Here is a 252018-nt window from a genome sequence, read left to right as displayed (position 1 = left end):
CATCCATCTACACCTCCACCCACCCACCATTTGCATAACCATTTCTATATCCACCCATTCATCCATTCAATAAAAATCTATTTCACACCTTCTCTTTGCCAGGCCCCGTGGTATGTACCAGGAATGAAGAATGATCAGGACATGATACAGTCTGTGTCCTCATGAGCACATTCATTGGTCAGTGGGAGAGACAGCCAATAATTTTTTAAAAGTCACCCCCACGACGGAAAACAGCCACACTAAGTGCTACACGCGTAATCTGGGGGGGATCCGACCCTCAAAGACCAGGGAAACCTTCCTGGGGGAAGAGACGCTGGAGGCGAGATGTGAACGATGGGTGGGCGCTGAGTGGGTGGGGGTGGGAGTGGGGGTGTGTGTGCGGGAGAGGGTGCTCCAGGTGGAGGGAACAGCGTGGGAGGGGGAAGCGATTGCCAGGGACTGGGGGGGCTGGGGCTGCAGCAGAGAGCACAGGGCAGACAGGATGGAGAGCAGGGCAGAGGGGCCCACGTGCAGGGCAGGGCCACGCTCAGACCCGCGTATTTTGCAGTGATGTCAGAGGCAGGGAGCCATTCTGGGAAGGACAGGATGGAGAAGGGCGGAAGGGGAAGCCTGGAGGCTGCTACAGCCCCCAGATGAGTGCACTGGGAGCAGAGGTAGAGCCTGAGAGAAGTGGACTATTCTACAGATGCTTAAAAGCTACCCAAGCTTTCTCAGGGGAGCGGTTAGCGGAAAGCCAACCCAGGGCCCATTTCAACAGCACAGAGGCCTCGGCGCATTGCTTTATTGATGGAAATTAATTGTAAATATTATTCAAATTTACCTCCCAGTGCACAATTACATTTCTCAGGGGAGCCCTCCGAGCACATAATAAAGGCCTATAAATAATACATATATTAACCTACGAGGAACAGAGGCACATTAATGCCGCAATTGCCGGTGGCGGCTGTGGGGAATTTATGCAGACAAGACGCTAAGTGCTTGGACTTTGGAGGTCATCCGGACTCTGTCCGGGGGATCTTCCAGAAGTCTCTCCCCTCTGGGAGTCGGACAGCTACTGCTCTAGGGTCCTGGCCATCAGGCAGGGGCTGGGGGTGGGGGGCAAGGAGACCTGCGGTGAAGGGTGGAAGAAACACAGGCATCTAAGACGCTTACCTTGTGCTCAAAGCTTGAAGAAAGCAATACCAACAACATTAATAGTAGGTAATATTCATTGAGCATGCCCAAGGTTTGGGTCTCCTCCAAGCACTTTGGTTTCATTTTCTCATTGAATCCTTTACAACAGCCTTTGTGGTAGGAGCCATTACTATCCCCATGTCCAGAAGAGGAAGTGGATGGTTCAGAGAGGTGAAGTGTCTTCCCCAGCATCACACAGCTAGTGAGTGACAGAGTGAGGATTCACTCAGAGTGTATCTCACTCTAAAGCAACTTGAAAATGCACACTGTCCTCTCCAGCAACTCCTCCTGGGAGAGTGGGAGGCAAACATACACTCTCTGTCCAGTGTCAGATTTTTTTTTAATTAAAAAAAAATTTTTTTTTCATTTCTGAGAGAGAGAGACAGCATGAGCAGGGGAAGGTCAAAGAGAGAGGGAGATACAGAATCTGAAATAGGCTCCAGGCTCTGAGCTGGCTGTCAACACAGAGCCCAACGTGGGGCTCGAACCCACGAACTGTGAGATCATGACCTGAGCCAAAGTCGGACGCTTAACCGACTGAGCCACCCAGGCTCCCCTTAAATTTTTTTTTTTTACATTTATTTATTTTTGAGAGACAGAGAGAGACAGATCATGAGCAGGGGAGGGGCAGAGAGAGAGGGAGAAACAATCAGAAGCAGGCTCCATGCTCTGAGCTAGCTGTCAGCACAGAGCCTGAAGCGGGACTCGAACCCATGAGCTGTGAGATCATGACCTGAGCCGAAGTCAGACACTCAACCAGCTGAGCCATCCAGGTGCCCCCAGTGTCCGATTTTAAGGAGGTTGGGAGTAAGGGAGTCTGGCTTTTTCCTTTCAGAGGAAGGAAACGGTGTCTTGATGGGCTTGCCACTTACTCACAGTCCTGGGAATCTTAAAAACCTCATCCCTTCCCATCCTTCCCCCTGCCCCCCATTTACAGATGATTAAACTGAGTCCTCTTTGCAAATCAGATTGAGACACCCGCCCCCCCTGCAATTTACTGGCTGCTGTGAGGTGAGGTGTGTGGGAAAATTTGCGCCTGAGCCACTTTCCAGAACAAGCCACCATTCCAGAGACCTGGGCATTCATTCACTGAGCTGCTGTCTTCACCGTTCATCCATAGGGACTTTGGTGCCCATCTGTCCCGAAGGACCCCTCCCCAAGATCTGGGGATCCCTGGCTAAAGAAGAGGAAGGAGGCCTCAGCATACCCTGGTACAGGGCAGAGACATACTGTGTTTGAGACATAAACGTCATCCCTCCCAGCTGACCTGGGTATGGGGGACAGTGCTCTCCATCCCAACTCAGGTAGTAGTTACTTGGCCGCCCTTGTACATACAACCTCATTTGTCTACACAGAGATGATTCCTGCACGTCGCTGCAGGAAGTTAGGCCTCGACAGAAGTGTTTTTGAAGAATAAATTTTAAAATAAAATTTAAAAATGGACGAATTCACGGCACTCCAGCAGGAGTGACTCCCTGCTTCCTTTGGCGCTCTGCACAGAACCAGGTCTGGGAGCTTCTCTCTGATTCAAGAGAGCAACTCAGAGGGAGGTGGTCCCGGCTGGGTCCATCCAGGGTGGCAGCATCTCACGAGGGACTGTGCCCTCCCAGGGGTCGCCCCAGCCCTGTGCACTGACTCAAAGGACCTTTGATGGTTAGAACACCGGGTCCCATGGGCTCGGACATCAGAATGCCTGGGCTTGAACCCCAGCTCCACCATTTACATTGGCTAGGGTTAGGGCTAGACTTGGACAGCTCTAAAGCCTCGGTCTTCTTATCTGTAAAATGGGTCTAATAAGAACCTGCACCACAGGGTTGCTAGGAGGATTAAGTGAGATGTCACACACAGGCACTTAGCAGGTGCCAGGCTCACGTGCACCGCCCACTTTTATCTGCACGTACACCAGCCTCCCTGCTGGTCTCCGCACTTCCAGCCTTGCCCCCCACAACCCCCCCCTGCACAAAGCAGCCAGAGTGAGCTTGCCTCACAGAGCGCAGCAATCCAAACCCCTTACGGTGGCATTGAAAGCCCCAGAGGATCGGCATAGCCTCCTCTATCTTCATCTCCCACTGCTCCCCAGCCTGGCGCCCCTCCCTGCCTTGCCTTCACACTTGCTGTTCCCAGACCACTGATGCATGACCGGCTCCCCTCTTCTTTCAGGTCATTTTCTCCCAAGCAAGGCTCTCGCTGACCCCTCCCTGCAGGTAAAGCAGCCCCATCCCCATTCACTGTCTATCAGATCCCCTGTTTTCTACTCATTATACTACTTCCTTTCCATCTGGAAGAAGTTTATGTTAAGTCTGTCCCCCTCCTGGGTGGGGAGCTCCCTCAGGGCCCCAGGGAGAGAGGGCCGCATCTGCCTGGCCCGCCTCTGTATCCTTAGCACCCAGAGCAGTGCTTAGCCAGGGAAACGTGCTCACGATCCTTTGCGGGATCAATGGAGAGATAACCATAAGCTGACGTTTTTTTTGTTTGTTTGTTTTGTTTTTAATATTTTTTATTTATTTCTAGGAGAGAGAGAGACAGCGTGAGCAGGGGAGGGTCAGAGAGAGAGAGAGGGAGACACAGACTCTCAAACAGGCTCCAGGCTCTGAGCTGGCAGTCAGCACAGAGCCCGACGCGGGGCTCGAACCCACGAACTGCGAGATCATGACCTAAGCGAAAGTCGGACGCTTAACCGACTAAGCCACCCAGGCGCCCCCATAAGCTGACGTTTTATCATCATCACCATTATTGAGTTTCAAGACGATCACTAATACAATACACCGTTTCCAAGGTCTTTTCACAGTTTTTCCCACCCTGATGAAACTTGCAGGAGGAAACAATCTCTCATTCCACAGATGTGGAGACCCCAGGTCCCTTGGATCAGAAATGGAGAAGCCACCACAGGGCTCTTCACCCTCGTATCATCAGGAGGGCTCCCAAATGCGGGAGATTTCCATTCAGTGCTTTTATCTCCCTTGGCCTTTTCCTTTCCCCTTTGTCTGATTAATTGCAGCCGGAAAATAAAGGAACCAGATGCCTTCCCTCCCACCCACCACACCCCCCAGCATTGTTTTGTAGTTCTTTTCCGGACCAGGACTCTGTTAAGGATTTGGCTGGTACGACCATGACCACAAACTTCCTGTGTTTATCCTTCCACTTAGAAATCATGGATGGAGCCACCAACTGAGCGCCAGGTCTGTGCTGGGCACTGGGCGATGCTCCGGCAGAAAGTACAGCTAGAAACCTGATGCCCAAGTATCCCTGGAGCCCAGATGCCCCACTCTGGGAGAGGTGGACCCCAGGATTCTCTTTCTGCTGGTTTCCACCACACAGATGTTTGGCGCCCACATGGCAGATATCTGGATGACTGAATGAGTTTCTGGTTGGTTCCGGGATGTTGGAGCTGTGGAGCAAGGGCGCACACGAGGATGTGGAAAGGGGGCTCCCAGCCGTGGCTGGTGGGTGGTAATAGCAGGCAAGCTCCGGGTTGATGGCAGACAGTTGACTATGCTCAGGCCACGGCCCAGACCCCAGTGCTTGACTGGGAAGGAGTGGCTCGTGATGACATTTCAGGCATGGTGACGAGCAGCCAGGGGCAGCGTCCATCCATCATCTCATTTCATCCTCATTAAAAGCCTGCAGGGTATGGGGTGACTGGGTAGCTCAGTCAGTTAAGCACCTGCCTCTTGGTTTTGGCTCAGGTCATGATCTCATGGCTCGTGAGTTCGAGCCCTGCATTGGGCTCTGGGTGGACAGCGCCGGAGCCTGCTGGGATTCTCTCTCCCTCTCTCTCTGCCCCTCCCCAACTCGGGCATACTCATGCACTCTCTCTCTCTCTCAAAATTAAATAAACTTAAAAAAAAAACCCCAACACCCTGCAGGGTAAAATTACCTTCACTTTAGAGATGAAGAAGCTGACGTTCAAAAGGATGAAGCATGTTTCCCAGAACCATACTCATGTCTGCCCATTGATTTTTCCTGAGCACCTACTATGTGCCAGGGACTGTGCTGGGTTCAGGGGATACATCAGCAGCTCCCACCCTTACTTTCATGAATCTTATGACATATTAATACGTAAAAGAGCTGGGATTTGAACCCATATCCGTATAGCTTTCTGGCTTCTTTTTTTAAACTTTTATTTTGAGAGAGAGAAAGCAGGGGAGGTTAGACAGATGGAAAGAGAGAATTCCAAGTGGAGCCCAATGGAGCTCCATCTCACGAGTGGAGCTCCATCTCACGAACCGTGAGATCACGACCTGAGCCGAAATCAAGAGTCGTGCGCTTAACCGACTGAGCCCCCCAGGTGCCCCTGGTTTTGTGGCTCCTTATACTCTTCCATTAGATATGCCACTCCTTGAGTTAAATAACTTAGGCCCAGAGGAATTAGTACAGAATGGAGAGAAGGGTTGTTATAATGCCTCAAACCTCCCAGGAGTTAGAGAGAGAAGACTCACATCTTGGCTGGGAATTAAGATGGATTCTGGGAACAAGGATGCAGCTGTCAGCAGCTGCTTTTCCCTCTTTGATGCCTCAAACTAGGGCAGTGGTTGATCCACAGCTCCTCTCCTTCGACAGTCCAGCAGGGAGATGCCACCGCCTAACCCACAGGTTACCTCAAGGTAAAATCGCAGGAGTTGGGGCACATTGACTGACCAAGAAATCGGGAATGGAGTGGGTTCCACGGTCCCCTTCCAGACTCACTCTAGGATCAATAGGTCTTCTGGCTTGTTGGGCTCTGAAATGTCACCTTGTCCAGATCCTGGATGGCGCACCTCATCCTGATCACCTGGTCACAGCATCTTCAAGGACGCAGGTAGATCTGTGGAAATGACTTGTTCAATCAGATGACAAGGTCCTTATGGTCACAATTGCATCAAACCCCTCCCCACGGGAGAGAAGTTAGTCCCACAGTCTGTCAGAGGTAAGCCTGGGCAAGAACCTAGGTGTTCCCCATGGCCAGCAATTTTCTTCCCTCCTCTTACACGGGCTCATCTCTGCCCTTTAACGGCTAGGTCTTTTGTCACATTTTGGTTCAGACACATCAATCCACGTAGGCGTGAGAACAGAAAAACAGAAAATCAGTGTCTCTTCAAAGGCTAGGAATATAAATAACACAAATGGAAGTCCTAATAATCCATGCTGGTTGGCATTCATATCCGGATTCACCTTGTGAACTAAACCAAGTGAGGACAGAGAGAAATACGATGATATCAGTCAGGATGCATCAGGCTGCAAGTAATAGAAACCTCAACTCAAAATGTCAGAAGCAACAAGGAAAGCGCATTTCTTCACCCTAGGTTGGGAATTCAGCAGCTGAATGATGCCATCAAGGCCCCTGAGTGTCTCCTCTCTGCTCTGTCATCTGCGTAGGTGACAGTCTGTCCCGAGGATGGCATCTCTCCTGGTCATAAGATAGTTTCCATCAGGCAGATGGGAGAGAATGTTTCGGAAAGTTGCAAGGGAACCTCTCTCGGAGCCCAGAGCAAGCCCTCCTCGCACCTCTTTGGTCATGTGACTATGGCTCAGCCAATCACTGGAGAGAAAGGAGCAGCGTGCACACCCAAACTCAGGGTGCTACCCCAAAAGGGGGGGAGGAGAGGACATTGGGGACAGGCCTCCGGTGCCTTCTCCCACAGAGAAAGCAGGAGATGTGAGTTAATCAACATGCACATTCACCCTCGTGTCGTGGGAAACCGTAAACTCTCAGATCTGAGCGAAACTACGGGGCGGGGGGGAGGGGAGGGATGCAGTGCTTAGAAAGTAAGAACTTACTCTTTTAGAAAATCAGACTGCGTTATTCCCCGCGAGTAATCATTTCTTCCTTTTCTCTGTATTAAGTAATGCATAATCTTTGGCAAAATAATTTCTATAAACAAGCAATGAGAAAAGAAAAATTAAAGGAAAATCACTTATATTTCAGAGATCACCCAGATATAATCGCTATTAGAATTTCAACTTATGGTCTACAGTCTAGTCTGTGTATCTTTATATTTCAATATCTGTCAGTCTAGCGAAAAGATTTGTGTATGTATGCTGTTCTATAACATTTTTATCCATTCAAAAATATTTTATTTTAGAGAGAGGGCATGTGAGTGGGGGAGAGGGGCAGAGGGAGAGAAAGAGATTTTTTAAAAATTTTATTTATTTATTTTGGGAGCTAGAGAGCGGGGGAAGAGCAGAGAGAGGAAGAGACAGAATCCCAAGCAGGCTCCAGGCTCTCAGCGACCTTTTTTTTTTTTTTTTTTTTTTAACTTTTTAAACAAGTCTGTTTACTGAAAGAATCTGAAAATAGTCATAAGGCTTTCGAGGGCATTTAACAGATTTTCAAGATATTAACAATATGAAACTTTAAGAATTTACTACAAAAGATTCGAAGTTTTCTAAATCATTCCAAATCATGCTGATTTCAGGCTTGTTTTTTTGTTTGTTTTTTTTTTTTTGCCTAAATGAATGACCTGAATTCTGAACGTCGCTTTCTTTTGGACCTAAGGTGGGGAGTATTGGTTCGGCCTCCTCTCTGCCTCAGGGAGGTCTGTCGGAGGGCCTGTAACTGCCCCAGGCATCCGGGTAGATGGCGGTGCGGGCCCACCTTCCTTTCCAGCGAGCACAGTGCCCGTGAAGCACGGACGCGGGGGACAGTGCTCAGGCTGCCCAGCCCTCTGGGCAGAGACCCCTGGCCCAGGGTGGTGGCTCACAAGGACCAGGACCCTCCCAGCAGCAGCAGAATGCAGCACGTGACCCTCCAGGAGCGCAAAGCACAGCCCCGCCCCTTCTGTCCCTGAGCCCAGATCCAGAGTTGGATGCTTTCCCGACTGAGCTGCCCTGAGAGAGAGAATCTTAAGCAGACTCCACGCTCCTTGAGGAGCCCAACTCAGAGCTCCATCCTATGACCTTGGGGTCATGATCTGAGCCGAAATCAAGAGTCAGGTGCTCAACCGACTGAGTCACCCAGGCGCCTCTAACCATTTTTGAAAAATCAGGCCATCAGTGTTCCCCACAAAGCATTGATTATCCAAGTGATTGCCAGGCCGACCCGGAAGACGCGCCACAGGTAAATTAGGCAACCCCCTGCGGATGGACATTTACATTGCTTCCTTTTTAGAAGTATTATTTCTGTTGGTCCTGTGGTCCACTCAAGCCCTACAGTGGTCTACAGAGCTAACCTGAGCTTTCTGCCCACAAGCCCGGCCTCTGGCTACCTTCTATCCCTTCCCCAGTAGCAGCAGAGAGAAGAGCTTCTGAGGCTTGAAGAAGAGGTCAGCCAGCTCAGGAAGGAGGGGCAGCGATCACACACGCAGGCTCTGGAATCCGGCCAGTTCGATTGGGCAAATAACCATCTCACTCTGAGCCCGGGTTTACCCATCTGTAAGATCCGCAGTGTAACAGACCTGGCTTGTCGGGTGGCAGGAGGATTCAATAAAATAATCCGTGTAAAGAGTTTATCGCAGCACCTGGAAACTATTATGCGCTTAAAAAGTTGCCGGCTCTCCCTGTAGTGATGCTCGATTCCAGTTTTCCCTTTTAACGGGCGCTGTGAGACTTCATTTGCCTTGTTATCTCTGGGGGCCATGCCTAATCCAGGCCAGCGATTCAGGAGGCTGCGCAAATCTGCCTAATTTATATATTCGGGTTGCGCGGTGAATGCCTGCTACAGTTTGGCTGTGTGAAGAAAACGTAATTTCTTTGTAGCCCACATGGTCTTCCTTCTGCACTCTCTCCAAACCCCTCCCATCCCTCACCCCACACGGGCAGAAAACAAAACAGAACACAGAAAAAATTAAGCTTTACTAATGTTATGGGTTGAATTACCATCCCCCCCCTTAAAATTCGTGTGTTGACGTCCTAACCTCCCCAGACCTCAGAAAGTGACCTACTTTGGAGACAGACCCTTCATAGATATAATCCAGTTAAAATCCAGTCCTTAGGGTGGGCCCTAATCCAGTGACTGGTGTCCTTCTGGAAAGGGGATATTTGAGTGCAGACACGTATAGAGAGAGGATATGAAGAGACACTGGGAAAAAGCCATTGACAGACCGAGGAGAGAGGCCTCCGAATGAGCCAACCCAGACAGCACCTTGATCTTGGCCTCCCAGCCTCTGTATCTGTGAGAGACAGTACCTTTCTATCCGTTAAGCCACCGCGTCCGCAGTGCTTTGTTACTAATATAACCAGTTTTAACATTTCTGTTCACAAGTTGTTTTTACAGCTTCCTGAGCTCAGTCCCCCTTGGATAATCCTACTCAGCCTCTCCCAGGTGCTGCCCCTGCTTTTCTCCTGGGGTGGCATGGGGCACATGGGGGGCGGCTAGGGCTAGGTCTGATGTCACAAGGAGAGTGCGGTGGAGTGCAGAGCTCCCCGGGGACCCGGGGGTGGGGGGGGAGGGGCGTCTCCTTTCTCCCTGGTCCTGCACATGCAAGTGGAAACCCATGGAAAGAGAACCCGGTTCTGGGTGTGGCTGACTGGTTTCCCCTCGGCCCCCCTCCCTGAATGCAAACCCCCAGCTTCGATAGGGACGAGGCATCCCAGCTTGTTGAAGGTCACCCCGTCCCGCCCCAGCGCTACCTGCCGGCTTTCACCCACACGTATGCCACAGGAGACCCAGGACGGCCCAGCAAGGCCACCGAGGTGGGGCTGAGGTCTGGAAAGCCCCCCGTCCTCGGTGTATCAGAAGCACATCTCTAAGAGGGAAGACCAAGCAAATGCCTGCCCAGTCCTCTCTTGAGAATCCCTCTCTCCCCCCTCTACAAATGGTGGTTCTGGAAAAGAGACAGCTTTTTTGTCTCTGCTTCTCCATCATCCAGCGGTGAGCCTAGGGGTGGTACAGGAAAGGGGGTCTGCTGCTCACCCGGGCAGAATCTGGGAGCTGGGCTTCCCAGCACAGCTTTTGTGTGTAAAGGTAAGAGAATTAAGGAAATTGGAAACTCCTTCCTGGGGACAGTGGCCTGACGTCCCTGCGGCTCACCACAGCGGAGCGTCACCCTCCCCCTCCTGCGCGCACGGGCTCTCCCGGCCAGCCCGACAAAGCTCTCGGATTCACAACACTAATGAGAACAGCTTCCATCATTTCCAGAAAATTCTCCCCCATTACTGTTATTTCTCAACTCTGTCTGTGGCTCCCAGCAGGCTTCGGGTCTTAAAAACGGGAATGGAAAAGTCAGAATGATACTTATTAAGACGGTTATTCACAAGATGTCAGTGACTACTGACCATGACTCCACACTTCACAGGTGGGGAAGTGGAGGCTCAGAGAGGTGAGGCGCCGGCCCCAGGAGAGCCGGCTGGGAGCCACCCTGGTCTGACTTCAAGCTGCTTGTGGTCACACCACCAGGATCACTGCCTTGCTGCCACCCGGGCCCCACTTCATTCTTCTGTTCACTTCCGTCTTGCTGCTTACCCGACTTCTGGGAAGTGGAGGATGGGCCAGCAGCGGGAGGTTGGAAAAGTTCCATGGGGAGGGGGGTGCTTCGTGTGATCCCCTACGGTTCATAATGCCTCTGTAATGGGATTCGTGTTGCCTGGAATCCTGGGCATCTGCCCGCCCCCGGGCAATCTGTATCCCCTGGGTCTAAGGGTTGCCAGGAATGAGGACCCCCCCTCCCCCCTGCCCCGGGCCTTCGCAGACTATGAGAACACATGCTCCAGCCGTTCCCCACGCATCCTGCCTGCAGTGCTGTCTGCAGGCGGCTGTTCCGGCTTCATGGGGCTCTCACACCACCTGCTGACCTCACACCACCCCAAGCGTCCATTGGGATGGTGTGATGAGAGAGCGTGAGCAAGGGAGGGGCAGGGAGAGACAGGGACAGAGGATCCAAGGCGGGCTCTGTGCTAACAGCAGCAAGCCCGCATTCAGGAACCCTGAGCTGATGACCTGAGCTGAAGTTGGACACTCAACCGATGGACTGAGCCACCCAGGAGCCCCGAACCCCGCTTTTAAAGAGGAGGAGCCAGGTTCTCAGGGAGGCCAAGGCATGTGCCCATGCAGTGCAGCTGAAGAATGGTGGCACCAAGACCTGAGTCCAGAGCACGTTGGCCACGGAGCTCCGACGCTCAGCACCTACCTGGGTGACCCTGGCCACTCAGTGCCCGCTACTCTGTGTGCCTCAGTATTTTCATCTGCAAAATGGAGAGGCAGCTCCCAAATCAGGGGCCAAGAGACTCGTGCTTGAGTCCCTGCTCTGTTATGGGGTCTCTGTGTAACCCTAAGGTCATGTTCCCTTTCTGGGTCTCAGCCTTCCCTTCTGGAAAATAGGAAGGGGAAGGAGATGGGTTTTGCCAACAGTCAGTTATCAGAAATTAGCAGATAACTGGTACCTGCTATGTGTCAGACACTTAAGACACACAGCATTTCACAGTCCCCCCCACCCCCCCCGCGCCAAGTCCTGGCAGGCCAGCATGGTTATGCACATTTTACAGGTGTGGGGACTCGAGTCTACATGTTGGCAGAGGCTTGCTCTTGCCAGGACAGCTTCTAAGGACCCTTTAAGCTCTGACATTCCAAGATCCCAGGCAGAGGGTTTAGACAGAGGAGGGTTCAAATCCTGCCCCCGCCACTCCCCAGCTGTGTGATATTCTGGACAAATTGCTTCACCTCTCTGAGCCTCAGTTCCTTCATCTGCAAAATGGGTCCATCAGATCCATCTGGCAGAGTTACCAAGACAATTAATTGTCTGCTACAGGGCCACTATCAGGCTCACGGTACGTAGTGGCTCTTACCTGCCCTTTCCCTGCCTACAGTCAAGCACTGCTTGAGAGGAGCCACACTAAGCAAGGAGGCCAGAATTCCTTCTTTCCCAGCAAAATCCCGCCCACCCCTCCCTCCCTTCTGTTCTGCTCTGCCACATCAAGTTCCAGCAGCCGCATTTAATTGGATTTAACTTAATAGTTTTATTGATGCCTTTTGGTTCAGGGGACAAAGAGGCTTCTGGGTAACTTGCACGTTTCCAACAAACCAAATAAAGAGCCAATAAGTATAAACAAGTCCATTTTAATTGGATTAAGGGAAGCCTTGGCTTGGGGACCGAGAAACATAGAGGAGCTTCATGAAGAAAAAAGGACTCAGATTTCAGACATTCTGCTTCCTGAGACACCCCTCACTCCTCCGCTCCAGAGCACTCCGCACTGGCTCCCTTCTCATGCTGATGTCTGTGTGTCTGTGCCTTGTTCCATACATTGGGCAGAAGCATCTCCCCTACCCCCACCCCCTCTTGCTTCCTCACCTGCTGTGCCCTTGTGACAAGTGGCATAACCCTCTGGCTTGGTCTCAGACCCACCCAAGTTCAAGTCCTGCCCTGTCTCTTCCATATTTGTCTTGAGCAATTTGGTTTCCTCAGCTGTGAAAGGGGATACTGGTGGTTTCTATCCTGTAGGGTTAGTGTGAGAATTACATGCTGGTCAATTGCCTACTACTTAAAAGGTTCACCAAGGTGGCAGCCACTGGTAGCCCAGAGTCAGGATGAGGGAGGGTCCCTGCCGAGTAAAGGGGCAGCTGCCCTAGGTATGCTATTTGGTAAGTAGAGGGTCACCTAACCCAGCCAAGAGGACCCGGGAGGCAGCTTTGTTGACAGAGAAAAGGGGCAGAGCAGAAACAAAACCAAAGACATTTATTTGGTGTCTCAGAATTGCAATTCGAGGAGCACAGATATGGGTACCACCCCAAAGAGAGTCCCCCTACCCCCACCACTTCCGAAACAGAAGTCAAGTTTTTTGAAAGATAAAAGGGAGTATCTGTTTCTGTGTACGTTGTTTACAAAGAATTCCGATGGGTGTTGGTGGCAGAAAACCGCTCTTGGCTGAATACACTTGGTTTCAAAGCAAAGTCTCTTACTGTAGCAAGCTGCAGCTGTGCGGCGGGGTCCTTGGGCTATTTGCGGTTTGGCCCCGTTAACAAGTTCAGGGTTCCACCCCGTGAGGACGCACCTAAGGCCTGCCTCCTTATGGCCTCAGGGCTCTACTTTAAAACCCTTTGACATAAGTGACCCCTCTTTATTTGACTTCTTTGCTGCGTCCAGGTCCAGGTGAGGTGTGAGGAATGACTAGGGGCTGCGGGGGTCACGCTCCCCAGCGGGACTGCACTTGCAGAGCCCCAGGAATCTTCATCATGTTAGAATGCAGGTTCCACGCCCGTGGGTCTGAGGTGGAGCCTGAGACTGAGTTCCCGTGTCTGATTGCCCCTCAGGTGATGCTGGGAGGCTGTTGCGGGGATCTCGCCTTGAAGAGCCAGAGGCCCCGGAGTTGGCGGCCAACCCCAAAACCCACCTTGTCGTGAGCCCACCAGCAGGATGGGGAGCAGGTATTTTGGGGTATCTGGCAGGGGGAGGTGGGCCAGGAGAGCCTGGAGCCTGGGAAACCTCATTGGCCTGTCTTTATTTTATCCTGAATTTCTGTGGCTGTTTTGCATTTGACTTTTTGCTGCATTTGAGCCTTTTCCGATATAAAAATAACCATGTCCTGGGGCACCTGGGTGGCTTAGTCAGTTAAGCGTCCGACTTTCGCTTAGGTCATGATCTTGCGGTTCGTGGGTTCGAGCCCCGCGTCGGGCTCTGTGCTGACTGCCAGCTCGGAGCCTGGAGCCTGTTTCTGAGTCTGTGACTCCCTCTCTCTCTGACCCTCCCCTGCTCACGCTGTCTCTCTCTCTCCTAGAAATAAATAAAACATTAAAAAAAAAATAACCATGTGGTATTTTCACCACAAGCACGTTTGTCAGGCAGCTACCCGGCCATAGCGCAATTTTGCCATAAAGGATAAAATCACGAAAAATACAAGAGGGGTGTTTGTTAAACAGGACATCATGAAACACACACAAAAAAATGAATGACAAAATGAAAACCCCGCTGTACTGCAGAATAACAAAATATCTGAGTGCATTTCAAGTGTGTGCAGAGTCATGGCAATCCCGTGGAAATAATCGATGTTGTTTCCGAGTTGGACCTGAGCGCTTGCCTTCAAAGTATTTCGTTCACAGTGTTACACTTTTTGTCACTGTTGGTTTGGCATCGCGCTTTTTCTTTTTTCACTAAAATGTCTCCTTTCATTAAGAGAGGTATCCATTTCCCAGAACCAAGATGCTTTGGATTGCTTCGTGAAAGGCTTCTACACTATTGTTTCTTCTTGGCACATTGTTACAAGTCTGCTGACGGACCTTTTTAAAGTTCTGTGGGAAACGTGGGTTCAAAACTCAGTGCCTGCATGGAGGCCTTGAGGGAGGCTGATCAGTGGGGAAATGAAAGGGTCAACCAGTTGATGAAACCAACAAGCCGTCAAACCACACCGTCAACCAGCTATCTTTTTTTTAACTGTTTCCAACAAAATTGCCTTACAGCCAATGAGTTCTGCAGGAAAAATGTGGGTCGTAAAATGCTTATGGCAAAAGTACTTAGAATCCAAAACCCACAGTTCCCTCCCTGAAGATTCTTCTTCTCATATTCTAGTAAAATGGATGCTCCAGAAAGCAGGGACGCCCCATATGCTCCAACAGTGGGTGGTGGGCATGTGTGACTGCTGTACTGGGCACCCACTTACTGGCTGTTCCTGGATCTGTACTGTCTGCCTTGGGCCCCGTCTCAGCCTGACTGTGCTAACTCCCAGACACATGTGTCCTGAGATGCTTGGGGTGAGTTTTGTTAAGGCAGGAATCCTTCACGGAGAACATTCTCTAGGAAAACCCTGGCACCGTGCCTCTGACTGTATCACTGGGGCTGGGGGCTGGGCTCCAGGGCTGGCCTTGCCTCCTAGCAGCTGTGTGACTTTGAAGACACCACTTGCCCTTCCAGCCTTAGTTTCCTTGTCTGTAAATCGGGGTTTATGACAGCGCCCCCTCCAGGGGCTGTTACGAGGCCAAAGTGAAAAAGGGGGATGTACGACGGAGCACACACCTGCTGTTTTAAGTGCTCATTGAGCATATTATTGTCACAATTTGAATATAACTATTCTGGCATCTAAGTGCTTTACATGTGGCTTTCCACCATCGAGCACATGTTTGCCACTCAGCAAATGCTAGTTCTTTCCTCTCTAAGGTTCCGTTCACTCAACCATAACGTAAGAGAGTTGATCTAGTCCAGGGGTTGGCAAACTATAGGCAGTGGACCTGCACGCAGCCTCATTTTGCAAAAACATGTGGGTAACGTTGGGGGCATTAAATCCTGCAGTGTTGAAAATCCACATGTAACTTTGCCTCCTCAAAAAGTAACTACTAGTAGCCTACTCTTGGCTGGAAGCCTTAGTGATAATGTTGAGTCTATTCACATGTAGTTTGTATATTAAGAGGTATTATATGCTGTATCCTTACATTAAAGTAAGCTAGAGAAAAGAACATGTTACCCGGGAAATCAAAAGAGAAATCGAGTTTATAGTCCTGTAAGAAATCTACATATAAGTGGACATGTGCGGGTTCAAATCTGTGTTGTTTGAGGTTAGTTGTACAGTTTTATTGGCCCGTAGCCGTCCCCATTCCTTTATGTACTGTCTGGACGCTCCCGTGCTACGAAGATTGAGGTGAGCCATCTCAACAGACACCTTATGGCCACAAAGCTTAAAATATTTGCTATCCAACCCTTGACATAAAATCCTTACTGATCTACTCCAGCGAATTGCAAACTTTTATTAGCTGATGTAGGGGACACTTCTGGTTGTCTGTTGCATGTCGAGTTTTCAGAGAAGCAGGCTCTGAAATGGAGTTGAATATGCAGGATGTTTTTGGGCCTGTTTTTGGATCGCCACTTCTGCCAGGTGGGGAAGAAAGCATGAAGGGAGAGGTTGACCTGCAATATAGGCTCAGTGACAGCTCATCTGACCCCATAGAGAGAGAGGGTTTTTTCTTTTGGGGTTGTCCCAAGTTGGGCTGAGGTGTTCAGCCCTTGACACTCTACATCAATCGGTTGTTGGATGTGGGCTGCCTGGGGAAGAGATGCATAGTCTTGGGTGAGGTGGCTGTCTGCAGCTGAATCAGTCCTTAAAGGGGCTGACAGCTGAGGTCAAGGGCTTTATTGAAAGACTATATATATATATAATATAAATATATATATAATATATATATTTACATTTATTTATTTTTGAGAGATAGAACGAGACAGAGCATGAGTGGGGGAGGGGCAGAGAGAGAGGAAGACACAGAATTCAAAGCAGGCTTCAGGCTGTGAGCTGTCAGCACAGAGCCCAATGTGGGGCTTGAAACCACAAACTGCGAGATCATGGCCTGAGTTGAAGTCGGACTCTCAACCAACTGAGCCACACAGGTGCCCCTGAAAGACTATATTGAAAGGGGTGGTGGGGTGCCTGGCTGGCTGGCTCAGTTGGTTAAGCATCCAACTCTTGATTTCAGTTCAGGTCATGATCTCATGGTTTGTGAGATCAAGCCCCACATTGGGCTCTGTGCTGACAGCACAGAGACTGCTTGGAATTCATTCTCTCTCTCTCTTTCTCTCTCCCTTGCTTGTGCTCTCTCTCTCTCAAGAAATAACCTTAAAAAGGGTGTGTGTGGCATATTCCAGAGTCTTCTCACTACCCTGCAGCTGTTCTTGACCTCTTCCTTGTTGATAGAACTCTGATTTTGTTTGGAGCAGCAACATGAAGAGCTCCCAGGATACATCCTGACTCTGTTAAGCCTCTCCTGATTCTGCCCTGTGCCTGTACCACCTCTTTACTTTTTCAGCCTGCTTTACAGCCAGCAGTGGTTTACTGGAGTCTAGTTCTGGCCAACAGAGTATAAGGAGAAGTCTGCAGGGATGGGGCAGTGTCTGAGAAAGATAGTTTGTTTTCTGATGAAAAGGGACAGCCATGAGAGAAGAAAGAGTTGGCTAGAAGTCCCCCTCTGCTTTCTTCCTGCCTCAAATGTAAGCATTGATGCCTTGGGCTGTGGCAGCCATCTTGAGGCCATGAGGCAACACAATGTGTTCATCAAAAGATGAACACACTAAGAATGGCCAAAAAAAAAAAAAAAAAAAGATCCTTGGTGTCATTATTGAATCATTATATTGGGCTTGGAACTGTCTACCTCCAGTTCTCTTAAATCGTACAGCAAGTTGAAGCTTTGGAGTAAAGCAGAGCAAGGTTGTATCTCCAAGTTGTGTGACTTTGGGCAAGTCCCCCCTGCCCTGGGCACTGGGTTTTCCTTCTCCATCTGTAAAATGGGAAAAGAAGAATACTTCCCTTGTGAAGCTGCTATGAATCATCAAATATCTTGGCATACTTGAAGTGAACTATATAGGAAGTAGTAAAGCTAAGGAGGATTCTATGGTAACTGAGCTAAAGAGAGGAATGACAAATATAGTAAAAGCCACGTTACCAATGAGGATCACCAAATTCCTAGAAATAAGCAGTTGGCAGCTTGAGGCAATTAGTTCTACAAGATTTTTCTTACCTTTTAAATATATAATATGATACAAATATGTATATAAGGATATATATAAAGATACGTATTACTATATATATATATATACACACACACACAGACACACACTATGAGTTAGATATTCTAGTACTTACTGTCCCAAGCATTCTAAACTGATAAGGCAGGGAATCATTTTATCATATGAAACCCTGCACAAAACTTCAATATGTGAACAGAAAAGTAATGCAATTCTAGCTAAAACTAAGTTGGGGGCTTGCACCACCCCCTTATACTCCCCTCTTTCTGGACACTTTCATAGGCCTTTAGAATACTCAGGGAACCCTATTTTCAAAACCCTAGAATGGGTGGTATATCATTTACCTATTGCTACAATGTTGCTCTCTAACAGCCCAAAATTTCAATGCATCTAAAAATCCGGGTTTTTTGCTCAGTCATCTGAGCTGGTTGGATAGGCAGTTCTGCTGGTCTTGGTCAGGCCCACTCAGACGTGTGAATTGATTGATCTGGAATGGCCTAAGCATGGGAAGGTGGGAAGAGCTTTGCTGACTTCCTCCAGCAAGGTAACAGACGTGTAAAAGGGAGATAAAATCTAATCATGCAAGTACATTTCCTACATCATACTTAATAACCTCTCTTTGACCAAAGCAAATTACATGACCAAGCCCAGAGTCCGAGTGGGAGGGTGCTTCAAAGTCACATGGTGACAGGTATAAGGAAAGGTGAAAAACTATGGCTTAAAAATAATTGTATAACACATGTGGTCTCAGGGAATCCTCCCGATTTTAAACACATGATCTTGAAAGCTCTGTAGAAACCCCACCTTTAAAAAAGGTGGCTTTTTCTAGTTCACTGGTTGGGCCGCATGGTTTGGGGGGTTATTTCTTAGGGCTTATGCTGCAAGAAATGATGTGCTCTCAGATGCTCAGGCCAGCTAGCTGTTGATCAGTTCTCCCCGTTTGTAGGTCTACAAATATGACTTACCCACCATCTATATCTCTAAGTTTAAGCACAAGGCTAGAAGCATTGAACTGGGGGTATCAAGGAGCTTATGACCCCAACTCAAATTGCCTAGAGTGGGGAGGGAGTGACTCATAGTTCAGAAACATGGGAAGACTGTCAAATGTCCATGAAATCAGCCACATGAAATAGTGGGACTTAAGTCACAGTTCTGCTTGTTCTCAGGCTGGCACAGGAATTAAGCCGTGTTGGTGTGGGGCTTGGTTTACTCTCCTGCTCTGAATAATTTCCTTACTTATGTGGTACCCAAACAGCTTTGTGCCACCGAGCACACGTGTTCTCACTCTCCTTTAAATACCTGATTTTTCTAGTCCTGCTCACACGGGGTTTCTTTTTTGGGAGCTGCTACCACTTGAAATGTTTGTCCAAACAAAAGTCTGCCTTCGCTTGGTCAATCTTTGAAGGAAACTGTCTGCCTGTATGCATTTATGCATCTTGTTTTTATTCATGTCTTTCATTCTCTCTCCTTTCATCTGGGTTAAAATTCCCAGGGGGGTTGGCTTGAAGTTACAGGAGACTCTAGAGAAACAGTGGTTACTCAGCATAAATGAGGTTTCAGAACCATGGACAGAGCACATCCCACTGTGTGGATCTGGTGTGCCCACAGCACAGCCTGTGGAGAACCAACCTGTTGTTTAATTTCCCTCTGTGTAGGGCACCATTTCATTGAGATGGTTCAATGGTTAACAGCTTGAGTCTGGGGTTAGAATATCTGAGTGCAATTTTGCCATCTCTCCCATTACTGCTTGACTCCGCCTCGGTTTCTCATCAGTAAAACAGAAATCATAATAGTGTCTAACTCCTAGAGTTCTCAAGATTAAATGGAAAGGTATATTGAATTATTGGCCTGATTCTTCCATTCCTACTGGCTTGCATGCTACGAAACTTGGCATTTAATTCTGCAAGAGCCAAAGCCCACCACTTGACCTGGGCTTGACAATATGGCTTGTTAAGCCTATGGAATGTTAGCTTATGTGATGTCAACAGAGACAACAAATATGTTAGAAACACTCTCTTGTGCTTCTGTCATTACCATGAGCAGAGCTTCCCCTAGGTAGTTGCTTTCTCTTCATCTTGGGCTCTGGAGTAAACCTATAGAATCAAATTTGAACTCAACCTTCAATCTGGAACGTAGAGTCTGGAGTCCAGTCTATCACTGCCAAGTTGCTGCCCACACCTAGACTCATGAGAATAAATGATTGCTGTATCGAATCACTGAGTTTTGGGGCTATTTTCTATGCAGCATTATTGAGGCGGTATTTGACCAATAAAAGTAAAACAAAGCATGTAAAACACTTAAAACAGTTCCTGTACAAAGTAAGAGAACTATTCATTTTGGCTCTCCAGGTCATCATTATCAGGAGGAGAGTGAAGATCAGTGGTTCATGACTAAGATCTGGCTGTCTGACCTTGGGCAAGCATTGGTCCTCACTTTGCTTGTGTACAAAATGAAGCTAGGAAATACCCCTTGAGTATGTCTGAAATCATTAAAGGAGATCTGAACTTAAAACAGTATTGGAAACTACAGGCTGGTCAACAATAAAGGCAGTGTGATCAGGTGCTTCTAACCCATCCTAGTGTTGGAAACAACATTCAGATTATGAAATCTAGTCTGAAGACCCAGTAGTACCAATGAGGGCAACGGCCATGAAATCAACAAGCTACTAGCTTTAAACTGATTTGTCAATGCAACACTTTTTACTGATTTGATGCTAATTCCCAAGTACAGAGTCAGGCTTCACCAAAGAACCCCTACACATTGTGTAATTTAGCATCAGGAGAAGATCCAAGTAGCTCCCACCAGTCTCTTCTGATGGCTGGCAAACAATGCTTCCATGAGCACCATTCTCTTGGAATAAGGATCTTGCTTTTGCAGGTCCCTTTGAAAAGGTGTCTAAGTTACTAACACACACACAGTGATAATTACACATCTAGTAAAAGATAAGCAAGCCGTCCACCAGCTAGGAGAGGGGATGAGATTGAGTGCAGATGTGTTATTATGGTTGGGGTGAGGTAGGCTGGAGGGACAAAATGCAAAGCATGAAGTCCAGTCAAGCAGGAGGAATTGGAGGTGGGGAGGATGGAGGAAATAGACAGTGGTATTCATGGAAGATGGTAGGAATTCATTCTCAATATGCCCGAGTTCATAAGAGCATGTGGAATTTACACAAAGATTTCTTAAACCGGATGCAAGAAATACAAACTAAAACAGAAGAACTGATAAATTGGGCTTTATTAAAATGAACAATTTTTCCCCTTCAAAGATCATGTTAGGAAAATGAAAAGGAAAGCCAGACATTTGAAGTAAAGCCCTTACACCTAGACGATATAAAGAATGCTTATAATTCATTGATAAGAAGACAACACAATTTTTAAAAGGGCAGATTATTTATTTTAAATTCTAGTATAATTAACATGCAGTGTTATATTAGTTTCAAGTGTACAATATAGTGACTCAACAATTTCATACATGACTCTGTGCTCATCACAATAAATGTACTACTCTTCATTCCCTTAACCTATATCAGACATCTACCCACCTCCCCTTTGGAAAACACCAGTTTTTTTTTTTTTTTTCTCTGCAGTTAAGGGTCTGTTTTTTGTTTGTCTTTTGTTCTTTGTTTCTTAAATTCTACATATGAGTGAAACCATATAGTATTTGTCTTTCTCTGACTTATTTCACTTAGCATTATATCCTCTAGATCCATCCATGTTGTTGCAAATGGCAAGATCTCATTCTTTTGGCTAATATTTCAGTGGTGTGTGTGTGTGTGTGTGTGTGTGTGTGTGTGTGTGTGTGTGTATAAATCCCACATTTTCTTTACCTGTTCATATATGAATGGACATTTGGATTGTTTCCACATCTTGATTGTTGTAAATAATGCTGGAGTAAACATAGGGGGTGCATATATCTTTTTGAATTAGTGTTTTCATTTTCTCTGGATAAATATCCAGGAGTGGACTTACTGAATCATATGGTAATTCTAGTTATAATTTTTTTTTAAATTTTTTTTAATGTTTTTTATTTATTTCTAGGAGAGAGAGAGAGGCAGCGTGAGCAGGGGAGGGTCAGAGAGAGAGGGAGTCACAGACTGAAACAGGCTCCAGGCTCCGAGCTGGCAGTCAGCACAGAGCCCGACGTGGGGCTCGAACCCACAAACCGCGAGATCATGACCTAAGCGAAAGTCGGACGCTCAACCGACTAAGCCACCCAGGCGCCCCTATAATTTTTTTTTTAAGAAACCTCCATACTGTTTTCCACAGTGGCTGCACTAGTTTACATTCCTACCAACCGGGCATAAGGGCTCCTTTTTCTCCACACCCTTGCCAAAACTTTTTGTTTCTTGTGTTTTTTACTGTAACCATTCTGACAGGTGTGAGGTGGCATCTTGTGGTTTTGATTTACATTTCCCTGATGATTAGTGTTGTTGAGCATGTTTTAATATGTCTGTTGGCCTTCTGTATGTCTTCTTTAGAGAAATGTCTGTTCATGTCTTCTGCTCATTTTAATTGGATTGGGGTGTGGTTTTTTTTTTTTTTTGGTGTTGTATAAGTTCCTTATATATTTTATTTAATATTATTTAATCACTTAATAAGGGGTTATTATCCCCTTATCAGACATATCATTTATAAATCACTTTTTTTACTTGGTAGGTTATTTTGTTAGCAGTTTCCCTTGCTATGCAGAAGTTTTTTATTTTGAAATAGTCCTAATAGTTTTTGTTTCCCTTGCCTTAGGAGACCTTCCTAGAAAACTGTTTCTACAGCCAGTATCAGGGAAATTGTTGCCTATGCTCTCTTCTAGGATTTTTATAGTTTCAGATCACACATTTAGATCTTTAATCCATTTTGAGTTTATTTTTGTGTATGGTGTAAGAAAGTGATCCAATTTCATTCTTTTGCATGTAGCTATCCAGTTTTTCCAACACCATTTGTTGAAGAGACTCTCTTTTACCCATTGCATATTCTTGCCTCCTCTGTCAGAGACCTATTGACCGTATAATTGTGGGTTTATTTCTGGGCTCTTTATTTGGCACTCTTGATTTGTGTGTCTATTTTTGTGCCAGTGACATACTGTTTTGATTACACAGCTTTGCAGTATATCTTGACATCTGGGATTGTGATACCTATAGTTTTGTTCTTCTTTTTCAAGACTGCTTTACCTAATTTGAGGTCTCTTTTTGTTCCATACAAATTGTAGGATTAATCTAGTTCTGTGAAAAATGCTATTGGTATTTTGATAGGGGTTGATTGCATTAAATCTGTAGATTGTGTTGGGTAGTATGGACATTTTAACAATATTCCCAATCCATGAGCATGGGATATCTTTCCATTTGTTTGTGTCATCTTCAATTTCTTTCATCAATGTTTTATAGTTTTCAAAGTACAGGTCTTTTTTCTTCATTTTTTAATGTTTTATTTATTTCTGATGGAGAGAGAGACAGCGTGAGGAGGGGAGGGTCAGAGAGAGGAGATACAGAATCAGAAGCAGGCTCCAGGCTCTGAGCTAGCTGTCAGCACAGAGCTCAACATGAGGCTTGAACTCACAAATTGTAAGGTCATGACCTGAGCCAAAGTCAGACGCTTAACCGACTGAGCCACCCAGGCGCCCCTCAAAGTACAGGTCTTTTACATCCTTGTTTACCTTTTCCCTAGGTGGGTTTTTGTTTTGTTTTGTTTTGGTGCAATCGTAAATAGGACTGTCTTCTTAATTTCTTTTTCTACTTCATTACTAGTATGTGGAAATGCAACAGATTTCTGTATATTGATTTTGTATCCTGTGACTTTACTGAATTCATTTATAGTTCTAGTAATGTTGTTTTGTGTGTGTGTGTGGAGTCTTTAGGGTTTTCTGTATATCTTATCATGTCATCTGCAAAGAGTGAAAATTTTACTTCTTCCTTAGCTACTTGGATGCCTTTTACTTCTTGTCTGATTGCTGTAGCGAAGAGTTCCAGTACTGTGTTGAATAAAAGTGGTAGAGTGGACATCCTTGTCTTGTTCTGTATCTTAGGGGGAAACTCTCAGTTTTTCCCATCAAGTATCTGAATTTTTCATATATGGCCTTATTATGTTGAGGTATGTTTTCTCTAAGCCTACTTTGTTAATTTTATCAGGAATGGAGGTTGTACTTCATCAAATGCTTATTCTGCATCTATTGAAATGATTTGGTGTTTGTCCTTTCCCTTCTTGATGTGATGTATCACATGGATAGGCTTGTGAATATTGAACCACACTTGCATCCCAAGAATAAATCCCACCTGATTGTGGTGAATGTTTTTTAAACATATATTGCTGGATTTGGTTTGCTAATATTTTTTGAGGAACTTTGCATCTATGTTCATCAGAGATATTGACCTGTAGTGGGGTTTTTTGTTGTTTGTTTGGTTGTTTCTGTAGTGTCTTTATCTGTTTTTCTTATCTGGGTAATGCTGGCCTCATAGAATGAATTTGGAAACTTTCCTTCCTCTTCTATTTTTGGGACTAGTTTGTGAAGAATAGGCATTAAATCTTCTTGAAATGTTTGGTATAATTCACCCATGAGGCCAACTGGTCCTAGACTTCTGTTGCTGAGAGTTTTTAAATTATTATTATTGATTGAATTTCATTGCTAGTAATCATCTGTTCAAATTATCTATTAATGATTCAGTTTTGGGAAATGACATGTCCTAGGAGTTTATTTCTTCTAGATTGTCTAACTTGTTGGCACATAATTTTTCATAATATACTCCTATAATCCTTTGTATTTCTGTGGTGGTAGTTGCTACTTCTCTGTTTTCATTTCTGATTTTGAGTCCTTTTTTTTATGATTCTGGCTAGAGACTTATCAATTTTGTTGATATTTTCAAAGTATAAGCTCCTGGTTTCACTGATCTGTTTGTGTGTGTGTGTGTGTGTGTGTTTTCAGTTTGTATTTCATTTATTTCTGCTCCAATCTTTATTATTTCTATCCTTCTACTGGTTTGAGGTTTTTGTTCTTTTTCTAGCTCCTTTAGGTGTAAGGTTAAGTGTTTACTTGAGATTTTTATTTCTTCTTGAGGTAGGTCTGTATTGCTATTATCTTCCCTCTTAGAAATGCTTGTGCTGCATCCCAAAGATTTTGGACCCTTGTGGTTTTATTTTCTTTTGTCTCTGTATAGTTTTTAAATTTCCTCTTTGGTTTCTTGGCTGACCTATTCGTTGCTTGGTAGCATGCTGTGCTGCTGATATGCTTAGATTCCTCCATGTATTTGTGTTCTTTCCAGATTTTTTTCTTGTGGTTGATTTCTAGTTTCATAGTGTTGTGGTCAGAAAAGATGCATGATATAATTTTAATCTTTTTGAATTTGTTGAGACTTGTTTTGTGGCCTAACATGTAATCTATTCTGGAGAATGTTCTATGTGCACTTGAAAAGAATGTATTTTCCACTGTTTGGGTATGGAATGTTCTGAATATATCTGTTAGATTCATCTGGTCCAATGTGTCATTCCAAGCCACTGTTACTTGTTGATTTCTGTTTGAATTATCTATTAATGTGACTGGGATGTTAAAGTCCCCAACTATTATTGTATTCCTATTGATTTCTTCCTTATGTGTGTTAATAGCTGCATTATGTACTTGGGTGCTTTCATGTTGGGTGCAAAAATATTTACAATTGTTAGATCTCCATTGAATTGTTCCCTTTATGAGTATGCAGTGTCCTTCTTTGTCTCTTGTTACAGTCTTTATTTTAAAATCTATTTTGTCTAATCTAAGTATTGCTACCCCAGCTTCCTTTTCACTTCCATTTGCATGATAAATGTTTTTGCATCCTCTCACTTTCGATCTGCATGTGTCTTGAGGTCTGAAATGAATTTCTTATAGTCAGCATATATATGGGTCTTCTTTTTTTATCCATTCCATCACCCTATGTCTTTTGATTGGAATGTTTAGTCCATTTACAAAGTAATTATTGATGTGTATGTACTTACTGGCATTTTGTTATTTGTTTCATGGTTGTTTTGTAGTTCTGTTTGTTCTCTTGATCTATTCTCTTGTGGTTTGATGGCTTTCACTAGTTATGTGCTTAGATTCCTTTCTCTTTATTTTTTGCATATATATATACATATATATACAAATATATACAAATATTGCATATATATGTATATATATATATTAATTACAGGTTTTTAATTGGGTTACCATTAAGTTTATATATAATATCCTATGTATATAGTAGTCTATATTAAGTTGATGGTTGCTTAAATTTGAACCCATTCTAGAAGTACTAAATTTTTACTCCTCCCCACCACAACACACATGTTTTAGGTATACAGGGTCATATTTTACACCTTTTTATTTTGTGAATCACCTGCCTGATTTTTATAGATACATTTAGTTTTCCTGATTTTGTTCTTCCTACTTTTCTTACCCCTGCTTTTGGTCTTTCCTTATCACTCAAAGAATCCCTTTTAGCATTTCTTATAAGGCTGATTTAGTGGTGATGAATTCCTTTAACTTTTGTTTGGGGAAAACTCTTTCTATTCTGAATGATAGTGTAGCTGGTTAGAATATTCTTGGTTGCAAGCTTCTTCCTTTTAGTGCTTTGAATATATCTTGCCACTCCCTTCTGCCCTGCAAAGTTTCTGCTGAAAAATCAGCTGACAGCCTTTGGGGTTTCCCTTAAATGTAACTATTTTCTTTTCTCTTGCTGCTTTTAAAATTCTCTGTCACTACCTTTTGCCATTTTTTTTAACTTTTATTTTTATTTTTTTATTATTTTTTTTGCAAATAGTTTATTGTCAAATTAGTTTCCACATAACACTCAGTGCTCATCCCCATAAGTGTCCTCCTCTATGCCCATCCACCCCCTCCCCCCCACATCCATCAGTCCTCAGTTTTTGTCAGCATTCAAGAGTCTCTCATGGTTTGCCTCTCTCCCTCTCCCCCACCATTTCCCCCCTTCTTCTCCCCCTTGTTCCTCCGTCAAGTTCCTTCTAATCCTCCTATACGTGCAAACATATGGTATTTGTCCTTCTCTGCCTGACTTATTTCGCTCAGCATAACACCCTCAAGGTCCATCCATGTTGCTACACATGGCCTGATTTCATGGTTTCTCATTGCCATGTAGTATTCCATGGTATAGATAAACCACATCTTCTTGATCCATTCATCTGTTGATGGACACTTAGGCTCTTTCCATGTTTTAGCTATTGTGGAGAGTGCTGCTATGAACATTGGGGTACATGTGCTCCTATGCCTCAGCATTTCTGTATTCCTTGGGTAAATTCCTAGCAGTGCTATTGCTGGGTCATAGGGGAGTTCTACTGTTAGTTTCCTGAGGAACCTCCACACTGTTTTCCAGAGGGGCTGTACCAGTTTACATTCCCACCAACAGTGTAGGAGGGTGCCCATTTCTCCACATCCTCGCCAGCATCTAGAGTTCTCTGATTTGCTCATTTTAGCCACTCTGACTGGCGTGAGGTGGTATCTCAGTGTGTTTTTGATTTGTATTTCCCTGATGAGGAGGGATGCACTACCTTTTGCCATTTATTATGCCTTGGAGTGGGCCTCCTTGGGTTGATTTTTGTTGGGGGCTCTTTGTGCCTCCTTGATCTGGATGTCTGTTTTCCTTCCTCATTTATTTGGGAAGTTTCAGCTGTTTTTATTCAAATAAACTTTCTTTCCCCTATTCTCTCTCTTCTCCTTCTGAGATCTCTATAATGTAAATGTTATTACACTGATGGTGTCACTGAGTTCCTTTAATCTATTTTCATTTTTTATTCTGTTTTCTTTTTTTTTAATGTTTATTTTTGAGAGAGACAGAGTGCGAGGGGAGAGGGGCAGAGAGAGAGGAAGACATGGAATCCAAAGCAGGTTCCAGGCTCTGAGCTGTCAGCACAGAGCCTGATATTGGGGCTCGAACTCATCAACTGCAAGATCATGACCTGAGCCAAAGTCAGACACTTAATCGACTAAGCCACCCAGGTGCCCCCGTATTCTTTTGTCTTTTTCCTGATCTGCTTGCTTCATTTCCTTTACTCTGTCTTCTAGCTCACTGATCCATTTTTATGCTTCCTCTACTCTACTATTTATTCCCTCTAATGTATTTTTAATTTCACTTATTGAGTTAATCTCTGATTCCTTTTTATATTTTCTATCATTTTGTTGACAGTCTCCCTGAGATTCTCCACTCTTAAGTCTAGTGAGTATCTTTAGATACTCTATTTTATATTCTGTCAGGCATATTGCTTATCTATTTCATTTAGCTCTCTTGCTATGATTTTGTCCCATTCTTTCATTTGGGATTTGTACCTCTGTCTCCTCATGTTGTCCAACTTTCTGTATCTGCTTCTATATATTAAGAAAGTCAGCTATATCTCTTGCTCTTGAAAGTAGAGGCTTTAGGAAAAAGAGGTCCTGCAGTAAAGAAGCATAGTATTTGAATAGACACTTTAGCAAAGAAAATTTAGAGCTAGTGAGTGCATGAAAAGATGCACAACATCATTCACCATTAGAGAGATGCAAATTCAAACCACAGTAAGCTACCACTCACACCCAGTAGGGTATCTAAAAGTAGGAAGACAGACAATACCAAAGATGGGTGAGGATGTGAGTTCTCCTATGCTGCTGATAGAAATACAAACTGGGACAACCTTTTTGGGGAACAGTTTGGCAGTTTTTAAAATAAAGTTAAACATCCATTTGTGATCCAGCAACAGTTCCACTCTTAGGTATTTACTCAAGAGAATGAAAACTTATATCAGCACAAAGACCGGTATGTCAACATTTATAGCAGCTTTACTGATAATTAACTCTAAACTGTAAAGAAATCAAATTGCTATCAATTGGTGAATGAGTTAAAAAAAAAAAAAGTGAACCTGAAACTGATATAATGTTTTTCAATTATATCTCAATAAAAAGTAAGTAACCACTCATAAAAAAAAAAAAAGTGGTATGTCCATACAATGGAGTACTACTAAGCAATGGAAAGGACTGAACTCTTGATACTGATAATGCAACAATATGGAAACATCAAAGCATTAAGTTAGCTGAAAGAAGAGAGATTTATGATTCCATTTATATGAAATTCTGGAAAATTATAATGATAGAAAGCAAACCAGTGGTTGTGAGGGGAGGCACACTGCAAAGGGCATGAAAGAACTTTTTGAGGAAATGGTAATGTTCTATGGCATGAAAGTGATGGTAGTCATGATTATTTCATGAGTATTAAAATTCATCAGCTCCTATACCTCAAAATGGCAAATTTTGTTGTATGTAAAATATATTTCAATAAAAGTGACCAAAAGAAGAGACAACACTGAGCTCATGGTAAAGAAAATACTAATATTGACAACCATAATTAAATCCCTTCAATGGGTCAGATGCTTTACATTCATTTGTTTCCTTTTCTAGATCTAGAAAACACATAAACACATGCTCAAAGATAGGAAACAACAATCCTAATGCCACACATCAGGGAAGTAAGTGGCAGAGCTGGGACTTGTGAAGGCACAGCTTATACACTTTCTACTGAACTCCTTATTTGGGCTCTGAGACCAACCAACCTACCACCCTGTGGCTTGGAAACTGGGTCTATTATTGGGGAAAGACGCAATCCTAACACCTGAGGAGCTTCTGGTTTCTCCTTGGGAATTAGGTAACAATTACCAAATCCATGCATTTAATGAGATGGAAAGTGGCCTATGATAACAATAATTAGCTCTTAAACATTGCTCTTTAACATTAGCTTGCTTTAAAGGCATGTTTATTAATTAAACACTTTGTACAGCCCTGGGAGGCAAGAGAAAGATTTTCAGGAAAGCCAACCAAGGCGAGGAAGTGTGTACGTTATCTCTCAGGCCAGTCTCCTGCCAGCCTCCCATCAGAAAACAGTGGCCTCAGTTCATTCAGCCCATCAACATGCAGAGAAAGGGAACATGGTAGGTGAAAGCTCTGATTCATAGCTTTGACATCAGGGAAAGTAGGTGTGAAATATTGTGTGCCTTTTGGCAGGGCCCTTCCCCACTCTGGGCCTTGTACCCCCAGTAGGTTGGTGTGTGTGTGATTCCAAGTCCTGCATATGCCCCTAGTCTTCTCATTCCAGGGATGACTGAATCCTTAGGGGATCACCCAGTTCAGCAAACTGGTTTTGCAGAGGGAGTGACTAAAATCTGGAGAGGGTGGGGCCTTGTTTAGGTGGTCTTTCTGAAGCAAAGTTTAGTTCCATGATTTAGTGAGGGTGGAATGAAGAGATTTGGAATGAAGGCTGAATGGCTGAAAAAGCCACTCTGGGGTTCAGTACTATGGGACAGCCTGGATCAGAGGGAGGGCTGGACTCATTTGGGGAGTATGTTGGGTAAATAGAACTCACTACTGAGTGAGTAAGGGTGTGGTGATGGGTAGGTTGTGAGCCAATGAATTTCCAAGGAGCGAGTGAACAAGCAAATGAATGAATGATGAATGATGGGCCATATTTTCCTGTTTCTTTGCATGCTTTGTAATTTTTTTGTGGACAGCTGGGCATTTTGAGTATTAGAATGCAGTAACTCTGGAAATCAGATTCTCCCCCCTTCCCTAAGGTTTACACTTGTTGATGGTCAGGGATTGCAATTGTCTGTTTAGTGACGTTTCCAAACTCCCCCTCCCCCGTCCCATAGAGATGGTATTCCTTGTCAAGTGTGGCCACTGAAGTGTCTGCTCAGATAGCTCAGCCCGAGACCTGAGCCCTGCCCTTTCCTTAAAATGCAAACATTGTTTTTAAGTCGTTTTCTTCACAAAGCATTGTTCTGGTTGCTGGAAGTCTTGGATTAGGTTTCTGAGCTTTGATTTTTGTCCAGCATTTATTTCATCAGGTGTTGAAAGTTTATGGTTGTTTTAGTGGAGTCTCTGATTCTGAGTGGCTTACTCTGTGATTTTTTGGTAACACCAGTGTGATATAAAATGCCCAGTTCATCACGGTTCCCCATCCTTCCTATTGACCCCCACCCCCCATGCCAAGTTGGCTGCTACATAATACTGCACTGGCATATTTTCCTAGAGAACTACTTCTCTGTACATGTCTCTAATAAAAGTGTGAAAATTAAATAAGGGATAGGAGAGCCCCATGTTTTAAGATAATAAGGTGGGGGGAGAAATGTATTTCCTTATGGAAAGAGGAATATTGTGGTCCATGTGTGGGTTGACTGCACATGTAACTCATGGTACTCGTGTGGTTTTTCTACTTGGAAGAGTGGAGAAGGGAAGATTTTAGCCCATTCCAGCTGAGCTCCTGTTGGCTGGAACTGGCTTGGAAGTGAGCCACGGGGGATGGGGATGTGTCCAATGAGCTCATCCGTGAAGATCCTTATTGTGACATTAATCACTACAGAGCCTCCTGGTAACCCACTCCCTGCCCTGCCAATATGTCCTCCATCCTTTGTCTCAGAGTCCCTCTGAGTCCCCCAATTTCGCTTCCTAGGAATTCACCCTGTGGCAGAAAGCACGTCAGACAGGCTCATAAGAGTGAGGTAGATTCCAGATCCCAGAAAAACCACTTTTGGGCCAGGACTGCCACTCAGGGAGAATGGTGACCCCTCCTCTTTCTTGAGTACCTACTGTATGCTTTAAAAAACATAAGCTCTTCCCATCCTCCCAGCTGCTCTATGAGATAGGTACCATTACTTCCACCTTAAAGAAGGGAAAAGCTCAATAAACTATTTGTAAAAAATAAAAAAATAATAAATAAATAAATAAATAACGTTAAAAATTTTAAAAAAGAGAGAAAAAAAAAAAAGAAGGGAAAACCTAGGACTTGAAGAGTTTCATCACTGGCAGAGGTGAGATCTGAACCCAGCAAGGGAATTGTATGTCCATGGTGCAGAGCACTTGTTTGCTCGCTTCCGATATCCATTGTGGCTCCTGCAGACAGTTCTGTGCAGGCCTGTCTGCATCCTTGTTTCCTGCCTTGCCTCAAATGTGTGCTACACACCTTACTTTGGGCCCTGGGTCTCTCTAGTGCCATGAATTCCTGCTGCATCTTGTTTGGACTCCTACAAGGGAGGTTGAAGCCCTGCTGAAAACCCTTGACCGGGGAAGGTGGAGAGCTGATAGGCCCTGAGAGGCGTTCTGTATACTTTTCAGGAGGTCCTGGTGAAATAGCCCCTTCCCTTCCCCGCCATGGCCCTCAGCCAAGACCTTAATAATACACCTAACATTGGCCTTTTCTTCTTCTTCTCTTGTTTTCTCTGCTCCCAGGGGTTGCCTCTTGATTAAATGACTTGCACCCAAATCCTCACTCCAGGCTCTTTGAGGAGACCCCACTCAAAGGCAGGCAACAGAGATTTCTTAAATCAGGAAGCATCCCGAAGATGGATGTTGGGGTCCTAATTGGTGAATGTAGGAAGTGTAGATATGTAATTATAAGGTGGAGTTTTATACAGACTGCCAGACCAGACCTGCCCGCAAGGGGGCTGTCTGTCTTCTTCAAGACCGTCCTTGTGACAAGGGCCTTGCTTCACACTGATGAGAGAAGTTCCTACACTTTGGGGCTAGCCTACAAGCTATGCAGGGGAAATGGTCCCGTGACCGCACTGTGGTGCTCGGCTTTCAGTGAGACAAGACCCCTCTCAGCTTAATCACGTCCTTGAAGGCTGCTGTAACCTCATACACTGAGAGGCTTAAACAACAGGCATGGATTTCTCATGATTCTGGAGACTGGAAAGGCCCCTCTCTCTGCCTTCTTGCTGGGTCCTTGCTTAGTGGAGAGAGTGAGGGAGGTCGAGTCATTTAGTGTCTTTTTCTCCTTTTATAAGGGCATTAATCCCATCATGACCTAATCTGATCCTAATTACCTGAAAGGCTGCACATCCTAATGCCATCATGCTGGAGATTAGGATTACCCATTTTGGGAGGAGTGTTCAGTCCCTAGCAGTCCCTGGTCCCTCAGGTTAGCCAGTGAGGGAGGCATCTCCTACTTATTAGAAATTGAAGCCCTCAGGGTGCTGGGTGGCTCAGTCACTTGAGTGTCTGACTCTTGAATTTTGGCTCAGGTCATGATCTTATGGTCTCGATCAGGCTCTGTGCTGGGCACAGAGCCTCCTTAAGCTTCTCTCTCTCTACTTCTGCCACTCCCCTGCTCTCATTCACTCACTCTCTTTCAAACAAAACTTGGGTAGCTCGGTTAGTTGAGCATCCAACTCTTGATTTTTGGTGCAGATCATGATCTCCGGGTTCATGAGATGGAGTGCTGTGTTGGGCTCTGTTCTAACAGTGTGGAGTCTACTTGGGGTTCTCTCTCTCTCTCTCTCTCTCTCTCTCTCTCATTCTCTCCTTCCCTTGCATTCTCCCTCTCTCTTCTCTCTCTCTCTCAAAATAAATTTTTAAAAAACACAACAAATTAAATCCCTCTTTTGTGAGATCTTTGCCAACACTGTTAACAACAGTCATGCTAATAAAGAGAATATTACCCTTGTTCTTTGCTTCCCCTGTAGAACCTGTCCTGTGCCAGTACAGCAAGCCCTGTAGTTATATATCATAATAACCTCCATTTTTAGACATGAAGAAATGAAAACTCAGATATTTAGCAGCTGGCCCCAGGTCACACAGCCGAGTCCAAACATGAGTCAGGTTTGATGTCAGAGGAGCTCTATCCCATTCCTCAGCTACTTCACTGAATGAATAAATGAATGAGTCAATGATGAATAAATAGCTCCCCCTTTAAAAAATTTTTTAATGTTTATTTTTGAGAGAGAGGGAGGGAGAAAGAGACAGAGCGTGAGTGGGGGAGGGGCAGACAGAGAGAGGGAGACACAGAATCCGAAGCAGGCTCCAGGCTCTGAGCTGTCAGCACAGAGCCCAGACACGGGGCTCGAACTCATGAACCACGAGATCACAACCTGAGCCGAAGTCGGGCAGTTAACCGACTGAACCCCTCAGGCGCACCTATCCTTTTTTGATATTACCCCAGGGACCGTCAACCTTGGCACTATAACATTTGTGGTCAGACCCTTCCGTGTTGTGGCAGAGCCGTTCTGTGCTTTGTAGGACGTTGGACAGCATCCCAGGACTCTACCCAGTAGAGGCCAGTAGCACCCGTCCCTCCCCCTGTTGTGACAACCAAAACTATCTCCAGACATTGCTATATATCCCCTGGGGTGAAGATCGCCCCTGATGAGAACCCCACTATTGCAGGTATCACATTCGGTTTTGATTAAAGCTAGGATCCCGTTGCCCTCATTTGGGAACCACTAGATTAGATGATTTTTTAATTTCCTACTTCAGGTCCTAAGGGATCTACACCCTCCCTGAAACTACATACGGAACTCTGTGTGCGTGGGTATATGTGCGTGCTCACGTTTTGCTAGGGAAGTAATTGATGGCTTTCATATTTTTAAGGTGGTCTGAGAACCGCCTTCCGTAGTCCCTTCCCAGTCTGATGGCTGGACCTTTGAGGTTTTAAGCCCCTCTTTCTCTTTTTCCTCCACCCGCTACCCCAGTGTCCCTGCTCCACTGTCCTAAAAAAAAAAAAAAAAAAAAAAAATTGGGTCTTGGCTCATCCTTTCTCAGTTCCTCCTGGGGAAGAAGCTGTCACCTTGCCTCTGAGGGCCGGGGAGCGTGGCAATGAAGGGAGGAGGAAAGAATTTCTAGAGAATCACTGAGCTGTGGAGTAAGAGATTATTGCCTAGTAGTTGCCATGGGGATCTATAAATCAGCCTTGCTGCTTAGAACCCACAGTCGGCTGGCGCACCCTCTCTCTGCCTGCCTCCCCAGGGGTAGCCTCGTTTCCTTGCTCCACCCCACGGACCCTCAGCCCCAGAAAGGCCAACTCTTCGCAGGGTTTACCTTCCTCTCCTTTCCTGCACTACATCCTGTCTTCTCCCTATTGTCTTGCTAGACCTGCCCCTTCCTTCTTGGCCTGGGGCTCATTTCTCCCCCTGGGATGCAGTGTAGTGATTAAATATACAGACTCCAAAGCTAGACCGCCTGAGTTCAAAGTCCAGTTCCGTCATTTCCCAGCTGTGTGACCTTGTAAATTACTTACCTTCCTTGACCCCTCAGTTCCCTGATTGTAAAAGGGGGAGATTGAGTCTCTGCCTCCCAGGGTCCTGGTCGTGACTCAGTGACATTGTACATGTGAAGTTCCCAGCACAGTGTATCTATAACTAGTACTCCAGCAAATAACTAGTTCTCAATAAATATTAGCTATTCTTATTGCTGCGAGTAGTTTCTCATTTCCCTTTCTTATCAGCCATTGTCCGGGCGGGTGGATCCTTCTATCCATTCGAAGTTTGTGAGAGCTGAGGTTGGTGGATTGTGTTAAATATGGTTGATCTATTCATTCTTCCATTGGCTAAATATTTGTTCATTACCTAGTCTGTGTTCAGAGGTGAAGACGTGGTTTCTGCCCTAATAGAGCTCATGCCCTGGTGAGAGAGGGAGGGAGGGAGGGAGAACCCCTGGGGGCTCACAACAATGGCCATGTCCAATGCTGTGATCCAGGGGATTAGAGGAGGACCTGAATTTGGTCTTTGCAATCAGGGGAGGCTTCCTGGAAGAGGAAGGGCCTGAGCCAAATCTTAAGGAGGCAAAGATACTAGCCAGATAAAGGCTTTCCAGGAAGAAGGGATGGTAGGAATAAAGGCACAGAAAAGACCAGCCCTAGGGCAGTGTGCCCCTGTGCGCTTTGGGCCACCCCCACCCCCACCCCATGCCACAAAAAAAAAAAAAGACAATCCTGCCTGATTTGTAGCATTGGCCAATATCCACGGTGTAAATATTCTCACAGTTTCAAGCTCCCAACGCAACATCACAGAGTGTACATTTGAGATGTATGCAGTTGGTTCCCAGGAGTCAGTAGGAGTGGGCTACGCTATGCCATTGGCTTTGGGGACTCAAGCAGGGGGTCAGTAATTAATTCAGTATTACTGCAGATAAAGTTCAGGGCAGCTAAGGAAATAAGAACAACTCAGGTCTCCTTTGGCAGATGACCTGTGGCTCAGCCAGTCTGTATTCGTTAATTCACTTACTCAGAACAGTCCACCCACATTTCCTTCACACTCACTACGTGCCGGGTACTGAGTGAGTTCTAGGGGTACAGAGATCAGAAGGCAGAAGAGCCAGGATGCACAGATGACGCCGCCAGTGATACAGCTGCTGCTGTAGTGATGCCCAGACTGAGGCCGGTAGTGAACAAGCCCCCAGTAGACACACCTTTGCCTCACGGCAAGCGCAGAGGCTCCCTCCCACCCACTCCTGGGCGGAGTCTTCTGGGAGAATCTGACTCTGAAAGTCTGACCTCAGGCCTGGGCATTCCGGGTTTTGGAAGCCCAGGTAACTGATTACAGGTTGGGTGCTAACCCAGGTCACAGAAGAGAATCTGGTCCCGGAATTGCCTGCTCCCACTCCCATCACCCCACCCCCACCCCACTTAGAACACCCACAAGTGTAGTCTCCACCAAGATGGACCTTCTCTCTCACTTCCGGCTGACTGTTCGTTCCCCATAATCATTTAGCGAATGACTCCGGAAGACCCAAATATCATTTTGTTACACCACATTCTATTCTATAATGACTGTTCATTTCAATTAGCCGTCAGAGGCCTGAAGTAGGGCTGCTTGGCCCGGCTCGGATAAATCACCACCTTTGTTTGAAATTGGATTTAAGGCAGCGGGGCGTGGGGGGTGGAGTGGGGGGATAAATATTTTATCATTTCTTCCTCCCTGATGTTCTGCCGGTTCTCATTTCCATGTTTCTCCCCCTGCGCGCCAGCAGATTGCCGACTATAAATTTGAGGGGAAATAGTAAACGTGCAAACATGATAAATAAACATGTTGCTTTTGCGGGGACGGATATTATCATCCAGATTTATGGCTCTCCTCGCCTGCACGTTTTATTGCATTTTGGGAAAAGCCGAGCAAGGTTTCCGTGTTGCATTGATCAACTTTGTGCCCTTCGCCCTCATCACCCGCCCCTCCCCCCCCTCCCGAGTCACTGAAATATCAACCTGGACCAGGGACACAATTTCTCTCCCAGGAAGTGAATGCATCTTGACAGGTGTTTTCTTTGGGGACAGTTATTTATAGCTGCAACCACGATTGTGCTGCTGGGCACTATTGTTGACTCCCTCCCCCATCCTCAGTTCTCAAAAATTGAACATGTTTTTGTTCTCCTAGTGGGAAAAAGTGGCAAATCAATGATTTAAATCTTGCTGTTTCTCTGTTTCTTTGTGCCTCTTTCTCTGCCTTTCCATATTCTCCCCTCTCTGTCTTCTACTTTCTGGATCGTTCTCAGGTTCAAATCCCAGTGTTGCCACCAATTTTTGTGTCACCCAAGCAGATTGCTGACCTTCTTTGAGCCTCACCCCCTCATGGTCACGTTTTTTTCTCCGGTGTTCCTCGTCACCAATTTACAGGGAGAATCGCAGGAGCTATTTGTGTGTCTATTTCCACTTCCCTCCCCCGGTCTCACCCCAACTAGATGGTGAAGACTTGGGAACAGGGGGCTATGTCAGCTTGCCGTCTTTTCTCCCTCTGCACCTGCTCCTCTGCCCATGTTCCCCGTCTGTCACAGGACCTCCAGCGGGTACCTGCCCAGGCAGAACCTTGGTGGCCCCTCTGCCTTCTTCGTTGCTGCCCCTCCCCACATCCAGTCTGTCACCAAGTCCTGTGGGTTTCCTGTGTGCCTCTCTCTGCACCCCTCCCCAGGCCCCGACCTCTCCTATTTTGGAGTGTCCCCAAAGTGACAGCCACTGAGCCTGTCTCGGACCACTGTCCCCTCTCAAGAGGATCCCTACAGCGGTGTCTTTACCCACTCCCTCATCTCCGGGCTTGCCGCCCCCTCCCCCCTCTCCGTACTTACTGTAACAGCTAAGGGACCGGCCAGTGGAGCTTGGGCCTGCAGTTCTGTTGCTAAGGAAACCACTTCCTTGGTTACCAGCCTGGGTAGCACTTTGTCTCACTGTGTCTGCATCCAGCAGAGTCGCCCCCTCTCTCCCTGGGAAGAGGAGGAGGAGGAGGCAGCAGGAGAGGACAGCAGGGGTGAGGAGTGAGCAAGAGACAGGCAGGAAGACAGAGATCCAGAGATGGAGAGATGCTGGCACAGACGGAGCAGAATTCAAGAAAGAGTTGGCGATGAAATAAATGGAGGGCAGGGGAGAGCGGTGGGGGTAACAGTGGGGGTGGGGGAGTGAGGACAAGACAGAAGAAGTTTAATGAGCAGCTGGAGGAAACAATAGCAGAAAGAGGAAAATGGAGCACCGGAGGGCATGTGCAGAAACACAGCCAGAAACAAATCGATGCAAGAGAGAAGGGGTCTGGGCCTCTGGGTGGAGGTGGTCCCCGTGGGACCTGCTCATCCGCCCAGCATCCCCTTTGCCTCCCCATTCTTCTCCCCCTCCCACATTGACCCCCAGGAACACGTTTGCAGCTGCCTCCTGGATTATTGGAAAAATCAGTAGATCCCAGCTGCCATCAGATGCTGGTGCTGCCTGTCCTTCTAGGGGTGATAGCAGGATGAGCCAGGCGTCCCGGCTTCTGGTCCAGGCCTGCCCGCTGCACTGGGTGACCACCGGAACCCCCAGCTTTCCTTCCTCTGATGTGCAGGCGCCGTCACTCTGGATGTGCAGAAGGCCTTTTTGGGGAAGTCCCTGATGGGCCCAGTTCTGCCATCATCTCTGTGGGACTCGGGCCTGTCCCGGCTAGTCACTGGGCATCGGCATGTGACACTCAGTCCACAGGGGTTAAGAATAACCTCCTGGGGTCAGTCACGTGCCACCTAGGTCCCTTCCCTTCTTTGCCACCCGCCCCCTCCAATCCCCTCCTCCAAAGCTTTCCGATCACTTACAAGTATCTGCTTGGTACCTGGTAAAATGTAAACTCTGCAGGGACAAGGATTTTTGTCCTTTTTGTTCCTTTTTAAGCCCCTAGAAGCTTGAGGAGTGTCTGGCCCACCACAGATGCCCAGTACATACTCGGTGAAGAAACGAGGGAATGAATGAATGTTGCCTTGGTCCCTTCTGGGTCTGACATAGATTTGATTCAAGACGGTTGCTGAAGTGTGTTGCTGAAGTGTGTTACAAATGGGCAGAGATGGGCCGAGAGGAAGTTGCCTGACTGGCCGTCTCACTCTGGCCTGAAGGGGTGGGGGACCCCCTCACCCCCCTGCCCTGCAGTGACCTGTGGGGGGAGGGGGGCGTGGCACAGTATCTGTGAGATCTGAGGAGAGTCCAGGAGTGCGTCAGTCTGGATGCTGCATGGCTTCCGTCCCTCCAGTCAGGGAGGAACAGATCACAGAAAAGGGAAAGGAAATTGGCATATGGCTTCAGGGCTCAGCTTGGGACCAGAACCAAGGCTCTGTCTGAGGTCAGATGAGGGCCCAGATGGAGTTCAAGGTCAGGACCCAGAGTGACCAGGGAAAAGACTCATCCAGGACCAGGTCTGGGGCTCAGTCTGTGACCATAATCAAAGCGGTGGCAGATTCTGGCTCAGTGCAGATACACCAACAGCATTCATCTTGAGGGGGAGGTCAGGACTTCGCCTGTGACACAGGCAGAGTGCTGTCGGCGACCTGGGTCAAGACTCCGGATGGGTAGGGCCAGGATTCAACATGAGGCTGGAATCAGGAATCCATATGAGAACAGAACCATGGATCAGTATGTCATCCGGCTCTTATCCAGACTCTATCTAGGACTGGGGCTTCCTCTGTGACCAGCTCAGACTTGCCTTGAGCGTTTAGCCTGGGGCTGGAGTCCCCACAGGATTTTGAAGCCAACACAAATCCCCGGGAGAGAAAGACCTGTCCTTGGTCCTGAGAAACGTCACCCTCCTCCCTCGCCTGCTCTCCTTCAGAGACCCCAGGACTGAGGGGAAAGGCCTCCCCCACCCACTCCTCCTGAGCTCCCCGTCCTCCCATGATGGGGAGAGGTCTCTCCTTCCCCTTCCTCTGCCTGTCCCAGCTCTGTTCACCACGCCCGTCCCCCTTTCTGTCCACAAGGCAGCACGCAAACCCTTGTCATTCCCTCTGGCTAGGGACCGCCTCGTGGCACCAGCATCCCGCCACGGAAGCTCCTGTCCTGTGAGTCCGGAAGACACAGGCCCTCCTTCAGGGACCGCTGAGGTTTGGGAAAGGAGACTCCACCTTCCAGGAGGCAGAGAAGCCTCCTCTTCTGTTCACTTGTGCTCTTACCAGCTCCCCTTCTGTACCTACACGTGCACAGCACCACACTCAGGGCTCGCTCACTCTCACGCGTGCACACACTCTCCCGGGGGATACGGCCTGCTGACAGAAGGGCAGGTGGGCACAGACTTTGCACACAGGGGCCTGCCATCCTCCCCCGGCAGTTAGTTACACAGATACACAACTGTACACCCCAGAATCTTTCTCTTCCACATACACACACACCCCTATTTGTGACCTCGACTTAACACAACACTCTAGGACGTGGTAGAATAATCAACAAAACTCGCTTTTAATGATGGTGTTGACCTGAGGAATCTTCAGACAGAGGCTTGTGGCCTAAGGTGGCCACTGGCAGAGCTGGCCCAGCTCTTGGACCAAGGGTCGCCCCAGAGAGCGCTGATCTCTCATCGGGTTGGGGGGGCACGCCCTTGACTGCTTCTCAAAAGACTAGAAATTAGCCTGGATTGGGGGGAAGAAACATGGTACAAAATACATTCGGGGCCCCCTGGCTGGGCCCTGCATTGGCCCAAATCCCGCTGCTGAGTGGATCAGCGAGGAGAACCGCAGGCCCAGTCCCTAAGCCCTTCTCTTCGCGTGGCCAGGGGCCAAGGGGCAGAACGCATTAGTTCTATTCCTCTTACAAAAATATATCTCTCTACACGCGCCTTCTCCATAGTCTCTTGGGTATTTGGGAACAAGCAATTTTACCTGCACCCCGAGCCTTCAGAGGGGCTGACTGGGGCGCTGCTCCAGACAGAATAGCAAAGATCTGTGACCTATGGCTTTTGCATCTACGTGGTAGGGGATGGGACAGGTGCGCAGGTGTGGGCTGGATGTGAAGCCGCTGGTATCCGAGGTGGGGGACGGATGGGTCCTGGATGCATTCTAAGGTAATTAGTGACCCAGGTCCTTGAGAATCCTTTGGTTTGAGGTCTTACCACCAAGGGGGCAGTGCCTGTAGGAAATGAACCATTCCCCTTCCAAGGGAGGCCAGCCCCACTGGACTATGACCAAGGGAAGGTCAATGGTCTGGGAAGGTGGTAGGGGGTCTCTCTTGGTCATGGCCCCACCTGAGTGGGAGCACTCTGCTCTCTCACCTAGGATAGCAAAGGACCCACTGAAGGGGTCAGAGGGCAGTGTCAATCAATGTGTTGGGCGCAACAGAGAGCGGTGTTAACATTCTGCATGTGGCCGTCCTGGTGGGGGGCTGTTGACACCTGAGAAGCTCTAGAAGTGACATCAAAAACCCCAAGGTCACCTTCTGGCTATAGCAGGGGAAGAAAAGGGCAGAATTCTGGCCCTAGAAGTGGTCAACCACCCCGATGGTTTCTCAGGAGCGCTGTGACCAGGGGGTGGGCTCATGACACCAGCACCCCCCACATGGTGGTGCCAGTTACTGTCCTGTGAGTATCATGGCCTCTGCACCCCACCCAGGCTGTGTGAGGCCTTTCTTCAAGCCTAAGCGGCCTGGGTGTTTGTGCCTGTGATTCTGGGGATGGAGGGTCTGAGAAGGGGGGGCGGGGGAGAGGCCATGAATGCTCAGCCCAGAAGGGAAGATTCTGGGGCCATTTTCTCTTGCTACAGTCCCTTCAGCCAGCTCTTAAGTCAAGGTCCTTGATATCTGCAGTGGGACACCCATGTCCCAGGGCCACCACTGGCCCTCCCTCCCACAGGTGGGGCCCAGAGTGGTCGGGGTGGGGGCAGAGGAGACAGAAAAGGGTCCATGTGTCTGAGACATCTCCAAACCAGGGGCCCCCTCCGTCTCCAAGGGGGGCTGTGAATAGTGTGGGGAGCGCCCAGTCTCTTCCCTCGAGCCTCCTTTGTCATGCAGGAAACTCACTGAAGGCCAACAGCAGCCAAGGGGATTGTACCCAAGCCAAAGAGACAGGACAGATGGGGTGGGGGGACGTCCCTAGGGGTCTTGAGATCCCTGCTGGGTCGGGACTCCGGGGGCCCCCTCCCCACCCGGGGCATCATCTGGGGTAGTAGTCATCAGGAACGCCCGTGAGGTTCCTCCCCTTGAGCGCCGCGTCCACCATCTTGATGTAGGCGGAGATGACCTTCTGCATGTCTGCCGTGTAGGGGTCGTACTCGAGCTTCCGGAGCCCCGAGCGCTTGAAGTTGCCGTCCTTCTGGCTCTCCACGCACAGCAGCCGGTCCTCCCTGACGGCCACGCCCAGCAGGCTGACCATGCGGCCCAGCTGGACGAACAGGTCCCGCTTCAGGTCCTCAAAGTGCACCACCAGCACCTTCTTGCCGAACTTGAGCCAGTCCAGCGTGTGAGTGGCCCACCAGGGGGCGTAGTTCCTCACAAATTCTGGCCACTCTGGGGAGAGGAGGCAGGGCGGGTCAGAGGGAGGAGGGGCTCCGAGGACAAGGGTCAGATGGTGGAGGCAGTGGATGCAGTTATCTACAGGAACACCCTTAATTAATCCTTCAGATCCCCAAACTGTCCTGATTCCTCCCACCTCCGTGCCGCTGCTTCCGCCTAGAATGTTCTGCGCCTTGCCTTTGGGGATAACACTTGTTTGGTGCTCACTGTATGACCCACACAGACTTATCCATAAATACGTGTATTCACTGTACCTCACATACATTTGTATTCATATATATTAATATAGCTATTAATTTTTCCTCACAACTCTGTGCAACAGGTATCATTTTCATTGAACAGAAAAAAAGGCACAGAGAGGTTAGGTCAGTTGCTCTTGGTCACATAGCTAATAATCAATAGAGCCAAGATGTGAAACCAAACAGTCTGGCTTCAAAGTCTAGGCTTTTAACCATCAAGTTATCCTGTGTAGTAGTAATTATCCTGTTTAGTATTGGTGATCTACTCACAGGATAATAATAGAGCCTTTGTATAGGTAAGTGGATAAAAAATGTAAGGTTTGTAGCATGGGGCCCCATACCCAGTAAATGCTCAATAAATGTTGACTTACTACTATTCCTGTCATTATTCTGAGCTAAGATATGGTCTTCCCTGACTCTCTAGGCTCTGAGCTTCACAAGCCCCCTTTGAGTCCCCCCATATGTTCTCTCCAATGGACTGGGCTGGGGGTATAGTGTAAGTCACATTATCTGTGTTATCATATACTGGCTTTTTGTTTTTTGTAGTTTACTACCTTGCCATGGGGAAGTGGCCGGGTGGACAGTCACCAGCACGGGGAAGGTGTGTTTGGACGGTGTGACTCCAAAGGCAGGCTACAACAGAATGTGGGCGATGGCTCGGGGAGCCCTGGAGAGGACCTCAAAGAGACACCAGGCAGCCCTGTAGCTTCCAGAACTCACAGGACAGAACAAGAATCTGGGTAAGTGCGGAGGGAGATCATGGAGGATGCTGGGAAGGTAGAAGGGGACTCCAAGCCCCTGTTGGAGAATCAGAGGGCAGGTGCTCCAAAACCCTGAAGCCAGACCCTCTGCTTCTCACAGAGGCACCACAGCCCTGCACCCTCCGGAGGGATCTGCTTACTGAACGAGAGTCTGGCAAGTTTTCCAAGCTGGGCTGGGGGAGCCCAACTGGTTAAAAACTAAATCCTCAACCTTTGCTGGGCGATGGGTGCCCATGATCTCATTTAATCCTAAAGACTACCCTGGGAGGAAGGGGCTACTGTTCACTTGAATCACCGGTGAGGAAACAGAGGCTCAGAGAGGTGAAGTGACTGGCCCAAGGTCACACAGCCCCAGGCAGCAGCATCCAGTCCAGGCCTGTCTGATCCCAGGTCCTCCTCTTTCCCAGGCACCAGGAGCCTCACCCCCACTGCCTTAAACCCAGCAGGGGCTCAATAAATGCTTGTGGAACTAAATTGAAATTCCCAACTGCCAAACTGTGACGTGATAAAGGGCTCCTCTTTCTTTGCAGAACGCATCAAAACCTGTGGCGAGGCTCCTGTTCTCCCAGTGCTACCCCCCGCCCCCGCTGCTTGGGAAATCTATATCCTGGTGACAAGGATGTATTTTATCCTGACGATAGATTATTTACAATGTATCTGGCTAATTGGGCCCACACTGTTGTAATGGGTTAAGACCAGATGTATCTGAATGATTAGAAGAACATACAGCACGTGTGTAGTCTGTTTTAATTTTTTTTTTTTTTTTTTTTTTTTAAGAATCCCTCCACTCCTGAGTCACCTCATGGCATCCCTGACAGCAGGAGCCCAGGTAGATGGAGATCTTACTCAGTCACCGGGTAACGTGCGCATCAATTTCCAGGCTTGGCCACTTCTGACCAAGCATCTCAAATATTTGCTGGAGAGGGTGCTGCACGGGGGGCTTCAAGGAAAAGGAAGGACCCGCCTGCAGGATGGTCAGAGCCCTGCAAATGGAGCTCCTGGCCTTCGGTGCAGACGGGCTAGAGCTAGCATGGCATGCTTGCTGATTGGAGATCGCCATGGGATGTTGCCTGAGCACCTACTATGTGTCAGCTACTTCCCATTTTCCCAAGAAGCCTGGAGAGTGAGAATTACTAGGCCTGTTTTATGCACGGGGGGAAAGGAGGCTCAGAGACATGAAGCCAGCTGCTCAAGGCCACACAGTGATCACCCAAGACAGGATTCGAACCCAGTCTGTCCTGACTGAGCCTGGCTCTGCCCTCCTAGAAAACGCTTCTGGGATCAGCTCCTAGTCTAGCACTGCGCACTTCACCTTTGGCTGTTACCTACAACTCGGGGGTCTGTTCATGGACAACTTAGGAGTCAGACGGAGAGCATTCGCAACCCCTTTCCTCCCTAGAGAGGCTGGGGGGGCCTTGGGGACCTCGGTTTGTCTCCTTGTGGCTCAGTTTACCCATGGGCACAACAACTGTGCTCAGACCTCCATCCTGGTCCTGCTGGGCAGATGGAATGGAACAAGAGTGGCAAAGACCCTGGCGCCCGGCCTGGGATACAGCAGGTGCTCCATAAATGCTGGCTACAGTCACGATCATTCTTCATGCTGGTGCCCCGGCGTCACTGAGGTGCCCCAGAGGCCCCATCCGTTGCATCGGTGCTTCCGGACGGCAACACTCCAGCTACCCAGGATACCTCCACAACAGCTGTGTGCCTGCCCCGAAGATCTCCGCCCTGGATGCTACTAACCCACTTCATTGGAAGCAAGAACAAGAATTAAACAAAAGCCCTGATGAGCACAGGATTCCCGGTAAGTGATCGCTGCCTTCCAAGTGGGTAATAAAGGCAGGCTGAGCCACGGCCCATCGGTCACAAGTGCTGGTTCCAATGGAACCGTCACACACGTGAACCTGGCAGGGGAACCACGGGCCCCTCTTTGCTCCCTCTTGTCGAGAGGAACCGGGGCCTGATTAACAGCTTAACTGCACTGAATTCCCCATGGAATCATTAAACAGTCTGTTTCATTAAACAGATCCAGGACAATTCACCTTGTGTAATCATATCACATAAAACTTTGCTTTGGACCCACTCCAGGGAGATTGTAAAATTAACATTATGGAACCAAAAATGGGGGATGGGAAGGGTTGTATGGGCCTTGACCCAGCTATAAAGGGGCAGGGTGGGATGGATGTGCTCAACAGCTGGGGGAGCTCTGCTCCTAGGGAGGTGACCTTTACCTTCTCGGGAGGGCATCCTAAGGCAGGGAATCTCCCCAGGGAATCTTGTTAAAATGCAGATTCCCATTCAGGGAGCCTGGGAGGGGGCGGGGGAGAGCAGAGATGTGCTTTTCTGAAAAGCTTCACGGTGACGGACACCACTGACCCGCAGTCCACACTCTCAGCTGCAGGGCTTATTTTATCAGTGGGTCTTAACATTGGAGCATGTATCAAACATCTAGGGGGTTTGGTAAAATACAGATTGCCAGGCCCCCTCCCAGAATTTCTGACTCCCCAGGTCTGGGGTCGGGGGCCCGGAGAACTTGTTTTTCTAGCCAGTTCCCAAGTGATGGTGATGTTGCTGCTGCAGGGACCCCCGAAACGAAGGTCTTGCACTCAAGTGCGTACAAGGGCCAGACGTTAAAGCAGAGAGAGAAATCGTTCTTTGGCGGAAGGCTCTCAGAGCACTTCAGACCTGGGTCAGGCTGCCTGGGAGGGGATGCAGGGAGAAGGCCCTCCCATCCTGGGCTAAGCTGGCCCCCAACAGGAGATGCATTTGCTAGAATCTCTTCGCTTTCATCCCCCGCAGCCTCGTGGTTCAGCCTGTCCTTACAAGACCTCCCTTGTCTTTGGTTTTCAACCTCCCGGCTGCCTTGCATAAGGAAAAAGAGGCAAGGTGGCTCCTGGGAATTAGAAGTGTCAGAACCTGAGAGCAGGTGAGAAAGCAGGAAAGAAGCAGGGACCTCAACAGGAGGTCGGAGACCCCTCCTCAAGGTAAGACAGAGCCTGGTAGCTGATGCCTGGGGTTGAATCTCAGCATTGCCAAGCCCTGGGGCCGCAGCCAGGTGGGACGAAGGCTTCCTGGGATGGTTTCCTCACCTGTGCAATGGAATGCCACCTTGACTTTGAAAGCCTTTCTTACCTCCCGGGGAATTAGAAGGGTTAAATGCCATCATGAATGCCAAGTGCGTGGCCCCACGTGAGCTTCTCAAGTGAGTCCCCTCCCTTTTCCCTGGGGATCTCAGGACACCTGGGAGGCAGAAAGCTGGATTGTACTCCGCCCATTACATGCCCTAAGGTCCCTGCCTCTCTCTGGGCCTCAGTTTCCCTGTTAATAAATACAGGGTCAGTCAGTGGTTCTCAGTCTGGCCTGCATCCTAGAGGCTTTAAAACATGCCGAGACCCAGGTTCCACCATAACAAAGGTCCTGGGGCCATCTGGGCACTGGGATTTCCCCACACACCTCTGGAAATGCTGAGGACCACTGGGCCGGGTCCTCCCCAGGTCCATTCCGGCCGGACCAGCAAAGTCTGTGCTCAGGAACAGCCTCTGCCCTGTGCACCTGCAGACTTTTCAGCCTGGCCCTGGGCGGTGTTCATTTTCAACTGTTCTGTAAATAAATCAGAGGACTCCTCGGGGTACATGGGCACAAATGTCACCACCTGTGTAAGCTTCCACCCTCTGAGAGCGGGAGTGAGGCAAGGGTGGGGGCAGAGGACCCCCACCCCACCGCCTTTAACTGAACTGGGAAGCCAGGGCACAAGAGCTTTAGTGCATGAGGTCACTGTTGTGGGTGTACCGGCTGGGTTGCTCAGTTCACCCCCTGCTGCCAAGCTTCGGTCCCCTCTGGGGAGGGGCGGGGGTGAAGCGGACAGCACCCCCCAGTGTTGAGGCTGGGTAATACAGAGCACCTACTGGCCTGCATGACTCCACGTCCATCTACATTTTGCCCCATCGGTTGTCACCCTGCAGGGGTTAAGGGTGGGGGCTCAGGAGCAACTCTCTGGGGTCAAACCCCAGCTCTACCACCTCCTGGAAAAGCCTCTTTACCTCCCTGAGCGTTGCTTGTCCCATCTGTAAAAGCAGGAATCATGACGGGGCTTAAAGACTCTCCCTACTGTGACGGAGACGTGGGTGATAACCGGTGTGGGGTTCTGAGATCCAGAGGGGATGAAGATACTCGCGAGGAGACAGGTTGGGTCTGACTTTAACGCTCTGTCCATTATCATGGGCCACCTCGCTGTAGGGAGACCTTCATCTTCCCAGCTGTCCTCTAAGTGCCAGAGGTGACTGTCAAACCACCCAGATCATATTAAGATTCACAGCTTGGGGATCAAGATGGCACCCTCCCAGCTGTGTGACCTGGTGTAAGTCACTTAACCTCTCTGAGCCTCATAGCCCAGAGTTGTTAGGGGTGGTTCACTGCAATGATGCTCTGCGAGTTCTTAGGAGCTCATAAGGTCAGCCACTGACCTGGGGCTGAATTCAGGTCTCCTGACTCCCAGGGAAAGCGCTCTTGAAACTGTTTCAATCCCTGCCCTATCAATTGTGGGAGGGTTTCTATCTCCATAATGACTCACATTTAAAGGGTTAAATTCTTAGAGCCCAATTATTACTCCCATTTTACAGATGGGACAAACAAGTTCAGGGAGGGAGGGATGGAGCTGGAGATTGAACCCGGGGAGTCTTGCTCCTGGGTCCCAGCCCAGGCCCCTGCTGGCTGGACTAGAGCATCACACCTGCTCTCAGCAGGTGATGGGCGGGGGCAGCGGTGGGACGCAGGGGCCCGCCTGGAACCTCGCAGCAGACAGCACTAGCTGCTCACCCTGAGCTGCCACACCCCTGCCCTGTGCACGCCCAGCCTTAGCTGTACCTTTGCCCTTCCAGTGGGCGTGCGCAGCGAAGCCGATGTGGCCGCCATACTTGCGATTGAACTCCGCCATGAGCGCCTTGTAGGGGTTACGGATGAGCAGGATGGCGGCGTCGAAGGCCTCGATCTCCTTCTGGCCGCTCTCGTGCGTCTTGATGCAGATGGTCCTGCCGCTGCGCCAGTGGTCCCGCTCGCCTTTGAACCCTGGGCACGGGGAGGGGAGGGAGGACAGCACAGTGAGCAGGGGAGGCGAGGGGTCCCGCCAAACCGTCCCCCCACCCCGGGAGGCCTCGGGGGTGCTCCCGCGCTCATTCAGGCTCCTGTTCATTGCTTTCTATATTTACTGAGCACCTACTATGTGTCAGGCATCGTGCTAGGAGATAGGGATAAAGTCTGCAAACACATCCATGGGTCTCGTGTCTTTGGGAGCCAGACTCTGCAAACTGTGACCTTAAGGAACCACGGTGCTGCAGAAGAGGCATGGGAGTCAGGCTCCGGTGCAACTATAGGCACCCGCCAGTGCCTCTTCCTTCCTGGGTGTGGCCGTGTGACTCGCTCTGGCCACTGGGATGAGGGCAGAAGTGGGTCTCTAGCAAAGCCCCAAGGTGCATCACATGTTTTTTAACTGTTGTATGCCTCTGCCAGCACTGTGAGAGGGATGTGCCCTAGAAGGCTGTTGGTCCCAGATGGTGAGGGGCTCCGAGAACAAACAAGGATGTAACCTGCAGCCTGGCGCTGCACAGCCCAGCCAGCCTAGCCAAGATCACAGACCTAGTCAGGCGGTATCCAGAAAAGTTTCCTGGAGGAAGAGGCGCTTAGGCTGACACGTGAAGGCTAAGGAGGAATCTACTAGCCTGAGAGAGGAAGGGAAAGGTGGTGGGAACAGCAGATGCAAAGGTCCTGGGGTGGGTCAGAAAAAAGGTGTCACATGAGTGACTGCTGAGAGCAGAAAGAGTGGAGTGTGAAGCCAGATAGAATCGTAGAGGGTTGTGACCACGAGTTCAGTACTAGACCACAAACATCAGGCAGTCCTTAAAAGGATTTAAGAAAAAAAAAAAAAAAGGGACGTGATCTGATTTTCATTTCAAAAGCAGAGGATGGGGCGCCTGGTAGCTCAGTTGATTAAGCATCCGTCTGACTCCTGATTTCAGCTCAGGACATGATCTCAAAGTCTGTGAGTTGGACGGAGATGGGTGCCTGACGGTGCAGAGCCGGCTCAAGATTCTCTCTCCCTCTCTCTACTGCTCCCCTGCATTCTCTTAAAATAATTAAACTTGAACAACTCAAAAAGTGAGGAACTGGGAGAATAGATAGCTGGAAAATGCTTTGCTGGGGCCAACGGTGTGCTGGATACTATCTGAGCCTTTTGTGTAACTCAGCAACTCAATCCTCTCAACAACCCTGGGAGAGAATTTATAGATGAAGAAACAGGCACAGAGAGATCAAAGAACTTGCTTTGATTATACGGTGAGTGAGAGGCAGGGTCAAAATTTAAACCCAAGCCATCCCGGCTCCCGAGACTGAGTTCTGGCCCCTCCCCCCACCTCATGGGAGTGGAGACACTTGGTGGCAATGTGAAAGCCAAGGAGAAATGGTTTCACGATACCAGCTGTATTTCCAACTCAATGTTATTTCTTTGGGTCTCAGTTTCTTCACCTATGGAATGGAACCACACCGCTTCTCCTTCACAGGGCTGTTGTAAGAAACCCCTGAGGCACATAATTATATTAACTTCAATAAATGGCAGCTCAGAGAGGACAAGTCTAGGGGGGACGTCACGGACTGAGAAGCCACCCTGACTCATCAAACCATGGAGTTCATTTTTTCTTCCTGGCACATGCACAAAGGTTTCTGAGGCTCTGCCTTGGGCTTTTAAGGTGGATTAAGATGAGGCCGGCATGGTATCTACTTCTGTTCCTGGAGATCAGGCTTCGGGAAGGTACAGCACCCCCTCTCCCCACACTGGGGTCGCAAGGTAACAGAGCCAGGAGTGGAATGTCCTTTCCTGAGCCAGATTCCATCCGGGGACTGGCCCCGTGAAGACTTGCAAATGAGCGCTGGCCCATGCCTTCAAGGAAACATTAACCCACGGCCTTTGAAGCCCACAGGCAGCACAGTGTCAAGGGACACTGAGGAATGGGGTCTGGGGGCTTGCGAGTGAGTTCAGGACACAGACATTTACCCACAAGGTGGCACTGGATAGGATTTCACGGCCCGCAGTCACACGTGGCATCGGTGAAGGTCCTCATGACTCAGACAAGAAGCTTCCCATCTACGGTTTCATTTTCTCTTTGCCAAAATCTATGTCACCACAGGCACAGCAACCGAACACACACAGAGGGGTTGCACAAGGCAGCGTACAGGTTCTCAGAGAAGAAAAACAGCAACGGGGCAGAGTGGTGAAACTAGGTGAAATCAGCTTCCCGGTGTTGTGGACACCCTAAATTGCGTCTCTCTCTCTCTGTGTTACATGATGGAGTCAACCTAGCCCAGTATTGAGCAAAACACCAAAACCTATGAGCACCACAAAAGACTTGCTTTAGTCTCGGGTGGCCTAAGAAGTTAGTTTGTAGGGTACACTGGAAAAGTAGGAAGGTGGAGAAGATTCCATGTAGCACAGTGCCTCCCAGAGAGAGGAGTTGTGTGTTTAGGAAGGAGCCCTTAAGAAGCCACATGGGATCGGTGCACCTGAGGAACGCAAAGGCTGCTCAGCTGTCCTCCAGGGAGGGGCCTCTAGGTAATTACAGAGCAATCAGGGATGCAAGCCTGGGGCCTGAGCGGAATTGCGAAACTCCACCACCAGGGGGCCCCTCCTCCGCACTCTTCCCTGACCTAGGACCCGGCAACACCACTGCATCAATGCCAAATATTTAAATCCCATTCCTTTGGAAGTTCACCAAGATAGCAGCTTATCTAGGGCACCCACGTGACCCTGAGAGACTGAGGGGCCGGATAAGGGTCCCAGGCTTTGGAGAAACAACTTGTGGGTTTGGGGCCACAGAGAGAACAAGGTATGTATTCTCCTTTCCCCCACACCCCCAATATTAGAGTTGCCTGTGCATTTTGCAGTTAAGGAAACTGAGGCACAGAGAAGGGCAGTGGCAGAGACTCCAAAGACTTACTCCTGGCTCTGGACACAGACACCCTGGAGGCTGGTGGTCCTTGAGGGATAATGGGGTTTATTTTGAGGCACTTCTCAGAAAACTTGTCCTATTTCAGCAGGACCAAGAAGCGGCCTCACCAATGCCCTGTCCCATCTGTGGGCCCCCAGGGGCAGAGAAGGGCCCTGCCCAATCTGGGCAGTCACCCAGCCCCTCCCACCTCTGGGTTCTGCATTAGGGGTTGGGGGTCCCTGAGATGGGAAGGGGGACAAAGTGGGGAGGAGAAGGATGGGAGAGAGAAACAGACACCAAAATAAAAGGAGACAAAGATCAGATAGAGACACAAAGACTGAAGGAAAAAGAGGGAGACCGAGAAAGACCAAGAAAGAGACAGACAGATGGACACAGACAGAGAGAACATCATGTTTTGCAAATGGCCACCCTCCCTGGATAAGAGGAAGAAGAAGGCAGAACTCAAGGGGTACAGACATTTGGATTCTGGGAGTGGGAATCAATCTACTCCATTCATTCATTCATTCATTCATTCATTCATTCATTCATTCTCTCCCTCCATCCCTCTTATTCAATAGTCCTTGGTAGGGCAGGCTGTTGCCAGGATGAGGGAAGACAAGTTGCTGAGAAAGGAAAGGAAAGGAAATTCCAGGTAGCCCATCAGACCTAGGAGGGCCTTGGAGGGGTCACCCACCCAACACAAGCTTGTTCCAGAGCAGGAAATCGAAGGTTCGAGGGGCGGGGGACAGACCACCATTATCCATCTAGAGGCAGTGATGGGATGAAATGCTAAAAATCTCCAATCAGCAGCAGTCTGTGGAGGCTCAGCTCATCATACAGAAGCCACCCCCTCTGGGCCCATCACTTCTAATCAATGGCCTCTTAAATGTCCCTTCCACTGTCCCCTTCTCCTCACCATGGTCCCTGCAGCTGAAACATCCTATCCAAACTCTGGCACAGACCCATTCCCCCCCCACCCTTCACCCCGCCCTACCTAAAATCCCCATTCACCCCACTCCCTGCCCAGCCTGTGGCCCCAGAATAACGTGCACTGTCCTCACAGGGTGGGCAGGGGCCTTGCCTGTCCAGTCCCCAATGCCGTTCCTGCACCACACCCCCCGGCCCTCACCCCTTCGAGCACCACCAAACCATTTCATTCACCAATCACACAGTCTCCTCTTCCGGCCGCTCCTCACATCTCTGTCCACCCCCGTGGCCTCTGCCTGGGACTCCTTCCCCTCCTGTTGGGTGAGTCCCGTCTACCTTCTGCACATACAGCCCCCTCTCCCCCAGACCCGGACTGAATCACAAACTCTATAAGCACCCATCCCAGAGCTGGGTGCATCACATTCAATAAAGGCCCACTATGATCAGTAGTATTAACAGTAACATGATATTTATAATAAGAAGGGCCATGCTGCAAGCAAGGAGTGCCCTGGATACAAGGGAGATAAAGCAGGAAGACACAGAAGTCTGCCAGAGACGCTGCAAAGGGGGATGTGACCCGTGGTGGCCCGGGGAACAGGTTTCCAGAGAGAAGAGCTAGGATGGGGGCGGGGCCAAGGTCTCAGGGAGAGGAAACCCATGTGCGAAGGGCTGGTGTGTTTTCCAACTGTGAACTCCTCATACCTGGGGTCTGATGTGTGAAAGGGGCAGCAGATCTGCGCCCCCCACCCCAAGGTCTGGGACCCTCCAGCTCTGAGGACTTCCTTACACTGTGGTGGTGGCAGGCACCTGGGGTTAGCAGCACTGACTGATGCTATGGGGAGGGGGTGTCCTCTATGCACCTGCACCCCACTGCCGGCCCCCAACTCCCAGGGCCATCTCATCGTTCCCTGCAAAGGCTCAGGACACAGGAAGCATTTTTAAGCCCCTGAAGAAAGGGATGCTGCTCAAAGAGCTGCCTCTGTCAGAGGGACTTAAGGAAACGTTTATACAGTGTGAGCCCAAGGAAAGGCCAGGGAGGGTTTACGTTCTCCCTCTCTCTCTCTTTTCCTTTTCAACATTTTAATACACACCTCACCACTCTTGATGTTCCCCCAAGACTCGAGTGTAAAATACATAGTATGTTTTCTTAAATTTATTCTGAGAGAGAGAAGGAGAGAACAAGGAGGGGAGGGGCAGAGAAAGAGGGCGGGGACAGAGGATCCAAGCTGCTGTCAGCACAGAGCCCGATGTGGGGCTTGAACTCATAAACCGTGAGATCATGACCTGAGCCGAAGTTGAATGCTTAACTGACTGAACCACCCAGGTGCCCCAAAAATACGCAGTATTTTTTTAATGTTGTGGTCCAGAGGTGAGAATACTAGGTTCCTGGTCTAAGAGCCACGGGCCTCACTCTGTTCTGGAATCACCTGGGACATTTCAAAGCACTCCTGATGGCCTGGCCCCCTCCTAGAATCCTGATGGGAATGATCTCAGGTGCAGCCTGCGCGTCCAGACTTGAAAATCTCCCTAGGTGATTCTAATGTGCAGTCAGAGGCCACCCCCCCCCACCCCTTTGCCTTTCCTGAATAGTGGGCTGTCCCAGTTACAGGTCACTTAAAAGAGAATGTATACTTTACAGCATAGCCACACACACACTGTCTCGTTATAGTTTTTACAAAACCATTAGGAGTTCAATACTGACATCACCACAGGATAAATGAGGAGACTGAGGCTCAAAGAGGTAAAGAAATCTTGCCCAAGGTCTCATCCCTGACAAGTTAAGAGTTCAGTCTGAAAATCCAATCCCCTGATGCCATTTTAAGATTCAGCTTCCTTGGTCAGAAATTAGGAGGTTGAATTAGACCAGAGGTGGTAAATACTGGCCATGTGGCCACACTGTCCCCTCTTCTACACCCTCAATAGACATCACGACTAGATTAAGGCACTTGGGTTTCTGAAAGAGAACAGAACCTCAGAATCCTTCTTAAACATGGATTCACTGGAATGCACAATATGAGGTGATACCACCCTGCATCCCTGGACTAAATGCTCATGAAGGACCCTCGTATCTGTAACATTCTAGAATTTCATAAATAGGGTTGCTGCTGCAGCCACAGGAAGGTTAGCATGTGGGCCAGCCACGGGATGCTTTCAGAGTCGGCCTCTCCCCCCCTCCACCCCGCTGCTCCCCAGGACAAGCCGGAGAGATTCCCGTCTTGTGCCTGGCTTCCTCCCACCAAACTCATGGGCAGCTCAACTTAGTGGTTAATAATGAGCAGAGATACTGTTGAAAGCCAAGCCTGGGTTCAAATCCTGGTATAAGCAAGCGAGACACCCAGCTTGGAGCCTTGTACATATTATGTGCTCAATAAATGATCGCTTAAGCACAAACTAAAAACTGGTCAATATAAAGAAAGTCGAGATTCTCAGGCAGACCCCCCACCCTTGCTAAGCCCTGTCCCTTCAACCTGTCCCTTTTCATCCTTCTTGAATTTCCTTCCTCCCACTTCTCACCCTCAGACGCTGGGACAGAAGGATGGCTCTGTCAAAACCAAGCTGTGTCCGGCCAGTGCCCGGACCTTAGTATTCACAGCGTACATCTGCTGAACACTTATTCTGCGCTAAGCCTCTTACATGTATCAACTCATTAACCTTCACAACAACCTCACCAAGGCCATACTGTTGGCTCTGATTTGTGCACAATGACACAGGACCAAAGAGGCACAGAAGCTTGCTCAAAGTCACACAGTCAGGAAGCAGTCTTCGTCTGGTTTACAGACATACAGATCCCCAGCCAAGGGCTGCCCCACACAGAGACAGAACCTCTCACAAACAAAACCGCTTCCCTGATATGCACGCCCTCCCCCTTCCTGGGGGAGGGCTTCACACCCAGTGCACATTTCATCCAAGTCGGTCAGTTCCCAGGTACAAACCCCCAGGGCTTTCCTACTGGTGTGATGGAGAGGTAGGGATGTGGGCTTTAAAACCGGGAAACACTATGATGAAATCCCTCATCAGCCCATTGAAAACAATCTGTGTGACTTGGAGTAAGTTACTTCTTCACTCCAAGCCTCAGTTTTTGGACCTGGGAAATGGTACCACATCCTACATCCCAGGGCTACTGTGCGGGACCCAAACACACATGTAGCAATGGGCACAGATCTCGGCACCCTGTAGGAGGCCAGAAAGGTTTGTCTGCGGCAGTCTGAACCTACAGGAAGCGCCTGGCACACAGCCGGGGCTCCATAAATGCCTACTGGGAAACCAAACTTAGGAAGCACACTCAGAGCATAGCAGTGCTCAGTAAACGTCTGTGAACAGAATGAAAAAGCGCCCGCCCAACAGACCATTGGCTTAAATGCAGACAAGACACCTGACGAATAGCAGATGCTCAACTAGCATCCCCTAAAACGAACCTAGTTTTATACCTCTGTATACAGCACAGGGTTCCTGGTTAATAAAGGTCAGTGGTGAGGGACCTGCACATAGTAGGTGCTCAAGGAATGTTTGTGGTGACCTCAATAGAGGGAAGGTATGCATAGTAGGGGCCTGATTGCACAGAAGCTGCTATAAGCGAGGGGAGGGGACCAAGCACACAGTAGGTCTTGACCAACACGCCCAGGTGAGCAGAGGGGCCCAGGTGAGCAGCGGGGCACGCGGTAGGTGCTCAGGAAGAGTATTCCCATGCTCCCCGCCCCCCGTGGGTCCTCTCTGCTCCCCTCTGCCTCCTCACCTTTGTTGTAGAGAGAACCGTCAAAATAGTAGCTGCCCGTGTAGAAGCCGGTGGCCAGCTCGATGAGGTGGCGAGCCCATGTGTTGCCGGCGCCTGGGAAGCTGGCCAGGGCGACGAGCTGCTTGGACTTGGCTGGGAGGAACCTTCTGTCCATGCAGCGGTTGTCTGCAAAAGGCAGGACACTGTCAGGGGCAGACGGAGCCCGTCCGGAAGGGACCAGCGTGTGCAGCCCCACCCCCACCACTTCCCAGCCTTACGACCCAGTGCACATGATAGAACTCCTTCGGGGCTGCTTCCTCATCTTTAAAAGGAGAAAAGTGGTTCCTCGTCACAGGATCGATGCGAGGGTTACATCAGCCCATGGATGAAAAGGGATGATCGCACAGCAGGGATTCAATGAACATCAGCTACAGGAAAGCATCTTCTCTCCTGCCTCAGTTTCTCCCCGGAACAGTGAGTCCCTCTCTCACACCTCCACCATCCTTTCCTCTAGATGCAAACCCTTGTATGCTACCCATCTACATGGGGTCCTGTCCAAGGTTCTGATCTTGGCCTCCAAGCCCCAGGGGGCCAGGCTCCATCCTCCAGGGCTCATTCCACCCACCCGCCTGCTAGCACTTCGGGTCTCCGCACTTCCTGTCTGTGCCCCGCTCCTTCCTGACGCAGCACCCTGGGTTGGAGCCTTCACTGCCCCCCACCCCCTTCCTTTGCCAGGTGCACTGCTTCTCTCCTTCCACTTTGCTGAATCAGCACCTCCTGCCTCCCGTGCTCCCTGGGCTGTCATTCTCGAACATTGTCTCTCCCCTACGGTTCATCACAATAGTCAAAGGATTTTTTGTTTAGTTGGAGACCCTGCCCATACTGCTTTTTGCTGCCTCTCCAGCACTTTCTGTATCATCTGGTATGTACTAGGGAGAATACCAGTGTCTTCAGTGAATGGATGGATAGATGTGTAGATGGGCGGGTAGAAGGATGGATATCATGGCAGAAGGATGGATGGTTGGATAGATGGATAAGAATATTTACTTCGCAAGGATCTTGTACTGACTGACATGATACGTGTTATGTGTTAATACACTAAAGTGCTCGGAGGTGGTTGTTATTTATTTTTTTTAGCCTCCAGCTTCCTCATGTATAGATGGGCAGGGGCAGGTGGGTACCATTCTGATCCTCTGGCTCTCCAGAGGGCTAAGAAGGCACTGGGTGATTTCGTCTGGTCCCTACAGAGGTAAGGGAAGCTGCGAGAAGGCCAGCATAGGGGACTCTGTAGGGGGAGGGGAGGGGGAGAATCCTAGATTTGGGGTTCCAGCCCTGCTTCTGCACTCTGGGCTGACGACCTCAATCCTTCATTGGAGATGACAGACAATGCCCTCTCTCCTGCCCAAGCTCACCACAGTGCTCTGCATCCTTCACTCCCACTCCCAGCAGGGGGAGAGACAGAGACAGAGACAGAGACAGAGAGACAGAGAGAGAGAGAGAGAGAGAGAGAGAGAATCCCAAGAAGGCTCCTCACCCAGTACTGAGCCCAATGAGGGGCTCCATCCCCCGACCATGAGATCATGACCTGAGCCAAAATCAAGAGTCGGACACTCAACTGACTGAGCCACCCATGTGCCCTAGATCACTTCATCATTAAAAACTTCTCTTTCGAGGAACCGCTCTCTGCCCTCACCCCATTTCCACCCCACTGCCGGTAGACTAGTCCACATCCTCCATTCCACATCCTTCTACTGTTCCCAGCAGTGCCATTCTGGGCTCCGCCCCCCTCCTGCACAGAGCCTGTCCTGCCCAAGGAACCAGTGACCCGTGACCGCCCGGTGCTTGATGCATCCTCGCCTCGCCTTACCACACGGGAGCATCTGATACCACCTTCCATCCCATCCTTCCCAGAATCCCTTTCAAGCTTCCACACGGTCTTTCCTATTCCACAGGACCTGCCGTTACAAAAATCACTATGGGCCACCCTGAGGTCTGCCCATCAAGGGAGAAGTCTGAGATCCTAACCTGAAATTCCAATTCCTCAACCTATTTGCTGGGTGACCTGAGTAGGAACATGATGGATCTGAGCCTCAGTTTCCTCACCAATAAAATGGGAGTATTGACAACAACGGTGTCCTTGGTGAGGGGGGTCAGATGAGGGAGTGTGCATTAGCACGAGGGGTGCCAACCAACCACGGCTCCGACCAGAGGGCCGGCTCCCCTCCCCCACGGCACCAGGTTGCATCTGGGCAGAGCACAGGAGACTTTGGGAAAAAAGAATCCGGTTTCTACTGAAGCCAAGGGGGTATCTGGGAGTGGTGATCATAGCAACACACTGCAAAAAAAGCCTCGGTGTCTAACTTTCTGGAGTACGGTAAGGTCTTATATTTTGCTTTTTGTTTTAATAAACGTTTATTCATTTTTGAGAGAGAGCGTGGGCTAGAGAGAGGATCTGAAGTGGGCTCTGCATAGACAGCAGGGAGCCAGACGCGGGGCTCGAACCCATGAACTGTGAGATCATGACCCCAGCTGAAGTCACAGGCTCAACTGACTGAGCTACCCAGGAGGCCCAGTTCTTACATTTGGAAAGGGGTGTGGATTACTCACGCATCACTGAACAGTATGTTTAAAATTTATGCATTCTACACTATGTAAAGGTCACTTCAAAAATCATAAGCCAGGGGCACCTGGGTGGCTCAGTCGGTTAAACGTCCGACTTTGGCTCAGGTCAGGTCTCACCATTCGTGGGTTCGAGCCCCACGTCGGGCTCTGTGCTGATAGCTCAGAGCCTGGAGCCTGCCTCAGATTCTGTGTCTCACTCTCTCTCTGACCCTCCCCTGCTCATGCTCTGTCTCTGTCACTCAAAAATGAATAAACATTTAAAAAATTCTTTAAAAAAATCATAAGCAAATACTGAATTATAATTAAGGACATGTACCCTGAAGTGTAACAGTGTTTGCAACTGAACAGCTGACCCTCAAACAACATGGCTTTGACCTGCGAAGTCCACTTACATGCAGATTTTTTAATAAATACAATATGCTACCATAAATGTGTCTTCCTAAAGATTTTCTTAACGCTTTTTTCTCTAGCTTACTTACTGTAATACATACACAATACAGAGAGCATATAAAATAGATGTCAGCGGACTCTACCTGTTATGGGTAAGGCTTCCGATCAACAGCCAGTTAAGTGTTTTGGGGAGTCAAAGTTAAACGTGGATTTTAGACTGTGCAGGGGGTCATCACCACCCCAACCCTCATCTTGTTCAAGGGACAACTGTCCTTCAAAATGCATGACAAAAATAAGGATCAAGGGATGGCGAACTGGAGATGCAGGATAAATGTAACAGGATGCTGACGAGTGTAAAACACATGGGGTGCACTATGGGTGTGCACGGTAGGATTCCATTTGTTTTACCCCTTGGAGGTTGGACATTTTTCCATCATATAACATTGGCAGAGAGAAAAGAAGTTTCTCCAGAAAACAGAATTCTCTGTTCAAATACTGAATGGGAGGCCAAGACCCACTCCGGGGTATAAAGGCTGTTGTTTCCAGCCCTAAAAAGAAAGCAATATTGGATAGAACTCTGGAATCTGACAGACCTGGGTTTTAATCGAGGGCTGTTAGGACCTAGCTGTGTGACACCAAAGGAGTCTCTTCCTCTCTCTGAGCCTGTTTCCTTACCTGTAAAATGGAGCTAATAACCATCCAGGATTAAATGGAGAAGATGTGTGAAGTAGTTCCAAGATATACAGAGAGGCTGTGGTTAAGAGTGGAGCCTCAGGACTCAGACCGCCTGGGTTTGAGTCCCAGTTCGGCCCTGTCCTAGCTGTGCGGCTCTGGCCAAGCTATGCAACCCCTCTGTGTCAGGTTGCATCAACTGTAAAATAGTAATAACAGCAGCACCTAGGTCACTGGACTATTGAGGGTTAGAGGAGATAATTTGGTCTAAAGGGCTTAGACAGGATCTGGCACATAGGTGTTCAATAACTATTTAGTTCCTGGAAGGAACATGAGTGTTTAGCACATAGTAAATGCTCAATGAATGACAGCCATGATGGACCAGGCTCTTGGCAACCACTGGCTTCTCAAACCTCCCAGTTCGAGGAGCTGCAAGCTTGAACAGCCATGGCCTGGGGACTTGGCCCAGGGAAGGAGCTATGTCATCAAATTAAGGGGCTCTTTATCTGCTATTGAAGCCATTCTCGGTCAAGGGAGGATTCATCTCCATAGGACGCTCCCTGAGGCTAAGGGAGCATAGCTCTGCACAGACTAAGGGACACTTCCAGCAGGCTACGGGAGGCTTCTCCTCCTCCTCCTTGGAGTGTAAACAAAGCCAGGAGTCACTCTTAGGAAACAGATTCTCGCTCCCTGGGCTCTTAGCAGGACCTCAGGAAGCAGCCACAGATGGCCACCACTGGTAATCCCATGGGGCCGAAAAGGGGACAAGGTTTTGGTAGGGGCAGCCATTAGTTCTTGCAGCACCTCTGGGCACATCAGGAAAAGGCACGCTCTCCTTCCTCTGGGCAGAGGCACTGCCATCCAGAGTGTAGACCACGGGCACCACTTTCCCCGTACATTGTAGGTTGTGCCTGTGCAGTACCCAACCTACCCAACCATACGGGGTGGCCGGGTTCCTGGGAGATGAAGGGGAGGTCTAGCCCACTGGTGGTTTATTGGGTCTCCAGGCTTCAGGGGGTATGGGGAGCGTTCTTTACTCGGTGGGCAGGGCTCTCTAGCAGGGGCTTTGGGGTCAAGAGACATGAAAAGAAACCACTCTTGTAGATGTGTGGTTGTGGCCAGTTCCCACCTCCGGAGTCTTACTTCTCCTACCTGGAAAATGGGGATGATAGTGCCCTGGTCATAGACTCACTGTGGGCTTTACCTCATTAAATGAGCTGAGGCTTCACACAGGACCAGCACACAGTAGGTGGTCAGCATATTCAGATATTGGGGTAACCCTTCAGGGGGTTCCCTCGGGCAGAGTGTCCTGTCAAGTCACCTCTCCAAGAACCAACCCCCCCGCCCCCGCGCGCCCGTCATGAGGCCTCCGTCAGGGGAAATGGTTTTCATCTAGAAGTTTTATCAGTGGTGTGACCTCAGCAAGGCCCTTAACAGTTCTGATTCTCAGTTTCCCTACCTGTCACAGGGCGGTAATGATGATTCCTACCTCCCAGGAGAGCGGGGCGGGGGGGGGGGGGCGGGTTCAGTGAGAAAGTGCGAACCTAGAACTCCACACGGACTCTGGTGCAAAGAACGACCCGGAGAAACGTCTTCAGCACCGCTGCCACGGGCTGGCAGCCACGAGGGGCGGGAAGGGAGCTGAACAGGAAGCATGGGTCCCACCGGCAAAGGGAGGGGGGTAGAAGTGGAAGGTGTGAGATGGAGAAAGAACAATTTATACATAAACAGACTCCTAGAATTAGAAGGGCTCTTGGAGGTCAACATTCTATGGCTTCATTTTACCGATAGGGCAACTGAGGCCCGGAAAGGGGAAGTGACTTGCCCAGGGTCCTGTGGCAGCTCTGTGTCGGTCCCCAGATCCCCCCACGCCCAGCCCCAGCGACGCCATACTCAAGCTCACTGCTTCCACTACTGGAGAAATGCCATCGAAGTGGGGGCTTCAGGATGAGGGACAGAGTTGAGGGCCTCCAGACCCCTCCCTCCACTACTTCTCACCTGCTGCCCATCAAGGTTGCTAAAGCCAAGTTCCCCAGCCCCACCCGCTGGTCTGAGCAGCACCAGCTGCACATAATGGGCTGACCAGGGCACCTGTGGAGGGAAAGCCCCAAGGAGCATCTGGGGGAGCCCCGGCTTACCTTGGACCTGTGTCTGGTACACGATGAAGTAACGGGGAGTCCCGCAGCTCTCGAACTCCTCCGCGCTGCACTTCTGGGCACAGAGCTGCTCATCCTCCCGCTCGTGAAGGGGGAACCGCGTCGTGGGGAACCCGCAGTGGCAAGCGGTGCCTGCAAGGGCCGCCAGTGGGTACTCCTGGAGCGGGACACGGGGAGGAAGGAGGTGGCTAAACCCTGGGACAGACCAGGCTCCCGGTGCACAGGGGGGCTGGTGTTCCCAACGTCACCCTTTCCCAACCTGAGGGTCCCCAAGCTTCACTCGGAGGTTCTGGCCCCCCTTGCGTGCCTATGTGCTGTCCTCTCTCTCCAGCTTTATTATTATTATTATTTTTTTTTACAAATAGTTTATTGTCAAATTAGTTTCCACATAACACCCAGTGCTCATCCCCACAAGTGCCCTCCTCCATGCCCATCCCCCCCTCCCCCCCACATCCATCAGTCCTCAGTTTTTGTCAGCATTCAAGAGTCTCTCATGGTTTGCCTCTCTCCCTTTCCCCCACCATTTCCCCCCTTCTTCTCCCGGTTGGTCCTCTGTATGGACCTTGAGGGTGTTATGCTGAGCGAAATAAGTCAGGCAGAGAAGGACAAATATCATATGTGTGCACGTATAGGAGGACTAGGAGGAACTTAACAGAGGACAGCTTTATTATTTTTTTAAATATTTTTATTTATTTCTAGGAGAGAGAGAAAGAGGGAGACAGCGTGAGCAGGGGAGGGTCAGAGAGAGAGGGAGATACAGACTCTGAAATAGGCTCCAGGCTCTGAGCTGGCAGTCAGCACAGAGCCCGACGCGGGGCTCGAACCCACGAACCGCGAGATCATGACCTAAGCGAAAGTCGGACGCTTAACCGACTAAGCCACCCAGGCGCCCCTCTCTCCAGCTTTATTAAAGAGTAGCTGACAAATAAAAATAGCACTTCCATACACGTCCACACCATAGATGCAAATACTAGAGAAGGAAAGCCACGGGATTAAATTCTATCAGGGCTCTGAGCCAGGTGGGCTCCGCGCCTCCTGCCCAGGCGGAGATAAGTGGAAGGCTGAGAGATATTAGAGACACCTGAGCCTGAGGACGACTCGTTCTCCAGGGGACCAGAACGAAAACTTACCGGGAAATGTTTTTCTCACCATCGCCCGCCCTGCCACCATGAACCACTCGGTCCCAGGGGGGGACACGAAGCCCACGCCTCGGGAGAGCCTGTCTGAGACCGTTCTTGAGGACAAACAGGATACTGATGCCCACGGGCAGCCACGGTCTTCGTGGGAACAGCTGCTCCTAATTGCCTTATTTGTTCCGAGGAGCAGCTGAGCAGAAGCAGGGGGTACTCAGATTCGGAAGGGAGCAGGCTGCCCCTTGGCGGGTTAGCTTCTGCTCCTGACCCGCAGCCCCAATCCTCCCCATGGTGGGTCCCCGGAATAATCTAGTAACAAGCCAATTCAGCAAACTTTGCACAATAGGATGGTTTCTTGCAAACAGATACTGAAGAGGGACTTTACCTCTCAGCTGAAGAGCAGAGACAGAGAAAGAGAAGCAGAGACAGAGATGCTGGCACACAGGTGCGCCTGCGTGGGCCATGACGGAGGGCGTTTTCTAACAAGTGATCAGCAAGCCTCCGCTGATATCCTGGCTTCCACCCGCGGCGCGGGCAGCTCTGTACCCTCGCTCACTTAATCCCCTGGATATTCCTCCTGTGACGCTCCCCCAAGATCAGAAGAAACTGGGGGGTCTGCAGGGGAGGGGGCCTCCCTATCCACCCACATTCCCACGTTCCCAGTCCCCTACGCAGTCTGACCCTTTGTTACGCCACTTTGCCCCGGGACCTCATTGTCTCACATGTTTGTATCCCACCTGGAGGCTCCAGGGACTGAGAAATGTCCATCTCGAGGGGATGCCATGAGAGAGGGGCATTCATGCCCGAGAGAGAGGAAGCTGGATCAAAAGCTGGTCAAACCTCCTAATCCTATGAACTTCGTCCCTGACTTTCCAGGAGTCCCCTTAGGAGCAGAGCAAGCACTCACGAAATGCCTGGCTGCCCTTGAATGGCTCTGGAAGTCTCTGTGGGGAGGGGAGGGGAGGGGGTTAGGTCTCTAGCGTAGCTCAGAAATTCAGAGCATAGCTGTGGAGTCAGACCCAGGTGTCAGCCCGATCTGCTTGCCATGAACTTGGGCAAGGGACTTCCCCATCTGGGCATTGGTTTTTGTCATCTGTGAAAGGGGGGTGCAAATTCTCAAGTCCAAGCCTTGATGTGAGAGGTTAAGGTGTGAGATTTGTGGCGCAGAGGGCTGCACAGAGTCCGTGCTCGGTCAGCGGCAGCCTCTCAGCATTCCTGCGAGGTGTGCTCTGTGGATTTATAGGCTCCAAAGGGGCTGAGCCAAGCAGGACAATTCAGAGCAGGTGGGGCACCGGGGAGCTGGGGTCCAGGCTGGAGCATCCGGCAGAAGCCACGAGGCAGGCCCCCCGCAAATGCCAGCATCTTTGAGGACAGACACCCCATCTTGCTGGCTGTGCATTCCCAGCACCGAGCAGGGGGGCCTGGCACAAAGCAGGTTCTCAGTAGGTATCAGCTGAGCGAATGGATGACAAGGGCAGCCGCCTTCCTGTGACGGAGAAAGGGGTGCTTCTGCTTTGGCCCCTCATGCAATGAGCTCATCTTGAAAGGACAGAGTTCCTCGGACATCTCTGAGGGCAGTGTTGTGTCCAGCTCTGCTCTGGGTATCGGGAAGGCACCAGGGCTCAAGGCACAGCCCCTACTCCTGTGGAGTTCACTCTCTGGTTAGGGACGGGGGGTCTCGGGCTGAGAAAGGACCCACAGAGCATCTAGTCCAAAGTGAATCCAACGCCCAATTATCCGGATGCCACACCTACCCTGACTCGACTTGCATGCCTCCCGCGATGGGGAGCTCACTCTGTACCAGAGTGGGGTTGCCCTTGCCTTTCCCTGACAATCATCCACTCATGCTTGTTGGCCCAGCCAGAAGCTCATCCTCCTACCTGAGCATTCCCCACGATTGGAACAAACCTGCTTCCTCAGAAGGAAAGAAATCGGCCTTCTGTAACTTCCGTCCCTTAGATCCACATTGAACTGTCCCATCCCTCTCCCGTGTCACAGAGTAATGACCCCCTCATCCTGCCTGGGCTGCGGCTTCTCCCTTTCCTCCAGTTTTCCTCACTGCTTCCCTCCCCCAACCCTGGAGCTCTGTGAGCAGGACCGTGGGCTTACCTTCTCGGTGCAAAGATCCACGCACTTGTCCACGGACATGTTCAGCATGGCGGCTGTCACGGGTAAGGCCAGGGAGAGGTTGTCGGGCCTGCGGAAGCAGCCTCGGAAGACGGCACTTCCGTCTGGAGAGCGAGAGGGAAAAGCGGTAGTCAGATCTCAGCTAGGACGACCGCTTCCTAAAGGAAAGTGCTTTTATGTATTTTTTAATGTTTCCTCATTTTGAGACAGAGTGAGAGAGCACGTGCCTATGAGCGAGAGGGGTGGGGAGAGGATCCCAAGCAGGCTCCACGCTGTCAGCACAGAGTCCGGCTCGGGGCTCAAACTCACAAACCCGAAGATCGGCACCTGAGCCGAGATCAAGTGTCTGACGCTTAACTGACTGAGCCCCCTGGGTGCCCCAGAAAGTGCTTTTAAATCAAAGCCCAGAGAAGGCAAGAGTCTTGCCCAGGCCACACAGCGTACCAGAGTGGGGACTGATCAGCTAAATGATTCCTAACCCTGGCACCACTGTCAACGGTCCTGGTGACTGCGATGTTCTTGGGGGGCCCCATCGTCCCCTTTTGTCAGCGTTCCCGTGCCTTCCTTGTCCTCCACAATGGTGACTCCCCATTCAGGGGGAATGACAGATGCCATGGAGAATTTTCATGCCCCCCCCCCCACCGGGGAATGGCTGTTTGAGGATCTCCTTTCCATCATCCTGGACCCCGGGAGTCTCTGCCCACCCAGCGCTGAGCACGTACAGGTTACGAGGGGCTGATCTGCTGGAGGGACCGCCTGTAAGACAGCCCTATTGGGGAAACAGCCCAGGCTCACAGGAAACTCAGAGGGCACAGCAGTTACCCCGAAGCAGTCGGCAGAGATAGTGCCTTACGCCGGGTTTGCTAGAAGCAGAATCTGAGACTGTGTTTTCTTGAGGCATGCCCTCAGGAGAGGCGCAGGGCAGGAGCTGGGCAAAGGCAGCACCTCGGCTGGGTCCCACCCCTCGCATGGAGCAAAAGCCGTGCCCCAACTGGTCCTGCTGCAAGGAAAGGGCTGGTCTTGGCCGTGTGTCCCCCCTGCCCACTGCTCCTCAGATATTGGCTGGAGGACGTAACATCCTGAGAGAGCCTGTCCCTCTTGGGCCAAAGCTCCTCACACACAAGGGGGCAGATGTGAACCAGTGGCTGCCATCAGTCACCGCAGGGAAAGGGGATGCGGTGGGCCCCTGCTGCACCCACTGCGGGGGGGACACAATGATTTATAAATAAGGGTGTTCACCACCGCACTCGCTTAAATTAACACGTGGAAGACTGGGAATCACCAAGGTGTCCAGCAACGAAGTACTGGACACATAAAGTACAGATCGACACCACCAGGGGATTCTATGCCCCCATCAGTAATAAAAACGGCATTCAAGTCTCCTTTAGTGAGAGAAAGACGTGTTCGGGATGCTAAATATATGCTAAATATAAATATATGCTAAATATAAACAGATACTGTAGGACAAAATATCAATTTTGTATAAAAATGATGTCTCAGGGCACCTGGGTGGCTTGGTTGGTGAAGCGTCTGGCTCTTAACTTGGGCTCAGGTCATGATCTCACTGTTGTGAGACTGAGCTCCACGTTGGGCTCTACCCTGACAGCACAGAGCCTGCTTGGGATTTTCTCTCTCTCTCTTTTTTTAATGTTTATTTTGGAGACAGAGAGAGCACAGCAAGGGAGGGACAGAGAGAGAGGAAGACACAGAATCTGAAGCAGGCGTATGGCTCCAAGCTGGCAGCACAGAACCTGATGTGGGGCTCGAACCCATGAACCACAATATCATGACCTAAGCTGAAGTCAGACGCTTAACCAACTAAGCCACCCAGGCGCCCATAAAAGTTTTTTTTAAATACAAAAATGAACTCTCAGTATGAATCTCTAGACAGACCTACACAGGCATGTTGACAGCCACAATAATTTCTAAACAGCAAGCATGATGGTTGTTTTACATCAACTTGGCTAAGCTATGGCGCACCACTGTTTGATCAAACATACGTCCAGGTGCTGCTATGAAGGTATTTTGTAGATGTGACTAACATTTATAATGAGTTCACTTTGGGGAGACTTACAGGAGAGTTCCCTTGAGCACGTGGGCGGGCCTCATCCAATCAGGTGAAGGCCTTAAAAGCAAAACCTGAGGTTTCCCAGAGAAGGAATTCTGCCTCAAGGCCATGGCATTAACTGCTGAGTTTCCAGCCTGCTGGTCTACCCTAAAACTGTCAGGCTTGCCAGCTTCTACAACTGCATGAGCCAAGGCCCTAAATAAATCTCCTAACATATATATATATACATAAAACTCCTACAAGTTCTGTTTCCCTGGAGAATGCTGACGAATGGAGCAGCATTATAGGCAATTTTTATTTCCATCTTTTAAAAACCCTTTTCTATATTTTTCTACACTAAATATGCATTTTTCAATATCATTAAGACAAATTAAAACGTTTTTAAATGCCCCCTGTCAAATTTATCAAAAGGTTCATGACACCCATTTAATTTCTTTTTTTTTTTTTTTTGAGAGAGAGAGAGAGAGGGAGGGAGAGAGAGAGGGTGAGCAGAGGAGGAGCAGAGAAAGAGAGGGAGACACAGAACTGAAGTGGGCTTCAGGCTCTAAGCTGTCAGCACAGAGACTGATGCGGGGCTCAAACCATGAACCATGAGATCATGACCTGAGCCGAAGTCAGATGCTTAACCAAGTGAGCCACCCAGGAGCCTCCATGATTAAAATTGGGGTCAGCCATTCTCACATTTGAGTTGTGTGAACCTTTCCGGAATGCAGCTTTCACGTAAAACCAGCACAGATCAAAACCAAGACATGGGCGTCAGTTACTGGGCGCCTACCATGTGCACCGAGCTGCTCTGCTGGGAACTTCACAAACATCACTGCATCACACCTTATGGAAAACTCTAGAAGGCGTGGAGTAAACTCTCATTTTGCAGCTGAGAGTGATAGGCATTAGACCAGGAGGTCAAGCCTAAAGCCTCACGGTTGGCAAAAACTTACTGGGGATCATTGTCAGCAAGAAAATGTTAGCCCTTAGGAAAAAGGGAAGTGAGTTAACAAAAACCATGTATGCCTCCATCTAGGTCTGTTTCTGGTCCCTCTGAAGTGTCAGACCACCCTGGTGCCATACACACATCTATTTACAATTACGTGCAGGGAAAAGGCTATGGAATTGCTCCCTAGGCAGAAATATGGTGGAGGAGGGGGAGGGAGGGAGCTTGGGAATGATCATTTGAAATGTCAGCTGTCACCCTGGTGATTATTTCTACCACCTGGCACCCAGTAGCCCCATGTCATTCCTTGTGGAGGCAAATCTAGCAAACCGAGAAGATATCTGGAGTTTGGTTAAACGGCTAACTTCCAGAGCACGCTACAGGCTCGCCCCATCCAGTCCTATCTCCCCTGCTTTCCTCAGCCCTTGCTCCTGCTCCAGGCTGGTCGGGGGGGGGGGGGGGGGGGGGGGGGGGGCTGTGGCAGCTGGGGGTGGCCAGGATGCTGCTGACTCACGCTGCGTTCCTCCAGGCCTCGGTTTCCCCACTTGTAAATGGCAGGGTGGGGACAGACTATGCAGATTTCTCTTCTGTTCAGGATAGCGCTCCACCCCCCAAATGGGGAACTGTTACAGCCCAAAGGCTACTAGTGTTCTGCACGGGGAAATACGGGCCAGTCTCCCATCCCGTGGCCCAGGATGCTTATCAGTCACCCCGAGGATGGTGCAATGATGCTCAGAGAATGTGCTACTCAGGAGGGCAGGGAGGGGAGGCAGGCCTTTGAGCTAAAGATTCACATCAATGAGGTGGGAGGCCCAAAGCAGGTGCACAGACCCTCCCGTAACCAGAAAACTCAGTTAGCTGGAAGCCCACTCTGGTCACAGGGCAAGGGACACCGCGTTGCTTTTAGAAACAAGGGAGCTCGCCTTCTCTCTTCAATTCCGCTCCTGTTCACTGAGCCTCCGCTGATGCCAGGCTCCTTGCTGGGTGCCTGGGATCCACTCAACCTTCATAGAGGCCATATGGGGTACATGCTGTGGCTTCTCCCATTTTACAGACGAGGAGCCTGAGGCTCAAGGAAGCTGCCTTCCAGTGTCACAGAGAGCTCAAATGACGGAGTGAAATGGAAGCCAGGTTTCTCTGTCTTCTGAGGCCATGCTCCTTCCAATAATAAGGATGCTATGATGATAATGAGATGCTTATAGGAATATCGGGGTATCACTGCGGCTCCTGAATTATCAGCGACGTACTATCTGCCGGGAACCAGGCAGAGCGGCTTCCAGGTGTAGCCTTGCTGAACACTCACATCGGCTTGCTGGTCTAAGGATCCCCATTTTTACAGATGAAGAAACAAGGCTCAGAGGCTGAATCCACTTGACACAAGTCAGCTCTGCCACTGGGACCTAAGTGGACATCTCCTCCACTCTGGGTGGTGTTATCAGAGGCTCTCTGTGTGTCAGACAATGTGTAAACACTTGATATAGTTTAAACATTTTTAAAAATGTTTCTTTATTTTGAGAGAGAGAGAGAGAGACCAAGTGGGGAAGGAGCAGAGAGAGAGGGAGAGAGAGAATCCCAAGCAGGATCCATGCTGTCAGTGCAGAGCCCAATGCAGGGCTCGATCTCACAAACTGTGAGATCAGGGTCTGAGCCGGTATCAAGAGTTGGGCTCTTGACCCATGCACCCCACCACTTGATATATTTGATCCCGTATTCCCTACAGGGAAGGTCTCATTCTCCCTATTATACAGAAGGGGAAAGTGAGGCTCAGAGGGGGAGAGTGACATGCCCAAGGCCACATAGCTGACAAGCAGCAGCTTCTGGATTTCAACCCAGCAATGTCTGAGTTCAGGGTCCTCACACTCTCCGGGCTGTCCCTCCTTAAGAAGCCACCCCTGGGCCTCATATTAGCATTTTCAAAGCACTGGGACACTTATTTTGTCTCTCCTGCCCTTCACACTTTGACCATGAATCATTCACAAAGTCGAAGCCATCGCTCTGGGATATCTGGACACTGGAGCCAGATTTCTTTAAGTACCAAAAAATGCCTGATCTTGACTCTGAGTCTCTGAAACCATATTCCAGTTGTTAACCTTCCTCTTTCCCACCAGGACTCTAATCAAGAGACCATCTCTCCCTGGGTGATGGCTGAGGCCACGAGGGCTGCTCGGAAAACAGTTTTGGGGTTGAGGCTATGAGTGGCCCCTTGGGGACAGAGGCGGTCCTGGGTACACTGTAGGGATCCAAAGCCCACCACCTCTTACCCTCCAGGGTGCTTCCTTCATGGACCCCCACCCCCACCCTTCTGAGACTGTGCAGGGGAAGACAGAGTTGTGTTAGAAGGAGGGAGTCTGGGCACGCGTGGGGTGAGCGCATCAGTGTGCGTATCAGCAGGGCAGGAGGGGCCGACCGTGAGGTTAGCTGTGGGCCTGGTTGTGTGAGGCTGTGTCTGGGAGGAGGGATGTGTGTGCATAATGTATGTGACCAGGAGGAAGTATGTGCATCTCGCAGACGTGTGTGAATGTCTGTGGCAATGTGAGAACAGTTGAGTATGGAGCCTACAAACGTGGCCACATGGCTCTGTCTAGGGCATCTGTATGCAGCTGTGTGGCTGTGTGCGGGACCTCTACCATGGGGCAGGGATGTAAGCCTGGGTGATCTCTCTGGGTTGCCTGGCAACGCGCAGCTTGGTTGGAGGAGGGCTCCCTCTCTCCTAGCAGAGGGCCAGGCTGAGCCTCAGCCAACTTCCCACGAGACAGGCTCAGTGCCACCAGGGGTTGGGCTTTTCTCCCAAATACCCCAAACACCCAGCACCTCGGTTCCGGCGAGCAGATCTGTTTCCCCAGTGCCAGACCAGTTCAGGATTATACCATACGAGAGAGAACAGAAGAGGGTCCCCGGGATGCTGAGAGCGCCGGGACCCCCACACCTGGAGTGCACAGCGGAGGCACTACTGGGATCTGTTCCTGTCCCATGTCACCCCGATCCTGACAGAAGTCTCTGCACAGGAGTGTGTGTCTGCCTGTGGGCATGTGATGGCTGGTGTCCACCCAAGGTGGTCTTCGGGGTCACCCCTGCATCCTCTTGCAGATATGGCCTTGAGCAGCTGACGTCACCGGGGCATCACTCAAGGTCATGTGAGCCCACGTGTGTGCATCTGGACCCTTCTGGCTGAACACCCTGCCCTCATCACCCCCAGCCAGCAGGGAGGGGCTGGGTCTTGGGGTCTGCTGATGGGGCGACATCAGCATGCAAGTGGCCTTGAGGGACTCGGCCCTGACCCAGGGGCTCCAGAAGAGGCTGTCCAGTCTGGCACCACATCAAAAGGCCATAGTACTTTCCTGGAACTGACAGGCTCAGGACAAGCTAAGGAGGGCAAGCCTAGCGGCCAGAAGACATGACCTCTGGTGACGACTTTAGTGTCTTCCTTGGACCTTGGAGTCTCTGCCTGTCACATAGGCAGCTATTCACATAGTGCCCGTTGACGGCTCCCCTCTTCCTCGATGTTCACTCTTTGGCAACTTTCCTTTCCTTTTGGAGCCTCGATGTTCTCATCTTTAAAATGGAGGCGTGAGGGGCACCTGGGTGGCTCAGTCGGTTGAGTGTCTGACTCCGGCTCAGGTCATGATCTCACAGTCCATGGGTTAGAGCCCCGTGTCGGGCTCTGTGCTGACAGTTCAGAGCCTGGAGCCTGCTTTGGATTCTGTGTCTCCTTCTCTCTCTGCCTGGCTCCTGCTCACTCTCTCCCTCTGTCTCTCAAAATAAAGACATAAAAAAATTTTAAAAATTAAAATAAAATAAAATGGAGGCGTGAATACTCGGTGGCTCACTCCAAGATGGATATGCCTGAGTCTGGTGAGACGGAAGTAGAGTGGAAGGGGCAGGTAAAGGTCGGTGGATCAGTCTCCTTGCCTCCTGCCCTAAGACTTAACCGGAAAAGCAGGGGGGAGGGGCAGGAATCTCTTCCTTGCCATCTCTCTATGTGATTTCCTCTCTCGGGCCTGGACGCCTGGACGAAGGCCATTTTCAGGCAGCCAGACTGTGAGAGTGGGAAGGCGGAAGGAAGTCTCTAAGCCCAGCTCCACGGAGATTGTCTCCCTTTGACATTTAAGCATCTGCTAATGAGTCCCTGACCCTCCCAGTTTAGAGATGAGGGCTGAGCTGAATGCCCTGAATTCCAAATAAGGTGAGGTTTTAAGGAGCCAGAGTGGGATCAGGAGGCATTGCTTGGAGTCTCTCTTTGGGCAATGTGCGTCCAAGGGGGCAGTCAGGAGGGGACCAGGTGTGGGAAGACGGTTCCAGGAGCAGTTGACCTGTTGGATGTGGGGTCTTCCTACAGTCCTTCCCATTCCATTTTCAGCTGGGGGGGTGGGGGGGACCGCATGGTCACAGAGGGCTTCCTGATATCCAGCAGAAGGGCAGGGCTCCCAGGGATTGAGGAAGCACTTTGCAGTTCATTTCTCTCTGCAGATTGTTCGCTGTTATGGCTTGGTGATGAGAACACGGAGAATACACACAATGGCCAAGACGTTTAATTCTCCCACGCCTCTCATCTCCTCCAACTATAAAATGGGCCAGCTGGTCCTCCCCATCCGTGGTGAAAGGCCTTCTTACTACGTATGTCTGCAAATGAAGAAGTGGCCAATCGCGATCCCTTGACCTTCCTAACACTCTTCTGGGATAGAATTTTGTACTCCCACAGCATGAACAGATGCCTTCCTGTTTGTAAAAAGCTCTGGTGCCCAGCAGAAAGAGGACTGGTTTTAAATTCAAATGGGGCGCCTGGGGAGCTCGGTCAGTTAAGCGTCCAACTCTGGATTTTGGCTCAGGGCATGATTTCTGTGGTTCAGGAGTTTGAACCCCACGTCACATCAGGGCTCTAGGCTGACAGTGCAGAGCCTGCTTTGGATTCTCTCTCTCCCTCTCTCCCTGCCCCTCCTCCACTTGCATGCTCTTTCTCTCTCTCTCTCTTTCTCAAAAATAAATAAGTAAATAAATAATTTCAGACAAACCTGGGTCAGGTATTTACTGAGCAGTGTGTCCCTGAACAGGTGTCTTTACCTCCTGAGCTTTGGTTTCCTCATCTGTAAATGGGGATCACATCTGCACTGCACAGTGAGGGTGGAGGTCCCATGTCATGGTATTTACACTGTCTGAGACCTAACCCAGACTCAGTATCCCTCCCTGCTCCTTTCTCCTCTGCTTGTCCATGATGCGTGAAGGGTGGCTAGACTCTACGTAGCAGACACTGTCAGTGCCCCAATAATGGGCCCTTAGCACTCCCTGTCCCGATACAGATGGACAGTGACCCACAACATATACCCAGGACTCTGCCTTAGGGACGGTGAAGACAGGCTGGAAGACGTCCCCTGGAGCCACCCTCATCCAATGATGGGAGTGTGTGAGAGGGTAAACACTGCAGTTTCCTGCCCCTCTGGTGGGACACCTCTAAAGCACATTCATTGCCATCTCCCAGAGCTCCCCAGTGGGATTAACTTGGGCTGTCCTCAATGGTGCCCTGCTCTGTAATTTGTATCGGCTCTTTCCCTTCCTTATCTCACTTCTCCATCCCTCCTAGAGGTGCATCCTGCAGTCACTTCCCAAGCAAACCAAGGTTCACATCCTTGTCCCTGGGGGAACCCAACTTAAAATAGCTTTGGATCTTGGAGAACTTGTAATCCACGAGGGAAAATCCACAGGGAGCTCAGGGCCACTGCTCTTCACAGCCCAGAGTCTGTGAGAATGGTACCCCTGGACAGCAGCAACCCTGGGTAATGTCTTCCTCATGACCAATACTTACATCAGCTGCTTGCTGTATGTCCCTAGTGCTACATCTTGTACACGCTGTATCTCAATTAATCCTCACAGCAGCCTGTGAGGTGGACCGCACTATTATCCCGTTTTACAGATGGAGACTTCTGAGATGTAACAAGATTCCATCGCTTTTCCAGGTCACACAGCAAGTGGGGAGCAGAGTTGGGATGTGTCCCGAATCCTGTCTGATATCCCATCTTGGTTTCCCACCCCTCCACCATTCTGTGGGAAGCCTGCCCGATTCTAACACAGTCAGGGGCTCTGGAGACCCCATACGAGCCACATGAATTTCCCAGAAACCCTCTCTAGGCCCACAGCAGGGGCTTGGGCATCACAAAGGCCCATGCCCCACATTCTGATAATGTCAGCTCTTCATTGCCAGGCCAGCTGGGATGGTGCGTGACCTCGGCAGCTTGAGGCTTTTACTAGCAAGAGGTGAGCAGAGCAACTGTTCGTCAACTCTCTTTGCTGGGGGCAGATGAAGAACAGCCTGGAACCAGCTGCAAGTATCTCTTAAGTCCTATCATCTCTTTGTTCTGGGGCTTCACAAAAATGAGGTAAATGTCACCAGGCGTCAGCTTAAAGGCAGGCGTGGAAGAGTTCCCCTTGGTTTGAAAGAGGCCACCCCCCCCCTGGGTAATTAGGCCAGGCTCTACTGCATTAAAGATGCCAGCGAGGAGGAAAGGCAGTGAGCTGGGAGCTGTTAACAGCCACCTATAATCAGAGAGAGATTGAATTACACAAAGAGCCCAACTGTCCGAGAAGAATTCAAACCGGTTATTTTTAGGCAGCACCAAAGGCTCCTGAGGGCTGTTGCAAATTCAAATGGCTTGAATTGGGTGCTACGTGGAGTGCACTAAGGAGTTTTCATTTTAGGAAGAAAGGGGCATCACAACTGCTCAATAATCTTGTGCTATGTGCTTTCTCGATTTTATCTCGCTTGGTGGTCACAGCAATCTTTAAAGGTTGGAACTGTCCTGATTTTACAGATGAAGCACTTGAGGCTCAGAGAGTAAGCAACTTGGCTTGAGTCAACACGGCAAGTAAGCGAGAAGGCTGGGATAGAAACAAGGTCTGCCTGATTTCAAAAGCTGCATTGCCCCTACAGACTTTGTGGACTCTGCTTAAGGCAGAAGAGCAAGCCAATTCTCCCCCATCAAGATGCAGAAGGAGGAAATTCTTCTAACTATCATCTCCTTGACCCGACACAGCAGAACTCATGAAGATCAATATAAATTATAAAATTCAGGGGTCCTGGGCACCTATGAAGGTGAAGGAGAGACCTCCAGAACTGGCAAAGGAGGACCTAGGCATGGTCCATCCATCCAGTGTGACTTTCCACAAACATCTGAGGCTCCCCTTGGCAGAAGTGGCTAGAATAGAGCATCAGAGAGCATAACACAAGTATTGCACAAAATTCCCCTTCTAACTTTCAAAGACAAAAAATTGCCATGACTAATAGTACACAAAATACACTTTGTAAATTGTGAACCGTAAGTCAAAGATCTATTTTTTTTCCATGATATTGTAAGCTTCATAATACTTTCACGAAGACACAAAACAAACAAGCAAGCAAACAAGCGGAAAAGGTGTTGAATCCTGGGAGAAGTTGGTCTGCCTGCAGTTAACGGGGGTTTTAGGCTGCACTAAAGGACGGTCAGCACCATGGACAGCCACCCAATGGGCTCAACATGTACAGAACGTTTGATGTAGTTCTAAGGAGCCTTCTGACACAGATCTTGCAAGAATCTTTCAAGCAAATGAAATTTCTTGCAACACCCTATAAAGCCATAATGTTCTCAAATCACTGGCAGGTCTCTGCCCCTGGGAGGAGAGCTACACTTGCTGACACATTTAGCAAACTGCTGTGAAAAATGTAATCCAACCAAGAAGGAAGTCCATTTCTCGGTTCTTTTGTAACAAGGGCAGAGAGTCCACGTGCCTGAGAGTCTGTGTCAAGGAAGAATAGCAGGGTGCCTGCAGACATTTGCTCTGCTAACCTTTTAATGCTCTCACTACTGTAGGCGCATTCCATCACCTCGGAAACATGTAGGCTGCCTCCCTATGCAAGGCATACACCCCAGCAGCAGTGCTTGGAGACAGTAAGCCTCCTTTGGATCTTTCTAATCATTAAGAATTCCGTGCCACTGCTCAGGGAAACACAATTAAGATGTGCTGTTAATACCAACTAATGACTCTACAAATGGAATCTCGTTTCCACCATACCCGTTTCCTGGTGTGTTTACTCATTTCCCTGCCTGGTGTAATACATGCTAGTGTCATGTACCAGTAACTTGGAAGGCCTCTCTTCCTGATTTATTTGTGTATAAATCATATCCAGGAATGGGAATCCAAAGGTGCCAATGGATTCTGACTCAGTCACAAAGACACTGGCAATTCTGTTTTGCTTGGAGTCAGCAAATGGGGCTGAAGGAGAGATCAGAGGTCAGGGAAAGAAGGTAAGCTAGATCCAAGGAGTTCTCCCAAAAGAGAGGAGATGAGGTCCCGAATCCAATACAAGAGATCAAGGTGTCAATAGCACTGTAGTGAGTGAGCACCCAAGCTAGCAGTCAGGGAGCAGGGTTCCAGCTCAAGCTCAGTCCCTAAGAAGCACTTCGGCCTTGGAAAAGTCATGCCTGACCATCATTTCCTGAAGCTACCTTTAGGCTTTTGCACACCCTATTCCCTCTGCCTGGACTTCCCTCCCACCCCTTGGCATCTTCAGTCTGGATATCTTCCTCTTCTATACCGGGAAAAAAATCCCAGGCATCTTTCAGGCCCTAATCAAACAGCCCTCTTCTGTGCAGAGTTTCAGTTCCTAAAGCTGTAAAATGGGACATCAGCAAGGAAGATGTTTTAACAGGACACTCAAGACATGACCTTGGCTGACCCTGGACTTTTTGCTCATGGCTGGAATATACAGCTCTCCCTTTCATCCAGGAGTCTCCTTAGAATGAGATCCCGCCCAAATGTTGCTCCCTTGGCTCCTGTAGACAGAGCCCCTGTCATTCCCCGATATATACCCCCATGCTAAAACAGACCCCACTGGTGCTGGGTCTGTTTCTCCGCTAGACGGTGAGCTCCCCAAGGACACAGCCCGTGCTTTGTTCTCCACTCATTCTCTTCATGCTTAATCCACGTGGGTGCTCATCAAGTGTTTTGGTTCAGTGCATGGTCCCCATGCTCTCTCCAGATACCATGGTGCCAAATGGGAGCCCACCAGGAGTCTCAATTTGGCACGTTGTCAACCATCCTTCTCCTTATCCAAGCCACTTCTGTTCATATCTCAGCCGTAGCAGCCTTGAAGTTAATAATGCTTCAATTTCCTTCTGGAATCTCCAGCTGAAGGTGCCCAAGCTTCGAGCCTTGTACAGTGCTGATTCATGACATACATGGTGGACTTAGAGAAGCCTGGACTCTACCCTCAGTAGACATGACTATGTCCCCCTCTTGGACATAAATATAAAAGACTCCTTTCTCAGATGGAACAAGACACCATACTGGGTAACTCTTCTGCTGCCAAGGTGGGTAAGCTGAGGGGTGTAGGAATATCCCTGCCAGCCTCAGGGACAGCTCTGCAGCACCCACCAAGTTCTCCCACTGCCACAAGATTCTTGTACAGAATCTACTGTCTTTGTGCCCTGAGGCTTGTCTATTTCAGCTGATTGAAAATCTTTAATGGTCTGTGACAGTGGTCTTCATATCAGGTGATTACAATTGTGTGTGTGTGTGTGTGTGTTAGAGAGAGAGAGGGAGGGAGGGAGGGAGGGAAGAAGGGAGGATATGTCCAGACTATCCAGCCAATCTGAATGTTAACCAAAAGTAGGTCTGGCTGATATCTAATGATCTACATGGACTTATTCTTGTCCAGCCCATCGTCATCCACTAGGATGTTGTAGCGGCAGCAGCCTTCTCACTAAATATCCATGATTCTAGGGCCATCTCTTCACATAGTCAAAGTCACCATCAAAATAACATAAATACTGGCATAAAGGGATCAGTGTGAGGATGGTAAATCCGCCATCAAATTAAAACCTCATTACACTAATGGCCAAATGACAGAGTCGCCAGGTGGCCATTCTCCTGCTTGGATTTCACATGCCACCTCTGCCAGGCAGGACTCCAGCCCCGGGGGTGAAGAGGTGCCTGTGGGGAGGCAAGACGGTGCACCCATCAGCCACAATCAGCACCTCTGCAAGTTGGCAACATGCTCCACCCTACTGTGGAGCAAAGCCTGAGTAAGGCCTCGAGAACAGGATTTGGAAAACAGAACACATGATCAAGCAGAGCAACAAGGAATTGTCATCGACAATGGCATTCCCGTGGAAAATGCCTCTCTCTACGTTCTGCCAAGCCCGCCCATGTGGGCAGAGAACATTCTGGGTAGGCGGTGTCAGTTCTGCTGAGGTCTGAGGTCTTATTATTCAAAGTGTGGTCCCTGTCCAGCAGCCTAGCATCACCCGGGAGCTCTTCAAAATGCAAAATCTCACCCTGACTGGCTGAATCATAAAGTGCACTGTACCGACATCTCTGTAGGGTTCATGGGCACATTCAAATTGGGGAAGCGCTGGCCCAAGGGTTAGAGACGTGGCTGTGGGTTCCTGTCCCTGCCTCAGGGACTGCATCAGAAGGATATCTGGGAGAACGCTAGTCCTCCATCTCTTGTCAAGGTCGTCAGCAATGTTCAGAGGCTTGCAGGTCACTTTTAAATACATTGTGCGTCCCATGAGAGACTCTTGAATGCTGACAAAAACTGCGGACTGATGGATGTGGGGGGGAGGGGGGGATGGGCATGGAGGAGGGCACTTTGGGGATGAGCACTGAGTGTTATGTGGAAACTAATTTGACAATAAACTATTTGTAAAAAAAAATTAATTAAAAAATAAATAAATAAATACATTGTGCGTCCTTGGGAAGGTTTACTTAAACTCCATAAGCCTCAGTTTCCTCGGTGGAATAATTAACACTGGTAGCCACTTACAGAGGCTGTTAAGGAAGAGAAAGGAAACTGGGCCTGTGGTGACCTTGGCATGGTGTCTGGCACACAGCAGATTCCTGCTAAACAGACATTAACTGTTACTAAGCACCCAGGAGGGTGGGACAATGGGACAATGTCTGCGGAAGAAGGGGCAGCATCCATGGTCTCCTGCTCACTCCCCTCCCTCCCTCCATGTGGAAACTGGAGAGTATGTCCAACAAGACTGCAGCAGAGCGCTAAAGACGTGGGCTCTGGAACTGGTGTTAATCCTCTGCTGCTTATGTGACCCTGACCCTCGGTTTCCTCTCCTGCAAAATGGGAGTCAGAGAATAACAGCGCCTGTCTCCAGGGTCACCGTGAGGATGTGCTACTCCACAGAAGGCACTTTGAAAAGGCCCAAGTGTTACGGTCATTATCTTGGTCTGCATCATCATTAGGCACAGTATGCTTTCAGAAAGCCAGGAAGGCAGGCCGAGCTCAGGCTCTGGCTCACTTTGTCAAGTGGGAAGACAGGAAGGAGGAGGTCAGAAGGTGGGACAGGAGGCAGCTCTGGGTGCGAGGGCGGGGACACAGCGCGTGGCAACATTCGAAGTCCACGGATCACAGGGCTCTGCAAGCGCTGCGGTGGAAGATGGGCGGGCGCTCGGCGGTGGGGAGGGCTGGGCAGCCGCAGCAGGCGCAGGGCAGGGGGCAGCCGGGCCTGCGCAGAGGACTCGCAGACAGGGGCGGGGCCAACTCACGTACACCTGCGCGCAGACTCCTGGGCCAGCTGCAGCCGGTAGACCGACAGGCGGTTGGCGCCGCCGCACACGCCGCCGCGCTCGCCCTTGCACTCCATGTCACACTCCGCCTCGCTCACGTTTGTCGCCTGGATCTTGTGGCCGCAGTAGCACTCGGCACCGAACTCCAGCCCGGCATACAGGTAACCCCTGGGGAAGGCTGCTGTCAGTCCAGGGCGGCTACCACCACGCAGACCCCCAGTCTCCGGCACACGGAGGCTCACCCAGTCAACGGGAGACCCGGGGCAGTGGGAGGGCTCTGGGGACAAGGACCCGCGGGGACCACCCACCTGCCGTCATCCCCATACACCTGCCCACAAAGCCGCCCCGTGTCCTACTGACACCCACCTTATACACTTCCATGCGTGGCACTTAACACACGCGCGCGCGCGCCCCTCCAAGCCTAGGGTCCTTCTGTCCCAACCCACCCCCTTGCACCTCCCTGTCGAGAGCCCTGCCCTGATCACATCTCCAGAGTCCAGCCCCTGCATTCCAGAACTATCCCCTAGGAATGATGCCCCCATGTCCCTTGAGAAGAGCTGGAAGGGAGGGAGGAGGCAGGGACTCCTATCCCCTTGGTCACATATGCAGCCAAGGAAAAAATTCCTTTTCCTAAAACAAACCAAACCAAACCAAAACAAAACTCCAGGCACTGCAAGTCTTTTGACTTATTTTCTCCTTAGCCTTGGGATTGTTTCCTAAAAAGGACTTCTTGTGGACACTGTTCTGTAAACAGATGAAACGGCAAGGCCTGCCCTTGGCTGCAGAGGGTAGGGGTGAAGGGAGAGGTTTAGGATCAGCCCTCGTCAGCCCCTCTTGCCTCGGAGGCGGAACCAGAATGCTCCTCCAGCAGCAGCCTGCAAAATGCTGGCCACAGAAGGCTGACCCGAGGGGAATGGCCGGCTCAGGTCGTCGTTCTGGGTGCCCGCGGGCTGCTGGAGAAACAGACCCGCCCGGACTAGTGTCCTCACACGCCTCAGCTACATGGGTGGCACCAGCCCTTGCTTGCTGCACACTCACCTGGCCGGATGCAGGGAGAGCAGCTTAAACCAAACGGGCGTCTTGGTGCCTGAACCCCACCGAAATCCTGGGGCTCGGCTAGCTTCCTTCCACCCGCTTTAGTCTTCCCGTCTCTCTGAAGCCCTTGTTCCAGGGTGCCTGGACCCCTCTCGTGACACTGGCCCCACTCACAGAAGGAACAGTTCCCAAGGGAAAAGGAAAAAGCACTCCCCGTGGGTGCTCCAATTCCAGAGCAGGTGGGAGCTTCCTCCTCACCCCCACCCCCACCTTGGGCAGGAGACAGCTGCCACGTCAGGATACTAGGACACGTCTGTGCAGTGAGGACCCGAGGCCTCCGGCCACCAGCCGTGTGCGTGCCTGTCAGGAAGGGACTCTCCAGCCCCATCCAAACTCTCCGACAGCTGCAGGTTCCCGCGGTCCCTGATGGGGACACAGAGGTGGAACCATCGGCTAATCCCATCCCAGGCCGCACTCTCTGACACTCAACAACTGTGTGAGATGATAAACGTTGGTTGGTTTAAGACACTAAATTTGGGGATAATTTGTTGCCCAGCAATGCATAGCTCATATGGGAGGGGAGGTGGAATTATCCTCAAGGCCACCGGGGTGTCCCTGGGACTGCCTCAGACCACTGATCCCAATAACCCTCCTGTTGCCTTTGCCAGAAGGATCTTTCCAGAATGAAAACAGATCACACCTCTCCCCTCCCTACACCAGCCCCCGCCCCCGGGGCTTCCACCACATGCAGATAAGTTTCCAGATGGCTTGGCTCAGCCCCACCAACCCTCCTCTCTGGGGTTCTTTAACACAGACAGCCATTCGGATCACCCAGGGACAGTTTTTTTTTTTTTTTTTTTTTTTTTTTTTTTACAAATAGTTTATTGTCAAATTAGTTTCTACATAACACTCAGTGCTCATCCCCAAAGTGCCCTCCTCCATGCCCATCCCCCCTTCCCCCCCACATCCATCAGTCCTCAGTTTTTGTCAGCATTCAAGAGTCTTTTTAAATGCCACACCTGGCTCCCACTTTGAGACAGTCTAATTTGATTGGCACTGTGAGTCTAACGTGTGGCTGAGTGTGAAAATCAGCAGAGCGATGCTCCCACCATGGTCCCAGGGCCAGCAGAGTCTGCACAGTCTCGGAACTTATAAAAAATGCTGACTCGGGGGGGGCGCCTGGGTGGCTTAGTTGGTTAAGCGTCCGACTTTTGCTTGGGTCATGATCTCGCGGTTCGTGGGTTCAAGCCCCGCGTCGGGCTCTGTGCTGACTGCCAGCTCAGAGCCTGGAGCCTATTTCAGAGTCTGTGTCTCCCTCTCTCTCTGACCCTCCCCTGCTCACGCTCTCTCTCTCTCTCTCCTAGAAATAAGTAAAACATTAAAAAAAAAAATGCTGACTTGGGGCGCCTGGGTGGCTTAGTCGGTTAAGCGTCCGACTTTCGCTTAGGTCATGATCTCGCAGTTCGCGGGTTCGAGCCCCGCGTCGGGCTCTGTGCTGACTGCCAGCTCAGAGCCTGGAGCCTATTTCAGAGTCTGTGTCTCCCTCTCTCTCTCTGACCCTCCCCTGCTCACGCCATCTCTCTCTCTCTCCTAGAAATAAATAAAAAAAATTAAAAAAAAAAATGCTGACTCTTGGGCCATACCCCAAGCCCACCAAATCAGAAAGTGAGGACAGGGTCCAGCGATCTGTTTTGCACGACTCCGGGCAATGCTGATGTTCACTGCGGGCTGAGGACCCTCTCCTAGGTCCAGCCTCCCTGCCCCTCCTCTCCCCTGCCCCACTACCTACTACTTCATTCTCAATGCCTGGCATCGGGTAAATGTTGAATAAATATTTGTTGAATGAATGTACACCAGTCTCATGATTAATACCTTCCAGCGGTTTCCCCTTGCCCGTGGCCAAGCCATATGCTTTAGATGGCATTCAAGGCTCCATGTCAGCAGGCTTCAGCCAGCCTTGCAGCTTCCCCTCAAGAGAACTTCCCTTGGACCTTCTATACTCCTGCCCCCCACTGCCTACACAAGGAGGCTTGGTATTTAGGATGTTGCAGGATCTCTGTTCTTTGAGTGTGCCGTTATTTCTGTTCTCCTAGGACTACCTAGAAAACTCCTATTCATCCTTCAAAACCTGGCCCAAGATCTCACCTTTGTAACTCTTCCTGAGTCCTCCGTTCCCTCAACCTTCACGAGCCTCCTGTACTTTATACAGCACCCCCAGCCTAGCACCTATCATGCCTTGATGTCTCCATACCCCGCTTTCCTCAATCTGTGGAATGTGGGTCACAGGGGTCTCGTGGAGGATACAATATCTGCAAAGTGCCAAGAGCAGTGCCTGGCATAGGGAAACGCCCACCACGTGTAAGCTCTTGCTTTTCTACTGTCCAAGCCTGTTCATGCCTCTGTCTTCCCAGCTAGCTGGGGAGCCCCCAGAGGGCAGGGCTGTGGCTGACTCCTCTCTGCGTCTCCTGCACCTGGACGCACACATGGTCAGCAATAAATATCTGCTGAACTGAAGTGGATTCTGTGACTCATCCTCTGATGCTGCCTTGGCCGTCACCTCCTCGGAGTCTTTCCTGACACCCCAGGTGGGCTGGGGGCCCTCTTCTGCATTTCCAGTCCGCGGTTCATCTCATCTGGACCCCCACCCCGCTCCACTGCTCTTCTCTATCTACATGTCTGTCTCCCCATCAAGGCTGTGACTCCATGAGACCATGGACTCTGTGGAATTCACCTGTGTCTCCTACGGTTTAATACATAAATTAATGAATCAATACCATCGAGGGCTCAGAGACTTTCCCAAGCTGGAGAGAGCCCTGGGCTCAGGCAGACGATTATAAGGGGGACAGGGTTTCCTCGTGAAGGACAGGGAAACCCACTTGCTCATTTCTACTACAGCCATGCAGCTGAGGTCCTTCAGTTTGTGACCTCAGGGCCAGCCAGAGTCTGAAGGTGAGCATGTTAGTAGCCTCTTCACAAGCCACTAGAGGCCAAGGCGGCAGTGCTGGGGCTCAGGCCTGGACTAAGGGTCCCATCCCCACCTGCCGGTCTTTTGGGGCCTTGTCTACCCTTGAAAGTCAGCTCCCTCCCCCAGGACGTGTTCTCATCAAGAAAATCGTTTTCTTCTTCAGTGGGGAAAACTGTGTTTCTCCCTGGGGGGAGGACAAGGGATTAAGTACCCCTGGCCCCCAGGCTCCCATCTAACCCCTCCCATGGACATCTCACAAGCCCCACTCACAGATCACACCTGTGGGCTTTTCCCCCACACCAGCTCAAGTCAGGACCCTTGCCCACAGAGTCACAAAGTCTCCTGCACACACAGCCACTAGTATTTAAAGACCATTACATATGTGCACGAAGCTCACAAACATAACCTGCTGACCGTGCACGCTGCACATACAAACTTGCACCCGGGCCACAGTGTCACACAACTCCACGATCACACGCTCCCACAAACCAACTCCCAAACAGCCCTGCTCCCCTGCACGCAAGCCCAGGCACACACACACACACCCTTGTATCACACTTTCCTTGGGGCCATGGGCTCATCCTCCACTATGCCCTTCCATGGAAGGAAGGGGTCTGAAATGAATGGGGCCTGGGACGTCGGAACCCTACCGTTCTGCACAGTTGTCCTGGCAACGGAAGATGGTCATCTTTTTGTAGTCGAAAAAGGACACGCCTCGCAGGGCCCGGCTCTGGGTGTCATCCAGGTAACAGCCGATGTACTTGGCTTTGGGGAGAGGAGAAAAGTCAGATCTGGCTGGGGACAAAGCAGAAAGGGTTTTGCAAACCAGTGGCCACCAGTGTCCCTCTGGTTATATGGCTTTCTTGACCTTTTGGTACCAGTTGCTCCCTCTGAGCAGAAAAGCAGAAATGAGAGACTGAAAGTCCTGTGTGCTGGCTGACCCTGATTCATAAGGGCAGTGCAGACCAGCAGAGGCAGAAGGGACCCTTCTGTGTAGCCAGGGTTAAGGCCAAGCCCCTGGGCTCTCTCCTCCTGACAACTGAACACCCAGGAAGCCAAGCCAGGGTCATTCCCTAAGCACCAGGCAGATGAGGCCCATATTAAGACAGCCCTGAAGAGCTGAACACAGCTGTTAGCGTGTTGTCGTTTCTACAAGCTGCCTTAAGATGTTTATTTTTCCTTGGACCTGTGGACTTGGAGATCTCAAAGGCACTGGGTTAGAAAATACTAACCCATCAAAATGGAACGATCTGTGTCAATGTTTCTACCATAGTGTCTGGCACACGACAGGCACAAAAGTAAAATGAGTGGAACGAGAAACTGGCCATTCACTGTGTTGTGCAGCTACTTTACAGTTTGCCTACATGCGGGCCAAGGGGAGTGTGCTTTCATCCAAATGAAGATTTTAAATGACGTAAACCACCAGTAATAAACCATACCCGTTTTCTCAAAGTAGGAGCTGTGTTCCTGTACTTCAGGGTAAACAGTAATCTCACATGAAGACCACATTTTACAGTTTATCCAAGTCTTTCCCCGTATATTCTCATCATTATTATAATCTGGACGTGCGCTGTCTCACTGAATCCTTACAATGATCCTAAAAGGTAATTACTGGTATTCCCACTCTATAAGGAAGAGGAAACTGAGGCCCAGGGAGGTGAGGTCACTTGCCCAAGGAAACACGGCTTGTACCTACATAGCGAGGGTGGACCGGGCGATCTGGCTGCAGAGCCCATGTTCTGAACCACTGCCAACTTCTGAAATCCAAAGATCCTTGCGAGGACCCACGTGAATAGTGAGCTGCACTGGCGTGTTCGTGCCCTTAGAGGGCTCAACAGAGGTCCAGAAAGGTCACATGTCTGGCCCGAAACCCATGGCTTGCTGGCGGCAGAACAAAGATTGAAGCCCAGGTCTAGGGGACCCCAAGCCAGCACAGTCTCCACTATTCCACTCGGAAGTGAGCACAGGACTCAGTCAGCCCTCGGGATTAAACAGCCCCCATGGGGAAATGACTGCAGAAAGTACCCCGTGCCCCTTGACCACTTGCCCCGGCTGGCCTGCTGTCTGTTTCGGCCATGGGCTGGTGACCCCTTCACCCATGGTGGAGGGCAGGGTCTGGCAAAGGGCGTGGGCTCGCTCCTGAGCAGCCGTGCCCCACGGTGCTGGCCTGCTAAGCGCCGAATCTGTCAGCCCCGCTGGAGACGTGTGTTGTCCTGATGGCTCCGAACTGCTTTTCGAAGACAGAGGTGATATGGTTGACTAAGAACAGTCCTTCTTTAGAGGGAAGCGGGGGCCCCCCTGCAGCGGGCACGTCAGATGGTGACAGCTCTGGAGAAGCCCACACCTTGTCGCCGTGCTTGTTCACAAATGTATGTCCCTGCTGTCGCAGACGGGAATCCCAGCCCCGACTGGGTGTGGGCGCTGTCCGCACCTGAGCTGGGGGCAGACCCTCTGCTGAGGGCGTCACACTAACTTTAGGCCAATAATTCACTAAACGGCAGAGTGTCCGGGGACATACTATAGAAGGGATGAGAGGAGGGGGGAAAAGAGACTGGGGGGGGAGAGAAAAGAGAATTTAGAAGAGAGAAGGAAGGAGGAAGAGACAGGAGGGCGGGCGAAGGAGGGAGAGGAGGAGGAGGAAGAAGGTTTTTTGGCAACATGAGGTCTTAGTTGTCAGATCAGAAGATAGTGTGGGTGGGTGGGGGTGTGTATTGAGCATCTACTATATGCTCTCTACTATGGGCCATTCCTCCTTTTTAATTTTTAAACATTTTTAAAAATTTAATTCCAGTTCAGTTAACCTACAATGTTAATAGGAGCTTCAGGCGTACAGTATAGTGACTCAACAATTCTTTTTTTTTTTTAAGCAAATTTTTAAGTTTATTTATTTTGAGGGTGAGCCTGAGTGGGTAGGAGCAGAGAGAGGAGAGTGAGAATCCCAGGCAGGCTCTGCTGCTGTCAGCACAGAGCCCCACATGGGGCTCAGACTCAAGAACCGTGAGATCATGACCTGAGCCAAAATCAAGAGTCACTCACTTAACCAACTGGGCCACCCAGGTGGCATCCCCTTCTGCCCTTTTAAAAAGTAGGCTTCATGCCCAGTGCAGAGCCCAGTGCAGGACTTGAACCCACAACCCTAAGATCAAGACCTGAGCTGAGATTAGAGTTGGACGCTTAACCGACTAAGCCACCCAGGTGCCCCTGATTCAACAGTTCTGTACATTACTCACTGCTCATCCTGATAAACGTACTCTTAACCCCCAATCCCGTTTCATCCATCCCTCTACCCACCTCCCCTCTGGCAGTCATCAGTTTGTTCTCCGTGGTTCAGAGTCGGTTTCTTGATTTGCCTCTCTCTCCTTTTCTTCTTTGCTGTTTCTCAAATGCCACATACAAGTGAAATCTTACGGTGTCTTTCTCTAGCTTATTTTGCTTAGCACTATTTTTTAAAATTCATATTGTCACACGCTTATTGACCCATTTCATTGATGAGGAAGCCAATTCCAATGACCATGACACCTGCCTGCCTTAGAAGTGGGTCTGAGTTTCGGCCTATGGGGTATGTTCTGACTGGTCACCACTCACGTTACTTATGTTTTTCCTCTTTTCTCAGTAGAATTAGAAGCTATGGAATCTGCCCAAGTTCTGATACCCTGTAAGGTTCTCGTTTGTTACTGAAGCCCAGGTCTGGTCTCCAACCATTTTAAACGTGGGGAGGGTCCACTTCCTTTTGGCCCCAGGGTCACTAAGAGCCACACCGAGACCTGACTGAGAAAACTGCTAATGTTCCTGAGATGCTGGGCTTGAAGCCAGACATGCTGTGGTGTGGGATGGTCTCACCTAAGTTGGGGGGGGGGGGGACATTTGGCTATATGTGGGACAGTGGACCGTGCTAGATGAAATGTGTGTTATCGAAGTAACAACAGTGAGAGCGTACATGTGGGTGTCCACTCTGGAGTGTAACGATATTGTCTGCATCTTCAAAGCGCCCCCTCTTCCTATTTTTCTATTAATAGACCTGACCCGCCAATTACATTGTCCCTCCCACCAGCCAGTGACTAACTGATTGCTCCAGGAAAGGGCATGGGGCCCACACTTTGGAATCTTACAGATCAAAGACAGGAGAAAGCCATCTGCCTTCCCTGGATTATGACATCGGCAGTCTGCGAGCCCAGAGCAAGGTGCAGCTGAGACAGAGGCAAGCAGAGATCAAAGTCGGAGACAGAGAAAGGGCACAAATCGCTCCTCTGAAACTCCAGTCCGTTCTGCAGCTGGTTGACAAGACAACCCATTTTCTTCTTTAGCTTAGTCTGGTTCAGGATGGGCTTCTGTCCCTTGCCATCAGGGTAGCACTAATGTATCAATACTCCAGCCACCTGGCCTGAATCCACCCAGCTAGGAGGTTTAGACCAAGTCCATGCCCATGCCTGTCGCTCCAAAGCGGCTCTTCCCATGTACCACAGCAAGTCAGGGCTTGGGAGGAGGACATTTCTGTCCCCGCCAGAGAGACCGCCCAGGGGAGGGCGGGAGAGAGAGGGTCCCTTGGAAGACAGCTGGGATCTGACCGTAGCCTGGGATTTTAAATGAGGTGTCACCTGCTCTCTGTCCCTCCCTCCAGGCCAGACATCAGTCTGCAATGTCTCAGACAACAGGTGCTCAAAGGCTTTTTAGATGAACAGACCATCCTCTGCTTCCTCATCTGTCAACAGGAAGGGGGGAAGAGAGACACAGTCCCTCCTTTATGTCCTGGAGGGACATTTCTACACAGGCGCATTACACACTGACCTGATGAACCGGCTGAGCTCCGTGGTCAGGAAATGGACAATGAGTCCGATTCCTCCCTGTCTGGGGCAAGTTCGGGTTCCTTCTTCCCCCACACGTGCAGGGTGTGACCAACAGCACGGTCAGGCCCACCCCTGGCATCTGTCACCCTGCGGACCTCATCAGTGCCCTTACCGCCAACCTGCCTCAGCCAGCACCTTGCCTTCAAATCCTGCTGCTGCTGGGGAGGTTAGGTATGTAAAACAGGGGGAAAATCACAGGCACTTGAGGGGGAATAAATGACCAAGTTCACATAATCTATCAGCTCGTCCCTGCAGATATCCAAATAGCGCTGAAATGGCAAAGTCATCCCATTAATCTCCAGCACGGGAACCAGTGAGGGCTGAGCCCCAGAGAGCACAGGCATCTGGAACAGAGCACTCCCGACTGTGGGGGTTTTTTCCTTTCCTTTCCTTTTTGCCTTTTGTTTCCATGAATCTGCCCTTTCAGGAAATCATTCTCAATAAAAGTAACTTGTTAAAATGATAACTAAACATGAACCACTTTATATTTCTCTGATTTACAGTTTGTGAGTAGATTCACAAACAGGAGGCATTACTCTGCACTAGAAGAAAAAAGTTGACCAGATCTGGGTTCCACTCCTGACAATGGGGTGCCCCTGCCGTGTGACTCAAGCTCTTGGAGGTAATGTCCTCTTGCCCGGAAAGTGGGAATAAAAAAAGAGGTGACATGGGTTGGACCGTGTCCCCCTCGCCCTGCCCGCCTCCGCCAACCAAAAATAAATACAAAGACAGGTTGAGGTCCTAAGCTCAGAAACTCGGTGTGTGACCTTATTTGGAAACAGGGTCACTGCGGACACCATTTGTTAAGGTACAAGGGCATACCGGAGTGGGGACAAGGCAGTCACTAGGACTGGTGTCTTTATAAAAAAAAAAAAAAAAACGGCCACCTGAAGACCCTGAGGCAGAAGGAGAATGCATGAGAAGATAGAGGCAGAGGCTGGGGTTTTGCAGAAGCAAGCCAAGGGATGTCAACGGCTGCTGGCCACACCAGACGCTGGGGAAAGGGATGGAAGTTTTCCTGTGGGGTCTCTGAGAGTGCACACCCCCACAGACATCTTGATTTTGAACTTCTGGCCCCCAGAACCGTGAGAAACCACATTTCTGTTGCTCTGAGGTACTCTGTCACCGCAGCCCCGGGACGCTAATACCTGGGGACTGTTAAAACGGACTGTAAACAGGATCGATCTACGCGTGGAGCCTTAGCGCCAGGCTTGGCACAGAGTAGGAGAAGCTTAAGAATTATCTTCTCTGCCATCTTGGGATTCTCCATCCTTCAAGATGACCCCTCCAGTGCTGCTCCAGATCATGAAACGTTCTGCTCATACCTGGGCTTTTGTGGGGCTGTGGGGATGCATCTTTCACTCTGGTCAAAGCCTATATATCCTAGACTCAGCTCAATAGTCTCCTCCTCCAGGAAGGCAGCCATGTTGGGGCACCTGGGTGGCTCAATTGGTTAAGCGTCCGACTTCAGCTCAGGTCATGATCTCACGGTTCGTGGGTTCGAGCCCCGCGTCGGGCTCTGTGCTGACAGCTCAGAGCCTGGAGCCTGCTTTGGATTCTGTGTCTCCCTCTCTCTCTGACCCTCCCCCGCTCATGCTGTCTGTCTGTCTCTCTCTCTCTCTCTCTCTCTCTCAGAAATAAATAAAAAACATTAAAAAAAAAAAACAGGAAGGCAGCCATGATACACCCCCATGACTGAATGGGATCCCTCCCTTGGGATCCCAGATCCCCTGGCCCAGCCCGCTGCAATGCTTTTCTAAACCATTTTCCAGGTACTGGGAAACTTACTTTTTCAAGTAAGAAGAAATTTAAACTTATCATAGAATTTTTAACACAATGAAAATGTGCTGTCATGGGGGGAAGCAAGATACGATGATATACATATATATATATATATATATGTATGTATATACACACACACACATATATATATATATACACATAATATATATATATACATAAATAAACTATGTGCTTCGGAAATATGCTCATGAAAGAAAGAGACAGGGGTGCCTGGGTGACTCAGTTGGATAAGCATCCCACTTTAGCTCAGGTCATGATCTTGTGGTTTGTGGGTTTGAGCCCTGCTGTCAGCACAGAGCCTGGAACCTGCTTCGGATTCTGTGTCTCCCCCTCTCTTGGCCCCTCCCCCACTCACTTGTGCTTGCATGCGCTCTCTCTCTCTCTCTCTCTCTCTCAAAAATAAATAAATATTAAAAAGAGAGACAGGAAGGTAAGACACCAACAGTGTTGACTGTGGCTGCTGGTAGAGGCGGCTCTGGGCCATTTTTATTTTCATCTCTTTCTATACATTTTCACTTTTCTACAATGAACGTATATGATTTCAATAATTAGGAAAAAATATGTTTTGAACTTATAATTTACTGTTTAACTTGCCTGTGTTCCCCCAGGGGCTCTGAATGTTCCTTAGAGGGGAAAGCTGTGTTGAATCATTCCTGTGTCTCCACCTCCTAGCACTGGGCAGGGCACATAGCAGATGTGTGATAAATATGGGGTGGATGGATGGACTGATGGAGTGAGTTAGGGACCATATAGCTCAGTGGTTAAGAATAAAAGTGTTTGGGGCGCCTGGGTGGTTCAGTTAGTTAAGCATCTGACTTCAGCTCAGGTCATGAACTCGTGGTTAATGAGTTCGAGGCCTGCTTGGGGCTCTGTGCTGACAGCTCAGGGCCTGGAGCTGCTTCGGATTCTGTGTCTCCCTCTCTCTCTGTCCCTCTCCCACTTGTGCTCTGTCTCTCTCAAAAATAAAGATTAAAAAAATTTTTTTTAAGGATAAGAGCTTTAGACTCAGACAAAATTGGATTGGAGTCCACTCTGCCTCTTACCTGTGTGACACTAAGAGAGTCGCTTAACCTCTCTGAGCTTTCATCTGTGAAAGGGGCTCAAATTCCTACTTGATGTGAGGCTGAGGGTCTGGATGCATAGTCTCTGACATAGACCAGACCCCCAACAACCTGCAGCGACAGCATCTTCAGCTGTAGGAGATGAGGAGCCCCATTGTTTCTTCCAAGAACATGGACAGATTCTCCCCCATGTCCCTCTTCATGTTCAGACTTTAAAATCAAACTGGATTTGGCCTCTGGCTCTGCCTGTGACTAGCTGTATCACCTCGGGCAAGTCACATCGCCCCTATGCTTCTGCATCTTCTTCTGCAGAATTACAATATTGATAATAATAGCTGGCACGTATTAAGTGCTTACTGTGTGCCAGCCTCTGAGCTGAGCGCTTCCTGCGCCCTGTGAAGTGAGGTGGTATGGTTAAGGTTCAGGTGTAAGACTCAAACCACCAGGGTTCAAATACCTCCAGGGTTCAGTTTACCCCCTCCTCCAGCTGAACAACCTAGGGCAAGTTACTTCACCTCTCTGTGCCTCAGTTTCCCCCCTGTAAGATGGAGGTAATAACAGTGACCTCACTGGGTTGCTACGAAGATTATATGATATAAGACATGCAAAGTACTTGGGAGAGTGCCTGGCATTTGGCACACAATTGATTTATCTTACAGAATCATCACAGCAGCCATCTATTCTTATGTACTTCTTATCCCCAAAAAGAAACAGAAGCTCAGAGAGGTGAAGTGACCTGCCCAAAGCTGCACAGTCAGCATGCTGCAACATTGGAAGGTACACTCTGCTCAAAGCACAGGCTCTCCCAATGCCGGGGGAGGTCAAGGACGCAGCAAGGTGCGTGGCATATCATAGATGCCAGTCCACCCCGAAGTCAGGCTTCCCACCCAGTCCCAGCCCAGCCCAGCCCAGAAGCAGCTCCTCCCGCCCCTCTTGGCCCCGTGATGGGCTCTGAATCGTTTGCAGCTCAAGTCCTGCATCACCACATCAAGCAGAGCCCTTGCCAGCTTCAGAGAAAAACCAAATGTGCTCAGCGTCAGGTCAGAGAAGCGTCTCATTTTTATTGGCGTTAATCTAATATGTTGTCTTTCCTCGCTGAACTCTGAATAAGTTAATCAAGGACAGGCTGGATTTGTGTTTTCTTAATAACACCAGCTGATTCCAAAGGCTGCCTGCCGTGAGCTCTGGGCTCCGGGCCTTTTTCTTATTTTCTCTTGCTTCTCTCTTTACACTTTATAAAAATACATAAGATTTCCAGGGGCAGAGAGGTTAGCATGGTATAGGAGAAGGCTTGCAAGCTTTGGAATTAAATGAATCTTGTTTCAGGTTTTAGTTCCTCACTTCTACCCATGTAACCTGCATTTCTGAGTTTAAAATTTTCCCATTTGTGAAAGAGAATAGCAAGTGTCTAACTTTCTGGGTTGGTGTGGTAATTAAGGCAATGAAGCTCTTACAATATGGTCTAGCCCATAATAATCCCTCAATAGATAGTAGCCATTATTACTACTACTGATAGTAACATCTACTATTAAGTGACCTATTATTATGAACCAGGAGATGTGATACCATTTTACAAGTATCCTTTCCCTTCAAATACGTGAAGAGTAAACAGCACGGAGGCTGGTGTAAAGTAGGTGTTCGAGAAATGGCAGTTATTTCTAATAGAAGGGGCATTGATAGTTCATTTTCACAACAAATGGGAAGTGTTGTGAATGTTGTTGGTATCAGTGTATCACAAGGAACTCCCATTCTATCGGGAGTCCTCAACAAGCACAGGTGATCACCATTCACCTAAGGGGCCTGATAGGGACCATACCCAGGGGGGCGTCAGGGACAATTTCCTGGAGGCGAGCTAAGCTGAGAGCTGAAGGAAGAGTGGAGCTGACCCTTGGAGGCACTCCAGACAGAGGGATGTGTCCATCCGATCATTCCTTCATTCTGCAAGTAGGTATTGAGCCCTGGCTCTGGGCCAGGTGCTGTCCCAGGTGCTGAACGAAGAGAGTGGGTGGTGGGGGAATAGGACGGGCAACATTTCTGCCCTCATGGAACTGACAGTCCAGTAGGGGAGGCCGACTACAAACAAGGAAGAAACACATAAACAAGACGCTTTTGGATGGTGGTAAGCGCTGTGACAAAAATAAACCAGGAAATATGGTTGTGACCAGGTACAAAGTAGGACTGTTTAGTTAGGAAGGCCTCTGAGAAGGCAAGGTTTGACTGGGGACCCAAAGGAAGGGAGGAAGGGAGCCATGCAAGGATATGGAGGAAGAGCATCCCAGAGATAGAAGGAACTGGTTAAACAAAGACGCTATGGTAGGAACAGGCTTGGCACATTCAGTGAGTGGCAAGAAGGACAGTGGGGCAGGTGTGGGGCGAGTGCTACAAGATGACGTTGGAGAGGTGGCCATAATAGGGGGCTCTGTAATTTATCCTAGGTGGGGTAAGAGCATGTCTTAAGGTGCAGGCTTGTGACAGATTCGGGGTCTACAAACTTCTAGGGTTTGGGAGTGACTAGGGAGAGATACAGCTGGGTGGAGAAGAGAAGCCACTTCACAACCTCACCTGTGCCTAGAAGCTGGGGTCCCTTCCGCCAGCACATCCATGAGGACTTCCTGATCACCTCTAAGACCTAACAATGTGCCAAGCACCATGCCAGGTACTTTCCTAACCACTGTCCCAGTGAGGTCTCAGGAGAAGCCCAGAGGGGAGGGGTCATTATCCCCATTTTACAAATGACAAAACTGAGGCGTGAGAAGGTAAAACCATTTGCCTGGGCCACACGGCTGGTTGGGACAGCACTGGAATCCAAATCCAAATCCCCAATCTGTTCTGTCATGTCCCACATTCTCTTCCACCTCCCTGTGAATGCTGGGTTCTTACAGAGGCAGAATTCTAGGAAATTCCTGAGCGTGGGAAGGTGGGGTCCCCTGGATGGCTATACTAAGCCCAGTATAGGGTGGGACTGAAGCTGGGGAACGTGCTCCCCGGTGTGAGTCCCCGCCACTAATCCTGCTTCCTCCACGGCGGAAGAAGGGGTTTTCCATGAGCTGAATCACAGCTAAAGTGTGATATGCGGCAGGGAACACAAAGGCTGGGGAGGTTTTCCTTCTGTCCTGATTGGTGCCGGATCCCCTCAAACCATCTGGCCTGGATTCCCCAAACGTGCATGTGTGTTCATCTGAAGAGCTTCAGGGTTGTGGGCTCCTCCCCCCACATGCTGGTCAGAGGGGCGGACATGAGTAGGCTCTGGGAGACCGTGGGACGGGGCGGGGGGGGGGGGAAAGGGGCAGGGTCTGTCTCCATTCAGACCAGAGGCTGCCACTCCCCAGCTGTGCAGCCTTGGGCAAGTATCTCCCTTCACCAAGCCTCAGTTTCCAGATCTGTTAGCTGGGTCCGAGGTATAGTAGAAACCAAACAAGGTAATACGCTCACAGAGAAAAAGCCCTTTTGGACTGAAAGACCAAGGAATGCAAGGAAATATGTCCACGGCAACGATATCCTCCAAGGGTCACCACCAAGAGATCTGGCAAGGTAGACCGAAAGGCAATGTGGCAATGCAGAGCCACGGCATGCCACGGAGGCCAGAGCTCACGGGGTTCTTGAGCCTTCTCACAGGGAATGCCGCTTACTAGCTATGTAACCATGGGCTCCTGGTGCCTCAGTTCCCTCATCCTTAAAATGCTCATAACAGCACCTTCTATAGAGTTGTGGTAACAGTTCAATACACTTAAAGTGCTTAAGTACCTGACACATCGTAAGTGCTCAGTAGATGCGGTTTTAATTTTCAAGTGTGTTTATTTAACAAGACTAAAAAAGGCTACAAGGAAATGTCAGACTTTGAACTTTGACAGATGTAGGGTTCAAGTCCATGCATGGCTGCTTACAAGCTGTGTGACCTTGGGCAAGCTATATACTCTCTCTGGGCTTCACATTTCTCCTCTGAAATGGGGATGATAGCGACCCCCTGGCATGTCTAGAGCTGTGACTATATGGCAGGTGAGATCCTATTCAACACTGAAACCTGGTGGCTGTTACTGTTATTATTCTCACCCCCTCCCTTCCCCTTGGCCACCTTCCCTTTCGGACCCTCTTACCTCGCTCCTCCTCCTTCTCCCGGACGATCCTTCCCTTGAGGGCTCGGCTCCAGGCTCCACCGTAGTCACCCAGCTTGGCCCTCTCGCTCCCGTCCTTGCCCTTGAACCAGGGTCCGTACCTGCGGGCAATGCTCGAGGCTTCCCCTGCGTCCCGGAAGCCTCTGCCCAGATGCAGGTCACCCAAGAAGGGCAGCTCAGCGCCCTCGGCCTGGACCCCCACAGCGGGGCTGGCCTGGCTCTGGGAGATGGCAGGCTGGCCCACAAAGCCAGAGTGAAGGAAGACCAGGCTCCCAGCCATCAGGTAGAGCACCAGGAAGGTAAAGAAACGCACAGGCTTCCTGCGGAAGTACCGCTGGAATTTGAACCAGAGCTTGGCCATAGCAGGATCATTCCGGACTGGCTCGCTGGGGCGTCGCTGGTGGGGGGTTTCAGGAAGGGGATGGAGGGGGCCTCCCTTAGGGATGGAACCCACGGAGGTCTGAGTCTTACTCTTTCCGTGAAGCTGATGCTTGGCTGATGCCAAGAGAACGGAGCCCTCCTGAGGTCAAGGTGAGCTTCTTTGAGCCACAAGAGGGACCCCACACCTAGGAGTCAGTCCCATTTTCCTACATCTTGTTCCTCACGTCAGAAGGCTCCCAGAGAACTTTGATAATAACAGTCACAGGAGGATTCTGTCAGTCACCAGCACTGCAGCTCACGTCTTTTCTTGGCTCCTCCAGCCTGTTGGAGCTAGATTATTTCACTGAGGGCCATTTTCCGGCCCCTTTCCCAGCTGGGGGCCACGCTCGGTGTGTCCACCTGGTGGAAACAGAGGCCGCCGGGCTTCCATCTGCTCAAGCATTAGGGCTCAGGGCTGCTACCTGCAAAACAGCATGGACACAGGCTTAAGAAGTCTCCTCATGGAGGCCAGAGCACAAAGTGTTCTTGAACCTTCTCACTGGGAATGCAGAGCCCCAGGGAAGGGGAAGGGAGGGGCCGAAGGCCCGATGCACCCCGCTGTGCTTGGAAGGAAGCCCCGTCCTGGGTCTTCTAGAACACCTGCCTTTTTCTTTAAGCCAAACTGGTAATCTGGGACCTTGTCTCCTCCTGGGCCCTCATTTTCGGACAGACTTTATCTCAGACAAGCACAAGTTCCTAATGTCCCACACATCCTATTTATTTGTCAAACGTACGCTGATATGTGAACTATTTCAAGTCTGAAAAGTACTTCCTAGGTCCCTGCTGAATTGCCTGCTGGACCTGGCTGGTTCTGAACCAGAACAAATTCATTCTTTTTTGCTGTTGTGCCAGCAAATACTTAGTGAGCATCCAGCCATGTAGCAGGTACTGTCCTAAGCGCTGGGGAGAAAGCGGTGAATCAGAGATACAAAGTCCCTTCCTTCACAGGGCTCACATTCCAGTGGGAGAGATCAAAGCCATAGCCCCTCTCCTCTATCCAAGGAAGAAAAAGAAAAGAAATCAGGGTGATTTATCAACACAGCCATCACTCGGCCTTTACTGAGCATCTATAATCTGCCCAGCTTTGTGCCAAGCCCTCTACATGCATGATCTCACCTAGTCTTCCCATTGTTCCTAGGGGAGTAACAATGTTCCCACTTCACAGATGAGGAAACTGAGGCCACACAGCCAGTGAGTGGTGGAGTTGGGAACTGAACCCAGGACAGTCCAAATGCAAAACCACAGCCCTTAACCACGACCTTTCTGACTCCGCTTTTGTCCTACATGGACTAGATATCACTTGGGGATTCAGGGAATGGGCCCTGAAGCAGCAGCCCATGTCCATGGCCTCACAGTGCCACTACTCACTCTCTGACAAGGAGCATCTGATTCATGATCACCTGAGAACCTGGTTCACTATGAAGATTCTGGACCTCTCCAGCCAGAATTTCTGGTAGAAGAGGAAGCCTATAGGCGTAACAGGGTGTCCTTGGGTAATGGTGATGGGCACAGAGGGCTGAGGGCACTGCTTTATGGGTAAACGTTAAGGATCATTAGCCAGGAGGAAAACAGAATACAAATCAGAGAACAGAATACCCCTTTTGGTGGTGTGATTCCATGTTATCACCAGCAGGGGGCGTCGTGACAGGCTTGGCCAATGTACATGACTAAATGGCAGCCCATGGTTGATCCGAATGGTAACAGACCCTCTGAATCCAGACATGGCCCAGGAGTTTAACTGTGGTTCAGGGGAGAAGCCATCAGTAGCCCATACACCATCCCATTCATTCAGGGACTAAGTGCTATGCACCTACTAAGCACCAGTTACTGTACTAGACACTTGGAACAGATAAGTGGAAAAAACCAGCTCCAAATTTTTGTGGGGCCAAACTATACCTCTTCCTCCATCGCTCTGCCTATCTGTCCACCGCTTTAATCCATCCGTCAGTCCACGTGCCCATCCATCAAGTCACAATCTAACCATCCATCCATCCACTGTCCATTCCATAACCCATCCATCAATCCACCTATCCATCCATCCACCATTACTCTTTCATCAATCCACCCATTCACCTGTCCATCCACCCGGACTGCTGCAGCCCACGCAACCATGCAGCTCTCACCCACCCATCCATCTACCCATTCTTCCATTCATTCAAAAATATGCATTGCCTGCCTATCGTGTGTGCTTGGGATGCCAAAATAAATAATCCAGAGTCTCACTTTCAGAGAATTCAGAGTCTGCTGAGGGAGACAGCAATGTACTAAACAACCACTGTACTAAATCACTACACTAGATCGTGATAAATCCTATAGTAGATGTATGTAGAAGATATAGAATAGCAATTAGTAGCTAATGTTCACTGAACATTTATTATGTGCCAACACTGCTCTGAACACGTACATACTCTGACTGAATGCTTATAACAATTCTATGAGAGAGATCCGTAGCCATTTAAGGGAGGAGAGAAATGAGGCTCAAAGAGATTAAGTAGTTTGTCCAGAGCCACACAGCTCGGGGGAGACTCGAATCCAAGCCCAGGAGTCTGGGCTATGTTCTAACTGCGTACATGCAGAACCGCTGAAGTTTCAAGGTCACACTGACATGTTAAACCTCCAGGCAGTGGGTGGTGACCCATGGTATTCCGTGTAGATCACACACATGCCAGATGTTTCTGCAGCTGGGTCAGGATGAGACAAAGCCACCAGCCATCATGGGGATGAGCAGAAGGACACCAGCCCTTCCAGAAGCAGACAAGAGCATGAGCTCTGGAGGTGGATTGACCTGGGTTCAGATGCCACCGCTTCTACCCACCAGCTTGTGTGACTGGGTCAAGACACCTGTTCTCACGAAGATCCTCGCCTGTAAAGTGGGCATAAGAATCGTGACACCTTCCCCAAAATGTAGGAAGAGTGCCTGGCACACAGTAGGTGCTCAAGAAAAGCACCCCCCACCCCAGTCCTCTCAAGGGCACATGTGAGCAGCCTTCAAAGACATTTGCCGCAGCAGCTCAGTTGCTGCCGTGGAGACGGCAAAGGTTCTGGCTGTTGTGTTCCCTGTGGCTTTTTGTCTCTCTGAGGATATTTCTGGGTCTAGTCCTTTTCTGTTGTTCCCTTCTCGTTCTTTTCTATTTCAACACATCTTTTCTCTAAGTGGGTGCCAAATGGGTTTTAAGAGGATAATGAGCTCATTAGAAGCCGGCAGGGAACAGAAAGAGACGGAGGCACTGGTGGTGTGGGGAGTGAAGCGGACCCATCCGGGAAGGGACTGTGGGGAGGGGGGCCCCTCCAGGGGGCAGGGGGGCGGTGCTGACCTGAGCCACCCATGCCACCTGCCAGTGCTGGGAGGGAGGGTCCCGGAAGGAGAACACCCTGGAACCTGAGTAGCAAGGGGGTTGGGGGCATCCGGTTTACTCTCTCTCCACATTAGCCCCAGCATCTGGCACACAGTAGGTCCCCAAGAGGTGCAGGAAGTGAGTAAGAAGAATCAGGGGACGGACCTCCCCTGGGGGTTTAAGCCTAAACCCTGTCACCGGAACACCAACACTCAGGGCTCTGTGTAGGCAGTATCTTTTGTTTCACAGCTCTGGCTGATCCTGGAGTTCAGGGGGCCCCCACTGAGCCACAGTGCCACCTCCCCAAGGGAACCCCAAAGACCTCTCTGCTTCTCACGACCCTCTGTCATCCTCTCCACATCCCCAAGCCTCTCTCTGTCTCTTTCTCTCTCTAGACAGAAATTCTAACCCCAAAGGGAATGTGGAAATGAAGTGCCATTACTGAACACCTACTCTATGCCGGACGCTGCGCTCAAAGACTTTACAAGCACGTTCTCACCAACTCCTCCCTGCCGGCAACCTGTGAGGCAGGTGTGACGGCTCTCCCCAGCCCACAGACGGTGCATCGACAATGCCCCCCGGGAAGGGGGCACGTGTTGGCCCCCACCTCCCTGTCTCCACTTTCCTGTTACATGTTGGAGACCACAATCCCGTCCACATTCTGTCCTGTCACTTACAGGTGTGAGCCGGGCAGGTGCGCGCACCTCTGTGAGTTCCATTGTTCTCCCGTGGGTGGACCACAGAGTCTTCTTGCCTGAGCCTTGGGGGGTCCAGAGGGCTGGAGTCAGTGCTCGCTATGAGCGATCAGGCTCCATCCCTCTCCGTTTTGCACGACAACCCTCTGAGCCTCGGCTTCCCTGTCTCCTGGGTGTGGCAGATGACGCGCTCCCTGCCCTGGCTCCCTCCCAGGACTAGCGAGAGTTGCCACCACGGTGAGGGTGAGAGCCCCCCTTCCCCCTCCCCGCAGGAATGGCAGCATCTGGTTACGGGGGTTCGTGTTTCCAGCTAGAGCCTCAGAGTGTCTAAACACAGCCTATTTTTAGCACCAGAATGAACTTTTGGTGTTGAGCGGCGGAGAAAATAACTGGCAGGACAGAGCTGCCCTGTGGGAAGGGAACACAGGAGGTGAGCCTGCCCCGTGGCCCCCGGGCCCCCAGGGAGGGGCCGTGGTGCCTGCCCTTCCAGATGGGGGCAGGCAGGTGGGTCTGGCTGGAAGTCCACGAGCCTAGGCAGGGGGCCCATCCTGCCTCTCTCTTCAGCCCCCTGAGTTTGACTTGAGGCATCAGTTGACCCCTGTGACCACCCAAGCTTCGTCGAGAAATAGCTCCCAAGAGACCAGGTTTGGAAAGTTTCTGTTTCTTCACACTTCTGGGCAGGAGACACACCTGGGAATCTCCAGGAGACTGGGAGCACAGACCAGAGACGAAGTTTTAGTGCTGGCCTCACGATGGTATCAGAAACCAGCAGTATTTTTTGAGCATTTACTGTGTGCCAGGCACCGTGCCTTATTTCCGCTGTGCTGTTTAATCCCCCCTAGAACCCTGTGAGGTGGTGATTAACCTCTCTGTACCTCAATTTCCCCATCCATAGAATGGGGGGAAATAACAGTACTTCTCTCATTGGATTTGTGTGAGGACTACATGCATTTCACCTAAGTGTTACCTCTTATGGTAATAATGGTGTAGGTAACATGTATGGTTTTGTCTGCCCAGCACCCATTTTTTTTCTGGTAGAGGGACCCTATTTTCCTTCACAGAGCTTCTCTGTCATCAATTCTTAGCCTGTATGGCTGGGGTAGAATGAATTCCCCTCACCAGCTGCTGCACACGCTCAAACCTGTCGTCTCCTGATATGTGTATAAAAGACTTAACATCGGGTGTACATGGACCCAGGGGTAGAATTCCTAGGGCCTACTGTGTGAACATCTCATGACCGCTGATTTGTTTTCCAACGGCCGTTGTGACCAACTCCCCCCAGGAGTGTATGGGCGTTCCTGTTGCTCCAAATAGGCATCAACACTTACCGCTGTCAGCCTTTTTCGGTTTTGCCAATCTGGTAGATCTTTCCCAGATTTTGCATGTGCCCCAGCCTCAGACTCAACTCCCAAATGCCATTTGGAAGCAATGGGAGTTGGGTGCGTCAATGCCCCAGGCCCCCTCACCCCTGTGATGGGAGAAATGTCAGGCTGTGTTGATACAAGTTCCCTCACTTTCCCCGGAGGGATTCAGCCTCAGTCATCCTCAGTGGTAGCTGACTCAACAGCACACCTGTCTCTCTTCCCCCCTCAGGGAAGGAAAGGAGTCAGTATGCCCTTCACCTCCGAAATAAACTACTTACCAATGATTACTTATCAACTATTTGGAATACACTGATTTATTCAAGCTTTTCCTTATCGTTAGGCCTATATAATATTTCCAGTTTTCCTCCCTTAGAAATAAGTGATGCTGTGATGAGCCTCCTATAGGTAGATCTTTGTCCAGATTCCTGGAAGGCAATACAGGACCACTCAATAATGATGAGACGTGGTTACGACTGTACCCATTTTACAGATGAAGAAGCCACAGCTCATAGAGATGAAGTGATTTGCGCAAGCACACAGCTTGCAAGACAAAAGCATGAATTCAAGGGCACAACTGTTGAAATCTCAGTGTTGTGATGCTATCCCACACACCGTCCAGACCACCTGAACAGCTGGCTCCCCTTTCCCACTCCACCTCTCAGCTGAATCCCAGCCTCAAGGGAAGTATCCTTTCCGAGCTTGGCAAACAGAAAACCATCCCTCACACACTTCTTCTCCAGGCAGTCTAATCAAAGTTCAACTCCTGTAATCAAAGTTCTTTCTCGTCCTTCTTGCTCCCAGACCAGCCACTTGGCAAGTGAAAGAAGTTACAAGACAGCCCAAGAAACACTGTGATAAATGACAATCTCATGGTTCCACCCACGGTCTTTAGGAATCTAGAATTCTATTAAGCCAACTAACCCTAGGGAAGAGCTTTACACCCGTACACGGTGTGTGGACCCCCTCTGGGACACAGCCTTCCCCTCACAGGTGTCCACAGTGTAATGACACCATCGTGCCCAGGATGGACCCGCTGTGTTGTTCCCCCCAGTGTCTGGCCCACTCTACGCAAAGGTGCGATGGGCGCTTCAAGACATACAGACTTGCTCTGGGGGCTGAGAAAGGGGGACTACTATGTCCAAGACTCTGCACATCTGTGTGTGTCCCCACAGGGGAAACCTTGCTCCGGGCTCCTAAAATCCAAGCATGTGCTGCCTTCCACACACGCACCCAGTTGCCAGGAAGAGCCCCAGGGCCCCCACACTTCCTTCCTTCCGTTTCTAGGACGGGGACTCGCCCGCCACCACTCTGCATCCACCGCTCACCATCCGTGTCCATTATCATTCATCTTTTCCAAAATTCAAGAAAATAAATGAGAAGGCAAAGTGCTATTAGCTTAATGGCCTTTAACACCCAGCCATCTGCCATGATGTAATTAAATAAAAAAATCAAAAGGAGCATATGGTGCCCATTAAAAATAAATATTAAAATTTCGTTTCCCTGGGTAATGACTTAGTGCCTCCTGCTCCGCGGGCAAACTTTATGGCCATCTTCACTTGTTGCGGAGAATCAGGCTGGGCCAACAGCAAATGGAAGCCACCAGGTAAGAACCACGGAACGGATTGAGGGTCAGACATTTCTGGTGTGAACTTGCCTCAGCTACACAGTGGCTGCATGACCTTCTGCAAGTGGCCTCTCCGACACTCGGTTTCCTCATCTGCAAATTATGCCCAGTCTCCCCTCATTTGCTAGAAAGGTCTGAAGGCTATATGAGCTCATGTGTGGAAAATACATAGTACCCTAGTTATAGCATGTGCTAGTATTTATTGAGTACCTACTATGTGTCAGGCACTGTTCTAGACACGAACTCGTTTAATACTTATCATCATCCTAAAAGAAAGGTCTCCTTTGTTAGCCCCAGTTTACAGATGAGAAAACAGAGGTTTAGGGAGGCTAAGGCCCCTGTGGTGAGGTTGCACAGCCAGAAAGTGGTGGGGCAGAGTTCATACCCAGGCAGTCTGGTTCCAGAGCCTGTGTTCTATGGACCCCGATATACCAATTTCTCCACAGACGGTCATACTCTGCCCCACTTTGGCCAACGAAACAAACCATCCACCACCCATTCTTATGACAATATCCTTTGCCCAGACTTCATCTCAGGAAAAGAGGAAGGGTCAGTGACTTTGCTGTGGTGAATCCTGACCACCCAAGGTAGGTGTGAAGGACCCATTTTGGGGGTCCCGTCTAGAGAGTGGCCCCTACCCCTGCTCATGGAGACAGCCCCGGGGGCTATGTTTGTACCACAGTACATGCCCCCTACCCCAGAATAGGGAGTTGGGGTTTGAAATGTGACTCTCTGCTTGCCACTTAGACTAGAAGCTGTCATCACAGGGCCAAAGAAAGAGCAAAGGTTAGTCTGCAAAGAGAGGAAAAGGAAAACAAGTGAGCAGAGAGACCAAGACAGAGGAGCTGAGAAAGTCTGGGGTTCCTGACTCACGGAGGGTCAAGTGCCAGCCTTCCAGGGTCAGAGACAGCACTGAATGAGAAAGCAGGAGTACCTTCCTTACTATGATGCTGGGTATACACCAGGGAGTCAATACGAGTTAGCTGAAGGTAGTCTTCAAAGGGCGACCATACAACACTAAACATACTCTTACTGTCTTACCATACGATCCAACAATCCTGCTCCTTGGTATCTACCCAAAGGAGGTGAACACTTAGGTCCACGCAAACACCTGCACACAGATGCTTACAGCAGCTTTATTCATTAATTGCCCACACATGGAATCAACCAAGATGTCCTTCCGTAGGTGAATGGGGAAATGCACTGTAGTCTACCTGGGCAATGGAATATTATTCTGCGCTAAAAAGTGAGCTACCAAGCCATGAAAAAACACGGAGGAACCTTAAGTGCGTATTACTAAAGTGACAGATGCCAACTCGAAGAGGCTATATTCTGGAGGATTCCACACTCAGGACAGTCTGGAAAAGGCAAAGCTATAGAGACAGTGAGAAGCTCAGTGGTTGCCAAGGGTCGGGGAGGGGAAGGACGAATGGGTGGAACGCAGTATTTCAGGGCAGGGAAATATTCTGCTCGATACTGTAACGGTACATACGTGTCCTTGTAGATTTGTCCAAACTCAAAGCCACCAAGACAGGACCCAAATATGAGCCATGGACTCTGGGTGATAATGACGTGTCCGAGTAGATCCACCAATGCCTCACTCTGGCGCAGGACATTCGGGGTGGGGGCAGCTGGGCGGGGCTGGGGCAGGGGCTTTATGGGAAATCTTTCTACTTTCTGCTCCATTTTGCCACGAACCTAAAACTGCTTTAAAAAGCCTATTAAAAAGAGGGGTCGCAGGCATACACCTGAAAAGGCAGGACCCACCGGAGCAGATGTTTTAGATGCTGTTAAACCCCTGGGCTGGGGGAAGAGCCGAGCTGCAGGAGGGGACGGAGTCGGGGAGGAGGGTTAAGAGGTGAAATGACAGCCCTTCTGGTCCAATGGTTTGATGAAAGGGGCCCAAAGGGCTGCTCACAGGATCCCCTGGCGTCCCCCCATCAGACAGGCAGCTGGCAGCCCTTCTCGGAGCCCAGATCACTTTCCTCCCCAAGAGGGACTTCTAAAGAAAGGCCCTAAATTCCTATCATTAAGCCATCTGGAGTCATCCCTCTCTTCCAGGAGCTGCTCTGTCGCAGGTCAATTAGTGCACATTTGCATAGAGTTCCTTAATAGGTTTCTAATTGTCTGGGGGAGATAATGGATGGGTCTGATGGTTCTGGGCAGAATGTTTACCCACAGGGGCAGACCTACAGGGGGTATCAGAATGGAGGAAGGAGGGCAGCAGGGGAAAGGAGGGGAGGGGAGGGAAGGCATGGGGGGAGAGAACAGAAGGAACCCTTACTCACACGCAGTAAAGGAAAAGTGTTGTTTTGTGAACCCCTTGGTTCAGGTGTGTGTGTGCATACTGGATCCTAGAGGAAGGTGCCTTTCTCGCTGTAGGTTTGTTGAAATTACTGGAAAGCCCCAGTGATGGACCATGGTGGTGGTGAGGGCGGATTACTTTGTGTACAGTGGTTGCAGAAGGACCCACTGAGAAGGTGGCATTCAAGCTAAGCCCTGAAAAACAAGACAAGGGATGGCCATGGGAAGATCTGGGGCGGGACGGCCACAGGCGGAGGACACGGTGCAAGGTGGGAGGGGGTAAAGGGCCCAGCACATCCCACAAGGGGGAGGCGGGCAGGGCCTGGGGAGTGCGTGGACCCCACCCCACCGGGGCCTTTCTGAACTGCACTGTGACCCACGCCTGTTCACACACTGAACAGCGAGGAGGTGGAGGAGGTCTCTAAGGACCCTTCCTGTCCCGGGGGCTGCGGCCAATGACTCGGTGGCTGCCCAAGGCGGAGCCCAAGTCAAGCAGTGTTCGTTGAGTGGCAGAGCTGAGAGAAGGTCGAGGTCCTGGCCCTTAAGGGCATCAGTGGTGGCTCTAGAATTTCCTTCTAGGTGGGGCTCAGGGGAAAACTCTGACCAGGGCTTGACCTGACATCATACAGGAGGCTAATCCCTTGGATGAAGTGAGAACATTCATCACTATCAGAGGCTGGCAAACTGACCTCAGCCCAACAGGCCCCTGGCCTCTCTTTAGAGGAGTGAAGAATGGCTTTTATATATATATATATATATATATATAATTTATTTCTAGGAAAGAGAGAGAGAGACAGCGTGAGCAGGGGAGGGTCAGAGAGAGAGGGAGTCACAGACTCCGAAATAGGCTCCAGGCTGTGAGCTGGCAGTCAGCACAGAGCCCAACGCGGGGCTCGAACCCACGAACTGCGAGATCATGACCTAAGCGAAAGTCGGACACTTAACCGACTAAGCCACCCAGGCGCCCCTGGCTTTTATATTTCTAAAGGGTCATGAAGAGGAAGTAGGATACGCAGCAGCAGCTGGCAGGTTACCCCCAAAGCCTATAACACTTACTGTCTGGCTCTTTCCAGGAAGGTCTGACAACCTTGACCTTTATCAGCAATGGAGGCTGATGGTGATCACAGGGGACAAAGGCTTAGGGCCATCCCCAGAGCTCGAAGAGCAGGTGACAAGGGGTTGGAAGGAAGTCTGGAGATCCTTGGACTAGTGAACAGTCTCCTTTCCCAAAAGGGGAAACTGAGGCCCAAAGAAATTCAGATGAAATTTGAACCCAAGTAAAGATTCCTTAAGTTTCAGCTATGATTACTCTTGTTACCGTTGCTAAGAGACCCCCACAGTAGGGGTCAAAGGAGCCTCCGAAGTCAGTTAGTGCAGGTCTGACAGTTTATAGATGAGGAACCACAGGACCAGAGAGGTCGAAGGGGGGCCCGGGGTCACACAGCCAGGCCAGGGCTACGCTGGTTCCCAGCCCAGGCCCTGCTGGCCTGCAGTTCTCTCCCCGGGGCCCGCGCCTCTCTCCTTGCCAGCCCTCCACACCCTGTCCCTACCCAGAGCCACTCGACGCTGGCTGGCTGCCTCCACGCTGGCCAAGGCGGATTAAACTCTAATTCAGGAACCTTGACGGCTCCCGTTAGCAACTCTTCCCAAGAGGAATTTCACCAGGGGTTTTCCCTACAGGAAACCTGGTTCTCACCCCCAAGCCCTCCAGCCCAGTCTTTCTGCCCGAGCCAGTGGTGTGTGTGTGTGTGTGTGTGTGTGTGTGTGTGTGCGCGCGCGCGCACGCGTGCAAGTGTGTATGTCTGTGTGTGTGTGTGTGTGTGTCTGTGTGTCCGTGGAGGAGGGTATCTGAGGCCTCAGTCTCAAGTTCTCTTCCCTCACAGGGTACCTTCCCCTTAGTCCTCAGAGCAGATTTAAAAGGGAGGTTCACAGCCCATTACAGCTGGAGGGAAGACCTTCACAATCCTCAGTCCACTTTCCTCATCGACAGATGGGGAAACTGAGGCCCAAAGGGGGTAGTGGAGTCAACCAGTGACTCTTCCCAGACCCGGGCCTCCTAGACCCCAGCCATGAGCCTCGACGCCCTCCCTAGGAAAGAAGGAAAATGGACAAACTATTACTTACTGCATACCTACTATGTGCCAGGTCCTTGCATCTATACTGTGTCACTGACTCTCCCCAGTGGCTCTATTTGGCTGGTTGGCTTTCTTCTCACTTTACAGATGAGGCCACCAAGGTAGGGGAGGGGTCAGTCAACCGGCCAGAAGGCAGAGCTGGTGAGTGACACAGTAAGACTCAAGCCTGGGCCCGTCCAACTCCAGAACCTTAATCACACCAGCCACGTGTCACTGCCTCTGACCTCCGCAGGTACAGTGGGGGGATTCGGAAGCCCTCCGTGCCCTGAAGGCTTTTCTCTACAGAGTCTGCTCAGCAAGCTGGTGCCCCCTCTTAAGGCTGCGAATGAGGGAAATGAGCCCCTTCTAGAAGACACGGGGGTCCTCTGACCCGGGTGGTAGCTTCACCATGCCCTTCAGTGACCCAAGGACACTGCTGGCATCCAACAGCAAGATGTCCCCTTCCTGAGGGTAACCGCTCCCAGAAACTGGCCAATACTTCAGCCCCCGGGTTCAGCCTCTGGATACCAACCAGAAGGCAGCATGGGAGCACACACGTCCCCAGAGACGCACGTGTGCATGGACACGCACGTCCCCACGCCCGCCACCAGCCCTCACAGCACTCGCACATATGCACGCACCCCTATTTCTCCACTCCTGTTCACGGCACACGGCAGGGACCCTTCAACCCAACTCACAGATGAGAAACAGCAGACACGATGTGACTTGCCCAAGCACATTTAGGGTCACAGCTAAAGCCAGACACTGAAGCTTCTCATCCTGACCAAGCCTGGTTTCTCATCCCCTGGGGCTGCCAAAAGAACCGAGGAGTGGACTGGAACCCCACTCCTGGACGCCTCGGACTCCAGATTTACAGTGTAGTCTCCAGTTCTAGAGCTCAATTTTAAGATTTCACCCCAGTGCTCTATCCAAGATGGATCAAAAGGTTCCCTGTCGGGACCCCCCGCGCCTAGCATTCTGTGCTGGGACACCAGGGGCGCTTCGACGCCGAAGGGTTCTCAGACCCTGAAATTCCGTCCCGAGCCCCGAAGATCGCGTGTCCTCTCATGTCAAGGTTGAAAGTCTCCCCGGGAAACAGCCATGCCTCGCTGCCTTCCAGTGACCAGGATGAAAGATGCGCGCATGAATTATACATTTCCAGACGTCTCTAAATTGCTCGGCAATTACACAACACCAAAGGTCAGCTGCCTGGAGAGAATGTTCCCCTCGGCGGAGAAAAACAGCTGGGTGGAAACTCACCAATGTACATAAAGACGTCACCTCTTGCAGAGTAGGTACAGGAGTGATTCTGTGTGTATGTATCATTTTGCCTGGCCTCTCTTCCTCCACTACTGGCCGTGGTTTAAAGAAAGAGACAGAGAGTGCGTGAGTTTTGACATCACTGAGACTTGACTTGGGATCTTGGCTTTATCACGAGCTCTGAGAAGGTGAGGAAGCCACTTATGTCTCTAAGCTGCAGGCTCCTCATTCATAAAATGGGATGAGAACGGTGCTCCCCGCTGCATGGATTGTTTAAAGGATTCTTTCAAGTAACACACATAAAAAATGCTTAGGACAGGGCCAGGCACACTGCTGGATCTCAACAGAATCGCAACTATTAACTTCATGTTTCCATCAACAGAGGCAGCCAAAGCTTGCCTGGGGTTTGCATGAGTTATGGAATGTAATGGAGTCACTGAAATCCTACCTGTCAGTTTGAAACTCAACACCATGGCAGGGCAGTCCCTTCTCTGAACCTCTGTCTTCCCAATCTATAAAACGGGCACAAACACGCCACTTCTCAGAGTCCCCCATGGGCATCTGGCACCAGAAGACCAGCCTTACTATTGTTATTATTATTCCAGCTACTTAACATACAGGGTTACATCAGTTTCAGGTGGTGATATGGTGATTCAGCAATTCCATACATCACCCAGTGCTCATCAGAACAAGTACACACCTTCACCCCCGTCACCTGTGATTACCCCCTGCTGCCGGAGGACTGGCAGGCACACCTGGAGCAGAAGTTAGAGCCAGAGGTGGCCCCTTCTTCGTGATTCTTATTCATCAACTTATTCGTGATTCTTCTAAAGGAGAGACTTCACCAGTCTCAACATTAATAGGCTGTCGCTGTCATGATGTCTTTAAATTTAGACAAACACACCCCCCCCCCAAACACGCATCCACCCACGCATCCCCAGGAATAAATCTTCCCCGGGGTGGAGGGAGGGAGGTCTGTCTCCTTACATCCTGGGAGGAAGAAAGAGGCAGGGAGCGGGCTGGGTCCTTAAGGCTGCAGCCATCAGGTGCCTGGGGGCAGGGAAGCTCCTCTCCCCCCCTGCCTGGAAGGCTGGCCAGCAAGTCAGGGCACTCAGATGCTCAGCCCTGGAGGCTCAGGGGCAAGCCTAGCACAATCAAGGAGTGACACAGATGACCGCTCAAGTCCGCGGGTTCGAATCTGGACACCAGAAGACCGGTGCAGTGTCCTGGGTGAAATCGGCAGCCTGTCTGAGCTGGGGTTTCCTTGCTTGTGAATGACATGGTTACAGGGTCCTTTCCGTAGGGGGGGCTCCCCGTGTGGTCCCGTGGGGCGACCTGGACTTGGTTTAATGCTCTGCTGCCAAGGTCTTGAAATTCGTAACAATTACCAAACAGGAAAGCGTCTGCATTCTGCATGAGGCCCTACAAATTGTGTAGCTGAAGGTGGAAGTGCGCTCACGTCTGAAACTCCTGGCCCAGTGCAGCTGCCAGGTGAAGATTCGAGTCTGTGTCTCATTCCCTTTCCTATTCCTGTTCCACCCGGTCAAGCTCCTTCTTTTTTTTTTTTTTTTTTTACAAATAGTTTATTGTCAAATTAGTTTCCACATAACACTCAGTGCTCATCCCCGCAAGTGTCCTCCTCCATGCCCCTCCTCCCTCCCCCCCACATCCATCAGTCCTCAGTTTTTTTTCCTTTTTTTTTTTTTTTTTTTCTTTTTTTTTTTTTTTTTTTTTTTACAAATAGTTTATTGTCAAATTCCGGTCAAGGTCCTTTTATGGCTGTGTGTCCTGGGGCAGGTGGCTTACCCTCTCTGTGCCTTCAGTCTCTTCCTTTGGAAAGCACAAAACCAAAAACTCCCTAAAGTGTCTTCTGGCTCTTACTTACAGACCACCCCCACCCCCATTCCAACTACAATTCACTCACTCATTCACTCAACAAACACTCACTGCATGCCACCTGCCACCTGCCAAGCCAAGGTATGCCCCAGAACCAAGGGATCCATCTATGGTGAGAGTTTATCCTGCAGAAAGTTCACAGATGCATCACCTCTGGGGAAAATTTACCCTTCGTCGCCTCAAAACACCTCTGCTCTGATCCACAGGAGCGCAAATTCTCCCCGGACCCCCTTGTGGGGGTAGAGGGTGGTTTGATTTCTTCCTTCGGCAAACATCTATTGTGTAGCTGTTGTGTGCCAGGTGCTGTGGATACACCCCTGAAGAAGACGTGGCCTCTGCCATCAGCAAGATGACAGACGACCTTATTTTTTAGCTTTTAAAGTCTTGGGGCGGAGGGAGGGGGCTGAAACAGGGAGGGGTGAAAAAGGCGAGGGGATTAAAGAGCACGCTTACCATGATGAGCACTGAGTAACAGACAAGTCTGACATTCTAGAATATGACATTCTAGAAAAGGGCAAAGGAAAAGAGACTGGTCGTTGCCAGGGGCAGGCGGGGTTGGGGGAGGCAGCAAGGGGGATAGAGTGGCTACAAAGGGGCACAGAGGAATTTTGATGGGGGACAGAACTCTCTATCTCTATTCTGCAGGAAGTTCCACGGTTGAGCGCATCTGTTAAAACTTACAGGACTATACACACTGTAGGTAAATTATACTCAAAAACCTGCTTTTTTTTTCCCCCTGCGATGCCGGCTGAGCTCGAAGAAAGAGATGCTTCCAAGAGAGTCAGCACCTGCTCTCTTCTCATCCTGGGCCCCTGGGATGCTCACCTGGAGGGAAGGGAAGCCTCAGCCGGGGCAGGGACAGCTCCCATGAGCACCTGGGCTCCCACATGACCCTCCTCTCCTTGCCTGCTCTGCTCTAAGAGCAGGAACAGTCAGGGTTATTTTTGCTCTGAGAAGCACCAGCCATAGGGTACTTTCTCCACAGGCAGCCGCCAACCCCTGCTGTGTTTACATAAAAACACATTTGCCCAGGGTTTTGTTTTTACATTTGCCTCAGCGGCCTGGATTCTATTAAACGTGGGGAGGTCTGATTCTCTGGCTGGAAGCAGCTGATGGGAGAGGGCAGGCTGAAGGAGGGGGGTTCCGGCACAGGCTGCCTCCCGGTCCCACGGAGTTAGGGGCTCTGCGCAGAGGTGCTCACTGCCCTCACTTGTGCACGCACCTGCGTCTCTCAGCCTTGGCACCGCCGACATCTGGGGCTGGGATGCCTGGCTGTTGAGGGGCTCACCTATGCACTGTAGGATGTTTCCAAGTATCCTGGCAGACATGCAGCCTTCCAGGGCCCCTCCATCAGTCATGGCAGTCAACAATGTCTCCTGGGGCGCCCGGGTGACTCAGTCCGTTGAGCGGTTCAACTTCAGCTCGGGCCACGATCTTGCAGTTTGTAGGTTTCAGCCCTGCATCAGGCTCTCTGCTGACAGTGTGGAGTCTCCTTGGGATCCTCTGTCTCCCCCTCTCTCTCTGCTGTTTCCCCACGCACGCTCTCTCTCTCTCTCAAAAATAAACTTTAAAAATGTCTCCAGACATTGTCCAATGTGTACAGGGGGACAAAATCACCCCCAGGTAAGAATCACCCACACACACAAAGATTCACACAAGCAAGCCCAGCTCAGTATCCCTCTACCTTCCAGGAGCCACCTAAAGAGATGGACTCTATCTTTCTCAGCTCTGTATCCCTGACTCTTTCCACAGTGCCTGACACATTCGTATTTTTTTCAATGTTTATTTACTTTTGAGAGAGAGACAGAGTGCGGGGAGGGGAGGGACAAAGAGAGGGGAAAACCCAGAATCCGAAGCAGGCTCCAGGCTCTGAGCTGTCAGCACAGAGCCCGAGGCGGGGCTCGAACTCACGAAACTATGAGACCACGACCTGAGCCAAAGTCAGGCACCTGACTGAACCACCCAGGCGCCCCTCAACACATTCACATTTTAGAGGCTCAAAGCCATCTGCGGGATGGGCTAATCAGGGCAGAAAGCTGCCTTGGTTTGGAGGACACTGTCCGATAATCAGATTCCAGCCACCGTGTGTGGATTTGAACCACATGCCCAGCTGTTCCCACATCACCGCACCCAGCCCCAGGATTGAGGGCCACAATGGTCTCCATTTTACAGGTATGGAAACCGAGGCACTCAGCCAGCGGGCGGTAGAGTGAGGGTTTGAGCCTAAGCATGTCTGACACCAGAGCCCAATGTCTTAATTATCAAACTCTGCTTATGGCAGCTGCAGCCTTAAGTATTTTTTTAAGGACACGACGGGGAATAAATAGTGACCAAGATTCTCTGCTTCGCGAAGCCCTACTCAGCCTTCCCTGAACTTGTCTTCAAGTAGGCGTCTCTGCATTGTCCAATTTTAGCAAGGAGCCTGTCAAGTGAGATTAGCAGAATCCCCATCCCCCATACCTGACCACCTTCAATACCTAATTGGGTTCCTTATCCCCCACCGCCCCCCCCACCCCGGGTAAGTCTGATCACCTGCCCGCCCTCAGCACGAGTCCTGCTGGCCCGGTTTAGCCCGAATCCTGCCCTGTTGTTCCAGATGTTTCCCACTCTTCCAACACTGGCCACCCCGACCCTGGTTTCAGCCATGCGCCCCCAGTTGTCTTCCCAGTTGAGCTGTGCTATCCCGTGTCTGTCTCCCTTCCCTGTCACCATGGTCTTGAATCAAACCTGTTTTTATCCCTCCAATTACTACTCAGCTCAGGGGAGGGAAATGCGGTCGAAACGCAAGATTAATACAGTCAGGAGCGCGGACTTTGGTGTAAGATGGGCCGGCATCCGAACTCCGCTTGGCCATTTACCAGCTCTGTGAGCTTGGGCAAGGGACCGAGCCTTGATTTTGTTATCTATAAAATGGGGACAATGACAATAATGCAGCCCAGGGTTTCTGTAGTGACTAAATGAAACCATGCCGTAAAGGGCTTTTACTGGACTCTGGAAAACAGCCCGTGCACAGTAAGTACTGGTTGGATGGATGTGCCAATAGGCCGAGGGGAGAACGGCCCGAGCTAAGGTGGAAACCAGAGACAGAGGTGAGTTTACATCAGATCAACCAACACAGCGAGGGTGTTCACATTCCAACCAGTCTCCCCACTCCACCCCCACACACACACAGAGTGAGCCAGACGCCAGCTACTCCTCAATGGCCTCCTGCCCATTTGACTGCATCAAATGAAGGTCCACTATGTGTGTTGACCAATGACAGGCTGCCAAGTTGGGTAAGAGGCCCCTCAGGCCCCTCTGAATAGGCGTCAGAAGGCTGCTGACCCCTTGGAAACCACACAGCCTAATTCAGCGTCGCCTGACCCCTTCTAAACAGACACACCGAACACAGGAGGCTCTGACCCGGTGTTCTCAGCTAAAACCACTCCTCTGGGAACCACTGAGAGGCCCCGCTGTCCCTCCCAGGCCTGACCGAGGGCCAGGACAAAGGGGGCGGGGGTCCAGGCCATCAGTCCTAGAAGGTTCTGCTTCCCCTCGTTAATTCAAGAGCATCCACAGCTCCTGCTGAGCAGATGAAGAGCTCTCTGGAACCTCTTTTCAACTGAAAACAGTAATTTTCAAGGGCTCACAATGCAAGCAGCGGACAGGACGCACAGCTGAACCGCAGGGGCCTTTCTCACAGCCCAGAGCCGGGGGCGCGGCTCCGAGGCTGGCCAGCCGCCGCGGGCTGCGGGGAGGGTCCGGGGACAGGAGGAGGGCACACGTCACAGCTCCCTGCAACAAGCTGGGGCTTTTAATGGGAAGGGGCAGCAAGCCTATCACGCCTGGAGTATTTGTTTCCTAGGGCCGCTGTGAGAAATGACCAAACTAGGGGGGTTAAAACAGCAGAAACGTGTCTTCTCCTAGATCCAGAGGCCAGAAGTCCAAAGCTGAGCAGTCGGAAGGACTGGTTCCTTCCCGAGGTTCTGAGGAGGTACCCGTTCCATGCCTGTCTCCTAACTTCTGGTGGTTTCTGGCAATCTCTGGCGTTTGATGGCTTATAGATGCATCAACTAACTGTCTCCACCTTCACATGTGTTCTCTCTGGGTGTTTGTCTCTGTTTTCTCTTATAAGGACACCAGTCACTGGGTTGGGACCCACTTGATCTCAGTAAGGGCTGCACCTTAACTCATGACACTTGTTTCCACAGAAGGTTCAGTTCTGAGGTTCCTGATGGACGTGAATTTGTGGGGGGCCCTATTCATTCTAGTATATACACTGTACTGAATTCCATTTCAGCCACTTGATGCTGTGTGATGGTAGGCAAGTGACTTTGCCTCTCTGATCCTGTTTCCTCATCTTTAAATAGGAATAGGGGTACCTGGGTGGCTCAGTCAGCTAAGAGTCCAACTTCAGCTTAGGTCATGATCTCGTGGTTTGTGGGTTCAAGCTCCATGTTGGGCTCTGTGCTGACAGCTCGGAGCCTGGAGCCTGTTTCAGATTCTGTATCTCCCTCTCTCTCTCTCTGACCCTCCCCTGCTCATGCTGTCTCTTTCTCAGAAATAAATAAAACATGAAAAATAAATAAATAGATAAATAGGAATAATTTAAAGACTGTTGGGATGACCAGGTGCCATGATGCACTATAGCAAGTGGCCATGAGCAAAGACCACAGCCAAAGGACCTCTGCCACCTACTTGCTGTGTGACGCTGGGCAGGTTGCCTAACCTCTCTGGTTATCTGTTCCCCTATCTGTACAATGAGGAGATTAACAGAGATCATGGTCCTCCTCCCCCTCCCATAGTCCCAAACTCTTAAAGGTGACTGATGGCACCACAGGAGTCCATGGGACATCTTAGGATTTTTAAAACCCTAGAAATTACACACTAATCCTGAACAGAGGTACAACCCTGTGTTTTGGGGCTGGAATCAGATTCACTCAGTGCTACAGACCATCCCTTCTCAAGAGAAGCCGAATTTCTCATCAAGAATTATTAGTGTCTCTGATAGTTTTTTTTTTTAATTTAGTGGGAAAAATAATCTTAAACTCATAGAGTTTGTTTAAGAAACAAAGGGGCGCCTGGGCAGTTCAGTTGGTTGAGCATCCAACGCTTGATCTCGGCTCAGGTCATGATCTCACAGTTCACGAGATCAAGCCCCGTGTCGAGCTCCACACTGACTGCACAGAGCCTGCTTGGGATTCTCTCTCTCTCTGTGCCCCTCCCGCACGTATGCTCTCTCTGTCACTCTCAAAATAAATACGTAAACTTAAAAGAAAAGAAACAAAAACCTTTCCGGTCACAGAAGGGAAAGTAATAACAAGTCCATTCCTGGGGCTGGAAAGGTTTGGGCTCTCAGGGTTGGTGCTGACCAGCTCCTTTAAATGACAACAACGGCTCTCAGTTATGGGATAATCACTCAACGCCACCGTCCACACCGTCTCTCATTGACCCACAAAACAACCCTAGGAGGTAGGTCCTCTTATTGCCTTTATTTAACAGTTGAGGAAATGAAGGCCCAGAGAGGGGCAGTGAGTTGCCCAAGGTCACACAGCTGGTGAGGGGCTTCTGGAGATCTGAGTTCAGGTCTGAAACTCTTAAGCAAGCTGTTCAGTTGTTAAACGGTGAGATCTCCATTCACCATGAGCTCTAGAGCAGAGAACCACAACGTAAGCCGTGTGCATCACCTAAAATGTCCGAGAAGCCGCGTCAAGACAGCCAGAATGAGTTTTAATCATGCGCTTAAACCCAAAAACCTAAAATGTTGTCATTCCAACATGAAATAAATATAAATGTGATTATGAATGACACATGTTCTATTCTTTGCTTCACAGGAAGGCCTCAGACCCTGGTGTGTACCTACGCTGACGGCCTCATATCACAGGAGCCGGTGGCCCCACAGGGGAAGGTACGGCTCAGCAGATCTGGGCAGCTGTTTGGGGATCTGTGGAGCTGGGAACAACACTCCAAAGAAGCATCACGGCTGCCGCTGCACGGCCTCGGTAGGTGGGAGGTGAGGGAGCGGGCGAACTGTGGCTCTGGCATCCAGGGTCTCCAGGTACCAGGTGGCTCGTTCCGGGTGCCCCAAGCTCCGGCCTCTCCCGCGTTACCCTCCCCGACCCTGTGGGCGGTCCCGGCCACTCGGCTGAGGGCCTGCCGGGGGGGCTGACTGAGTCCAGCCTGCTCTGGGGCCACGCTGGGCTCCCGTGGACTTAGCCCAGGCACCCCATGGATCTGACTAAAGTAACTTCTGCAGGCCAGCGGGACGGGCAGTCCGTGCCCGGCTTCGAACCCCAGCTCAGCTGCTCCTTCCTGGGAGAGTTTGTCCCTGTCCTGGAAGCCTGGAGTCCTCATAACCCTCCTCCTTCGCAGGCTTGACAGGAGCACCCGATCAGGGGCTATGACAGTCACCTTTATGTCTTGGACATGTACATCAAATACTGAGTGTGTTCCAGAGATGTGCGATTTTTATTCCATTTTACAGATGGGGAAACCGAGGTTCTGGGAGATGAAATCGCTTGCCCAGCATTACACGGCCAGCAGATGATGGATTCAGGACCACAGACCCTCGCTCATAGGGAAGTGGTGGGGATTAGACAAGTTAGTAAGTTAAACAAAATCACTTAGAAGAATGCTGCGTACCCAGTGTGCTTTGTGGATTTTGTTCTTGTCACCATCGTCACCATCACCATTGTCACCATCATCATCGTCACTGTCATTCTGTCCTCACTGTCACCATTATCAGTCACCGTCATCACCATCATCACCACCATCACCACTGTCACCATCATCATCACCATCATCACTGACAGTCACATCATCATCACCGTCGCCATCACCGTTGACATTATTACCATCATCCTCATCCTCGCCTTCTGTGTCCCCAGATGTGTTGTGACCACAGAGCAGCCCTGGACACAGAGTGGCAGGGCCCACCTGGAGCAAGTTTATGAACCTAAGTAATAAACTGACTTAAACTCAATAACACACAAAAATAAAGGTAAGGTTGAAAAGACGGTCTGGTCTCAGACACACACACACACCCTACACCCAGGACGTTTGCTTTGGCCAAAGAACACTGCCGACACACAGCTTTGAGCACGCCTTGGGGGAGAGACAAACAAGCCAGCCCCCACGGGTCCTGTGCCGTTTATTTTTCCCTTCCCACTACAAGAAGTTTCCAGGAGCCCAGCCTGCATCCTCGGGCTTCTCAGCCACCCATCGGGGAGGCTGCCAAGTGAAATAACCTCCCTCGGGTCGTTAATGGTCTGCTCAACAGACAGGGCCTTGTTTGGGGCGTTCTATTTATTTACTGTTAGCACTACTGTCAGTCAAGTTTATATAAAGCCGCTGCAGGTCAAGCTCTGGGCAGAGTGAAAGACGCCCTCTCGGGCTGACTTTCCTCTCGGCCAGGGAGGGGGCGTCTTGGTGACTCCTTCATTCCTCCATTCCCGACCCTGCAGGAATTACCAGGCCAGTGTCTTGTCCTGCACAACACGCTGCGCTTCTAATGACTCTTAAAGTCAGTGACACCCTGTAGTCATCAGGGACTCACAAGTGGGTATTTGCATGTTAGCGAACTCCAGGTGGGTAGGGGCTGGAAGGAGCTGATCATGGAACTGAAGCGACAGGAAACAATTTTAGCAAAGCTCCACTTATACCCAAGTCCCCCACACCCCCTTTTACACTGGTCTTTCAAGGTTGGCATTTCTGGTGAGGACCTGTGGACAAACCCAACTGCACAATTTGGGGCTCTCCACAGAGCCAGGGGAATCCCCTAGAACATCAGACCTGGGTCATTTAGTCCACAAGTTTTATTGAGCATGTACTATATGCTAGGGAGGAAGTTAGTAATGACATAGAGGAGAGAATGCTGCAAAGCCGCAGTTCATGGATCTTACGTGACGGGACTAGAAACTTCATTTCTTTGGCTCAGTATTCTACCTGCAGGTCAGAAGGATCTTTATTTTAAACTAGGATTTCCTGAACCCAGTTCCTGTGTTGAATGTTTACATAAGTTGCACAGTGTAACTGACTGCAACAACCCCATGAGACAGGTACTTCTCACCTTATCCCCATTTGACGGATGAGAAAACTGAGGCACAGTGAGGTTGACAGCCTTGCCCCAATTCATTCACTGAAAAGTTGGGAGAAACGGGACTCATACCTGGAAGCCTAAAGCTACAGAAGCACACGGAGGGACATCCAACCCAGTCTCGGGGTGAGAAGGCAGGCTGTGACCCGAGATATGTAGGGATGCCTAGTGAGGGAGGTGGGGACAGAAGCAAAAAGGACATGGAGATGCTGGCCCAGGGAGGGTGAGGGACTCACCTGAGGGCTCCAGGTCAAAAGAGGCAGAACATGAGCAGGCCCCAAAACTTCTACCTCCAGTCCCTTGTTTCTGCTCCCTTTTTATGCCCTTGACCTCATGAGCCCTGCTCTCTAACCAGCAGGGCTAAGCCAGGCCTCAGCAGGGGCCCAAAATAGCTACGGCTTCCAGGCAAAATTAGTGCTGAGTCCGTCTTGCCCCATTCATCACTCTGACTCCAACCTTGTTATTTTCAGGCCACACAGCACCGGGAACAAGGAGAGAGAGCGAGCGAGCGAGAAGCTCCTTCAATCCTACTGCACTGCTAGATCTCTAATGGAAAAGGTGTCATTTCTTTGTCTCAGAAAGGTGTCAGGACACTTTGACTGCAACCCCCCAGCATTCTTTCAGCCCTCGCTCCCTCCTTCCAGCATCAGTTCCCTATAGAATCCACACCTCCTCCACCCAGGGTGGTTTGAGTTGGGCTAACCCCAGATTCAGCTCCAAAAACGGGTCCCGACTACAGTCCCGGTCCCCAGTGGGTCAGGGCATCCAGGAAAAGCGATCTTGGCTTCCTGGGAACATCTTGCTACTCTCAGAGAGCCAAGGACTAGGGAAAGGTAGAGATGCAGAGAAGCTAAGACCTGATGGTTTTTGTTTGCACCTGGATCAAGCCACACCCGAAGCAGGACACATACTTGTGGGTTTCTGTGTCTGTGAGCCAAAATAAATACTCTCTTCTTAGAAAGTCCATTTGAGTTGTGTTTTTGCCACTGTCTACATAAGACAGTCTTACCTAAGGCCGTAGCAGTTGCAGAATTTCCACCCAGGAGTTGTGAAAATCTGTGGTCTAGGCTGTGGGGAACAGAAATCTAGGACAGAATTATAGTTGAAAGGGAAGAGCTTTCCTTTTTTGTTGGGTTTTTTTTTAGAGTTTATTTATTTGTTTTGAGAGAGAGAGAGAGAGAGAGAGAACTTGAGCAGGGGAGGGGCAGAGAGAAAGGGAGAGAGAGAGAATCCCAAGCAGGTTCCTCACTGTCAGCACAGATGAGGGCCTCAAACTCACGAACCGCGAGATCATGACCTGAGCCGAAACCAAGAGTCAGACGCAACACCGACTGAATCCCCAAGGCGCCCCAAAAGCTTTCTAAAACAAAGATTTGGGATGATCAGGAATCCAAGAGGCAGAATGGACTCTGCAGAGATTTTAAAGGCAGCCCATGGCTTCCTCAACAAAGAATAATTATAACCGTTTGTGTTAATTAAATGTCTGGCTCTTGCATTTTGTGCATTATCTAATCCAGTCATTCTTAGGTCTTGAGGAGATAGGCCTGAAAATTCCCATTTACAGAAAAGCACACTGAGACCCAGAGGCGCACAGTGAGCGGACGGTGGCACCAGGTTTGGAACCCGGAGGGGTCTGACGGGGACACACCCCTCCCCACATCACAATCTTCCCGATAGTAGGTGCACGGAGAGCCTGTTTACCCTCCAGTGGATGAGATTTCATGTCTGGGCCCATGAACAAATGACAAAGTGCGAATTTCACCGGCACCATATTCTCCACTTAACCTTGGCAGGATCCCAAGGGCAATAAACACTCCCCCAGAATGGCAGACGACTTTGCTGAAGCTAACAGATGACTTTGCTTAGGAAGGAGAGCCCTAACAGAATGGCAATGTAGGAACGTCCTGGGTGTTTGTTTCTGCTGCCAGCCACAAGATTCATGAGATGTCCCCATCATGATAATACCAAGATCAGGGTCATTCAGTGGGAACCCCACAGGCCTCCAAAGCAGGCGCCATGATGATCCCCTTGTACAAACGAAGGAGTTGAGGCTCAGAGAGGCGGCCTCACTGATGCAATATTATAGAGCTAGGGTAGGATTCAAACACAGATGACTGTTTAGGACTCCAGTGTTTTGCAAGGTGTGGACCTGACCTTGGCCTGACAGAAGATTCCGACACTAAATAACATTCAATCCCAAAGTGAGAAAGTTCTTCTTTTTTAATTTTATTTCAATGTCTGATGAGATCTTAAAGAAAGTCTCGGGACACCCGGGTGGCTCAGCCAGTTAAGTGCCCGGTTCTTGATTTCAGCTCAGGTCATGATCTCACAGTTGGGACAGAACCCTGCATTGAGTTCCTCGCTGACAGCACAGGGCCCGCTTGGGTTTTCCTCTCTCCCCCCCTCTCTCTGCCCCTCTCCTGCTCTTGCTCTCTCACTTTCTCTCTGAAAATAAATTAATAAACTTAAAAATAAAAAAAGAAAGTCTTGCTTTGGTGCTACTAGTTCTTTAACGAGTCCATGATACTTGCCAATCTGCCATGAAGACAGAGAAAAGCATCAGGGGCGTGGCTCCAGGCTGGCGATAGTATCTGGTTAGAACTGATCGACTTGGTTTTCCTTTCCTAAGTGTTTATCATGATTAACCTCTACTTAGGGAAAGAAATTGATTTCATATTTGCAGGTAAGTTAACTCCTTCAATAAGTAGTTTTTAGTAAAAAAGTAACTCAATTCAAAGAAAAGCATGCAAATGTGGCAAAAATCTCAAAGGAAGTGAGAAGAAAAGTAAGTTTGGAAGAAATCTCCACCGCACACTCAGCCGAACCCAAACTTCTGTCTTACCACCTCAGCAAAATGGGGGCGGGGTCCAACATAGAAAGAACGAGCCCTGAGTGAAAAGGAGAGAGCCCCCCCTTTCTTCTCCACTGATACCTCGGTCCCACCTGCTCTAAAGCACCAGGTCAGATGATGCTCTCCTGGGCTCGCACCTCTGTGTCTCATCATCCCGGTTACCAGCGCAGCATAGTGATAGGGAATGGATTTTCTGGAAAGAAAGCTGATGTGGGCAGAGAAGGCTAATCCTAAGATTAGCTCCAGGCCAGAGAACCGGGGAGTCTACTGAAGCTAAATGCCCACGTGCCCCATGATCCTGCAATGTCACTTCAGGCATGCACCTACGAGAAATGAGCGCTTCTATCTACCACAGGACTTGTACGAGAACAATCCCAGCAGCTCTGTTCATTACGGCCTCAAACTGGAGAACAACCCACACGTCCTTCAACAGCAAAGTGAATGAACTTGAACGGCTGAAATGTGCAACAACATGGGTATATCTCACAGACATAAGAGCTAAGGAAGCGTGCACAAAAGAAAAGACACCGCGTGATGCTCTTTATATGAAGTTCAAGGACAGGCAAACTAATCTTCGGTGACAGAAATCAGAATGGCGGGTTACCCCTGAGGGGTATCAGTCAGGAAGGGGTGCAAAGGAACTTGCTGGGTGAGGAAAGATATTCTGTATCTTGACCTTGGTGATGGTGACCTGGTTCTATGTGTTTGTAAAATGTACTAATATTTGATTTTACTGTATGTAGGGTGTACCTTCATAAAAAATTCTTCAATTTCCCTTCCCTGAAGATCTGGAGTTTAAATAAATGAAAGAAGGGGTATCTGGGTGGCTCAGTCTGTTAAGCATCTGACTCTTGATCTCAGGGTCATGAGTTCAAGCCCTGTGCTGGGCTCCCCACTGGGCATGAAGCCTACTTAAAAAAATATAAATAAAATAAATAAAAATAAATTAATGAAGACCACTAGATCACAACGGCAATGCCAACCACTCCTTCACGGGGTCCAGGGCTGGGAGAAGACTGGAACCCCACTGTAATGTCACCCAGGCCAGCAGTAATGTCATATCATTCATTCATTCATTCAACACTGCTGGGAAACCTCTCTTACATTGATAAGCTCTCAAGATGTTCTTTACTCTTTTAGTTTAGCACCTTTTATTTCTTCTCTGCGCGTAGCCAATTCCTTCCCTGTGGCTGCGGTAATTTCTTCCATTAGACTTCCATGCGGCCAGCTCCTCTGGAAGTCCTCTCAGAGAATCTACTTCCTTGTGGCTCCCAGGGGGCCCACCCACAGTCCCTGGCTTGTGGCCCCTTCCTGGTGTCTGTCTGACCTCAACTGACTTCACATCTCCCCTCTCACCCTCTTGCCTCCCTCTAATAAGGACTCTGGGCCCTTCCAGAACAACATCCCCATTGTGAGATCCTTACCGTAATTACATCTGCAAAGTCCTTCTGACCACGGCAGGTAGTGCATTCATGGGTTCAAGGGATGAGAACATGGACATCGTTGGTGGGATGGGGGGGGTTACTCAGCTGACCTCACTTAGAACAGCCTAGGCTTTTTACTTATTTTTTATTCGTTTTTAATTTGCTAGTGTTTCCAGGCCCTGAGCTGTCAGCACAGAGCCTGATGCAGGGCTAGAACTCACGGATTATGAGATCATGACCTGAGCCGAAGTCGGATGCTTAACCGACTGAGCCACCCAGGCACCCCAGCCTAGACTGGGATCAGGTCAGACCCATCTGGGTTCAGATACCCATCCTACCACTACCAGCTTCATGTCCGTGGGGGTGTCGCTCAGTCTCTCTTGAAGGCATTTCCCTGCCTGTCCAGTGCAGGTATTACTACCCTTCCTCTGGATGTTCAATGAACAAAGGATTTCTTTTCCCTCCATGCTTCCCGCAGGGAGTGGTCACCACCCACCACTATCTAACGGCATTACAATATTATTTATTCCCTGCACTGGATGTTTGTATCTCTTAATTCCATTTACCTATTTCACTCATCTCCTGGCCCCACCCACCTCGCCTCTGGCAAACCACCAGTCCGTGGTCTGTATTTACGAGCCTGTTTCTGCTCTTTTATTTGTTCATTCATTTGTTCATTTTGTCCTTTAAACTCCACAAGTAAGTGAAGTCATATGGTACTTGTCTTTCTCGTACTTACTTCACTTAGCCTAATACCTTCTGGGTCCATCCATGTTGTCATGTATGGCCAAGATTTCATTCTTTCTTAACAGCTGCGTAATATTCCAGTGTGTGTGTGTGACATCTGTATCCATTCATCTACTGATAGACGCTTCAGTTGCTTCCATATCTTGGCTATTTTAAATATGCTGCAATACAAACATGGGGGGCATATATCTTTCCAAATGAGGGTTTTTGTTTTCTTTGGGTAAATACCCAGCAGTGGAATTACTGGATGATATGCTATCTCCAGCTTTAATATTTTTAAAGAACCACCATACTGTTTTCCACAGCGACTGCACCAATTTACATTCCCACCAACAGTGCACAAAGGTTCCTTTTTCTCTACATCCTCACCAACACTTGTTATGTCTTGTTTTCTTTTCTTTTTTAAAATGTTAATGTTTATTTTTGAGAGAAAGACAGACTGAGCATTAGTGGGGCAGGGGCAGAGAGAGACACACACACAGAATCTGAAGCAGGTCCAGACTCTGGAGCTCACAGAGCCTGATGTAGGGCTTGAACTCACAAACCATGAGATCATGACCTGAGCAGAAGTCAGACACTTAACTGACTGAGCCACCCAGTTTTCTTGTTTTTTTCGATAGTCACCATTCTGACTGGTGTGAGGTGACCTCATTATGGTTTTAACTTGCACTTCCTTGATGATGAGTGATGTTGAGCATCTTTTCATGTGTCTGTTGACCACCTGGATAACTTCCTTGGAAGAATGTGTATTCAGTGCCTCTGCTCATTTTTTTAAACAGATCTTTTTTTTTTTTCTTTTTGGTGTTGAGTTGTATACGTTCTTTATATATCTTGAGTATCATCCCTTATTAGATATGTCATTTGCAGATATGTCCTCCCATTCAGTAGGCTGCCTTTTTGTTTTGTTGATGGTTTTTGCTGTGCAGTGAATGGATGATACTGATGGGGGAAAAAGCCACCTACTAAGTCCTGGGTCCTTCTACCCAGTCTGCCTGACTCTACAATCCTTCAGAAATGTTCCTGTAGGGGCGCCTGGGTGGCTTAGTCGGTTAAGCGTCCGACTTTCGCTTAGGTCCTGATCTCACGGTTCGTGGGTTCGAGCCCCGCGTCGGGCTCTGTGCTGACTGCCAGCTCAGAGCCTGGAGCCTGTTTCAGAGTCTGTGTCTCCCTCTCTCTCTGACCCTCCCCTGCTCACGCTGTCTGTCTCTCTCTCTCCTAGAAATAAATAAAAATTAAAAAAAAAAAAAGAAAGAAAGAAATGTTCCTGTAAGTCCCCAGGTCTGCACACAGCTGATCTAGAAATGGGAAAGGGAAAGACAGAGCCCCTAACCCTCCCAGAAAATGAAAGGAATGTTTTCTTCAGAATGTGGGGGGAGGACAAGAGTCGAGTCCCTCCCCTATTGGGGAATACGCACCCTAGCAGGGAATATGCACCCTAGCGGGAAATACGCACCCCAGCGGGGAATACGCACGCACCCCAGCGGGGAATACGCACCCTAGCGGGGAATACGCCTCCCATCAGGGAATATGCACCCCAGCAGGGAATACGCACCCCAGCGGGGAATACACACACCAGAGGGGAATACTCACCCCAGCGGGGAATACGCACCCCAGCGGGGAAATACGCACCCTTGCGGGGAATTCGCACCCCAGCGGGGAATACGCACCCTAGCGGGGAAATACGCACCCCAGCGGGGAATACGCACCCCAGCGGGGAATACGCACCCTAGCGGGGAATACGCACCCTAGAGGGGAATACGCACCCTAGCGGGGAATACGCCTCCCATCAGGGAATACGCACCCCAGCGGGGAATACGCACCCCAGCGGGGAATACACACCCCAGCGGGGAATACGCACCCTAGCGGGGAATACGCACGCACCCCAGCGGGGAATACGCACCCTAGCGGGGAAATACGCACCCTAGCGGGGAATTCGCACCCCAGCGGGGAATACTCACCCTAGCGGGGAATACGCACCCCAGCGGGGAATACGCACCCCAGCGGGGAAATACGCACCCTAGCAGGGAAATACACACCCTAGCGGGGAATTCGCACCCCAGCGGGGAATACGCACCCTAGTGGGGAATACACACCCCAGCTGTTCTGACGGCTGCCTATTGTTTGTCAGAAATGGGATTTCCTTGGCACTTTGGGGAAAACATATGCCAAGATGCAGAACATAATAGCTTTTTTTCTTTTCTTTCCCCAAAAAGCAGAACGTGATTCATACATGTGGAGTTAGAATGACAGCTTGGTGAGCCCTGGGGACAAGGGACATCACTTTTATCTGTGTGGGAAGCAGGTTAGAGGCATTGATGTACCTCCCACCGACCCAACTCCAAATCCCTCTGCCAAAGTGCATGCAGTCAATTATCCCATATGTGAATCTAAAGAGGGATCTGTGACCCCCTCCCCCACCTTATCATCCCCGGTGAATGGGCAGGACTCCAAGAGCTTGGGGAATGACGGGAGCTAAGAGAGACACTGGGTAAGCCCAAAGGAGGAAATGACAGCAATACGGCCAATCCTGTCTTCACACCTGAAGGGACTCTGAGACCACCCTCTTTATTTCCACCCTCACCAGAGCTCTGTGACCAATGGCCTTGGCAAGGAGTCTTGTGTTGGAGCCTCGTCTGCCACTTGGCTTCAGTATGACCTTGGGCAGGTAACTTCTTCCCTCTGTGAGCCTCAGTGTCCTCATCTGTCAAACGGGGAGGACAGCAATGACAGGGGCCATTGGGAGAGTCCAGGAACAGAGGGCACAGCGGAAGCTGGAGTGAGCTCTGCATGCAAGGGGGCCTGTTATTCTAATCACAGAGAGCATCCACTTTACACATTAGGGAACTGAGAGGCCCAGAGAGGGAAAGTGATTTACCCAAGTCACACAGCCTCACCAGGAAGGACAACTCCTGGCTCTGACCAGCTCTTGACCTAGCATGAGCAACAGAGGAACAGCACGGCAGAACGTACCAGTGATAAATAACGACAGGCACCATGCAGTGGGCTCTCACTCTGCTCCAGGCTCTGTGCTGAGCCCCTGTGTTTGTTTGCTAGGGTTGCTCACCAAGCGCCACAGGCTGGGGGACTTCCACAACATGGGTTTATTCTCTGTCTGGGAGCTGGAAATCCAAGAGGCTCCTTCCGAGGCCACAAGGGTAAGTCTGTTCCACGCCTCTCGCCCGGCTTCTGCTGGGCTGCTGGCAATGTCTGGTGTTCCCTGGAGTATCTCAGAAGCACTGCACTGATCTCTGCCCTCACGTCCACATGGCATTCTGCCTGTGCGTCTGAGTCAAACTTCCCCCTTTCCATACGCACTCCAGTCATATCACATTAGGCCCCCTCCCCACTCCACTATGACCTCATCCTGATTTAATGAATGTTAACTACAATGACCCCATTTCCAGTTAAGGTCACATCCTGAGATACTGGAGGGTTAGGATTTCAACCTATGAATTCTAGGGGGTAGGGGGGAACACCATTCAATCCATAACAGCCCCTAAATGCACTATGACATTTTCCCACAAGAGCTCTACGAGGTGGCTTGGAAATAGTACTTCTATTTACAGATGGGGAAACTGAGGTTCAGAGAGGTAAAGGGACAAAGCTGAGGGCTGCATGGCTCATCAGTGGCAGAGCTGGGATTTGAACCCAGGCATCCACCTCCCAACTTTGTGTTCCTGATCATTCTACCATTCTGTTTCTGTGGAATCCTGCATTTATTACATGATATAATATAAGCAGTATAGTATAAAATAGACAGTACAGTATAGATAGTATAATATATAGCCTAGTATGGATGGTTTAGTATATATAGTGTACTATAGAGGGTAAAGAATAGTATAAACAGTATAGTACAGAAGAAATAGCATAGCACAGATAGCACAGTATAGATGGTTTAGTACAGGACAGATAGTATGGTATAGAGCATAGTACAGTTTAGTACAGTACAATATACTATACACGGTATAGTATACAGTATAGATAGTATAGTATAGAGCATAAAATAAACAGTTTATGGTACAGCCCCTCTGGAAAACAGTGTGGAGGTTCCTCAGGAAACTAACAATAGAACTCCCTTATGACCCAGCAATAGCACTGCTAGGAATTTACCCAAGGGATACAGAAATGCTGATGCATAGGAGCACATGTACCCCAATGTTCATAGCAGCACTCTCCACAATAGCTAAAACATGGAAAGAGCCTAAGTGTCCATCAACAGATGAATGGATCAAGAAGATGTGGTTTATCTATACCATGGAATACTACATGGCAATGAGAAACAATGAAATCTGGCCATGTGTAGCAACATGGATGGACCTTGAGGGTGTTATGCTGAGCGAAATAAGTCAGGCAGAGAAGGACAAATACCATATGTTTGCATGTATAGGAGGATTAGGAGGAACTTGACGGAGGACCAAGGGGGAGAAGAAGGGCGGAAATGGTGGGGGAAAGGGAGAGAGGCAAACCATGAGAGACTCTTGAATGCTGACAAAAACTGAGGACTGATGGATGTGGGGGGGAGGGGGAGATGGGCATGAAGGAGGGCACTTTGGGGATGAGCACTGAGTGTTATGTAGAAACTAATTTGACAATAAACTATTTGTAAAAAAAAAATAAAAAAAAATAAACAGTTTAGTATAGTACAGTATAATATAGATGGTATAGTATATGGTGTAGATAGTATAGTATAATACAGGTAGTATAAACAGTATAATGCAGAATAAATAGTATCACACAGAATAGTATAGATGGCAAACTATATAGTGAGATGGTTTAATAGACAATATAAATAGTATAGTATAATACAGACAATACAGTATATAGCATAGTATAAATAGTTTAGTATAACGTAGTATAATACAGATGGTATAGCATAGATAGTATAATGTAGTACAGATAGTACAGTACAGATAATATAGTATAAACAGCATAGTATAGAATAGGTAGTATAGCACAGATAGCATAGTATAGATGGCAAACTATACAGTATAGATGATATAATATCCTATAGATAGTACAGTAGAGTATAGTATAGTAAAAATAGTATAGGATATAGCATGGTATAAATAGTATAGTGTAGTGTAATATAGATGAGAGAATATAGACGATAGTATAGTATAGTATAGTACAGATAGCATGGTGTATAGCACAGTATATTAAGCATAGTAAAAACTGTTTAGTATGGTATAGTATAATATAGATGGCATGGTATAGACCGTATATGGTAGTAGATACAATGCAGCATAGATAGTATAGTATTAACACAGTATAGTATAGACAGTATTATATAGATATAGAATACAGCATAGGATAGTTTAGTATAAATAATGCAGTATGGACAGTAGAGCACCGATAGCACAGCACTGATAATACAGGGTAGTGTCGAATACTGTAGTATATATCATATCACATCACATCCAGCAACACCATAACCAGGAGACGATGGAAAGCAAGTGGTGTACACCCCAGACCTCGGGCTCTGAAATGAGCCCTTACAGCAGCCCTCTCTCTCCTGCCTGTCCCACCTGCCACCCGCCTGCAGAACCCACGTTCACCTTCACCCTGGGTCTTGAAAAGAACCTCACGGCAGCCTCCAAAGAGCCAGCAGCCCTCACGCCTGGTCCAGCAAGCTCCTAAATTAACTAGACAGCCGCCATGAGCCGTGGCTCCCATGTCCCCATGCCCATGTCTCCTATCTCCAGTGAGGCTCCGGCATGGCCTTGGTCAGGCAGATCCCGTGTCTCGGTGCCAGGATAACCTCTGAAGTCCCCGCAGGCAGAAATCCCCACAACGACCTCAGACCCTTGGACTCCACTCCCCGCCAGAGGCCGTCTGTACTGGAAGATAGTCAACGCTGACAAAAACAAGCGATGGCAAGGACCTTCCTCCCACACCCACATTCCCTGGCGAGAGGGGCTTCAGCGGCCGCCAGGGCCTCTCCGGGGCAGGGACACTGGATTCCTCCCTTGGCTGAACCCACTCAGCATCCACATGGAATAATAAGAACCCCTTATGAGCAGGCAGTCCCGAGCAATTCAAGTAGGGCTTGGCCCATGATGAACTCATTGATTTCGCAAGACAGTCATTCATCATTCAGCGAGTTGGTGGAGCACCTACTACGTGCCAGGTCCTGTGTGCTGCAGATGCACAGACAAGCAAGACACGGTCCCTGCTCCAGGGGACTCACGATGGAGTGGCCAGAGGCAACTGTACTATTGTGGAGCCCCAGCAGAGCCACTTTCCTCTCCGTACCTTGGTTCTTTCATCTGTAAAATGGGCACAGAGTCGGATACACAGAAAACATGGTGCGTGTGTGTTGGCTGTCATTCTCATCAGGGTTGTGCTAGGGACACAGACAGGGCTGGGGAGGTCTGGGTGGACAGTGAGGTAGCAAGAGTGACACCTGAAAAGAAGATGATGTCACATTAAGGAGAGGGAACAGCAAAGGCAAGCATTCAGGGGCGAAAGGGGCTCCATCAGTCTCGGACAGAAAGGAGGCTAAGGAGGCTGGTGCGAGTGAGTTTCCATTTTATACCAGGGGCAGCAGGGAGCCCTGGGTTAATCAGATCAGTGATTCAGGAAGAACTCTGGCTGTGGTGTGGAGGGTGTCCCAGGAACCCTTGGAGGTGGCCTGGATCAGGGTAGTTGGAGGTGAGGATGAAGATACAGAGAAGGTCACAAATGGGACAGATGGTTCCCCAAGGGCTGGGACTGCTGTGTCCCTGGTGTGTAGGACAGTGGCTGGCACACAGTAGATGCTCAGTAAATACCTGTAGGGTGAATAAATATGGAGAGCGAGGATTTGAGTATGATGTCCTGGACAGGGTCAGAATGTCAGTGCTGTGAGGATGGACACAGGGCCGGGATGAGAGACAGGGAGGAGCCCCTGGGCTATGAGAACCCCATTCATGCTCCTGTAGGACATTACTGCCACCTTCTTTTCCATCCAGAGATGGAAATGGAGGGGCGCCCGGGTGGCTTAGTAGGTTAAGCGTCCGACTTTCACTCAGGTCATGATCTCGCGGTTCGTGGGTTCGAGCCTCGCGTCGGGCTCTGTACTGACTGCCAGCTCAGAGCCTGGAGCCTGTTTCAGAGTTTGTCACTCCCTCTCTCTCTGACCCTCCCCTGCTCATGCTGTCTCTCTCTCTCTCCTAGAAATAAATAAAACATTAAAAAAGAGAGAGAGATGGAAATGGAGACTCAGAGAGACAAAGCAACTTGCCTAAGATAACACAGCACAAAGGAGACAGATACTGGACTCCACAACAAGTGCTCTTTTGACCACTCCTCGGCCTGTCCTGGAGGCCCTGAGCGTAAGGACCACAGTGGGGCTTGTGGTGGGGGAAGAAGGGAGGATGCTCACATCATGCAAGCTCGCGTTTCACTGCTTAGAGATGCAGGGTTTTCTCCGAAGCAAAACCTTGCAGCCAGATTAAAGCATCGTCCTCGGTTCTGGCTGTGTCTCCGCAATGCTCTGGCCTTGAACTTCCCAGAGCCTCCCTGTGCACCCGCCACCTCCACTCCACCACCCACCACTCCAGGGGCAATTGAATCTCTGGGTGTCTGGTTCCCGGACACCCTGGGAAGGAGGTCAGTAGGGTGAATTGCAGCATTAGCATAAATAATTGACCCAAAGTGGCGGCAGCCACTGATGGACTTTGCGCGTAGTCCACACCAGGGTCCGGGGCCTCAGATAGCCGGTAGCTTCAGGCTGTATAGAGAACACAACAAAAAAACCACAATATGCTGAGAGGGCCCTGCAGCTGGCTGTTTGCATGTTTCAGAGGCGCCTCCCACAGCTTACAAAACGACTTCCAGGGGGGAACACATTTGTGCCTGATTTCCCTAGGTTTCCGCCTTCCCTATTTCAAGCAGGCGTCCAGGCTCGCTGTGCGACCTGTTCTCAGGGATACATTAGCAGGGCAGGAAACAGAAGCCACCCACAAACCAGAGGCTCTTCTGGTCTCCGTGGGAGGCTGGAGCAGGTTCTGAAACCCAAATGCCTAGAGGGGCTGACAAAGAAAGATGGGGCCACGCATACAGAGGCAAGGGGGAGAGAATGGCAAGGGCCCACACCCCTGTGGGAGGGCAGTCCTTGGACTCAGCTCCGGCCTGAGGTTATCGGGGATACCACAATTCTTCAACAGATAGCAGACATCTGGCTTTTTACATAAAATATTCCACTTTTTAAAAAAAATTTTGGAGGCTAAATTAATTAATTTGCAAAACACAGAAAAGGCAAAACTACAGAGATAGTAAAAAGGTCCGTGGTTGCTAGGGGTGGGGGGAGGGAGGGAATGCAGGAGTTTTAGGGCACGAAGCTATTCCCTATGATGGTGGACATACGTCATCACACAGTGGCCAAAGCCTATAGAACATATAACACAGAGTGACCTCTCAACTACGGGCTCTGGGTAATGATGATGTATCAGGATTGGCTCATCGGCTGTAACAGGGAGCACACTAACAGAAGACACGGATCATTGAGGAAGGCAGGGCAGGGGTGGATCAGGGTTGAAAGGCTGTTTCCTGAACTCTGTACTTCCTGATCAATTTCTCTAGACGCCTAGAAAGGCCCACTTCCAAACAAAGTCTACTAATTAAACAAACAAGCCCCTCAAGCAAAAGTGAGACATCTGGGGGTCTCATCCAACCTCAACAGGTGCCCATCTGCACAGTCTCGGCAATGCCACAGGCGAGGCGAAGACCCCAGAACCAGAAATGCCAACCTGGGCCCCGGTTCCCCCGCTCCAAGCTTGGCCCCGAATGAGCAAGGTTTCCAGGCTTGGAGGAAACATGAGGGCTGGGGGCAGGGTTTGATGGTGGAAGGTGGACAGGGTGAGTCCCTGGGGACATCTACCCATCCAGGGCGAGGGAGCCCCGGCAATGGCGAAGTTTCTTGCAGCCCAGGAGAGGCTCCACATCTGATCTGCAGTTACAGAGATTTAAGGAAGTGGGTATTTCTGGCAAACTCAAATTTGTTGGCCTTAAATAGATTCCTTGAGACCCACCACCCACACCTGTCCGCCTCAACGGAATGAAGCGGTCTGTCAAACCAGGTTCCTAAATGTGCTGGTTCCTGAAATGGTTCAACCCATTCTTGGAAAGGCACTGCTCAAACCCAACCCAAATTCATCCACAGACCCCTCTGCTACTGGGTCCAGCTTATAAGGAAAGTAACCAATTGTTAGCTGGTTGTTGAAACACCAACTGGCATGAAAGAAAACTGGCAAGAAAACGCATGACAATCTCAAGAGGTCAACGCTTACTGAAAAGCCCCTCCCGGAACTGGAAGCCCCCGGATAATTCAGCGGTGAGCACGTGGGCTCTGTGAACCAGGCAGAGCTGGGTTCAAATCCCACAGCCGGCACTTAGGAACTGCCTACTACGTGCCAGCTGCTTCACCAGTACTGTTTTAAACACATCTAACAGCTACTACTCATTGGGTTTACTAGGTCCTGAACCGGCCTGACTGCTTACCCGGGGAGTGACCCACGACACAGAGGAGGCAACAGTTCAGAGACCCTAAGTGGCTGTTCTGAGGTCACCTGGCCGTAAGCAGCAGAGTGAAGTGTGTACCCAGCACATGCTACTCCTCCTCCTCTTTGTGAGGAACTAAATCTACTGCCTTCATTTCCTCTCCATCTGACGCTCTATTCGCATAACGTAAAGCCAATTAGCAATGATATTTCTCGTTCACGTGGGGTTTTTAGTTTTGGCAGGCTTTTAAGAACCATCTTAAAAATAGTTTTGGAATATTACATCTGAGCACCATTTGAACCACACCAGAGAGCTTGTTGGTGTGGAACAGTGGGGGGAGTCAATGTATATTTCAGAGACCTCCCCCAACATGCCTCCTTACACATGGGGACTCCAAAAGTTCCCCACATGCCCTGCATGGCCCTGGAGAGGCACAGGCTCTTATCTTATCATCTATGTCTTCCGCAGACAAAGTGGGTGGCAAGGTAATAACAGCAGTTCCCATTGTTTCTATTTATAGAGCAGTATGTGCCAGGCTCTGGGCGGGGTACTCTGCATGGATTATCTCACTTAAATCTCAGCAAATTTAGGAACTCACTTCTTTTTTTTCTTTAAGTTTATTTATTTATTCTGAGATGGGAAAGGGGCAGAGAGAGAGAGAGAAAGGGAATCCCAAGCAGACTCTGAGCTGTCAGCACAGAGCCCGATGCGGGGCTCAAACTCATGAACCATGAGATCATGACCTGAGCCAAAATGGAGAGTTGTACACTTACCCAACTAAGCCACCCAGGTGCCCCAGGAACTCGCTTTTGTTAGCATCCCCATTGTCCATCAGAACACTGAGGCTCAGGCAGGTGAAGTAACCTGCCAACGTCAGGCGGCTCCTAGCTGGTGGCTCTGGGATTTGAACCCAGGTCTATCTGATTCACAGAACCGACATGCTCACCATTGAGTTTTTTGGGGGTTTTTTTTGGGGGGGGGTTCTAGCCCTAGGAGGGGCTTCTCAGTAAGCGCTGACCTCTTGGGAGTGTCACACCTTTTCCTTTTCTTCTCTCAGTCAGTTGGTCCTTCAACAACTAGATAATGCATCGAGTCCCTATTCCAGGTCGGGCGTGATGGCGGCAAGGCTGAATAAAGCTTGGTCTCCCCTACTAAGAGCCACGATGGATACATATGGTGTGAGGTGAGGCCCAGGAAGAACATGGAAAGCTGGTCCTGGGGCAGGGTGGACCCCTACGGTGCCCCTAACAGTACCTCATACGCTAACCATCCACGTGAAAGTCTGTCTGCCCCATGCTCCATTCTCATTACTAATGCACTAAGGGGCTAAGAGCAAAAGCTTTGCATGTCTGAGCTAGAGAGAACATGAGGAACGGTTCCATTGCACAGATGAGGAAACTGAGGCCTGCGGACAGAATGAGACTTGCCCTACATTACAGAGCAGACCCAGAACCCAAGCCCCGGTCCCTTCACTCCTTCCTCTGAGTTCATCCCACAATGTCACTGCCATGGCTTATTTTAGGTGTCGACTGGACCGGGCCCTAGGATGCCCAGACCTTTGGGCAAACATTACTCTGGGGGTGTCTGTGGGGGGTGTTTCTGGATGAGATAAACATTTGAATCAGTGGACAGAAAGCAGATTTCCCTCCTCAGCAATCTGGGGGTGTGGGTGGACCTTGGCCGATCCTTTGTACACATCAGTAGAACAAAAAGGTGGGGTATGGGGCGCATTCTCTCCCTGCCCCCCCACTGCCCCCCAGCCCCCCAGCCCCACCCCATCTCCTTCTGTCTTCAGACTCAATTCAGACTGGAACCCCACACCATCGGCTCCTCTAGGGCTCCAGGCTGCCGACCACAGATCAGGGGATGTCTCCACTTCCATCGCTGCGTGAGGCAATCCCTTAGAGCAAATCTCGTCTCTCCCAGCCTCTGTCTTAACACGTACATACACGTACATATTCTGTTTCTCAAAGAACCTTGACTAACGCAATCACGGCACAGCCAGCAGGCTGGGATTCACGGCATATCCGCCACGCAGGCAACACATTTGCCTTTTAATACGGCGATCCAGACTTCCCCACCGTGTGGTGCCCACATTCTTGCAGAATTCTGCAAGGCACTTCTGGGTGGTTCGCATACCAACTTTTCTTAAAATGTCAATAGTTATGCAATTGTTTTAATGGGAATAGCGAGAAAAATTACGAATGAACACCAAGTCTTGGTTTTACTTGTATTGTTGCTTACGATGACGCTGAGTAAAACAGTAAGATGATGTGGATTCACTGATGGACAGATACGCAGATTTGGGGAAATTCTTTTTTTTAATGTATAGTTATTAAGCTTTGAGAGAGGGAGAGAGCAAGAGCATGCAAGCATGGGAGGGGCAGAGAGAGGGAGACACAGAATCCGAAGCAGGCTCCAGGCTCTGAGCTGTCAGCACAGAGCCAGACGTGGGGCTCAAACCCACGAACTGTGAGATCATGGCCTGAGCCGAAGCCGGATGCTTAACCGACTGAGCCACCCAGGCGCCCCAGCTAGGAAAATTCTTGAGGCCAGATCAAGAAGTGCTGGAGTCTGGGAACATCATTAATCCAAAAAATGGGACATTAACAGAGGGGATTCGGGATTTCTGGGGATGTTCCCTCTGAGAAGATTTTAGAATGCTTTAGTGGTGGGCAGAATAGTGGCTCCAAAGATGTCCATGTCCTGGACCTGTGACTCTGTCACCTCACATGTGAAAGGGACTTTGCGCATGAATTAAGGGTCCTGAGGTCAGGGAGGTTATCGTAAATTATCCAGTGGGCCCAGTGTCATCATAAAGGTCCTCGTAAGAGACAAGCAAGAAAGGCAGAGTCAGAGAAGCAGATATGACAACAGAAGCAGGGACCAGAGCGTCATGATCTGGTGATCACCAGCTTGCAAGATGGAAGGGGGTCATGAGCTAAGGCATGTGGGCAGCTTCTAGAAGCTGGAAAAGACCAGGAGATGACCTCCCCCTAGAGTCGCCCAAAGCCTTTGCCCTCCCAACACCTTGATTTTAACCCCGTGAGACACCATTTTGGCCTCTGACCTCCAGAACTGTAAGAGAATCAATGCATGCCGTCTTAACCCATCAAGTTGGCCTTATGATTTGTTACAGCTGCAACAGGAATCTAATAAACCTTCCAGCACCCGGGGGGGGGGGGGGGGCTCCGCTCTCCCGTGCACTGCATCTGCCTTCCCTCCCTCAGTAATGACGAGAATATCCTCAACCTCTTGCTACCACTAGGTAGGTGTGGAGCATGGTGCTTCACCGAGACGAAGGAAAGCCTTCCAGAACTGAGGCTGGCAGGAACATCACCGTCTCCCCTTTGGCCGCCACGCTCTCTGCCTGGGGAATGGCCTGCATGGACCCCTTCCCCCAACACCACTCTGTCTGTAAGACCCCAAAGGTTGGCCGAGCCCCCCTGGCAAAGACCCCAGCTCCCAGAAGTGGTCCTTTCTACACAGCTATTTCCTGTCACCACGCAGAACCAGCACAGGTAGGAGCCTCCTCTGTTACTAACCCTGGGGTGCTGTCCCATCCCTTGAGATTTCCCCACGCCGACCCACCCCCCATTGTTAAGCCCTCATCCACTGCCCAATGTGAGTGATCCCTTCCGCCAGGCTCCTGACAGATACCGCAGACAATGCAAATGTGACACAGGCAAGTCAAGTCACTTCAAGCTCCAGAACCAGGCTGTGGAAGAGCCAGCGCTGGAGCCTGGGTCTGCCCAAATCCCTCAGCCAGAGTCCGCCCGGGGTGGCCCACAGGCTGTAGGCTACAGACAGCCAAGGGACAAACCGTACTTACCTACTTTTCTATTTGAATTCATTGCCCACCTTAAATGCTCTGGAGCTCTTGATACAAACCCAGGACTCCTGCATCTCTTAAGAGAGAAAATGAGGGGCGCCTGGGTGGCTTAGTCGGTTAAGCGTCCGACTTTCGCTTAGGTCATGATCTCACGGTTCGTGGGTTTGAGCCCCGCGTCGGGCTCTGTGCTGACTGCCAGCTCGGGGCCTGGAGCCTGTTTCGGTCTGTGACTCCCTCTCTCTCTAACCCTCCCCTGCTCACGCTGTCTCTCTCTCTCTCCTAGAAATAAAAAAGAAAACAAAAATTAAAAAAAAAAAGAGAGAGAGAGAGAAAAATGAAGCCAGCACCGTGCTAATAGCTTTTGTGTGTTAATGGTTGAACCCTCCCAAGAGCCCTACCATGGAAGCACTGGCACCGACTCAGATGTCCATGTGGGGAAACTGAGGCACGAGATTCCATTGCTTGTCTGAGGTTACTCAGCTCGCGGGTGGACGAGCCGGCACCCGAGGCTAGCTCGCCGGCCAGCTGTGGTAAACGGAGCCGTCGGATGTGGCATGGGCTCCGAACCTCAAACCCCGCCAGATCTGTAACAAACCTGCCTGGCCCACAAGTGCATGAGAGTCTGCAACCCCTTCCCTGGACTTCTCCTTGTCTCCCTCTCCGGGAGGGGGTGGGGGAAGAAAACCCAAGCCCTCCCCTCAGGGCCCTGGGAGGGACCCGGCTCATTCTTGAAGGCATCTTTATCCCGAGCAGGCTGGCCACCGACAGGCGGCAATGCTCACCCCCCAGCCAGCTCTCACCCCACTGTGCCGACCCAGCTCACGGCTACATCACACAGCTGCCGCCCCGCCCGGGAGCTCTCCAGCCACATCATGGGTTTCTGATTATGTGCAGCGCCGGCCTGGAGCCAGGGAGCCTGTGCTGCCCAGCCCTGCGCCCAGAAACACAGGGCCCTTGTTCTCCTGGCCCCCATGCTGCCGCGCTCAGCCTGGACCCTTGCCGTGGCCTGTCTGAATGGGGCCTCTGACTCTGCCCTTCCTTGGGCACCATCGCCGATCAGCCCGCCCGTGGGGAAAACCAGCCACGCAGAGGCACCCCCTAAAAAAAATCCCTGAAATCTGATGCTGGCATGGCCTTCGGAATGGGCAGTTCTGCTGGGTTTTGTTTCCTCTCCTTCTCCCACCGCTATTCCCCGGTTTCTGCCTCTGAGGGTCCCCAGGGAAGAGAGTTCGGCTAAATGCCCTCATTGTGAGGGAGACCGAAGCACCCAGATGCCTTGAGGCGGGTCCAGGAGGGCAGTGCCGCCCGCGAAAGGGGATCAGCAGCCCTCTCATCACCAAGCAGCGACCCCAGTCTGGCTCCAGTGTGGGCAGGGGGAGGGCGTGGGGGCAGAGGGAAGGCAATTACCAGAACAAGCTGGTCAGACCCCAGCGGAGGCGAATCCAATTTCTGGGCGGGGGGGGGGCGGGGGGAAGAAACGATGAGAGGTGTTATCTGGCCAAAGAGAGCAATTAATTGGCCATTAACCTACGGAGTACGTTTTCATCTCCCAAACTCCCCGAGATTAGAAAGGGAACTGGATTCGTCCCAGGGAGCGCCTCGGTGGAGTCCCTGGCGGGCGTGCAGTCACTCAGTATGTGTGTGGCGGGCCCTTACGTGCAAGGCATTCTGGGAGGTGCCTGGAGAGACAGCCAGGCGGAAGGGGGCACCAGGCACAGTGAGGCCTGGGTGCCAAGCCGTGAATGTGATTCTGTCTGGCTGTGGACCTGGGCAACTGAGAGGGTAGGTTAGATGATCGCAGCTCATCCCCTGTGAACAAGAAAATGGTTCTGGAGAAGGATGGTGGGGACAGAAGCCCAACCTTACGTACAGGCGACCCCTGCGAACAACACGATTTGGGCCACATGGGTCCATTTACACGCAGATTTTTTTCAATACACATGGTACAGTATGTAAATGTATTTTCTCTTCCCGATGATTTCCTTAATAACCATTTCTGTAGCTTATTTTAAGATTATAGTATATAATACATATAACATGCAAAATATGTATAAATCAACGGTTTCTGTTATCAATAAGACTTCTAGTCAACAGTAGGCTATGCGTAATTAAGTTGTGAGGGAGTCAAGTTATATGCAGATTTTCAATTGCAAGGGGGGGTGTCAGTACCCCTAACCCCAGAATCGTTCAAGGTCAACTGTTTTAGTATCACTGAACTGTATGGTTAAAAATGGTTCGGGGCACCTGGGTGGCTCAGTTGGTTAAGTGTCTGACCGGCTCAGGTCATGATCTCACGGTTTGTGGGTTCGAGCCCCGCATCAGGCTCTATGCTGACAGCTAGTTCAGAGCCTGGAGCCTGCTTCGGATTCTGCGTCTCCCTCTCTCTGACCCTCCCCTGCTTACACTCTGTCGTCTCTCTCTCTCTCTCTCAAAAATAAACATTAAAATTTTTTTTAAATGGTTCAGATGGCAAACTTTATGTTATGTGTACAGTTGACCCTTGAATTCAGGTCAAAGGAGGGCTTGACAGGCAGGGACCGGGGGCCACACTGCAAACCTTCCAGCGGCTACACTGGGAGGCTGGTTCATGGCTCCAACAAAGGAGCTTTTCTTCCAGAGCTCGCGGAGGTCTGCCCAGAGTGCGTGCCCAGCCTGGCCACACTCGGCCACAGTTACCACCCACGTAAAGTGCTGAGGACAGTGCCTGGCACATATAGGTGACTAATAAGTACTTGCTCACTAAATTTCCATATAGGGAGCATAGAGCCTAACGGGGAGGCCCTATTAAGGAAACACGGTCTGCCTGCAGTTGTACAAAGAGGTACTCAGGAGGCTTTGGCTTCCAGGGGCACCTGGGTGGCTCAGTCAGCTAAGTGACTCTTGATTGCGGCTCAGGTCATAATGTCATAGTTCGTGGGATCAAGCCCTGTGTCGGGCTCTGTGCTGGGTACAAAGCCTGCTTAGGATTCTCTCTCTCTGCCCCTTGCTTGCGCACGAGCTCTCTCTCAAAATAAATAAATAAACAAACATTAAAAAAAGAGAGAGAGAGAGAGAGAGAGAGAGAGAGAACCCATCTGTCTCTCGCAAAGGCTGGGTCTCAGCTTCCATATCTGTAAAGTGGGCCGTGAACACAACTTAGGGGCTGGGTGGGAAACCTTAGGCAATGCTGGTGTCTATTAAATGCTTACACTCCAGGCGCACTGGGAAAGCTTCTGCAGAGAAGGCGGGAGGAGAAGAGAAAACGTGGGGGCCCCCTTCTATCGCAGCGCTGAATCAAGCCAACACGGAGTCCTATGATCTTTGGCTGAAAAGAATAAAAGCCCCTCCATTTGCTCGGGAGGGTTGCTGACTTTACCTCCCAGGCAGGTCTGCTGTAACCCCCCCTCCCCGCCCCATTCAGCCCAGTCCCCGCCCCTGCCACCGGCTTGGCTGAGATCAAGGTTAAGGAGGGAGAGGTTTCAGGTGGCCAGGGGGCCTTGTGAATTTTACAGGCAGGACTCTTGGAACCGCAGCCTTGATAATTAATGTGTCAGTGGGAATTCTTTGATTACTTGCCCTCAGCAGACAAAAGGGAAAGGTAAGACTCTTTGGGGTGATGCCAGTATCTGGAGGGGGCTGGGGAGGAGCTGTACTTGCTTAGAAGTCAGCCTCAGACTCCAGAGTCAGACAGCCATCCCTGGCTGTGCTTGACTCTGGGCAACTCACTCCACCTCTCTGACCCTCAGAGTCCCCACTGATAAAAACAGGATTAGGACAGTAATCTCATCATGTCATCAGAGGCTTCAGTGTAAGTCCATCCCGGGCGGGCGCCGGCGTGGCTCAGTCAGTTAAGTGTCTGACTCTCGGTGTTGGCTCAGGGAAGGGTCTCGTGGTTTTGAGAGTCTGAGCCCCGTGTCGGGGTCTGTGCTGCAGTACAGAGCCTACTTGGGATCCTCTCTTCCTCTCTCGCTGCCCCTCCCCCTCTTGCACTGTCTCTCTCTTGAAATAAATAAATGAACTTTAAAAAATGTTTTTAAATCAGGCGATCCATCCAAGGCACGGTGGCTGGCAGGTAGCAAGTGCTCCAAAAATGGCAGTTGTTACTACAGGAGGGCGTCTGACGCTCGAAAAAGACTCTGCATTTGGTTCCTAAAGACCCAGGTTCTAGCCTGGTTCCACCACCCCTTCCTGTGAGACTTCTCCTCATGTCACTTAACCTGTCTGACCCTCCTCTGTCATACGATGAAAGAAGTGTCAGCCCGAAGAGGATTACGAGGAGGAGGACCTGGATTATCACCGTGACAAACATAAGTGCAGCTCTACTTATCGATCAAGTCTACCGCTTAACTCTTGCCCAAGCCCTTCCCTTCCCTACAGGCCCGGGCTGCTACCACTCAGCCAGCTCGTGTTCGGCGGGCATCACTGAGCCAGGCTTCGCATTCCGGGCCCTGGGGGGAGACCACAGTGAAGGACCTGGACGTAAAACCAACACTCCAGTGTAATGGGTTTTTTTTTAATATATTTTTTAAAATGTTTTATTTATTTTTGAGAGAGAGTGTGTGTGTGGGCAGAGAGAGAGGGAGACACAGAATCCGAAGCAGGCTCGAGGCTCTGAGCTGTCAGCACAGAGCCCGACGTGGGGCTCGAACCCATGGATCGCGAGATCATGACCTGAGCTGAAGTCAGTCGCTTAACCGACTCAGCCTCTCCAGGCGCCCCTGGTGCAACAGTTCTTAACTGGGGGCGATTCTGCCCCCTTCCCCTCCCGGGGACACCTGCCCACATCTGGAGATGTGTCTGCAGCTGTCAGTACCTGGGGAGGGGGTGTTACTGGCACCCAGCAGGTAGAGGCCAGGGATACTGCTCAACATCCAACAATGCACGGGACGTCCATTCAACAAAGATTTATCCGGTCCAAAACACCAATAGCCTCTAGGCTGAGAGAAACGCTGTTCTCTGGGAAAGCAGCAGAGAGTAAACTAAGTAAGTCAGTCAACCAAAGGGCAGACTGGAAGATAGGAAGGGCCGTGGAGGAAGAGCAGAGCTGGGCCAGGAGGCCAGGATGGCCATGGAGGAGGTGAGAACGGTCAGATTTACTGAAGATCCCTTGGGGAGCAGAAGAGGAAGCAAGGAGTCAGAGATGAAGCTTTGAGCCTGAGCATCTGGAAGGATAATTAAGTGGTCCTACCAAGTGGTCTCTTTATATCCATTCTTAACTGCCCTCTCCCCCCACCCCCTGCCAATCTCCTCCTCTCTCACCCGTCAGGAGCTCCACCTCCCTTCCCCCCTCCAACTCTTCACTCCTGCCTGACCCTGTTCCTCCTGAAGGCCTCAGTTTAGATGCCACCTCCTCCAGGAAGTCTTCCTGGACACCCTTGGCTGGGTGAGAGGTCTCCTCTGGGCTTTCACACCACCCTGTGCTTCCTCCACTGAAGTGCTGATTTCCTGGTTTGTAATCACCTGCCTCCTCCCCCAGGCTGTGAGCTCTGTCAAAGTGGGCATCAGAAGCACTTAGTTCACCATGGGCCAACCATCCAGGTGTACCTGGGACTGAGAGTCTCCAGGATGCTCAGACTTAGTGCTAAAACAGAAAATCCCAGGGGCACCTGGGTGACACAGTCGATTGAGCATCCAACTTTGGCTCAGGTCATGATCTCACGGTTTGTGAGTTCAAGTCCTGCATCAGGTGAGCTCAAGCCCCACTTCAGGTGAGCACAAGCCCCGCTTTGGGTGAGCCCCGCTCTTTTTTCTCTCTCTCTCTCTCTCTCTCTCCTCTTCCTCTTTCTCATGCCCTCTCTCTCTTTCTCAAAAAAAAAAAAAAAAAATCAAAACAGAAAATCCCAGACAAACCAAACCCAATAGATCGCCCCAAGTGTATGCCTGATGCTTTGCAGAGTCCAGTCCAAGGTAAATGTAATTCACGTTTGCTGACAGAACGGTGAGCAGGAGATGTGCATATGTTTCCTAAATGGATGGATGAGGCTCGTCATCAAGGAGTTAATAACCCAAAACCATGAGCCAGACTTCTGGAAGCCCCTGGAGGACCTCAACCCCACTCCATTCTGCTCCAAGCTCCAAGGTCCTGTACCAGTCACAGCGTTTCTGCCTTCCAGCCAGGGCCCAGATTCAAGATCGGGATCCAGGCCCACCCTCCCGTCGGCACAGAAAGGGGGGTCAATGCCGTGGGCAGACAGCCAGGACAGCAAGTCCAAAGACCTGATTCTTCTGGACCCAGAGGCCAGCCCACCCTGGGCAGCACTCACTGCCCCACCTCAGGGCCCCATGTCCTTATTCATTTCCCGTCCCCGCCCTGTTATCTGACCCCATCCAGGACAGCCTATCTGCCCGTCTGCTGGTAGCCTACAAAGCTAGAAACTCAAAAACACTTCTCAGGTTTTGTCTCTTTCTTCCATATTTTCTTCTTTTTACTTTTTCTGGGGCGATCGGCTCTCCAACCTTATCACATTCTGAAAAAAGGGGCTAGACAGGTCCTCCAGCCAGGTGGCTCCTGTGTGAAAGCGAAAACCGTCTGGGTGCTTTCTGCACCTGTGAATGTGGCACCCTCGAGGCTTGCCGGACACACAGGGGCATGCTCCACGCCAGAAGCGACGTGTTGTGCTAGACGGAGACAATGACTGGGCTTAGAACAGGGTGGTGGAGAACGTTCTCTGTGCATCAGGCCCATGTCGTAAGTTTCAGGCAGGGACGCCCCCAGAGGTAATGACCAGGGAGGAGGACACAGGGACATTTTCGTGGGACCCGTGACCCACGTAACAGCAGAAAACACAAAACAAATATGGACAATTCGGTGAATTATGCCATAATGAACGCACACACGTCTTTCGGGACAAGAAACAGAGTGTCACCCGCACCACAGAAGCCCCTTCTGAGCCCCTTCCCCATCCAAGGTAACCACCATCCCGACTACCATGGCCATGTCTTCCTTGGTTTCTTTTTTTTTTTTTAATGTTTTTAAATGTTCTATTTATTTCTGAGAGAGAGAGAGAGGCAGTGTGAGCAGGGGAGGGTCAGAGAGAGAGGGAGACACAGAATCCAAAACAGGCTCCAGGCTCTGAGCTGGCTGTCAGCACAGAGCCCGACGCGGGGCTCAAACCCATGAACCGTGAGATCATGACCTGAGCCGAAGTCAGATGCCTAACTGACTGAGCCACCCAGGTGTCTCTTCCTTGGTTTCCATATAATGGTTTAAGTTCGGTGTGCAGGCATCCCAAAGAAACTGAAGTTCAGCTTCCATTTCAAGCTTGTTATAACGAGAATTTTGTACTATAGGATCATCGGTGAAATCCTTGTTCACCTGGCATTATTCCATGATCCACCCTTTGGTGGCAGGTAGCTGCACTGTATTCCTTTTCGCTGCCTTGTGTTAGTCCATGGTGCGACAGAACTTCCTCTGACTTGTCTCTTCTACCACAAAAGGGCATTTGGCTAGCTTTTGGGTTTTTTCACTATTATCATATTATAAAAATATACACGTGTTGTTATATACCTATAGTGATAGATTCGCCATGAAGCAGAGAATATCTACACAGACCGTGATTTTTGTTGAGTCTATTATCTCAAAGTGGAAAAGAAGATTAGAGGCAGTCTCACGCCACTTCAGCAAATACTGCCAAGTCGTTGTGCAAAGTGACCATGCTAATTCATGCTCTCGCCAACAATGCATTAGGGTCCTCAACCCTCCTTTATTTTTAAGCTTTATTTATTTATTTTGAGAGACAGCGCACGAGTAGAGGAGGGGCAGAGAGAGGGAGAGAGAGAGAATCCCAAGCAGGCTCTGCACTGTCAGCAGGGAGCCTGATATGGGGCTTGAACTCACAAACTGCGAGATCATGACCTGAGCCGAAACCAAGAGTTGGACGCTTAACTGACAGAGCTGCCCAGGTGCCTTCCACCTTCCTTTTAAATTTCAGCAAATAACCACAACCTTTTGCTGCACCGAGTGGCTGGCTTGGAGCGTGAGCTCAGGAAAGGAGCTCAGTGGTTTTCTGACCCTCACCCAGAGCAGACAGTCTGGAGAGGCAACACAGGGTAGTTAAATTGTCATTCAGTGCTGTAATCACAGACCCTGACAGAAGGATCCAGAGTTTGGAGAGCTTATGGCAGGGGAGATCTGACCTGGTCTAAGGGAGCCTCGTAGGAATTCTCGGAAGTAATGCTCCAGCCAAGACCCAAAGGAGAAATTGCAATTAACCAGGTGAAGAAGGGTAGACATGGAGAGGGAAGCATGCTGGCCACCTGACACAGCATGTGCAAAGGCCCTGAGGTGGAAGGGAAGACGAGATTCAGGAGCTAGAGAAAAAAGAGCCAGAGAGGTTAAGAAATTTTCCCGAGGTGACACAGCATGTTAGTAGCAGAGCTGGGTCTAGACTCCACACCTAAGGGGTCCTTGACACCCACAGTTTAGTATATATACAATGGATTCACTAAGGTAGGCCCCTCTCAGAAGAGACAGGACCTCTGGATGCACACAGGCTGGAGTTCAAATTCAGCCCTGCCATGTCCTCACTGTGTAACCTTGGCAAATCTTCTCACCGCTCAGAGCCTGTTTCCACACCCGCACACAAGATGACAGTGATGGTAAAGCCGCTAGCCTCAGGGCGGCTGTGAGCAGAAAAGGGGGTCTGTGCTGGGAAAGGGCCCAGCAGAGAGTGGGTGCTCAGTATGTAGAAGGGGCAGAACCACCTCCCAGGAGAAGCTAAGCTTTGCAGAGGACCTACTATGCGCCCAACACCTCCTTAGGAGACAGGAGCTACGAGGATCCCTCTGTTACCAGAGAGAACACGGACACTCAGAGAGGTAAAGTGACCTGCCCTCAGTCACACAGCAGAGAGCGGGAGCCAGGATTGAATCCCCCGTTACCTGGAGGGATGGCAGTTGAATCACCTTTTCAGCCTCTGCAGGGAAAGGTTTATACCAGGAAATCAATAGTGTGAAGCAGGAAATCAGAGGAAACATTAATAATCTCAGGCAGCAAAATGAATTGCTTCTAAGCGGCTGTTCCCACAGAATTCCAGCCACTGAGCCTGTTACAAATGGTGCAGCTCACGGTATAAAGGTTCCCCCGGGACCATCCGGGAGGACACTAAACGCAGGACCCAGGATTCTAGAACACTGACCCGGTGTGTCTTCTGAGTCATCCACAACACAAGCTCTCTAGGGTTCAGGCAGGACAGGCTCTGTGTCCCCTTAGGTGGGGACGCCTGACTTTACCACGCTGGTCCAAATATACCCACAGATGCTTGCTCAGTCTGCCCTGCGTTTTGCAATCAGTATTTCCTACTATACAAAGGGACCACAGTATACTCAGACTAAAAATTTATTTTTCTAATAACTTGACAAATGGCATTTTAAAATCTAGGACAGTTAATTGTGCATTTTTTTAATTTTTTAAATTTATTTATTTTTGAGAGAGAGACAAAGCTCAAGCAGGGGAGAGGCACAGACAGAGGGAGACACAGGATCTGAAGCAGGCTCCAGGCTCTGAGCTGTCAGCACAGAGCCCAGTGTGGGGCTCAAACTCACAAATTGTGAGATCATGACCTGAGCTGAAGCTGGACACTTAACCGACTGAGCCCCCCAGGCGCCCCTGTGCTGCTTTTTTAGTGTGAGGAGGGATGGGGGGGAAGCTTCTCTGTTTGCATATACTAATAAACACAAAAATTATGTTTTAAAAGCAAAACAAAAAAATAAAACAAGAACATCTGAATTTGGTGGCCAACATTTACAACGGGGTGAATTTTGCATAAAGTCTTAGAATTCTCAGGGCGCTGGGGGGCTCAGGCAGTTAAGCATCCAACCCTTGATTTTGGCTCAGGTCATGACCTCACAGTTCATGGGTTCAAGCCCCGTGTCAGGCTCTGCGCTGACAATGTGGAGCCTCCTTGGGATTCTCTCTCTCCCTGTTTCTCTCTGTCCCTCTACTGCTCTTTTTTCTCTCTCTCTCAAAAACTAAATAAATAAGCAAACACCAACCTTGGAATTCTCTTGGAAAAAACAGTGGAGAGAGGGGGCCACCCAGGGCTCTGCACTCCCAGCTGACACTGAGCTGGGACTAGAAGCGAGAACCCCTGGTGATGAAGCAGCAGCTTGTCTAGTTCACTATGGTCCCTCTGCTCTGTCTCCTTTCCCAGGGACCCACCCATCCCTGGGGGGGGGGCACATAAGCAACCCTCCCCACCTCCCCTGAGCCATCACAGCTTATAGCTGGTCAAGGGACACGTGAGGGGGGCCCATTATGAGACATGGCTTTCAGGGACCAGAGTGGAAGGGAAGTGACAGGTACGAGGCTCGCAGCAGTCAACCTGGGGTGTCCAGGCTGAGCCTCCTGGCTAGGGGGGGTAATCTCTCACCATCCTAACCACCTGCAGAGCCCCCGCTGGCCCCTACAATCAATGTGCTGGCAGCAAGCACCGCCGTAGCAGTGCTAACGAGAGTCAGCACTTACTGAGGACCCTGAAGCTTGAACCTATTTCCACGTCACAGCAGCTGGTGACAAGCAGACAGTCGGCCAAGAGGTCATTTTAGCCTGACCAGCATTCACATCCCCGTCTCCAGTTCCCTGGGTCCTGATTTGCCTTCGGGGACCCATCCCTCTCCCACTGTTGGGCTTTGCGGCTCAGGAAGCAACAAAGAGTCTTCACCCCCCACACACACACAAGGCTCCAGGGGTCACGTGACTTAGATTGGGGCCAACTTACATAGCGTCTGTTTCTTTGGCCGTGGTGACTGGTTCCAGGAGGCCCCAAGGCTCAGTTCCAGCACTGGGCTTGAAGCTGGCACAATGTAAACATGGAGCTACTGATGGGCATTTGTGCCCAGAAGACAGCCAGAGCCAGCCTGGGTCGGAAGCCCACACAAGGAGAGTCCAAAAGAATGTGAAGGAGAAAGAGACAGAGAGCTGGAACATGGTTGAGCACCTGGATCCAGCCACACCTGAAGCTAAGCTGCTGATTACACGAGCCAAGATATTCCCTTTTATGCCTGAGAATAAGGATGCAATGATAAATTTAAGTTACACTTTCTGTCTCTTATGACCAAAAGAATCCTGATGAGTATAAACACTACCATTATTTCCATTTTACATGAATAATCAATTGCAGTGTGTGGGGAATGAAGTAAATTACCCAGGGCCACACAGCTGTGAACTGGGAACACATGAATTTAAGCACAAATTCATGCCCTAACGCTAAAGCACAAAGGTCAGAAATCTTACAAGTCTCTTACAGGGCTGTCCCCATGCCCCTCGGAGCAGAGGGTTGAGGACTTTAGGAATGACGTATGTTCAGAGCTGCTGGTGGTACTGTGGCGTGTTGAGGAGACCAGGAAGGGAGGAGGGGAGGTGGCAGCGTGATGAAATCTTGAATTATTATTTAAAATGGTTCAGATGCCATAAGGAGAAAAATCAAAGCTTCAAAACACAGCTGGGATTTGTTTTTCAAAAAGAAAAAAACTCCTTTAATTAAAAAAATATTCTCTAATAAAAGTTAAAATAGCCCACAGGCCATCAGGTGACAATTGAAGGAAGACAGGGCACTTCAGGAACTTAAAGCAGATAAAAAAACTAATTTGTTGACTCTTTTTCCCAAAGCTCACTTCTCCCTCGGAAAGCTGTGTGTTTTGCATGATGAAGCTGAAATCCTGAAATCACTGCTATCCGCTCAGCATCCTCATTGTTCGGATTTCAATGGGCTCCCACCTCACATGGGGGTGCAGGGTTTTTCTTGCTGCTCTGATCGGGGTTTAATGGAATCATTTCACACTCTGTGCTTAAAATCTTTACAAGGCTTTCCACCGCTAGAAAGATAAAGAGCAAACACATGTGCGGCCCCCAAGGCCCTGAGAACTGTCCGCTTTCACTGTGTACCAGCTCCTCACCACCTGAAAAGCCACAGCGTCCGTGCATTTGGTTCATGCCACTCTCCTTCCTGCCCCAGGACCTTTACACGCTGCTTCCTCGGTCTTCCCATCCTTCACCTGGTTAATCCTGCTCAGCCTTCAGATCCCAGCTCATTTTTCTCTTTCTCGAGGCAGCCTTCCTTTAAAAGGCCCTCACCTGTGCCATACAGATGTCAGGAACCTTCTCTCCTGACAGTTACTTTGAGTTGTAATCATACCCAGGACTGCGTCTTGTTTTTCTCTCCCCTGTCTTCGCAGGGCTTGCACCCAGAAAGGGCTCAAATACAAACTTGTTGAGCAAAGAAATGGGTGAATCTTGATGGATGGGAGGGCCTGGTATCAGCATGTCACGGAGTCTCTCAACACCTGGACTTCCCTTGACCGCGTCCACAGCCCCAACCCATAGTCTCCCAGCTTGTCTCAAAATCTGCTTGCACGTCTGCCTTGGGGCGTGCATGGCGCCCTAGGCATGACACCATGCTGAGAAAGAGCATGGGCTCTAGGTTTGGACCTGCATTCAAATCCCAGCTCTGCCCCTCTAGACTGTGTCTTTCTAGGTTTGTTGTTGTTGGATAGTTTGTCGTTGGAGTCACTGTCCAGGGTCTAGCACAGAACCTGGAAGATCTGGTAGGAGGTAGGCACCCAACAGAGAAATACTGGGGAAATGAATAGATGCCCAAGAATGCTTTTGAATGGAAGAGGAAGCTCAAGTGCAAAGAGAAAACTTCCTGGAGATGCCCCAGTTGGTTTGAGGAAGGTGCAGAAAATGGCAGACTCCTCTCCCCCACTGGTCCTGAACAGAGGCCCATGAAACTTTAATGCTAGAAGGAATCTAAGTGACGCCCATTCAAGAAAATGGCTTGTCTTCCGGCTCAGATGATCACACTGCGTACTTCCTCTACACTGGGCACGATCTCACTGAATCCCCGTAACAACCTATCATGGCTAGCATGATTGTTCCCGTTTTAAAGATGGGGAAATGGAGGCACAATGAGCTCAAACTACTTGCCAAAGATCACCCAGGTTGTAAGTGGTAGAGCTGAGAATCGAACTCAAGCCCGTTCGACTGTGCAGACCAAGATTTTGGTTCCCTACTCCAAAATCAGACCGGAGTGAGGCAGGCTAGTGGACATGTATGTAGAAGATGCTGCTGTAGTTCTCTGAGGCTGTGGCATCTACGAGTCTGACTCATCACCCAACTCCATCCCAGGGCCCTGTGCTGGCAGGCCTTTCTGCACACAAACCACCGGACAGCCGGAACCCCACATCTCAGCGCTGTCGCCAGCCTGGTCTCCGTGGGTGGCTGGCTCCCAACTGAAATACATGAGATGCAAGCTAACATCCCAAGTCAGACACCAAACAGACAGGGGTGCTCTGGTTTTATAGCAGCAGCTTTAGCTCATTTGCAGCTGCCCCTCCCCCTTTTACAGATGAGAACATCCAGGCCAGAGATGGGACCACTGGCCACTGTGAAGAGACAGGCATCGGAAAAACCCAGATTGGCCTGATTTCAAAGAACGTTTATTTCTTGAGCGCCCACCATGAGCCAGACACTCTTCTAGGTACGGAAGGTGTCACTCACTCAACACTGCAAGAAATGAAGAGTTCCATCTAAGTGAGTTTTCAGACACCTGAGGCATCCATCATATACAGCAACATGTATCAGTTAACGCAGTGACTGAAATATTTGATACAATGAATGATTCTTCACCCTCCACCCTGCCCACTCAATGGGGCTCACTGTTCCTTAACCGCATCACAGAAGCCAACATCTTTGCTGTTCTCCCATAGGACACAGTGTATTACATTGTTTCTTAACTGGTTGTATGTTTCTGTAATGCTGAGATAAGCAGAAAACGGAGGTGGGGGGGCGGTCATTTGACCCCCAGCACTAAATTCCCCGGGGCTGTGATTCTTTTGTTTTCATGCTTCTTTTTTACTTTTTTAAAATATTTATTTTTGAGAGAGAGAGTTCATGTGTGCCCAAGTGGGGGAGAAGCAGAGAGAGGGAGCCAGAGGATCCCAAGCAGGGTCCAGACTCAGTGCTGACAGCAGCAAGCCTGACGCGGGGCTTGAACGCACAAACTGCGAGACCATGACCTGAGCCGAAGTCATACGCTTAACCGACCAAGCCACCCTAGTCCTCCTTCATGCTTATGTTTATAATCTCTTCATTTGTGCCCTGTTCTCAGGCTGCCAAGCTGTTACTCAGGGTTGTGGTCACTGTGCGTTCTCTACCACCCACACATGTCTAATCTGCTCCCTCGATAGGCTACCATCCTGGTAAATCAGGTCACTGAGCTTATCAGAAGAGTGTGCAAAGTAAGAGTAAACAGGCTCTGAGCGAGAAATGCTGGCTCTTTTCTGATATAGACGCTGTGGTAATGAAACGGAATGACTTTCTTGTTCTATTTTTTTTATACAGCAGAGTTTCCAAGAAATACAGCCCATGGTTATTACAGCGATATGCTCAAAAGCTTTACAAGAATGAACGCGAGTCTGATGGTTCCAGAGATTCTGGATTTTCTCCTTGTCCCACAGGGTGGGTGTCCAAACAACAAAGAACTCAGGCCATTGGCTCATCAATGGACACTCTGTGCAGTGAGACATCAGGGCCATCTCGGCACCATGCAGCTCACCTTGGGGACAATCTAAGAGACGGAGAAACATGAATGGCCTGCCATCTCAAGAAACTTCTACACGGTTTGTCATGGCCAATGTCGTGTGGCCCCAGCTTCCGGAGGACCAGGGACTGTGAACCTGCCAGTGCACATGGCCCTGTAGCACCTGATGCCCATGTGAGTCATCTGCCCTTCAGTGTCCCCAAGGGGGACTCTCTGGCTGTGCATGGTCACTCATGCCCACCTGGACTGCAGCCTCGCCCACTGATCTGCGCTGGCGAGCATCGAGTCTGTGAGGATGGAGCCTGGTCTGGTTCATGACACTCCCACGTTCATAAATCAGAGGGAAGAGAAAGCAGCCTTCTTTTGAGAGGCTCCTGAAATAAACTCACCGCCTCCACCTGGGAAAGACAGTGGCCACCCAGCAGAGAGGGGACACAGAAGAGGCTGGGCACACAGGCTCTGGGGTCAGACGCACCTAGGCTCAAACCCCAACTCTGCCACTTCCTGGCTGTGTGACCTGCCAAGTGAATGAACTTCTCTGAGCCTCTGTGTCCTCACCTGAAGAGTAGAGACAGGAGTCCTCTAACTCACAGGACTGTCACAAGGACTCGTGAGAGCAGAAGTGAAGCTCTGACACACCCCACAAACAGCAGCCCTGAGGACAATTCCCAGAAGCATCTCCATCCTCATCCTCATCCTCGGGAGGGTCCACAAAACAGGGTCCTAAACAACAGGCTTGGAGCGGAGGCCAGTATTTTAAGACTCTGGGGCTACTCCGCTTAGGAGAAAGAAAATGGGACCATAAAAGGCCTTACTGGTCAAGTCTTTAGCAATTACGTTTCATTCTTCTCCCATTCTACGGATGGAAAAACTGAGGCCCCAGGAGGGGAAGAGACTTGCTCAAGGCCACAAAGTCAATGGGTGGCAGAGTGGGGACCCAGATCCTTCACTTCCCATCCACAGGCTCTTCTCTTCACCCACACTCATGGGACAACACAGAATTTAAAGGAATCAGCAAACCCTAACAACACATCTGAGAGCTGAGCTAGAAACTTGAATGCCTAGACGTGAGAGGTACGCTGGGTCAGGCCCTCCTGCCACCTAGGACTCCAGGATGCATTTGCTGGAGCTGTGAACACCACACAGCTATCCTCCCGATTTCCAGGTATGAAGACCATAGTCACCTGCTTCCCACTGGCTGGCTGGCCCTGGTCTCTTCCCTTCTCTGGGTCTACGTCTCCCCATCTAAGAATTCTCCCAGCTCATAAACCTCTGGAGTAGCTACCCTCTTCCTGAGCCCCTGGAGGCAGGCCCCACGTACCACCCCATCCACAGCGATTGAGCCAAGTGCACTGACTTCCTATCTCCCTGCTCCCGGCCGACACCCAGGACGCTGGCTGGGCTTTTCAGCACGGAGGTCGGCATTTTTTTTTCCTGTAAGGATCTGATAGTAAACATATTAGGCTGTGCAGGGCCATATGGACTCTGTCACAACTACTCAACTCTGCAGTTATAGGTGGAAAGCAGTTATAGACAATATATAAATGAACGGCTCGTCTGTGTCCCAATAAAACTTTATTTATAAAGGCAGTCAGTGGACTGGATCTGGCCTGTGATTCCCACGCTCTGTTCTGAATCATTCCAAGTGGGGTCCAACACCTCCTCTAGGACTAAGGTAAGTAGTGTTTCCTGGTTTGCATGGGACTCTCCTGGTTTTAGCACTAAATCCCACATCCTGAAAAACCTCACAGTTTCAAAGACAGTTATTACCCATGACCGCTGGCTTCTCCCATCTCGCCACTGCTCTGGCTGTGACATTCAACTGTCTCCTCCATAAGAAAGAAGAGGAAGTGAAAGAATATGAGAAAGAACTGCTGTTTATTGGGGCTTCCCCTGTGCCAGGCACTGTGTGAAGAGCTTGATCAGCATGACTTCCTTTGGTCTTCCAACAGCCCAGGATGGAAGGGCTGAAACTCACCCCAGGAAGAGGTCAAGATGAAGCTGGATCCTAGTCTCTTGTACCTCCTTCTTCCTCTCCACATTGTAAGCTCCTGGGACAGAACTGGGGTCTCTCACCTCTGAATCTTCAGTGCCCAGCACAGAGTATAACAGTTATAAGATTCTGAGCAAATGCTGATCATCAGCAATCATGGATGCTAAATGAATGAATTTGTGAATGAATGAATACGTGAATGAATTAACATCTGAATGAATGAACAAACAAATCATCCCTTGACCCTTCCCACTTCGATGGTTCATGATTCATTCCTGCCTATACAACCTCCAGGTGAGTTCAAGGGAAAAGGCCAAGTGTATGCTATGCCGTCAGTTGGGTCAAAAACGTCTGCTGGCATTGGGGAGGCAATATGACATCATAGTTTTTTAAAAACATGGTCTCTGGGGTGCCTGTGTGGCTTGGTCGGTTAGACATCGGCTCTTGATTTCAGCTCAGGTCATGATCTCATGGTTCGCAAGATTGAGCCTGGTATCAGGTCCTGCACTGAAAGCATGGAACCTCCCTGGGATTCTCTCTCCCCCTCTGTCTCTTCCCCTCCCCTGCTTGTGCTCTCTCTCCCTCTCAAAATAAATAAACAAACATGAAAAAGATTAAAAAAAACAAAAAACATGGTCTCTGATATCAGGGAATCTGGGTGCAAATTCCAGGTATGCCTCTTCTGGGCTGTGAGATGGGCAACCTGTTGTAGATTAGAGCAGAAGACAATAACAGAAAACCACCTCTGAGGACATACAGGCATGGTGTGAGGTCAACACTCCCCAAAACATTATACGTTATCATCATTATCACTGCTGATGTTGGGATGAGCAGAAAGCCAGGTAGGAAGGGGGATATCCATGGTCAGAAGCACAGGTATTCATGATGCAGCGAAACAGGAGGAAATACAGACTGCTACTAACTGCATCAGTCAGCTAGAAACAGTAACAGTGCGTAACAAACAACCGTATAACCCCAGGAACACACAATAAGGAGCGTTTACCTCGCTAACCTGCTTGTGGCCAGCAGGAAGGAGGCTGGCTGAACTAGGCTTTTTACTGAGGTTTGGGCACAGGGTGGTTGGACGTGTGTTCGTTCTGGGGCCAGGCTGAGGGGTAGCAGCTGCCCAGGAAAGGGGGCGGGGGGTTCTTCCCTTAGCTGCGGCAGAAACGCACAAGGCCCCCTGAGACCTAAGCTTGGAATGGACCCATGGTCACGTCCACCTCTCACTAATGACCAAAGTCAGTCACATGGCCAAACCCAAAGTGAAGGAGACCCTGGAGTGGGAAAAATGGCAGAGTCTCACAGCTAAGGGCGGGGGTACAGGGAAGAGCAATGGGGGCCAGTGACTCCTACCCCAATAACCAAACACCAGCTGAAGCTCAGAAAGGGGGCCCCACACCAGCCCTGCCCTCCGCACCGGCTTCCTCTCCTGCTCTTGCTATCAGCATGTGGTCAAAACCCGGAAGAGACCCCGAGCACTATACACTTGCAATCCTTGGGGACCCCATTCCCATCCTTTCAACATCTGGACCTGTTCCGGGAAGCCATTAATCTCGGGCAATTTCTTTCCTCACTTGATTTGTTTATTTAAGGAAAACAAGTTGCTCCTAATTAGAAGCACTGCTGTTGAGATGTTCAGTGTATCCTAGGCTGCCTATTTTCAGACCTTCTGCCTAAAATTATACCTGCGCTCTTAACATCTGTGAGTTTTTCAGCAACTGTCCTAAGCACAAGCTTTGGGCAAGAGAGACTCGAGGCACGGGGTGGGTGCCAAGGGAATCAAGGGGGTCCAGGGATGTCAGAGCAAAGGCACTTGAAAATATGCACATGCACAGGCAACGTCACAACAACCTGCTCGGAGCTGGCACAGGTCACTGAATGAACACTTGGGGTGCATAGCACAAGCACAGTCCCGACCTGGGGGGCAGAGTGAAGAAAGGATTTATCCTTTCTTAATGTTTCATTTATTTTGAAGAGCAAGAGCCCAAGTGGGGGAGGGACAGGCGCTGAGAGCAGAGAACCCGACATGGGGCGAGAACCCACAGACCATAAGACCATGACCTGAGCTGAAGTCAGACGCTCAACCGACTGAGCCACCCAAGCATCCCAAAGAGTAGTTTTAAAGGTTCAGAGCGGTTTTCTGCTGAGAAGCTCTTGGTAGTGCTTCTACCTGCCCCCCCAGGACTTTACACCCCTGTGGACACTCAGACACACCCGCAGACATGCACACGGTCAGAACACACACACACACACATACACACACACACACTACACGCACATAAATCCTACCACCCCCACAGATGGGCAAACACATCCCAGGCACACACACTCAGAACCTCACTCCTCCACAGGAGATGTGTGCAAAAGTTACACTGCAATCCCCGCAAACACGTGTTCAGAAACACCTGCACATGGAGACACACTCAAATGGACTCTGCAGCCAACACAACAGATACTGACACTCAGAAACACACATGTAACACGTGGAGATACAATCAAGTGTGCAATGCCACACACAGGCACACACACTCAGACACATGCATATCCACACAGGAAGGCACAGAAAGTTCACCCTGCCATACACGCAGGTACACACCCACAGAAACACACACGGACGCAGACACACTCACAGAGGTTACATCCCAACAGGTCCACACATGTACAAGAGACAAGCAAGTGTGTGATGCTGTATACGCACGTGCACACAGAGACACAATGCTGAAGAACATGCAGGCTCTAAGGACGTGCCACAAGTTCACACTCACATCTTTGCACACGCATGCAGGCGCTCACAAACACTCACACGGGCAGGCGCAGGCAGCACGTACAGCTGCAAAAGCATGACGCACCCAGGCAGCCCGCCCGGCCTCTCCTACCCAAGCATCGCCACCCGGACCCATCAGGTGCGTGTGTGACACCGAGCAGCGGGGCACCTGCTGGATCACAGACACGTGTTCAATTCACACACACCCGCTGCTGCGCACTCCCAAGCGTGTACACACTCCCACACCTGCTCTGACTCACACAGGCACACAGTCCCTTGCAGACACGTGCACATACACACACTCATAAATCCATGGACAAGCCATCTCACAAGTACACACCCAGACTGACATGTATGTGCACACACACATAAGGATAAGCAATCTCACAAGTACACACCCAGACTGACATGTATGTGCACACATACATAAGGATCAGCCATCTCATGAGTACGCACCCAGACTGACATGTGTGTGCACACACATGTAAGGTCTCAGCGGAAGTCAGCCTCATAGGAGCACATGTGCACAAGCCTGCATGAGAATGCATTTACACACGTGCTCACACATGCATCTACACACACACCCACGTCCTACTCCACCAAGAAAGCAAACCGCTCATTTTCTCAGAGTCCTGAAAGTCAAGCCCACAGACTGAGCGAACACCCCGCAGAACGGCTACTGTCTCAGTCCCTGCCGCATGCCCATGAACTCTCTCCAAGTCGGCCCAGATGAGGTCTGCCTTCTGCACCCACGGGCTCAGCACGGACCCAGGGGAGCCCTCGTTCGGGGAAGGACACAGGTGTCCCAAGCCTCGGAACCACTCAGAAAGAAAGAAGACTGACCAGTCTACTGCCTTTCCCCACAATCTCAGAAACCCTTCTCCCTTACCCCAGACACACACACACACACACACACACACACACACACACAGCACTTTCCCCCGGCGCAGCTGATCCTGTAGGGAACAGCAGCTTTGCCGGCTCCAAAAGCCTCAGCAGACAGGGTGCCTGACATCCAGACATACTGAATGGGTCCCTACACACAGCCGCAAAGTTGAAGCCACTGAGACAGCTTACCTCCACCTTCTGTTGTCATGGCGACGCAGCAGCTGGGTGCTCATCCCTCCCAGACCTCCCTGAGCTCCTCTCCAGGAGCTGCTGGCCCAGCAGAGCTTTGATGAGGAGGCAGCAAGGAGGTGGGGATTGCAGGTGTTAGCTGATTGGAGAGAACAAGGGCCCTGCCCCCCAGGCGCCATCACCTGGTGCTCAGGTGGGATGGGGGACAGCCTGGCGGGGGACAGCACCCCTTTGCTCACACACACACAAGACCCAAAACCAGACAGCCCTGCTGCTGCCTGCCTGTGTCCACGGATCCCTAGTCTTCACCAGACTCCACAGTAAGCACTTTCCACGCACCATCTCAGCCCCCCACCAACACTGTTCCCAGCAGGAGCAGTGAACCCCCTGCCTTACAGAGGCACCCCAGATTTGGAGGGTGAAGCGACTGGACAGACTCCAATGCATAGAGGTCCTGGGCCTCTTAAACACTGAACTTTACATGACACGATTTTGAAAATCTCATCCGTGACGACCGCTCAGGGCTGAAGAGCGTCTGAACTAGGACCTCTGAGGACACATAAAATCTCTTCATTTTGCAGAGGTGGCAACCAGAGCCCAGGGACGTCTAGCAATTTGCCCAAAGTCACACAGCAAACCTCCTGCAGTCTTGCAGCTCCGTCTTCTGACCCACGGATGAGGCTTCCCCGGGACAGTAAGCACCAGCCTCTGAGCTCAAGTCTCCGTGGCCCAGCTCCCAGCGGGGTCCCAAATCAGAACCCCTACCTCATACCTCAAGAAGGGCCCCGGAATCACACAGCAATGCTGTTCCCCAGAAGCAGATGCAGGACGAGCAAACTATTTCTAACCTTCAAGACACGGTCAGAAGCACTTCTGCTACCCGCCTTACCGACCAACCAGTCCATCGAGATGACCCGAGCCCTAGGCTGTAACCCCAGCTACACGATGCTGGATGCATCTAGAAGGCTGTGACCACAGGGGTGGCTCCAAGATGATCCTCCGAGACCAGGTGGCCTCTTGGGACCATGCTTTTCACTAGAAGGAAGAATCTGGCCAAACTCATGAGCTACGTGCTTTGCTGGGCAGAGCCTCAGGGGATCTAGATGGGGGGGGGGGGTGCTGCCTGCTTTCTCAGAGCCACAGATGAGGGAGTCAGGAGCCTCTACCCAGCTGACCCTCCCAGCCCCCTTTCCACACGAAGTGTGTCCCTCCCCAGGCTCTGAATGGTCTCACTGCGCGGCCCAGGTAACTCCCCGCAAATCTTTCGCTCAGCTAAGGAGCTGCAGTTAATGGAAGGTGATCCCCAACCTCTCCTCATGTGTCTGCCAAGGAGATGAGTTCCTTCCTGTGATGACACTGGGGGCCGTGGGTTTCTGACTGCGTGGGCTGCCCTGTCCCCAGGTCTCTCCCCACCTCCAGACAAGCACAGGGCAGGAATGGACCCAAGCAAGCCTGCAAAGCCCTCACAAAAAGCCCATCCCCTGGGCAGCCCTGGACGCTGGCTCCGGGTGCCAGCAAACCGCACGCACAGGTACCACCGCAGCAAGCACCTCGTAAAGCCAGACTGGAAATATGACCAGTTCCCTCCCCCTCGGAACTCCCAACTGGCCGAGAAAGGGGTAATCCGTGAATTAAATTAAAGGGGCCCACGACCTTCCCCCTGGCCCAGCTCAGCCTGAGAAGCCTCCAGTGCCTGCCTTCGGGGACCCAGCGGGGTGCCCGCAGGAAGGACGCCCGGATGAGCTGGAACGTCCCACCCTCTGCCAGAGGAGAGAAAGTTTGTCATTTACCCGTGCTGGGTTGTCACCACTCGGCTTGCCTCACACACCTGAGTCCGGGCGCCAAGCCCCCAGCCTGCGGGGACGCGGCCGGACCCGGAAGCCCGTTTTGGGGGCAGGAATCGGGTCGCAGCAGCTCGGCGCCCCGCTCCCGGCTGGAGCCCTCCTACCCGGTCCGGGCGCCCCCGCCCTTACCTGGGGTCTCGGCCGCTTGCAAACTCTGCCAGCGGAGCCCAGCGGGCGCCGGGGTCTCTCCCTCGCCCACTCGCGCGTCCCGCTCCGGGGGCGCCTTCCCAGCTGCCGGTTGCTGCAGTGGCATCAAGGAAAGCCGAGTCCGGATTTCCTCTTGCGCCGCCGCGCCCGCTCCGCCCGGGGCCCGCGGGGCTCGCTCTCCGCGGCCGGCGCGAGGGGCACCCCGCGCGCCGCGCCGCCAGCGGGAAAGTGGCAGAGCGTGCGTCCTGGATTGCAGCAGCGGCGACAGCGGCGGCCGGGGCCCGAGGAGGCGGTGGCGACGCCAGCCGGCGAGCCGGGGAGGCGGGCGGCGGCGCGCGAAGTGGCAGCCGGGCTCCCGCGAGCCTCCGGCGCCCGGGCGGGCGAGCGAGCGGGCGGGCGGCACTGCGGGCGCCCCGCGCCGCGACGAGGCCCCGCGCGGGCACCGGGCCCGGGGATGGCGAGCGCCGGGGCGCGCGGGGCGCGGGCGGCGGCTGGGCGCGGGGCTCCGGCCGCCTCGCCTCCCGCGCTCGCCGCCCGGACTTCCCGTCTCCGGCCCGAGCTCCCCGCGCCGCCGCCGCCGCCGCCGCCGCCGCCAGCAGCGCGCCTCGACCGGGCGCGCTCCTCGCGCGGAGCCACAGCACTGCCGCCGCTTAACTCCTTGCGCGCCGCCCGGCGCTCCGCCAGGCCTCCCGGCCTCGCCCTGCCTGCCTGTAAAATGGGCTCGCAGACCCGCGTCCGGGGTGGGTCGGAGAATTAACGGAGCCGATTAGGCGACGTGCCAGGCTGCGGGGAACTGAGCAAGCGCCAAGTACTCGGTAGAGGGTTTGCTGCTGCGTTCAGAGGGCTTCGCACATTACCTCACAAATAGCCAACACCCCGCAAAGGGCAGGTGGGTCTGTTGGCACTTAGTTTCTTGTTTTAACAGGAAGTGGGCTGAAGCTGTGTGACCTCTGGCTGATCACTTACCCTCTCTGAGCCTGTAGCAGAAGATTCCTTCTGAGCTCTGTGACCTGGGGTCTCAGCACCCCTCTGAGCCTCTGTATCCTCCTCTGTACAGTGGGAGTGATAGCGATACTGCCCCCCTTTGAAGGGTCTCCAGCAAATCTCCGGAAGGGAGCTGCTGAGAACCACCCAGTGAACGATGGCCTGCTAAATGCCAAACACCTGACCAATGTCGTTTCAAATACATCATCCCTTTAAGTCATGGAAACAACCCTAGCTGGTTCCAAATCCATTTTTTCAAATGAGAGATTTGGGTCCCCAAGGGCGAGGGTGGGGGTTAAGAAGTTCCCCCGAAAGCATCAGAGCTGGCCCCAGACCTTCCGACTCCCAAACCAGTATCTGTGAATTCTGGGACGAAGGGGAAGCCCTATCTGCATCCCTGTAATTAGAGCACACTGTTTTCCCAATTATAAAATTCATTCTTGCCTAATGTAGGTATTTCAGAAAATACCAAAACATGTGAAGGAAAGCAAATCAACTCAACTCTATTCCCACCATCCGGAGATAATGATTATTAAGACCTCGATCAAGTTCCTCCTGTCCTGTTACTATACCGCACGCTAAGGCTGTTGGCACAAGGGAATCATCCCACGGACACCATTTCGTATGAGGAGATGGGGAGCTCCTGACGAGTGCAACTCATGAATCCTTTGCTAAGGCTGTACCCCCACCCCCGCCCCGATTTCCCCAACCTCAACAACTCCAGATGCAGTTACTCTACTGCTCCAGTAGAAAGCCTTACAGGGGGGCGCCTGGGTGGCTCAGTTGGTTGAGCTCCTGACTCTCAGTTTCAGCTCAGGTCACGATCTCCCAATTCGTTGAGTTTGGGCCTCATGTTGGGCTCTGAGCCAATGGCATGGAGCCTGCTTGGGATTCTCTCTCTCTCTCTCTCTCTCTCTCTCTCCCTCTCTCCACCCCTCCCTACTCATTCTCTCTCTCTCTCACTCAATAAATAAATAATAAATTTTAAAAAAAGAAAAGAAAAGATAGCCTGCCCGGTTGGAGATGTGTGCATCTCACCCAGTTACCAGCGCACAAGCCCCTGCTCTGATGTCTTCCCATCTCTCACTACTCCTGCGCCTCCTCTTTGAAGGCCAAATTCATTCGCTTGCCTGGGGTACAGGGGCTGCTGATGCCACACACACCTCCTTGCCTGGCCAAGCCCGTCTGGAGCAAAGCACTCCCACAGGGCCAGCCGCAGAGGAACAGAGGCAGGACAGGGTCTTCCAAGGGCGGGCGACCAAGGTCCAAATGCGGGCTCTGTCCTGAGCGGCTCTCAACTCTCAGAGCCCCTGGTTCACGTCTGCAACACAGGGCCTTAGGGACGCAATCCCTGGAGTCGTCACAAGGATCACATGAGATAAAGACAAGCAAGCGCTCAATTAATAGCAACTGTTGCCTTTTATTAGCAAGGAGGAGTGATCTGAGTCACACTCCTACTGATGGCCAACAACTGTTGAGTCCTTCCTAAGTGACAGGCACACACACGTCCCACTAATTCTTAACAACCGCCTGAGGTGAGAGGTATTGAAATTAGTCCGTTTAGAGATGAAGAAGCTGAGGCCCGGGGAGATGAAAGCCTCTGCCCGAGGATACACGGCAAGCTCATGCGGAGCTGGGATCGGACCCCAGCTCTTCTGGCCCCGCCCACCCGGTGACCAGCACAATTCCAAAGGGCAGGCTCGGCACCTTTCCCACACCCTCCTCGTTCCGCCCCAGCTCAGATCCCCCTTGCTCTGCCTAGGGGACAAACCTCCTTCTAGGGGAGTTCTAGGGACTAACACCCGGCCAAGGAGCCCACTGCAAGGTGGGCGGGGGGGGGGGGCGGTCTGAGGAAAGTGCTGTTCCTCTCCAGCCATCCCCATCCAGTTCTATCACAGCCCGCTTCCCCCTACCCCTCTCTAAGTCCCCTCAGGAACAGGCCTCCATTTCCTGGAGGAGCAGAAAGAGCCCCGGGCTTGGAATCAAACAAGTGAAGTTCAAGTGCTAGGCAAGCGTCTTTGGGTTGGTCACTCACCCTTTAGAGTCGGCTTCAGCATCCATGAAGGGACGGACAGCGTCTTCCCTGACTACTCCCTATGTTTTGGGGGGAAATTACGGATTGGAAACCACTCTGAGAGTGGCACACTCTATAAGCCGTAACAGTGAAGGGAGAGTCCGTGCAGCCTTCATCATACAAGCACGTAAGAACAGAGCATTGAAGGGTTTTGTAGCAGTGAAAAGTCGGGGGGTGGGGTCTGGAGACAAGTTTGTTTTCCCCCATGTTGATGTCTAGTTGACCCAGGACCGTTTCTTGAAAAAAGTGCCCTTCCCCCACTGCCCTCTGGGGTCAACTTGGTCAGAAAGCATATGCCGCCATGTTGGGGGGGAGGGCTACTGATTCTCCTTTTTCCTCCCCCAACCTAATTCTTGGGTTGCCAGGTCCCCCTACAAACATCGTTTAGCCCCACTGCCGGCCTTTGAACCCAGGAGACTGGGATTAGTCATAAAAAGTAAGTAGTAAAGTCGTAGGATGTTTTCTCTAAAACACACACGTGGTCTATTTGGGCAGGAAGGGACAAGGTCCACTTCATCTAGACCCAACCGCTGGACAAACTCTAACTGTTGCTGAGGACTGGCTCTGCTCACTCCTTATCCTGGCCACCATTTGTGTTCCAGGTTGCTTCTCCCTCCACACATTCTATTTCAGCTCAGAATCTTACTTACTGCTTCTGGCCCAAGTCTGTTGCAGCATTCATGGAGGAAAGAAAAGAAACGAAGCCATCTTTGAAATAAATTATAAAGATCAAAACAGTGATGTAAGAGAGTTTCTGTGCATAAGACCAGGGAACACCTCTAAGCTACGTTTGTAAAACAAGTCGCCAACCAATACATCACTGTCCTTTGAACTGCGGCATCTAAAAATAGGATTTGCTCTAATTTCCCGAGTAGCTGGTGTAAGTGGAGAGAATGTTAGAGTAGTGAGCGGCTGTGTCTGGTGGTAAGCAAATCCCCTTTGATTGTAGTTTTCTCAAGTGGAGAGGAGGGGACTGGCCTCCAGAAATGTCAGGCAAATCCTAGCAGAGCTTTTAACATGAAGGATGCTGGAGTCAGCCAGAGCTGGGTGGCCTCGGGTAAATTAATTAACCTCCCTGGGCCTCATCTTCGTAAAGCTAGAGAATGGTAGTTCCCACTTATGAGGATTTTGTGCAGATTAAATGGTAGGCACGTATAGACTGCACTACAGTGCATGTATTGCTCATGTATTGTGCACATGAGCCATGACCTATTATTATCAGGATTCCAGATCAAGAAGACAAATGCAAGGCAAAGTATGGATGCCCTTCGTCCAGGGCTCTGGACCGAATTCCGGAATTCAAGCATGTGTCGCTTTCCCAGAATCCAGTTTTTTTTTCAGGCACTAAACAACTGACTCACACATTGCTGTTAATGTGTGGAAGACAGAATAAGGTTGAGAAAAGGGGCTTGCAAAGGTCACCGTGACTTTGTACTGGTGCAGCTACACAGAGGAGAAGGTCCCGTAATTTGTAAGGAGTTTGGGCAGGATGCCCAGGATGGGCTGATCGCTCCGTCTGCAATCCTGCATTTCTGCTATCTGCATGCATTCCCTCTCTGCTCCCTGGCCCCTCCCTTCAAAGCCCTCCCATGAGTGCCCCCCCCCCGCATCTTCCTGTCCCATCGGATGGTGGTTGGTGGGCACACAGACTCCCAGAGATCAAGAGCTGTGTCTTTCAGCCATTTCTGTGTCCCTGGCACTCAACACAGTGCTGGGCCCATAGTAGGCTGTCTTAGTCCGTGCGGGCTTCAGTAACAAAAATACGGAAGACTAGGTGGCTTGTGAACAGTAGACATTTATTTCTTACAGTTCGGGGGGCTGGGAAGTCCAAGATCAGGCATCGGCAGATTTGGCGTCTGGTGAGCGCCCACTTCCTGCTTCACAAACAGCCATTTTCTTGCTGCGTCCTCTTAGGGTAGAAGAGTCTGAGGGATTTCTCTGTGGTCTCTTTTGTAAGGACAAGAATCCCACTCGTAGGGCTCCACCCACTCACCTTCCAAAGGCCTTGCCACCCTGCACCATCACATTAGGAATTAGGTTTCACTGTACAAATTTTGGAGGAACACATACATTCAGTCTGTAGCATAGGTGCTCTGCGAAAAAAACAAACAAACAAACAAAAAAAACGGATGAATGAATCAAACTGTCCAGTGGGATCGCAGATATACACAGATTAAAAGAAAATCTGGTATGATCGATCACCCATTAAAAATTCAGTAAAAGAGACACAGGTACATAAAAGTAGAAGAATGTATACAGCAGCACCTTTTAATGGCAGTATGCTGGGAGGAATCTGAATGCCCAGCAGCAAAAGAGAGGGATCCACTCTGGTGTTTTCTTAAAGGGAAGGCTCCATATACCAGTGAAAAATTAATGAACTAGAAGTCTACGTATCATCATGGATACATCTCAAAGATTACAGCTTTGAGTGGAAAAAAAAAAAGCTAGTTGCCAAAGGACACACACGATAACACCATTTAATACAGTTCAAAACGATGCAAAACAACTCAATATATTTTTATGAGCACAGACACATAGAGTAAAAGCATAGAAACAGTGAACATCAAGTTCAGGAGAGGGGTTATGGCTGTGAGGGATGGGGAAGGGTGGGGAAGATTCCAGAGAGCTTTAACCATGTTTAGTGTGCAATTCCTAACGCAGTTTGGTGGATACACAGAAGTTTTATTATTTTCCTGACTTGTTTTGTATGCCTGAAATAGTTTGTTAAAGAAAAAAAAAAAAACAGGTAGCAGTTGAACATAAAGGCCTAATTCCTACCCCCGTTCTGATATTTGCTGTGTGTCTCGTAAGGGGTTGAATCTCTCTGAGCCTCAATTTCCTGAACATTAGAATAGGGATAATAAATCTGGGAAGAATGAAATGAGATTATGAGTGTAAATTGTTTAGAGCAATGGAAGCAAATCCTACTCGACAAATGATAACTATTTATATTTTATATCATAATTATTTGTTGATGGCTATTAATTTCAAATTATTTGAGAACTGGAGACATCTCAGACAATGAGCCATTTCTTTCTTTGTTTTTTTTAAAGATTTCATTTTTAAGCAATCTCTATACCCAACGTGGGACTCAAAACTACAACCCCCAAATCAAGAGTTGCATGTGCTAACAACTGAGCCAGCCAAGCACCCCAAAGATCAACCGTTTCTAACTGGTCTTTACAGATGGAACCCCTGAGGTTAGAGAGGTTGGGTAAGTTGTCTGAGGTCGTGGGGACCATGGGAGGCAGCACTGAGCGTGGGAGGTGTGTGGAGGGGCCCCTCCGGGTAAGGCGATGTATGCGGCTTCTCACAAAACCTGCAGAAACCCTCGCTTCCTTCCAGGGAACCCACAATGGTCACATGGGGGACCTGCTAAAACAGAGACACGGATCCCAGAGGCAGCAGGGCGCATCCTAATGTGGCTTCACCCCTTCCTTTCCTAACCCCAAGGCATATTTATATCACCATGAAAGAGATAGGGAAGAATAATGTCATAAGGGCATCCCTTTCTATTTTATATTTTTTAAATAGTAAAAAATCTGAAGCCTCACACACATACACACGCATGTATCTTCACAAAAATATCCCAACTAGAATGCGCTGTGTGTAATAGCCCTGAACTGGAGCCGACTCAAATGTCCATCAACAGAAGAATGGACGAATAGTGTTACATTCATCCAACAGAACACCATCCAGCAATGAGAATGAGCACACTGCTGTCACCACGACCGCACAGATGAATGTCACCTACAGCGCACATGAAACAAACCAAAAGCAGACCTGAAGTTGTTGTCTGCTGATATTCCCATAAAGTTCGAAAACTGCAAAACTAACCAGGATGCCAGAAGTCAGAAATAGCATTTATGCTTCAGGGAGGGGTTGGACGTAGGCTTGGGGGCGGGGGGCTTCCGGGCACTGAATGTGTCCCTCTCTGTCAGTCCGAGTACTGGTTTCAGGGTGTGTCCTTGTGAAAAGGCACGAGCTGTACACTTACTGTTTGTACATTTATGGTCATCTATGACACAATTAAAATGTTTAATGTAAAAAATTTGCCAATTGCGGCATTTTAGCCTTTATTCATTGCCGATGCTTATGCACCATCGTGGAGGGACCCATGGAATAAAGAGGGTAACTGTGGGCTTCTAAATTAACAGCCTCTCCTAGGCCTTGACCTTGAACACAGCAGCTGAAACCAGCTTTCGTTTCAGCCTCCCTGAAAGGGGGGATTGTCTGCCGAGGACCCAGCCAGGTGGAGACAAGAGCCATTACTCAGGACACCTGATCCAGAGAGACAGGCGAACCACCCAAATTATCTGATTTGGCAGTTTCCTGTGATCAGATGACCCAGATAACGGTCAGCCTGCCATGGTGACACCACACACCCCAGCCAAAATACCTGTGAGGTGGACCCTTCTCCTCGAGCCGTACTTGCGGGCAGAGCAGAGAGAGGCATGTGCCACCCCCCACCCGAGGTCTCATTTCTGCAATAGGAGCCACAGGAGCTCTCTGAGAGTCTGCAGAGGCCCCAGAAAGGCGAGGCTGATCTGGCCCCCACGGGACTCCAGGCAGGTGCGCTGCTGGTCCTGTACTCGGGCTTTCTCAAGGACCCACTCTAAGCCATTGGGCATAGATTATCTCATTTAATCCAGCAGCCCTAGGAAAGAATAACTTCATGACTCCCAATTTCAGCAGAGGAAACAGGCGCAGAGGAGTTAAGTGACTCGCCTAAGACTGAAGACCCGACGGGACAAGAGTCATTCCCTCACCAGCCATACCCTCTCCCCTCAATTCTTCCTCCAGAGGTGCTATTCCCTATTTCTTTCCCTACTTACTCACACATCAGGCATCATTGTGAGCCTCACTGCCACAGGAGGTCCGGCTCGCCGAGTTCAGATCCTCTGTGATGCAGGAAGTATCGGAATGGATAAAATCAGAAGGGCATGGGATTGATGGGTCTGATACCTGGGAAGGGTCCTAGGAAGGAAGGAGGTCTGTGCAGGAAGATCCTCAGGCCACAGCTCAGCTCGAGACATGAATATCATCGTGAAATATACCTTTACTTCCGTGGAAAAAACATATTCCACAGACGCTGACACATCTCTTACAGAGGGGGCAGTACTGAACAGTGACTATCTTTTTTTTTTTTTAATTTTTTTTTTTTAATTTATTTCTAGGAGAGAGAGAGAGAGACAGCGTGAGCAGGGGAGGGTCAGAGAGAGAGGGAGATACAGAATTGGAAGACAGGCTTCAGGCTCTGAGCTGGCAGTCAGCACAGAGCCCAACGCGGGGCTCGAACCCACAAACCTCGAGATCATGACCTAAGCGAAAGTCGGATGCTTAACCGACTAAGCCACCCAGGCGCCCCTGAACAGTGACTATCTTACAACCTCATTTATTAGTCGGGTGTCTGTGCCCCCAGCCTACCCATGAAGCCAGGATCCTTATCTTATTTGTCTATGTATTGCTAGCACTGAGGAAGGAGCTTACACATCAGAGGGACTCAACAAGTGCACATTTCTGGGGCGCCTGAGGGGCTCGGTCTGTTAAGCGTCCAACTTCGGCTCAGGTCATGATCTCACCATCAGTGAATTCGAGACCCTCATGGGGGCTCTGTGCTGACAGCTCAGAGCCTGGAGCCTGCTTTGGATTCTGTGTCTCCTTCTCTCTCTGCCCTTACCCCACTTGTGCTCTCTCTCTCTCTCTCTTTCTCAAAAACAAATAAACATTTAAAAAATATTTTTAAATAAATGCACATTCCTGATCCCAAACTGGAGGCACAGCCATGCGACCCATGTGTCGCATGGATTAGCTGATTTAATCCCTACAACAGCCCCATGTTGTCAGTACTGTTCCCAGCCTCTAAATGGAGAAACTTAGGCCCACCCAGGTGAGGTAATTTTCCTCAATTCACAGGAGTTGGAGGTCTCAGCCTGGGTTATCCTGGCTCTACCCTGGGATTTTTCCACTGGGACATGTGTTTGTCAGGCCTGCCAAACAGGTCAGTCCAAGACCCAGTCTAAAATGCAGCCCGATGCCCTCCTTCTCTCCCGTTCTTCCTCCAGACAAATGCTTTTGGAAACCAGCCTCTCTGGCATCTTCCAACTTAGACACACAAGCATCCTAGGAGGAGAGTGAGCCATGGGCTTGTGGGTTGAAGGGGGTTTTGTTACCTTGGAGCTCAGGAGAAGTCAGCCTGACCTGGTTACAGAGCTGCTCCGAGAAGCTTTGGTGTTTTTTGTTTTGTTTTTAAATGTTTCTTTTAGAAAGAGAGAGAGCACACGTGCACATGCACAGGGGGCAGAGAGAGAGGGAGACAGAGAATCCAAAGCAGACTCTGTGCTGACAGCAGTGAGCCTGATGTGGGGCTCGAACCCACAAACCTCGAGATCACAACCAGAGCTGAAGTTAGACAATCGACTGAGTCACTTGGGCTTCCCAGAAGCTTCCATGTTTTGAATGTTATTTTTTCCCCATGTCTTCAGTGTTCAACCTTTCTCCATGCAAATAAACTCAGGAGCCACAATGCATAAAAAACAACAGCAATGGGGTGCCTGGGTGGCTCAGTCAGTTAAGCCTCTGCCATCGGCTCAGATCACGATTTCACAGTTTGTGAGTTCGAGCCCGGTGTCAGGCTCTGTGTTGACAGCTCAGAGCCTGGAGCCTACTTCAGGTTCTGTGTCTCCCTCTCTCTCTCCCCCTCCACTGCTCAACACTCTGTGTGTGTCTCTCTCTCAAAAATTAATAAACATTTAAAAAAAACAGCAACATTTGTTGATCTCCTACTGGGTGCAGATCTGGGGTCTACTGGTCTGGGGCCATCAATCACATTCATTTTACCCTGCATTCTGGGTATTCCTACTCCCATTTTCCAGATGAGAAAACTGAGGCTCAGGGCTCAGGGAAACCTGTCCAATGCTCGCAAGTGGCCCAGATGAGAACTGGGTCCAGCCAGGTCAATGTCCGAGCAGAAGGCGGGGAGAAAGGACACCAGCAGCCTGAATACAGCTTGGTATTCCACCGCCCACCCTGGAGGCAGCCGGTCCTTCAAGATACTTTGGGACAGCCTCATCCTTGGCACCCTGCCTCCCATCACCAGCTTGTCCATCCTCCGAATACAGCCACAGCAATCTCTTAGAACATACACAGCTCTGACTACACCCCGCCCCTGCTGAGGTCCTCCAAACGGCTTCCTGTTTCTCACAGCTGAAAACCCAGGCTCCTTCACTTAGAGCCCAAGGCCTCCTGCAGCCCGGCCTCAAATCTACTTCCTGCTTCCTTTCCCACAATTCCCGTGTGCCCCCGTCTAGCCGACTCTTCACACCTCCCCACACTCCGTCACTACCTTGCCTTTGCATATGCTATTCCCCTCCCTGGAATGTTCTTTCCCTCTTTCCACTTCTCCATCCAACAAACTCCTGCTCATCTTTCCATTTCAAATGGCACCTTCCCTTGAGGGGGCTTGGTTTCTAGAATCCCACGGCTTCACTAACACAGCAGGGACAGGAGAGTACAGTGAAACCAGTTTGGAAAATGGAATCTTGTTTTCTTATTTATGCCTTTTGATATAATCCGAGAAGGCAATTCCATGTCCTCAGTGTAGCTCAAAGACATGGCTTTCAACAACCATTTACAGAAGCTGGGAGCCGTCCCTCCTCCCCTCTGTCCACACTAATTGTTCTAGCTGCCCAGGAGAGCACACCCCATCTTTGTGAGAACTGCTTCCTTCCACTCTAACCTGTGTATCCAGAGGAAGCCAGCCCGAAGGTGGAAGGGACAGCTCTTGAGTCTCGCTTGGCCAATCTTAGAATCCCAAGGCCCCGCCCACAGGGATTGGTTCAGGAATCGGCCAGGACCCAAGCTCAGCCAATCAGAGAAATTCCCCAGGAGTTTTCTGACTAGTTGGTGGGAAACAATCCTATTTCATGGGGTCAGGAGTGATGAGGGAGCATAAGGCAAGGCCACAAACACCCCGGACCCTCAGATGGGGTGTGTGTGACATTCCTCAGGTCCTCCTGGCTGCCCAAGAACAAAGGAAAGCAGAAAACAAATGGTTAACTGAGAGAGCTCACACTCATGCAGGACCCAAGTCTCCATCAGTTTGCAAGTATCTAGGTACATTTCAAGAAAAAGGTAGTCTTGTCAATAGCCTAATCTCTGGACACCTGTAGACTCAGTTTCCCGAAGCCCCAACATCATCCCTCCATAGTGATGTGGGAGACAAAGGCAGAAGGAAATGGCAGGTAAAATTAAATTTCCTTATAACCTGCAGCCCATTGGTAACTGCTTGAGGCAGGCAGAGTAAAATGTTTCGCCAGGAGCTCCCCGCTGTCTTAATGTTAATGCTTTGCTAGAGGGAAAAAAAACCTTAGCTTGACAATAGCTGGGCCTCCGATTACCTGGGAGTCTTCTTTAGCATATGAAAATCCCATTGGACACTTTCCCTAGACTTGACCTCCCCCAACTCCCAAGTGTACAACCAGTCTCCCTTCAGGGTCCCTGGGCAGCACTTCCGGCCCACGGTCCTGTCCCTGTGCTTTAATAAAACCACCTTTTTGCACCAAAGACGTCTTCAAGAATTCTTTCTTGGTCGTCGGCTCCAGACTCCACGAACCCCACCATCACCCCAAAACCTCATCAAGGAGGTTCTATGTTTAGACGTCCAGAGCTACCTGTGATATTGGTTTGAATCCAGTGAGGATGACACGCTTGAGGGAATGAACCATCACGCAGATGAAAGGCTAGAGACAAAGTATGTTGTTGAATTAGTTCTGGCTCCAACCCTCCCCAATATTAGCTGTGGATCTTTCCACAGTTGTGTCATAAGAGCCCACGAAGTCTTTGGCAGATTCAAGCTCAAGGTGGTTTTGATCTCACAACCATAGGGTGTATTTTGGTCACTTAACAACCGTAGGGTCCTAACATATAAGGTTTAAAACTCTCTTCAATTACATTTTGCAATAAGGTAGTCAATAAATACTTATTTTTTGTATTTATACAAGGAGGGGCAGTGGAACAGAGGATCTGAAGCAGGCTCTATGCTGAGAGTACAGAGCCTGATGTGGGGCTTGAACTCACAAACCGTGAGATCATGACCTGAGCCCAAGTCGGACGCTTAAGACGCTTAACCGCCTGAGCCACCCAGGTGCCCCAGTCAATAAATATTTATTAAGGACCTGGTATAAAGCAGGCACTCTGCTAATGGGGACGCAAGAGTGAAATAGGAATAAGGTCCTTGCCCATACAGAGCTCGGTCTGCACTTGTTGCTGTCCAATGAAGCAGCCTCTAGCCTGACTTAGCTATTGAGATTTAAAATAATTAAAATTGGGGCACCTGGGTGGCTCATTTGGTTAAGCGTTCAACTTCAGCTCAGGTCATTATCTCCTGGCTAGTGAGTTCAAGCCCCATGTCCGGCTCTGTGCTGACAGCTCAGAGCCTGGAGTCTGCTTCAGATTCTCTGTCTCCCTCTCTTTCTCTGCCCCTTCCCTGCTCATGCTCTCTGTCTCTCAAAAGTAAACATTGAAAAAAATAAACCTTTAAAAAATAATTAAACTTAAGTTACATTTAAAATTCATTTTTCTAGTCTCACCTGCCACCTTTCAAGTACTCAATAGCCACATGTACCTGATGGCTACTGTATTGGGCAGCATGGATATAGAACCCCACCATCAGCCCAGAACATTCCATGGGACGGTGCTAGTCTAGAGCTTTCCCAGTCAAAAGTGTTCTTGAGGGGCACCTGGGTGGCTCAGTCGATGAAGCATCTGCTGTGCCCGAATCACGAGTCCCAGAGACCTCCAAGGAGCCAGCACCGATGCAAGTACAAAAGGGTCTTTATTACAAGCTCGAGCAGGGGCTCACCAGCCTGCCGGTGTCATGGCAGCAAGGTGAAGCCAAGAACAATAGCGAACAGGGTTTTTAAGGAGTAAGGGATGGGAGTGTTACAGCACATGTAGCATCATCACATATGCACCAATTACAATTACAGCTTCGACCATTCAGTATCTGTGAGGTGTTCATTACTTCTGGTGGGACCCAATCATGACTTTTGAGAATCCTTTGAAAATGACCAATTGTGAAGTGAGTTCAAAGGGCCCACGTGGGGTTCAGACAAGTGGTGAAAAATGGGCTAGTTTGTATCTGCAGTTCTCAGCCTTGACTCAGACCATAGGAATGTTTCTTTTTACTTTTTGATTAGCTGAACTGAGGGCAGTCTGAGGATGGCTTTAGCCTTGAACAGCCTGAGACTTTTCCTGGGACTGGGACTGGGGCTACGTGCAGCCCGAGGTTTCTCTTAATAGAGGACTTAATTTTTTTTGCTCTTCACATCCAACTTCAGCTCAGCTCAGGTCATGATCTCGTAGTTCATGGGTTCGAGCCCCACATCTGGCTCTGTGCTGACAGCTCGGAAACCTGGAGCCCGCTTCAGATTCTGTGTCTCCCCCTCTCTCTCTGCCCCTCCCCTGCTCACACTCTGTCTCTCACAATAATAAAGAAATGTTAAAAAAAAAAATGTTCTGGAAACCAGGCTCACCCAGGGACTTGCTGGAAATGCAGAATCCTTAATTTTCTCACAGATTGAGGGAAGCAGAATCTGCATTTCGAAAAGATTGTCGTGACTTTGTTAAATTAACATTTGTTAAGCACAGCCCCAGGGGTTTGAGGAATCTGGGAAGTCTGAAATAGAGTTCATGCATTACTCACCAGTCAGGGAGGATCAGCCACCTTGAGGAGCCCAGAGGGGAGGTCAAGGCAGAGTGCAAGGGGCACATGCCTTTATTAGGGTCCACAGGTAGAAGGCTTTGGGGTTCCCAGTCTAAAGCTAGGACAAAAAAGGCAGGATTTGGTAGAGAGAAAGCTCATCACAAGGGCCTTTGGTGAAGTCCCATCAGGGACCAACATTTACCTAATGACCACAGACTGTTAATCTAGGGCATGTGGCCATTGAAGGGGCTGGTGTCAACTGAAGGCCCCTGCCGGCCATTGGGCCACACAGAGTAGACACCAATGCAAAAACAAAACAAAACAACAACAAAACACACACACACACACACACACATAAACAGCTATGGAGTTTAGCAAATGCTCAACGAAGGTGTCCAGGCGATTCACCTGTGCGTTGAAGGAAACACTGTCCTGACAGCCACTCCAAGTTTACCCCGTCTGCCTAACACTGTCACAAACACCCTCCCACAGCAATAGAGAGGGTCCCAACCTTGAGAAGGACACACAGGCTCTCTCCCCAAGCCGCAAAATAACCACCTTTGGCATTTGTCCGTTAAACAAAGGCTTGTGAGAAAAACACCAAGCTTCAAGCTGAAAGTTGCCCTCACCAAGTTGGTAAGTACAACTCGGGTTAATAAAGACCACTGGGGGCACCTGGATGGCTCCGCGGTTAAGCTTCAGACTCTTGGTTTCAGCTCAGGTCATGATCTCTAGGTTCATGACTTCGAGCCCCGCATCTGTCAGCACAGAGCCTCCTGGGATTCTCTGTCTCCCTCTCTCCCTGCCCCTTCCCCGCTTGTTCTCTATCTCTCTCAGATAAATAAGTAAACAAACAAACAAACTGAAAAAGAAATGTAGGGGCACCTTAGTGGCTCCGTTGTTTGAGCATCGGACTTCAGCTCAGGTCATGATTTCGTGGTCCTTGAGCTCAAGCCCCATATCAGGCTCAGTGCTGTCAGCATGTCAGCTCAGAGCCTGCCTCACATCCTCTGTCCCCCTCTCGATGCCCCTCCCCGACTTGCGCTCTCCCAAAAATAAAAATAAATATTAAAACAAATTTTTTGTAAATAACAATCACTGGACTAGGTTGAACCTTGGGGGCAACCCCACCCCAGGGATGAGTTTTCCATAATCCCTTTCTTCAGGGTAAAAATCACTGCAGGAGAGCTGGGAGCAGTAAGAGTTTTATGCTGTGTGTGGGGTTTTTTGGGTTTTTTTTGTTTTTTGTTTTTTGTTTTCAAGAAAGAGGAAGAAGGCCCTTGCTGTGGGGCATGAGCTCTGCTTGTTCTCATGCTATAAAGGATGTGCCCACCCCTGTGTGGGCTCCAGGCTGTCAACCAACCCAGCCTGATTGAGAAGCACTTTGAAAAACCTCTACACACACACACACACACACACACACACACACACACACACACACTTCTACTAATTGGTGGCATCCAACCATAACCAAGAAAAAAGGCAACAAACTATCCATTTAAATTGCAGATTGTGACCTTTATGCTTGAAATCTTTTCAAACATCCTGTTTATAGCTTTGGGGTTCTGGCACTCAATAATTCTCCAAATTATTTGCCGGTTGGATTTTTTTCCCCAGTGGTTATTATGATGCACTGCATTCCACCCATTTCTGGGCCTCGCCTCCCAGTTGGTTTCTCCTGAGAGGCTAGATAATTTGAAAAGGCCTGCAGCAGGACTTTTTGTGAATGTTGCCACTTTATCCCGCTCAGCCAACCTTGCTGCACAGAGCTGCTTTGCAAGGCTGGAACCCGCCCACACAGAGTCAGAGGCAGGGGAGTTTCCAAAAAGCCCCCCTCCCCGGGGTGGGGGCTTTCTCTCCAAGCTGGGCCACTCCTTGGCCTGCAGAGATCTTGAACACATTGCCCTGTGCTGGCATTCCCTGAGGTCTTAGTAAATTACAGGGGCAGGTGTTGGTAGGTGTTACAAGATAACTACAGGGGTTAAGTTCAAATGAAAGGGTTCCTTACTGGGGGGTTTCTCAAGACCTTCAAACAGCAACTCCCTTTGGTGTGAGATGAGGAGGCAGGTACCAAGTTCACTTAACGAGAGGAACCTATTTTCCTGGAGAGGCTCATCCCAAGGGGTCCTCGACCTGCCCTGGGGAGACACTGCTTGCTGTGGCCGGTATTGCTGCAAGGTTCCTAATGACCCAGCCCAGATTCACAGGATGGGAAACCGCCTCTTCTTCTCCATAGAATGTAGGGCCCCTTCCATGTGCTACAGTGCTCCTGGCTTCCCAGACAGCAGAGACTCAGAGTCAGAAAGACTGGGTTTGAGCCCTGTTCCCTGGCATCATTAATGTCCATCTTGGGTACCAGCGCATCCCCACAACCGTACCGGAAGATCTAAGAACGTAGGAGCGGGAGTGGACATTGTCACATCTGCCTTCCCATCCTTCTCTCCCTTCTGGAAACAAACCCCTTTCCTGAGGGGAAACACACAGATCCTTAGAATTCGCCCCGGGAGGCTAATAGCACATCCGATTGTTCTCCCAGAGCTGAAGCCTGCAACAAAAATGTTTGATGACTGAGTGCAGATTGACGAGTAATTCTAAGAAACACAAATAACAAGTAATAACAAAAATAAGTGCCATGTGCTTCCTGTGTGCTAGGTGCTGTGGCTAAGGAACTTCAGTTCGTTTACTTAATCCTCATCACAACTCCATGAAGTGGCTCCTGTGATTATTCCCATTTTATAGATGAGGAGCCTGAGCCACTCTCCAGATGCCTAATGAGTAAATCGGAGTTTCCAGGCCAGACCTGTCCTCCTTCTTGTCTGTGATTCTTAAACACTCTACAGTAGACGAGACAGATGAAAAAGCAGCCAGTACCCATAACAGTTGCTATTAGTGGAATCTTTTGCTATGCCAGACTCATGCATCAAACCATCTACCAAGTACTTCTGGTAAACCTGGCTCGGCTCTGAGAACTGTATGCTCATTTAACCCTCACAGCAACCCCATAATGTGGGGATGTTTGGTTAAGGAAACCAAGGCACAGCAACGTCTGTTCATCTGAAGAATAAACATTACCTTACCAGCGAAATGGGTTTATTCAGAAATAGTAGAGAATTGCAATCCAGTAAAACCAGGGGCAAGTGCAACAAACAAAGGAGAGAAACGCTTTATGGAGAATGAGGAAGTTAGTCCGGTTGTTCTGCATGAAAGTCCCTTAAACAAAGCAGGGGTTCAGGGCTGACGGTTTCTCACTAGCTGAGTGTCTGGGGTAGTAGATTTCTTACAAGGGTTATAATGTACATCTTTCCCTGTTGGGGCCTGTAATTGACGATTATTTCCTGACTCTTCTGTTGAGAGTCTGTAATTGACAATTCTTATAACTGATATTTGAGTTATACTCTCTCCAACCCCACCCCCACCCCGCTAGACTCTTCCTTCTGGCCTCCTGACTCCCTTTTAGTGGGGCTCCCTTTTAATTAATGTTTACATGTTAAATGATCCAGTGCTACACAGCTTCTTAGTGACAGAGATGGGATGTGAACCCAGAACTCTTTTGAGTCCAGTCTGTGCTCTTACCCATTCTGCTGCCCTAGAAAAGGGCCTTGGATCCCCTCCTGGAGGGCAACAACAGTTTAGACCAAAGAGCCAGGTCAATGCCATTCAGCTTTTCCTGAACCTTTGAAAGCTGTGGGGATCGGCAAGGTGGTGGCAACGTCCTTCCTTCCTCCTTGGTTCTGAGGACACGTACCTTTTCAGCAACCCTTGCCCTCCTTGGGCCAGCCCTTGCATGAATCGAAGCTTTCAGATGAGAAGGAAAACTACAGATGGGCCAGGAGCCCAGCCTCCAGAGTCCTGCTTGCCAGGCCCGGCTGTTCGAACAGCCCTCATCCCGTCTGACCACTGTTCTGACACCAGAGCTGAGAAATTTTATTTAAGGGGCTCTGAAGGCCCTGGCAGGCCCACCCCGAATTCCCTGCATTCCCCACCGCCTGGGGTGGAAAGAATTTCCAACCAAACTTGGTGAGCCAGGAAGGCCTGTGGTCTGGCTGCTCCCCCTGAAAGGTGCTATGCGGCCCTGGCAGCCCAAAGCATCTTTTTCCTCTCCTCGTTCCTCGCTAAGAATAACCAGGCCACCTCCACACCCGCCACTCAGGCTCGGCCTTTTCTGCGATCTCCCTTTGCTGGGTGTAAACCCTCTTCGGCAGCAGAGAACATAGACCGTGAGCCCAGCAGAGCTGGGATTTAAGCCCAGGATGCATGGTTCCAGAGCTCATTCTCTCCCCCACCCATGGGCAGGGCTTTTCCAGATATCCGAGATGTTTTCCACTAGAGATGCATTCATGGTTCGGGGAGGAGACCCTCAGACCCTCTGTGGCTGCTGCTATGTCCGGCCCGCATTCCTGTGCACTGATCATTCTCTTATAGGTAGTAGTTTCTTGCGCAAGCCTGGGTCTCTCAGCCGCAAGTACTAGGGAATTGGCAAATGATACTAAGTGGGTCAATGCGCTGGGTGCCTGTCCTTGGGGTGGGACGACTCTGTGCACATTATACCCTATCTGCCCCAGAATCCCCCAGAGGGGCTGCCCGCCGCACTTACCAGCTCTTTAACACAGGCTACGCTGGTTTCCTTCCCTTCCTGGCTCCCTCCCCTCTCCTGCTCTTCCCCAAAGATCCCCGCTTCTTCTCTCAGTGTCTCTTCCAGGGACATTCAAGCTAGGAGGCCCCCTGAGACTCCTAAAGGGGAAGGCTAAGGGGTCTCTGTTTTTAGGAGCTGGGCTCTTACTTGTCCAGGCTCGTTGAAGGTCACAGGATGGAGCCGGTGCACCTGCGGCCGGCCCCTACCCATCTTCAGTCTGTGGCCTTGGAATCCACTGCTTGGGTTTCTTTTGGCTGCAGGTGTTTTGTCTTCTGGGAAACTTGTGCCAAGCAGATGTGTTTTGGCCCAAAATCTATACTGAGTGTTGACTATGGGCTGGGTGCCATGCTGGGCTCTGGCAACCCAGAGGTGAGGCTGCAGGGAGCACTGAGCAGAGGAAGTCAGCAAAGCAGGAGTCCAGTGGGGACCCTTCCCCGAGAAGGTTTATTTGTTTATTTTTAATGTTTGTTATTTCTTTTTGAAAGAGAGACAGAGCGTGAGCAGGGGAGGAGCAAAGAGAGAGGGAGGTACAGGATCCAAAGCAGGCTCCTGTCTCTGAGCTGTCAGCACAGAGCCCCATGTGAGGCTCGAACCCACGAACCACGATATCATGACCTGAGCTGAAGTCGGATGCTTAACCAACTGAGCCCCCCAGGAGTCCCAAAGGTATTAGCATTTTTACATGCAATCAATATAAAATACTAGTAAAATATTTTATGCCTTTTTTTATTTTGCGCTAAGTCTGCAACATCCAGCATACATGTTACCCTTAGGGAGCATGCAATCTACTGTGTAACGTGGGCTTGTCACATTTCAAGCACTGCGTAGATACAGATGGTTTGTGGCTTCCCAAAATGGTACAGTGTTCGACTGAAGCCCTTCCACTCACAGATGCTTGGTGATGATCAGGTCAGGCCAGGAGGGGCAAAAGGTGAGGAGAAAAGGGAAGAAAGGAAGATGGGGTAGGAATCTTTGAGAACATACAAGCAGGAAGCAGAGCTAACATCTCCAAAGAAGGTCTGATCCCTTTTCTCTGCCTCTGCCCACTGGCAGCCGGGAGACAGCATCTGGATCCTGTTTCTTCTCTGCAGGTTAACCTCGGTCTCAGGCACCAGCAGCTGAGGAGGCTGGGGTGGGTGGTGGATGCTGACCTACCAGCTACCTACAGCGGGAATCCAGGGCCCTGGAGAGAGCCACCAGACTCCCCTCCCCCCAACAAATTAAAGAGACTTTTTGCATAGCCCCGTCTAAGGCTGGCTCTTGCAGTGTTTTTAAATCACCTTTGGCTTAGTGAGGTTGAGTGCCTGCTCATTTCATCAAGCGCTGACTCCTGGACAAGACAAAGCCCATTTCCATGGCTAATACGACAGAGCATTTGGAGAGTGCTGAATCCATTAGGAACCAAAGTGGTTTTCCACTGTCATCAGCCGAAAGGCAGATGAAGCTACAGCTCAGGGTATAGGGCAGAGGCCCTGGGATCAGAGGGCACGGATTCCCAGACCCAGGGCTAAGTCCCAGCAACCCCATTAAGACCCTCTATAAAGGGCATAGGCACTGGGGTCAGCTTACCCGGGTCCAGAAAACTGGCCCAAGTCCCAGCTCTGCCACTAGCCATCTGACAATGGGCAAGCAATTTAATCTTCCAAGCCCATTTAGTCATCCATCAAATAAATGGATTAATAATTGTTATTTCCACCGGTCAGTTTGCCCCAGACATTTATGACTCTCAGTCACCTTTTCCATGTCTCTGTTTAGAAGCCACCCCTTCTGAGAGGTCTTCCCTCCCCACCTCATTAGAAACCACAACGCTACCCTCACCACTCTTCATCTCCTTTCCTGGCTCTGATTTAGTTTTTCAGGATGTTTATTACTAAATATATTATATCGTGGGTTTATATATTTTATTTGTTTTCTATCTTGCCCGAGTAGATTTTCATCCCCAGGAGGGCAGGGGTTTGGTCCGTTTTGTTCACTGCTCTATTCCCAGCATCTAGAACAATGCTAGATTGAAGTACCTGCTTGATAAATATTTGGTGGGATAATTTCTTAATGAAATCAGCATCAGCAGTGCCTGGCACATAGCAGTTCATTATTATTACTCAGATGTTGGCCACAAAGCAGGAAAGTGCCACATAGTTCCTACTTTTTCTTTATTAATTCATCTAAAAATGTTCATTGTCTCTATATCATGTGCCAGGCAGTGCCCTCAGCTCTGCTGATGCAGGGATGGACACAAGGAATCATAGATCAGCATAAATGTAATAGCATTCCCGTCGGAGATTGTTGTGGAGACTGAATACGTGAATGCATGGAAAATGCTTTGCATAATCCAGGAACAGAGTGTTTGTATCAATCAGTGTTTGCTATGATAAAGCCATGTGACAAACATCCCCCTGCAAATCTCAGTGGGCTCCAACAGAGAGTTACTTTTCACTCTGTATATGTGTCTGAAGGGTAGGTGGGTCAGAATTGGGTCTGCCCCATGAGTCTTCTCAGGTGGGGTCCCAGGGTAAGGGGGCAACTCTTATCTGAAAATGCTGTTCTCTTAGGGAGAGCAAGAACTGGCAGAAACTTGCCATGTCTGAGGCCACTGCCTAGGACTCGCACACCATCACTTTGCCCACATTCCTCTGGCCACATCGACCCACATGGCCAAGTCTCGCATCCATGGGGCGAGGAAATGCACTCTCCTCATTGACCAGGGAGGGGAGAGTGAATATTTGCTGGAAAACAGTACAAAGCACCCTGTTTAATAAAAGTTTTTTACTATTGTACGGGAGTAAAAAAATGCTTCTTCCACAAAATCCAGTACAGGTGGTGGCCAACAGTTACATGTTATCCCAAGGACAGTCACCTAGACGGTGCCAGAGTTGGAAGCCGGAAACCTATTAGTGTTTTTTATGAATCAGAGAGAGCGCCATTGTGAAGTCAAGGCAGACTCAGTACACAAATCTCAGCCGCAGCAATTAACAGCCAAGCCTCTGCTTGTCCCTTAACCCCTCCAGGACTCATCTACAAAATGAGGTTCTCACACGGCTCTGGGAGTTGCTGTGAGGATCAGAGGGCTAACACGTAAGCAAAGCCATGTGTTTGTGAGCCATGAACACCCATAGTTGCTGGTTATTACTCGGAGCCCTTAAGGTGATGGTGCCGCGTGCCTGGTGAAGGCTCAGCAGGCATCCAGCCGATGCTCAAGCCATTCCCGGTGGAAATCTGCATAAACGGGCTCTTGAAGGTGATGCTGCAATATCTCTCTCGCAGCTCCTTCTACTGCACTGATCCAGAGTTCCAGTCTTAGCAAATAAGACACAGGCAACACAACTATTTATTGGGCACTTCAATGGGCCTGGGACTCTGCTAGGGGCTGGCAGTATAGCCAAGGAGGAGGTGGAAACAACACCTGCTGTCATGAAGTTCATGTTCGGTGGAGGAGGAGGGGTAAGTAACTCTAAGTGTAGGGAGTGTGGGGGTGCTGCAGGGGACGATGGATCCGGATGACAGAGCTAAGTTAGAGGGGAGGCCTTACTGAGCAAGCAGCCACTATAACACATGGCGACCCCAGCTGTGCTGGAGGGGGCCCATGTTATGGGGCATTGCTGTGTTATAGGGTGCGAGGTGGGCGAGCTCTGAGAATCTCAGAGGAGGCACCTTCTCCAGCCTCAAAAGTCAAGGCAGCTTCCTGAGGACGTGGCCCATGGCCGTAGTGGTTGACACACCTGCATCCACTCCATCAGAGATGACTGGATGTGTCCAAGCCAATGATAGTGATGCAATCTTTGTCCTGCCAGTGATTGGCTCAGAGGAGGACACATGACCAAGTCCGGGACAAGGAGACTTGAGGGAAATCTGCCTGGAGGCTGCACAGAGAGGTCTCCTGGACTCTCAAAATGAGACACAAGGTTAAAAAAATAATAATAATAACCCTCTGATTTCTCTGGTCATGGCTAGACCTGGGTGCAATGTCAGGTCTACAGCTGCTGTCCAGCAACCCACCATGAGAAGTGGGGGATTCTCAGGAACACCACGGAACTGCTGTCCCAACCACACTGAGACTCTCCTTCCTCCCTCACCTCTGGGGTTCCATTCACGTGGGATATTTCCTTTGTTTATGGGTTGTGCCTATTTGAGAAAGGGACTATTTATTAGCAACTCTTGTTGCTAAGAGTCAGTAAGAGTGATAACAGAGCTGGGGGTTGAAGGTTGCACAAGAGTTTCTTGGATGAAAAAGAAAGGAAGGTCAAGGTAGAGAGAATGGCTTGGGCAAAGGTATGTGTGTTTTTGGAGAAGCATCCAAAGGGAGAAACCAGGGGCTAGGTCATGGGGGGCCTGGGGAAGCTGGCCTTGCCCTGGGCAGCTTCTCCTTGGATTAGTCAGTGCCCTTGGGAAACAGTACAAGGCAAACTTTGGAGTCAGATAGAGCTAAGTTCCAACTCTGGCTTCTCTAATGATAGCAGCTGATGCCAGACACTTAAGATAAACATTTACCAAGCCTCAGTTTCCTCCCCTGTAAAATGAGATGGGTCATTGTGAGCATTAAATACCGATATAGATATAGGTAGATATTATCACTGGCCCAGTCCTCGATGATGTGGTATGTGATCATTTTTCCTACATTTTTATTATTCTTATATCATTATCATCACACATACACTGTATAGGTTAGCTATTGTCACCTAATGAACTGCCCCGAAGCTCCTGGCTTAAACCATAAGCGATTATTTTGCTCAATGTCTACAGGTAGCCGGAGTTGTTCTGGCTTCCACTGGGCTCACTGATGGCTCTGAGGACAGCTGGAGTCAAGTAGGTGGCCCTGCTGGCTAGACTGGGTTGAGCTGTCTCACATATTTGGGGGCCCCCTGGGGGGGTCTCCCATCCTCTAGAAGACTAGCTTAGGCTGGTCCTCATGGAGTTTGGTCAAGATTCCAAAACAAAGAGTGGAAGTATCCCAGTCCACTTGACCCCCATGCTGGGAACCACCATATCCACTTCCACCATGTGTTGTAGGTCAAAACAAGTGCCAGGGCCAGCCCAGGTTCAAGGGCGTTTAGGGAAACAGACGCCACTTCTTAATGGCAGCCGCTGCAAGTCACACTGGAAAAGGAGACGATACAGGGAAGGGTAGAGAATTGAGGTCAGGAGTAACGAATGCCTCTCTCAGGTTTGTACACTGGGTTAAGAGTCCCTAGCCAGCAAACATCCAGAAAAGGTGTTGGCCCTCTCTGGAGGTGTCTCCAGCCTCTTCCTCAGCTGTATTTGCATATTTTGATTGGTTCCCCTACTTATCATCTGTCCCAGCAGGAAGAGCCTTTCTTGTCTCTGGCCCCTGGAGAATGATTAAAATCCGGCACTCTCCTCCCGACCTTAACATGAGATTCCTGGAGGCGGAAACCTGACTTGCCCTAATTTCCCATAATTAACTCATCAAGGCACCTGGCTTGCCTGCTGCTCCCTCAGGGACTCTCTGGCTTTCCCCCAAGCCGTCTAGTGAGTCCCTGATCTGCTCATCTCATGACAGGGGAGGGAGGTTCTGTTTCTGGAAGACCTACCCTGAGCCTAACCCCTGAGCCGGTGTTACATGTGTGAGGTCATAGCTTCTCTCGATGGCCCTAACACACAGACAGTATGATTCCCATGTTACAGATGAGTAGACTGAGGCTCAGAGAGGTGGTCACTTGGTAAGGACATGAAGCTGGGAAGTAACAGAACTCAGGTGAATGGTTCTTTGGTTACTGGGCAGATGGCAAACACATTGGGGCTTGAAGGTCGTGTAGGATCCTTCCTCTGGGAAAGGCAGGTGTCCTTGGGGCATGTCCTTCCTTTCATTGGATATACAGCCCCTCCCACCACTGTCACCCAAAATTGGCACCAGGCAAGGAGCCCCTGTTAAAGTACAAGTACAGTTGACTCTTGAACAACTGTGTGGGCCCACTTATACATGGATCTTTTTTAAGGTTTATTTATTTATTTTGAGAGAGACAGAGACAGTGTGAGTGGGGAAGGGGCAGGGAGAGAGAGAGGGAGACAGAGAGAATCCCAAGCAGGCTCCGCACTGCCTCCACAGAGCCCAATGCTGGGCTTGAACTCACAAAACCGTGAGATCATGACCTGAGCCGAAACCAAGAGTTGGACATTTAACTGACTGAGACACCATGGTGCCCCTACATGGATTTTTTTCAATAAATACAATACAGTACTGAAATGTATTTTCTCTTCCTTATGATGTTCTTGATACCATTTTCTTTTTTCTAACTTACATTATTGTAAGAATACATTATATAATCCATATAATAAACAAAATGTGTGTTGTGTGATCAGTAAGACAACAGCAGGCTATTAGTATTTAAATTTGAGGGAAGTCGGGGCACCCCCGTGGCTCAGTCAGTTAAGTGTCCAACTTCAGCTCAGGTCATGATCTTACGTGAGTTCGAGCCCCGTGTTGGGGTCTGTGCTGACAGCTTGGAGCCTGGAGCCTGCTTCTGATTTCTGTGTCTCCCTCTCTCTGCCCCTCCCCCGCTCATGCTCTGTCTGTCTCTCTCTCAAAAATGAATAAACGTAAAAAAAAAATAAGTAAATTTGAAGGGAGTCAAAAGTTCTATGTGGAACTTAGACTGTACAGTGTGTCCAAGTCCTGCAGTAGTCAAGGGTCACCTGCACTGCACATCTACAATTAGCTAAAAACACAGGCTCCTAGACTTCCCTTAAGACCTTTCAAAATGGACTCTTTAGGAATGAGGTGCAGGAATCTGCATTTTGATATTCTCCTTTCTAGACGATTCTGAAGCACTAGCCACTGACCACACTCTTCACAGGAGAGCACTCACGTCATTGTTAAGTGTAAAGGGTACGTGTGTAAAGCATGTATTTGACAAAGAGAAGAAATCTCAAAAGGGCACCGAAGGGCTTCTAGAAGAACACGCGAACAGCAGAAAGTCTCCACCCAGACTGGAGTTAACACATATGGGTCTCTGTCACTGTGCACTGAGCTTGTGCTCCCTTGTCATCAGAAAAGGCAACAAGGATTTTTTAATGCAAATATCCTTGAAAGAGAAAGACAGTGTTAGCAGCTGGTAGGCAAGGTTGAAAAAAGATTTCTGGCGGCGGCAGCTGGCTTGCAACAAAGGCTTGTGGGAAAACAGCTTTGGTAGAGGCATCTAAGGGGGCAGTGGGGGAGGTGTGGAAATCCCAGCAGCCAGAGGTGCCAGAGTCCAGCTCTTTCCATTTCCACAACCTGCAGTCTTGATCTCTGTGCCAGACCATTGTGGCAGGTTGCAACGGTGGCCACAATTCTTATCTCTCCCTGGGCCCACATCCTTGACCATGTGACCACAGGGCTTCCCCTCTCTTTCTCGGCTCAACCGTGTGACTTGCTTTGGCCAATGGGATCTAAGCATGCACACATTTGGAAAACTCCAGAATCCTGTACCCACACCAAAGCTTATAAATAACAGAAATAATTTACTGAACTATATACCAGGAATTCTCCTCATGCTTGAATCCTCACAAGATAGGGCAGTGGGAAACATTATTATGGGATAAAAACAAAATAAAAAGAACAAATGCTTGTTCTAGAAAAAACCTGTAATGCAGGTAAAAGAAAATCCGTACCGTATTAGGGTAATGTCCATACTATAGTAAAGAGCTCTCACAGATTAACAAGTGATAAATGTTCCCATAGAAAAATGAGCAAAGGATAAGAATTCACAGAAGAAATCTGAGTGGCCAACAAATAAATACAGGCAAAGGTGCTTAAATTCTCTACAAGTTACAGAAATGCAAGTTAAAGTAGCAATGAAATACCATTTTGTACCCATTGAACTGGCAGACATTTAAAGAGCTATAACACCTCCTGCTGGCAGAGATGAGGGGAAAGAGACTCCCATGAATGGCTGGTAGATGATGAGAAACTGGCTCCGGAGATGATTTGCTTTCCCCAAGTTAATGAAGGTGTTAATGTCAGAGTCATCCTTCGAATCGGTGGGTTGAACTCCAAAGTTCACAGTCAACCACTGAATAGATGGAGGAATTCAGTCGTCTGAGTATTTCAGGCTGCTTCCTCCTCCTCCTCCTCCTCCTCCTCCTCCTCCTCCCCCCCTTCCTTCTCCTTCTTCTGCTTCTTTTTAATTAAAGCAACAGAAGCCTCTCTTCAAAGAGCATCTTCCAGAAAACCCAGTCCCATGAAAGAAATAACAAAAGAACTGTGTGGTTGAAGCCCAGGTGGGGGTGTGTCCCATTCCTGCTCCAGGGGTCGTTCCTCATTATAGAGCCAATGAATCTCTAGAGCTCCATGGAGCAGGGTTTGAAAACAATTGGTCAAGTGGAACCCCATCATTTTACGGATGGGAGCAACTAATGGGCCAGAGAAGGCAGGAATGGCCTGAGGTCTCACAGCTCCTCATGGCAGAGCTGGGACTAGGACCCGGGTCTTCCTGCCATTAGAACAGCACTCTTTCTGCGACGTGACTCTCAAAGTTCTTAATAATCTTGCCACAGTTGTCCTCATAGTTATTATTCTCTGAGCATCTTCTAAGGGTCCAGCAATGTGCATCCATCATGTCCAGTCCTCAGAACCACTAAGTAACAGGCTCAGAGGTGATAGGACATACCCAATGTCACAGGGCTAAGGAGTAGCAGAGGCAGGATTCGAACTCAGGTCTAATCTGAATGTAAAATGGAAGGGCTTTCCACGGGACCAAATGGCCCCAGGTAATGCGGCTGTTTGCTGTGGACCGTGTGGTGGGTGGGAGAGGGGTTGTAGCCCTGCACTAGCAAAGCATGTGTGGCCCTACCCCCACTATCATGTTCTGCTCTTCTTCTTTTTTTAATATTTTGTTTATTTTTGAGAGAGAACATGAGCGGGGGAGGGGCAGAGAGAGGGGGACTGAAGATCAGAAGCAGGCTATGCACTGAGAGCAGCAAGCCCAATGCGGGGCTCTAACTCACGAACAGCAAGATCATGACGTGAGCCGCAGTCGGTGCTCAACCAACTGAGTCACCCAGACACCCCCGTGTTCTGCTCTTCTGACAGGTTCTTCACCATTTTCTCTGGGTATAAGCTCCCTACCGCCTCCACATCCAGCACTGCCCAATCTGGATGCTCGACATTATGCGTTATGCATGACGCGCATTCTCAGAGGCCAGCTCTAGCACCTATGCGGACAGACAGCTGGAGGCAGAGAGTCCTGGGTTCACAATCTAATTCAGATGTTTCCCAGCTGAGAAACTAACCCACTTCTCCGTACCTGCCCCTTTATAGATAAATCAAGGTTCTACAGTAATACCGCTGCATTGAGTAGGATGCTTTGGGATGCAGATAACAGAAACCCCCACCTATCCTGGAGGAAACCTCTTACCCCAGAGAGCCTGAAGTCCAAGGACAGAGTGGCCTTGGCACTTAAAGACTTAGCAGCTCAATGATATCATTGAGGATGCAGTTCTCATCTTTCCATTCTGCTGTTGCCGGAGTTTCATCTGTTACCTTCCGGCACGTGGCAAGATGGCTGTCAGAAGTGCAGGCGTCACATTTGCACAAACTGCAAGCTCTGGAGAAGAGCCTCCACTCCTTCCTCCAGCTCCTTCTTAGTCACGCGGGACAGTTTCTCCAAGGCCACTGGCAGATATTTCCCTCGCTTCTCATTGGGCATAACTGGGTCACATGCTGACTCCTAAACCAATTATCCTCAAGAGAATCGTATCGCTGTGATTAGCTTGAGCCAAACATCTGCAGTGCAGGGGCTGATGGGAAGCCAACTACCTACCCTAAAAAGATACATTGAATCAGGATTTGCAGTGCTAAATGGCCAGCACAGTGGACCTAATTCGTCCTTCAGCTTTCACTCCCCAGCTCAGGACACTGAAAACGCTCAGCAACTAGTGAGCAAGTGAATAAATGAAGAATGTCTTTCCTCCCTCCTGCTTTTCCCGTCAATCATCTCTTGAAGATCTCAGTGCCCGAAGGAAGCCACATAAGGTGGTGTATCTGGAACAAACTGGGAAATAATTGGAACTCTCTGGGAAGCGCTACTGAAGGAATGAGTGGATCTGGGCCAGGCCCGCTGTTGTCTACGCCCAAAAATACTCATCAGCTCATCGCCAGGCTCCCCTGGGCCAGGGTGGATACCACATGACTGACTTGTCGATTTTGTCATTGGTGTTGTTGCTGCCATTGTTTTAAATGAACCGTTCCTGGTATTGAGATGATTTTGGAAGCCTTGTTTATCAATATGGCTAATAACAGCCATTGGTGCCCAGAATAAATAGCCACCCTGGTTTTGGCAGAGGAACAACCAAAAATTTCAGCCAGAGGAAATTGAACAGCCAGCGCTGGGCACTGAGTGTTGGAATTTGGGCCGTCATTATCCAACATGGGGGCTGTCTCTTATTTCCCTCACGCGGGACCCACGGTGGGGGTGTGAGGGTGACTGTCTTCACATTCCAGCAGCAAATTACGCTTTGTCTGGAAATCTAGCTAGATGCTACCTAGTCAGAACCCTACTGATAGAAAACACACAGCGTCCTTGCGGACACTTAGCATCCTCTAAGATGCTCTGTGATTGGAGATAACCTTCTAGGCAAAATACAGAAGGCAGCGTTGGGTAGGTGATGGATCATATGGCCACCAGCCATGCTAGGAATCCTGGCAGCTGTGGTAGTTTCACAATTCTTCCTCCTTTCTCTACCTTCGCTGTACAGTTCACTGTGGGTGGAGTACACCCCCTCGTTATTGGGCCGCGTCATGTGTCTTGCTTTGGCCGATGGGGTATTTTGAAATAACTGTGGGCCAGTTCTTAGCGCAAGCCTTAGGTGGGGCCTGACTTTTCACTCGCCCCTCTTGAAATGTCTGTTCCCTGCTTTTAGAGGAGCATGTTTTCGGTGAGCACCGGTCCCAAAATGAAAGACGAGGGGAGCATGTTAAACCCCACCTGCAGAGCCAACCCCAACTGATCCATGAAACCATGAGGAGAAACAAAAAATAAATGCTCTTATAAATCACACAGGGTGTTGGCATGGTTGCAGGAAATGCTGACTGATATAAAAATCTGATCACTAATCATAATAAAAATAATAGCCAATCAAATATGGGGCCTTTACTATATGGCAGGCTGTATTTGCTGTTATAACAACCCCATGACATAGGCACGGTCTCCATTTTATATATGAGGGAACCGAGGCTCTGAGAAAGTAGGGACCTTGCCCAAGGCCCCTCAACCAGAAACCTACAGAGCTGGAATTTGATGGCCCCAAAGGCTGGGCTCTCCCCATCTCCCAAGCAAATAATCAATGCCTCAAGGCTACTTCTTTCAGTCCACAGGACCCCTGTCCTGCCATCTGAGCACAGGGAGGAAAGTAGGAGCCTTTTCTGGAAAGCCTCTCTCCAGAGACCCAATGGAGTCAACCTTGAACTTGAAACTCTTTGGAAGCCTGGAGGTCCGAGGTGCATGAGTCATTGTCACCTGGGTGGTTTTTGCTGCCTGCTGCTATGTGAGCATCCTGCAAGAACAGACAAACTCAGGCTTGCTCCCTGCTGCTAGGGCTGACAGTTGATTCTTGGAAGCATTTATTGAGCACCTACTACCTACCAGATGGAAAGAGGATGGTTAAACCTGAGGCTCTTTCTAGATAAGGGAAGGAAACACATTTTCAAAGTCTCCAGCGTCACATCCCAACCTCTCCTCTTCCGGTATCTAACAAGCTCGATTGTCATTTATGACCACCCTCTGCTCCCTTCTGCCCCTTACTCACCTGAGACTCAGGTGTCTGGCAATTATTTCAATCCAAGCCATTGCTTAACTTGTTCCCGGGGTGCTCTTCTCTCTCTTCTATTTCAATGATCACATTTCTGTTCATCATTAAAGACCTAATTCAAAGTTCACCTTCTCAGATGCTTCTTCCTCCTGGGAGCCCTTTGTCTTCAATGACTGCTCCTCTCGCCAGCTGATCTAGATGGAGGTCTGTCTTTCCCCTAAGTCCACAGGTTTCCCAAGGATGGAGACCATCCCTCGCTTGTTATCGATCACGTTGCATCCCAGCACACAGCATGATGCCAGGCGCTGGATAGACAGTCTGTTTGGAAATGGTGCCTTTACTGCTGCAGAACACTTTTCATTTCTGAACTGCCAGTTAGCTCAAGGGTGATGTCTTAGACCCCATGACTGTGACTGTGGGCAGTTGCTCACCTCTCTGAGGACCTGTTTAGTGGTATCACTGGAGGATTCCCAGAGATCATCCACCGAAGGGAACTAGCAGAATGCCTGGCTCATAGTTAGCCCTCCAAAAATATAATTACTCCCAGGACTGGTGTTATCATTTATTATGTTAGATTCTGGGGTAATAAACATTGACAACTCCACATTGTAGGAATCAGAAAACTTTTTCTCTAACGGCCCAAAAGTAAATATTTTAGGCTTCACGGACCATATGGTGTCTGTCCCACTACTTATCTGTGCTTTTGTAGCCTCAAAAGCAGCCACAGACCATGTGTAAATGAATGTGTCTGGCTGTGTGCCAATAAAACTTTATTTACATAAAATGGCAGTGGGCCGGATTTGAACCCAGAGCTGTAGTTTGCTGACCATGGCCGCAGGAAATTAGAGGAAACCAGAGGAGAAATGTCCACTGTAGCTATTCAAGGTTGCAGATCTTTAACTTGGGTCTCAGGCTGTTAGCATCTACTGTAGAGTCACTGCCGAGAAAAACCTCTAAGTGGGGGGGGGGGGGGGGGGGGGGGGGGGGGGGGGGGGGGGGGGGGGGGGGGGGGGGGGGGTGGAGAATTCTTTTTTTTTTTAAGACTTTCTAATATAATTTATTGTCGAATTGGTTTCCATACAACAGCCTGTGCTCATCCCAACAATGCCCTCCTCAATGCCCATCACCCACTTTCCCCTCTCCCCCATCCCCCATCATCCCTCAGTTTGTTCTCAGTATTTAAGAGTCTCTTATGGTTTGCCTCCCTCCCTCTCTGTAACTTTTTTCCCCCTCCCCCTTCCCCAGAGGGGACATTCTTGACTTGCCAAGTAGAGGAAGAAATCATAATGCATGGAAGCATGGGCTTTGGATTCAGACAGACATCTGTGTAGAACGCAGCTCCATCACCTGCTGTGTGTGACTTCGGGCAAGGGACCCCTCTCCCTCTGAGCCTCAATTTCCTCATTTATAAAATGGAAATAATAACACTTCCGTTTCACAGGCTTTGGGAGGCTAAATTCCATCAAGCGCTTAGCTTCTTGCCAGAATTTGTAGAAGCATCTCAGAAATGCCAAAGGGAGTATTACCTAGACCCTGGACAGCAGGAAGAAAAAACAAAATCGAAATGGAAAATGCTTACCTTCTATTAGCTTCTAGTACATGGAATTTCTCACCAAGACCTTGTAAGCCTCTTAACTTTCAGCAAGGCTGACATTTGGGGGATGATACATTCAGGTGTTGACCATAGCCAGGAAGCTTTTTTAAAGAGATCATCAAGGGTCTCGATGTGGCAATCGCACACCTCTAATCTCACTCCCAACAGGTGCAGGCAGAGGATGGGGTCACAGCATGTCTGGGGCTCCAAGGCCCACCCTTCACGGGGCACTGGGCATCCTGCCCCCCCTCCCCCCCGCCCAGTGTGGTGGGAGATGCACGTGGAGGTCCCTTGGGTGGGTATCATTCTCCTGACGATCTGGAGGAAAATTCACAGAAAAACACTGATTAACGCTGGCGAGCAAGAGGATTAAAAAAGACTTCAGAGGGGAAGGGGAAATGAATGCTGATCTATTGGATACCTCTGCACCTGGAATGCCATGTTTTCCCTTGATTCCAATAAGCTCTTTTAAAAATTTATTGGTTTTTTTTTTTTTTTTTTTTTTTGTTTCTCTGCTTATTTATTCGAGTCCCCAGGATAAACTCATGAAAAGCAGCTTCTCATCGTGGGCATCCTGGGGGAAGGTATAATCTGTATAGTTCAGGCTAATAAATTACACAATGTCAACATGTTCTGTCACTAATGTCCCACGGCAGTCCCAGGCCCTATTAATGAGGGGCGGCCAGAGTAAGTAAGCGTTCTCGTGCTTCCTCCCCCTTGCTTCGTTTCCTTCCCTTTCATTTCTGAGGGGATTCCTGGTGCCAGGCACTGGGGACATAGAGAGAAAGAGGCTATGGAAGGTCACGGCCAAGTGGGAAAGGGGACGCTTTAATGGAGAGTGCGCTGAGACAGTATACCAGGTGCAGGAATAGACACAGAGAGGCATCCTTGGGGAGCATTCATGAAGCACCTGCTGTATACTCACAGCTGCCCTGGGATGGAGAGCAGGCAGGAAGCAGCTCCCGGACCAACCACCACCCCATGCTAACCATCTACCTCGTGCCTCCCAGACCCCCACTTAAATTGGACCCATGAGCCCCAGACACAGCAGACTGGAAAAAGCAAATACTTTCATCTATAAGGATACAAAAACCAGGAGTGCCTGGGTGGCTCAGTCGGTTAAGTGTCCGACTTTGGCTCCGGTCATGATCTCACAGTCCACGGGCTCTGTGCTGACAGCTCAGAGCCGGGAGCCTGCTTCACATTCTGTGTCTCCCTCTCTCTCTGCCCCTCCCCCACTTGCTCTCTGTCTGTCTCTCAAAATAAAATAAAGGCATTTAAAAAAAGGATACAAAAACCAGAAACTACCTAATGTTCAACCATAGGGAGCCAGTTATGTAAATTAGGGTACTTGGTGGCACATCATGTAGCCATTAGTAAGGAAGAAGGTTGTATAGCCACATGGAAGAAATGCTTAGAAAATAACCCTGAGAATGGAAAGTGAATAATCCATATTTTACTGGCTGGGATGATGAAAAAAAAAAAATCTCATGAGGATCTGGCTGCCCAGGAGAGCTGGATCTCGAGGGAGACTAGTCTGGTGATAGGCTTAGATGCCAGTCTAAGGATCTGGATCCTTAGCAGGCATTGTGTGGTATCTATAATATCTATATCTGCATTTGCATCCGTATCTAGATGCATGTATATCTTTATCTCTATATATCAATATCAGTGTATCTCTGTATTTGTGACTGGCTCCTAGCCTCACTGCCTGGTGGAGGGGACATAATAAATGTAAGAGAGAAGATGTCTATGCCACTCACTCCTGCAGACTGGGCAGTGCACAGGATATTGCGTGCAGTGGCTGAAAGATCAATATTGGAAGATGAAGAGAGGGCTGGATGAGCAAGAAGTGGAGATGAGAAGCGAGAGAGAAGAAAGGAAGAAAATGAGAGGAGAAAGAAGGAACGACCACGAAAAAGGTAGAAAGGGAGGGAAAGAGAAGGATGACTCTGCCTCTAACTCACATCTATCCAAGCAGACACCTCAGCCAGGACCCCACTAGGATGCTACACGTGCACCAATAACTCCCTTAAAGAGCTGTTGTCCTTGGGGCGCTGGGGTGGCTCAGTTGATTGAGCATCTGACTCTTGATTTCTGCTCAGGTCATGATCTCACGGTTCGTGGGATCGAGCCCTACATCAGGCTCTGCACTGACAGCACAGAGCCTGCTTGGGATTCTCTCTGTCCCTTTCTCTCTGTGCCTCCCCTGCTCGAACACTCTTGTTCTCTCTCTCAAAATAAATAAACGTAAAAGAAAAATCTGTCGCTCTTGATGGACTCAGAGCCAGAGCTGCTCCCAGAAACCGCAGCCTGCAGAATCCTGAGACAGGCTCACGGCAAGGAGCCCAGGGCAGAAGAATGGGGCCGGCCCCTTAGCCACTGTATGGCCCGTCTCAGGCTGTCAAAATCCAAAGTGCACCTGGACTCGCCTCCTAAGGCCCTGACAAAACCCGGGGATTTTACTGCAGGTTTAGCAGGGCTGGGCCAGAGGACAGAGATTACAGGCCGCACCTGTGAGCCACGCTTGCAAAAACTCCTGTCCCCGTGTTTCTGCCTTCACTAGATTTGCATTACTTTTGGGCAACTGCCATGACTCTCTCTTATCTTCTCTGCCAGCTTGGTCCACTCAAGCTGGTTTCTCCCTTCACCTTCCTCCTCCAAACCCCCTGGGTGCACACCTATCTGGGGATCAGGACCAAGCCCCGGCTGGTAACCACGCCCACCCTGTCCCACTTCTCCAGCCTGCTCTCCCCCTCCCCCACCATTTCTTCCCCGGGGGGAGGCGGGACGGTCCCAAGTCCCTCAAGCATTTTTTTTCCATCCAGCATCACATGGGAATATGGTGAGTGACATCCTCTTTGGTGAACAAGATGGGCTCTAAATTCTGACTTAATCATTACAGGCTGGGTGACCTCAGGCAAGTGTCAGGTCTGTTTTTGCCTCCAGACCTGTTTTTCCATCCTTAAAACGAGGATAATATAAGCATCCATGTGTTAAGATCGCTGTGAGTATTCAAAGAGTTGATGCACGCAAAATTCTGGTATGTGGAGAGTATGCAATAACCTTTAACCATCAGTACTATGATTTATCCACTGGAAAATTCTTTGAGGTCAGCAGGGCAAGGGCTATGGTTCTCATTTTCTAATGAACAAGCCAGGGACCAGAGCATTGAGCTGACTTGCCCAAGGCTGCACAGGACAGGCAGCCGAGCCAGAAGTCAAACCTGGTTCCTTGAGCCCAGAACCATCAGATTCCAGTCCAGCTCCTGGAGGTTGAGCCCTGGGAAGGCAGGTGCTAGTGAGTGGGGGCCCCCACATCTTGGGGGTTAAGCATTCTGGGAGAGGGTTCTCCTTCCTGGCTCCAGTATTCAGAGCCTTGACGTTAAATTATGATAATATATGACACGGGATTGTGCTGCTTGCTAGCACCTAACAATCACATTTCTTCCAGGCACAACTCCAGAGAGCCCATTTTGCTGTTCTCAGCAGAGTCTGGAGTGACCTACTCTAGTCCCTCTGCTTGGGACAGGCAGTTTGGTGCCCTCATGAGCCATTTCTCATGGCAGCCACTCAAGGATTTCCTTGTTGTTGTTTTTTTTTAAGATGTTTTTTTTTAATGTTTATTTATTTTTGAAGGAGAGAGAGAGACAGACAGAGCATGAGCATGAGCATGAGCAGGGGAGGGACTGAGAGAGAGGGAGACACACAATCTCCGGGCTCTTAGCTGTCAGCACAGAGCCCGATGCAGGGCTCGAACCCACAAACTGTGAGATCATGACCCGAGCCTAAGTCAGATGCTCAACCGACTGAGCCACCCAGGCGCCCCTTATGATGTTATTTTTAAGTAATCTCTACCACCAATGTAGGGCTCAAACCCACAACCCTGAGATTAAGAGTCGCATGCTTCACTGCCTGAGCCAGCCAGGCGCCCCATGGATTTCCTATATAATTTCTAGTTTAGCTGCATGGTGCCCCTCTTTGGAGTACTATCATCCTCACATGAAAGCACAGAATTCAGAAGTTGTCACCGGACACCCAGCTAGCTGTCAGGATTCCCTTCCCTCCCCTTGCCATCAGCACACGTGGTACGTCAAAGTATAGGGTGGTGGTTAGAAAATTCTGGAGTCAGACTGTCGCAGGTTCAAAGCTCAGGTATGACACTTACTGAGTCTGAATTTGGGGAAGTTACTTAGTCTCTCTGAGTCTCCATTTCTTCATCTGTTTAATGGATATTTGGATAATGGAAAGTGGGCAATACATTATAGGGCTGTAGTAGTTCAGTAAGATTGTATCAGTTAGCTATGACTACAGTAATGTCACATAACAAATAACCCTATAACCCCAGGGGCACATGACAGTCGGCAATCAAGTAGCTAACACATACATGAAAAGGCTTCTCTGAAACCATAAGCAAAGAAAGTTGACCAAAGAAAACCCAAGATATCATTCTTCATCTGTACCTAATTGGTAATTTTTTAAAAGATAGACTTTACATTTTTAGAAAACTTTTTTAGAAAAGCTTTACATTGACAGAAAACTTGAGCGTACAGAGTGTTCCCATATATCTCTGCTCAGTTTTGCCTATTAGTATCATCTTACCTTAATATGGTCCATTTGTTACAACTGATGAGCTGATACTGATAGATAATTATTAACCAGAGTACATGTTTTATTCACATTTCCTTACTTTTCACTTAACTTCCCTTTCTGAATTCAGAATCCCATCCAAAATGGCACGTTACATATAGTTGCCATGTCTCCTTAGGTTTCACAGACTTTCCTAATTTTTGATGACCTTGACAGTTTTAAGGAGTATTGGTTAGGTATTTTGTAGAATGTCTCTATTAGGACCAAAAAAAATTTTTAAGTTTTTATTCATTTATTTAAGTAATGTCTACACCCAACGTGGGGCTCAAACTCATGAGATCAAGAGTCTTCCAACTGTTCTTCCAAATGAGTCAGTCAGGAACCCTTGTCTGATTCTTTTTCCTTAATGAATTGACTGGGGTTATTGGTTTTGGGGAGAAAGACTAGAGAGGTAAAATGCAATTTTCATCACATCATATCAAGAGTGCATAGCATGAAAATGACATGTGACCCCTGTTATGGGCCTTGATCATCGATCTGGCTAAGATAGTGTCTGTCAGATTTCTCCACTGTCAAGGTGATCTTTTGCCCCCTTTCTATCCTGTACACTTTGGAGGGAAGCTAATATGCACAGCCCACATTTGAGGAGTAAGTAGTTATGCTCCCCCTCCTTGAGGGAAGAGTATCTACATCAATTATTTGGAATTCTTCTGCAGGAGATATTTGTATCTTCTGCCCATTTATTAAGTTATTCAATCATTTATTTATACCAGTATGGACTCACAGCTATTTGTTGTATACATTGAGTTATAATCCAATAATCCTTTATTTATCGTGTTCAAATTGTTCCAGCTTGGGCCACTGGCAGCTTCTCATTTGGCTCCTTTGGTCCCTTGACATACTCCAATCAATTTCTTTTTCTTTTTCAGTTTGGAGCGCATTCTTACAATTTGGCAGTATAAGGTACTCCAGGCTCACCTTGCATATTTCCTGCTCTGGTCATTGAATCAGCTATTTCTCCAATAATCCCTGGATCCTTTTATGGGAGAATGGTGTTATAAACCAAGATCCAGGCGTTAGATGTTCTTACTGCTACTGGACTGTCATTGCTTCTAGGCATCCTCCGTGAAGAGCAAGGAAATGTATGTTACCATGCTAACCTACATATATACAAGTGTATATAATTCTGTATGTGACTATACGTATGGGGTACATAGGTGGCTCAATTGGTTGAGTGTCCAACTCTTGAGTTTGGGTCAGGTCATGATCCCATGGGATCAAGCCCTGTGTCAGCCTCCATACTGAGCATGGAGCCTGCTTAGGAGTCTCTCTCTCTCTCTCTTTCTCTCTCTCTCCCTCTGCTCCTTTCCCCTGCTCACATTTGCACTCTCTAAAATGAAAAAAAACCCCAACATATGAGTTCATACTCATGTCCCAGCTCTAATCTATTACCATTGAATCATCTAGCCTCCTGCCCTTGTTCATTTTCTACTTCAACAAAGAGAAGCCTGGCCCCACCATGCACCATCCATTTCCGTAATTCTTCAATTCCAGTATCCTTTTGCCTTTAGTCTCTCAGACTCTGCACATTTCCAAAGTTACTTAAGTCAGCACCTTTTCTTCCCACCCCCTTTAGCCCCCTTTAGCTTGGTTGTTTCATACATTTTTAGCACAGTTAGATTCTTCATCGCAGGCATCAGAGCAAACAGGAGCTGGTGCTGACCTTCATGAGGACGTGGGGCAAGTACAAGGCAACACCAGCCAGAACATCAAGTGAGACTAATGCATTTGGTATAGAAATTGGCTGCAGGGTCTCACATAAACTCCTCTCTCATGTTAGAGAATTTGCTAGGCATCGTTTACTCCTTCCCAACAATCACTCTCGCCTGGGCATCAAAGGTGTATCAGACATGGATCTAGCCAAGTTCAGGAAGGCATATAAGACATACGCATAGCTCACTTTAATACCAGGCAGACAATGAAACACAACAGGAGAGAGGAGTTCAGAAAACAAAGCCTTCACTTCCAGCAGGGCTTGGAGCCCCTGGGAAGATCTGGGAACTTTGTGCGAGATGATGTCCAGGAAACTGAACAAGAAGAACCTTCTCCGTGAGTAAAACGTGGGGATGGAGAAAAGTAAGAGTCATGTGAATGGGGTCTAGTTTAATGACATCATTTTTAAAGAGCTTTGTTGTTTTTTTAATGTTTTATTTATTTCTGAGAGAAAGAGAGCAAGCATGAACAGGGGAGGGTCAGAGAGAGAGGGAGACACAGAATCTGAAACAGGCTCCAGGCTCTGAGCTGTCAGCACAGAGCCCGACACGGGGCTCGAACCCACAAACTGTGAGATCATGACCTGTGCTGAAGTCTGATACTCAATCGACTGAGCCACCCAGGCGCCCCAAGAGCTTTGTTTTTTAAGTTTACTTATTTCTTTTTGAGAGAGAGAAAGAATGGGCAGAGGAGTGGTGGGTACGGGGACGGAGCATCCAAAGTGGGCTCTGTGCTGACGGCAGAGAGCCCATTGTGGGGCTCAAACTCACAAACTGCAAAATCTTGACCTGAAGTCGGAAGCTTAGCCAACTGAGCCACGCAGGTGCCCCTCTGATATCATTTTATTCCACATTTCAAAAACAGAAATAGTTTTATTATTTCTATGCCTAGGAAAGGATGTCAGGATGTCAGGCTCATAAAAAAAAAATAGCTGCATATTCCACTGTGGGGCAAAGATATACTTTACTCAGTCTCACTGGTCAGACATTTGTGTTATTTTCAAGCTTTCACTGTTATAAGTGACCCTATAATACAAATATTTGCACTTGTCCAATTTTTGCCTTAGGATAAATCCCTAGCTGTGAAATAGTTGGATCAAAGTACGTACATTCTAAATTCTCAATATATACTGCAAAAACTCCCTACAGGGACCAATTTATACACTAATGCATGAGAGTGGCCATGTGTCCACAATTGTATTATTGACAATAACTTTCTGTTATCATTCTCTTTAACCTGCTTGCTCTATGGGACGCTGCCACAGATCCACATCTTATCAACTTGTCTGTCACCATTCACCTTTGCCTTCCTCCCCCGACTGAGCTCTGGGGCTCAGATGGAAGCTCCCCAAACCCCGACGTGCCACGCCTGGAAATGTCTCCAGACTCTGCCTTTCCGGGTGACAATGTGAAAGTAGACAGCTCAGCAGCTCAGCCTGAAAGCAGTGTGTTCATTGTCTCGACATTGCAGGTCGGATACTCCAAACCTGGGCTGGAGGCCAGGAGGCCAGTGCTGTGATGGAGGGAAGGCCGGGCCTTTAAGAAGAATATTTCATTCACACCCCTGTTGTGCACCAGCATTTCGGCAGCTATGTCTGTGTGCTCCCTTTGCACAGATCGCTTAGGGCCTCTGAGATGGAGTTCTGCTGTGAGCATCCCCGTCACCCTGGGTGCACACATCACATCCTAGCTACTCGGAACCAATGTTCCCATAACGGGGTGTGGGAGGCTGGTGGAAAGCCCTGGGACCCTGAGAGAAGGGGCCTGGGGGTGGTTTTAACAAAGAACATGTGTATCATTGCCAGTTCCAAGTCTCCCTATGCGTTGAGTAAAGCAGGCTCAGGAAGGAGGAAAAGCAAAACCCAGAGAGGGGGAGACATCTGCTTGGGGCTGCACAGCAAAGCACTCTGCCTAAAACCTTAAGAGCCTGAGTCCCCATCAGAGCCGGCTGCCTCCCCGACGGCAAACTCCTGGTTCTAAATCTCAGCACTCAGCGAGACTCATGTGGAGGCCTGTTTACGAGGTGGCATTACCAAGCTTTTAAAAGTCCAGATGGTTCCAGCTGTAGGGATCTACAGGCCATAAAACTGTCATGCTCACAACGCAGCATCTCTTGAGGTGATGATGTAATCTGTTTGCAAGAAAAGGCCGCTGGTCCAGGCTGCCATGAGAGCTGTCACCTCAGGAGCCACCACCAGTGTAGGGGCGCTCATAACGGGCCAGTGTGGAGTCTCCTCTGTGTCCACATTCTCCAGCGCGTGGGGACCGATGTGCTTGGGGGGAGCGGTGATCAGATCCGCGTGCCTAGTTCATGTCCTAGATCTCCCCCCTGCGTAGGACCGCAGGGCAACGCCCTTGGTCCTCTCCCAGCTCCCCTGCACACAGTTTACGCTGCCTGGAGTGCCCGCCCCTACGTTTGCCTTCAAATCCAGTTTAAGACTATGGGCACAAGTCGTGCCTCTGAGTGTCTGACCCAGGCCAAGCCACGTCACCTGTGTGAGGCTGTCTTTCTTCTAAGTCGGTGTCAGTAATCCTCAGGAGCTGCGGTGAGGGCACAGCAGCTGTAACAAAACCCCATTCAGATTAGCCAGAGCTAAACTCAGGGGGGTGAGGGTCTACTCAAAACGGGTGTAAAGCCAGTCTTAAATTTAGGGTGTAAAAAAGTGGCATCACACTTACATTCTAGTTGATGGATCAAGACCCATGCACGCGGGGTGGTCACCTCTTCCTGTTAAAATCCCACCCACACCCTCACCCACGCTGACCATCGCTGGGTGGCTTGTGGATCCTAGAGTCTGGCATCTGCAGGGAGGGGCTTCCTCTACCAGAGCAGAGAAGAACTCGCCTGGTGTCCCAGAGGACCACCTCACCCCCCAGGGACCAAGCTGAGGCCCCAGATCAATGCTCAGCCTCGGCTCTTTCGGTCACATTCTGCTTCCCAGGAACCTGGAGTAAGTTTAGTGAGGTCAGGAGCCGTGTCTGTCTTATATCTGTCACTGTGGGGCCAGCATCCGGGACAAGGACTTGGCACACGGTGTCCATTACATGTTGAAGGGATGAATGGGTGGGTGGGTGGGTGGATGAATGGACAGATGAATGGATAGATGGATCTATGGATGAATGATTGGATGGACATCATGAATGGATGGATGGGTAGAAGGATGGCAGAAAAGAAACGAGGAAGGAGGGAAGGAAGGAAGATAAGAAGGAAGGAAAGGAAAGATGAATGGATGGGTGGACAGACAATTCAAGGTGTGAAATATCAGCCCCCAAGTCATGCTTAAGAATTTTATAAGTAAACACCTTTGGTAATTTAGCATTTTGGAACAGCTGGATATATATCTTTTTTTTTTTTTTTAAATTTCTAGGAGAGAGAGAGAGACAGTGTGAGCAGGGGAGGGTTAGAAAGAGAGGGAGTCACAGACTCTGAAACAGGCTCCAGGCTCTGAGCTGGTTGCCAGCACAGAGCCCGACACGGGGCTCGAACCCACGAACCGTGAGATCATGACCTAACCGAAAGTCGGACGCTCAACTGACCAAGCCACCCAGGCGCCCCTGGATATATATCTTTTTTTAAATAGAAAAAGTAAATCAGGGGTGCCTGGGTGGCTGTGAGTTAAGCATCTAACTCGTGATTTCGTCTCAGGTCATGAGCTCATGGTTCATGGGTTTGACCCTACTTGGGGTCCTCTCTCCCTCACTCTCTGCCCCTCCCCCACTCCCATGTGCGCACACACACTCTCTCTCAAAATAAATAAATTTTAAAAATTTGGAAAGAAGTAAATCAACATCTTTAAAATCATAGCCTAGGAACTTGCTGCTTCTGCATGAATTTGCCATCTTGCTATGTTATGTAATGATCACAGTTACGCAGTGATCATTTGAGATTTCTAAAAGACACAGTCTCTAACTACATGGATGTGATCTGTGCTGACGTCTCTGGGAAAGAGGTTAAAAGTCACCAGAAGGGGAACGAGAGCAAACATTTACTGAGTGTCCCCTAAGCATCAAGTTGTTTTATTAAAATGCTACCCTGTCGGGGCACCTGGGTGGCTCAGTCGGTGAGGTTAAGTGTCCGACTTTTGATCTTGGCTCAGGTTGTGATCTTACAGGTTCATGAGTTCAAGCCCCACATGAGGCTATGCACTGTCATTAATGAGTCCGCTTGAGATCCTCTCTCTCCCTTTCTCTCTGTCCCTCCCCCGACTCCTGCTCTCTCCTCCTCCTCTCTCTCTCAGAATAAATAAACTTAAAAAAAAATTTTTAAATGCTACCGTATCAGATCCTTTCAATTCTGTACCGAGAGTAATTTCATGCCTGTTTCCAAGTGGGGGAACTCAGAGGCCATGAGGTTTCAGGTCCTACGGGAGGCCACACAGCTGGTAGATAGCAGGGCTGGCTTTGAATTCAGCTTTGCTCAGTCCCACAGGGCCTGCCTGGGAAGAGGGCCTTCTGGAAGGGCAGGAACGGGGTGACCATTGTTTCAGGACTGTGCTTACCTGGCTCATTAATCTCACAGCAATCCTGTGAAGAAGGAGCTGTTATTATCCTCACCTGGCAAGTGAGGAAACTGAGTTTCAGAGCTGAACACCACTTCTGAGGTTGTTGATTTAATCCTCATGGAAGCTTTTCAAGGTCAACAAGATTTCATGGCAATATGGCCCCAGAAAGGCAGACAATGGGCTCCAGGGCATCGTGGGCGCGCTCTGTGCCCTAAATTCCTTCATTACACTCTCCTTGGAGTCACGGTGTTTTGACTCTGGTTAAAATGCAAATCGTACCTGGAGGGATAACACAGAAAGCCATTATTGCCCTGGAAGAAAGCCAGGCCACATTCATGTCCAAATTCCATTTTCAATACCTTTGGGTTTCTTTCTAATAACTCGAAAATGTTTTTCTGCAAGTAATTCACGTTCATTGTAGAAATTTAGGAAATGTAGAGAGGCAAAAAAAAAAAAAAACCGGAATAAAGAAAAAATTGCTCTAAATCTTTCCGAGGCAGCCATTCCATCTAGCAGTGGTGCTCAAATTTAAAACTATACATACATACCTCACTCTCCGCCCAGCTAATTAGGGGTTGACGCCATCCCCAGGCTGGTGGGGGATGGGGGGGTGGTGAGGAAAGGAGCATGTGACCCAGAAATGGCCAATCAGAGCATGCCAGCCCTGGCCACCATGATTAGCTCATGGAAGCAAGCACAAGCAATCCCAGCCAATTAGAGCTCTGCCCAGAACTTTCCCTGGAATCATTGGGAAAGAAGCCTCCCCCCACCTCCCCACTTTTCCTTGTCCTAAGTTGCAAAGAGGTTGGGAGCAGGGAGTGGCCAGTCTTGCCTCTGGTGTGTGAAGAGTTTGCCTGAGGGTGAAGCCAACTCCACAGAAGAAAGGAGAGTTGGGACCTATAGAGAGAGAGATTTCTGACATTGTCTGAGCACCTGGATCCTACTACACCTGAAGCCAGTGTTTTAATAGAGTTTTCAATTATTAAATTGGGCCATTCCAATATTTGGCAATTTTTGACCCTCCTCCCCCCAAAGACAATTTCGTATCATTCAGCTTAATACATGAGCCAACAAATCCCTTTTCCTACTTAAATGAGTTTCAATTGAGTTTCAGATTCCAGCAACTGTAAGAATCCTGTCCAATATACCCATCATCCAAAGAAAATCAACAGTCACATTTTGCTCTCTCTTCCCATACTTCTCTGTGTGCCTGTATTTGTGTATGTTTGCATAATAGAGCACAGCATAGTGTAATGTGATGTAATACATTTGTGACATTTTAACTTATTATCTGTGTAATTCGTTGTTCAGTATCTGCCTTCTCCCATGCACTGAAAGTTCCCATATGGAGAACACAGCGGCAGGACCACACTAGGTGCTCAATAAACATTTGTTGCCCATATCAATACAGGTATATACTGGGATGCCTGGCTGGCTCAGTCGGTAGAGCGTGCAACTCTTGATCTCAGGGTTGTGAGGTTGAGCTCAACTTTGGGTGTAGAGATTGCTTAAAAATAAAATCTTTTTAAAAATACTGGTATGTACTAGAAACTGGGATCCAGTGTGAGCGAATGATTTAGAGAAAAGCCAGTCTGTAGCCTGGCATACATCTACTCCATAAAAGTGAGATATATTGTCCCATGAGAGTAGGGTCCACATGCACAGCGAACCATGCAAACTGAACACCTGCATTAAAATTTAAATGGGAGGCCAGGGAACCCTAGCAGTTTACATAGAAGACTGGCACTTGCTGAAGAGAATGTGTTTGACTTATCAGCCTTTTAAAAAAGGTTGGCAGGGGCCAGGGTAGGGGTGAGCACAGGAACGAAATCCGATGGCAGGTTTCATGGCTTGAAACCCGTAGAAAGAGGTTCAGCAGAAGATTTTTTTCTGAATCTTCCGAATGTTCATTGCTCAGATCACAGGCTTGTGCTCATTGCTGCCCCCTCCAGGTGGTATGGGGAAATGCAGGGGAAGAAATGAAAAGCAGTTGGTCAAGCCATCAGTCGTGTTACTGCAATGATCATAGGCTCAGGGATGATCAGAAACTGGAGTTATGCCCTTTCGTTATTGCTGCTGTTTTAACCACCGTCAATCTTCACATCAACATCAGTAAGAGTGGCTGGTGGGGAAAAGCCAGGCAAGGTGCTAAGAGGTTTTCATGCATTATCTCATTATCTCTTACAATTCCCTAGGAGATGGGTACTTTTAGGGACCTGTGCTACAGATGGGGAAGCAGAGGCCCAGACAGGTGAAGCCACTTGCCCAAGAGCACATAGCTAGTGAGTGCCAGGGCTAGGACTCAAACCCACGGTCTCTGACTCTTTCTGCTCTGTCAATTTTTCCAGATGATCTAATCACCCCTACCCATGGTACAAGTGAGGACAACGAAGCTCTGAGCAGCCCCTGTAGCTCTGAAGTTGGAGAGGACCCCAAAGAGCTATGAAGACCTTTACAAAGTTACACTTACATTTGGCTTTCCAAAAATGATCCTGAGCAGAGGATGGGAGGGGTTCTGATGCAGGGGGGCCCAGGTGGGGTCAATCAGAAGGTACTTGCATCCTATGCAAGTACTGATTGTGAGGGCAGCTGAGGGTAATCAATCCACCACAGAGTAATTCCGCTCAAGCCCACAGGACAGGCGTGGGGGGTACACGAGACACTGGTCACCACCACGCCATCTACGGTGGCAGCACACTGAGTCCTGTAAGTGTCTGCCCCTACATAAACAGATGAGTAAACTATGGTGGATGCACACCAGGGAGCACCGTCTGGCAGTCCTGGATGCGGGCATGATGGCATGGGTGGATGTTAGAATCCCAGCGCCATGAAGGAAACTATAAACAGGGTGCAATCCACAGCACAGTACCAGTTAGGTACATAAAAAACACATGCCCACAAAACATGTTTTCCAGGGACAAATACAAATAAAAGGGCATCAAACCCCACTGGCTGCCTGTGGGGTGTGTATGGGAGGGGTGGATAAGAGTGGGGCAGGAGGGTAAACGGATATGAATGAATGAATGAATGAATGAATGAATGAATGGCACATGGCAAATGCAGACAATAATGTGAACGTGTCAGAGGCCAAGAAACATAAAACTCAAAACAAAATCGCCCTACTAGGCTCGTGAGCAAAATAAAACCTAGCAGAAGGAGCCCAGCATTTTTGAAACACCTACTGAGTATCAGGACGGTGCTCTGGGTGTGTTATCTCATTTACTCTTTGACAGAATACGGGAGGGCAGTGTTGTCTGATTTACAGATGGAGATGGTGGAAGAGAGAGGGTTACAACCTGTGGCATAGTTGGGGGACGGGTACTTACCTGAAGAATCCATTTCTCACCTGGGACCTCCATCCCAAAGCCTTTTGCTTTCAGATGGCCCTGGTGAATCCACACTCTGTAGGGTCCGTTTTCCTTCTAGGGAATGGAAAGACATCATCAGGTGATAGTAAGAGACAAATTGTGACAATTCCATAGCACGGCCCCATGCTTTTTGAAAAATGTGCGTGTCACGTGATCTTACCTGGAAAACCAGCTGGAAGGGTCTGTGTCCACGCGCTAGCAGGGAGTTCCTGGGAGCAGGGATGAGTCTGTCTCCGCTGTGCACCCTGTCTACAGCACCCGCAACCGGGCTGACCCACAGGAGGGCTCAGTACACATTCACACACATGGTTCTTTAGACGGGAAGTACACGCGTTTCTCTACGCCTTTATGTATCATCTGCATGTCTTAGAAGAGCATAAATGGTTCTTATTATCAAGAAGGAACGATAAGGCACTTCCTGTTTGGAAGGAAATGTTACGTGAATGAGCAAGGGGATTGTGAGGCCAGCCCTGTTTGAGATTCCTGTCTCCGTGGGTAACGACTGCAGGGGACTCCGACCATCATCAGCGCCTAATGGGAGCAGAGTTCAGGGCAGAGGGTGAAAAGGCAACTTTAGGAAGGTGGCATCTTGGTTTAGCTCGAGCCTTGGAGCCTAACTCCAGACGAGCATGTGATGCTGGGTATGCTCTTTGACCACTAAATCTCTGCTTCCAGACCTGCAAAATGGGCAGGGTGCCAGCCACGGCATGAAGATTCAATGAGAGCGTGCGCAAAAGGGGTTTAGCACCAAGCTCAGCAGAAAGCAGGGGTTCGACCATAATAATCTTATTATTGTGGCTGGGGGCCAAGCGCCCGCCTCCGCTGTCAGGAAAGCGGGGACAAAGCGCGACTGTGCCTGATCCTGGAGGGCTCTTGTTTTCAGATTTCTACTTTTAAGGAATCAGAGTTGAGGCGGCTGGTCCCTTGTCCTTCCCCACCCTCCTCCAGAGCTGTGCCTGGGGAGCCTTCATCCCTGGATAAAAAAGGCAATAAAGGATCATCTGGGCCAATTTCATCACTGCAGCACTCCGTGTGCTGAGGAAAAACTGAGGAATTATGGCACAGCCCACGGCTTTCAGGCTGGGGCCCTGGACCGGGTGATTAGAAATTAAGAGATGAGTTTCTAGAAGCAGACAGGATAGGAGTTGTCTGAGGATGGCAGCCAGCTTTACTCAGACCAAAGCCCTGGGAATAAGCAGACCCCACACACACGTAGGAGATCCTGGCAATATTTCTTGAGGACACACACACACACACACACACACACCAGCTCAAGGGGCTCTATTTAGAATCTCTTTCTTTCACCTCAGTCAAATCAGAAATGACACCCCCGATTGTCCAACCAGAACTCACCTTCCCTTTCGTTCTTGCCTTTAAAGTAATAGAAACATTGGGGTACCTGGGTGGCTTGGTTAAGTGTCCAATTTTGGCTCAGGTCAGGACCTCACAGTTCGTGAGTTCGAGCCCCGCACTGGGCTCTGCATTAACAGTGTGGAGCATGCTTTCTCTCTCTCTTGAAATGAATAAACAAACTTAAAACAGAAAATAATACAAACATTATATCATATTGAGTGATTTCTATGGGGCAGGCACCGTGCTAACATTTTTACAGGAATTAGTTCATGTAACCCTCCCAAAACCAGGTAGCAATTAGGCTTCAGAGAGGTTACAAGGATAAGAAATAAAATAATCATGGCTTAAGGTAGAAAGCTTATTTATTTATGTATTTACTTACTTACTTACTTACTTGCTTATTTATAAGTAGGCTTCATGCCCAGACTGGAGCCCCATATGGGGCTCTCATGATCATGGGATCAAGACCTGAGCTGAGATCAAGAGTCAGACGCTTAATTGACTGAGCCACGCAGGTGCCCCAGAAAGCTTATTTTTCTCTCATGGTTAAATGAGTTCAGAAACGGCTAGTCCAAGACAGATGTCAACGACTAGAGTTCCTTCTTTCTCAAGGTTCTGTTGTCCTCAGCATGTGGCTTTCTCCTCATAGTCCAAAATGGCTGCTTCAGCTCCTGCATCACAACTGCATTCCAGTCAGCCAGCAGGAGAAAGGGACCAAAAAAGGTTCACTTATCCCTTTTAGGGTCTTCCCAGGCAGTTGCGTGTGATGTTTGTTTATATATCTCCCTGTCCAGAATTAGTGCCACGATTGCCCTGAGCAACAGGGAGTGATGGAAAAATAAAGTTTTTATTCCAGGTGACCACGAGTCCTATTCCGAGTTAGGGAAGGAGACGAGAGCATGGCCACCTGATGAAGGGAGGACACTTGAGGTCTTGGCCATAGAATTAGCAATCATTCTGCTTTTCAGAAGCTGAAATTTAGGAGAAACTGAGGCTCGGAGGAAGGCACTGACTTGTCAGAGGTCACCCAGCCAGTCTGTGGCAGAGTCACAAGTGAGCCAGTGCCCATCTGACTGAACCACCGGGCCCTTTGAAATCTATATAAAAAGATACAGACGGAAAGTTCTGCAAACAGGAGAAACCCACAGAGACACACCTTCAAAATCATAGGCTGCGGGGCTTGGGTTTTATATACAGAGTTTCAAGCCAGAGCCATTTTGACCAGTGAATCAAAATCCCCAGGAAACTTGTTTCTAGCTGAGGCTGTGACAGGGTCTTAATTACAGCAACCTAAAGAATGTCGTCTCTGCAAGACCCAGGGAACAGGCTGTGAATTCTGTTGAGAACGTCCCTTCCTGGCCCAGATAAACCAGGGAGGAAGGAGGTTTACGCCCAGCCATGAGATCACACCCAGAGGTCCCTCTCCAAGGTGGTCGCAGGGGTGACTTGCAGGAGCCCTTTGTCTTCTGCCTTCTCTGCTTCAGAGGATGTGCAAATAACCACGGTTGTTTGAATCGCCTTACAGAGAGGGACTTAATGAAATCCCACTGAGGTGTCTGTGAGGAAGGACACCCCCAAGGTGAGCCGTCTCCTGTTTAGTGCTGACATTCAGGGCCCACAACATGCAGACCAGTGGGACTCGCCAACCAATGGTGCAAGGTACCCCCCAGGAGAGCAAATGCGAATCATAATGACTGTGGTTAAGACTTGGCTTGCAGGTTCCTGGCTTCCATCTCACCAAGCCTCCAAGACAGAGGGACACAGTGTCATCCTCAGCTTGGGCAGAGAAAGCACGTCTTGGAGACAAAGTACAAGTACAACCACTCTGGACATCCGCTGGTCAGTTTCTAATAACGTAATACATAGTCTTATCATAGGACCAGTTCTACTCGGAAGTATTTATCCAGAAGAAATGGAAACAAAAAGACTTGCACAGGAAATGGCCCAACTGTCCACGAAGAGAGTTGTGTGTGTGTGGCAGGGGGAGGGGGAGAGGATTAGTAGCAAAATACTACCCAGCAATAAAAAGGAATGAACTACTATCATGCAACAGCATGGGCTAATCACACGGAAATGATAGAGCGTGTATGGTAAGAGTTCATGCACCTGAAGTTCAAGGGCAGGCAGTTTCCCAATGGTACTAGGAATCAGAAGATTGCTCAACTCTGGAGGAAAAGTACTGAGTAGTAAGGGGCACAGGGCAGAGGAGCTTTGGGAAGGATTTTACCTAAACCGATCAGGATGATACAAGAGTGTTGCATTTGGCAAAATTAATGGAGCCAATTTAAGATTTGTGGATTTTACTGTATGTAAATTATGCCTTAATCGAGTACAGGGAAAAGAATAAAGAGGTGAAAGTGTCTCATCCTGTTATGCAGTGACAAAATGATGGAGTTGTGCCACAAACCAAGAGCTGGGCTGAACCAAACACGGAAAGACGGCCACCGCCTCGTTTCCTGGGATCTGGAAGATCCCTGGTCAGGTCACACTTGTTCCTGAACAGTCTCCCTGAGCCAGGCCTGGGGTAGAGATGGACATGACAGCCACGGTCCTGTCCGGATGAAGGCTTTGCCCCCAGGACACACGAGCAGCCATTCCAGAGCCACGTGGGGAGGTAGGAATGGGGCGCAGCAGGTGCCCCGGGAGGGGACCACATCCAGATTTTCTAAATCAAGGTGGCAGCAAAACCAGAAAGGAATGAGGGAAGGAAGGCACATGACGCAGATAAGAAACAGGCTGGGCAAAAACCCGCAGTACGGAAGGAGAGAGTGGGGTCCACCAGGGGACAGAACTGTTAGTCACAGTCTTCCTTAGAGAGGGGACAGGCAGTGATTAAAAAAAACCAAAAACGCCATCAATAAAAATAATAAAAGTGCCCACACTTACACGCTCCTTACTCTGTGCCAAACACTCTTCCTATATTAACTCAATAAATCTTTGCAAGGTCTTTCTGCAGTAGGTCACCCCCATTTCGCAGATGATGAAATTTGAGGCTCAGAGTGGGGATGTAACCTGCCTGGCATCACAGAGATGGCAAGTGGAAGAAACAGGATTTGAGCCCAGGTCAGCTGGGTCCGGCGTGCATATAGGCTCACTGTCACCCTGCTGCCCTTGTCACCCAGGTGGGGAGGGACAGATCACAAAGCCCCGCATCAGCCGTGGGAAGAGCTCATCCTGGGGCAATAGGAGCGAGCCCCGCTCTCACCTTCAGTTTCTGTGTCTGTAAAATACAGATGCTAATTGGGGCGCCTGGGTGGCTCAGTGGGTTAAACGTCCGACTTGGGCTCAGGTCATGATCTCACGGTTCGTGAGTTCGAGCCCCTCGTCGGGCTCTGTGCTGACAGCTCAGAGCCTGGAGCCTGCTTCAGATTCTGTGTGTCCCTTTCTCTCTGACCCTCCCCTGCTCACGCTGTCTTTCTCTCTCTCTCAGAAATAAATAAAAACATTTTAAAAAATACAGATGCTAATAATTTCCACCTCGAAGCATTGTGATGGGCTTTCAATGAATTCAGAGGGTGAGGCAAGCCTGACTTGGATTACACCATCCTGTATATGAGCTGTCGTTACTTTACGGGAACGGCCAGTGACTAGCGAACAAGCCCAGACCTACTATGTGCAGACACTCTGCTGGGGGATTTACGTGAATTACTTCATTTAAAGCCCACAGCAACCTGTGAGTTAAAGGTCATTATCATCACACATGCCAAAGATGAAGGAGGTGAGGAAGAGCGGTTTGTAACTTAGACAATGCCATGAACAAATACCAGGACAGCACTTGAGCCCGGAGCGTGCAAACCCCATGGTGTAAACCCCGACCCTGCACCCTGGGGTACGGCGGGCACATGTGGCTGGCGAGCACAGCAAGGGTCAAGGCTGAATGGAGGCGTGCTATGAATGTCAAGTACACACCAGGTGCTGAAGACTCCATCTGAAATATCTCATAAATAATTTTTCATATTGATTACATGTTGACATGATCATATTTGGATGAACTGGATTAAACACAAGAGATCATTAAAATTAATTTCAACTCTTTCTTTTTCCTTTTTTAAAATATTTATTTATAGAGTGTAAGTAGGGGAGGGGCAGAGAGAGCGAGGGAGACACAGAATCCGAAGGAGGATCCAGGCTCCCAGCTGTCAGCACAGAGCCGGACACGCAGCTCGAACCCATGAATGGTGAGATCGTGACCTGAGCCGAAGTTGGATGCCTAACCAACTGAGCCACCCAGGTGCCCCTTACCTTTTTTTTTTTTTTTTTAATGTGGCTTCTAGAACATTTTAAATTACATATGAAGTGTGTATTGTTTCTTCAGGGCAGCGCTGCCCTAACCACTGTGCTATAAGGTGCCCAGTGTGTAGGGGCGAACCTCTAGGCTTGCTTCCCAGCCTCTCCACACGGGTCCTTCTGATGCTGTACTTGAATTTCAGTCTAGGCGTGCCTAGGAGCTATGTCCCGTGTCCCTTGTGCCTTAGTGAGTGAGTGAGTGCATGTAAGCACCATGTGTGCGCTCAACTGCATGCAAGCGTGTGTCCTCTTCAAAGTCACTTCCCGCTGGGCTCCCTCCTCATCAACGTTAGCGTCGCAGCAGCTCATGGAGGCTGGGAGAGGGCAGAGGGGACCCGGTGCCAACACAGAATCTCCACCCTCTGCTCCTGCTGGCTGCTCCTTCCGACGGCGCACCAGCCCTGCAGTTCCAGAGCCTGGCCCCCGGCAAGGTTATGGAAGCTGAGATCGGCTGCCCTCCTTCTCCCAGGGAAAATAAAAATATTCTAATTAAAGCTGGGAAGGCCCTGGGAACAATAGCGCTGGCGCCAGGCTGATGGATGTAATTCAATTTCCAGCGTGAAGAGCAGGACTCTAGGCTCTGGCCATGATTGCAGGGCAAACATGATCCAAAAGTGGATTTAGCGAAGGAAGGCCAGCCCACGGGCGGGGGAAGGGGGCTTGAGTCCCGTTCTATCTGCTGTCCGATGTCATGGAGCATGGAGGCCCAGGAACACCCGGCTCCTCCAAACCTCAGTTTCCACATCTGGGAGCAGGGGATCATATTGGTACCCACCTCCTGGGTCCTCATGAAGACTGAAAGAAGCAATGTAGGCAAATTGCCTGGTTCCCGGCCTGGCACAGAGTAAACGCTCAATGAAACGGAGAGCCATTGTCTTTTATTTTAGCTCCTTCCCCCGATGGGGACATGGGACATCACCAGCTCTCTTGTCCTCAGCAGGCACCTGGTGCAACAACCAGATCCCAGGTTCCAGGGGTGATGCTCTGGGAAGGCAGGGAGCCGAGGAGGGGGTCAGGCTAAGACAGAGGTTCCCGGGCTGGTCTGTGGTCATAGCTGAAAATGACTGTCACAGTCCCGTGGGGAAATATTATGCTATCAACAGCAGGCTATTGAAGCTTTAGGGTCAGGAATAAAAGGTAAGGTGCAAGGGCCTGGATGTCGGATCTCCTAAAGCCTAAAGAGAAAAGTGAAGTGACTCTATACAAGACAACAAAACTCATGGATGCTTTTCTTCCAGGGCAGAGGGCGGGGAGGTCAGATTGAAAGAGCCTGCAGAGATGAGAAACAGAGTGAACCCAGCCAGACGGTCAGAGGCTGAAGCCGGGCGAGGGAAAGGGGGCCGAATCGCCCTCGCCATCGCCACCCACCCCCAAAGAGTGTTGCTCTGGGGACACTGAAAAATCGTGATGCCTAACGTTCCATTTGGAAGTTGTTTTCACTAGAGCAATGTTAACCCCTCCTGTCTGCCACTCTGCCCCTGAAATCTACTATCCTCACAAATCATTTGTGCAATTGGATTTCTTTCTATTGTTTTTCTTTTTTTTTTTTATGGAATTCAAGCAAGGGTTGTGGGGCCACAAAGTATGGAAGCAAGAACCACTGAAACCCGAATCCTTCTGAGATTTGGCAAAAATCTCGAGGGGGTTTCTGAACTTCTCAGCCTACTGCTAAGCTGGTATTATGTTAAGACCTTGCGGCACTGAAAACCCTCCCCCCGCCCCCCACCAAAGCCTCCTGGCAAAGCAGACAGTCCAGAGAGTTGGGAGTCCTTCCTCTCTGCTGGTGGCCAGCTCCGTAACAAAAAAGCAGATTGAGTCTAGCTTGAAAACAAGTGAAGGGTAAATTGGAGAGTTACTGGAAGCTCATGGAATTGAAATATGAGAGAAACCATAAGACACAGAATGGCCGGTAACCAGAGTAGTCCAGGGACCTTAACAGCAGGAAGGGTGGGCTGCCTCAAAAGACAAACAAACTAATTATTTTTGTCCCCAGGGTATGCGCTCACGATTCAGAGCCCCAAGAAAGAGACTCTGATTGGCCTGGCTTGAGTTACACAGTTACCTTAGCATCAGAGGGATAGGGCTCAATGGTGACACGAAGGGATGGAGGGATAAGACAGTGATGATGTTGTCCTCAGAATAAGGAGAGAGGGGGTACGGGGTGCACGTGTTTGCACTCACGCTCACACACCCAGAGATGCCCACCACCTTCCACCCCTTGGCTGCCCATCCTCATACCCACAAATGTAAATGGTCCCCTTCACCTAATGCGATTATTCCACAATTACAAACACGCACCCCGACTCCATGACAAAATGGCAAATAAAGCAGCCATCTATCTGGAAATATCACTTTCAGGAGCGAGAGTAACCATTTCGGGCGGCTGTGAGAACGTTCAGGGAGGAGGTGGGGGGCTGGCTCTCAGATTAGAAGGACCCAACCCCTCCCCGGCAAGCGGGAAGAGTGCCGGTCCGGGAAGGGTGGGGACTCTCACGCCACTGCTAGGGGCCACATGCTCCTCAGTATTTGGCTCTCAGACTGGTTACATCAGAGAGGAGGTGATGCCCCCTTGTCCAGCCCTTGGTGACACTGTGGGGCACTTGGAGCTGGCTGCCTGCGGGATTTGCTTGAGCTCGCAAATTCCTCCTTGCCCCTGTCCAGGACATGCTCCAGCCCCGAATCAACCAAGTGTACGTGAACAAGACTATAGGCGTTGGAGCGAGGTGGAACGAGGTTCAAATCCCGGCTCTTCTTGCTGGTTATGCAACTTCAGGAAGGGCTATACCTTTTGGAACCTCAGTTTCCTCAACTGTGAAATGGATTGATGTCTGTCTCATAGTGTCGTTCTGGTGAGTAAGCGAGCTAATGCATGTAACATACTTCAAACAGTACTTGGTAAAGGCTCACTAATTTTTTTTTTTAATGAGATCACCAACTCAGTTTATTTACTTATTTTTTTTTACAAATAGTTTATTGTCAAATTAGTTTCCACATAACACTCAGTGCTCATCCCCACAAGTGCCCTCCTCCATGCCCATCCCCCCCTCCCCCCCACATCCATCAGTCCTCAGTTTTTGTCAGCATTCAAGAGTCTCTCATGGTTTGCCTCTCTCCCTTTCCCCCACCATTTCCGCCCTCCTTCTCCCCCTTGTTCCTCCGTCAAGTTCCTCCTAATCCTCCTATACGTGCAAACATATGATATTTGTCCTTCTCTGCCTGACTTATTTTGCTCAGCATAACACCCTCAAGGTCCATCCATGTTGCTACACATGGCCAGATTTCATTCTTTCTCATTGCCATGTAGTATTCCATGGTATAGATAAAGCACATCTTCTTGATCCATTCGTCCGTTGATGGACACTTAGGCTCGTTCCATGTTTTGGCTATTGTTGAGAGTGCTGCTATGAACATTGGGGTCCATGTGCCCCTGTGCATCAGCACTCCTGTGTCCCTTGGGTAAATTCCTAGCAGTGCTATTGCTGGGTCCTAGGGGAGTTCTTTTGTTAGTTTCCTGAGGAATCTCCACACTGTTTTCCAGAGGGGCTGTACCAGTTTACATTCCCACCAACAGTGTAGGAGGGTGCCCGTTTCTCCACATCCTCACCAGCATCTAGAGTTCTCTGATTTGCTCATTTTAGCCACTCTGACTGGCGTGAGGTGGTATCTCAGTGTGTTTTTGATTTGTATTTCCCTGATGAGGAGGGATGCTGAGCATCGTTTCATGTGTCTGTTGGCCATCTGGATGTCCTCTTTGGAGAAGTGTCTGTTCATATCTTCTGCCCATTTCTTCACTGGGTTGTTTGTTTTTCAGGTGTGGAGTTTGGTGAGTTCCTTATAGATTTTGGATACTAGCCCTTTATCTGATATGTCATTTCCAACTATATTTTCCCATTCCACCCAGTGCCTGTTAGTTTTATGGACTGTTTCCTTTGCCGTGCAGAAGCTTTTAATCTTGATGAGGTCCCAATAGTTCATTTTTGCTCTTGATTCCCTTGCTTTTGGGGATGTGTCAAGTGAGAAGTTGCTGCGGTGGAGGTCAAGGAGGCTGTTTCCTGCTTTCTCCTCTAGAGTGTTGATGGTTTCCTGTCTCACGTTCAGGTCCTTTATCCATTTTGAGTTTATTTTTGTGTATGGTGTGAGAAAATGATCTAGTTTCATTCTTCTGCATGTTGCTGTCCAGTTCTCCCAACACCATCTGTTAAAAAGGCTGTCTTTTTTCCACTGGATATTCTTTCCTGCTTTGTCAAAGATCAGTTGGCTGTATACTTTTCGGTCCACTTCTGAGTTCTCAATTCTGTTCCATTGGTCTATGAGTCTGTTTTTGTGCCAATACCATACTGTCTTGATGATGACAGCTTTGTAGTAGAGGCTAAAGTCTGGGATGGTGATCCCTCCCGTTTTGGTTTTATTTTTCAGTATTACTTTGGCTATTCGGGGTCTTTTGTGGTTCCATACAAATTTTAGGATAGTTTGTTCTAGTTTTGAGAAGTATGCTGGTGCAATTTTGATTGGAATTGCATTGAATGTGTAGAGTGCTTTGGGTAGTAATGACATCTTAACTATATGTATTCTTCCTATCCATGAGCATGGAATGTTTTTCCATTTCTTTGTGTCTTCTTCAATTTCCTTCATAAGTTTTCTATAGTTTTCATCATACAGATCTCTTGTATCCTTTGTTAGGTTTATTCCTAGGTATTTTATGGTTTTTTGTGCAATTGTGAATGGGAGCAGTTTCTTGATTTCTCTTTCTGTTGCTTCATTGTTGGTGTATAAAAATGCAACCGATTTCTGTACGTTGATTTTGTACCCTGCAGCTTGACTGAATTCTTGGATCAGTTCTAGTAGGCTTCTGGTGGAGTCTGTCAGGTTTTCTATGCAGAGTATCATGTCATCTGCGAAGAGTGAAAGTTTGACTTCCTCTTTGCCAATTCTGATAAAAGGCTCACTAATTTAAAAAAAGTTTTTTAACGTTTTTTTATTTTTGAGAGAGAAACAGAGACAGAGCCTGCGTGGGGGAGGAGCAGAGAGAGTGGGAGACACAGAATCTGAAACAGGCTCCAGGCTCTGAGCTGTCAGCACAGAGCCCGATGTGGGGACTTAAGAACAGTGAGATCATGTCTTGAGCCAAAATCACCACTTAACCGACTGAGCCACCCAGGCGCTCCAAGGCTCATTAATTTGTAACTATGGTTATTCTCTTTCTGTTTGGTGAAGAAACTGACACGCAGAGGAAGATATAATTTGTCTAGGGTAGCATGGAGCTCATCACGTTTCATGAAACAGGAACATCTGAGAGAAGGAAAGCATTATACCAGCATCTGGCAACAGAAATATAGTGAGAGTCACATACAAAACTTTAGATTTTCCTATAGCCACATTAAAAAAAAAAAAAAGTAAAAGGAGGGGCACTGGGTGGCTCAGTTGGTTAAGCGTCTGACTCTTGGTTTTGGCTCAGGTCATGATCTCACAGTTTGTGGGTTCCAGCCCTGCGTCGGGCTCTGTGCTGATAGCATGGAGCCTGCTTAAGATTCCTCTCTCTGTCTCTCTCTTGCTCCTCCTTGGCTTACTCTGTTTTTTTTTTTTTTTAATAAATAAATTACTATAAAAAATTATTTAAAATAAAATAAAAAATAAAAAAGTAAAAACAAATGTGTGAAATTAATTTAAATGTCTTTTCTTTAACTCAGTATATCCCAGATAATACTATTTCAACATGGGGCCGATATAAAAAGTTACTGAGATATTTTCCACTGGTTTTTTTCTTGTAGCCACAATTAAAAAACTAAAGAAGAAGCATTTGTAACAAGTGTTCATAGCATATTTTATTTTATCCCAAGTATCTAAAATATTTCAATAGGCCATCAAGATGAAAAAGCATTAAGCATTAAGTATTAAAAAGGGTTCCTAGTATCCTACAGAGTCCTCAAAATCTGGAGTGTTCTTTTACGCTTGAGGTCCATCCCATCTGGGACCTGCTGCACTTCAAGTCCTCAGGTGGCTGCAGGAAGTTGACATGGTGGACACGCGGGTGGTAGACTATCTGCATTTCATTAAACTTCCCAGGAGCCCTGTGAGGTATTAATAGCCCCATCTTGTAGATGAGGAAATGGTCCCTGAGGTTAAGTGACTTGCCCAAGGTCACAGTTAGAAAGAGCAGGGTTTGGGGCTCAGCAGCTTGGGCCTGGGGCTGTCTGGTACAACCCCTCTGGGACCTGGGTCCTTCCACCGACTCTGGAGCCCCTACACTTGCCTCAGGATCGTCCACCCCTAAGCTATCGATTACCATCATGATTTATGGCCCTCTTGCCGGGCAGTCCTGGAGACATAAGTAATTTGTTTCTGACCGTGGAGGCCTGCCTGGACACCCTCATCTCCCCGCACCTCTGCTTCTAGCCCAGACGATCAATCGATGCCCCGCTAGTCAATGGTGCCGAGGAGTAACCTACTGCTGCAGTTAGATTCACTTAATCAGGCACTTGCTCAGAGCAGCCCATCTGACAATTTTATTGGGCCGGGAGCATCATATTTCAGTGAGTGTTTCAACCCAGGATTCTTGTTGCCAGATCAGCCAGGGTGGATGTTGGGTCTGCTGCTTTATGTATTACGGCAGGGCCTACGCACCTTCCCAGGAAGAGGAAAACCCACTGACTGGAGGATAATCGATGATCTGACCTGGAAGGGGTCACCTGTCAGCCAACCAGCATTTATTGAGCAAAATCTGTGAGCTCAGCTCTCAGTGGGATGGTATTACTGACAATAATGCCAGTGGCTATGATAACAATAATAGCTAACATTTATTTAGCCCTCACTGCATTCCGGGTACAGTTCTAGCATGTTGTATATATACACACCATATTGCAGGGTAGGTGCTGTTATAATTCCCATTTCCCCGGAAATGAACTGGAGGCTCAGGAAGGTGAAGGGACTTACTCAAGGTCGCCTAGCTGGAGAGGAATAAATTTGAAATCTAATCCCGAGCAGCCTGGCTGGCCTCAAGAGCTCACTGGCTTGGTGAAGAGGCACCATACATAGTCAAAAATGCTCTGAATTATAGAAGGGGGAAAGCAATGGGGTCTATTGTTTCTGGACCAACAATCATAATCTCACAGCTAATACTTACTGGAGAACTTCTGACACACTAACCTCTGTTGAAGAGCTTCACAAACATGTCTCATTAAAGCTCTGCAAAACCTAGAAGTAGGTACTATTATTTTATTTTACAGATGAAGAAGCTGAGGCTTGAAGGGGTCGGATAGTTTGGCCAAGGTCATGACAAGGTGATTCCCGTGAACGGATGGATGGTCCTGCTGTGATGTTTACCCATATATTTGGCTTGGTTCTGATCCCTGCGTCATCCACCCGAAGACAGCAAGGCAAGTCGTCTTCCCAAGAGAGCCATCTGAGCTGGAAGGAACTGACATTGAACTGAGCACTCTCAACTGACACAGCTTTAGTAGTTATGACATTTTAGGGTCCATGAGGACCCAGGAGTTTCATTGGATTCTCAAAAAAATCTAAGACCCACTGCTTGAAAGCGTTGTTTGGAGGAAGAAAGGTTCACCTGTCAATGGAAAGCATTGGATAAGGGAGTGAAGGGGCTATGGGATCTGGAGCCAGACGCGGGTTCAGATCCTGACACTGTCACCAAATAGCCACATGAACTTGGGCAAGTTAGTTACCGTTCCAAAGCCAAGCTTTCTCATCTCTCAGATGGGGGTCAGAATGGCATCTGGTTCACAGGGTTGTTGTAGGGATGTGCTATGAAATGATGTGTGTGCTACAGACTGAATGTTTCTCCCCACCAAATGCATGTGTTGAAACCCTGATCCCCAATAAGATGGTATTTGGAGACGGGGGCCTTGGGGGATGGGTACGTCATGAGAGTGGCATTTCTCATGACGGGATTCGTGCAGCTATAGGAATAGAGAGGACAGAGTTTGCTTCCTCTTTCTCTCTCTACAATGTGAGGACACAGCAAGAAGGCACTCATCCCTAAAGTAGGGGGCAGGTCCTCAACAGACATTAAATCAGCTGGCACCTTGATCTTGGACTTCCCAGCCTCCAGAACTGCGATACATGAATGCTTGTTGTTTCCACTGCCCGGTCTATGGTGTTTGCTACGGCAGCCCGAGGGGACTAAGACAGGATGAAACAAGATAATGTGTGTAAAGTTCTTACAAGTTTAGCATATATTTGGCCCTCGATAAAAGGTAAATGCTGTAAAGTGGATCTGCACACTTTCCCACCCCTTTTCCCAACCTCAGATTGGGACTTCTCTAAAATATAAAATTAAAAACCACTGAAGCCTTCATCACTGATCTTTGCCAAGTGTTGTTTCTAAGAAAGCCAGGTCTGAGCCAAGGGGAACCCCCCCCCAAAGATACTTCTGGTCTAATGTAAAGCGGTGGACATTCTCTAGATTAGCATAGACCCCCTCCCTTTGCTGTTGACTAACCTTCTCCGATCCCCACTGCTTCTCAAAGCCAGTCCATCTGCAGCCAAATGGCAGTGAAGGGCACCCAAATGGAAAACCTCCAGGAGAAAGCTCAGGCTACCACCCCAACGTGAAACACCTGCTGTTATGGATACCTGTTAACAGCCACGCATCTCCTGTGCGAAGCCCTCTCACTACATGGGCTCATTCAAGTCCTCAGAGCCCCCTTTGTGATCGTTGATATTATTACCCTCATTTTCCAGTTGAAGGAGTCAAGACTCTGAGAACCGAACTTACCTGAAATCACACAGCTGAAACGTGGTAGAAGCATGGTAATCAACCCCAGAATCCACATTCTTGACCACAAAGCTCTGCTGCCCCTCTCCCCAGAGCCAGTGGTCTGTTTTGTATATAGCCACTGCCTCAGCATAAATTTTTGGAAGAACCCATGGCCAACTGGATTTTTGACCCCATTGTTATTGTAAAGAACAATCCAGCAGGGGACAATTGCTGCAGGAGGGGAAGAAAAGTCCACCCCAAACTGCAAAAATCACAATGGGAAATCTGTGTAAGGAGGACATGGAAACGAGGAGACACCTGGAAGCTAAGCAATCCAACAGTTTATAACAGGTGCTTTAAAGTGCTTCACGAGTTGGGATAAAGCCTTGTGAAGTAGCATCATGTTCCGGAGTGTTCGCTGGAGTCTTTTTCCACACTGCATTTCCTTACAACGCCTGCTTTCCCTCAATTCAGGCAGCAAGTGGCTGGCAAGGCAACTCTACCTAAGAAAGAGTTGACACAGTAGAGTAGAGAGAATAAAGCAGTCAGGCTCCTGGCTTGAGAGCTCTGTGTCTTTCTCCTGGTGCAGAATCTTTGGAGGTGTGACCCGCACAAAGTGACTGCTTTATTAAATTCCCCAGGTGACTCGAATGTATGCAAAAGTTTGAGAAGCACTCGTGGGCTGCTGATGAACCCTTTGGAAGAAGGTTTGGCAAGGACAAGACGTCTTGGTATTTGAAAAGCTCCTCAGGGATCAAGAAAGAAGAAAGTGAAGGAGAACCATAGAACTCAGATAACTTTAGGACCTTAAGAAGGAGTCCTTCCCCTCCCCCTCCTCCCTGACCCCAGGCCAAGGAAGGATCCCCAGGTTGGTTAGACACCTGAGAGCAGCAGGCACCTACCGAAACCCTTCCCTTGGGTGTCACCTGCAGATAGGAGGGGGAAGACCTGAGTTCTTGGCGCCCAGCACGGGATGGGTCTGTCACATGAACCTGAGACCCACCCTGTGCCTAAGCATGGTGTCAGAGCAGAATAAGAATTCAGGTGTTGAAACAAGGCCTCAAGACAGTTTCCTAAATCCCAGAGTGGTGTGAAGGCCATGGAAGGGCTGCTACAGGCCAAGCTGGGGGGTCAGAAACATAGACTCATACAGCAATGACCCAGATGGGAAGATGAGCCAAGAACAGACGGGTCAAGATGTTGCAGCTGTTGCCAGAGGGAATGGACTAGAACAGAAGGATCTGATCCCCATCTCACTACCATGCTTCGGTACAACGTATGCTCCCCCCACCCAAGGAAACTCCAATGAGAACTAATTTAAATTGCTATTATTTATGCGATCTGAAGAGAAACCAGAGTATTGGTGTCCCACTTACATCCCTCAGACTCTTTATCATTTTTATGCACACACTCTCCAGGTGTTTGATTTTCTATAGCCAGCACCTACGTCTCTGGGCTGCTATCAGGCTTCCAGAACCCCCTAGGCCCTGCCCACCAGAGAACCCAAAGTGGCTGTGCATTCACATCCGCCAGGAAAGCCTGTAACTAATGCTTGACAGGTGTGAAGAGGACATAAAAATCTTCAGCTTATGTGCCCCAATCTGGAACATTCTGCTGTGTGACTGTCACTGTCCCCAGCACCTTGTAGGTCTGAGCAGAGGTTGTCCTTCATGGGACCAAGCTTGACACCCTCCTCCACTGAGGGTCTCACTTGCCTTCACTTTCATCAGATTCTCCCTGTGACCACTTCCTTACAAGTCACTTTTACCTGAATCCTTGCCTTAAGGTATGTTTCTGAAGAATGTAATGTAAAATGTGAGCTCAAACTAAAACTGAGTTTGATTACAAGAAAAAACAATTAAGTCCCATTTTTCTGCCTGCCCCAGTTTATAGACTGAGATTTACAAGACTGTACATCTTAATGAACACCATTATATACCTATTTCTTTTTGGCACTCACAAATTTCCATGAATGATCTCGCTACATCCGTGAGTCAGAAACCATTGTTGTGCTCATTTTACAATTTTAAGAGATGCAAAACTCTCAGCTCAAGGGCTACAAGGAAAGCTGGAGCCCTGCCCACACCACAGACTCTGTGGGTCTAGCCACAGTCTCATGCTCTGAGCAAAAGCACTGAAGGAAGTCAGAGACACAGTTGCTAAGCTGGGGGCCCCAAGCTCCTGCTACAATGGGCAGCTCTGGTCCAGGAGAAGGGACAGGAGCAGATCTCATAGGCAGCCTTTGTACCAGAATGGGCAGAGCACACGTTCAGAGTACACATGCCCTGAGTGGGTTGAAATCCCAGTGTTAGCACCTACTTGCTACCGAACCGTGGGCAGGTTCTGTGACCCACCTCTGAACTTCATTTTCTTACTTGTAAAGTGGGGTTAATAATTACTAAATATTCAGATCCCCCAGTGAGTGATTCAGGGAACAGGATATGGATCCCTGACATCTGTGGTCTTAATAAGCCCCTGCTGAAGAGTGTTGATGACTGTAATTTACTTTGAAATGTATCAGAAAAATAAGAAGCATGGGTTGATTGAGACATAAGCAATAAAGCAAGAAAAAGGAAATATTAATGGGTAGCATTTTTGTGATGGATAAAATTATTTCAACTCTCCTATAAATTTGAAACTTTTCCTTTTAAGTTATTGGGAAGAAATGCTCCCAAGGAGTGATTCTTTTCTGATGCAAAAGGTCCCTGGGTGCTACTTTTATAAGCCCCTCTGATGCCCAAAGCAAGTGAGGGGCAAGGCAGAGGCCTGCTTGCTTACTTTCCCAGGGTCCCCTGTCTTGGGCATTTAATCCAGGCTTTAATTTGCAGTTTCTTTTTGTTTGGGAGTTTTCTAGAGAACATGTCCCCAGTGAGGTTCTCAGCTGCTAAGAATGCTGGTTTTGATAGCAAGATAGGGGAGCAGGGGTATAAGTACCTAGGAGACGAGAGATGGATGTCACTGGGCACAAGATGTATCTTGCAGTTGCCAGATGTAACTTCAGTGTGGAGCCCATGATATTTCCCAGTGCTTTGGAAACTACTCCCATTCATCATCCTTTATGCTTCTGATTCATCTTGCAGGCAAGACAAGTCGCTTTACGCAGAAGCAAGAAGGATTCCTTTCATATAGCCTTCTGAATCAGTGGGCTATTTATTCTCTTTCTCCAAAGGCTGCTGTCAGTTCATGCAGGATCTATCCAGGTTTATTCTAAAGTGCCTCCCTCCAGCACACAAAGCCACAAGCGGCTGCACGCCTCATTGGTAATGCACCCAGACCCAGAGAGATGACCACACCGTAGTCAAAACAACGGGAGTCACGGCTAACGAGCTACTTTTCATCAGAGGTACCCAGGAAATGACAAGTCGATGCTGGGCATCAGTCAAGAGCCAAAGGGTAGAGAACCAGCTTTTATTCTGAAGTTTATTTTTTTCCCTTTTTATGATATAAAATTAACTTGAGTTCTTGGGAGCAGTTCAGGGCCCAACACACCAAACCCAGCCACTATCTTTAGCATAGAGCCTGACCCATGGTCCATGCTCAACACAGTTTTGGACAATATAGAAAAATACATTGGACTACATGGATTAATAATATAGCATTAGGCATCATTTACTAAATGAATTGTCCATCAAATTATGGTAGACTGTTTGCAAAAATGGTGCTAATTATCCCCCTCCCTGTATCTATACCTCTTGGTATAGATAATATGACTTCACATTTCCTCCCATCAAGAGATGGAGTCTGCTTTCCTGCTCCCGAATCTTGATCAGTTCTGTGACTTGTTTTGGTCAACAGGATGTGGCAGAAGTGACTGGGTGCCAGTTCTTGTGCATGTTCCCTCCCTCTCTTGGAAGCCTGACATTAGCCAGCTGGAGGATAAGAAATTAAGTAGAGCAGAGACAAGATGATCCAGCTGGGACTGTCCTAGATCATCAGCCAGTCCTCTGCCAACGCAACCCAAACCAGCAACCTACTGAAATGGTATGAGTAAGCCAAGATCATCTGAGACCAGAACCACTCAAATGAACCCAGCCCAAACTGTGAGCTAAATCAGTTGCTGTTCTAGAATCCAAGTGTTGGTCTATGTTTTTCTTTTCCCCACAGTAAAAGCTGAATGATACACAATGACTGGGTCATTCACAGGATATCATTTAACCCTCACAAAAATCTTCCAAAGTAGGTATGATGGATACAGTTCCCTGTTCTTTCCTTACCCCCAAAGCAAGAGTTTTAGCTGGGACACAGCTGTCTCTCTGGGAACTGAATTCCTCAGCTCCCCTAGCAGTTATGAGCCGTGATGTGAGTGAGCTCTTGCCAAGAACCGGAAGAGTGGGAATGATGTTCTAACTTCTACCTCAACTGCTTAAGATAAAATCCCTAGCCCTGGAATTCTGTTCTTGTCCGCTTCCTGCTGGCTGGATGGGGCATAATTAGAGAGATGATGTGTGGGGAGTAGCAGAGCCCATCATCCCAAATTCCTGAATGTCCCTTGGCAGACACATGGCCCGACACTGTTAACACGGAAGAGATAAACTTCTGACTTGGAGCCACCATGCCGCGGAGCCTGTTTGTTATAGCTGCTGCTGTTGACCAAATGCCAGACAGGTCATTATTGCCATTTGACACGGAAAGAAATAGAGGCTCAGAGGGGTGACATGACTGGGCCTCTACTATCCAGGACCATAGCCACCAGCCAGGTGTTGCTATTAGATTTAAATTAATTAAAATTAAAGTTAATTAGAAATCCAATTCTTGAGTGGCACCAACCACACTTCGAGTCCCCAGTAGGTATACGTGGCTGGTGGCTACTGCACTGGACAGCACAGCCGTAGAATACTCCATTGACACAGAACGTTCTCTCAGATAGCCTGGGTCTAGAAAGAGCTGGGATTCTATCTGGCACCAGAGCGACCAGTGCTTTACTTGTCTGCCTGCCTCCCGCCACGCAGAGTGCTTTTCAAGGGTCACTCCCCTGGTGCAGGTTCGTGTTTATTTACAGATCATTATTATCTATCTGTCAGAGAGGCTAGGAAGGAGGAGGGGAAAGGAGACACAATTAAAGGGTGATGACAGCTGGCAAGAAGATCAATAAAAAAAAAGGAATCATCTCCGAAGTGTTCACACGGAGTCATTAGGGAAATATAACTTGACTTGCCAACATTGGATATGAAATGATATAGATGTCTGTGCCTCCACCCAAAGCTTTAAAGCAGAATGACCCATGCTGGATAGGACTAACTGTGCCTTTCTTTGCAACCACTGGGAAAAGGACCCATATTGATCTTTCTAGGATGGTGGTGGTCAGAGAGAGAGCCTAGCGCTTCACGGCAGCAGGGTTGGTGGACACTGCTGGGTATATGCGCCACGCTGGTCTAGTCGGTGAGATTAAGCAGAATCATGGCATGATCAGACTTCATTCTATAAAGATCACCTTGAATGCATCCATATGATGGGTTTCAGGGGCAAGATGGGGGCGCTGGGTGACAGGTTGAGAGGCTGGGCGGTGGTCCACATCAGAGAAGCTGGTGGCTGGGACAAAGGCAGTCGCAGCAGGAGGGAAGAGAAGAGGTCAGATTGAAGAGACAGGCACTGACTATGGATGGACATGGAGAGTCAAAGGGAGAGAACAGGGTCCTTAACTTGATCCCCAGTGGTAGACCCTGAGACAAGAGTGAGAATCTCATTTAGGAAGTGAAGGTGGAGGAGTGGGGAGGCGAGAAAGGAAGAGAAGGCGCCCAGTAAAGGATTGAGTCAGCTACCACTGAGGGCAAGAGGTGCTTTTGCCTGCTGGGGAGCTCCAGGGATAGTGTAGACCATGACCCCAGAGGAATCCCACTCTGTCAGCAAGGACGAGCTCCTGCTTGTCTTACGGGCTGCTTCCAGAGGGTGGGCTAATTTCCCAGCAGGTCTGAACCACCATATAGATGACAGAGAAACCCTCAGACTACAAACGGCAGGTGCAGGCAGGTGAACTCTGAATGGTAAGGATGAGAGATATGGTCAGGGCACAGCGTCTGCCCCAGGAGTTGGGCATCCAGATCCAGTACGCTACACACTGAATTGAGAAATGGAAGAGGAGGTGGGGAAGGGTGAGATTAATTTAGAGCCATCGCTGCTGCCTCCAGTGGCCTCCAGTGGGCAGCTGGGATGTAGCTCTGGAGATCATGGACTGTCCAGGCCATGAAGCCAACGGAGGGCTCAACAGTACACGGCTGGTACCTGAAGCCATTGGAGAGGATGCTGTGGGGTCAGAGGGAACGCCCAGAATGAAGACGTCTGGGACCCCAGGATGGAGCCTTGAAGGATACCCACATCCCCAAACTCCAGCCACTTGGTCCTGTGCAGCTGAGGCTGCTGAGAACATCCATAAAACGAGCTGCAGACAGAGTCTCAGGGCAGCACAGAGGAAAGTGATTACTAAGAAGAAGTATCTGAATTAAGGAAATAATTCTCTAGTATTTTTTAATTAAAACCTTCAACCCAAGAAGCTTGTTAATTTTAGCTTCAGCAAGTGGTTCTGCTGCCACTCGGCATCCTGCTGCCTGAGTTCTGTCTGAAGTGGCTGCCTCTGATTTCCCTAATTTGTGAGGTGCTCACATTTGGGTGGCAGGAGGGTGATTACAGCCAGATGGGAAGTCAGCCCCTCCAGAAGCAGATTCCTGTTGGATCTTTGCAGCCAGCAGGAAGCTGGGGGGAGTCTTGGGGACTTTCTTATTCCCCCCTCCCCCCTCAGATTAGATGCATTTGAAAAGCAGAAGAGAAAACTCTGAGTTGCAGGGTGCCTGACAAAGAGATATGAAGACGGGCAGGTCGAGCGCTCCCCACCATGTGAATGAAAGAGTAATGTTAATTTTTGGCTAGCCCCGTGGACAGGTGGGGAACTATTGAGTTCTTTCCGGGTGCCAAGCATTGTGGTTTTTTGCCTATTCTAGCTCACTTAATCCTTACAATTAGTCTGTACATTAGGTAGTATTATTAGTCCCATTTTACGGATGATGAAACCCAGGCTCAGAGAGCCATAGTGACTAGCTTAAGGTCACACAGCTAGCAAGCAGCAAAGCCAGCCAGGCAGGTCCCAAATTGTGGGTAAGAGAAGCACTACCAAGAATGAGCAAAAACATGAAGCCTGGAGACAAACTAGTTTGGTGTCACTGGCCTGTACACTGGCCTGTACACACATGGCCTGTGCTCCATGAATATTAATTATTTTTATTATCATGATGATCCTCATACTTTAAACAGCCTTCAGAAGACTACCAGCCTGGCCATGCAGAGAAGTCAGCCAAGATTCATGTTCAAGGATGCTTCTCCCAGCATCATTTATTCCTAGGTGTGAAACGTTGGAACCAATCTAGGTGTACAAAGATAGGGGGTTGGGGTAGTCAATTATGAGGAATCCAAATACTATCATAGCATGTATGTGTCAAAAATCATATAGAACTAAATGACTAATGGCAAGGGAAGATACTCAGAATATATTGTTAGGTGAGGGAGTTCTTCCAAAAAAATTTTTTAACTGTTTTTTTCATTTTTGAGACAGAGAGAGACAGAGGGCTAGCAGGGGAGGGGCAGAGAGAGAGGGAGACACAGAATCTGAAGCAGGCTCCAGGCTCCTGAGCTGTCAGTACAGAGCCTGATGTGGGGCTTAAAACCATGAACTGTGAGATCATGACCTGAGCTGAAGTCAGATGCCTATCCAACTGAGCCACCCAGGCGCCCAAAGGTGAGGGAGTCCTTTCAAAGCATCTTACCAACAGCATAATACCTTTTGTATAAAAGTTATTTGGGAGGCGCCTGGGTGGCTCAGTCAGTTAAGCATCCAACTCTTGATCTTGGCTCAGGTCATGATCTCATGGTTTGTGAGTTCGAGCCCCACATCAGGCTCTGCACTGACAGTGTGGAGCCTGCTTGGGATTCTCTCTCTCTCTCTCTCTCTCTCTCTCTCATCTTCCCCTGCTGGTTCTCTCTCTCTCAAAATAAATAAAACTTTAAAAAATGATTTGATTTGAAAAATAATATATGTTTTTATATGTATGTATTTACATACATGTACATATACATTTGAAAACTGAAAAGAAAGACACTAAAATAAAAGTGAGTTTCCTCTCAATTCTGTGATAGGAATGATTTGAATTCTTTGTTATTCTGTATTCTTTCCCACATTTTCCACAATTGGCAGATTACTCTTGTAATGAGGGGGTAAAAAAACACGTGGCTATTATTATGTATTTTCAAATTTCGACATATTCTAATTGATCGTCAAGTCCCTCGCTCTTGTTCGGGGAGTGCGACATCCTATCTTGCCTTCCTAAATTGATCGATCCCTTTTGGTTTGCAGTCTTCTGTTTGCTCCGTTATCTCTGCTTAGTTAGACAGTATTTTTGTCTTTCAGCAGTGGCTTCTTTTTTCAAATACTTAGAGATTCTTGGCTCCTGATCATGTTTGCATCTGGGATGCAGTTTGCCTGCCTGTGAGTGATATTTCTATTTCCTGTTGCCTGCCTTTGAGGAGCACAGGATGACGCATGCTGCAGGAAGCGTCAGCAACTTGTCTTCTGGTGTGAAAGGTCCTGTCCCTGCTGGGGTTAGTAGGTCCCTAGGGCCCAGCCTGAACTTGAGTCCCAGTGTTCACACTTCTACTGCCCCCAAAGTAAGGACAGTTAAGGACTCATTCAGTGTCCCCAGGCAGAGCATCACCCACAAATAATCCCCCGTCAGTACCAGAGTCTCCCTGCTCCTTCTATCTGTTCGTTCTGAGCTTGGAGCTGGGTTAGAGATGATGACTTGCTCCAGACTTCCTTCCCCGTAGATCAGAGAGTGTATAATTTAAATCTGTCTGAAGTTATTTTATTTTGTTTTTTAATTTTAATTTTTTGAGGCAGGGGAGAATGTACAGGGGAGGGGCAAAGGGAGGGAGAGAGCCTCATGCAGGCTCCACACCCAGCACAGAGCCCGATGCGGGACTTAGTCTCATGACCTTTAGATCGTAACCTGAGCCACAATCAAGAGTTGGACGCTTAACTGACTAAGCCACCCAGACGCCCCTGTCTGAAGTTATTTTAAATTCTTGGTCCATGAACAACACCTTTGTTTCCCCCACAAAGTTGTTTGCAGTTTAAAAAAAAAGTTTTTAATGGAATTTGGGTCAAGAAGGAAGGAAATGCACATAAGTCCTCCATCTTGATCCACTGTCTAAGTGTTTGAGAATATTTTGTTTTGCAGAAACCAAATGACATGAAAATAGTTTTTGAAATAGTGCCTTCCTTCTTGTGAGGATTAGCAGAGATATAGTCACCAAAATTTGTTTTAAATCATAAAAGTACAGGTTGGTGTTACTGCTATTCCACATGTATGTTTCGATGCAACATGGAGTCAAATAGATGCTGGCAGATGAGAAGTGAAAGGAACCTCAGGGGCTGGCCTATCTGGAAGTTTCTATGGCAGGTTGCTTGGGTGGATGGTGAATGGGCAGGACTGCCTGGGCTGACGGCCTCAGTGGCACAATACAACTTCAACCAACCCCTTTTATCTTACATGTGGCAAGATGGAGGCTTTGGGAGGTAATGGGGCTCCGCACACCACACGGCCAGGATTCAGGACTCGAACCCAAGTCTCCAGATTTGGCCATGGGTCTGTAGAAGTCCCCTGTGCTTTGGGCCCTATTCATTTACCTTGTAAGCATGCTGGTCTAAAGACACCCTTGGAAAGTCTTGAAACGTGTGGGTATACTAGGGGGAACCCCAAAGCAGCCACCTGGGACTTGACTGAGCACCAGAGGCCACCTCAAAGTGGGACATGACATGACAATGATCAAGGACTGAGCCAGTTGAACGCCCACATGAAAACGTGCAGGGTAGGGGCTTATGAGCACGGGTTCTCAAGTCACCCAAACCTAAGCTCGAATCCCAGCTCTACCACTTGCCAGCTGAGAGCTCAGACAAGGGGGCCAATGTCTCACAGATGAAGAGTGTCCTCACTGTAAACACGGAGATTGATAACACCACCTCTCTCTTAGCGTAGTGATGAGGGCAATGAGATAATTCCTGTTGAGTGTTCTTCACGGTGCCTGGTAGGTGCTCAGAAACGTCAGCTGGCAGATTATTCACTCATTACATAAACAAATATTTCCTGACCATCTACTAGGTATCTACTATTTACTGACCATCTAGCAGGCAGTGCCCCAGATGCACACGGCCCTGTTGAGAACAAAGAAGAAAAGTCTCCACTCTCGTAAGGTTCCCATTTTGAAGAAGAGACAGGATGTCATCAACAAGAACTAGCAACTGGGGAGAAGTGCTGGAGGACAATGGATCCAGGACAGTGTGATGGAGGCTGAGGAGCGGCCGCTCTCAGCCGGCTCAGAGGGGCCTCCTCCGGAAAGGGACCATAGGAAGGACTCGAGTAAAAGGAAGGAGTCGACAAAGAGGAGGTCAGGGGAGGACATCACAGGCAGAGAGAGTAGCTGGTGACCTGTTGGCCACCATTAATTGGAACAGAATGGGTGACAGGGCAGTGGGTGTGGAGGTCCAAGAAGTAGCTGGGTCTAATATATCAGGCTTTATGAGTCAAGGTCAAGGCATTGGATTTTACTCAAAGGCCTCAAAAGCCCTGGTAGGATTTATAGCAGGGGCGATGTGATGTGACCTCCTTTGGTTTCACTTCCTTCATCAGGTATTCTAGTTATTGATCGACTTCCTGTAGCCCCACACATATGCCCCCCCACCCCCGTCCCCACCACTGTGTCCTATAGACTCTGAGGGCAAAAATCAAGCTCAGTCCATCTTTACAACCCCTTCCCTTCAGGTCCTAAGAAAGTGCTCTGGGTCCCTGCAAATATTTGTTGAAGGAAAAAAGAAACAAAGACGGATGGGCCTGTTTTCTTTGCATTTGCCTTAAACCTGGCCTTGGTTCTGCTGCCTTGTCTCTTAGGGGAGGGAGTGTCAACATGACTCTTGCTCTCTCATCTTGGTGAGAGAAGCCCTGCGGCAGGTGCCGGGAGATTTCCCCCCATCAGTGGGCGATGGATGGGCTGTCTCCACAACACTCCTGGGTCAGACTCTCCGTGACTGTGATCAGGGGTAGGGGGTTGCGGGGGTGGGGGGGAATGAGCGAGAATGATGTGGGGAAGCACAGCGGTTCGTGAAATGGCTGGTCATTTGTTACCTGCTGGCAACTTGGCACAAGAGAAATCGGGCCCTCGGAATTCTAAATGAACCTGCTTCTCTGGATGAAATAGCCCAGACATGTGGTCCTGGAAGGCATTCCAGAGAGATTGCTGGTTCCCAAGGCCTGGCCAAGGCAGGATTCAGGACACCACATGCAGTTTGGGCTCCCTGACTCTGGGACAAATGAAACACCCAGAGAGGAAAAGCTTCCTCTGATTATCTGTCTTCCATCAGATGATGCTAATGATTTAAGACAGGGATAAGCATGTATGTTTCATGTCAGTTCAGATTGAAAGGTAGTGGCTGCCTACGTTGAGAAGGCTTCTGAGGTTCCATCCTGGCTCAGATGGAGAGAAGCTGTGATTGATTAGTGATGTCTGTCAAGACATAAGACGGGGGAGTAACAAATTTTCCACCTTTGTTCTAAAGCCAAGAAACTAAAATATCTTGTCCTATAGGAAAAAAAAGAAAAGGAAAAATTTTTTTCTCCAGTGCATGTCATTTTGGTTTTAACTTTGCCTCAGTGGAATAATATTATCTGCAATCATTATTCAAAATGTGCCAGACACTAGGCTCTCTGCTTTCCATGTATTATCTTATTTTCTCTGTATTATTCCCCTAAGGTACCCTCATAACTATCTGACACACAAAGAAATTCAAGCTTAGGAACTTAAGTGACTTGTCCAAAGACTCCAAGCCAGTAAGTGGCAGAATCAGGACTTGAACCCAGCTCTGTGAAATAAAGGCTCCACAGCCTCTCTCAGCATCTGCATTTTGGTCCCACCCCCACTCACAGACACACAGAGAGAGACACACACACACACATGTGCACATACATACATATGGACATGCACATACACACATATGTACATACACACTTGTGTGTATGTGCATAGTTCACACACATACCTATATGCACATACATGCACATATAATACGTGTACACAGGACACACATATACACCCCCACACGTGCATATCCACATGAAGCTCTCTCCTGTATTTAACCTCCATCCCTCTTGCTGCAATAAAAGCATAGTCCATCTTAGAATCCCACAATTTAAGTTCAAGATCTGAGCAAACCTGGTGTATACTGTCCAATACAAAGGTCACTGGTCACACGTGCCTAGTGACACTTGACATGTGGTCAGTCCAAAGTGAGAGGTGCTGTAGATGTAAAATGCACATCTAATCTTGAAGACTCAGTAGAAAAAGAAGAATGTAAAATACCATACTAATAATGTTTTACTCATATGATAGATTAAGATTATAATAACTTTGATACATTGGGTTACATAAAATATATTATCAAAATTAATCTCACTTTTCTCTCTCTTGTCTCTATTTTTTAAAGATTTTTTAAGAAGTAATCTCTACACTCAGGGTGCCTGGGTGGCACAGTCAGTTAAGCATCCGACTCTTGATCTCCGCTCAGGTCATGATCTCATGGTTTGTGAGTTTGAGCTCTGCACTCTGCTCTGCGCTGATGACGTGGAATCTGCTTGGGATTCTGTCTCTCCTTCTCTCTGCCCCTCCCCAGTTTGTGCTCTCTCTGTCTCTCTCTCAAAATAAATAAACTTAAAATAAATTAATCTCTTACACCCAACGTGGGGCTTGAACTCACAACCCCAAGATCAAGAGTAACACATCCCACTGACTGGACCAGCCAAGTGCCCCCTCTCTCACTTTTTTAATGTGGTGCTGAGAAAGTTGAAAATTTTCACACATGAGTTTACACATATGGCTTATGAAGTAATCTCTATTAGCACTAATTTGTTTTTGAGATCAGAAGAGGCCAGAAAAGCAAAATGATTGGCCTAAGTCACCTCACTTTGGGAAGGAGATAAAGGACCAATATCTTAGGTTGCTTATCCCCAGGTCCCATGTTCTTTGCTCCTTAGAGGAAGGGCAGCTGGCTGGAATCCTTCTGTCTTCCTTTCAAACATACTTTCACGCGGAGGGGTGAAGGATGGGAGAAATGAATTTAGACCAAACAGGAAAACATTTTTTCCCCATTCCGATGCCTGATGGAACACAAGAAATTTGGATCCACGAAGCCTCGACTGCCTTCTCCTGGAGTCTCGCAGCGAACCGGGGGGCTGCCTACATGCCTTCTCCATTTGTTTGCCCACAGCAGGTGTGTTCCCAAGGACGGCCTTCTCTCGGGCTCAGGGTGTCTGGGACAGGCTCAGTGTCTGGGAACTTGACTGCATCCTGAATAACTTTGCAGTTAGCTGTGGCTCCAGTGGGTACCAAGAGACTCGAGTCAAGCAAGCCCTCATCACGACTACCTGCCAAATCCTTACCTTCCAGCTCATGACTCACACTCTCTATCACAGTGACACTCAGCAAGGGGCAGGCATGATTCCCACATGAACTGAGGCTGACTGGACACTCTGAGATTCGACCTGGCCCCTAGAGTAACTGTCTTGAAATGCATCTCCGACTCTGCCATCCCCCCACTTAAAACATCCTCGATGGCTCCCCACTGCCACCAGAATGAAGTTTATGTTCTTCAGCCAACCCATGCCCAGAAGGGGGCGCTCCTGACGCCTCCAGGCTACCTCTCTTAAATGTGGCCAGTCCTGTAATGGCGACCCCCAGTCCCTTCCAATCCAGCCAGGCTGCGGACAACTTGAGGTACCATTTTCTGCAACTCTCTGCCCGAGGGCTTTCCTGATCTCCAGAAGACGGCTCTGCCTGCTGCAGGAAGTGCTAGGGAATTAGCACTTTGGAGGAGCAGCCCTGGACCAACTGAGGGACGTGGAAGGCTCTCTTGTTTCTCTTTGGTGGGTGTTTTACCCCCTTTCCTAGCATCTTTCCCTGGAATTAAGTACCAGCTGCCTTCTGTATGAATAAGGAAACCCATGTCGCCAGGAAAGGCTCTGACAGATATCTTTTGACCTCAAGGGAAGGCAGTGTTCAGAGGAAGCCAACACAGAGAGAGGAGATCCGATCCTTGGTGACAAGGCGGAACTACTGGATTCAGCTTTGCGTGGTCCCCACTCAACCTTCTGACTTTTGGGTTATATCGGCCCATGTGTTTCTTTGATTTTCTGAAGTAAATTTTCATTGGCAACAGGGTTTGCCAATTGTTTCCACTTTGAGGTGGGCTGAGGTGCTCAGTCCAGTCCCAAATGGGATCTCCCCTCAGTGCCCCCACGCATTCCTGGAATATCTCGGGATCTTCTGAGGATTAGCGAGTGTCATTAGGGCAGTGTTCTCACAAGGTGGATGAATGGGGCACAAGGAAGCACAGGAAGGGCCTTGATGTTACTTTCCTTGTGGCAGGACAGCTAGTAGGAAAGTTCTGGAAACCCAGGCTGGTTCCCTGGACATGAAGGAAATCCAGGCTGGGCGAACCATCCCCAGGCCAACAGGCTGATCCCCACAGGGTTCAACTGCTGTCCCTCCCAGGACTGACCTGACCTCAGAGCACTAGGGTGACAGTCTCAGGAATGGAACACAAGCCTTCAAGTCTCCAGCCTCCAGCTCCTCCCCCACTGTCCTGGTCCTGGATCCTGCCTCATTCATCTTTAAGCTCTTCCTCAAAATTCTTTTTATGTGGCAGTATTTAATGGAATATCAGAAATAAAGTGTTGAAAAGGAACCCATGCCTTTAGCAAGTTGTGACATTTCAAGAAAGGTCCTGTGATTAGAACATAGAAGTCCATTTCCCTTCCCTAAAAAGGAGTAATGGTATTTTTATTCCTCCTGAAAGTGACCTTCCACCCAAGGATTAGCCAAAAGGCTGATTCTAATGCCTTTTGGCAGGGTAGATGCATTAATACCTCTTGTACAACACTCTAACCTTAAATTACAAGGTAGCCCAGGATCCTGGCACCACACAAGGCTGCCATTTTGGTTACACACACGTATCTATTTCAACTTCTAGAAGACTGTGTGCTCCTGGAGGACAGGGATGATATATTCAGCTCTGTGTTATCCCCAACTGAGCTTCATTTATGGCCCACATTCACCAGCATCACCTGCACTGGACTAGAATCAAGCCAGGATACAACATTCTTTCCTACCCGTCCATGGCTCCACGTCCAACCCTCTCCCCCACGTAAGCCAGTGACCTTGCAAGGCAAAGTTACAATATATCACTTCTCTACTCTTAGAGGAATAAGTACCCAATCCAGAAACTCAGGCAGGCCCAGAAGTAGAAATTTAATCATTACCAAACTACTGAACGCTTACATGGGCTAGGCACTGGTCTAGATGTCTCACATGGATTATTTCATTTATTCCTCATAATAGTTCCACAAGGTAGTTATAATTATAATCCCATTTCACAGTTGGGGAAAATGGAGATCATAAAGGTTAGGTCACATGGTCCAAAGTCACACAGCCAGCTAATGTCAGAGCCAGGATTCAATCCCAAGCAGCCTGACATCAAAAACCTGCCCCATCAACCCAACAGGGCCCAGGATCTGTCCTGGGGAGTATGGTCTGGAGACCATTGTGAGCTATGCTCAGGAGTGCAGGAGTTTCTTCCTCTTGGAAAACTACATTACACAGTATGTTTCTTGGCTGAACCTCCAAGAAAGTTCTGCCGGAACTAAAAATGATTCGTTTCCTTGCAGGAGTGGAGGGATGGGGATGGGGGAGCCAATATTTTTGATCCCATCAGAGAAGCTACTCTGGGGGCGCCTGGGTGGCTCGGTCAGTTAAGCATCCGACTTTGGCTCAGGTCATGATCACTCGGTTGTGGGTTTGAGCCCAGCGTTGGGCTCTGTGCTGACGGCTAGCTCAGAGCCTGGAGCCTGTTTCGGATTCTGTATCTCCCTCTCTCTCTGACCCTCCCCTGCTCACGCTGTCTCTCTCTCAGAAATTAAAAAAAAAACAAAAAAAAAAAAACTACTCTGTATGGCTCCTCTGTTCCATTTGGACTCTCTCTATTTCTGGTCATAACCTTATGAAAAGTGAAGGAGCTGGGGTGCCTGGGTGGCTTTCTCGGTTTAGTGTTGGATTTTGGCTCAGGTCAGGGTCTCCCAGTTCCTGGGCTCGAGCCCCTCCTCCGGCTCTGCGCTTACAGTGCAGAACTTGCTTAGGATTTTCTCTCCCTCCGCCCCTCCCCCTGCTCTCTCTCTCTCTCTTAGATTAAATAAACTTAATAAAATAAAATAAAAGGAAGGATCCGTTCTCTCTCCTTGGCTATTTACTCTAGAAGCTGTGCTCAGTTTGGCCACAGTTCCCATTCTGTCTCAGCCACCACTCACAAACTGTAGCTGAAGACCTTCCCTGTGTGTCAGGTTGCACACCGCAGCCAACATCCTAGGTACTGGCCCGGTCTCCCGAGGGGACACTCCAGGCAAATGCAGCATTTTCAGCTCCCTTTACGAAGCAGCATGGTTTTTGGTTTTGGTTTTTCAATCTAGGTGCTGTGCTGAAGGAAGGGAAACAAGGGGTGGGTGGGAAGACCCTCCGTGTGACCCTCAGAGCCAGGGTGGGCTCAATGCAGTGCAAGGAGAACCGCAGTGGGGTCGGCACGGAAAGTTCCGCCCACCCGAGCTGTCCGCCAGCCTCCCGGCTCCGCCGCCTGAGCAGCGCCCAGGTCCTCTGCAATCCTGACAACGTGGGCATCACCAGCAAAGGACCGGAGGCTGGTCTCTGCCCGCGGCTGCTGTCCCAGCGCTCCCAGGGGAGCCCAAGCGTGTTTCCTCTGGGCTCAGAGAAAAGAGCCTCGCAGGCAGGCAGATGAGGGCCTGGCTGACCGCAGTTCCACCTTTCAGGAATTTGGAGGGGAGGAGTTCCTTTTCCGGAGGCCACCGGAGCTGACCTTGAATTCTGGGGCAGAGATGCAGCTCTTGATGGAACCGTGTGTGATGGGTGCCAAACGGAGCGGCGTCTTCCTTCCCAGGGCCTCAAGTCTAGCTTCCCTTGGACCCCTGGGGGTTATCCTGTTATGTTCGGCTTCAAAGGACAGAGAAACAGGACCAATGCCCTCCCCGGGAGAAGGCATCCCAGGCCAGGTTATCACTTCACACAGCGCGCTGCCGCTCCGAAGGGAGCCAAGGGAATGACGCCCAGCATCTGTCCTGGGGAGTGCAGTCTGGGGACCATTGTGACCTATGCTCAGGAGCGCAGCAGTTTCTTCCTCTTGGAAAACGACATTACACAGTATGTTTCTTGGCCGAGCCTCCAAGAAAGAGCTCTGCCGGAACTAAAAATGATTCGTTTCCTTGCGGGGATGGGGGGTTGGGGGTGGAAGAGTGGGGATGGGGGAGCCAATATTTTTGATCCCTTCAGAAAAGCTACTCTGTATGGCTCTCTGTTCCATTTTGAACTCTCTATTTCTGGTTCTAACCCTGGCGCTGGTCTGTTGTCACGTGACGGCGGCTTCACCCTGGTCACAGCTGATTGGCCAGTGACGGACACTTGACCTGGAAGCAACCAATCCCCAGGCTGTTGGCAAGCAGCGTGCATGGTGGCTTCAAAAGGACGAGCTAGTTCACTGCTTTCTCAGGAGTCGGGTGTACGTGCTGGGGCGTGGAGAACAATTTTAGTTGCTGCACATAATGATTTTTACTTTTATACACATAGGATTTTTTAAAATTTTAATTGTTATGCTTTTATTTTAGTCTATATCAGAAAAATGCTGGCTCTCATTTACAGTACTGATTAAAAATTCCCTTTATGATACATAATATTTAATTCACAAACGATTTTTTTAATGTGGTGTGTAAATTTCATCCCAGCTTTTAGAAGTCTGTGGCTAATAAGGCAAGAGCAGAAGGCAAATGATTGGCAGGTGGTGAAGTCCCAAGGCCATGTTCCTCCCTCAGGAATTGGAAGTGAGAGGCAGGGGTAGTTGGTGATGGGGTGTCCTTGGGGTTGGGTCAGGACTCCAACAAACCAAAGCCATGTGCAGGCTGCAGCTGTGAGGGAGAGGGAAAAACGAAGAGGGCGAGAAAACCCGCTGGTGGTAAACTAGAAGATTTGAGTAAATGTGCATCAAGGACTTGAGAGACAGAGAAACAATGGAAACAAAGGTGGAGATGGAGGGGCGGAGACAAAAAGACAGCTGGATGGAGAGGGAAACTGAGACAGGTAGAAATGCCCTGCTACCTACCTCTCAGGACTTCCCGGGTCTGCCTTCACTCCCTACGTGTCCTTCCAGTGAATCCTGCTCGCTTCTTGAGATACCCTGAGGGGGTCTGCATTCCCATCAGAAAGGCTAACATAAATGGATGGGTAGGAAGAAATTGTAGTTTGAAGATTCTTGGGCACCAGCTAGCACATTTGAATCGACAATGGCAGGCAAAGAGGAGCCACTGAAGGTTCTTGAGAGAGAAGCAGGGAGATACTAGGGTGAGCCAGGTGAGGTACTTAGGGAGAAATTTAAGGAGAGGCTCACTTGTAAGCGCAGATATCCAATACCAATAGATGGCTGATTTCCACTGCTCTGCTGGGAACTTTGTGGACTTCACTGATCAAAAGGAGCATCAGCAAGTGTATAACATCTTACTCTGTCCAAATTCAGGTAACTATCTCTAGAACTTTGCTACTCTGGAAGCAAATTGAAAGAACCAGTTGGTATATAATTTAAATTCTGCTAATGTGTATTTACTATCTGTGCTCAATTATCACCAATCAATATAACAGTTATTACTTAATGGGTGAAAATTGTAATTCCAGTGCCCCAGATCGGCACAGGGCGTTGCAGCTAATTGGGACAGAACTTATTCAGCAGTGTAATGAAAATGTAAATTCCCACACATTAATCAAACAATTATTTCTATAACCACTAGACAGCTGATCCTAAACCTAATTAGGAAATAAACAAAGTTAATCAGTGAGCAGACAACATTTACTAATCATATATGTGTCACAAGACAAGAAATATAAGGCAGTCATTCATAAAAACATCCCAAACCCAAGCCATTCTGCAATCTTTAATAATACAGCTTCTCAGCTTCAAAGAGGCAATATGTGAATTTTTATTAAAGCATTGTTTTCTGCTTTAGGGTCTAGGAGACACCAGAGAGCAAAGATATATATCACCATGAACGATAAATAACACTGCCACTTTAAATAACAGAGCCAAGAGCTGGAAATGTACTTATGTGAAATGGCGGACACTGTGGGCTCGCTTCGAACTTCATTATGAGTGCAATTCTCTTTAAGTGAGAGAGAGAAAAGGAAGCTCATTCCATTGCAGACATAAAAACTGGAAGGCAACATAAGCCAAAGCCATTGCACTTCTCTCTCTACGCTGCACGTCCTTAGCTTCTTGTCGAAACTGCTGCCTGGTACAATTCTGGGCCCCAAACATGGATTCTACACCTCAACTTGCCTGGGCTGCTGATTGGTTCCTGGGGCTTTTACTGTCCCTGATGCCTCTGTGAGGCTCTGCCTGGCCATCATGTGGATCTGATGATGGTGCAAACAAACTCATCCAGAAACTTCCCAAGGGATGTTTGCACTCTCCTCTTGGAAGCAGTAAATGCACAGAATGGAGACATTTGGGAGGCTGCTGGGTGAGGAATACCTAATCTGAGAATTTACCTTGGAAAAACAGGGATTTCGTCGTTATCAAACTGCACAGCTGAATGTAACACCAGCTAATGCAGATGGAGGGTTGCCAGTGAACTCTGCTAGTGCTCTACATAGTGCTATGTTCTGAGTGTTTGTGTCCTCCCAAATTCACATGTTGAAATCCTAACCCTCAAGGTGATGGTGCTAGGTGGTGGGGACTTAGGGCAATGATTAGGTAATGAGGGTGGAGCCCTCATGAGTGCTCTTATAAAAGACACTCCAGAGAGATCTCTTGCCCCTTCCACCATGTAAGAACAAAGCCAGAAGCCTGCGACCCAGAAGAGGACCCTCACCTGACCATGCTGGCCCCATGTTCTCAGACTTCCATTCTCCAGAACTGTGGGCAATAAATTCCTGCTGTTTATAAGCTGTTCGGTCTGTGGTATTTTATTATAGAAGCCTGAATGGACTAAGAGAGTTATCTTAAGGTGTAGTAGCCCTCACAACAACCCTATGGAATAGGTATACCGTTGTTATCATCTCCGTTTATACAGATGAAGATACTGAGGTACCAAGAGTTCAAGTAGCCTGGCCTATCATGAACTTGTAAGTGGTAGGTACAGCCAGAATTTGAACCTTTGTAGTTATGGTTGACTGTGTTCACTGGCTGATTTTGGGGTTTCCCACATGCCCCATTTGTGCTCCCAGAATATTTTGAGTTGTCCCAATTGTATTGTTCATCAATTGGTGTTACTGGGAAATTGTTTTTCAATAGGTATTATTTCCTACAGTACACATTGCAAAAGATACCAAATGTTCTATGATGAAAATATCCCTTGTAACTCCTGCCCTCAACTACCCAGTTCTCCTCCCCAGAGGCTGCTGCTGATTCTACACTCAATCCAAATACAAGCAACTATTAGTTTCCTCCAAAGCAGACGTTAAGGTAAATATTGGGTGCAAGCAGTTTATTTGGAAGGTTATCCCAGGCAGCCTAGTGAAAAAGTGGGGGAATGAGACAGAAAAGGGAGGAAATCTAAGTGTGTATGAATGAGGAGGTCACCACTGTAGATAACTGAGGCTCAGTCCACATCTCTCAGTTGACTCCACTGATGGGCGAGGGAGCTGAGGTATTTATCCATCAATGCCCATCTGTTATTGGTTGAAGGTCACTTCAAGGTGTTAACCCTCTAGAAAAAGCCTCTGTGTGCATTGGAATAGTCTGCAGACAAATGTTATATACATATGTGCTATTGTCTCAGTACAGGTGGTAAAATAATACACACACTGCTCTGTATCATTCTTTAACCTAACAATAAATCTTCGTGATCTTTCCGTATCAGTACATACAGAGTGACAGAGTGATATTCTTGTGTAGATATGCTGTCATTTATCTGATCAGTCCCCTAATCTTTGTCACTTGGGCAATTTCCAAACTTTTGCTCTTACCAGTAATGCTAAAGTGAATAACTCAGTACACCAGTCATTTTCTACATGGATGGTTACATCTGCAGGTTACTTTCTAAAATTGGAATTCTTGGGTCAAAGGGAGTTTGCAGTTACAATGCTGCCAAGCTGCCCTGTATAGGGGTTGTACCTATTTAAACTCCACAGCAATGAATGAGAGTATCTTGCTCTGTGATGACTAACAACCTAATTGTCTTTCTTTCCCTCTATACTTTGACTTACTTGGGGATAGCAACCATTTTGGAGAATGCCTGGCACATAGTAAGTGCTCCATAAATATTTGGATGGGTGGAGAGGTGAATGGATTGGTGGGTGGGTGGATGACTGGAAAGAAGGAGGGAAGGAAGGGTAGAAGGAAGGAAGGAACAAAGGAATGAAGGAAGGATGGATGAATAGATGGATGAGTGGATGGGTAGATGAGTGGATGGATGGATGAATAGATAGATGGGCAGATTGGTAGATGGAAGGATAGGTAGATGAGTGGATGGATGGATGAATGGGTGGATAGATGAATAGATGGATGGGTGGAGGGTGGGTAGATGAATAGATGGATGGGTGGATTGGTGGATAGGTAGATGAGTGGATAGATGGATGGAATAGTAGAAGAGTTACCCCAAAAGTTTCATTCTTGTAGGGACCAAGACTCAATGTAAATAACGAAATAAGAACTATATACTCTCATAGCACCTTTTGTAATCTCTGGGAGCGGCAGGAAGAAATTCAGCCATGCTTGGCTGGAGGCAGGGTGCTCATAGTGGCCATGTTAGCATAAGCCAGGTCAGGTGAGGTTCCTGAGATGTACTGGGCTGGCCATTGTCAGCTGCTCTGCTGCTTGTTCATGAAAACAGAGCTGCCCCTCACTCTGAAGTCTGCGGTGATGGCTTCGAAATTTCAGTAGGAGGAGGTTCAAGTACAGTGTTCTTACTTCAGTTTTAAACTATAGATCCACTAAAATAGCCAAATTGTATACAAATGCCTTTATCTGCACCCTATGTAAGATGGAGAAAATATCAATTGTTTGTAGCAAAGAAGAATACTATAATTTGGGGTGTGGCTTTGAGATGATGGGAAGGGAAAGCCCACTTCCACCCTTGGCCTGTGTCAACACGCCCCAGACTGCTTCACTGCTTCTCTGATCAACTTTCTATCTCCAGAGTTCCAAATCCATCCTTTCTGAAAGCTTTGCTGCTTTATTCTTCCAAGGACACGGATGGCTGAGGGATTGGATGAAGAATTTGGCTCCTCTTCCTGCTTATTCCTGAACAGATCTCCTTAAGCTGCATTTTGGGTTTGTGTCCTGGAATTTTTGTCAGCCAGGCAGACCCCAGGGAGGAGCATGTGGGAACCTCAGGAGGAGAGTGGAGTCCCACTCTCAGAGCCAAAGCAGCTCCATTGTTAAAATAGCATGCAAAATAACATTCACTTTTCCCAGTGTAAATCTAGCACTTACATTTATTAGGACAACTTCCAAAAATGCCAGTAAACAGATAGAGGAAATGAAAGTCACTCAGGCCCTCCTACAGAGATTACAATTCCTAACATTTTGGTCAACAATTTCATGGTCTTGGGTGCCTGGGTGGCTCAGTCAGTTAAGCGTCTGACTCTTGATCTCAGCTCAGGTCATGATCTCACGGTTCCTGAGATCAAGCGCCGTTGTCAGCCCAGGGCCCACTTGATTCTCTCTCCCTCTCTCTCTGTCCCTCCCCTGCCGGCATTCTTTTTCTTTCTCTCTCCCTCAAAATAAATAAACATTGAAACAAAACAAAACAATTTCTACCCATGTAGCCATTGTTCATCATGAAAATGGCGTCATGTTGTGCAAACTTTTGGACCCACGTTTTTTTCTGTTTGACGTATAGTGACAGTCATCTCCTCTCTTTCAAACAGACTGCCGTTACTTTTCACCACCACATGATAGTCCATTGGATGGCTATAACTTAGCTGATTTAACCATCTCCCCTTGTGGGTTATTGACATTGCCCCTTTTTATTGTTATAAAATGTACTGCTGGCAAGAATTCTAGTCATTTCAAGAGCTTTTTCTTCCCCCAAACATCTCTGAGGTTTCTCAAGGGTGACCACCCCATAGCTGGTGCCTGTCATGAAAGAGGGACCACAGCATTCACTGTAAAAGGACATAGGGTGATCCTCCTTCACTACTGCTGAAAGGGGAGCCCGTGGTGCCGTGGGAGGTGATTCAGGGCTTTGCCACTGCCCTGATGCCTACCAGCATTCTGGTCTTTTGCAATTCCTGCTGTGACCTCTAACTTGCCTTTCACTGATCTGTCCCCACCTGGGAAAAAACCCTTTCTTTAACTCCCATGGTGCAGCCTAGACTAGACCATCAAGTTCGCCAAGAAGTTGCTGAGCATTCAGGGGGGATTGACAACCAAGGACGCAGTTTAATTCTACTGCTGGAGGTGGCTTCTCTCAGAACCCCTCAGGCTGCAAGCCCACCTTCTGGGCCTTCACCAGCTGCCCCTCGCCCACCTGCTCCCCTGTCTCCATGCCTCCACCCCCATGAGGAGCTCCCAGGCTCGAAAACGCCAGCTGCACTGGCCCCCTTTTCTGTCTGCAGTCTGACAGTGGGAACTGTGGAAATAAATGAAGACCACCCAAATAAGAATAAGCAAAAGCTATTTATTCAGAGTTGGCTATAAAGCAAAGGGGTCTGTCGCAATCACTTGCCTTTGGCAGAAACTCAAAGGCAGGCTGAGGAGTGGGAAAGCTTTATAATGGAAACAAAGGATGGGCTCAGGTCTACCCCTTCCCCATCCCCCACCGCCAGGAGTGGAGGCTGGAGGCAGGCTGGCTAGAAGAAGGTTTTCTATATGATTGGTTAGGAAGGTTTTGTTTTTCCTTTCTCTAGTTGGAGGACCTTTGCAAGTAGGGCCAAAGCTAGGGAAGCTGAAAGTTGTTTGTTTGTTTTTAAAGATGGCGGCTCTTAATTAAGTCCTTACCACGCAAGGCTAACTGTGGCAGAGGTTGCATCCCTGGCTGGTGGCTGCAGAGGTTATGAGTCAGAGTCCTGTTTTTGTAGATGCTCTGGCCATTGTCATTTATAAATTCGGCCTCAGAACTGCCCCACTGTGAGAAGCCCCATTGGGCACCAGCAAGGCAAGGCCAGGTTCTTTGGCCCCAACACAACACGGTAGCATCAGAGTAAAAACCACACAGCATCAGTACCTTTCCCAAAGTCTGAATAATTCGGTCATCAGGAGTACTGTAAGAAAGAGGAATTTCCACTTACATCAGCACCTGCCTGAACTGATATTAGACACTCCAAACTCATTGTCCTGTCTGATTGCAAATGGTTGTAACCGGCCACAGCTGATAAAGGACCACAAGCTCATAGTGACCCTGAGCACCAGCCCTTGCTGGAAGCAATGGAAGATTTTCCTGACCATCAGATCTGTGTACAGTCTGAGGGACCCATTTGCCCTGTCCACAAGGCTAGCTTCCGATCCATAATTAGCATATCCCCCTGAAAATCCCTTTCTAACACTTAACACTCCTGACTTCATCCTCTCTGAGCATAATCTGGTCAGTGAAATTTCTCACTGGCATTGTTTTTTAAGTTTACTTATTTATTTAGAGAGAGACAGACAGCGTAAGGCAGGGAGGGACAGAGAGAGAGAGAGAAGAGAGAGAATCCCAAACAGGCTCTACAATGTCAGCACAGAGCCTGACACGGGGCTCAAACTCACGAAACCATGAGTGGAAACCAAGAGTCTGGTGCTTAACCCATGGAGCCACCCAGGCACCCCCTCACTGGCGTTCTTCTGCATGACAGGTTAATAGACTCAATTTTGTAATTTTTTGAACTCTTGCATTTGTATTATTTTTGACAACACCACCTCTATGACCTCAACTATAGGGTCTCGGCTGGACTCCCCCAAACTGGACCAGGCAGGCTCTTTTGGAAGCCGGACTTTATCCTTCCTGCAGCCGCCATGACTTCTGTCCCAGCTCCCCATCAGCAACCTTCATCAGGAGCACACAACAGTCCCCAAAGAAGTGCACTGGGATTCAGGCCTCCTGCACAGTGCTGGCTAACAACCCCCTACTCACCCTAAATGAAACAAAGTCTCCCAGAGAAGAAGGAGGAACTTGGCTTAACCACCTGTGTTCAGAATAATGGCTACTTCACAGGTTTCCCTGAAACAATTGGCATCCAATTGCTTTACTCTCCTGTAACTGTTCAGGTGGTTTTTCCAGAACAGGGGGCCAGCTTGCCCCAAAGGGCATTTAAATCCCCACCATTGGCCAGGCAGAAGACTTTTTCCAGCTGTGAAATGAGAGTTTTTCCAGCTTCTGCTAGTCCCAGTGGGGTTTTTAATACCTTCATGAATATCAGGCATGGAGTATCACTCCATGAAAGTAGAAGGGTGTAACCCCCACTTTTTGATGGCTAGATTTTCCCAGGACATTTAAAGTGGGGTTTTAATTGGCCTACAAAAAAAGCAAAAGTTTTACATAATATGATATTGTAAACTCTAGGAGATCAGGAGACAGATTTGTTCATCTCTCATTTGCACAGGATAATTTCCCCAGAGCCTTCATAATAGTGGATACCCAATAAATACATTTGGATTGAGTGAATGAAGTTAATTTCTTGGGAGTGTTATAGATGAAGAGAAAGATTTGGGGACCAGGTACTCCAGGATGTCTGAGGTGTGCGTACATTTGTGGAAGGAGAGAGAAGAGGAGGAAGGAAGGTAAAGGGAGGGAAGGTGAGAAAAGAAGGGGAGGTGGAGAGAGAGGGAGAGAGAGAAGAAGCTACATGATAGATGATAGATGGATGGATGGATGGATGGATGGATGCATGGATGCATGGATAGACAGATAGATAATTTATCAACAAACTGTAAGCTCAGAGAGGATAGATGAAAGAGAGATGGATTCAGATATGAGAAGAGAAAGGGGGGCCCTTTCCATTGCTGTGTGGCTTTAGGCAAGTGACTTCACCTTTCTGACCTTGGTTTACTCATCTGCAAAATGAGGATCACTTCATAGGGTCTTACTTGTGAGCTCATTCTAAATCACTAATCAGAGGATTTAGCACAGAATAAACCCATATAAATATGAGCCGCTAAAGAAAAAGACTAGATTTCACCAAATCTACGATGCCATTGGTTGTAAGACAAGGGTTATTTCATGAGCCACTAGAAATAAGAAAATGGTGCCCATCACCCTACGATACAACATTTTCACGTCATTCGATGGTATGAGACATCCTGACTTCAGAGATGTTAAAATGTGGGAGAAGATGTGCATCTTAGAACCAATGAAGTATAATACAAAGGTGAAATTCATTTCTTTCTCAGTTATGCTCTCAGGGACAATTTTCGGACTCTGATGGTCCTTCTTAAGCACCCCTTCATCCACAAAGCATAGACACCCCCCCACACACACACACACACAGAACTTCTAGAACCTTCTCACTTTAGACAGAGCCAAGGCCACCTGGGCTTCCCGCACAGAGGCCAAAGCAGAAGTGGAGTAGTTGCACCTTCCCTCTGACCCAGACTGAGGACATCATTTTCCAGCCACACAGCCTGTGTTTACAAACCTGGCTGGCTCACTGAGCTTTTGATATTCATCCTAAAGGACTCAGACTTGTCGCATTAAGGAAAGAATCCGGCTTTATAAGACACTCAGCACCTGACCCCACTCTCTGTGATCTTTGGCAACTGCCCAGGGTCTGGGTTGTTAACCTCCCCGGAAAGCCATGATTCATGCTCTCCTTCTCAGAACTTGACATCAACCTCCCAAAATCTGCTGAGGCCTCTCCAGCGGGAAATCAAAGAGTCTGTGCATTTCAGAACGGTGCCCTTCTGCCAGAAACAGAGGTTGAGGCGGTAGACCAGGCTCGCCAGTGAGGAGATGTGAATGGAGGCATTCTAGCTCCTTCCAGGTGTGACTGGGCCATGCAAAAAATTCAAAAGGAAAGGATCTGGAACGATGAATTCCAACCATGATCAAGGATAATTATCAACAGCTACTTATTGCAAATTATCGATTATGTGCTACGTAACGTTCAACATCCTTTATAACATGACTCTGGGAGTCATGTGGGGTTTGGCTGATCTAGGATCACCAGGTTGGATCCCCATCTGCTCCGCGGGTGCCTCACCCTCCTTAAACGAGCAGTCTAACTCAACAGGCATGTTCTCCTCATGCTAAAGGCGGTTGCACAACACGGCAACCTGAGCAAATGCATTTCAAGTCTGTTTGCATCATGTTCTTTAACGTCCTATTGGCCAAAGCAAGTCATGTGGACAAGCCCAAGGCAAGGGGTGGGACTCACAGTGTGGCTTCCTGATGGGTAAGGGAGCAAATATTTGCCGAACAAGGACCTAACATGCTCTATCCTCCTTATGGGACTTCGTCCTTCCAACGACCGTATGATCATCTGGCCACTCAGAGGGCAGAAACCATTTCCCTGGCCCAAATTAGGTCAGGGCGCCCAAATTATTGGTGTGAGCTTTCCTACTTCCATCATAAACTTTGGTCTCTCATCTCCAGCCAGAGGCTGAGTTCCTGGCTGAATTCTGTACCTCTAGCTCCCCACATTTAAATGGGAAGCCCCTTTCTTACTAAGGAGTCCTCCTTCTTGGGGAAGCATTGCTCTCTAGGCTGTTCACCAGGTGTAACTACCTGAGGGCCAAGTAACTCTCCCCACCCCTGATTGGAGCGAAGGGTCTCACACACCGGGAGTCTATCCACCAAAGGTCCCTCTGAGCGGGTCTCTTTCCCTCTAGCCTGTGGTCTGGGACAGCTCCAGGAGGAGGACAGATCGCTCACTGGGCCTCAATTTGCTGCCTTAAAAATATCCCTCTTAATTGGCTACTCCCTGCAGGTAAGCACCATTGTCTTCCTGGCTTCTGTTGTGTCCTTTGATGTGCTTTTCTCTGGCCACCCCTGTGGTCCCAGGACAGTGAGCCCACCCTGATCTGCAAACACATATGCTGTCTTCAAAGGGCTTCTTCATCTTTCTTTTTTCTTCTCCCTTGAGCTTAGTTCAAATATCCAGGTCATTGGGCCTTCACGCAGCCTCTCTCAGCAATCCGGAGTGACTGTGTGGGATGTTCAAGGGGGCCAAAGTCCCCTCCAGGTGTGGCACTTCCTCTAGCTCACTCCACAGGGCATAGCAGGGGCCAAGCATTATTTATTTCCCAATCTTTCCTGGGCACCGTCATCTCTCCGACTGCCCTACCAGGAACACATTCTTTTTATTAAAAAATATTTTTTTCTTAAATTTATTTATTTTGAGAGAGAGTGTGTGTGTGTGAGCAGGGTAGGGGCAGAGAAAGGGAGAGAGAGAACCCCAAGCAGGCTCCACACTGTCATCGCGAAGCCCAACATGGGGCTTGAACTCATGAACCGTGAGATCATGATCTGAGCTGAAACCAAGAGTCGGGTGCTTAACTGACTGAGCCTCCCAGGGACCCCAGTGGGGCACACTTGAATGAGCTGAAATCTCCCTGCTACCCATTGATCCAGGATGAGAGCAGGGCATCGATGCCTCACTCCCCCTCGTGGTATCAGAAGGGTCTTCATGATGCTGCTTGGCTCTCAAGCTTCCAGAAGCTACTTCCTTGTCTCACCCTGTGACAGAGGATACAGGCACTGGCCTGCATTGGGGATGCGTTTGAACATCGGTCATAATACCATAATTTTCCACTTGGAATCCCCATGTCCCGGTGACATTCGGGCACTGCCGTTGGCATAGTGTCATCACACCAGGCCATTTCTTCCCTTTGGGTGAGTTCTCTCCCAGAGCGATGGCGGGGGTCACATTCTAGGCTCAAGCCCAATGCCTCCTTGTCTATTAAAATTAAAATCCATGTCTATAGGAAATCATTTTGTTTACAAGAAAATAAGTTACGGATCAGTGCAAAGCATGACCCAGGGGAGGGAGGTCAGGGGATTCGAGCTGGAAGTGTCTGGACACAGACACACTTTTGCCCGAGCCAGACCCCAAGCCACATCCCCAATGGCCCTGGAAGGTCAATCTTCCCATGACTCGTGATTAGATTTCCATTTGGAGTTCACATCTTTCCGACTGCTGAGATCTAAAAAGGCCTCTGGCCCAAACAGCAGGCAGACAGGGAACAATCAGCATCTTTATTAATGCCCCATATGTAATTTCAAGAGAAAATAGTCACAAATTGGTGGCAAGGAAGGACGGGGGCCACACAAACCAACACACCCATGTCCTTTGCCAGTGGCTGGGTTGGTTATGTCCCCGGTTTGAAGGAGTCCCCTAGGGCAGCCGTCTCCCTGCTTTCAGGAGTGAGGGGGGTCCATTAACAGGAAAACAAGGTGATTAGCACAAAACTGAAATATTCCTTCTGAGACATGAGCAAAAAGTACAAATTCCCCCACACTTGAATGATACCAGCTTGAGAGCCATTGACTTGTCACTCATCACTACGTTCTGCTACAGAACATTCCAGTTCCATCTGGCCACTAAGCCATAAATACTATTCTCTAGCACCTGACCACAAGTCCCAGGGAGGGCATGGGATTCCAGATGGAGAGCTCAGATGATGTACAGACTGTGTCCTTCTCAGGACCCTGGGAGTCAGGGACATGCGAGGGACCCACTATGAAAGGGATGCCCCACCCTGGGGAGTGGACAGAATTTACAGGAAACCATGGGTCACCTGGGCCCACATCTCTCAGGATGCAGAGCTCGCATGCAGGTGGCTGGGGAGCAGGGCGAGGTGGTCGGGGTGGGAGGGGGAGGAAATAACAACTGAGAAAAAGCCATTCCCTTTGGGGTTGAAAGTGTAGTGAGAAAATCATTCCCTTTTCAATTAATTCTCTTTCATTCCTCTGATTCAGTCAAGTAGGAAGTGTTTCTTTGGTGCTAATTGGTCTCTAACACCTAACACCTGCTAATCTGTTCTGACTTACCCAAGAGCCACAAGCCCCGGGGAAGACCTTCCGGCAATGGTCTCCAGCCAGAATTCAGCAACTCTCTTTTATTTAAGACTTAAACCTGAAAATAGTTTTGTATCTATTGGTTAAAGGAGTCTCAGGGCCGGCCAGAGTCTACAGGAGAGGACCACACAAGGGTGTAAATATTGGGAGTGTGGTTCACCAGGGTCTGCTAATATGCACACATCTGCTGTGTTCTAGAGTCTGAACCACCCACTTTACTGGAGGGTCAGGGACCCCCTTTGCAGTTTTTAAAAGAAAAATGTTTATTTATTGTTAAGAGAGAGAGAGAATCCCAAGCAGGCTCTGCACTGTCAGCACAGAGCCCGACACAGGGCTTGAACCCAGGAACTGTGAGATTGTGACCTGAGCCAAAGTTAGACACTCAACCAACTGAGCCACACAGGCGTGCTCCCGTCACCTGCTTTGCAGTTTTAAAAACTATGCTTCATCTGTTTCAGACATTTCTTTAAGCAACACATGTCTGCTTAGGCTGACTTTGTGCTGGGCCCAGAAATCATTAAGGCATAGCCACCCAGAAGGTGGCTGAGACCTAGGGCCACAGATGACTCTTGGGCCCCCATTGGCACCACCCTGGCACTAGACACGGAGCAGTGTCTCTGAGCTCGGGAAGGAAGGAAGAGGGGTGGAGGCCCATGCACGTGGGCTGGCAGCCTTGGGACTCCTCTCTATAGCCACAGGGGTCCCAGTGGTGACAATGACAACAATAACTATGGCTCTGTAGATCTGGAGTGCCAGGCTCCGTCTTTAGTGTATCATATGCCTTTTTTCATTTAGTCCCAGGAGATGCGTGTTCTGAAGCCCGTTCATCAGAGGAGGAAGCCCGCTCATTGGGGAGAGGGGGCTATCCCAAACACACAGGGCTATTAAATCAAGTAGATAGGATCCCAACTCAAGCCTATCTGCATCTGAAGTCTGCATCTATATAATACACCAGGGAAGGTTTTCCGACTTCCAGACCCCTCCCCCAGATTCCAGTTGGCCTGATTCAGCCCTCATTGGGTGTGACAACCATACACCCTAATTTAAAAGCCCCTTCTCTGAGTTCTCAGAGCCCCCTCCCACCTCCGTCCCTTGCTGCAGTTATCGCCTATTTACCTGCCCGGGATCCCATCAGGACATGGGCTCCCGAGGACAGAACCATGTCTCCCAGCTCCCCGGCTGCCAGCATAGCCACAAAGGGCATTCCATTCACACATCTGTCCAGTGAACGAGTGCTCAGCTTTACACGAGGCACCCTGGGGAACAAAAACTTAGGATCACATCCCTTGTCTGCCCTCAAGGAAGTTCCGTGTTCGTGCAAAGCTCTAGAGTAGCCGAAATACTAGAATCAGGGTCAGAAGACTGAGGAGTGAGTCCTGCCCCACCAGTGCCTCCAGCTCTGAGTTGCAGCAGGTCAGCTAACAGGCTGCGACCCTCCACGTCCCCATCTGTAGAAGGGGAATGATGTTTTCTGGTCAGGTTCTCATGGGCTCCAATAAGGTAACACATGAAAGCATCTAGTACAAGCCGGTGAATGAATGAATGCATTAGTGAATGAGTGAGTGATTGAATGAACATATCCAACATCTCTCACATGCCAAGCACTGGGTGGAGAGCAAGGGGTTACAGGGTCGAGGAGCTAAGACCTTGAACCCTAGGGTCAGACTGTATACATATATAGGTGTGAATTCCAGCTCCGTGACTCGCTTGCTGCATGACCCTCTCCAGCTCTGTTTCTTCCTCTGGAAAATGAAAAAAATGAGGGCACCATCTTCCCAGCCTGCAGTAAGCATCAGCTGTCATTAGAAATCCAGAGCTAGCTAAGTTCTCACAGGGCAGTGGGGAGGTGGCCCAGGGCCCCTGTTTTCCTGCCCCCAGGGCGCTGGCCTTGAGAGGCCGTGAATGCCCATCTTCGCAGCTACTAATTCTGGAAGGTCTCCAAGTGTAACTCAGACCCCGCAGAGAGAATCTGCAAATGAGGCCTCCCGTAAATCACAGCTGACCACTCCAATCAGCCGCCTCACACCACTTTCAGTTCCAATAAGACCAGGCTCCGTCCCCAGCGCATTATTCCTTCCCCTTTCCGCCATCAGTGACCCTGGACGAGAGATGGCTCTGGGGCTAATGTTCCGAGACCCGTGTCCCCGCCGTCTCCGTAAATGAGTTGTGAAGAACTCATGCGTCTCCACGCCGCTGTGAGTCCACCCTCTGCCTCCCCATCCACTTAGACTGTTTGATTCATCTCTTCCATTTAATAAAAATAGCATCCACCCGGGCTCCCGCCAAGGCCGGAGGCGGGCAGGAGCCCTCCAAAGTTTAAACCAGGCCAGCCCTTAATTAGTCGGCAACATCAATATCACTTTTCTCCCTGTGATTTGCATTTCAAAGTAAATTCCACATCTTGGGCTGTCAGCACCCAGGAGCCTGGCAGAAGGTTTCTTACATGCTGCAGAAACAGAATCCCACCACGGAGTGCCTGGGATTCCAGAAACTCAGCAGCTTTGCTGAGGCCTCTTCCTCTCAGCTGCTGACTCCATGCCAACGCTCCTGATTGGCTCCATTTCTCCCCATTTCTGTCCTCAGAGCTGATCTGCACACGGCGAGGCCCCGGTGGACAGGAGGCCAGACCCCTACAAGCTGTAAACCGAGGGTCGACTTCCCCAGCGGATGTGTTCCTCTAGACAAAAAAAAGTACACAAAAATAAATCTCCATTTCTGGGGGCACCTGGGCGGCACAGTTACTTGAGCATCTGACTCTTAATCTCAACTCAGGTCATGATCTCATGGTTGTGAGTTCGAGCCCCGCATTGGGCTCGGCGCTG

General features: G+C 49.4%; 1 protein-coding gene and 2 long non-coding RNA genes across 4 annotated transcripts; all 3 read right to left on the bottom strand.

The window, feature by feature from the left end:
- Positions 1-39900: 39900 nt before the first annotated feature.
- WSCD2 (WSC domain containing 2) lies at positions 39901-158934 on the bottom strand. Its single transcript, XM_039250619.1, has 9 exons — positions 158798-158934; positions 95031-95890; positions 83879-83993; positions 79212-79396; positions 64662-64783; positions 61402-61576; positions 55601-55765; positions 47831-48031; positions 39901-41961 (listed from the first exon to the last, which is right to left on the bottom strand). The coding sequence occupies exons 2-9, from the start codon at positions 95407-95409 to the stop codon at positions 41609-41611; spliced, it is 1695 nt and encodes a 564-aa protein (XP_039106550.1). The 5' UTR covers positions 95410-95890; positions 158798-158934; the 3' UTR covers positions 39901-41608.
- A 39974-nt stretch (positions 158935-198908) lies between these two features.
- On the bottom strand, positions 198909-199440 carry LOC120243383. The gene is made up of 2 exons (XR_005531307.1): positions 199401-199440; positions 198909-199039 (listed from the first exon to the last, which is right to left on the bottom strand). It is a non-coding gene; the product is annotated as an uncharacterized LOC120243383 (long non-coding RNA).
- LOC120243295 lies at positions 199439-205185 on the bottom strand. Of its 2 annotated transcripts, none has more exons than XR_005531283.1 (4): positions 204939-205185; positions 204737-204832; positions 201463-201689; positions 199439-199469 (listed from the first exon to the last, which is right to left on the bottom strand). It is a non-coding gene; the product is annotated as an uncharacterized LOC120243295 (long non-coding RNA). The 2 variants fall into 2 exon arrangements; XR_005531271.1 differs by lacking the exon at positions 199439-199469 and adding an exon at positions 201194-201360.
- Between the last annotated feature and the right edge of the window lie 46833 nt (positions 205186-252018).

This window comes from Hyaena hyaena, unplaced genomic scaffold, assembly GCF_003009895.1.
Source record: "Hyaena hyaena isolate Hyena2069 unplaced genomic scaffold, ASM300989v1 scaffold_0, whole genome shotgun sequence".
Classification (NCBI taxonomy): domain Eukaryota; kingdom Metazoa; phylum Chordata; class Mammalia; order Carnivora; family Hyaenidae; genus Hyaena; species Hyaena hyaena.
Note: the sequence above shows the minus strand (reverse complement) of the source record. Positions and strands in the feature narration are given on the sequence as shown.

Excerpts from the sequence above, each read along its gene's own strand:
- WSCD2 (XM_039250619.1), bottom strand. The coding sequence starts at position 95,409 with ATGGCCAAGCTCTGGTTCAAATTCCAGCGGTACTTCCGCAGGAAGCCT. Across the intron at positions 79,397-83,878 it reads CAGGACAACTGTGCAGAACG|GGGTTACCTGTATGCCGGGC; the intron begins GTAGGGTTCCGA and ends AGCCTTCCCCAG. Across the intron at positions 64,784-79,211 it reads CCAGGAGTCTGCGCGCAGGT|ACGGAAGTGCCGTCTTCCGA; the intron begins GTACGTGAGTTG and ends CTCGCTCTCCAG.